General features: G+C 42.1%; 1 protein-coding gene across 3 annotated transcripts; it reads left to right on the top strand.

Moving 5' to 3' along the window:
• Positions 1–7,270: 7,270 nt before the first annotated feature.
• On the top strand, positions 7,271–134,468 carry SUSD1 (sushi domain containing 1). Of its 3 annotated transcripts, XM_029202759.1 has the most exons (17): positions 7,271–7,435; positions 18,506–18,619; positions 21,292–21,447; positions 32,395–32,547; positions 33,188–33,367; positions 46,127–46,306; positions 56,058–56,155; positions 56,774–56,960; positions 65,009–65,118; positions 69,047–69,239; positions 94,370–94,461; positions 95,632–95,818; positions 106,715–106,811; positions 111,246–111,504; positions 118,570–118,609; positions 131,213–131,306; positions 131,631–134,468. In XM_029202759.1, coding segments are annotated over exons 1-17 (2,247 nt in total). In that variant the 5' UTR covers positions 7,271–7,329; the 3' UTR covers positions 131,632–134,468. The 3 variants fall into 3 exon arrangements, with proteins under 3 accessions (XP_029058592.1, XP_029058591.1, XP_029058593.1); XM_029202758.1 differs by lacking the exons at positions 131,213–131,306; positions 131,631–134,468 and having other exon boundaries at positions 7,316–7,435; positions 118,570–118,910; XM_029202760.1 differs by lacking the exons at positions 56,058–56,155; positions 56,774–56,960; positions 131,213–131,306; positions 131,631–134,468 and having other exon boundaries at positions 7,316–7,435; positions 118,570–118,910.
• Positions 134,469–229,094: the final 94,626 nt, after the last annotated feature.

Here is a 229,094-nt window from a genome sequence, read left to right as displayed (position 1 = left end):
GGAGGAGGAGGAGGGGAGGAGGAGTGGGGAGGAGGAGGAGGGGGAGGAGAAGGGGGAGGAGGGGGAGGAGGAGGAGGGGGAGGGGGAGGGGGAGGAAGAGGAGGAGGAGGAGGAGGGTGAAACAGGAAGACATAGGGCACAAAAACCAGCAGTTAGTGAAGAAGGAGGGGGAGAGGAGGAGGAGGAGGAGGTTGAAACAGGAAGACACAGGGCACAAAAACCAGCAGTTAGTAAAGAAACCAGTAAAACTTGCAGCTAAGTCCATTGCAAAATAATTGAATAAACTATTTCTAATTTGAAGATTGCACTATTTACCAAGGTCGGTGATATGAGTCTTCACTGTTGGCTGGTATTTATCAAGCAAAGTCTAGCTCCATCAGCCTTCACAGCTGTTATGGGCTTCCTCAGCAATTGTGTCAGTCATGGTTAGAGGTGCCCCACTTCTCCTCAAGTCTGTGGGTGGCTGCAAGGGTCCTCAGGCTGATTCTAGGTCCGGAAGTGGGCTGTCAGCAGGCTTCCTTTTGGGGTTTGTGGGACAAACAGACCAACAGCTGAGGCTTCCTCAAGTGAGGCAGGTGACTGTGTGTGTGTGTGTGTGTGTGTGTGTTGTGTGTGTGTGAGAGAGAGGGAGAGAGAGAGAGAGAGAGAGAGAGGGAGAGAGAGGGAGAGAATTGGGTGACCGAGCCCCAGTCTCGCTTGGTGTTGCCCCTGCCTCCTGAGATCAGGAGGAGGATGGTGGAATACTATGGCAGCTGCTCCCTGAACTTCAATTGGAGTGCCTGAAGTTTGCTTCCAAATTCAAATCTTCCGCTCCTCCAGCTTCTGCTGGTGGGATCACAGGATGTCTGAGTCCCGTCAGAGTGCCCTTGCCAGTGCAAAATGAGGAGGGAGGGCCTGCTCTACTGAGCCATCCCTTCCCACCCACATTTGCTTTGCTTTTCTGAGAACACTGGTGTCCTGGATGGGTGACACGTCAGACAGCACAGCTTCTAGCACAGCCATGTACAGTAGCCAATAGTCTACTTGTAACCCACGCTCCACAAACTAACTCCAGGTAAGGTGTTTGGTTTGTGTGTGTGTGCCCTGGAGGAGGGAGGGGCGTGCTGAGGAAGGCAGAATAATCCTGCCGTTTCTCACATGGCAACAAACTGTCTGAGAGTCATTGAGCTTTTAAGAATGATAAGTCTGGGGCTTCCCTGGTGGTGCAATGGTTAAGAATCCTCCTGCCAATACAGGGGACATGGGTTCAAGCCCTGGTCAGGGAAGATCTCACATGCTGCAGAGCAACTAAGCCCATGTGCCACAACTACTGAAGCCCACGTGCCTAGAGCCCGTGCTCCACAACAAGAGAAGCCACCGCAATGAGAAGCCCGTGCACCGCAACGAAGAGTAGACCCCACTCGCCACAACTAGAGGAAGCCCACGCACAGCAACAAAGGCCCAACACAGCCAAAAATTTTTTAAAAAATGAAACAAACAAAAAAACCAACAGTGATGGTGGCTTTAAGAATGGTAAGTCAGGGGCTTCCCTGGTGGCGCAGTGGTTGAGAGTCCACCTGCCAATGCAGGGGACACGGGTTCGTGCCCCGGTCCAGGAAGATCCCACATGCCGCGGAGCGGCTGGGCCCGTGAGCCATGACCACTGAGCCTGCGTGTCCGGAGCCTGTGCTCCGCAACAGGAGAGGCCACAACAGTGAGAGGCCCGGGTGCCGCAAAAAAAAAAAAAAAAAAGAATGGTAAGTCGGGACTTCCCTGGCGGTCCAGTGGTTAAGACTTTGCCTTTCAATGCAGGGGGTGAGGGTTCGATCCCTGGTCAGGGAGCTAAGATCCCACATGCCTCGTGGCCAAAAAACCAAAACATAAAACAGAAACAATATTGTAACAAATTCAATAAAGACTTTAAAAATGGTCCACATCAAAAAAATCTTAAAAAAAAAAAAAAGAATGGTAAGTCTACCAGTACTTGACTTAGAGACAGTCATCAGCAGGGCATTTCTCCATAGAGACAGGTCCCTGTTATCAATGGGACAAATCTGCTTGAGAGGATGACTCCATTCTGGGAGGGTCAATGTGGCCCCTTTCAGGCGGCCTTGCGGTGTTCTCAGATGTCATGTCAGCTAGGGATAGATGTGTGTGACAAATGTGTGTGAGCGTGGAGTTACAGAGGGAGTGACTTTTATCTGTTTCAAACACTCTAATTTTCAACCAACATCATTCAAAGGCTTCAACATTTAAATCATTCCTGGTAATGCAAACTTCAAGCAATAAGTTCAACACCAGAGTATATCCAACTCATTAGAATTAGATATTCAAACCATTCCCGGATTACCCACAGATGAGCAATTTATTTACAATTTGCAAGCCCGCTAGTAGCATGCCCAAGCCAGCCTCTGGGAAAAGCAGTACGTCATTTCTGGTCAGGAGTGTGATGACCAAGCAAGGGACTTTTCCAGGAAAGTTCCAGGATATATGGTATCCAGCCTCCCTGTCCCTCTTCTCCTTCTGGCTTTATATTTTATCCAGATGATAACCCACCAGGCAAACCCCAAACTTTACATTGTAAGCAGACACACTGAAGAGCTGCCTGGGGGAAAACACTAGAGATACTAGGCCGGTGTTCATTTTGTATTTTCCTGCCCTCCTCCTGCCCACACCCGTGGCTGCCTCATAGCCCGTTCAGGGATCTCTAGGAATCCTATCCATTTATGTCTCAGGGGTTGGGGGATGGGGCTTTCCAAGGGACCTTTTCTATAATTCTGATTTCCCAGGATCCAAAATTGATATGGGGAGTCCTACATGTTAGTGCCTGCCTGGTAAAATAAAAATTGGTACCTACGTTTTTTTTCTCATTGATTTTTAAAATCATTTTAATCATGTTCAAATGTACAGTTCAGCGGCATACGTTCACCTTGATTTGCAACCATCAGCATGACCCACCCACAGAATTTTTTCATCTTGCAAAATTGAAACTCTCTACTCATTAAACATCAACTTCCCACTCCCCTCTCCCCCAAGCCCCTGGCAACCACCCTTCTACTCTCTGTCTCTATGAATTTGACTACTCGAAGTAACTCACATAAGTGGAAACTTACAGTACTTATCCTATTCTATTTTATTTTATTTTATTGGCCATGAGGCTTGTGGGATTTTGGTTCCCTGACCAGGGATAGAACCCAGGACCCTAGGCAGTGAGAGGGTGGAGTCCTAAACCCTGGACCGCCAGGGAATTTCCAGTACTTGTCCTTTTTTAACTGGCCTATTTCACTTAGCATAATGCCCTCAAGGTTCATCCACAATATAGCATGTGTCAGAATTTACTTCCTTTTTAAGGCTGAATAATATTCTATTGTATGGCTCTACCACATTTTGTTTATCCATTCATCCTTTGACGGACATTTGGGTTGTTTCCACCCTCTGGCTCTTGTGAATAATGCTGTTGTGAGCATGGGTGTTTTTTGTTGTCATTGAATGTTTTGATTGTGTAGCAAGATGCATTAAGATAGACTTCAATATTTCTTAACCTTCGACGATGGGAAACAGGAACAAATCGGGAAGCTCTCTGGATTATGTATACCTGCTTGATGTACTTTAAGATCACTTCCACGGATCAGTCAGTAATCTCAATATTTTAGGTAGGATTTAAATATTTTATCTAATCACATGAAGGCTCACTGATGAGTAAATTACTATAAAATAACTTTTTAAAAAGTTAGAAGTTATTTTTTATTTTATTTTATTTTTTTGCGGTACGCGGGCCTCTCACTGTTGTGGCCTCTCCCGTTGCGGAGCACAGGCTCCGGACGCGCAGGCACAGCGGCCATGGCTCACGGGCCCAGCCGCTCCGCGGCATGTGGGATCTTCCCAGACCGGGGCACGAACCCGTGTCCCCTGCATCGGCAGGTGGACTCTCAACCACTGCGCCACCAGGGAAGCCCTAGAAGTTATTTTTTTAAGTGTGGAAAATGATAGTTTTTCTGGAGAGCCAGGAAACTGGCATTTGGTGGCCCGAAGCCTGAAGAAGCAGACTGTAGTGAACAATATGTACACAGATGAGGAAAATAAAATACTTTGAACTGGTAAAAAGTGTACTATGCATTTTTTTCCCAACAATTCCTACATAGTGGCTCTGGAGTAAATCTGAAAATATTATAAAACCTGCACAGGGCCTTCCCTGGCAGTCCAGTGGTTAAGAGTCTGCGCTTCCACTGCAGGGTGTGCAGTTTCAGCCCCTGGTGGGGGAAACAAGGTCCCACATGCCACGAAGCGCGGCCAAGAAAACAAAACAAAACAAAACAAAAAACCCCTAAAAATATGAACATTGTGTTAATATGTACAAATAGTAACTTGAAGTGTGCATATAATTTAAAACAATTTTAAATTACATGTATTTTAGTTTTTTTTTTTTTAACCCCACCTCCCATCTCTTTTAGTGGACATTTTTGTGGAGGCCACGTGGCAAATCTAATCCAGTGCAGTTCTCAAAGCTATCTGCTCCACTGATGGCATTCTCTCCTGTTTGAAAGCACTTCTGCATACTTAATTGGGTGTGTGTATGTGTGTATTTACTGGGATTTGGGAAGCAGGGGAGAGAGATCTTTCAGGGTTTATGATGCCATCTTGAAACCAAAAGTCAATTTTTTCTTAGACTAAGTCATTAAAATCTTGATATCATGGAAAAAAAGAGCTCTCTCTAAATTCTCTTTTAGAAGATATTTGTGTATTCGTCGTGCTCTCTTAAAAGAAGAACACTTTTCTTAAGCTAAATATTTTCTCGGCAATGATCTCATTGCTCCAAATTTAACGCTGGTTCAATATTCTCTTTTAATTCTAGTGACAAATACTGATGAGGAGATAATTTTTTATTCTGTGGTTCCATGAACTCATCATTGGTAGGATGTAGTTGTTTTTTTTTTTTGCAAAAAAATATTTGTTTGAAAGCAAAAAATGAGCCAATAGAAAGAACTGATGAAAGTCACACAATCTAACGTAGAATATGAATATAATGTATTGTACTAACGTAAAATTTTCAAAATTTAAAAAACATGGTTCATGCTAACATACAATGAAAACTTATCTAAGATTTTATTTAACCAGTTCATGAGGGACTCAGCAAGATGTTGACTTCAAAGGAGAACTAGTAAGATAATAAGGTTTAAAGGAAAATGTGAAGAACATATATGTATATATATTACATATATTTCAGTTAGGAATGATGAAATGAATTTGCTAATAGATGCCAAACTGGGTAACTGATTTATATCATATAAGACAAAATCTAATTAGGTTTATCTTATTTTTTATCTGGCAGAAATCACCCATATCTCTACTGGAAAAATTAACTTGCATTGCTATGGACAAGAATCTGCAATTTTGCACTATCATCAACTTTCTGCAAGTTAACTTTACCCCTATAGAGTTATAAATAGCCTAGTCAATAGAAAGTCCATCAAAGGTGCACAACCTTCTAGAATCAATCTCCAGAAGGGCTACTACACAACACCCAGCACCCCACTGAAAAGACACCCAGTAATCTCTTTTGCCCATTTCCAAGTTTTGGATACTTTTCCCTGACATCACCAATTAAAAAAAAAAATATATATATATATATATATATACTTATACACATATATACACAAATGTATTTAAATTTATTTCTTTTTCAGGGGAGCATGGCAGAGAAGGAGAAGTATAGGTTGGCTTAAAAATGTCTTGAATGTATTTTTTGTTGAAACAGTGACATGATTTCAAAGTTCATGGAGAGCGGAGCTTAACAAAGAAACTGTCTAAATAATAGGAGATAGTTTGCACTACCTGCACTGTCCATCTCCTACTCCCCAAAGCAGGCTCTTATCTTTGCTGAGCAAAAAATAATTAGCAAGAAAGCCTGCTGCAAAAGGGCCTCGGAAGTGTATTTTTAACGACTTCTTTTTAAGGCTGCACAAGTTGAACCCTTATATGGGCGTGTTCATGGGTGGTTAGGGTTAGAGCGGGCTCAAGGCACAGAGAGAAAGCAAGTGAGGAGATGGGTGAAGGAGTGGAAGGCTCTGCTCTTGGGGAGCCCTACAGACATCTCGAGCTGAAAGCCTTCAACCTGGAACTTATTTTTTCTCCCCCTGCAGCCTCTCTACCCTAACTTGCCACAATTCCCTTTGTGTTTCTGTCTCAGTGACTCCTGCCACCATCAACCCAGTTGCCCAAACCAAAAGTTTCGGTGACATCTGTAATTTCTCTTTCCTTGTCCACCACAGTCCACTGGCCATAAAATCCAGTGGATTCCACCCAATACCACTCTCATTTGCCACTTCTCTCCACACTCATTGTCAGTGCCCTGCTCCTGGACGTGTCCTCTCTTGTCTGGAGCCCTGAAGCAGCTCCAGGCCGTCTCCCTGCCTCCTCAGACCCAATCCCAATCCCACAGAGCCGACCCTGGGAGCCTTTCCTGATGAGGTCGCGCTGCTGAAAACCCCGTGACAGCTTCTGAGCGACCTCCTTGACTTGCTTTATGAAGTCTTCTTTATTTCCGCAGCTCACTGCCGCACTCCAGCCGTCCGTTCCAATCTGAGGCGGTCCTGCTCGCCATCGCTAGAATACACTCTCTAGTCTGTCTCTTTGCCCACGCCTCTCACCGCTTAGACTCCTCTCCCGCGCCCTTCTCACTCTCAGGTCTTCGCTTACTTCTTCCTGAAGCCTCCCTGACGCCCCAAGCTGAGTGTCCTCGGAGCAGCAGGAAGTCCTGCCAGCTCTCTCGCCCCAGACGGTCTTGTCGCCTGGTCAAGCCTGTCGCCCCTGGGTGGCCTGGACTGGCGGCTTCTCGCCCTTGGAGCTCCAGCCACGTCGCCCGGCTCGCTTTCAGCTTCTGGAAGATTCCCGCTCCTTCTGCCCCTCACCCCTCTTCCTTTGCCACCCCGGGGGTGCCTCCCTGAGCTCCCGACCGCCTTGGATCCCGCGATCGTTCCACACGCTTAGAGCACGGGAGACAGTTTCCTTCTGGCACAATCCGGGACTCTACGTTCAGCTGTGTCACTAAGCCGGACCCGCAGCGTGTCCCCGGGCCCCCCGCGTACCCGGCGCGCAGCAGGGGGCACGGCCAGGTGAAGCCGCGAGTGGCTGAACGAGCGTCACTCCGGCGCGCGGGCCTGGCGGGGAGGAAGGGCCCGCGCACCGCCGCCGCCGCCGCTCCCCAGGACCCCGCAGAGCCCTCAGCTCCCTAGCTTGGCGCCGGAAGCGGCCCGCCCGGCCCCCTCCCCGGGGCGCCCGACGCCTTATCTCGGCGCCTTGGGGCCGCAGGAGGAGTCGCGGGCGCGCCGGGAGGGAGGCGGCGGCGGCGGCATGGCCCGGGGGCCCCGGGGCGCCGGCTTCCCGCCTGGGCGCCTGCTGCCGCTCCTGCCGCTGCTCAGCCTGGCCCTCGGCGTGCCCCGAGCGCCGGGCGCGGACGGTGAGTGCAGGCGGGGAGCAGGCGCGGCGCGGGGTGGGGGGGCGGCGGCCCGGACTATGCCGGGCGCGCCCCGGACGCTCCCCGCCCCTGGGCCGGGCTGGCGAGGGGCCTGGTAGCTGGGCGCAGGTGGGGGATCGGAGGGCGGGGCTCCGAGAAGCGGGAAGGCCTCCCAGGCGGCCTTCTCCGCCTCAGGCCCGGTCCTGGGCTGCGGGAAACAAATGCGCAGCGGCCCGGCCCGCGCCCCCGGGGGACCTGGCGCGAGTGGGGGCCGGGCGCGAGCGAGGGGAGAGGCTCTCTCCCCCTCAGGAGAGCCGCGCCCGGCGCGCGAGGGCGTGGAAGGGCGTTCCGCCTGCACTGTCACGCTTCCGGCCCGGCTGTGGCTTTTCCGCGACAAATTCTTGACCCGGAGCAGTTGTCTATCTACCTTTTAATTTTTTCCCTTTGATGAAGAACCAGATGCTAATACGGTGAGGAAGAAGTGTAAGGAAGTTTACGGGAATAAAGCAGTTATTAAGCCATTCATTCAACAGATGAATGGTCCTTGAATAGTTTCCCTGTGAAGGGTGCGAGGGCCTTGTGCTGGTCCTTACTGAGCTCATATTCTGCAGAAGACAGACAAGCAAATAAGCCATTTCTAGGCAGTTGGAGTAGTTTTTATTCCCCCTGCAGAACGCAGTGTTGAACGTGGTATGAGTTACGCAGAGGATTCAGACACGGAGGGGAGGTGGCATTTACTCAAATAACTGTAATAAAGGCAGAACGCCATCAGTGCTCTGAAGAGGTGGGTGGTCAGAGGAGGGAAAGACTACTTCTGACCAGGGGAATCTGGTGGCCTCATGGATGAGGTGACCTTTGAACTGGGCCAACAACGATTGGTAATATTTGGTTATGGGAAGAGGAGGAAAAGGCACCCCAACTCATAGCAGAGGGCACAGCAGCTCTCCACAAATACGTGTAGAATGAATGAATTCCAGGTGGAGGGGTCAAAGTGAGGAACCACACGAAGGCATGAAAGCATGGGGGCTGTGTTTCAGTTTGACTGGTTTGTAGGAGGTGTGTGGGAAATGGGGGGCAGAAAAGCAGATTGGATTTAACCAGAAGGCAGGGTGTTGTGGTTGGCAGACCAAGGCATTTAGTCTTGGTTGTTCCTGGGCAGTGAGTAGCCATTGGAAATCACTGCAGCTTTTAGTACAGGGAGTGATGTAAAAGCTGGTATAAGAAAAGCTTCCAGCTTCCTTCATAAAATGAAACACTCCTCCCGTAGTGGATGGCAAATTCTGTGTAAGGAGATATGAGGGGACTTTGTGGCTCAGACTCCTGTTCCCCTCAATTCTCTTTACCTTGGGACTTTTACCATCACTGGACGGTGTTTTTCTTGACCGCCAAACCTCTTGGAGTGGCCATTTTTATACATCAGATGCTCTGGTGGGCTTTCTAACTTCCTTCCCTAACTTGGTCTCCCACGGCAGTGTGCGTAAAAGTTTGCAGGTGCTTGGAGCCTATTTCAGAATCTTTGTGTTAAGACTGTAGCCTAGGAAACTGTCCACTGGGGTCCCATTGGCTTGCTGACCTGAGATGGTTGAACAAAGTAACTACCTAAGGCCATCCATCTGCAACAGCTTAACGGCTGTGGGGTGAATTTTGGGAAATGGAAGCCAGGGTTACCTGGATGAGCCCCCTCTCCTTATGCAGGCATTTTCCCATCATTTACAACTGTGTAGAAGCTGGTTTGATTAAGGGCAGGTTTCCTTGCAGTGGTCAATGTGGGAACTGACTGGATGCTTAGGACCATTGAGGAAGTTGTAATATCTGTTCTAGAAGTTCTGAGGCCGGAAGACTGGCCCCACAGTCATGACAGCGGGAGATGAGGACTGCATGTAGGTGATAAGGTAGAAAGGGAACTGGAAGGACTTAATGACAGATGTTAAGGTGCAAAGGAACAGAAAAGGGAAGTTGGAACACTAAGGGTTTAGGACTGGGTGACTTGGGTATATGGGTCTATGGGAGGAGAAAAAAAGATTTTGGAAGAAAGATGCCTAGTTGTTTTGGAGATCCTGAATTCGAGGTAATGCTAGGACTTTCGGAGAGATGAAACCAACAGGGAGTTGAGACTGTGGACAGTAAGTGTGTGCAAATGATGGAGACTCGATGGTCACTTGAAGCCTTGAGGTTGATAAGAGTAAGAGGACCAAGGACAGATTCTTGGAAAGACTAAGTTCAGATGGTAGATGCACATGGAGGAGAAAGAGCAGTGGCCACATAGATTGGAGGAAGACCGGGCTAGTAGAGCATCAAGGAAACCAGGGGAAGGGGAGCCAAGTGAGTGGAGACGGAGAACAAGGCTTTGGATTTGGTGACTCTGTCAGTGGAAGCCAGAGCTAGCAGAGCACTGAGAGTGAGAGCCAGATGCAGAGGGCTCAAGTGAGTGCAGGACTTTGGCTGCAGAGTAGATGTTCTTTAAAGAAGATAGAACATAGAAGGAAAGAGAAGTTAGCGTTCAGTTGGGCTGGCCAGGTCAGTGCAAGAAATTTTTTTGCTGGGGGAAGTGGTAAAGCAGACTCCGGCACAAATGAGGGGAATTATTGGGTAGAGGGAGAAACTGAAAATGGAAAAATAAAGGAGATATTTATTGGAGCAGGTCAAAAAGCAAAGCTGGTCTACAAGTGGGAAAGCTCGATAGGGAGAGGGGAGGGAAGGAGAAGAATGGAGAACAGCTCTTCCCTTCCCCCACAGCTAGCTACTTAGTGCTGTTCATTTTTCAAAAGCAGCCCAATTGTCCTCCCTCCTGGAGGCCCCTCTGTACTGTATTACATGGGCCACTACACACTTATATACGTACATATTTATAAGGTACCCTTGCTCTATACACTTACACCATATTGCAATGTAATTGTTTACTAGACTAAGAGCTCCTTGTGCGTAGGGACTGTGGCTTGTATTAGGAATCTGGTATGGAAATAAACGAAGACCACTCAAATGAGAAAAGGCTGTTTATTCAGAGCTTGCTCTAGCAAAAGAGTCAGCGATCGTCATTTACATTTGTCAGAGACTCACAGGCAGGCCGGGGAGTGTAAAAACTTTACAGTGGAACAGAAAGGAAGGTTTCAGGTATGCCCGGGTTGGTTGGAGGATGTTGCCATTGGGAAGCTGGAGATAGCTTCTCTCTGACAGTAGGCATCTCGTGTGATTGGTTAGGGGAGTGTATTTGGCTTTCTCTGATTGGTCCTAAGTTTGAAGCGTGGGCAAAAATTATGGAAGCTGTCCAATATTGATTAAATCCTGACCACTTGGGACTTATTGCTACAGAGTTTGTGGTTTGACTTCCTAGACCGATGGCTGCAGATTATGGGTCAGAGTTCTATTTTTATGTGTGGTCTGGGGTTGTCCATTTGTATATTCAGTCCCTCACGGTAACATTGCTGAATTACATTTAATTGTTATCCAACACGTTTCAGGGAGGAGAGAGTGGGGGAGCCAAAGTCAGGTGGCCTGAGTGTGAGGGAAGTGCGAAGTGGTAGTTGGTAGAGCAGGAGGGTGTTGGTGGTGGGCACGGTGCCAAGCGCCAGGGGAACAGAGAGGTTAGGAATGGGCCAGGAGGGCTGGAACCAGTCAGTCCTGTTTCTTAACCTTTTCCTGGCATTGCTCTGAGTCTGGGAGCGGCTGGGGTTTGGGAAGGCCAGAGGGTGTGCAGAGGGCGGGCAGAGGCCTTGAGAGGCTTGGGGAGCGGTGGTAGAGAGGGTTGGGGAAGTTGTTACTGTGTAAAGTACACCTGACTTCCTGAATCGTGCATTCCATAGGCTTGGTCTTCACTCCGTCATCATGAATCACAGCAGCGTATTCCCTGTTCAGAGCGAGGAAGAGGAGGAAAGAAGGGAAATGGAGCGGGTGCGTGGTTTTGGGAGTGACTTACAGTCGCTCAAAGTAATGTAGCAGGATTAGAGCCAATGAAGACGATCCCCGCCACGGCCTGTGTTCCCCCTCCAAGGACTTGGCCCTGAGCACATCCTCAGCTTCTGGTCAAATCCTAAAATGGGCTCCTAGGTCTCTGCAGCCAAAGGTGGCAAGAGGCCTATTGGCCTTAGCTCTGCAGAGGAGACAGGGGTGTTGAATTGCATGGATCTTAAAAAAAAAAAAGGTATTCAGCTTGCTCGAGAATGTGGGGCAGCCTGTTCATGTGTGACATTCAGGACATAAACCTAGGGTGTGGCTGCTTTGCTCAGAGCTCTAAAGCATTGACATTGGGGTGCTCGGCATGGGTTGGTTCCTAGTCTGGAGGCCAGGTGTGGGACCGCCTCTGCAAGTTGGTCTTGGTCAAACAGGAAAATGGTCAGAAGAGGGCAAAAGAGCAAAAGCAGCTGCGGGCTGATAACCGTTTTACACAAGGAAAGGTTCTGGGTTCCTGATGGGGAATGGCAGCCCTGGGTTGGGGAGGAGAAGGGGACTGGATGATGGTTCCCATTGCCCCACAAGGATTATACTGCTTGAAAGAGTAGAGTGCTCTCTGTCTTGGCAGATTTTTATTTTATTTTTTATTATTATTTAAAAAATATTTTATTTATTTATTTTCATTTTGGATGCATCGTGTCAATTGCGGCATGCGGGATCTTTTGTTGTGGTGCGCAGGCTCCTCCTTGCAGTGTGTGGGCTTCTCTCTAGTTGTGGTGAGCAGGCTCAGTAGTTGTGGCACAGGCTTGGTTGCCCCACAGCATGTGGGATCTTAGTTCCCTAACCAGGGGTGGAACCCACGTCCCCTGCATTGGAAGGCGGATTCTTTACCACTGGACCACCACGGAAGTCCTTTGGCGGATTTTTAAAGCACGGGCTATGTTTTTGTTTTTTTCTGTGAGGGATGTTGGAGAGGAGGTCTCTCAGGTTCCTTCTGTTTCTGGAATTTGATGCCGTCTCTTACAAGCAATGCAATTTTCCATAGTGTTGCAGAAGACTTGGGAATGCTTTCTCTTCCTGAGCTTTGCGCCCCTTTGCTTATTTCCTCAGGTCATTGGATCTGTTTCCACATGTCTCCATGAGTTTGAGAGACAGGGTCTCAGGAAGGCTGTGCAGTGGGCTTGTTTGGTCTGACCGTGAATGGCTGGGGATGAGATTAAGATTTGAATTCAAGCACTCTATTTGTGCTTTTAACACTTCCTTCTTCCCTTGACAGTGGACAAAATCTCTTCACTGTTTTGTCACAGTCCAGCTGCTGTTATTTCAAGAGTGCATGTAAGTTGTTGCTTGAGTATTGAAATACAGAGCGAGAGGAGCAGTCTCAGGCTGGCAGCCTCCACTCCATCCTGATGTCGAGGTTTACGTGGTGTGCGGGGGAGGGGAGGGAGGGGTGAGCAGGGCTGAAAGGGTGAGGAAGCTGAATTTCCAACTTCTGAGTCAGGTATTACCCAGAAGGCTGGGAGGATGTGGAGGAAGCAAGGAGTGATCATGGAAATGAAGGTATTATGGTTCCCAGAATATCAGCCCCATGAATAGTTGGGCATCTGTCCACACAGTGATGTTGCTTTGGGTTTTTGCATCAATGCAGCTCTCCATCAGTCTCTTCATTCGTATAACTGGGAGCTGGCTAGCTGTCAGTACCTTCATTTACTCATTAACAAAGAGCTGTTGAGTGGTTGTATTAATAATGTCTCACATTCTAATTGCTTTATGTGTATTAACTCATTTACTCTTTAATCCTCAAAACAACCATATGAGGTAGGTTTATTATCATCCTCATATTACAGATTTACAGGAAACAGAGGCACAGAGATTATCAAGGATTACCCAGCTAGCAAGTGGCCAAGCTAGGATTGTAGCCCAAGTGATCTCTCTCTCTCTCAACCCTGCTCTGAACCAGTGTGTCTCCTACCAGGCACTGCATCATGCATGACTTGTTTCTAACAACAATAACAATATCTATGGAAAGAGACATAGATATTCATGTAAATTAGCTCTTTGTCTAGTGCTTTGAGCTCATACAGCATTTATATTTCTCATTTAATCTTCGCAACACGATCTCCGTCTTACAGATTAAAACCAGAGCTCTGACAGTTTCATTTGCCTTCGATCACATAGTTAGGGAACAAGAGAGAAGACTCCAACCGAGGTCGAGACACCAAAACCTGTCTGGTCCTCTCATTGTTGGATGTGGATTTAGCTGGCTTAGTCACTACAGGGTAGAGAAGGGAAGTGAATCTAGGAGCAACCGTCAGCAACCCTCAGCTGGGGGACACAATAAGAGTAACAAAGAGTACTTGTCAGGCTTTTCCTCCTAGAGTTTTGGAGTCCGCACTCTCCTGTTTCTCTGCCAGTAATTCTAGGCATCCCTAGGGCAAGGGGAAGAGGGGGATCCCTCGCCCCTGTAGTAGTCCCCTCAGTTACTGTGTGGCAGCCACCTCTCTGCTCTCCTGAGCAGAATCTGCTGAAGACAGAAGTCAAGTCGTCCTTGACTTGGATGTGAAGCTGCTGCCTGACACAGTTCCACCCCCAGGTTATAAGGAAGGCACAGTGGTCTTGACACAGGCCTGGAGAATTCTTCTCCATTGGGTTATTCTCTCTGTCACGTTGGTCCCATAGCTATGCTGTGCCTCAGTCTAGACTTGGTGAAAGTTGTCTTCGGTATTACCTTTTCTTTCCCCAGGATTCTGACGTAAGTCCTTGAGATTGAGGGAGACTTTCAGTGTTGCTGGTAGTGTGGTGCATCTGGGATCTTCTTAGAAATGCAGGTTCCCAGGCCCGACTCACACCTACTGAATCAAACTCTCTGGGGATTCTGTTTTAACAAGCTCTCCAAGTAGGGTGATCAACTAACTGTCTTGGTTTGCACCGAACTGAGGGGTTTCCTGGGCAGGGGACTTTTAGTATTAAAACTGGGTTGAATTGGTTACTCTGTCTCCAGTGATTCTGTGTGTGTGTGTGTGTGTGTGTGTGTGTGAGAGAGAGAGAGACAACAGATGTTTATTGTTTTAAGTTGCTAAGTTTTGGAGTAATTCATTATGTAGCAGTAAAAAACTATAAACTAGAAAGGAATAAATATGTAATTAATGTATGCAAAATTTACAATTGTTGCAAAATTGCTTTGTAGACTAGTTGTATACATTTATGCTCTTCTCCAGTGATTCTTAACTGAGTTTTTGACCAATGGACACTATTGTGTGGTCAGAAGCAGCCCCCAACCCCACCCCAGCCCCTGCCTTTCCTTGTATTGAGGTTGTGCTTCCTACCCCCCTTTTTTTTCCCCCCAGAAGACAACTTTGTCCCTCAAGCAGTTAGAACTCAGAGGGCCTCCCTACTAGGCCCTGCAGACTGGGCTAATCATGGCTGAACAAGGAGCTTCAGCTGAGGTCCCTCTACCTCTGGAAACCACTTTCTCTTCTTCGGGTGGTCTGGGAAGACTTTGGTAGACTGGCACACATCTTGTCTTTTTCGCCAGTATGGGAAACAAACATTTATTGAGGGCTTCGCTGGTGGCGCAGTGGTTGAGAGTCCGCCTGCCGATGCGGGGGACGCAGGTTCGTGCCCCGGTCCGGGAGGATTCCGCGTGCCGCGGAGTGGCTGGGCCCGTGGGCCGTGGCCGCTGAGCCTGCGCGTCCGGAGTCTGTGCTCCACAACGGGGGAGGCTGCGGCGGTGAGAGGCCCGTGTACCGCAAAAAACAAAAACAAAACAAAACAAAAAAACATTTATTGAGCCAAACATGACAGGTACTGTCCTTGGGGCTACATTTATGCTAAATTATTCCTAATGGATCATTAAAACATGTACCCTAAGAATGAAGTGTCAGAACATTAGAGGGAAAGGACTTCAGGGGCCCTTGAATCCCTGCTACTCAAAATGTAGTCCACATGGCAGCTTGTTAGAAATGCAAAGTATAGGGTCTCACCCCAGACCAACTGAATCAGAGCCTGTGGTTTAACAAGATCAGAGCCTGTGGGTGGTACTACTTTGCTTCTTAATATTTCGTGTTTATTAGATTCTTTCAACAGTTACATGAAGTAATCATTTTCTATCTAATGTAAGTTTCTGGAACTGGATGGATATAAAAATGCTGCCATCTTTATAAAGATAAGTATTCCATATAGGAAAAAAATCAAACATCTTATCATTTTATTATTTCATTAGTATAGTGTTTGTGTCAATAGAAAAAAAGAATACAGATACATACATATATATGTATAACCGAATCACTTTGCTGTACACCTGAAACTAACATAATACTGTAAATCAACTATACTTCAAAAAAAAAAGTTTAGTGTATATATCTATTATTGTACTACCCACACACGCTGGGGTGAGTGGTCATCACTATATGGTTGACCACAGCTGGGTTTGTGGAGGTGACCCAGGACCCATTATTTAGAAGGTATTTCCAGGATTTTGGTTGCATGTGATTATGGATTGACAGTGTCCTTATGGTACTGTTTTAAAATGTTGTGTATTAAAATGTTAAAATGGTTAAATAAATTTACCCCATCTTGGTGGACATTTAGTACGGGGACTCATTCTCCCTTCAGCTCTGTCTGTTGCCCCTATAATCAGGAGCCTTCCTGGTCTGTTTTCTCCAGGTTGTAAAACTCCATCTTATGCCAGGGTGAGTTAGGGGATCTGAGCATCTAACTACTCCTCCATATTTTCAACTTGTTCCTTAACTCTCAGCCCCTACTCTTTATGCTTGCCTTCTGGGGTGCTAAGTGACTCCATTCCTGAGCCTTTCAAGTTGGCTTTTATTTACGTTTTAAATTTTATTTTAATTAATGTCCCCTCCCTCCCTCCCTCCCTCCCTCCCTCCCTCCCTCCCTTCTTTCCTTCCTTCCTTTCTTCCTTTCTTTGCTTCCTTCCTTCCTTGGCTTTTACTTCTTCCTCTCAGGTAGTTCCCATATGTCCATCTCTTTCATCTTCTGAAATATTGTCAACATCCTTGTCTGCTGTCATCTTCTCTCCCAGAGTTTATACCTTTCTGGTCCTTGATTTCATTTTTAAATTTTTGGTGAGGGTTGCAGGTGTATTAAATCTGCTGTGTTTAACTGGAAGTCTTTCATTTGTACTTTAAAAGAAATTGTTATGTATTTTTTGTTACAAGCTCTTTCTTATTCCTAATGTTGTATGTTTGTATATACCCTTGTTTTCCTTCACTGGTCTTGAGTTTTGACTACTGGTCTTTATGATACACTGACTTTGGCAAAAGTTTTTTGTTTTTCCAATGAATTTGAATATATTTTCTAATTCTTTAACATCTTTTTAATCTTTATTGAGTCCTAACCACCCCCCTCTTAAACCCCTATTTTGTTTTTTTCCTTTTTTTCAAGCTTCTTGTATTAAAATTTTAGTTTCCCCCATTCCCCCAGCCGCCTGCTTTTCTTTCTCTCTTTTAAAACATAAAAACATGTCAAACTCAAATTTTCTGGTGTAGATAAGCTTTTATGTCTGGTATTAAACATTTCAATGTTGATATCCTCTTTGCCCCAAGAATTATTTAGGAGAGTGTTCTGTAGTTTCCAAGTAGGTTTTCTTTTGGGAATGCAAGTCTTATGTTTTATTTTGTAGTTTTATTACATTATTACATGGTAGTCAGTATGACCTCTATAATTTCTACTTTTTTGAAACTTGTTGCATTTTTCTTTATGGTCTGGGATATAATAAATTTTGTAAATATCCTATGGTTAATTTAGTATTAGTGATAAGCATGGCTTGTCTCATTTTTGTGTTATATTTTGTTTTAAAAAAAATAAAGTGGGCTTCCCTGGTGGCACAGTGGTTGAGAGTCCGCCTGCCGATGCAGGGGACACGGGTTCGTGCCCCGGTCCAGGAAGATCCCACATGCCACGGAGCGGCTGGACCCGTGAGCCATGGCCACTGAGCCTGTGGGTCAGGAGCCTGTGCTCCGCAACGGGAGAGGCCACAACAGTGAGAGGCCTGCGTACAGCAAAAAAGCAACAACAAAAAAAACAAAACCAAGCGTGGTTAAGAGAATTTATATATATCCCTTTCTCAGTTGGTTTCATGCCTAAAGCAGCCTGAGACCTAAGTCTTTATTACTTGGGTGGTAATGGGGCCAAGACTAAGATGAAATTCCATGCTGATATGTTCTCCTTACTAGGCCACGCCTGATATTACAGACACTGGGAGTGCAACACAGTATCCCACATAGCCTCGGGTAGAAATTCGTGTTTGATCTTGGGCCATGTATCACCATCTGGTAGATTTGAATGTTTCAGGATTTTGGCCCCAAACATTTTTGCTGCTTATCTAAATAATTGGGATCTGGTCATCCTGCTGGGACCTGGCTGTTATCTCACTGACATTTTAAACACATTCACCACTGTTTCCTTATAAGGAAAATGGATAGGGCAATAGACGAGTTCTTCTTCCTTCCATTTGCTTTTTAAGTTGTAGGCAGTAGGACTGCAGTTTCCTTTATCCAGTTGGTCAGTAAAAATACACTGAATGTTTATACCATGCCATAATGATGTATGGGCAAATGACATAATCCCTGTCCTTGAGACGCTCGTTCATAATAGCAAGCTGGGAAGACAGAGGTGGAATAGAATATACTGACAAATTAATATGGTTGATATGGAAATGTAAAAGTGTTAGGGGCGCACAGAGGAAGATTTAATTTTCCTCAAGAATGGAGGAATACGGAAGACCTTAGGGAGAGTGTGATGATTAAACTGGGTCTTGAAATAGGAATAGGTGCTAGTTGGACAGAGAAGGAAAGATAGGCATTCTAGATGAAGGGAGCATCGTGACTATGGCATGACATAAGACAGTGGATAGCATGTATGTATGGGAAAGAGTAGCTGGCCTCTTGCCTGGAGAACACTGTGTGTATTTGGGTTTGGGAGCAGTGAGGCTGCAGGAGTTAGTCTGGGGTTAGATGGAAAAGAGCATTGATTGCCAGGTAGAGGGATTTGCACTTTACTCCATGGGCAATGGGTAGCTAAGAATGGAATAAGGTCTACCCTTCATAATTTTGGTATTCAAATTTTGGTTCTGCATTTTAACTGTTTATTACCCAAAATGTGACTCACCTAGAGTAGGTGATTGAAATGTTCTTTTCCTGATATATATAATTTATGATTCAGCTTTAGATGTCTGTGCCACTTGCCATGAACATGCTACCTGCTTGCAAAGAGGAGGGAAGAAGATGTGTATTTGCAAATACGGATTTGTGGGCAATGGGAGGACTCAATGTATTGGTAAGTTCTGAATCCTGGGTTAAGTTGAAAAGTTGAGTCAAGAAACAAGATTCTCTAGAGTTAAAGAGTTGATGTCCTTGGGGGGAAAACATTATTTTGTTCATGTGTTTTTATTACAAGAAGTTTTGTCAATTATAATAAGTGTTTTAGTGTTGGGATGTATCCTTTCTCTAGCGTTTCCAAGGAATTATCCCTCATGTTAGAGGTCATTGAACTTGAATCTCTGGAAACTCTCTGACCTAACACAGATTTGAAATCCGTTTTAACTCTTGAATTTAACTTAACAACTCGAGTGAGTATTGCATTTTTTAACTTCTCTAGTTGTTTTGATAGGAAACTATTCAGTACCATGGGGAAAAACAAAACACAGTTGCCAACTTTTTGGCTGATTAGTGAAATACTGTTGCTTTGAGTCTCATGTCTACCAGGATCCATCCTCCAAATTTTTTGTAGTTGTGACCCTTTAGGGTCTTGGATGACTTAAAGGAATACAGAAACCTTTAGGCTAGAAACATCTGGGATAATTTTTTGTCTCATAGCATTCACCATGCCATGAGAGTCAGACAATATCCAGGTTCAAGCCCCATTCAGAGACAGGGAGAGTTTCATAGTAACTTTGTAGTAGTGAATGTTAAGATAATCACAGTTTCCTCCCAGCAACCATGTTACCTGCAGTAAAAATATGGATAGTTTTCCCTTGTAGCTGTGGATTGACAGTATATATGGCCTTGTTGTGGTATCTTTGTTTTTGTTTTGTTTTGTTTTTCCTCCCTAAAGAAAAATGGCAATTAAGTCCTGAGTTTAAAAAGCCGTATTCTACTTCACAGGTACACATTTTCACAATCACACACCATTGCCCGTTCCTGCAGGCTGGAGTTGGGCCTTCTCTCTTTAGAATTCTGCCCATAAGATTCTTCTCCCACTGCTTACGAGCAGGTGCTTGGAAATGAAGTTGGGATTGGGGAGCACGGACAAGGCTTTTCTACTCCCTCCCCTACTGAAGTCCTCCTTTCGTGAAAGCTCACTGCAATCTTGATTGTTCTTTGACTTCTGAGCAATAGAAACGTCTCTGAGTGGGTGGAGGGGGCTTTATTAATTTATGTGGTACTTGCTCCCAAACACTACACACTGCACATCCCAGTACTTGGCCTGATGAGACCATGCCGTAGGTTACAGGTAAGATCATAGGTGTGCCAGAGGTGCTATAACATGGTATTACGTCAAGGGACCTAAGAATTCTAGAATCTCATACAAACACAGATGTCCCTTCTGATGAAGTCTGCAGGGGAGATACGCCTCAGAAACAATGGCAAAAGACAGGAATATTCCATCTTATGCACAGGTGGACTTGTATCTGAAACCCCCGTGCCCTGCTCAGTAAGCTGGACTGACTGGACACTTGGCCTGGCAATGCCTTGAGGGTCTGTTCTAGTCTGAGCTCTCATGCAGATCTTACCACAGATGGTTTTAATGATGAATAGTGTTCCAGGTTTAATTAAATTTAAAAAAAGGTAATATAAGAAAAATGAAAAAAATAAAACCCCACCAGATTTTGAGTGGGGCTGGCGGGGGGCGGGGGGGTTGGCTCTTGAGTTAGCAGGAATGGAGTGCAATTGTGGGAGGCGACTGAACTGCTTTGAGGGAACCAGTAGTGGAATAAAACACTAAATAACAGACAAGAAAACTCCAGTTCATAAGTTGATGATATCCCCCCGCCAAAAAACTAGCTGGTTAGATCAGCTCTCAAAGGATGCAAAAGAAATTGGTCACAGGAGTTTCCTCTGATGGTAGAGGCTAGGGCAGAGTCAGCAAACTGGAGCTTGGGGGCCGAACTTCACTGCTGCCTGTTTTTCATTACTAATTTGTTTACTGATTGTCTGGGACTGCTTTTGTGCTCCAAAGTATGCATGAGTAGTTGCAATTGGAGACCTATGACTGGCCTTTGACAGAAAATGTTTGCTGACCCCTGGGCTGGAGGACAGAGATGGGAGGGAGGTTTACTTTCATTTTACATTGATGTCAAATTGTTGAATTAGAAATACTCGGGGCAGGTTCTGTGGTCTCATCAAGCATCCCATGTTCCAGCCCCTCCTCACTGGGTGATTAACATTATTTATATGGATCACTGACGATTAGCAGGAGCTGCTTCTGTCTCAATATTAGCCCTGCCCCTGGGTGAGGCTTGAGCACTAATTCCATTGTGTCTCCCGGTAACCCAGAAGTAACAAATTTTCCAGTTAATCATTGGATGTAAAATCATCCTACTCTGGTTTTTGTTAAAAAAAAAAAAAAAAAAAAAACCAGAGAATGGTTGGGCTGGAAAAGTGGGATTCTGTTGGATTTGTTTTCCCAGGCCTATGACAAGATCTTTTTAAGTGTGGAGAAGTTCAAAAAGCATTCCCTTCTCCCAATCTTCAAATAAGATGGACTATCAGATTGAGATGTTGGATTCCTCTTGTGGTTTTGTAATACACCTGGTGCAAGACTACGAGGGGCCCGTGTCCTGTAGTCTGAGAAGCATAGTGAGAGGAGAAGAGGCTGGGGAAATAGATCTTTCTGCTGTTGTCACAGAATATTGATTCTCAAGTCCATAACACAGGAGAGCAGTCTGCGTGGTTGATCGTGGTATGGACTGACAGCCCTTTCTGTGCGTTGTCTCAATGTATCAACAGATAAAAATGAGTGCCAGTTTGGAACCACTGTGGTCTGTGGGAACCACACATCTTGTCACAACACACTCGGAGGATTTTATTGCATTTGCCTAGAAGGATATCGAGCCACAAACAACAACAAGGCGTTCATCCCCAATGACGGCACCTTTTGCACAGGTACTCGGGAAGGGGGCTGCAGTGATAGCAACATGGTGATGGCAGGACGGTGCCTGGTACCGGGGATGTGGAGGAGGGCGAGGGTGGAGACAGGACATAGTGTGATTTAAGGGAGGGACTCTCCTTTGTCTATGAGGGAAATTTGGACTTGGACTGAGTATTAGTTCGTATTAGGGAATTATTGTTCACTTTGTTAGAGGGAATAACTGTACTGAGGTATTTAGGATAATATTCTTATTTTGGGAGCTGCATGCTGAAGTACCTAGGGGTGTTATTATGAAGTATCTAGTGTTATTTTATCTGTAAGGTACTTTAAATGGCAAAATGTGAACGATTGTTGAATCTTGGGGGTAGGGGTGGCACTAGGGGAGACTGTAATATTCTTTTTCTTGTTCTGTGTGTTTGAAAAGTTTTATAACAAGCAACAAGGGGGGGCTCTCCGAGATGGTGTGCCATCTGCAGTTTCCTTGGAGTGACTCTGGTACCCGCCAGCTCTGTGCACATTGCCCACGGGGTGGGCCCTGTGATGCAGCAGCATGCTGCACCTGTTAGAGATGTGGGCTTGTCTCCTGGAGGAATAAGTTGAGTGAGGAGTGAATAAGTCGAGCTTTTAGGACCTCAGTAGTTTTGAAGGTCAGATTTTGGGCATATGTTGGTCAAATACAAGGGGTGGGCAAAACCCTCCTAATTTTCAGTAGCTCCTGTATTATCTGAACTCTATTTACAGCCTGTCATGATAATATAGCTCTTAGGTTTTCTAAGAGAATCTTTGAACAGTAATGAAGAGGAAAGGCAGGAAAAGACTCCTGGTTCTAAGATGGCTTTGCATAGTCTTAATGACTCTCCTTAAAAGCTTTGTGATATTTAAAGGTTTGGGGGAGAAAAAAAGAGAGAGGAGAGCATTTTTTATCTTTGTACCCACCAGGAACCACAGGTTTTGATGCTCAGACTCATTCTCCCTCTTGACCTGTACCAAGGTAAAAATCCCTCAAAGGGAACATTTGATTTATTCTTGGCACGACGAATGAACACATTCCCTCAAAGAAAACATTTTACAATATCTTGTTGTTTTAGGTAGCAAATTACTTGCTACGTGATTGCAGAAGTGCAGTGTTGCAGATAAATTAGGTGCCTTAAAAAAAAAAAAAGATACTAATTTAAAAAAAAACAACCTTGGGACTTCCATGGTGGTCCAGCGGTTAACACTCTGTGCTCCCAACGCAGGGGGCCCGGTTCGATTCCCGGTCAGGGAACTAGATCCCGCATGCTGCAACTAAGAGCCCACATGCTGCAAGGAAGATCCTGCTCAGGGCAACGAAGATCCTGTGTGCTGCAACTAAGACCTGGCGCGGCCAAATAAATAAATAAATATTAAAAAAACAACCCCTTGGGCTTCTCTGGTGGCGCAGTGGTTGAGAGTCCGCCTGCCGATGCAGGGGACACGGGTTCGTGCCCCGGTCCGGGAAGATCCCACATGCCGCGGAGCGGCTGGGCCTGTGAGCCATGGCCACTGAGCCTGCGTGTCCAGAGCCTGTGCTCCGCAACAGGAGAGGCCACAACAGTGAGAGGCCCACGTACCATAAAAAACAAAAACAAAAACAAAAAACAACCCTTACAAGATGATGATCTGGTGTTCAGTTCATTCAATATATTTACATTTTTCATGCGCTTTCTATGTGCCAAGGCTATGCTAGTGGGAGGTGACGGCAGACAGCTAATTTCATATCAAGTGTTAGTCATAGGTAAGCAAAGGGCGCTTTCCAGAATCCAGAATCTGTGGGGGCACTTACCTTGGAAGTGGGTGAGAGACTGGAGGACGTGATACCTGAAATTGTGTTTTCAAGGCTGTGGGAGTTTGACAGGAAAACTTTTGTAACTGTATATATCAGTATAGTTTCCCAGAATGCTTTCTGTTTTTAAAAAGGTAGGAAGAAGAAGAAGAAGAAAGAAATATTTTATGCAAGATCCAAAGAGATGTCAGCCTAGGAAGAACCAATCTTCCTGGAATAAAATCCTGATCTAGGCTCTGCTTCTGTTTATTCTACTCCTTGTAATTATTTCATGACCTTCCCCTTCTTAAAAAAAAAGAAAATTGAGATATAGTTCACAAACCATAAAATCTACCCTTTTGAAGGGTACAATTCAGTTGTTTTCAGTATAATTCACAAAGCTGTGCAATAATCTCCACTATCTAGTTTTAGAACATCTCATTAACACCAAAAAGAAGTCCCATATCCATTGGCAGTTATTCCCATGACCTTTTTTTTCTTTTGAGGTCCCCATTTACCACTCTGTAAAAGCCGATGGATGACTTTTCCTGATGACACTGAGTTTCTTCCATAATCACAGTTGCCACAGAAACGTCAGTGTCTTTAGGTGGGGCAGAAGCTTAGCAAGTTTTGGGGTATCAGCAGTTATCCAATGCTTGCCTGGAACCAGAAGATTGTGAATCCTAGTTGTTGAATTCTGAGAAATCCTGGGACCTGGTGTTTATTGTACTCTGCAGGGTTCAAGTCAAGTTCAGGAGCTTGTTGCAGGTAGGCCTCTGGATGTCACTGCGTATAGATGAGGAATGAGTTGCAGGGGTTCTAGTGCTGGAGAACCTGCAGATGTTCTGGCCCCCAGGCTGCCCCCGGAATGACTCCTGGCGATGATGGGAACTTCGCTATGAGCCATAACCCAGAGGAAGAAGCTCTGTGGTACTTGTGGTGTGAGGGCATTCCAAAATGCCAGAGGCCTTGACAAACATGCCATTGTCCCTCTTGGGTAGTGATGGGGCCATGCCTGAGTTCCTCCTGCAGTTTATCATCTCCCACACTTTACTCTTGCCTCTTCCCTGCCTTTTGACTTGAGTGGGTCAAGAGTAAGTGGAGATGGACTTCCCTGGTGGTCCAGTGGGTAGGAATCCGTGCTCCCAATGCAGGGGGCCCTGGTTTGGTCCCTGGTCAGGGAACTAGATCCCACGTGCATGCCGCAACTGAGAAGCCCGCATACCGCAACTAAAGATCCTGCATGCCGCAACTAAGACCTGGTGCAGCCCAAATAAATAAATAAATAAATAAATAAATAAATAAATAAATAAATAAAAGAGTAAGTGGAGAGAGATGAGACTGATGTGAAAATAAGGCTCAGGGCTGTCATCTCTCTACCAGCATGACTCCAGATAGGCATGGCCCTGGTATGTGTGCCAAATAGGCATTGACCCCAGCGTTCAGGGTCTGCTGAAAACTGCAAAATACTCTTTCTGTGCCTTTGAATTCCCCAGCTCTTGGGAATCCATCTTGGCTCTATTGACAACAGCAACGTTCTTTTTCATAAGCTCGTTTCCTGCAGTATAAGGGCCTAATGCCATTTCTTCTAGAGAAATGTAACAGCACTTCAGCTTTGGCTGAGAAATGAGAAAAATGGGGGTTGGGTGTGTGTGGGGGAAAGAACCTGGAGGGAGTGAATGCTTTGCTTTGCCATTTGTCATCTCCTGGAACCTGCTGCCCCAAACCTGTATCCCATATGTCTGCCCATGGTGAAGTAAACACCTTCATTCCTACACGTAAATCACTACCACAGCTGAGACCAGTGTAGTCTGTTGGTGTCTCTCGCAGGTCAGGAGCCTTGTTTTCCATGTGAGCCTCTGCCCACAAGCTTCTCAGCTGCCCTGTTGTTTCGGGTCCCGGAGCAGCCTGCTGTGGTCTCAGACACAAATGCTCAGCCCCATCGAGATGCTGCTTGCTCGACGTGGGCTGTGCTCACTAGCCTTGCAGCCATCCTGAGATTTCTCCCAGTGCTGTCTCCAACAGAACTTTGCTGCCCAAATCCCAATCCTTTGTTTTAGCTGGATTTGTTCCTAGAGTCATGCTTTACCACTCTGGAAGAAAGAAGAAGCAAGGAAGGATAAACCCAAGGGAAAAATCACACTGGGGACGTGTTGCTTGCTACTGCCCAGAGCAGTGCTCATAGCCATTAGCTCCTTGCCTTACTCCCTGTGGAGCCCCCTGCCTCCTGCTTAGGTCTCCAACTGTGGTGGGTGATGGCCTCAGACCCCTGCTACTGCCCCAGTGCCTTGGAAGAAGAGGCCAAAGATTCTCAATCAAAAGATGGTTAAAAAAAAGGTCCATCCCCCCAAATGCCACAGGCCTTGACTAAGGCACCATTGTCACTCTTGGGGAGTGATGGGGCCATGCCTGAGCTCCCCCTACAGGTTAACATGTCCCACCCTTTACTCTTGCCTCTTACTCGCTCAAGCCTCAGGATATAGATAACCGAGGTTCTTTCCAAAGGCCCTGTTGAGTATAGTAAAATATATACAGAGGGTTCTTTTTAACTCTATTAATTTAAAGTTTTGGGAGGAGTAATAGGGACAGGAGCTGGGCTTAAGTTTATTTTTGAACTGTCTGTAAAGTAGGCTTTCCTAAGCAAACTATCAATTTTAGCAAGATTGTGAAGGAGGTGCTTAGCCCTTTAAGTTCAGGCTCTTTGTTCATGGCCAGCACATCTCTGAGCATGGATATGTTGTGTTTTGGGTTTTTTTTAAATATTTATTTATTTATTTTGGCTGCACCAGGTCTTAGTTGCACGGCACGTGGGATCTTTAGCTGGGCATGTGGGATCTAGTTCCCCAACCAGGGATCGAACCTGGGACACCTGCGTTGGGAGCCTGCTGTCTTACCCACTGGACCACCAGGGAAGTCCCCATGAATATGGTTTGAAAATGGTTTTCCACTTATTCAGCTACTGCTTTTGCAAAAGTTATGTGTCAAGAAAGGATGGAGCTGTTACCCTAGGATGAAGCTCTGGAATAGAGTCTGGGTGAATGGGTCATTTACTTCTTTTTTTTTAAATTGAAGTATAGTTGATTTACAATGTTGTGTTAGTTTCAAGTGTACAGCAAAGTGATTCAGTTATATATATAACATTATACATATATATATATATATATTATTTTCCCTTATAGGTAATTACAAAATATTGAGTATAGTTCCCTGTGCTATACAGTAAGTCCTTGCTGGTTATCTATTTTATATGCAGTAGTGTATATATGATAATCCCAAACTCCTAATTTATCCCTCCTCCCCACTTTCCATAGTTTACTTCTGATTATAATGATCCAAAATTGTTCTTGCCAAAAGGAGACAGAAGAATAAGTCAATATTTCCCCCCAGAGAAGAAATATAGCTTTATTTTGTCCATTTATTTTAAAAAATACTTATGTAGAAAAGTCAAGCAATTATGGACACATATAAAGGAGAAAGAAAAAAAATTACCTAATATTAACCCAGAGTCAACAACTTTTTTTTTTTTTTTGGCTGTGTTGCATCTTCATTGCTGTGCGCAGGCTTTCTCTAGTTGTGACGAGCGGGGGCTACTCTTTGTTTCAGTGCGCGGGCTTCTCATTGCGGTGGCTTCTCTTGTTGCAGAGCACGGGCTTTAGGCGCGTTGGCTTCAGTAGTTGCAGCACGTGAGCTCAGTAGTTGTGGCTTGCGGGCTCTAGAGCACAGGCTCAGTAGTTGTGGTGCACGGGCTTTGTTGTTCCATGGCATGTGGGATCTTCCTGGACCAGGGATTGAACCTGTGTCCCCTGCATTGGCAGGCGGATTCTTAAGCACTGAGCCACCAGGGAAGTCCCTGAATGGAATTTATTACATGGCTGTACCATGTTACTTAACTCATTTTTTCCCTATTGTGATTGTTTTTCTGTTTTTTGCCATTATAAGTAATGCTCTAATGAACATTTTTGTACTTACATTCTTACAAGTAATTATCTCCTCGTTATAAATTCTGGAAAATAATTTCTATGTCAAAGGGATACCTACACATTTTACATTTTGATACATAGTGCCAGACTGTATTCCAGAAAGTTCATACCAATATTCTGTCTCACTAATCATTTCATGAAGGTCTTCATTTCTTCACATCCTTGCCAACACTGGATAATATCAATAAATGATATGAAGTTAACAGTTCTGATTTTAAATGGGTGTTTGTGTTCCCCTAATGTGGCTTCTTAAGATGTAGGTTTCTGAGCTGAACTTGGCATTTGAGGAGGGAAGGTGGCCTCTGTCTTAGAGCATTTAGATCCAGTGCAACAAGCCATGTGGCCACTCCCCTGATTCCAGCCAAGAATCCTGTGACAGTGAGTGTATGCATGTGCACGCTCATTGCTCATGGTCAGGGTCAGGGTTATGAAGGAGTGGCTTGTGCTCCAGGAAGAACTGAGTCAGTAGAGAGGCGAGGTCCACTCACTTATTAGCTAACACGTATTGAGGACCAAAGGTCAGCCAGGCACTGTGCTAAGTGCTTTCCACATGTTTTATTTAATCTCTGCAAAAAGACCTACTATAATTAACTTCATTTTACAGAAGTGATTTGGAAAGGTCAAGGAACAGGTATTAGTACAAATAGTAAGTAGCAGAATCAGTTCTCAAAGCTGGGTCTGTTTGATGTTCAAATCCATGAAAAGACTTTAAATATAGAACACTAGGGCCCTGGCACGAGGTCAGAGTGTCCTGCTCGGTTTTGCTACTTTCTACCAAGGAGTTGTTCTGGCTGTGGGTAAAATTAAATAATCCTAAATATAGAATGGGGCATAGGGAATTTTCTCCCTTGATTAGTTAAGTATGTTAATAAGGTTGCTCAGAACATTTTTTCTTCACAAGCAAACATGTTGTAACCTTGGACACCCCATGGAATCTACCACTACGTGGAGAAGCTGTTCTGATGAATTTAACGTGTTTATCCAGCCAAGATTCTAGAAGTTTATTTACTTATTTTTAAAATTTATTTATTTATTTTTGGCTGTGTCAGGTCTTAGTTGCGGCAGGCAGGATCTTTGTTGAGGCATTTGGGATCTTTCGTTGCAGTGCGCAGGCTTCTCTCTAGTTGCAGTGTGAGGGTTTTCTCTTCTCTAGTTGTGGCCCACAGGTTCCATAGCACGTGGGCTCTGTAGTTTGCAGCACACAGGCTCTCTCGTTGAGGCATATGAGCTCAGTAGTTGTGGCGCGTGGGCTTAGTTGCCCCGCGGAATGTGGGATCCTAGTTCCCCGACCAGGGATCGAACCCGTGTCCTCTGCATTAGAAGGTGGATTCTTCACCACTGGACCGCCAGAGAAGTCCCTCTAGAAGTTTAGAAAAGGGCTGGTTTGTGAGCATTAGGAGGTAGCAGGGGATTAAAAGTCAAAATCGTGTCATACTCATCTCAGTGATACAGGGTAGATACATCTAGACATCCTTAAGGCAATTGATATCTTTGACAATCTCTGTGGACAAGATAGAGAATTCTTGATTGGATGATGGTACAATTAGACTGTAAAGGGAGAAAGGGTGTGGCATAGTGATTAAGAATAAGGTCTGAGAAGCCAGATGTCTGGCTTCTGACCCTGGCTTTTGCACTGCTTAGCCTGCGTGGCTTCAGTCCAGTTAACCATTCTATCCTTCAGTTACTTCATCTATAAAATGGGGATCATAATAGCATCAATCACCCAGAGTTATTGTGAGGATTAAATAAGATGGAAAATAGTAATAAATAATGAAGTGCTTAGAACAGTGCTTGGCATGTACAAGATGACATGCAGGAGTTATTGTTACTAACAATCATTGTAATACTTATTGTTATTAGGCTGTTGAATGACTGTACACAAAGCAAACTGATTGATGCCTATAGTGACTCATACAGAGCTAATCAGTATCTAGAAACTCCAGGTCTTTTCCATACCACTCCATCTTTCCCTTATAATACTTGGAGCCCTTATTTTTAGCAGTCTACTGAAAAATTCATTTTTCCCACTCACTATCTTTGAGGAGTCTGAGGCAGGGGGACAGGCTGGAATATGGCTTCTGTGTTAAAGGTATATACATAAACACATTTTACAAATTCCTCAGTGGAATAAAAAAATCTTGATAAGCTAAAATGATGGATCCAATCTAGGAACACATGTTAGATCCTGCAGTGTTGAAATCATTTCTAAAGTTTGTACTAGATTGAGATTGATTTTATTTTATATTACTTTTAAGAATCCTTTCTTAACAGTTACCCAAACCTCCATGATTCTGTTATCAACAATTGTTTGTTTTACTGGTTTCATTTCTTACCACTCTTTGTTGTGTTTTATGATGTCTTCCCCTTTCTTGACGTTATTTATTCTGATGTTTTTCACTGGCTCGAGTATTTTCTCAAAATCTTTTTCAGAAAGGAAATGTCAGTAGTGTAGTTCTTGAGATCACTCATGTTCTAAAATGTCATTCCTTTGCTTAAATATAGCACGATGTTTTGCTCTCTTTTCCTTAGAACTCTATAAATATTATTCCAGTGCTATCTAGCATTTAGTGTTTCAGACAAGAAGTCCTGGGTCAGATTGGTTCTCTTTTCCTCATAAATTACCATTCCTTTCTCTCAGGAGGTTTATAGATTTATCTCTTATTCCATGAAATTCAGAATGACTCATTTTTCAACATTCATGCCTGTCACCTTAAAAGGCTATTTGGATTTGAATACATAAGCCGAGAGATTTTTCTCTTGATATTAATTCTTATACATTTACTCCATTCTCTTCTGTAATTCCTTTTAAACAGATATTGAATATTTTGGGTCTGTCCTCATATCATTTTTTTTGTCCCATAGTTTCTGTCTTATATAATTAATATTTCTATGTGCTTTGGAGAATTCCTCAGGTTGAAATTTGTGAATTTATTTTCTAGCAGTGACCAACCTATTATTCAATGCCTCCATTGAGTTTTTATTTTTGGCATTCATATTTTGTTTTTAATTTCCAAAACTTCATTGTTTTCTCAGAACCTCCCCTCTTTTTCATTAATACAGTATCCTCTTAACCTTGTTTGGACTTCACAGTCTCTTCCTATGTCAAGAGTGTCTTGGTTATTTCCTTCTGCATAACCCCACTCCTCCCACCCCACCACTACCCCAAATTTAGTGGTTTAAAACAACAATTTATCATTTGTCACAATTCCACGGCTGTGTGGTTTTGTAATGTGTAGACATAGTCAGCTGGTGGCTGGACGAGGCTGGGCTGTGCTGGCAGATGAAAGAAGGCCTCTCTCAGGTCTTCCCTGGCAGCCCAGTGGTTAAGACTCTGCAGGGGGCAAGGGTTCGATCCCTGGCCGGGTAATTAAGATCCAGCATGCCGCCCGGTACAGCCAAAAAAAGAAGGCCTCTCTCACACATGGCTCGGGCCTTGATGCTGGCTGTTCACCAGGCCACTTTAGTTCTCCTCCATGTGGCCTCTGTCTTCACATGGCATCTCATCTTTAGGGCCTCTCTCCCAAGCACGGATTTTCTTCAGCATGGACACTGGATTCTAAAAGAGGGAAAGAGGGGGACTTCCCTGATGGTCCAGTGGTCAAGACTTTGCCTTCCAATGCAGGGGGTGCAGGTTCAATCCCTGGTCGGGAAGCTAAGATCCCACATGCCTCAACGACCAAAAAACCAAAACATAAAACAGAAGCGATATTGTAACAAATTCAATAAAGATTTTAAAAGTGGTCCACATTAAAAAAAAAAAAAAAAAATCTTAAATAAATAATTAAATAAATGAGGGAAAGAGGAAGCTACCAGCCATCTTCTCAGGCTGGGTCCAGAGCAGGCACTGTATCACTTCTGCCGAGTTCTATTGGCTAAAGCAAGTCTCAAGACCAGCTCAAGGGGAGGGGAAATGGTTTGCATTCCTGATGGGAGGAGAAGCATGCAAGAAAGGAAGGAGAGGAATTGTTGACAGCTATCTCTGGAGCTGATCTCCCACAGAGTTCCCAAAGTTTGCTGCACTAAAGATGTAGGTTGATCAGAATTGGTAACTTGGGTCTCCTCCAGCAACTGAATGAATTACTGGTTCCCAGACAACAATCAGGAAGCGATGAGGTGTTCCTTGGTCCAAAACCAAAAAACAAACAAACCAATATAAAGAATGTAGTGAATTTTAATAAAATCACACTAAACAATTTAAAAGGATTCTGAGATTATATTCCTCCTTTTGGGGGGGGTTGTTAAAATATTCTTTTTTTAAATGAAATCATAGTGCTAGTTTAAGAAAAAAAAAGTCTTTACTGGCAAAATAGAATATTGGCCACCTTATATCAGTCCTTCCAAAATGACTGCTCTTTGAAATCCCAGAGTCTGGGAACAACCAGGCTTTCTTCAGTCATGATGCCCCCCTGTCCTCTGCCCCCCGATGGTTCTTGCAAATGTCCTGGAAAAAGTCCCCTTTTACTTAGTACTTTTCCTTCTCTAAATGAAATTGGTGTGTGTGTGGCTCTGATGGAGTTTCCAAAGTTTTAAATTTTGTTCACTAAGCCAGCTCTGGGGGGAAAAGACTGCTAACTGGCAGAGAGATTTCTTTTTCAGCCTCTGAATTATTGTGTGGTTTTTACTTCTGGACCTGCTACCACCGGCAATCTTCAGTCAAGGGGAAAAGTCGGCTAAGGAGCATGTCTTGTCCTTCTTGAAGGCTATTTTAAGCCCTTCTAATCTTGGTAAAATTAGCGAGACCCTTCTGAGTTATCTTCTTTACTTCTTGCTGCATCGTCCTATGCTCATGAGCTGGAAAGCATTTTTCACTCTGGTCTAAATTGTTTTGTATCAGGAGTTCTGCTTCAGATATTTTAGTACGAGATTGAGGCTATCCTTATTTTATAGTAATTGAGTTTTTTTAGCATACTTTTTTGTGTTCATTTTCTTGGGTTATTTGTTTTGTTGATACTTGTTGGTTTTTATAAATTTTCAGAACACACTGACATATTTATTGAGCACCTCTTTGTGCCTATGATGTGAAGGATACAGGAGAAGAACTCTTAAGGAGTAAAATAAAATTCATGATACAATTACAAGCGAATGCATTCACTTATAAGTGTAGATTGGAATGTGAGAAGTGGCTGTCACAATGTACCCCCACTTTTTTTCTTTTTTCTGTTTTTCTGTCCCTTCTTATATTTGGGATGGGTCTCAAGACATAGATGAGTGTGAGGTTTCCGGCCGGTGCAGGCATGGAGGACGGTGCGTGAACACTCGTGGGAGCTTTGAATGCTACTGTATGGATGGATACTTGCCAAAGGGTGGGCCTGAGCCTTTCCATCCAAGCAGAGATGCCACGTCGTGCACAGGTGGGTTTCTGCCAAAGAATGCAGCATCCGAAGGTGAGAGTCTGTTGGTGGTGACTTTCTCCTGCTCTGAGCCTAAGTCTGTGGGTCTGTGTTGGGGATGTGTGTTGGATCTGTTCCCTTGTAACCTATGAAATAAAATAACAGTCAAGATAGAAGGGGCTATATTAAAAAAGCTAAAATTAGTATGCTTCGGGGATTTTGAGTAGTTAATAGATATTCAGATATTAACCGTTATGTTAGATAGTAAACAGAGCTGATCTGGTAAGAGCCACCATCTCAAAAGTGACCAGGGAAGTTATAAAAGCCTATATATCTTAAGGTATTGTGCAATTCAGATGTTTTACTTTGCTGGGCTAGGCTTCTCCTCTTTAGTTAGTATCAGTTAGTGAGGGTTGATTGCCAAATCCTTTCAGTTTTGTGCATGTATAAATGCTATTACCTGTGGAAGGCCAGAAGAATGAATAGAGACACTCACTGGAAACATGCCCAGAAGTCATGTGGAAATGAACCAGCCTATTTAAAATATGGCTCGGGTGTGTATAGGTGAGGGGAGAGGGCATGAGGTAGAGGTGGAGAGAGATTATGAATTTTGAAAATTCACATTCATATAGCAATGAGTTTGACGTTAATTTGTTTTCAGAAATAGACTGTGGCACCCCTCCTGAGGTCCCAGATGGCTATATCATAGGAAATTATACCTCTAGGCTTGGCAGCCAGATTCGTTATGCTTGCAAAGAAGGATTCTTCAGTGGCCCAGAAGATACAGTTTCAAGCTGCACAGCCTTGGGCACATGGGAATCCCCAAAATTAAATTGCCAAGGTGAGTTTTCCAAAGGTCCAGCTTCCCAGCTTATACCATCTTGAGATTGTTTTCATATTTCTCTCTAAATCTCTCTTTGGGGTACTGAATGAATTAAATAAATCCAATAAATTCCTATTGTTTCTAATAGGTTTTCAGTTGATTCTCTTGATATTTATAGGGATAATATTTTATCATCTGCAAATAATGATAATTCCATGTTTTGTTTTTCTATGTTTATAAAAGTTATATTTTTCTCTTGACTGACCACTTACCTTGTGTTTTCAGAACAAAAATTTAAGTAGTAGTATTGACTTTGAATATTCTCTTCTTATTCCTGACTTTCATGGGAGTGTTTCATTATTCATTCATGATCTTGGCTTTTTGATGTTACATACATCTATTTATATTCTTATGTACACTGAGAGAGTGCTGTGAGCCAAGTGCTGTTCTAAGCATATATATATATATATATATAGACTCATTCAATTACAATGTCCCTATGAGTGTGTGCTATTATTATCACATTTTACAGATGGGAAAATTGAGGCATGGAGAAGTTAAGTAATTTGTTTGAGGTTATCCAACTAGTAATAGAGCTGAAATTTGAACTTAGAATTCTAGTTTCTGAGATTGTGTGCTTAATCACTCTCGTATACTGTTTCCATTTTTGTGATGATGTTGGCTTTTGATTTGTTTCTACTTTTGGCTTTCTCTCTCTTCATCAGTTCACCAGTTTTTGACTATATATTTTTTCTCCTTTTAACCAGTTATATGCTGGCTTATATTTCCTGATCAATACTAGTTGCTGGAATGGATTCTTCTGGGTCTTTGGTGTTTTTCTTCTTTTAATCAGGATTATATTGGCTAAATTTTACTTAGAAGTCTTGCATTGATATTCATAAGTGAGATTGGTCTATTTTCCTTTTCTATGCCATCTTTGTTGGTTTGGGTATTAATGTTATTCTAAATTTTGAGGAAAGAATGTGAAAACATTTCCTTCTTTCTCTATTCTCTGGAATACTATAAATAGGATTTTTAAAGATTTCACCTAGAAAACCATCTGGATGTGGCACTTAGGGAGAGGCAGTCCTTGGGATAGTTAAAAAAATTAATACTTACTGGTCCTGTTTAAGTTTCCTATTCTTGTTGGTATCCATTTTGGTAATTTACATATTCTAAGAAAAATAATCTATTTCAAGTTTATTTTCAAATTTATTTGTAGAGAGAAGTGTAAGGCACTCACGTTTTTGATTTTCTGTAGTTATTTTATAATAGTGAAATATTGGAAACAATTTCAAATGTCTGTTGATAAGGAAATTGGTTAGATAAATCATAGCATGTACATAAAGTGGATATTTTGTAGCCAATAAAAATTATGTTGGGAAGAATCTTTATTGACATAGGTAAGTATTAACAGTATACTACTAAGTTACAAACTGTATGAATAACATGGCCTTAACTTTGAAAAACGTACATGTAAATGTTTCATATGTACATGTATGTTTATGAAAAAGTTTAGAAAGCTATATATCAAAACATTAACCATGGTAGTTTCCACTGGGAGGGATCCTGGATGATTTTTTTTATATATATAAATTTATTTATTTGTTTTTTACTTTTGGCTGCGTTGGGCCTTCGTTGCTGTGCCTGGGCTTTCTCTAGTTGCGGCGTGCGGTGGCTTCTCTTGTTGCGGAGCACGGGCTCTAGGCGCTCAGGCTTCAGTAGTTGTGGCACGCGGGCTCAGCAGTTGTAGCTCGAGGGCTCTAGAGCGCAGAGTCAGTAGTTGTGGCACACGGGCCCAGTTGCTCTGCGGCATGTGGGAATCTTCCCAGACCAGGGCTCGAACCCATGTCCCCTGCATTGGCAGGCGGATTCTTAACCACTGTGCCACCAGGGAAGTCCTGGATGATTTTTATATTTTATATACTTTCTGTATTGAAGGAATTTTTTTTAATGTATTAGAAAAAGTAACAAAGTTGTTTCCATTTTGGAAAAAAGAAAAAATGAAAGTTTTCAGTGAATTTATTGCGTAGCTAAGCAACCTCAGTGATGCACTTGGCTAAGTTAATCCTTTTGATATTGATTTGCAATTCAGGCTCTAAACACATTCTGATAATTATCATCCTGCGGGTTAAGAAATTCTAAACATACAATTGAGTTCTAACATTATCTTTCCATGGATCAATTAAAATACAGAACTTAGATTAAAATGTGCCATAATGCATATCAAAGAACCCCCTAGAGATTTATATAAGAAACTCCATATAAGACAATTTGTATTACTTTGAAAATCAGTAGTCATCCGGATTATTGTACTGAGAATGTAGAAAGTTAGAGGAGAGGGCTTGTTCCATTTCCCAAAGAACTGTCATTTAGCAAGTCTTCACTTCTTTTTTCCCTCCTGTAATAACTGTTCCCTTTGCCTGCTGACACCCTCCCCCCCATCCTCCCCCATTTCACCATATGGCCACCGGCTTCTCCTGGCTGTGCCTGCTTCTCTCTAAACACACCCCTCTTATTTATCCTTCATTCTTCTTTGGGGCTCCAGAATCTGGGCTATGTGCCAGCCGGCACTGTATTTTTAGCTCAGCGTCATGAAGCCACAGGAATTGGGAATTCCACTAAAAACACTAGCAAACTGTGAACTTGGATGCTGAGAAGCAGGTACTTTTGAAAGGAGCAGCCGTGCATTCCAGACGGCAACGTGTGTGTCGGATAACGGACTTCCCCATCAGAGAAGACACAGCTGGCAGCTCCTGTTGTTTGCCTTTTCCCAATTACCGTGTCCCTGGAGACTCTGCTGCTGCCTTGGGGGTGGGGGGTGGGGGGTGGGGCATTGTGACACAAGTTCCGCACCTGAGCAGGCCTCAGAAGTGGATGTTGGAAGTGAGGATGAAATCTTCCAAAATGGGTAGGAATTTGTGGAAACATCCATCACACATTTCCATCCGCTCTCTGGAAAGGACACAATCTCTAGCTTGCATTTCCTATTATTTTGCTATTATTATTACTTTCTTAAACATTTTTCTGCTGAACACTTTATTTTTCTAATTTATTTATTTTTGGCTGTGTTGGGTCCTCGTTGCTGTGCACGGGCTTTCTCTTGTTGCGGAGCGCAGTCTCTAGGTGCGCGGGCTTCGGTAGTTGCGGCACACGGGCTCAGTAGTTGTGGCTCGTGGGCTCTAAAGCGCAGCCTCAGTAGTTGTGGCACATGGGCTTAGCTGCTCCGCGGGATCTTCCCGGACCAGGGATTGAACCTGTGTCCCCTGCATTGGCAGGATTCTTAACTACTGCGCCACCAGGGAAGCCCCTTATTATTATTATTATTTTTTTTTGATTTTCAGAGAAGGTGCCAGTTGTAAGTGACAGCTTAAAGAATTTGAGTTTTTATAATTCAACCAAGCCAGGAGCAAGGTGAGGGAATCACTTTAACTGTGTTATCATTAGCAACAAATCCAGAGTCCAGCATACTTGATAGATCCTGTGACTAGGTAAGTCTGGAGTCTGGGAGCAGAGTAAAGACAGGTACACCACGAACTATTCTGTAAGGGTGAACTCCTAAGTATCATGTGAGAAGAATGGGTAAAGACTAAGAGAGTTCAGGTGGGGAGATTGGGTGGTTCATGGAAGGGGTGGCATTTGTGTTCTTCCCTTTGGTAGCTTGCCTCTCATGGAAGGGTCCAGTGATGAGTGGTTTGCAGTGTAAGCAGACCAGTTGAGGGTTCCGGGACTATCTGTCTTCCAGATTTTCTTCCCATCCTTTTTGGGGCCTTATCTTCCTTTCGGGCTGGGAATTCTCACCAGCAATGTGTCTGGTACTGAATAGTCCCTTTAAGAATCCGCTTCCAAGCTTACTACTTCTTCTTAAAACCTTTCTAAAAACAGTGAAATGACCACTGCACTTAGAATAAAATCCAAACTCCTAACCATGGATTTTGAAGCCATCAGGGGTTTGTCCTTTATGGCTTTTATACAGGTTACGTCTCCCATCATTCTCCCCCAACCACTATGTCAATCTCTTATCAGCTTCAGGGCCTTTTCTCTCTACTTGAAATAATTGCCAACCTGTTTTAAAAATTGTTATTGTGGTAAAATACACATAATATAAAGTTTACCATTTTAACCATGTTTAAGTGTACAATTCCACGGTATTAAGTGCATTCACAATGTTGTGCAGTTAACACTGCTGTCCATTTCCAGACATTTTCATCACCTCAGAACAGAAACTCTGTACCCATTAAACAAGAACTCCCCATTCCCTCCTCCCTCTAGCCCCTGGTAACCTCTGTTCTACTTTCTGTCTCTGTGAATTTGTATTGTAGGTACCTCATATATGTGGACTCATACAATACTTGTCTTTTTTATATCTGGCTTATTTGACTGAGCATAATATTTTCAAGGTTCATCCATGTTATAGCATGTATCAGAACTTCATTCCTTTTTTTCCTTTCAGTTGTATTGAGATATAATTGACACACAGCACTGTATAAGTTTAAGGTGTGCAGCATAATGATTTGACTCACATACATCATGAAATGATTATCACAATGAGTTTAGTGAGCATTCGTCCTCATATAGGTACAACATTAAAGAAATAAAAATGTGATATTTTTTTCCTTGTGATGAGAACTCTTAGGAATTACTCTCAACAATATTCATATGTCATGTTGTACATTTCACCCCTAGTACTCATTTATCTTATGAGTGGGAGTTTGTACCTTTTGAAGAATATCATTCCTTTTTCAGGCTGAATAATTTTCTACTGTATGTGTATACCACGTTTTATTTATTCATTCATCTGTTGAGGGAGGCTACCTGCTTTCTGCACAGGAAGCTCCTTCTCATCTTTCAAGTTTCAGCTGAAATGTCATCTCTGACATTCTCTTGCTTAGTACCCAACACGTACGTATATTATTTATCATTATTTTCATAGTTTTTATCAGTCTGCCCTACTGGGCTGTAAATCTGGGAGCTCAGTGACCATGTAGTCTCCTTCAGTATCATCTCTTTAGCACCTGGCACAGTGCCTGGCATACCTAAGGCCTGTAGAAGCACCGTGAATCACCCCCAAAAGGTGGCCCAGATGATGGCAGGCATAGTGGAATTGGCTTCCAGACTGCATCCCAGCTTGTCCTGTGGCTGAGCCTTGCTGAAACCCTGGCACATGGGCTTCAGTAGTTGTGGCTCGTGGGCTTTAGAGCGCAGGCTCAGTAGTTGTGGCGCACAGTTAGTTGCTCCACGGCATGTGGGATCTTCCCAGACCAGGGATCGAACCCGTGTCTCCTGCATCGGCAGGCAGATTCTTAACCACTGTGCCACCAGGAAAGTCCTGTTTATTGGTTTTTGATTCAAATGTTCTATTTACAGCTAGAACATTAAAATGAAGAGTTTTAATGTTATTTTTTTTAAAAAAAGAAAGATTCCTATGCAGCTCAAAGCATCAAAAACCATTTCACCTCTATGAATGGAAGATCTTTTTAAGAGACATGCTGATAGACCCGTGTTTTTTTTCTTCCAGCACTCACGCTTTTACCTACCCTATCACCTCCTCTGCAGTTTCTGAAGTGTTCAGATTCTAGCTGTTTCCATATTAGACACTATTTATTGACAGTAAGTGTTTTAATGTGAAATGGAAAATTTTCTTTTTCCTCCAAATGATCTATGAATACGATCTGAAGGAAATGTATTATTAGTTGAGGTTAAAGTTCATGGGAAACTTTAGAATAAAAAAATCCATCAAAAAGTAATTTTTTTCTTTCTACTGTCTTAAGGGCAAGTACAATTTTTGTTACTAAAGGGCTTAGTTACAGCCGTTAATAAGCTATCGACACTTTTGGGAATGTGCTTCAGGGAATGCTATAACCCTCCCATTTCCTTTTGATGACTGATAACATTGTCTAAATTCAAGTAGCCACATATTGTGATGTTAGATTCCAACGCCCAACATCAGTGATGTATGTAATTTAATGCCCAAGTGATCCTGGATTGAGGGTCTAACTAAATTTGGCCAAACTCAGAACATGCCATAAAGTGCATGAAACTTTGTCATAAGGTTACGCTTTCAGCCTTATTCCTTAGGCCATATTTCTTACATATAAACTTCACCAAAATTAATGTTCCTAATGATATTAATAACTCACATGACTGCAGGGGATATTCTAAGGATATAGAATATAGACACAGCCCACAAAGAGCTTACTGTTAAGAGGGGAAGAGAACATTTTTATAAATGAAGAAAGTATAGGTATAAATGCTGAATTATCCAATCTAGAACATGAATGTAGTGTAGACTCTGGTTTCATCTGCCTAGACTGTTTGGGCCCTTACCACCTACCGTGTTGCACTAAATTCCAGGTGTTACATCAACCTTCTGATCTGATCCTAAGGCACAATAGAGACTTCTTCCTATTATTGTTGGGTAAAGATGAACACTGGCTTTAATGTGATTTTCTTCCATTTTCGTACTTGTTTCTGCCCTTTTACTGGAGTTTTTCATCTAGTAGTTTATTTTTCTGGGAAGATCTTTTTATTTTCCCCCCTTTGGTCAATATCAATAAGTGGAATAGGTCAATCATTTATTCCCCCAGCATTTGGCAAAATGTCTGCCTCAATTTATAGACATTATTGGTCATTCTTTTTTCTTTCTCAGCTTGGTATTTTTTGGTCTCTAAAACAGTCTTAGATGAAGGCTTATTTTACTCTGTTACCTCTGTCGTCAGTCACATGATTGTGCTGATATGTGTCATAAATAGCAGTCATTGGTGGTACAGTCCAGTTGTTGATTAGATGCCATAAATTGCCTATACCTTTCATTAAACAGATTTCCTTCTGGAATATTTTCTTGGGTAGAATTTTAAAGCTAGCAGTGAGGATAAACATTTTTACCTTCAAGATATGAAACAGAGTTACAATATCAATGTTGTCCTTGAAACTGGCACAACACATTTCCCCCCAGGGAGACAGACCTATTTTGAAGTTGATTATTTGAATAAAATCACAGATAATAGGATACTAAGGAAAAATTCCCGGCCATGTTCATAATTAGTTGACTGTATTCCTGATACAGATCCAAACGTTGTTCATAATGTAATTAGCCAGAGAGACGTGTGCTTTAATGAACACCCCTATGCATATGCAATACAAAATTTGTGATGCTTATTTTTTTTTCTTTCCTTTGGATGTTAACTGTTTTTAAATGGCTTCTTTCCTTGTGATAGTGATATTTTTATTACCTATTGCAGTATCTGTTGGATTGATTTTTGAATATGTCTTAATAGGGATCACCTGCTTTCTTGGGTACCATTTGGTCTGAGTAGAAGTGGCAGTGGCTGCCATCTCTCTTAAGCATGGTGGGAATATTTGTGATGGGCTTATGTTCCAGGCAAGACCTGGGCCAGACCCCCATGTCATAGGGTTAAACATCATTACCAAGAAGGCTTCAGGGCAGATACAGTGGCAGAGGAATTCCATTTCCAGCAGCTCTCTTCTCTGGGAAAGTTCTTGGAGACAAGATTGGGGCAGAGGGAGTTGTCATAGAACCCTTCCAGACTGATTTAAATGCTTTTTCATGCAACCTTTTCTTCTGAGGTTTTAGCTAAACTATAGGGTCAGTCCCAGTCAGAGCCTAGAGTGGACCCCCTTCAGTGTGAAGCTGCCCAGATATAATGGACCTGGACTTTGGGGTCACAAAAACCATGGTTTGAATACTGGCTCTGCCTTTTTTTTTTTTCTTTTTTTGCCTGCATTGGGTCTTCGTTGCTGCGCACAGGCTTTCTCTAGTTGTGGCGAGCAGGGGCTACTCTTCATTGCGGTGCGCAGGCTTCTCACTGTGATGGCTTGTCTGTTGCAGAGCACGGGCTCTAGGTGTGCGGGCTTCAGTTGTTGTGGCATGTGGACTCAGTAGTTGTGGCTTGCAGGCTCTAGAGCACAGGCTCAGTAGCTGTGGCAGACGGGCTTATTTGCTCTGCGGCATGTGGGATCTTCCTGCACCAGGGCTCAAACCTGTGTCCCCTGCATTACCAGGTGGATTCCTAACCACTGTGCCACCAAGGAAGTTCTGTGGCTCTGTCTTTTAGTAGTGGTGTAATTTTTGAATGTGACAGAGTCTTAGGACCTCCATTTTTGTATCTATAAACTACATGAGAAAAACCCATCTACCTTGCAGTAGGGTTTTCTGTGAGAAATAAATAAGATAGTGTATGTCTAATAGACTACCTTGTGTTTAGTAGGATTTTGATGCATGCTATTATGATTAAAATTATTGCAGTTTAAACAGCTTTCCCAGAATTCACTGGTACAAGACTGATACGTATTAGTTTTTCTACTTTCTCAGCTTTCATCTACTTGGTGTCTGGTAGCTATGTTACCTCTTTTGGATACAAAATATAGAGGTAATGTGTTCCTGTCTTGTTATATATACTTACAATTTACTGATGTGTGTTTCCTTCCTCATGGGTTGTGATCATATCGAAGTAACATATATTGCATCTTGAACAATGATAAAGTAGTAGCAAGCTACCAGTGAACAACTGTTTATTATTTACTGTGTAAAAACTACTATCGTAAGTAGGCATTGTGGGGAAGCAAGGGATTATAAGAAAGATTCTGCCCTTTAGGAACTGTCCATATATTTGGGGAGACATAGTCATTAAAACAAACCACAAAATCCTCAAGGAGGAAATAAAGGTCAAGTGAAGAGGATAGATAAGTATTTTGATTCTACTTCTTCTCTCACTCTCACATCCAGTCTATCACCAAGAACCTTGTTCTGCTTCCAGGATGCATCTCGAATCCATCCTCTTCTTTCCGTCTCCGCCATCACCTCTCAAGTGCATCCAAGACCTCATCTCTCTTTCTGTTGGGCTACTGCTGTTGACACTAACCAACCTCTCCTTTTACTCCTGTTCTCCCATCCCTTATCTACCCAACAGTCAAAATGGTCTTTTAAAAATCTAAGTCAGATTATTTCATTCCCTCACTTAAAATCCTCCAATGGCATTCCACTGCTTTTAAATAAAACCCAGGCTCTTTCCTAAGGCTTACAAGGCCCTCTGTGACCTGGCTCTGCTCTTCTCTGCACCTTCATCTCATGCCACTCTCCATTTTGCTAACTGTGCTGCAGCCAACAGGTTGCATTTCCCTTTCTGGAGCATATCAAGAGCTTTCTCGCCTCAGGGTCTTTGCATTGGCTATTTCAATTGATTGAAATGTTCTTCCTCTGGTCCTGGACATGACTGGTTCATTCTCATCCTTCAGGTCCTAACTCTGATGTTACCTCCTCAGAGAGCTCGAACCGTTCCTGACTACTCTATTTAAAAAGTCTTTCCTATCCTATCATGTTATCTTTCCTCCTACATAACATTTACTACAATCTGCAGTTACCTTGTTGATTTATTTTTTTGTCTAATTATTCTCCCCCTAAGTTCTGCGAGGGCAGTGATATTTTCCATTTTGTTCTCTGCTATAGTGACTAGCATAGTGTCTGGCATGTACTAGGTGCTCAGTAAATATATGAATAAATGAACAAATGAACATAGGCTATGAAAGTTCAGAGGAAAAAGGGATCCCTCTATTAGTCATGGAGCAGATTCATCACTGGGAAGGATTTTGCTAGGTCTCAGGGAGATAGAGTGTACCTCGAGGAGAGAGAGAGGATGAGCAAGGTGGAAGGGGGTAGAAAGGGGGCATATACTGTAGGTTTTCAGAGATGGAGCTGCTCTTGAGAGGCAGTGGGTATAGGAGAAGGAATCTGAAGGATGTGGATTCTGCTCCTAGCCATCACATGACTACCTATGTGACTTTGGATGTTTTATTTAACCATGTTGAGCCATTTTACCTGTAAAATGGGGGAAATAATCTCTACCATGGAGGGTTACTGTAAGAAGTAATGATATATACTTGGGGCCCTATTGGGATGCATGTGACACTAAATGGTAGCTATTCATACCAATGTTTAATTTAGATTCTCAGCTGTGGGTGTGCATACAAATCAAATTTGCAACTTTGTAGAAATGTGGATGCCAAGAACCCAACTCAGTAATACTCATTCAGAAGAGTTATCTCTGGGTGAGGGTGGGGATGTGTGTGTGAGACTCCAGCATGGGTGATTTGTTCAAAAGCTCCCCAGGTGATTCAGATTGTATAGCTATTGTTTAGAACCATGTGTTTAATCCAAGCCACGCCAGAATCCTCTCTAAATATCTCCTGCCAAGGGACTGTCCAACTCGAATAGCTCTGTGATGGGAACTCACAGAGTTGGGTCCAGATTGCCTACCACTGGACATCTACCTGAGTCCCTAGAGGACAGGCTATTGATTTCTTATCTACCCCCAAGTTAATATTAATTAAAAAAAATCTTGGGACTTCCCTGGTGGTGCAGTGGTTAAGAATCCACCTGCCAATGCAGGGGACACGGGTTCGATCCCTGGTCCCTGAAGATCCCACATGCCGGGGAGCAACTAAGCCCGTGCGCCGCAACTACTGAGCCTGCGCTCTAGAGCCTGCTCACCGCAACTAGAGAAAGCCTGCGTGCAGCAACGAAGACCCAACACAGCCAAAAAAAAATCTTCTCATCCCAGCTAAAGCCACCATGCCTTCCATTATTCTTGGTGATGTCCAATATAGGAGCCAATTTAGTTATCTTCTGTACTCTTATTCCTTTAGTATCTATGCTTCTCCCCTAATCCGACTACCTGTCACCAGGTTCCCTCCCATATCTCGCCAATATGCTGTTTAGAATTCCAGCTTCAAGGTCAATAGACCTGCATAAACCTATACCCTCAATCTATTCACTGATGATCCCTCTAATTTCCTGCTGTAACTGAACCCTGGCTTAAACTAGATGTTTTTGATGTCAACAATCACTGGGCAGCCTTAGGAAACATTAACCACCTGTTCGGTTGGTTGCTCATGTACACACAAATATACTCATGTCTTGGAATGTTTTGGGCCAGTAAACATGTCTAAAGGTTTGATGTTGGGAAAACGTTCTGAGGGCCAAGGGGTCTTGTCTTGTGTCTGGTCAACATGTATGAGAAGGGAACAAATTCCTATGAGCAAACATGGCACTTGAGAGATAGATAGGGTTGGAGGATTTATTTAATGACCACCTCATTCTGGTCCCATAACTGCTCAGGATTTGCATCTGCACTGACCAGAGCCTAACTCTTTTTTGAAAAATCTCAGAGCCAAGTGACTGGTCAGGTGGGTTGAGCTGTTATATTGAGAGTCTTTTGATAACTCCAGTGACAACAGATGAAACCCTGCTCTAAGAGGCCTCCCTCAGGGAAGTAACTCTGGGGTTCTAGAACAGACCAGACATCCATAAAGGGTTGGAGAAGAGTACAATTACAGTAAATCCACCAATTCTGTATCAGAAGCTCATTTAAGAGAAGCCACATATTTCTAATGCCATGAATGGTTAATGGGGAGTTGGGAAGAGATCATAACATTTTCTCTGTTTTTGTATGCTTTATCTCCATAAATGGACTCATGTTTTAAAAGTCTGGATATCAGGATTGCTTAATTTTCTTGGCTTTCTGCAGATGGGGGAGAAAACTAAAAATCAGAATGAAGGCCAAAAGTTATGTATTTTTCTTTCTGGATTTAGGTATAACTGGATTACATTTGCAATTATTATGACTACATTACTTTATATTTTATATTTATTACGTTTTCTTGAATAAAATTGTGTCTATGAGCTCCCCACTGCTGTATGGGAAATTTAGCATGGTTTATTTCTTCTCTTCACTTCGCTGCTCAGATTTTATTGAAATAGTTTGGAATTTAATTTTCAAATTATTAATTTTTTCACATTGTTCAGCCTTTAGTTCTAGAATTCTTTACTGCTAGTTCTATCCAGCTCTACAGTCACACTTAAATGATTATGGAGACTTACCTGTACATCCTGCTGGTTTCATTACTCACTAGTGTTTCTTCTAAAGCCCTGTCCTTCTCCTTTCTTAGGGCATTTATTCTGACTCTTTTTTTCTGTTGTTGGTCTGAGGTTATTTTTAAATTTTTTTCCAGAAAAGATACATGTACAGATTTTTTAAAAATTGTAAATATCTGAAAATGACTCTTTTATTCTTATATGAGGTAGAGTTTGGCTGGGTCTAAAATGGTAATGTCATAATCCTTGTCCTTCAGATTGTTTTCTGTAAATATTCCAGTGTCTTCTGGTAGTCAGAGTTGCAGAGAAGAAATTTCATGTCAATTTTATAATTCCAGATTTGTCTCCCTCTATGCAACTGATTTATTTTTCTTTGAAAGGTACATATATATTGAATGTTTAAACTATAAATACTTTCCCCATTAATTTGCTTTAAAAAGTTCAGAGATTTTGTATATATTTCATTTACTCTTCAGTTAGCAAAAAAAAGAAAGAAAAAAAAAACTACATTTGCATTATTGTCTACTCAGGAGTTAATGATCTGAAGATACATACTAAAAGGTACCAGAAAATCTTAATATGTAAAATAACCCTGAGATGGATTATTTCATTGACCAAGGAATTCTCTATAGTATAAATAATCTCATAATTGGAATATTTTCTATACATGCATGTTTATAAATTTTATTAAACTCAGAGATCTCTATTTTCCTTACTTCTGAACAATCTTACTTTAAATACATGCAACTGGATTATTTGATGGGGTTAGTGTTTTCTCTTCTCCCATATGACTGGACTCTATCATTGCTAAATATTTATTTCTAAAAGGTGAATTATGGGGTAGAAGTCATGGGTCATAACAAGTGCTGTGCTACTTCCCATTGCAGAGATCAACTGTGGCCACCCTCCGGAAGTGCAGCATGCGGTCCTGGTGGGGAATCACAGCTCCAGACTGGGCGGTATGGCTCACTATGTCTGTCAAGAGGGCTTTGAGAGCCCTGGAGGAAAGATCACTTCTGTTTGCACAGAGAAAGGGATCTGGAGAACAAGTACTTTGTCATGCACAGGTATAGACTCCATTCTGTGGGTCTCCTGTCTCGTGGAAGCAAACAGCAGAACCTAAAACCTTCGATTGCTTACCCTGTGTACTGCCCTGGCTGTGCCATTTACCTGGGCAGGTACCTGGCTTTCGGTTTGTCAGCTAAACCCTGAAGATTTAGAGGGTGGATTGGGAAAATAAGTTGGATAGGAAATTTTATGCATCTAATCTTTTGAAACCCACCTTAAATCACAGTGATTCCTCTCTCTTCTGCTTGGTTGCCTGAGATATTTTTCGCCATGAGCCATTTTCTCAGGGGGGGAATACTTAAAAGTCCTAATTAAGCACATTTGACAGCTTTTCAGAGAGAAGGTGGTGTAATGTATATCTAGGTTTTTAATGTTTATTTTTAATCGTGGTAAAATGCGAACAACCTAAAATCTACCACCTTAACGATCTTTTCAGTGTTAAGTAGATTCACATTGCGCAACCAATCTCCAGAACTTTTTCATGTTGAAAAACTGAAACTCTATACGGGTTAAACAGTAACTCCCTACTTCCCCCTTCCCACAGCTTCTGGTACCACCATTCTGCTTTCTGTTTCTATGAGTTTGACTAATTGACCTCATGTAAGCAGAATCAGGTAGTATTTATCCTTCTGTGACTGGTTTATTTCACTTAACATAATGTACTACAGGTTCATTCATGTTGCTGCCAGTGGTGGAATTTCCTTCTTTTTTCTGGCTGAATAATATTTTGTAGTATATATATAAACATTATGCTTATCAATTCGTCCATTGATGGACAGTTGTGTTGCTTCCACCTTTTGGTTATTGTGAATAATGCTGCTGTGAGCATGGGTATACAAATATCTCTTTGAGACCTTGCTTTCAATTCTTTTGGATATATACCCGCAAATGAAATTACTGGTGAAAAGGAGTTTTGAGACTTCAGTTCACATTCTAGCAGTGCCATGTGTTAGCTGTGTGTCATTAGGTAAGGCATTATTCTCTCGGAGCCTCAGTTTCCTCATCTATAAAAGGGAGAAAATAAAACCTGCTTTTCCTACCTCAAATAATTGTTGAGAGGGAATCAAATGAGATAATCTATGGGGAGCATTTTGAAGTTTAAACCACTGTCCACATGTTAGGTCTTTTACTGAAATTATTAACCTTGCTTGAAGAGGATCTTCTCATGAGTCAGAAGTGTAGACTTCCACATGCTTTATTTCACACCTCGGCCTCCAAGAAATAAGATGGGAAAAGGCAATGATTCTTAGGTTTGTGGTGGTTGGCCGTGGGTGTGACAAATGGTTGTCACCTAGTCTTGAATGGCTCTGGGAATTTATTTCAAGCTGTTAGCTTGCTTGGCTCTGAAGAGTGAAATCTCTAGGTCGCTTTGGTCTAGGTCTCTGGCTTGATTTTGTAGCAGAATTATGGAAGAATGTCTTGGGTGTTGCCAATTGAAGTTTTCCATAGGAAAGTCTAACCAGAGCAAATACAACATGCAGACTGCTGGTGATTATTTGTCCATAGAGGAATGGTTCATGACCATTTTGGGGTTAGGAATTTGATGAAATCTATCAATTTGTTCAGTAGATGTTTATTTAGCATACACTGTGTGTGAGGTACTTTGCTGGACACTACCTTCTTGGAATTTACAGGGCAATAGGGTAAATAGACTTTTCTCCAAAGAAATGCACATACGGATATAATATTTTACAAAATCATGGACCTCTGAAGGCCTTGGGTAAAGCATCCCTGGAGTAGATGAAGAACTTAGCTCTGCTGCTGAGGCCCTGCCAGTGCCATGCATTTCCCACATTCAGTTATCTCCACCACAACTGCAGCAGGCTGTAGGCTAGAGATTGCAATCATAGTAACAAGGAAGGGCAGACACGGATGAGAACCCAGAGATCGAGTTCGGCCTTCTCTTAGGTCCCATTGACTTGCCGAACTTGCACAGAGAAGCAAGGGCAAACCTGTAACTAACGCCAAGGACTCCAGAGTCCCAGTCTTCATACCTTTGGACATTGAGAAGAGCTAATGCCATTTTGAACCAGACTGATGGTCATTCCAAACTATTATTGCACCTCCAGCAGCACCTCTAAGAGTTATTTGGAGGAAGTGAGGCAGCTGCCTCGTGGGTTGCTGAATTCCACATCTGGGGAGGTGGTCTTGGCCCAGAGCTGCCTATGGAGTCACTTGGTCAGAGAGCTGGGCCTAGCTTCTGGACCCTCAGCCATTTGCTTCATTGTTCAAGCTGCTGTGCCTCCACCATTCAGAATTCAGTGGGGGTACCAGGATTAGTCACTCCGTGAAAAACCAGTGGATCTGCGTGGGGCATAGTAAGCTATTAATTAGCTGATGCTTGTAGAGCACTTTGAAGAACAAACATGTTATGTAACTGCTAATTATAATTACCAACCTCAGCCTGCCACCGTTCACAAAGTCTGTGGCTCCAGCTGCAGCTGTTTCCATGGGTTTATGCAAGCTTTGATTTAAGGAGAGAAAAGGCTTTCTCCCTGAGGGCTGTGATCTTTCTGTGAGGAGGCCTCTATGCCCTCAGTCAAGATTGGCAGCTAAATTCAATTTCCGCAGATAAAGGGGGCGATTTACATGCTGATTAATTCATGGCACAGTGCACATGATCGCTGGGTAGGTAGGTACGAGAGGCTTCTGGAACTGTAGTGAGAGACGCTGATTACCATGGCTCACGCTCAGCTGCCCTCCCTTCCTTCTTTTTCCTGTTTTTCACCTATTTCTTCACACCTCCCCTTCTGTCCCAAATCTCTCTGTGTATTTTGTATTTACCTCCTTCAATGTTCACTTTTGGGTTTTTTCCCCATCTTCTTTTATGTTTCTGCCTAACCTGTGAATGCCTTCTACCCCTGTCCTTTGTTTTCATTACTGTTTACCCATCTTTTTATACATGAGTGTTTCATTCTAAATTGGGTAGAATAATTTATCTTCACTTTACATGAGTTGTTGTTAGTTAAAAATATTTTTGGAGTTCCTATTTCTTTGGATTAATAGGACAGATCTGTGTGTATGTGTGTATATATATATATATATATATATATATATATACACACACACATGCACACACACATATATATTTAATTTTATTGAAGTATAGTTGATTTACAATGTTGTGTTAATTTCTGCTGTACAGCAAAGTGATTCAGTTAGATCTGTATATGTTTTTAATGGAGTGTGAACTCCGGCAAGGTGGTGGGACTTTTTTTTTTTTTTTTAAGGCCAGTTTAGACTGGAAACTCCAGAGAGCTGAGAATTAGGCAATTACTTTAATGTCTGGAAAAACCCCAGGTGGAAGCTTGATGTTCAGTGAGTTGGTTTACCTCAAGATCAAAGGGACTGATCCATTCTTGATAAGACTGTCCCTGGCTTTCATTCTGCACAGGTCGTTTGGCTTTTTACGTTTAGAATCCGAGTTAATAATGATGAGGTTGACGCTCACTCACTCCAGGCTCTCTAAAGAGCAACATCTCTATGGAAACACAGACTGGCTGCTGGGATCCTTTCTGGGCCCCTCACCCGACTCAGGGACCGAGTCCAAATGCCTCCAGGCCTCCTGTTAGCTCCTGCCCTTCTGTTTTGTGGTCGATCCTCCTCTTCAGCCCAGTGAGTGCTCACTTGCAGCTGGACATATTTCAGATAGAAGAGAAAGGTCAGCCGGTATAAATGGGCACATTTATGCAAATAGCCACATGGCTGGGATTTGTTTGATTATGTCCATAATGTTTAGACCGTCAAGCATTATAGCTACCATTGATTGTGCACCAACTTAAACACCCACGGCTCTGCTAGGAGCCTTGATGCCATTTTGTCCTCAGAAAAACTCTATGAAGTATTGATGTTTTCATTTCATAGATGAGTAATCTGAGACTCATAAAAGTTATGCAGCTTTCACAGGGTCTTTCAATGACTAGTAAATGGCAGAGACAGGATTTGAACTCAGGCCTGTAGACCTGGAAAGCCCACGAGCTGTCTCCTGCCACTTTCCTAAGCTTGAATTATTTGTAGACCACCCTGACAATGTTTGCCAGAACTAAAGTATTTTTTAATTTAATAAGTTTCTTAAAACAACTTATGTTTAAAACTTAAATTTTAAATTTAAATTTATTGATCAAGGACACAGTAATATATGTGATATCATGAGTTTGATGAACACCTGGGCTTTTTCAAATATACACAAAAATCAATACAAAGCAAACATATAAAAATATATTCATGTGCCACCAAAAAAATCATCCTAAAGTGTATAACGCGTTTTAGGAAAGCACTATTTGAAGCCATGCTGCTTCTACCTATTTTATGTGACTCTAATGACTTAAAAAGAAGAAAGGAAGCATAGCAAAACTCTTATAGCCAAACATGCATTTATTCAAAGTTGTCACCTTGGGAAGCCATACCCTCATTTCAGTGATGCTGCTATTATCAAAATGTGTTGGTTTTGTAATCTATTTGGGAATTGCCTTTGGAGGTAGTTTATGAGTCATATTAGAAGACTGGTCATATCACTTTTGAAAGCAGATACTAGAAATGACATTGAGCTTGACATTCTGTTAAGGTCTCTTGAATTTATTCTGTAGGACCTTTTACTGTTTTCAAAAGTAGAGAAAATGGATATAAAATTGGAAACCAAGAGAGTGCACTAGACTAGGCCCTGACCACAATGGGACTTCTGAGAGAGTAGTCTGTGCTCACTGTCTCTGTCCCCTCCCACCCTGTTCTCTTCTGAGCTTCCTGAAGGAGAATCAGGCGTCCAACACCCCACTTCACTGTTGCTCTCTCTCAAGGTCACTAATGACCATGGTCTAGTGTCAGTCCTCCTTCCTCTTAACCTTTCCACAACATTTAGCATTGTTGATTATCTATCCATACATTTATCAATCTATTCAACCAGTCAACCAAATGATAAATATTTTAAAAATATCTATGTCCAACCAACTGTATTAGTTTCTGGGGTTGGAGAGGTAGATAGATCTTGTCTTCGCTGTCATAGAGCTTACATTCAGGAGAGATAGACATTAAATAACTAATTACAAAATTATTTAGTTACAAACATGATGAGTACCACAGAGAAATACTGGATGCTAATAGAATACTAAAATACATAACTTTATATATGTACATTTATACACACACACACACGCACGCACCCATGCACCACATGCAGAATCTAAAGCAAAGCAAAGGTACTTTATAACCCACGGAGGCTTTGGTCCCCAAAGTCCAATGCAGAGTTCAGTTGGATGCTGTGGGGGCCTACTTTGTTTAGGCCAGAGGAGCCTAAACGTCCTACAACTGGACAAGGCAGAGACCTGCTCTGCCTGCCACTGTCCAAAGTCAGACCTCAGATCTGATCATGGCACCACGTGCCCTCCACTGGGGAAGAAAGAGCCATGTGAGGGAAGAGCAAGAAGTCGAGCCCCCAGTGCTTATGTTCTGCTCCAGGCTCTTCTTGGGTGGGAGCGAGGAGGTCGGGAGGATTGGTAGGAAGGAAGGGAGATAACGTTCGAGGAAGCAGACACTCCTTCAGATCTTCTCTTTCCTTGACTCTCGAGGCATCACACTCTCCCAGCCAACCTCTGACCTCCTTCTGCATTCCCCTTTCTCCTCTAGTTTCCCCTTTGGTTTCCATGTGTCCCAGTGCCCTGCTATCATGCCACCTGCTCTCCATGTCCTACCTGGGCATGTCACCTGCACCCAGGGATTCAACTACCATCTACCCATTGATGACCTTCAAGACTGTATTTTTCACCCAGGTAGATGAACTCAGACTTAGCATGTTCTAAACACAATTCGTTCGTCTCTTTCTCACAAACCCAGTCTGCTTCCTCCTATATTTCTTATGAGTACAGTAGAAGGCGATCTATTCAGACTCTCAGGCTCAGAGACTGGCAGTCAGCCTAGACTCCTTATCTCTTGCCTCCTATTGCTTTCCTTCAGAATTGCTCACGGTTTTAAATCCAGTGCCCTGATTTCATCTTTTCACCTTTTTGCTGAATAGCTACTTCAGTGCAAAGGCTCTGGGCTATGTAGTCTGGCAGATCTAGTTTTGAATCCTGACTTCACTGCTTACTAGCTGTGTGACCTTTGGCAGGTTACTTAACTTCTCTAAGCCTTAGGCCTGTAAAATGGACACTATAGTGTCAAATTCATGGTGTTATTTTGAAGATTAGATGAATGATACATTTAAAGTACCGTACATGCTATCTGGTCCATAGTAACAACTCAATAAATGTTCACTCGTTATTGATTTCATGATTGCCTCCTATGACTGCTGGGAAAATGTGATCAAATCTGTAAAGACCTACGTATCAGTGTTTGATGTATTGTAATCACTGAGTAAAGGGTATCACATTTTTTCCTTGTGACCTCCAGTGTCTCCTTCAAAATGCACCAGAGTTATCGTTCTAAAAAAAGAAGTCCCCCACACCATTGTAAAGCAATTATGCCCCAATAAAGATGTTAAAAAAAAAAAAAAGGAAGTCCCCATCATCTTCCTGCTTTTAGCTCTCCAAGGCTCGTCGGAGTAAGCCTGCGCTTAGTCTAGCGAGCAGGTCTTCCCAAGTCTGATCCCTTCCTCTCTCTGCAACCTCGCTTCCCCTCTTTCCTCCTCCCCAGCACGTTACACGTCTCTGTCTGAATCTGCCACACCCTTTGCACTTGCAGGCATTGGACCTGCTGTTCTGTCTTCTGTCTTCCTCACTCTTCAGCCATTCAGCCCTGAAGGTCATGCCCCCCACGAAGCCGGCTTTCCCAGGTCTTCCAGTGAGAGTTGGTGGCTTCTTTCTCTATACCCTGTGGTACTTGTGTGCAACTTTGTCCTGATATTTATCAAGTTGTAACTTTTCTGCTTATATGTTTGCTCCCTCCATTAGAAGCCGTGTTCCTGAGGGAAGGGCTTCTGTTCTGATCATCGTCACAGCCCAGTGCCTGGCATGGGAGGATGCTTGGCATGCGATAGTCGTTCAGTTAAGGGTCAGTGGTGAATAAAGTGCCCTGGAGTCAGTTCCAAAGAGAACTTCCGGAAATGTTTTCAGTTTTCGGTACTATTAGAATTAGGGCGTAGCCTCCCAAGTCATCTCTTTTAAAGGGGCAGCATGGATATGGATGTTTAATAGCTGATACATTTATAACGAAGTCTTTCCAGCTGATTCGTAGACACCTGGAGGGAAAAGCAACCGGATTTTGTTATGCTACTCCTTGGGATGAAATATCTGACATCCCTATAATCAGATCTGGGTCCCTCTGTGCAGAGAGCATGGCACAGCCTGGAGGCAGATAGCATTTTTGAGATGTTATTTGCAGTTGTCATAGTGAATGAGCAAAAGGAAGAACAAGAAAGGAGACTTTCATGTTTCCTTTCTAACCTCTGCTTGGGTGGCAAAGAGGTCCCGAGTGGGAAGGAAATGTGCTTTACTGGCAACTCAGAGAGAAGGTGAGGGGTGGGATGTTTCCTTTTCCTTCTGGACCAGGGGGTGAGTATCAGAGGGATGTGGGAATGAGCAGAGGAGTCTAGAACTCTAGGGCTTTGAAGGTCAGTGGAGAGGGAAAGGGCCAGGAATATTTGGGGCTTGTTCAAGCTGATAAAAGACTGGTGCCAACATCATCATTATGCTACCCAAGGAGGTGAATGGATAGGTCTTTGCATCTATCAGGATACCCATGTCCACAAGTGGAGTATTTCTTTGATTTCAAATTATCTGTGCTCCAGGGAGAAACATTGATGTAGAGACCCAGGGGTGCTTTAGACAGCCGTAAGTGATCCTCTGGTGTCTCTCCAGAAGTTTGCCTGTTTTCCTCTCTCTGCCTCCATTTATTCCCACTTATAGTCAGCTGACCTGGGCTTACCCAAGACCAGGTAATGTGTGACATAGAATCTCAGCAATGCTGCTGAAGGGATGATTTAGTAAAGATATAAACTCTTCCATAGGCAAAGAGAGCAGTAGACTAGGGTCTGTCTAAAGATAGTATTGGTTCTGAGTAGAGGAGAAATTAGTCAACCCTACAGGTGCCTGAGGTGCAGGCTCCCTTTCCCACTTGGAGGCTGAGAAGAGATTTACTAGAAGGGAAGGATGGGAGCTGAGATGAAGAGAAACATCTTCTGGGGGTGGAGACTTATCTTTCTCACCCTTCTTGATGGGAGTCTTACCTTGGGTTTCCCAGAAAGCAGGGCCTGAGGCAGAGGGCTTATATTTTTTTCACAATAGGGAGTGCTATCCCAGGAAGCAGGAGTGAGGGCTAAGGTGAGTAGAGCAGGGAAGGAAGCAGAGCCAGTGTAAGGATGCCTTGTTGCAGCGGTCTTCACTGACTGCAAGTATTGCTCCATCAGTGCGACAGCGCCCTGAGAGGTCTTTGTAGGTCTGCCCTTCAAGGGGAAGAAAGATAAGGGGCAGACTTATCTAGTACCTCCTGTCCCCCAGGAGGTGTTAATTCCCCCCCACTTCCAGGTTGCATGTGCTGGGGTGTGCAGCAGGGAAGCCCCAGCATGGGAGACAAGACACGGTCATGGTATCAAAGCCCATGCAGGGCTGGAACAAGGAACAGGAGAAGCTGAGAGGTTCTAGAACATCCACAAGGGATGTCTGATTCAATGGGGAAGCTTGAATTTGGGCTGAGGGACATTCCTGTGTGGTGAGGTGATGATTCCCTTCTCCAGAGGTGATGGTTTGGTAACTTCTACCCGCAGGGAATTTTATTCCTTTTGATGTTGGTGTAAGTGAAATTTTTTTTTTTAATTTCCTTTTTGGATTGTTCCTTGCTAGTGGACAGAAATGCAATTGATTTTTGTACATTGACCTTGTATCCTGCAACCTGGCTGAACTCCTTTCTTAGCCTTGTGTGTGTGTGTGTGTTTGTGTGTGTGTGTGTGTGTGTGTATGTGAATTCCTTAGGATTCTTTATAGACAAGAGTATGTCAACTGCAAGTAAAAATGTTTTTACTTATCTGCAGGGAATTTATTAAATGGATAAAAAGCTAGATCCTTGCCCCCTTCCCATCTGGACAACTTCCTGGGTGGTTTACTAGGTTCATTGGAAACCGTGTTACCTCAGGAACCGAGGCCCTAATACTGTTTCCCACATTGCCAAATATATTACATGAAATACACACAGAATATATAAAAAAAGCAGAACAACTTGAAGAAATTAGTGGCTTCCGAATAAGTCAGGATTAAATAGCTTCAGTTAAAGGAGCCCTGGAAGTATCCAGGGACCTTGTGGAGAATTTACTTAGTTTACCCCAGCAGGTTACTCCCGAGGAATGGTCCCATGTGGTGATGCGTGTCATTTCCCTCTTGGGAACAGCAGTGACCTGGAAATAACGCTCCATCAGCTGGGTGGGATGAGGAAGCCGGAAGCTGATCTAACCTGTGCAACTGCAGGGAAGATTCAGGGCTCAACTCTGGGCCGCTTTCTATCCCACAGGAGTGGAACACCAGTGGCATCCAGTGGCCTGTCAGACCAATCACAGGTTGGAATTCTCACCCATACTTAAGCAGGAATCTTTCCTTTTCCTCCAAATCAGGTAATGGGCCAAGCTCACTCATGGTGAAGTTAAATTGGGTGATTGGCCTGGGGTAGCTTGAATTGCTGATTCGGTTTCTGAATCAGAGCATGAATGGTGATCATCAGAGAGACCAGCTGGGCAGATAAACTAAATCATGCCCTCTAATGTGGTGGCCATTAGGGTTTTTCCAAAGCCCATCAGTGCATTTTGTGAGTGGACTCTCTCTTTTTCTATTTTAGAAATAATTATAGAAATTAATGACGTGTCAGTGTTTAATAACACTTGTGTGAGGTGGCAAATAAACCCAGGAAGAATAAACTCCAAGATTGTATATGTGGTAAGTAAAGTGAGCTCCTTTTTCCTGCTAGGGCAGAAATGGTTACCATGGGAATAAGAGTAGGAGGGACTTGCTTCCGGAAGTGCTTCTCAATCTAATAGCTTTCAAATCCCATAGTCCTTTAAAAAAGTGAACAGAATTTTAAAGATATCTGGATTATTTTATTTTACATTTTGAGTTTAGTCTATTTGTCATCCTCCATATATGTGTGTGGGATGTATTTATATTTGGCATCATCATTATCGCTTGTTTGCAAGCTCTTGTATTTCACTCCCCCAGAACAAGCCTAGAAGCATCTGCTGCCTCGGTGACAGTTTGCAGTGAGCGGGTCTCAGGTTGTGTTGCCTCCATTGATCGCTGGTCATTTGAGTGCAGGATAGCACTCCCTGGAGATACTCCTCATTTTATGTCGCTTCTCAGCATTTATGGATTACTGGGCTGATCAGATTTCGTCATCAGATACCTGATAGCAGAGGTTTGCCCTATTTATCTCCCCTGGGATGAGCAGTGCAGTATTAAAGGGAGTAGTAAGGGAGTAGGTTCCAGCACCACAAAAATCTCTCTTGTTTGTTTTAACTGAAGTCCTGGTGGGTTCTCTTGTCTTTTCCCCTCACAAAGATATACATAAAAGGACAACGGTTGGACTCCATGGAAACAGTTCATGAGGAGACAGTTAATTTGACCACAGACAACAGGACCCCGAAAGTGTGCCTAGATCTGTACCAGGGCACCAACTACACCATGCACATTTCTATTGCCTCTCCCAGACGCTCTGTGCCAGCCATCATTGGGTTCCAGACAGCTGGTAGGTGGAGGTGAAGTCTCATTTCCTCCTAGAAAATGCTAAGCACAGGATGTGGGAAAATGTGCTTCAGAATCTACTGGTCAGGAGAGTTCACGGTTGCTTTCTGAGATTTGTAGCCAGGGGATTAATTGCTCTAGGGCTCAGAACCAGAGCGGGTCTGGTAGGAGAGATTCCTCTCCTATTGATGCCAGGCTGAATGGTCACTGATGCATTGATTCTCAGCTGCGTCCTCTGGTTGACGTGGAAGGTAATAAGGCATTAAAAGAGGAGAACAGTAGGTGATGATGCAGTCCATTTCAGTTATCCAAGGCAACAGAGGGTAGCCACATGGCTTATCTTTGGTAGGAAACTCAAACGTCATTCACTCTTGCCTATGGTAAAGGTGGAGCCAGGGAGGCTGACCCAGGAGCTGTGCTCCAGGATGGGAACTGACCCTAGGACTGACTGGGGGTGGAGAACCGAGCTGAGAGTGGGCAGGTGGAGAGGGGGAGGCAGCCTTAGGATGCAGGAGGGTAGATGTGGGGTGAAAAGAGGTGTGGACAAGAAGGAGCTTCAAGAAGTCATAATAAACCCCAATGCACATAGTTATCACATGGATTTTTATATCATCATGACAATTACAGTAAGTTTTTTTTTTTCCATAATTCTGGTTGTGGGGTGTCAGGACTAATTAAACTCCTAATAAGCAAACCTTGAAAAGCCATTGGTGTCATTTATTATTTTGGATAAGTTGAGGTAGTTCTCAACTAGCTATTTGATGTCCTAATTAAGAAAACTCAACCTTTAGGTGTTGCTGCCACTAGGAACTGGGAAGTAACATGGATGTTGCAGAAATAATTGAAGTCTGCCAGTCTTAACAATATCAAGCCAACTATGAAATTATACAAAATAGGTCTCAGGGTACTTGTATATAAATAAAACAAAATGATTTATTTCTAAGTAAATACTAGGTAGGGAAAGATATTGTCAAATTAATATAGTAACTAGAGAAAGTTGTTCAAAGTTTAAAATAAACTACTGTGGATTTATTAGGAATATGTCTTCTTTAAAAGAGCATCCCAGGACTCCAAACTCATCTGTCTCTGTTCAGTCAGAATGAGAGCTTGCTGTTCAGTGTCAGCTGTTTTTACTAATATCCTCTTCAACCTCTTCAAGTTAATTTCCACTGAGAAAAGCGTGGCCTTTTGGGTCAGACATACCCAGATTTGCATCTTAACTCTGCTGCTTAAGAGTTGGGTGACCATGGTTGAGTTTTTTAATGTCGCCAGACCTCCTTCCTCTGTCTGAAATGTTAAATGGAATTGGATTAAATTTGCAAATTAACCTAGTGAGAATTGGGATTTATATTGAATTATTCCAACTGGGAACAAGGTATGTTTCTACATTTACTCCATATCTACTCAAATTTTGTCTTTGCTGTTTCCTTATGCACTCTTGTGAAGCTCTGTCATTCCCGCCTCTCTATCCTGCACATTTAGCCATCTGATTTCATTATTAGCGTTATGCTGGTTCTCTTTAAATGAATTGGGAAGTTTTCCATATTTTTTATACCTTGGAAAAGTTTATATCACTTTAGAATTATCCCCTTCCCTTAAAGTTGGACACATTGCTCTTAATATTACTTAAGTTTCACCCCTTTGGGAGATGATTCTTTGATAACTTTGTCAGTTTCTTCTATGTTTTGGGGGGTCTGTTTATGTTTCTTACATTTTCTTGAGTCAATTTTTATAATTTGTACTTTCCTAAGAAACATCCATTTTGCTGTGATTTTAAATATATTGGCAGATATATTGGCAGAATGTCACATGGAATATTTGTTTACAACTCCTCTGGGGTTACAGATTATATAACCCCAGGTTATTTTGATTTGTAGTTTTGTGTTTCTCTCTTTTTAACACTTGATCTGCTTCGCTTGGGTTGTCTGTTTTATTACTGTTGTTTTCCCCAAAGAGTAATCTCTTGGGTTTTTTAATTGTTTTTCTTTCTCTGTCTTATTAATTTCTCCCCTTATTTTTTAAAATTATTTCCTTCTCCCTAGTTCTCTTAACTTCATTATATTGTTCTATTACTAAATTCTTGAGTTGAGTGCATAGTTCAACTTATTTCCATTATTTTCTGTTTGGTAATAAAAGCCTTCAGTGCTTCTTTCTCCCTTCCGGATTTGAGCTTTGCCAGAATTCTTTAGGCATTTATACATGTTGTCTTTATCTTTACTTTCAAGACATGGTATAATTGCTATTCTGATTTTCCCTTGATCAAAGAATTATTTATGAGGGTGTTAATATATGTTCTCTTTATTTTTACTTTACTTTATTATATACTTGCTATTTTTTATTTATATATTTATTATTTTTTGGCTGCATTGGGTCTTTGTTGCTGCGTGTGGACTTTCTCTAGTTGTGGCGAGCAGGGGCTACTCTTCGTTGCAGTGTGCAGGCTTCTCATTGCGGTGGCTTCTCTTGTTGTGGAGCATGGGCTCTAGGCGCATGGGCTTCAGTAGTTGTAGCACATGGGCTCAGTAGTCGTGGCACACAGGGGCTTAGTTGCTCTGCAGCATGTGGGATCTTCCTGGACCAGGGCTTGAACCTGTGTCCCCTGCATTGGCAGGCAGATTCTTAACCACTGCGCCACCAGGGAAGTCCCTAATTGCTAGTTTGATTTCCTCATTGATTGAAGGATTAATTACGTGTGTTATCAAGTGGTAGGTTTAAAGTATTTTTAACATTTACACTTTGTTGTTGATTTCTAGTTTTTTTTTTTTTTACATTTTAGTATTCTTTGTGGGGAATTTATCAACATTTTCTTGGGGCTTACTATTTGGCAAAGTTTTGTGATAATAGGTAGAGTGTTTGCTCGTAAGGTAAGATCTAGTCTTAAATCAGCTCTAGTAGTAAGGTTTTTCAGGACTTCTGTTTTTGTTGTCGTTACTGTTCTTTGCTTACTTGGATTGCCATTCTTCTCAGTTCCTCTTAGAAATTCTAATTGTTTTGTTTCACATATTTTGATGTTATGATATTTATGTTCGTGATTGATATCTTTTTTTTTTTTTTTTTTGCGGTACGCGGGCCTCTCACTGTTGTGGCCTCTCCCGTTGCGGAGCACAGGCTCCAGACGCACAGGCTCAGTGGCCATGGCTCACGGGGCTAGCCGCTCCGCGGCACGTGGGATCTTCCTGGACCGGGGCACGAATCCATGTCCCCTGCATCGGCAGGCGGACTCTCAACCACTGCGCCACCAGGGAAGCCCCGTGATTGATATCTTAACTGTAGATTCTAACTTCCACTATTAAGAAGTGGCTCACTTTAGCCTATTTAATTTTTTTTTTTTGCCCCGATTTTCTTGATTTCTTTGTGCTCTATTTGCATGATATGCCTTTGCCCCCCTTTTGTTCTTCTTAAAAGCTATCTGGATAACATTGCTATAGATGTACTCTAGGAGACAGCATATGTTGCAAACCTTTTTGAGAAAAATAGTAGTTAAGCAATTTACATTAGTGTTGTTTGTGATATGGTTTTCCTTTCTTCTGTCATCTTAATTTTTTCTCTTTTTTATGCTATGTTGTTATGTCCATTGTTTTCTCTTTTTGCTGCATGGATTTTCTTTTTTTTTTTTTTTTGTGGTATGCAGGCCTCTCACTGTTGTGGCCTCTCCTGTTGCGGAGCACAGGCTCCAGACACGCAGGCTCAGCGGCCATGGCTCACGGGCCTAGCCACTCTGTGGCATGTGGGATCTTCCCGGACTGGGGCACGAACCCGTGTCCCCTGCATCGGCAGGCGGACTCTCAACCAGTGCACCACCAGGGAAGCCCCAGATTTTCTTTTTTCAGTGATTCAGACAGTATAGATTTTGCTTTTATTCTGCATTACACATTAAAAAACAAAAATAAGAAAATCCTATTTGAATGTGTATTTCTCTTATTGCCTGTGTTGACTGAAATAATGTTAACTTCTCCCCCAGTAAGATAAGGAAGTTAGCATTCTTTACTTCCTTTTACTCCTTCCCCTTTTGCTTCCCTTATGTTATTGGTTTAATACAGCATTTTATTGCCAGCTTCTTATTTTTAATTATTTTTAACATGTACTACATCTTTAAAGGATTCAGTTTTATATTAATTTATAGCAATATTCATAACAATTATTTAAATAGGTATATGTTTTAATAGTTTCAGTGTTTACTACCAGTTCTTTCACACCAAAGTATCTTTGTCTTTCTCTGTATTTTTATTTCTCTCTCTGCACAGTGATTTCTATCTTCTTACTGAGGAATGGGATACTTTCTGAGCCCAGGATTATCTGAGAATATCCTTTTGTTGTCTTCACAAGTGAATAGGAACTTGATTGAAGATAAAATTCTTGGGCCAAAACCTTTGTTGTCAGAATTCTGGTGGCATTTCACATTGGCTTTGGGAATTTAAAGTTTTGAAAGAGGAATTTGAAGGTGTGATTAAAAAAAAAAATCCTATGTAGACAATCTGATTTTTCAGCCTGGATATCATAGAAGCTTTCTTTATGTGCAAAGTTCAAGACTTTAATCATTTACTCATGCACATGGTAAATGTTTATTGACCACTTACTATGTGTTTGACATTGTTCTAGGCATCGGGAATTCAATAGTGAATGAGACAGGAGTCCTTTCTTTTATGAAATTTCAGTCATGGGTTATATACATGTTAATGTTTTTCACAAAGTTTTCCTAGTACCCTGTGAGGTTTTGGATCTTCAAATTTCAATCTATCTACACATTAGGAATATTTTCTTTCATTAAATCTCTGATTATTGTTTTTGTTTGTTTGTTTTTGCTCTTCAAATACTCCTATGTGGAATTCCTTGTCTGTCTGCATTGGTCTTCTATTTTCTCTTTTTTTATATCCGTGCCTTTTTCCTTTGCCTTCTGTGAGTATGTAGCAAGTTTGTTCTCTATACGCATTTATGCATATATGCACTGACATTTCTTTTTTTTAAGATTAATTAATTAATTAGTTAATTAATTTTTTGTCTGCGTTGGGTCTTCGTTGCTTCACGCAGGCGTTCTCTAGTTGCAGCGAGTGGGGGCTACTCTTTGTTGCGGTGCCTGGGCTTCTCATTGCGGTGGCTTCTCTTGTTGCGGAGCATGGGCTCTAGGTGCATGGGCTTCAGTAGTTGTGGCACGCGGGCTCAGTAGTTGTGGCTCGTGGTCTTTAGAGCACAGGCTTAGTAGTTGTGGCGCACGGGCTTAGTTGCTCCATGGCATGTGGGATCTTCCCGGACCAGGGCTTGAACCTGTGTCCCCTGCATTGGCAGGCAGATTCTTAACCACTGCACCACCAGAGAAGTCCCTGCATTGACATTTCTGATGCACTTTAAATTCTGTTGTTGCACTTTCATTTCTTTTTGTCTCTTCTAGTTCCCTTTTTATTTCTGCCTCTCTCAACCAGCTTTGTCTCTGCTATCACATTCTCTTACATCTCATCCTTAATCTGTTTGAATCATCTTTAAAATTTTTTTACTGAAAGTACAGAACAGATGTTGCTGAATTTTACCATTATTTTGCTCACTATTTTTTTTCAACAGTGTTCATTCTTTGCCTTCTAGGCGCGATCTCCCTCTTCTTCTTTGTAAAATCATTTCATGGGCTTCCCCCCTCCCTTTCTATATTATTTATCCTTGGAAGATAAAAGTTTTATTTAGGTTTGATATTTCCCTCATAATAAAATGGATGGCATTCCCTTTGATCTTACTTTTTATTGGATAATATTGGTATGCTTATCTCAGATCTCATCTTGAAGGATTTACTGCTGGTTGGATGATCCAGTATCCTTTGGAGAGCAGCTGTGAGAAAACCTACTGCCCCAAGTTTTATTTCTGAGCACTTTGCTATCTTGAGTGGTGAAGCTGTAGCTCTTGGGCCAGCTCAGCATTGCCTGGCTTCATTATGGTGCTATAGCCTACAGAGGCAGGAAGGAACCAAGTCTCTCCTTTTGCCAACCCAGGTTGTCTGTCAGGTGGAACCTCCAGGTCCCTAGGCCTCCCCTTAGAAGTCCTTCCCTGTTACTGATCTCCATTGTGCTAAGGAAAGGCTATTATTATTAGAAGTAGAAATAGTGATAGCAGAGTATATAACCCTGGGTGCCTATCAGAATTGCCTGGTGAAGTAAAACAAAAACCAAAAACCCCACAGATGTCCAAGCTTTACTTTAGATCTGCCATGTCTGGGTGAGGCTGATGTGCATTTAGGATTGGGAACCCGCAGGCTAAATGGCTCCAGCTGGAGCAGTCCTGTGGGCTATCCTTGCTTCCAGCCCCTACCTCTATGGGCACCAGTCCTCCCCTATTCCTTCCTTTGAGATTTTGGAACCCTGCTCCTTTGCTTGGAAGGCCTGTTGCTTAGAGCTCTCAGCATCTTTCTTTACCTAGTCTCTTCCACATTGTGCTAAGCAGAAATATCTTCATGTTTCTGCCTTATGGATGGCAGTCAATCCTTCTTTCCAACCCAGATGCAAATTTTGACCCATTTTCACTATTTGCAGTCACTTCTGTCAGGGTTGGAGGTGGGAAGTGGGAGCCAGATGCTTTTGTTTTCAGACTATAATGGCTATAAGTGGGAAAATCATATTGAGATGGGAACTCTGCAGACAATACTTCTGCTTTATGCTCTGTTTGTGTACAGACATATACTATATGTGGTATTTCTCACATACATATATTTGGTATACCTCAAAATCATGTGCGTACATGGGGAAATTTTTGTTTCTGGTGTCCTTATGAAATCTTGAAAATGAAAGCTATGAAGATAACGGAGAGCACATTGTGATAGGTCTTCAAATTCTCTCTCATAACCATATCTTACATTTTCCAGTTACAGCTAACCAAGAATATTTTCTCCCACAGCTAATTGCCTGGTGCTGCCTATGTCAGTGATATTTAAAATGCTGTGGACAGTTCCAATTTTGAGTAGAATAATTTATTGTTATCATTATTACTTCTTAGGTAGCAAAGACTCCCGTGGGAGAAATATAACTATCTTATAGTAATAAAAAGCTTCTCTCTGTAGACATTTAACTTTTTCTCATTTGTAGAAAATGCACAGACCTGTTTGTTAGGAAATTTGCTTTTCCTTGAAAATTAGCCATGGTACTACTAGACTCTCTGTGGGTTCTTTAATTCATTAGTAACAAATTTTTTCTTCTTCTTCTTCTTTTTTTTTCATTTCCTGTATTAAGGAAATAGAACATCAAAGGAATGAATTAGGCTGCAGGAGGCATGAAATGATTTTTTTTCTATATAGCAATGCAAGTATATCAGCTCTCTGATTATTTCATTGCCTCATCTGAGTAGCTCTTGAAATACTGTCTGCTGTGAGAATAAACATCTTGCCTGGTCATCTACTTTCTGGTCATCTTCTAGGTTGGAAACACCTGCTCTGAGAGTTCTAATCCCTGACCTTTGACTTTTATTCAGCTTTTTCCTTATTCTCAGACTTTCTGGCTATTGATATACTTACCTTCATGACATTTTACTTATGGACCATCCAAGTGATTGAATTAACTCTCTAAAAATCTCACAGCCTTGTTAGTTTACAACAGTTTTTTTGCGGTACGCGGGCCTCTCACTGCTGTGGCCTCTCCCGTTGCGGAGCACAGGTTCCGGACGCTCAGGCTCAGCGGCCATGGCTCACGGGCCCAGCCGCTCCGCAGCACGTGGGATCTTCCCGGACCGGGGCATGAACCCGTGTCCCCTGCATCAGCAGGCGGACTCTCAACCACTGTGCCACCAGGGAAGCCCTACAACAGTTTTAAAATATGCATTATTTCATTTGATTCAACAGCCTATAGTATAAGAAAAGCAAACCTGATTACTTGATTCCACAAATAAGGAAACTGAGGTTCAGAAGGCTTAGGTGACTTAGCTAAGGTCATGCAATTAAGAAGTTGTAGAGCTAGGACTTGAAGCCAGATTTGATGCTTCTGCTGTTAAACACTCTGTTGGCTCTCAGAGTTTCAGTTGTCCTTGGCCATGGTATGTTTTGCTAAGAAGATGTAACCTTTCCCTGTGTTCTCTCTTATCTTTTAGGTGATGATCTCTTAGAAGATGACAGGATTTTCAATATTTCAGTACTTAATGAAGCTTGTTTGAAATTGAACAGGCATTCTAAGAAAGTTGGATCAGAACGAATGTACCAAGTAAGAAGATCTCTTATGCTATTCGTTAATGAATTGTGTCACTTAAAACTTTGGGTGCTCTCCAAGTGGGGATCCAGAGTATTTAAAAACACTAATGGAATGAACTTCTAGATTGTTTGATTTTTGTTTCTAGAGATGGATGTGAGATGGCTGCAAGTGAGGGACTAAATTGAAGGAAGACACTATTGGGTGATTTGCTCTCATTTTCTCTGTCTGGTATTTCACATGTCTTATATTTTATTTTGGTTCATTTATAGTTGCAGCTTATTTTGTCATCAAATTCACACTCGGATGTGGGTTTTTAAGAAACTTATTGCAGGGCTCTTGGTCCTCACTTAACTTGAATTTATAAACATCACAAATCTCAAGTAAAATTATAAGTATATTCAGGCAGGAACTGAAATTTATTATTTTTGTATCATTTTTAGTGCCTAGCAAATCATCTGACAGAGAGTAGACTAAGTAAGTATTAAATTAGAATTAATTCATTAGCCATTTACCAAAAGAATATCATGTATTAGGACCTGGAAGTTCTATTCGAACTAATATAAACATACAAGTAAACAGACAACTACAATATGGTGTAATGAGAGCTTTGATAAAAAGTAAATAAATGGAATAGGAGACTGTATGTATGTGTATATATGTCCGGGTACAATTTTTTAAAAATATATATTTATTTGGCTGCACTGAGTCTTAGTTGCAGCATGCAGGATCTAGTTCCCTGACCAGGGATCAAACCTGGGCCCCCTGCATTGGGAGCACGGAGTCTTAACCACTGGACCACCAGGGAAGTCCCCATGTCCAGGTACAATTTTTTTAACAAGAAACAAAAACATTGCAGAGTCATAAACAGTAAGTAGGAATTAACCAGATAAAAGATGTTGGATGAGGTGAAGAAGGGCAGTGTGGGTAAGTCGAGTAGCTTATTGGATAATTGAGAATGTGACTTTCTTGGGGAACAGAGAAAGCAAGGGGGAGTAGGAGGAGATGAGGCAAAAATCTGAATAGTGATCATCCCTGTATCCCATACTTTTAAGCTTGGATCTTATTTTTTATGTCTATATGGAGGCACTGGAGGATTTTAAGCAGGTGAGTGAAATATTCAAATTTTAATATTGGAAAGAACACTGGACCTAGAAATATATTCAGGTACCCAAATAACTTAATATAAAACAAAGATGATTTTTCGAATGGGTACAGAAATAAATGGTTCTGGGACAACTGGTTAACTACTTGGTTAAGAAGATAAATGATTCTCACTTCATGTCCTACACTAAAATGATTAAAGAGTTCAATTGAAAAAAAATTGCTATTTTTTAATATGTTAGACAAAGGTTAATTTAAGTAACATGTGAAACACTCTTAACAAATCCATTGGAAGGAAGTGAACCTTCAAAGGCAGTTTGCAAAAGAGAATATAGATACTGCCAAAACACACATGAATACACACATGAAAAGAATTTTTAAATCATGAGACACCATGATTTTTCTGTAAACCTGGAGAAAGTATTACTACACACAGCCGTGGGCCCTTAAATTGGCATGACTTTTATGGAATAGTTATTTGTTAGGATCCTTAAACTTCCACAAGTGTACTATAATTAATGATTCAAACATATACAGAAAGATTAAACTGTTGTCCGAAGCTTTATTTATAATAGGGGAAATTGGAAACAAGTGTCCATCAATAGGGATTTGGTTAAATAAATAATCATACATTTATTGGATAGAACACTATGCAGACATGAAATACCTTCTGCTTCCCACTGGACAACATCTGTTGCTGTGGACCAATATTCCCATTGAAATGGTCTCTTTTTCTCCTGTTGGTCTGAGCCTTCTCAGTCTCTTTCACAAGTTAAACCTGATTACCCCCAAGGTTGTGCCTTCCCTGTTCTCTTGTCATTCTATACCCGTCTTTGGTTGTCTTACCCATTCTCTTGACCATCTCCATGCTGAAGACTCCTAAATCAATTTCTTTAGGGCTAATCTGCTCTCTAAGCTCTGGGCCCTGTACCCCCCAAAAGGCTCCTTTTAGCACTCCCTTTAGCACTGTGTCTTCACATAGGTGACTCTCCTACCTGCAAAGCCCTTCCCTCCTTTACCTGGATAACTCCTGCTCGTCCTTCAGTGCTCAGCTCAGTCATCTCCCTGGTGGGAGGCCTTCACTGACCTCCTCCCCCAAACGCTGTCCCTGCTCTGAATTGTTTTTCCTACCCTTACTTTTCACATCCCCAACTCACCTGGTTAATGCTAATTTCTCTTTCGGTCCACAATTAAGATGAGGAAACCTTCCCTGATCCTCCAGCTTCATGTACTCCTCCAGCTTCATGTATTATAACACTTATCCCTGGGTATTTTATTTGCCTAGATACTTACCTGTGAGTTCCTTGAGGTTAGGACCTGTATCTTATTTACTATTGTATAACCAACACTGTATACTCTGGCTGGTAAATAATAGGCAGTCTGTCTATTTATAGAATGAATTAATGATAGAGAAAAACTTTCTAATATGTTGTTAAGTAAAAGGACTATATTATAAAATCGTACAGACAGTGTGATCCAAAGTTTGTTAACTAGAAAGTAATTTTTTGTTTATAGACTGAACTACATGTAGTTTAGGATGAGACTGACTTTGTATAGAAATGCAGCCTCCATAGTTGTGAGGTTTTTCTCCAGCAGAGGGCAGCAGTCTGAATGCAGAAGTGGTGAAGTCAAACATCTGGATTGCCCCAGGGCTTTGAGTTTTCAAGAATGGGTGAAATTGAGAACAAAGCGGCAAGGGTGTTGAGGGTATCAGGCAAAGGGAATGGTGGAAGTGATAGACAATGGTATCCAAGATAGGTGGGAAGATGAGGATGGGGGTGTTAAAATAGTGGTAGAAAATCTTGAGTGGGGAAATCTTGGGGGATTTCCTGAGAGAGATCAGACTGAGTGGGAATGCGTCGTCCAGAAGAGCAAGAGATTGTGAGATCTTGGTGGAGCAGCTCAGAGGATGACAGTCAAGGATGTGGTGGTGGATGTGGGTAGCTGAAGCAGAGTGGAGGAACTTCACAGCACTGAACCCAAGCAACTCTGAGGCCAAGTTTTGATGGCTTGCCTATAAGGACCTTTATGTTACCCAAGAGAATGCTAGGAATTGGGGGAGAGAGGAATCTCCCAAATGAGCCAGGGTCTTGGATGTCTGTGGAAGAATGACAGTGATGAGGAAGGGTAGAGGGTGGAATAGCCAATGACACAAGCATCAAAGGAAACACTAAAAACATGTACATCCAGCTAAAACACATTGATTGATCAAGGGATGATCATATTACTTATGGGACCTTCACATGTTTGTTTGTTTTTTTCTCTTATAAATCCCTATATTATACATACATCTTGAGTTGGCAGTGGTTAGAGCACTATTGGGTTACCAGTGTGTGTGATGACTCTGTGGACCAAGAACTGTTTTCCAGAACTCTAATAGGAAGGCTCCAGTGAAGTACCATGACTCAGTTGCTTTGCATGCATAATTTGGGGTAGTCCTCATACAGTGTAAAAAGTCTGTTCCATGAGGCTTGTCTGTGGATTCCTTATGAATGAAAAAAAATGAAAAGAATTTTGCCCAGTAACTCCAGTACAGTCTCCTTCACCTGGGAAGGCTCAAGGGATTACTTTAGAATAGCCTGACACTTTGTCCGTCTGAGATGTAGTTATGCATTTTAAGCTTAGTCTTATAGCTGGTTGAGAGGGAGGTTGAATAGGGTACGTAGGGTAGCTTTGTAAAGTTCTTGTCCAGTTTAGCCTGCTATTGTATTAAAAATAATTCTGTGTGGGTGAGGACAAGTAGAAGGAACCTTCCTGCTTTCTTTCCATTTTGCTTATAGTCTAGACATCTGCAAGCCAAATGAATTTAATGCATCACTTTCTTTTAATCTCACGACAGTTTAAAGTTCTAGGTCAAAGGTGGTATCTGAATAATTTTTATCACGCAACATCATTTAACTTCACAACGAGGGAACAAACTGCAGTGGTGTGTTTAGATCTGTATCCAGCAACTGAGTACACAGTGAATGTCACCCTCCTGGGATCTCCCGAGCAGCACTCAGTGCAAATAACAATGACAACCGCACCAGCAGGTGGGTGTAGATGTCTTTCTGTTTGGTATCTTAAGACAACAAGTTAAATATGTGTATTGAACTGTACAACATGGGGCAGCATAAAGAGTGATAGTCTCAGAGTCAAGAGACCTGGGTTCTAGTTCTAACAAACTACCAATGTTTTCTGGGGCACAGTGTCCCTGAATCTTACCACCTCTCCCCTTTCCCACTTGGGTTCAGGCTCAGAGATGGTACAGACCAGGAGTGGACTGCTTTACTCAGGAATTCCTAGGAGTGATGGATTGAGAATACTGTAAGGCTTCCTATCTCTCACTTCCAATTTAAGACAGCTGAACCCTAAGGGTAGTCATTATGGGCGACTAGAACTAACTTCCAGGAGATCAGAAATGTGAGCTGCAGTGTGTTGGACGTGGGTAGGACAAGGAGGCCACCTGACAGCGCCGTACGGGCACATTAACCCGACACAGAGAACAGTGACCTAAAGCAGGTCAGGCTCCTTCTGTTGCTTGCAAGGAAGCCAAATAGAGGCGGCTCTGTCAACTCCACAGCCCTCCCTGGTGGGGAGGGATGCAGAAGTCTCTACCATTTCTTTTGTTCTTTCATCAGTTGGGTTGCTTTTTTTAAAAAAATATTTATTTATTTATTTGGTTGTGCTGGGTCTTAGTTGTGGCTCACGGGCTCCTTAGTTGTGGCATGCGAACTCTTAGTTGCTGCATGCATGTGGGATCTAGCTCCCTGACCAGGAATGGAACCTGGGCCCCCTGCGTTGGGAACATGGCGTCTTAACCACTGTGCCACCAGGGAAGTCCCTCATCAGTTGGGTTTAATGGACAAATTTCTGGGAAACCATTGAAAGAAAACAGTAGAATAAGATAGGTCTCGCTCCTACCTTCCTGAGGCCTTTATCCTGTTCACCGACTGATCTTTGTGGGTCAGTAGTGGGCACGTTGGTCTTTGTACTTGGAAGGCTCTGAAATGCAGTAGACACAAATGAGGGCCATGAAGCACCGGAGGCTGAAAATTCACTCTTTATTGTATTTTTCATCTCAGATTGTGCCTTGTATCAGCAGAGGTTGCACGATGAAGACCTCCTGACAGCATAAACCTAGCCCCCACATACATTTCTGGCTACAGAATAATGCTCACAATTTGAATATGCATTTCCTCCAATTATTAAATCCTCAGAGAAATTAAAGTCTAAAAATAACACCCACCTCTCCCTGTAAATTAACGTGTAAAGGCACTCAAGTCCCAGGTTCTTTCCTTCCCAGTGCCTTCTCTGCTAAGCCTCCATTAGAGTGGCCTCCCTGAGACAGCGAGTGTGTTCTAACTGTTGCATCCTATAAATCTTTTTTTTTGTAGTAGATGTTACTTCTTAGGTACCTCCAAAGTTGAATTAATCTTGTTCCAAGTTTCATTGTCCCATTTCTCAACATGAGTCCCAGAGATACAAAACTTAGAAAAGCAAAGTTATGTGATAGTTATACAACACTGTGAAAGTACTAAACATCACTGAATTGTATACTTTAAAGTGGTTAATTTTATGTTGTGTGAATTTCATCTCAATTAAAAAAGAAAAGCCAATGGCTTAGATACGTTCTTCTTGCACCTGGGCCTCAGTTACCTTCTGAGTGATTCGTACGTGACGTACTGCAAGTAAAATGTTTAGAACGGTTCCTAGTACTTAATAATGACGATGACAATACTGGCTTTGTTTACTGAGCACTGAGGATGTCCAGGCATTTTTCAAAGTGCTATCCTTCGGTCAATCCAAACCTACCCAACCTTTTGAGGAAGGCATTATTTTATTCCCATTTTACAGATTAAGGATCATGAGGCACAGAGAAGTTAAGCAACTTGCCCAAGATCACACACTGAGTGAGATGTACACCTGGGATTTGAATACAGGCATTCTGGCTCCAGGGCCCTCATTTTTAATCAGTACATCTACTGCTTTTTACTAAATATTTAGTGCTTAAAAAGAAAAAAGGGAAAATTTTGTTCCTAGAACCTAGTACGTAAGTCAGTCTGGACCCACCTTGCTTTTTTCAACCTTGGACCGTGAGCAAAAACTTCAAATACCATGGATGTGTAAATGCATTTGTTTAATAAGTGTTCATTTCTTATCTACTGTGTGTCAGACAGGTTCTGATAGTTGACAAGGTAGCAGCAGTAAAACAGACTCAGCTGTCATGGGGTTGGAGTCAGGAGGTTGGAGAGGAGACAGATAAACAAGTAAGGAAATATATGTTAGGTGGGGCTAAGTGGTAAGATGAAGAATAAAGCTTGGCCAAGGGAGTGTCAATTGATGGTCAGGGAAGGCCTCTATTATAAAGAGACATGTAAGCACAGGTCTGAAGGAAGTGAGGGGGGACACAAAATGACAGGCATGTTCTTGGCATGTTCTGGGAACATCAAGGGAGCCAGCATGGCTGGAGCAGAGTGAGCTGGAGAAAGTGGTGGGAGATGAGGTCTCTAGCTTGAGTATAACGAGGGGGCCATGGTGTCAAGTTCAGAAAATGAGACTGTCGTTACCTCCTCCTTTGCAATGTGGACCCCAGATTATCAGTAGTGTGTATAATCTAGCATGTGATGTGACAGCCTCTATAGGTTACTCAGCTGTCCGAAGTCCACCCCCTGTGAATTTCAACTTAATTTGGGAAATCTCTTCTTTTGAGGTTATTGGATTCAGTCTGACACCAGGCTTCCCATCTGTTGTGGGGGAAGGAAATCTACGCTTTTTGAAAAATTTGGAACTTTGCCAATGGTGGTTCCAGGTCTTTCTTGGTGTCTATCCCGAGTATTTAGAACCTTTTATTTTCATGTCTCCTTTGAGCCCTTTTTCTACCTACCCTCCACCATTGCTGAAGATCTTGATCTGTGCAGTGAAAGAGCCTCCTTTCTTTGTGAGCAGGGCATCCCATATTTATAGTAGGAAGCTCTTCAAGTGAAATGCACTGTCTTAAACAGAAATGGACTCACAGACATGGAAAACAAACTTATGGTTGCTGGGGGGGTGGATAGCTGGGGGGCAGGGGGAGAGATAAATTAGGAGTTTGGGATTAACCTATACACACTACTGTATATAAGGTAGGTAAACAACAAGGACCTACTGTATAGCACAGGGAACTATACTCAATATCTTGTAATAACCTATAATGGGAAAGAATCTGAAAAAGAATAGATATATATGTAAAATTGTATACTTGAATCGTACACCTGAAACTAACACAACATTGTAAATTAATTATACCACAACAACAAAAAAGGAGGGAACATACCAAATGGGGAGAAAAGTACTTCAATAAGCTCATATTTAACTAAAAAAAAAAAAAAAAAAAGAAGTGCATTGTCTTGCATGCCTGCCTCCTTCACACTCCCACTTTCCTGCTGTTTTCTCAGAATTTCTCTATCCCCAGAAAGATCCTAAGTATTGCTTTAATTCTGAGTGGCGTGGCTTCCTATTATTGAATGCCTTGCTTCTGAGTCCTGCTTCCTGGTTAGGAGGTTTCCCTTGTCTTCCCTGGAGTATCACCCTCAGCTGATCCTTGAGCTGCTCTTGAGTTTCTGGAACCTGTGTTTTCACTGGTCTAATGAGGTCTAGGAAGTCCCCTAGTTTTAGTGGTTTTTCACCCAAGCCCCACCTTTCCTTAGAACTGAATTTCTGAGACTTGAACTGCCTGTGCTTCTTTGATGGGAACTGAAGCATTCTTTCCTGCCACCATTTCCTTTTCTGCATCGGGAGAGATAATCCTCCAGTGTTCCAGGTCCTTCTAAGTATTCCTACTGCTCCGGCAGGCCAGCTGAGTAGTAAGCTTTCAACCTTCCATGCCAGCTGTTTCTGTTCCTCCTTCCTCCCCAGGCCTGGCTAATACCTTTTGCTCGGTCTTAGTACTTTCCTTCTCTGTATTTGCTTTTTGTTTTCATACTTACATTTTTGTTCTCCTAACATATTACTTTCGATTCTGCCAGTGAGGTCTCTATAGAGCAAGAATGGTGCCACGGTTCACCCAGTGTTCAGGTAAATTCTGCCAACCTTCCCTTTTGTTAGGAGGTATTTATTTTTATTCAGTTTAGCCTATAACCTCAGCTCTGATCAAGGGTCATGCTCCCTGGATCCTCCTTAACATTTCTCTGCTTTTCTGTTCCTTCTTTTCAAATTCTAAATCCTTGCATTTCCCAGGCAGGCTTCCTTATAGCCTGGGCTATACCCTCTCTTTCATCTGTAAGAACAATGCCACCTTGGAATTCATTTAATGATACCTGAAGAATTCTGCACTGATCCTTCTAGTATTTCTCTTTTTAAATATGTCCACATTTTCTGTAACTACATAGCACCACAACTCCAGTTATTAAAGAGTTCTCCATTAATGCCTACTCTGGGTTCCCTATTTAAAACTGTAAGAGGATCCTTTTTGATAGAATAATACCTGACTCTGGGTACCCTTTTAGGGGAGTCATTTTAGTTTGTTCTCCAAAATAGTCCCGTTATTCTTCTCTTTGACGATTTTCAGCCATTTCCCTGACCTAGTAAATATTTCTGCTTTTCTAATCTCTTTAGAGCAGTTATGTTTAGATATAGCTCCTTTTCCTTGTCATAGATTTCTAACTGGGCTAATATGATTTCAAATTTTCTTCTCCTCCTTGGTGTGCTTTCCTTCACTTTATTCCATTCTCTCCTAATCTTGTCCCATTTGCAAGATCAAAACCTGTTTTTTAAACTGATTTCATTCCTTTTTCAGAGGTTGGGCAGATCTCATCTTTAGAAACAGAGGGTTCTAGGCATACACCTTTTATGACTCCTTCCCAGCACTTGAGTTGGTAAAATCCCACTGGATTTTATCCCCTCCACCCAAGAAGAATCCCTGGTGTAGAATCCCCAGTCTGGGGCTCTGTAAAACAATCCAGAGCAATTTGAGAGCCTGTGGTGTTGGGGTGACTCCTGAGCCTGTAGACAAACCATGGATTCAGTCTTTTCTCAGATCTCTTTCTTCTGAACAAGATAAAGAGGGACAGAATTTTGGGCAGCTAATCTCCTGTTGTCTGCTAATGTCAGGCTCCCCCAAATGCTTTCTGAAATCTATCAAAATCTTCCACTAATGCTCTCTTTGTGCTTCTCAAACTTTAGCGAACAAAGAATCAGCTGGAGAGCTTATTAAAGCGCAGGTCCTTGGGCTCCATGCTAGAGGTTCAGATTCAGCAGGCCTGGAGTGGAGACGCCAAATTTTCATTTCTAGCAAGTGCCAGGCCTTGCTGACGCTGCCAGTCCATATTTTGAGCAGCACTGCTCTAACCACATAGACCTTAGCTACTTCTCGGCAATTTAAAGCCCTCACTTGAAAGAAAAGACCCGATAAAGAGAAAGACAAAAAAAAAAAAAAAAGTGATAACCAAAATAATTCAAAGGGCTCATGCCTAAGAAACCTATGTGTTCTGCCTGATTCGTGAAGTTTTCCTGGTAATGGAATATCTGCCTCATCTATTCTTGCAGTTCCAGCTATAGAGACCGAGAGCCTCCATCTTCCCTGATGGTGCTTTGCTCCCCTGTGGCAGCTCCTCTCTTTATATAAACTCAGAGTCCCAGTCAGTGTATTCACATGTTGCAGGGGGGAGAGACTGAATCTTACCCCTCCTTCCTACAGACTGACAAATAAGAAGTGAAGTATCAACTTTATTGCCTGAGCAAGTTCCCAGGAACTACCCCCAACACAGTTTCTAGTACTAAAAGTTACACTGGAGAATGAGGCTTAGAAATGGCCAAATGGGGTTTTCTACTGCCTCTCCCCCTGGAAGTATGGGCAGTTGGATCTGCATGGGGACCTTGCCTGGTTTACCCACCCAGTCTTAGGCTGAGGATCTGAGGAGAGGGAGTGGGCAAAGACAGGTTACTTACTCCTGGAGACTGGAGGTACACACGCCCCTTGTGCCTAAGCACAGGCAGGTCCCAGAGAGCAAAAATCTGCATCTTTTTGGGGCAGTGACCTGTAATATATGAACTCCACCCACTAGGAAATGTGACCCAAGGAATAGTAGTCTCCTTCTTACCTGTCAGATTACATATTTACTGTTCATTCCTTGAGGATTAGTGAGTAGGGAGTGGAGAGAGGCCAAAATTGTCCTTTCCTTTATAAAAATGAGGACAGGTAAATAGCAGCCTTGAACACACATGACCTCTGTAATGTTAGAGGGTTGATCAGGAAAGGTCCATTCTAGTTCTAGGAGTCTATGTTAGGAAAGCAATTTTAAGTTTCTTCAAATTCATTTATTTCAACATCCAAATTTCTTGACTGATTTATTTACCATCATTATTTCATTTATCTATTCTACTTTGTGTTTTTATTGATATATACAAATTATTCATATAGTAAGAGTTTACTATTTGTGTCAAATATTTCTCCTGTTTTATAATTTCTTTTAATTCTCTTTATGGTGTTTTTGACATGTAAAGTTTTTAGATTTCTAAACAGTCCAATCTATTGATATTTTCCTTTGTGATATTACATTAATATTAAATATAGAATTTTTTTTTTTTTTTTTTTTTTGCGGTACGCAGGCCTCTCACTGTTGTGGCCTCTCCCGTTGCGGAGCACAGGCTCCGGACGCGCAGGCTCAGCGCCATGGCTCACGGGCCCAGCCGCTCCGTGGCATGTGGGATCTTCCAGGACCGGGGCATGAACCCGTGTCCCCTGCATCAGCAGGCGGACTCTCAAACACTGCGCCACCAGGGAAGCCCTAGAATTTTTGTAAACAAAATTTTAAATTTATATCCTATCTTTTTTCTAGGAAGGACTTTAAGTGACCTGCATAGGTATATAAAATAAAAGAAAATAAGTTAAATAGGTAACCTAAAGAAGAATGAAAACAAAGTCAGGGACATAAAAAAAGATGTCAGATAAGGCTAAGAATAGTTCATATCCTTATAACCTATTTACTTGTTCATTAGTGGCTCACGCGTTTAAGTTTTCAGCCCATCCAGTCAGAAAGGGAGCCATTATATTATCCACAAGGTTACAACAAAGCAGTGTTTTTTGGGAGAAGTACAATTATTTTCAACACCATGATCAGATAGGAATTTCTGATTCTGGGGGGTTTCGTAAATAGTTCCATGTATGAGCAGCATTTTATGAGGATTTTATGATGCTGTTTCTTACATCATCCCTCAACATGGCTCATTATATTTGAGGAAAGCACAATTCATTGTGGGGTGGACAAGGAAAGACTCCTTAGAAATGCCTGTGCTCTGCTGACCTGGCTTGATTCAAGGGTAGGATTAGGTTATTTTAGATTATTTGGAGGAATGACTGGAGTCCATGTTTTTCAGACAATGTTTCCTAAATATTGTTTCTCTCAACTCAGATTTGATAAATGATGGGGCCATTGTGCTTCAGACAATCCTATTTCATCTGTACCAAGGAGCAGTTGGTCTGTGTTGCCAGTTGAATAACAAGAGTCTGTGCCTGAAAGGAAGGCTGGCCACCTCGGTTAGAAGGCGGAGCCGAGCCTAGGGAGCTGAGCTAAGGGAATTGTATGAATCTGCTTCTCCATGGTTGAATCCCAGTTCCTCTCCATATAATGTGACCACATACTTTTAGCTTGAAAATCTCATGGTAGTTGTAACTAGATACCAAATTTGTCTTAAGAAAAATTTCAACAAAATAACAGTCGAACTCCCAACTTTAAACTATGTTACACCCTTCTAAGACAAACTGAAATGTACATCAAGGACAACTAACTAAAGGATAATAAAATGATACCCCTATTTATAGAGCTATAGAGGTGTTATAAAAATAGTAACTTTGCTTTCAAAATAGTTGACTTGTAGCCATTCTTTCCAACAATAGTTACCCTGCAAAACCAGCTGTCTATTTAGGCTGCTCCTAATTAGAGGTTTTAAAACCATATCATTCATGATCAAGAGAATACTGGTTTTTCTGTTCTCTTTAGCAGAGGACTGCATGCATTTAGTTACTTCTAAAATAGTGTTGGTAAATTTAAAAAAATCTAAAGAAGGGACAGACCACTTTTTTCCTCTATTCCCTGGTAGAACGCCTAACTGATGCGGTGGCTTATGATGGCAGGTTTTCTAACAGCATGCGTAATTTGAGATCTACAGGGACTTTATAAAACTTTCCCCATAACTGATTCCTGTTCACAGAATCGAAGTCCAAACAAAAGATAATAAAGACTAAACATTTTAACATTGTTTCTGATATTTTCCCACAAAATGATAAATATTGTAATGGTATTCTGTAGTGGAAAAGTTATGTCTGAAGGCAGCCTGCTTCTCTTATAAACCATCAGCCTGAGAAACTCATAGTTGCAGTTGGCCAAGCCAGAAATTGGCATATATTTTGTAGGGAATATCCCATCATCTGTAACACGCCAAAACTGGGGAGAGTAAATGGTTGTTCTTTATAAGATAATGACATTGTAAGATCCAGCTAGGTAGAGCCATACCCATGGGGTATATAAAGATGAATAAGTTATTTGGAATTGAAGCCCATCACTAAATGGGTTTTAAATGGCTCTAGAAGCAATGGGTTCATCTCATTCTTTTCAGGGCCACGATATTCTAATCATGTGTACAGACAAAGAGGCTCCAAGACTATCTTCTCGGCTGAAATCAAAGACCGCTTGCTTCTTAGTCTACTCTATCCAGTAATACAATGCGAAGGAAAGCTAACTACAAGATGTTCTTTTTTATTTCATTTCCTTGTGACTTTTTAATTTGATATAATTTCTTTTTTTAAAAAATTTTTTATTGGGGTATAGTTGTTGTACAATGTTGTGTTAGTTTCTACTGTACAACGAAGTGGAGTTCCCTGTGCTATACAGCAGGTTCTTATTAGTTATCTATTTTATACATATTAGTGTATATATGTCAATCCCACTCTCCCAATTCACCCCACCCCCACCCCCACCCTGCTTTCCCCCCTTGGGTCCATACGTTTGTTCTCTACATCTGTGTCTCTACTTCTGCCTTGCAAACCAGTTCATCTGTACCATTTTTCTAGATTCCACATATACGTGTCAATATACGATATTTGTTTTTCTCTTTCTGACTTACTTCACTCTGTGTGACAGTCTCTAGGTCCATCCATGTCTCTAAAAATGACCCAATTTCATTCCTTTTTATGGCTGAGTAATATTCCATTGTATATATGTACCACATCTTCTTTATCCATTCGTCTGTCAATGGACATTTAGGTTGCTTCCATGAACTAGCTATTATAAATAGTGCTGCAGTGAACATTGGGGTGCATGTGTCTTTTTGAATTATGGTTTTCTTCAGATATATGCCCAGTAGTGGGATTGCTGGGTCATATGGTAATTCTATTTTTAGTTTTTTAAGGAACCTCCATACCGTTCTCCATAGTGGCTGTATCAATTTACATTCCCACCAACAGTGCAAGAGGGTTCCCTCTTCTCTGCACCCTCTCCAGAATTTATTGTTTGTAGATTTTCTGATGATGCCCATTCTAACCAGTGTGAGGTGACACCTCATTGTGGTTTTGATTTGCATTTCTCTAATAATTAGTGATGTTGAGTAGCTTTTCATGTGCCTCTTGGCCATCTGTATGTCTTCTTTGGAGAAATGTCTATTTAGGTCTTCTGCCCAGTTTTTGATTGGGTTGTTTGTTTTTTTGATATTGAACTGCATGAGCTGATAATATATTTTGGAGATTAATCCTTTGTCCGTTGATTCGTTTGCAAATATTTTCTCCCATTCTGAGGGTTGTCTTTTCGTCTTGTTTATAGTTTCCTTCGCTGTGCAAAAGCTTTTAAGTTTCATTAGGTCCCATTTGTTTATTTTTGGTTTTATTTCCATTACTCTAGGAGGTGGGTCAAAAAAGTTCTTGCTGTGATTTATGTCAAAGAGTGTTCTTCCTCTGTTTTCCTCTAAGAGTTTTAGAGTGTCCAATCTTACATTTAGGTCTTTAACCCATTTTGAGTTTATTTTTGTGTATGGTGTTAAGGAGTGTTCTAATTTCATTCTTTTACATGTAGCTGTCCAGTTTTCCCAGCACCACTTATTGAAGAGACTGTCTTTTCTCCACTGTATATCCTTGCCTCCTTTGTCATAGATTAGTTGACCATAGGTGCATGGGTTTATCTCTGGACTTTCTATCCTGTTCCATTGACCTATATGTCTGTTTTTGTGCCAGTACCATATTGTCTTGATTACTGTAGCTTTGTAGTATAGTCTGAAGTCAGAGAGTCTGATTCCTCTAGCTCCTTTTTTATTTTCTCAAGATGGGCTATTCGGGGTCTTTTGTGTCTCCATACAAATTGTAAAGTTTTTTGTTCTGGTTCTGTGAAAAATGCCATTGGTAGCTTGATAGGGATTGTGTTGAATCTGTAGACTGCTTTGGGTAGTATAGTCATTTTCACAGTGTTGATTCTTCCAATCCAAGAACATGGTATATCTCTCCATCTGTTTGTATCGTCTTTAATTTCTTTCATCAGTGTCTTATAGTTTTCTGCATACAGGTCTTTTGTCTCCTTAGGTAGGTTTATTCCTAGGTATTTTATTCTTTTTGTTGCAATGGTAAATGGGAGTGTTTCCTTAATTTCTCTTTCAGATTTTTCATTGTTAGTGTATAGGAATGCAAGAGATTTCTGTGCATTAATTTTGTATCCTGTTACTTTACCAGATTCATTGATTAGCTCTAGTAGTTTTCTGGTAACATGTTTAGGATTCTCTATGTTTAGTATTATGTCATCTGCAAACAGTGACAGTTTTACTTCATCTTTTCCAATTTGGATTCCTTTTATTTCTTTTTCTTTTCTGATTGCTGTGGCTAAAACTTTCAAAACTATGTTGAATAATAACTTGTCTTCTTCCTGATCTTAGAGGAAGTGTTTGTTTTTCATCATTGAGAATGATGTTGGCTGTGGGTTTGTCATATATGGCCTTTATTATGTTGAGGTAGGTTCCCTTATGCCCACTTTCTGGAGAGTTTTTATCATAAATGGGTGTTGAATTTTGTCAAAAGCTTTTTCTGTATCTATTGAGATTATTATATAGTTTTTATCCTTCAGTTTGTTAATGTGGTTTATCATATTGATTGATTTGCATATATTGAAGAATCCTTGCATTCCTGGGATAAACCCCACTTGATCATGATGTATGATCCTTTTAATGTGCTGTTGGATTCTGTTTGCTAGTATTTTGTTGAGGATTTTTGCATCTATGTTCATCAGCAATATTGGTCTGTAGTTTTCTTTATTTGTGACATCTTTGTTTGGTTTTGGTATCAGGGTGATGGTGGCCTCGTAGAATGTGTTTGGGAGTGTTCCTCCATCTGCTATATTTCGGAAGAGTTTGAGAAATATAGGTGTTAGCTCTTCTCTAAGTGTTTGATAGAATTCACCTGTGAAGCCATCTGGTCCTGGGCTTTTGTTTGTTGGAAGATTTTTAATCACAGTTTCAATTTCAGTGCTTGTGATTGGTCTGTTCATATTGTCTATTTCTTCCTGGTTCCCTCTTTGAAGGTTGTACTTTTCTAAGAATTTGTCAATTTCTTCTAGATTGTCCATTTTATTGGCATAGGGTTGATTGTAGTAGTCTCTCATGATCCTTTGTATTTCTGTAGTGTCAGTTGTTACTTCTCCTTTTTCATTTCTAATTCTGTTGATTTGAGTCTTCTCCCTTTTTTTCGTGATGAGTCTGGCTAATGGTTTATCAATTTTGTTTATCTTCTCAAAGAACTTGTTTTAGTTTTATTGATCTTTGGTATTGTTTCATTCATTTCTTTTTCATTTATTTCTGATCTGATCTTTATAATTTCTTTCCTTCTGCTAACTTGGGGTTTTTTTGTTGTTGTTGTTCTTCTTCTTCTTTCTATAATTGCTTTAGATGTAAGTTTAGGTTGTTTATTTGAGATTTCTCTTGTTTCTTGAGGTAGGATTGTGGGTCGTCGTGTTTTCATTGTCATTTGTTTCTAGGTATTTTTTAATTTCCTCTTTGATTTCTTCAGTGATCTCTTGGTCATTGAGTAGCGTATTGTTTAGCCTCCATGTGTTTGTATTTTTTACAGCTTTTTTCATGTAATTGATATCTAGTCTCATAGCGTTGTGGGTGGAAAAGATACTTGATACAATTTCAATTTTTGTAAATTTAACAAGGCTTGATTTATGACCCAAGATATGATCTATCCTGGAGAATGTTCCATGAGCACTTGAGAAGAAAGTGTATTCTGTTGTTTTTAGATGGAATGTCCAAAAATATCAATTAAGTCTATCTGGTCTACTGTGTCTTTTAAAGCTTGTGTTTCCTTATTTATTTTCATTTTGGGTGCTCTGTCCATTGGTGAAAGTGGCGTGTTATAAAGTCCCCTACTATTACTTTGTTACTGTTGATTTCCCCTTTTATGGCTGTTAGCATTTGCCTTATGTATCGAGGTGCTCCTATGTTGGGTGCATAAATATTTACCGTTGTTATATTGTCTTCTTGGATTGATCCCTTAATCATTATGTAGTGTCCTTCTTTGTCTCTTGTAATAGTCTTTATTTTAAAGTCCATCGTGTCTGATATGAGTATTGCTACTCCAGCTTTCTTCTGATTTCCATTTGCATGGAATATCATTTTCCATCCCCTCACTTTCAGTCTGTGTGTGTCCCTAGGTCTGAAGTCGGTCTCTTGTAGACAACATATATACAGGTCTTGTTTTAGTATCCATTTAGCCAGTCTGTGTCTTTTGGTTGCAGCATTTAATCCATTTACATTTAAGGTAATTATTGATATGTATGTTCCTACCAACATTTTCTTAATTGTTTTGGGTTTGTTATTGTAGGTCTTTTCCTTCTCTTGTGTTTCCTGCCTAGAGAAGTTCCTTTAGCATTTGTTGTAAATGGTTTGGTGGTGCTGAATTCTCTTAACTTTTGCTTGTCTGTAAAGGTTTAAATTTCTCTGTCAAATCTGAATGAGATCCTTGCTGGGTAGAGTAATCTTGGTTGTAGGTTTTTCCCTTTCATCACTTTAAATATGTCCTGCCACTTCCTTCTGCCTTACAGAGTTCCTGCTGAAAGATCAGCTGTTAACATTATGGGGTTTTCCTTGTATATAATTTGTTGCTTTTCCCTTGCTGCTTTTAATATTTTTTCTTTGAATTTAATTTTTGATACTTTGATAAATTTGTGTCTTGGTGTACTTTTCCTTGGATTTATCCTGTATGGGACTTTCTGCGCTTCCTGGACTTGATTGACTATTTCCTTTCCCATGTTAGGGAAGTTTTCAACTATAGTCTCTTCAAATATTTTCTCAGACCCTTTCTTTTTCTCTTTTTCTTCTTGGACCCCTATAATTTGAATGTTGGTCCATTTAATGTTGTCCCAGAGGTCTCTGAGACTGTCCTCAATTCTTTTCATTCTTTTTTCTTTATTCTGCTCTGCAGCATTTTTTTCCCACCATTTTATCTTCCAGGTCACTTATCCATTCTTCTGCCTCAGTTATTCTGCTTCATTCCTTCTAGAGTATTTTTAATTTCATTTATTGTGTTGTTCATCATTGTTTGCTTGCTCTTTAGTTCTTCTAGGCCCTTTTTAAACATTTCTTGTATTTTCTCCATTCTGTTTCCAAGATTTTGGATCATATTTACTATCATTACTCTAAATTCTTTTTCAGGTAGACTGCCTATTTCCTCTTCATTTGTTTGGTCTGGTTGGTTTTTACCTTGCTCCTTCATCGGCTGCATATTTCTCTGTTTTCTCATTTTGTTTAACCTACTGTGTTTGGGTTCTCCTTTTTGCAGGCTGCAGGTTCACAGTTCCCGTTATTTTTGTTGTCTGCCCCCAGTGGGTGAGGGTGGTTCAGTGGCTTGTGCAGGCTTCCTGGTGGAGGGGGCTGGTGCCTGTGTTCTCTTGGGTGGGGTTGGATCTTGTCCTTCTGGTGGGCAGGGCTGCATCTGGTGGTGTGTTTTGGAATGTCTGTGAACCCAGTATGACTTTAGGCAGCCTATCTGCTAATGTGTGGGGTTGTGTTCCTGTCTTACTAGTTGTTTGGCATGGGGTATCCAGCACTGGAGCTTGCTGGCCTTTGGGTGGGGCTGGGTCTTAGTGCTGAGATGAAGATCTCTGGGAGAGCTCTCACTGATTGATAGTACGTGGGGCGGGGAGGTTTCTTGTGGTCCAATATCCTGGACTCAGCCCTCCCACCTCGGAGGCTCAGGACTGATACCTGGCTGGAACACCAAGACCCTACCAGCCCCATGGCTCAGAAGAAAAGGAAGAAAAAAACAAACAGACAGAACTCTAGGACAAATGGTAAAAGCAAAGATATACAGACAAAATCACACAAAGAAGCATACACATACACACTCAGAAAAAGAGAAAAAGGATTAAATATATATATATATATAAAAGGAAGAGAGCAACCAAACCAATAAACAAATCTACCAATAAGTACTAAATACTAAACTAAGATAAACATAAAACCAGAATCAAATTAGATGCAGAAAGCAAACCCCAAGTCTACAGTTGCTCCCAAAGTCCACCACCTCAATTTTGGGAACATTCATTGTCTATTCAGGTATTTTTCAGATGCAGGGTTTATCAAGTTGATTGTGGGGATTTAATCCACTGCTCCTGAGGCTGCACAGAGAAGTTTCCCTTTCTCTTCTTTGTTCGCACAGCTCCCAGGGTTCAGCTTTGGTTTTGGCTCCGCCTCTGCGTGTCGGCCGCCCTCAGGAGTCTGTTCCCACCCAGACAGGAGGGGTTAACGCAGCTGCTGATTAGGGGGCTCTTGCTCACTCAGGCCGGGGGGGGGGGAGGGGTACGGTAGTCATAATTGGGATGCGGGGCGAGCCTGAGGTGGCAGAGGCCAGCGTGATGTTGCAGCAGCCTGAGGTGTGCCGTGTGTTCTCCCGGGGAAATTGTCCCTGGGTTACAGGACCCTGGCAGTGGCGTGCTGCACAGGATCCCAGGGGGCGGGTTGGGTAGTGACCTGCACTCGCACTCAGGATTCTTGGTGGCAGCAGCAGCAGCCTTAGCAGTTCGTGCCCATCTCTGGGGTCCGAGCTGATGTCTGTGGCTCATGCCTGTCCCTGGAGCTCGTTTAGGTGGTACTCCGCCTTCTGTGGGCACTCTGGGAAGGAATCCCTTCTCTTTGCGCACCCCGAAACAATGGCCTCTTGCCGCTCTGGCAGGTCTAGACTTTTCCCCAGACTCCCTCCTGGCTATCTGTGATGCACTAGCTCCCTTCAGGCTGCGTTCACGCAGCCAACCCCAGTCCTCTCCCTGGGGTCTGACCTCTGAAGCCTGAGCCTCAGCTCCCAGCCCCCACCTGCACTGGCAGGTGAGCAGACAAGCCTCTCGGGCTGATGAGTGCTGGTTGGCACCGATCCTCTGTGTGGGAATCTCTCCACTTTGTCCTCTGCGCCCCTGTTGCTGCACTCTCCTCCATGGCTCCAAAACTTCCCTTCCCCCCATCCCCCCTCCCCACCAGTGAAGGGGCTCCCTAGTGTGTGGAAACATTTCCTCCTTCACAGCTCCTTCCCAGAGGTAGGGGTCCCATCCCTATTCTCTTGTCTGTATTTTTTCTTTTGCCCTACCCAGGTACGTGGGGATTTTCTTGCCTTTTGGGAAGTCTGAGGTCTTCTGCCAGCATTCAGTAGGTGTTCTGAAGGAGTTGTTCCACATGTAGATGTATTTTTGATGTATTTATGGGGAGGAAGGTGATCTCCACGTCTTACTCCTCTGCCATCTTGAAGGTCTTCTCCTGGTTTGTAAGTTTTTAAATGGCATACTGTAACTTCCATGTATTGCCTATATAACATTCAAACTAGTCTATTCTATTTCCCTTTTTCTTTATTCCTTCTCCTCTCAATTTTTCAGTTGCCTTATTTCTACTTTCACAACATATACTGTTTATATTTTATCCTTCCATCTTGCCCCACCTTTATTTTAGTCTTAGATTTACAGTTTAATATATCAGATGCTCACCATCAGTCTTTTTACTGAAGTTTCTTCAGTTACCTCTTGGATGAAGCTCATTTTCTAGTAGATTCCTTAAGAGTACAGTATTCCTTGAGTTCTTAGATGTTTAAAACTGTTTCTCTATGGTCTTGATACTTGAAAGATAGCATAGTTGGATATAAAAATCTTGATTTACACCTTCTTTGTTTGAATTTCCTTAAAATAACTTCTTTTGTTGCTTTTTTATGTAGCTTTTGAGAAGTCTGGTGCAGCCTAATTCTTTTGCCTTTGGATCTTAATTGTTTATTTATTTGAGGGGAGATGCTGAGGAGTTTTTCTTTATCTTTGAAGTCTAATAGTTTTACTTAGCTAAATCTTAGGGCTGATTGTTCTGGGTGAGTTTTCTCAGGTATCTGATGAGTCCTTCTAGTATTTATATTCAGGTCTTTTTATTTTTGTAAGGCTGTCGTGGATTATAGTTTTAGATATTTATTCTGTTTCCATGTTTTTCTTCTTTAGAGACTTTAATTATACATATGTTGGATCTTTGCCTATATTGCATGTCAACCACTTTATTTTTGATCCTTTTTACTTCCTTTTTAATCTCATTTTTATTCTTTTTGGTGGTTTTCTTGTATTTGTTCAATACATTTATATTCAAATCTATCCTTCTTTGGGCACCATGAAATTTAGTCTTTATTTCTGATGTGATTTTGTCTTTTACTTTTTTCCTGAATTCAGTCACTTGTGTTTCATTTCCTTCCTGCTTTTTGTTCATTCTGTTCTTATTTTTGAATTTCTAACTCAAGGTGTTTTCTTTATATTCCAAAGGCTTTTTTGAGGATATTTATTTGTTTATTGTCTTACAGGCTTTTTCCCCCCTATTCTGTGTTTTTTTTTTAAAGTGGAGTTTTTCACAAGCAGAAATGTTTTGATTATAATTTTCTGTTTCTGTTTTTAAATGAACACTCCTTTGTTTATTAATTCCACAGACAGAATTGGTCATTTGGAAGGGTCAAGAAGATTTCTAGGTTAAGAGGGCCTTCTCCTGTCACTGAATGAAGGGCAGTTTCTTTTAAAGGATATTTTTGTTTTTGTTTTTTTGGTGAGAGTGGGAATGAATTCTGTATTCTTCTATTTTGGGTACTCTTTTGACTTGTAAGATCTTGTCTTTCCCCTGCACTTGTTTTTCCTGTCACCACTTAGTTTCCAAAGAACACCTATTCCTTCCTTTTTATCCTCTTCTTTCCCAGAAGCAATGCCTTTCTCATACTACTACCTGCACTCTGCTTTGTGGCCCCAAAGCTTCCCTCTCCCCCTACCCCCTGTCCCCAGAGGGGAAGTGAAGGGGCTTCCTAGTGTGTGGAAACTTTTCCTCCTTCACAGCTCCCTCCCAGAGGTCCCATAGAAGTCTCACAGACTTTTCATCCTTTGCTTGTAGTCAGTACTCTGATATACCAGGTCTCTTTTTCAGTATTTTCATACTTAAGGTGGAATTTCTCTTTCTGGGAGTGACTCTAACTCACGATTGGGCCCTTTGTTCCCTCTTCTCTTTCACAGGGCTCTTCTAGAGCCCTCTCAGTCTCTAGAATGACTTGTGGGAGACTGAGAGAAAGCTTTGCTGGAATTTGGTGTTTATTTTTCCATTAAAGGTAATTTAAAGTTTGTAGTATTCTCTGTCTTCCAGTGGTGATGACAGCATTGGTTTTATGTTGTTTTATTTGCTTTTCCAGTTGATCTGAAAAATATTTTGGAGAATGTGTGGAGAGATTTGGATTTAAGGGGCCACCGTTATCCTTGAACTAGTTGGAAGTCTAATCTGTAATAAACTCTTAAGTGCTAACTTTCCCACTCCATATCTCTGCTCATGCCATTTCTTCTACCTGGAACCCTCTCCCCTCTTCTTTTCTTCAGTTTCTATATTCCCTTCTTTCATGATCCCCTCAACTGAAGGTAAGTTTTCTTCTTTCTAAATTCCCATACTCTCTTTCAGGAGGAAATATTGGTAGGAGTTTGGCACAGTTACTCTGGGGTCAGGTTATCTAAATTCAAATCTCAGTTTTGCTATTTACCATCTCTGTGCCTTTGGGAAAGTTGTTTAACCTCTATGTGTATAAGCTGCCTTAACTGTAAAAATGGGACTAACATCATGGATTTGTTGTGAGACTAAATGGGTTAATGCATATGGAGAGCCAGCACAGTGGCTGATACACACAATAAGCATCTATCAAATGTTAACAGTTACTTAAGTTTACCTTGTGACATTATACTCTCATATTTTTGTTATATTAATATAGGGTGTAACTCCTAGATTAAATACATACTAAGGGCAGAAACCATGCCTTATTCAGAGTACCTGTATTCTATTTGGTTAATATGATATCATTTGCTTAGCTTTCCCCTTATTGCTGATTGTTTACATTTAGTTATTATTATTATTATTATTTTTTTATTTATTTTTGCGGTACGCGGGCCTCTCACCGCTGTGGCCTCTCCCGCCACGGAGCACAGGCTCCGGACATGCAGGCCCAGTGGCCATGGCTCACGGGCCCAGCCGCTCCGCGGCATGTGGGATCTTCCCAGACCGGGGCATGAACCCGTGTCCCCTGCATCAGCAGGCGGACTCCCAACCACTGCACCACCAGGGAAGCCCCTGATTGTTTACATTTAAACAACCAGGAATGCTGTGCCCGCCACTGTCCTGGACACTAGGAGTGCAAAGATGAATGAGACATAGTCTCTCATGATACACACATGCATAATAATACATACATAATATTACAATGCATAAAATGTAGTTTGAGGTATTTGCAGGGAACTGTGGGAGCCCTGAGGAAGTACAGTAATGACTGATTTTGCCCAGAGTTGCTTGCCCACATTAATGAAACAGAAACAAAGTTTCAAAAAAATCTGATGAACTAAGAGCCTAATTTTCTCTTCTCTGAGGCATTCTTGCAGGTCTGGTTTTTCAACTTCAGGCTTCTAGCTTAGAAGCCCTGTGGGTGGGGAAAGGAGAGAGAGAAGGCAGAGTGACCACTGAAAATGGAGCAAAGAAGGAATATTTGAATGAGGGGCATGTACTTACTTTCCATAGCAAAGGAGCAGAGAGTGGGGTAGCAAAGGACTCAGGATGAGCTGTCTTCTTACTGGGGATCCTTTTCTCTCCAGTGAGCTCAGCATGGGTTCAACCTGCCTGTGGTTCAAACTGTGAACCCTTGGATGGAGAGAAGGGGACCTAGAGTGAGAGTCCCTCTCTTACCAAGATGGAATTGAATTTAACCAGTGGGATGTTTCTGTGAGCAGAAGGAATTGCAGACCCACCATAATTGTAACATTACATGTTCATGTATGTATGCATGTGTGTGTGTGTGTCCTTTAAAAAAAAGCAGAATCATATATGTACCATTTTTCATCTTGCTTTTTTATTTTATTTAAAACATTTTTGGCTTTACAGTATTCTGTGGACATACTTCTGTATCAGTTCCTATAATGCCATCTCCTTCTCTGAGGGAAGCATAGTATTCCACTGTGTGGAGGTTCACAAATTTATTAACTTGTCCACTATGGAAGGATATTTAGGGTTTTTTTTCCCCTTCAAATTTTTGTTGTTATAGACAATGCTACTTTTAATATACTTACATATATTATGTTTTGCTGATACCCAGATGCACATTTTTTCACATTTTAATACCTATGAATTTTTATAAGTGTTATACAGTCAGGTGGCTGCCATGAACATAATTGTCATTACTCACGTATGTATCAAATTGGTCATAGCTACTTACAGTGTTGCTACTTTTATTTAGTTTTGGACATTAGTGACATATTAACATTTTGCTTACTAAAACTTTTTCAGAACTTTTCCAATGATTTGACATTGAAACAAAAAGTTATTGTGGGGCTTCCCTGGTGGTGCAGTGGTTGAGAGTCCGCCTGCCAATGCAGGGGACACGGGTTCGTGCCCTGGTTCGGGAAGATCCCACATGCTGCGGAGGAGCTAGGCCCGTGAGCCATGGCTACTGAGCCTGCGCATCTGGAGCCTGTGCTCCGCAACGGGAGAGGCCACAACAGTGAGAGGCCCGCGTACCACCAAAAAAAAAAAAAAAAAGTTATTGTGTATGTAGAAAAACATGGAAATAGATCAGCAATGTATAAAAGCAAGTGTCAGCATCAGAATGGCTTGCAAGAAAAAGAAAATAGAACATTTAAAAGAAATACTGCCTCACCAAGACTCAGGATAGAACATAGGTTGTGGAAATATACACTGATATCTCTTAATTGAAAAGTGATTGGGAATTGCTACATACTGAATATGGAGAAATTTTAGTAGTGTCTCAATCAATTTTTTGATTTTTCTTTTATTATATATTATAAAATTTTAATGTTTCTATAGGTTTGAAAAAACTCTTTCAACCAGTATAAAATAATTCTGAGACAAGAAAATATTCATGACAGAGTTTACTTGGCAGTATTTTTTCTTTCTTAATAAAACAGAATAATAGTGCATTTTACAAGAATGGTATCTTAGGTTTGATGAAATGTACTGTATCTTTGCATAATTGGGCAGGATATTTCTGTAGAATTAAGTCTTAAGAGTGGAATTACCAAGATAAAGAGCCTCATAAATTCCTCTCCACAAAGACTGTATCAATTTACACACACACCTGTTTTCCAACACCTTCACCAATGCAGGATATTCCAGTTTTTTAATGTTTGAGAGCCTAATAAGTGAAAAACATATCTTATTTTGGTTTAATTTGTACCTCTTTGCTTATTGATTGTCCTATTACAGTTTTCCTATGAATCACTTTTTCTATTTATTGCTCCTTTTCATGTGTTGTTGGTGGTATTTTTCTTCATGGTAATTGTTGTTTAGATATCAGGGCCATCAACTTTTTCAAATATGTTACAATTATTTTTTCACGCTTTGTTGCTTGTCTTTCAAACTTAGGTTGTTGAATCGTTTGCCCTAAAGAAAATTTAAGATTTTATTTAGTCAAATTAAAAAAAAATTTTCCTAGTTTTCTTATTATTTCTTTCCTAACCAAGATTATAGAACTGTTTTCCTATATTCTTTTCTAGTATATTTTTTAACTAAAAATTTATTACAGTTGCAATCATTTTTGCCTGTATGTCAAGGTGGGGATCTAATATTAGTTTATTTCTATGGATAACTATTTCCCAACTCAGTTTATTTCCCACTGATTTGAAAGTCCACCCCTATCTTATATAAATTCCGATGCATAGATAGATTGGTTTCTGGGTTCTGCTCTGCTCCATTCACCTCTTTGTTTATTCCTTTGCTAGCAACAAACTAGCAATTTAGCATTCTCAATTCACCCCAGGGAGTGGGGGGGGCAAAATCAGCTAAACGGGCAAAAATTGCTTCTCGAGGGGTGGAACAATATTATTCTTTTAATATATGAATCATAGGGCTTCCCTGGTGGCACAGTGGTTAAGAATCCGCCTGCCAATGCAGGGGACACGGGTTCGAGCCCTGGTCCAGGAAGATCCCACATGCTGTGGAGCAACTAAGCCCGTGCGCCACAACTACTGAAGCCTGCATGCCTAGAGCCCGTGCTCCGCAACAAGAGACACCACCACAATGAGAAGACCGTGCACCGCAGTAAAAAGTAGCCCCCCATTGCCGCAACTAGAGAAAGCCTGGGCACAGCAACGAAGACCCAACACAGCCAAAACAAACAAACAAACAAACAAAACCCAGGAAATTAACACTAAATATATATATATATGAATCATAGACAAACATATAGTAAATAAGAAACATATACATACCTGTGGTATTAAAATTTTATAAAGTGTGAGAGATTAGGGGAAAAAATGTTTAAAAAGGCTCCGTGTAGGGCTATAATGAAAAAAGGTTAAGAAATACTGTCATAATTTTATAATAGTTACTGAAACCTGGTTATGTCCTGTTTCGATATTTTTATTTTAATTTTTTCTTGTTATTCTCATTAATCTTCCCCCCAAAATTTAGCAGTAATTGTGTTTTTGTTCATTGAGCGTGCCAAGCTGATTCCTGCATGTGGGGTTTTGACATTGGAGCCCCCTCTGTCTGACCCCTCTTCCTCCACTCTTGATGCTCACTCACTCATCCTTCAGGTCTCTGCTCACATATTACCTCAACAGAGGACCTTCCATAACCATCCTTTCTATTCTTGTATGATGCTTTTCATAGTCTTTACCAGTACACAAAATTATATATATATATATATATATATACTTAAAAAATAAATTTATTTATTTTATTTGTTTATTTTTGGTCATGTTGTGTCTTCATTGCTGTGCGTGGGCTTTCTCTAGTTGCGGCGAGCAGGGCTACTCTTTGTTTCAGTGCACGGGCTTCTCATTGCGCTGTCTTCTCTTGTTGCGGTGCACGGGTTTCAGTAGTTATGGCACGTGGGCTTCAGTAGTTGTGGCTTGTGGGCTCTAGAGCACAGGCTCAGTAGTTGTGGTGCACGGGCTTAGTTGCTCCACAGCATATGTTGGATCTTCCCGGACCAGGGATCTAACCCGTGTCCCCTGCATTTGCAGGCGGATTCTTAACCACTGTGCCACCAGGGAAGCCCTATATTTTTAAAATTTATTTTTTCACTTGTTTATTTTCTGCCTTTCTCACTAGAATGAATTCCATTAGGTGCAGGGACTTTGTTTTCTCACCACTTTATCCTTAGCCCCAAAGCATGCCTGGCACATGGTGAGAACTTTCTATTCACTGAATAATGTGTAAACTTATCACGTTCCAAGAAAGTCCATTGGAATCACCATTGGAAGTACATTCCACTTACAGGTTAATTGGTGGAGAATTGATATCTTTTCACTTTTCAATCCTTCCATTCAAGGATGTGGCATTTTCTCTTTGTTGTTTTATTTTATGTCCTTCTGGGGGAAAAAGATCTTCTTGTAAGTCTTGGACATTTCTAGTTACTTTCATTGCTAGGTATCTGAAGTTTGTTCATGGTTTCTTCTCTTGTGAATAGAAATCTTTTAATTTTTCTATTATATTTTATTTGTGGTTTTAGTTTATTTGTGTCAGCAGGCCTGTGTTCATTGTGGGGTCTCAAAGGGAGGATCTATTTCCTTGCTCTTTCCAGTTTCTAGACCCTGCCTACATTCCTTGGCTTGTGGCCCCATCCTCCATCTTTGAAGCTCATCAGTTCAACCTTCAGTTCTCTCTGGCCCTGATCTTCTTGTCTCCCTTTTTTAAAGACCCTTGTCACTGCATTGGGCCCATCTGGATAATCCAGGATAATCTCCCTATTGTAATCACATTTGCAAAGTCTTTATGCCATGTAAGGTAACATGGTTACAGATTCCAGGGACTAGGATGTGAACATCTTTGAAGGGACCATTATTCAGCCTACCATACTTGTGCTTACAGATATGTAGAAAACGATTAGTTTTTCTATGTTCTTGTCTTTGGGTGCATTTTGCCAAACTCCTATTATTTTTCTGTCGTTTTCAAACAATTGCATATTTGTTTTTCAGTTTTTTTTTTTTAATTTACTGTCAGTTGCATAATTTGTTCCCTTTCTTTCTGGTATTTATAGCTCATTTTTCTCCTTGCGTCGTTCTGCATTGTCTAGAATCTCCTGACTAATGCTAAATAATAGCTGTGAAACCATGCATCCTTGGATTGTTCTTAACTTTGCTAGAAATTGTTTTACCACTGAGTGTGGTGGTTTCTAATAAACATTCTTTTAAATCAAGGAGTTTTTATCAAATTAAATCCTAGTTTGCTAAGATTTTTAGGCAGGAATGTACATTAGATGTATTAACCATTATGATTATAAAAGTGACCATATGGTTTTTCTCTTTCAATCTATTAATAGCTTTCCTAGTAATGATCATCTCTGTATTCCTGGAGTAAATCTCCCTTGTTTATAGTGTATTGTTCTTTGAATGTACTGCTGACTTCTATTTGTTAATATTTTATTTTTGTATTTATATTAATAAGTGAATTTGGCATAGTGTGTTTAGTAATTGGTTGTGCCGTCCTTGTACACGTTGGGCATTGTGGATTATCCAGTCATACTGAGTGAATTGGGAAACTTTCTACCTTTTTGTATGGTCTGGAACTGTTTAAATACTACTGAAGTTATATGCTTTTTGAAAGTTTCATAAATGTGAGTTTCCTTGGGCCACTACTACTTATCTCTAAAACCATCTTCCTTACCTTCCTTAAAGATTGCTTTATCCTGAATCATCCATACTTTATTCCTTACTCGGTCTTACAGCATTTGAAGAATAGCTTGTGACCTGTGGAACAGGTTTTCTCTGGGCAAAGCTGCCCCATCCATAAAGAGGGGTCACATCTATCAACTAGGCTTCATTCATAGGAACCTGTTGGTCCAGGGGCTTACACAATAAAGGTTTGGCTCCCATGAGATTTTCTTTTTTTTTCACATGCTTTGGGAGTTCTTTATCACTTATTAATCATCACAGTGTTCCTATGAAACTTCTTAGCAAGTCTGATGTATTATTTTCAGTTTAAGGACCGGGATCATCGTTGAAGGAAATTACCTTTGATACCAGAGTTTTGAATAACCAGTCTTTTTAAAAATTTATTTTTTATTGAAGTATAGTTGAATTACAGTGTTGTTTGAATAACTAGTCTTTATTTTAAAAAGCTTGGGGGATGTGCCTCTGTATTATATGGTACCAGTACTGACCTGTCTTTTGGATTCATTACCATGAAATTGAGCAGAGATCACTGAATGCTTCTTTGATCACAAGAGATGAGGAAGCCCAAACCAAGAGCGACCACTCCCCCCTTTTCATCATGAAAAGCCTGACTGCTTGAGGTAGCCTTTTTCATTTCCTCAAGGAGTAATTCTCAGTTCTCTGCGGAAATGTTACTCTCAGCTCAGAATTTCAAACTGATGCTTGTTTGTCTAAATGAGGTTGTCCAAGGCCAGGACAATGAGTCGCTGTTTTAGCTTAGCAAACCAAGGGAATTTGCAGTGGATCGACTTAACTAATTTTTTAAGAAGGATTCTCAGACTGGGTATCTTTTGATTTTAAATCTTTCATCAGGACTGTGTTTACATAAATATAAAAATGGTGTTTCTTGGACTGCTACCACTTATTTCTAAATTAAAATACTGCTGAAGTCATCCGCTGTAAATGCTTATCCTTGGAAGATTGTTCAATTAAAAGGTAGTATTTTGGTATAAGGTGTAAGTTGATTTCTCATTCTTTTCCCCTTGCAGTAAAACAGACCATCAGTAACATTTCAATATTTAATGAAACCTGCTTGAGATGGAGAAGTATGAAGACAGCTGATATAGAGGAGATGTATTTAGTAAGTTACTGAAAGTTACTCTGTTTATAGGTGTTTGTCTTGTGTGGGAGGTTCAAAAAATATCAACAAACCAAAAAAACTACTTATATAGCTGCCGTTATCAGTGGAAGATTTATAGTGACAATTGCAGTAAGAAACAAGAAAGTGGGAACTTCTGCTGCATATTTGAAGACAGAGACCTTGGGGATTGATGAGAAAATCATGAGAGGTTCTTTGTGCAACATAGCCTGATGCAGAGCTGATGTTCAGGCAGTGTCATGGAAGGAAGCCAGTGGCTTTTGCAAGTGTGTGTCTCTCCACACCAGTGCCTCTGATCAGGGTCTGAATGTGCTGCCTGGAGAGTCAAGGGGAACTTCTAAAGCTAGATGTGGTTGTGAGTAAGAAAGGTAAAGACCATGGGATGAGCTGCTACTAGAAGCAATTAAGTAGGAAGAAAAGTGCATCTATTGGCCCAGGTGCTGGGATGTTACAGTAAAGTGTAGGGAATGTCAGAAGGGGGCGGGCAGAGGAGAAAAACTCTTCCCAGGTTTTACCAAACCGACTAGGATTACCCTAATGCAGCAGTCCCCAATCTTTTCGGCACCAGGGATCGGTTTCGTGGAAGACATTTTTTCTACCGCCAGGGAGTGGGGTGATGGGTCAGGCGGTAATGTGAGCAATGGGGAGCGGCAGACAAAGCTTCGCTCGGTCCACCGCTCCCCTCATACTGTGTGGCCTGGTTCCTAACAGGCCGTGGACTGGTACTGGTCTGCAGTCCAGGGGTTGGGGACCCCTATCCTAATGCACGTTCTGCCCTGGGAGAAGCCTTAGTTCAGATTCTTAATTTTCTTTCCAGGAAACTGTTCTTTGGTTTTGCTCCTGTGGTTTTGCCAACAGACTTTGACATTGGGCATGTGCCATTATATGTGTGAGAACAAGAAAGAGAAAGTTGTTGGTGTTGGGGCCTCAAGTTTTTGTGCATTTTGATTTAAAAATATGTTTATGATACTGAAAACACTGTAATTACAATATTTATGGTATTACAACTCTAATATTTGCTTTCTGCCGTATTTCACTTTCTGAAGGCACTTTACAATCAAGAGTAAGAGAGTGTGAGAGAAAGGGTAGGTATCCAGGCATTCAGAGCCTTTCAAGCTAGCAATTCACCTGGTGAACTTTTCTATGTTTTAGTTCCACATTTGGGGCCAGAGATGGTATCAGAAGGAATTTGCCCAGGAAATGGTCTTTAATATCACTGCCAGCAGCCAGGCTCCTGAGATGTGTTTGGACCTGCGGCCAGGTACCAACTACAGTGTCAGCATCCAGGCTTTGTCTTCTGAACTTCCTGTGGTCATCTCCCTGACAACGCAGATAACAGGTAAATCTTGAATAACAGCATTTGGATGAACAAAGTCACCGCAGAGCTGTATAGGCTCAAATAAAGAGGCACACTATTACTTTCTATCTTTATATAATGAAGTTTAAGAGAAAGAGGAAGAAGGACGTGAAATTGGAGAGGGGAACTAAGGGGACTGCAGCCTGAACTGCAATGTTTTATTTCTTAAAAAGGTACCTGAAACAAAATAGGAACATTGAAGAAATCTGGGTAGTGTGTACATGAGTGTTGGTTAAATTCCTTCTGGATATTTGAAATATTTAAAATATTTCATACTTAAAAAGAAATTTTCCTATTACTCTTTCTTTCTCAGTAACATATTTGTCATTCTGTTACAAGTACCTTAAGAGTAGGTTACTCTCAGGGAAAAATGACTGGCAGTCCCACTCTAGTCCCCTAGAAAATTCACTTTCCACTCATTTTCTCATGTCTCCTCAAATCTGTGATGCTCACTCCATCCTCCAACACACACACTCTGAGCTAATATTCAGACTATTAGCTTCTTGTTTCTTATCTCACTGAGGAATTAGAAGTAGTTAGGTGAGGGGGTGGTGGTGGGATGAATTGGGAGACTGAGATTGACATATATACACTAATACGTATAAAATAGATAACTAATAACAACGTTTTGTATATAAATAAATAAATAAATAATTTTAAAAGAAGTAATCAGGTGAGGACTTTCCACTCCCAAATCTCCCATTGTTGCCTTCGTGCAGAACCTATATTTTATCTTCTCTCTTGTCCCCACTCCTAAGGTGAATCCTCCCTCAACCCCGTCATCCCTTCTTGCCTCATCCTCAATTCCCTCCAGTAAAGAATTAGTCCCAACACTGCACAAGCATGTTGTAATATCTCATTTTTAAACGAAAACATAGAAAAGATAAACACACTTCTTTTGATCCCATATTCCCTCCAGCTACTCTGCCTTCTCTCAGCCCCTCTTTACAGTAAAACTCCTTGAAAGAATGTTGTGTAGGCTCTACATCCTTACCTCCTCTTCTTTCTTTAACTGGTTCCAGTCCAGAGGCATTTGGCCTCAATGCTTTACTGGAAGTGTCTCCATCTTGCAAAACCCACTGCCCAATTTTTTTCTTATAGGATTTTCTCTACAGCATTTGGCATTCCATCCTTGAAACACCTTTTCTCTTGGCTTTTGGATCCTTCTACCTTGCTGTCTGTTCCTTCTCAGTTTTTTTTTTTCACTAGGTCCATCTATTGGGTTTTCCAAAAATATCGTTCGGGTTTTTCCATAAGAGCTTCCAAAGAACCCAGATGAACTTTTTGGCCAACCGAATACTTTAATTGATGCCCCTCGCCTCGCCTTCTTCTATTCCTTTTTCTTCATTATTTACTCTTTCTGCCTAGGCGATCTCTACCAGTCTCACGGCTATAAACGTTACCTTTGTGCTGAGCATTCCCAAATATGTATCCACCTGTCTCCTAAACATATCCTATTGAACATCTAATAGGCAAACCCAGTAGAACTTTTGATTTCTCACCTCTTCCCTCACCCCCAAATCCATTTCCACCCAGGCGTCTCTATCTCAGTTATTGGCATTCCTATTCACCAACTGCTCAGGCCAAAAAGGAATCATAATTGATTCTATCTCTGCCACCATTTCTAGTCCATCAACAAGCTGGCTTGTTTCTGAAATAAACGTTCTGAATCCAGCCACTTCTCCCCACCTTTGCCTTTACCACTAGCAACCTAATCCAAGCCAGCAACTTCTTGCTTGGACTCCTGCAATAGCATCCTAACTCTTCTCCCTGTTTTCACAGTTGCCTATCACCTGCTGCCCTAAGTCTTAATCTTCACCATAACTTTAAAAACATCACTCAGAGTGTCATATTGGGCTTCCCTGGTGGCGCAGTGGTTGAGAGTCTGCCGATGCAGGGGACACGGGTTCGTGCCCCTGTCCGGGAAGATCCCACATACCGTGGAGCGGCTGGGCCCGTAAGCCATGGCCGCTAAGCTTGCACATTCGGAGCCTGTGCTCCGCAACGGGAGAGGCCACAACAGTGAGAGGCCCGCATACCGCAAAAAAAAAAAAAAAAAAGTGTCATATTGAATGAAGTAAGTCAGACGGAGAAAGACAAATATTATGATATTGCTTATATGAGGAATCTAAAAAAATGGTACAAATGCACTTATTAACAAACCAGAGTCACAGATGTAAAAAACAAACTCATGGTTACCAGGGGGAAAGGAAGGGAGGGATAAATTGGGAGATTGGGATTGACATATACACACTACTATATATAAAATAGATAACGAACAAGGACCTACTGTATAGCACAGGGAACTCTACTCAATACTCTAATGACCTATATGGGAAAAGAATCTAAAAAAGAGTGGATGTATATATATGAATAACTGATTCACTTTGCTGTACAACTGAAACTAACACAACATTGTAAATCAACTATACTCCAATAAAAATTAATTTAAAATCATATAAGAACATATCATCCCCAGCTCAAAACGGTCCTATGAGTTTGCATTAGTGTTCTAATGGAATCCACGTTCCTTACCATGGAACATGGAGTCTGGCCCCTGCCTACCTCATTGACCTCATCTCCCTCTGCCCTCTCCCTTTCTCACTAAAAGCAGCAGCATCCTTCCTTGCTATCTCTCAAATGGGTCAAACTTGTTCTTGCATCCACGTCTTTCCATTTGCTGCGTAATCTTCGTGGGACACTCTCTCCACATGGCTTCTTTATAATCACTCAGGTTTCTGCTCAAGTGCCATTACCTAGAGAGCCTCTCCCTGCCCATCCTTTCAAAAATCGTCTGCTATTGCCACCCCATCACTCTATTCTCTTCCTCTGCTTGAATTTCTTCATAGAACTCATTTTCAGGACTTGTATTTTTAAAAATTTACTTGTTTATTTTCTTTTCCCCTACTAAAATAAGCACTCTTTGAAGACAGAGATTTTTGTCTGTGTGTTCTACATTGAATCCCCAACACACAAGGACAGTGTGAGCACACATAAGGAAACTGATAGCACAACAAAAGAATATTTTTGTAATGAATGCATACGAGGGCTAACCCCCAAAGGGCCAGCGGGTGGTATTGGCATTGAAGAAATGCCTGGTTAGTTAATAAAGGCTTTAGACCGAAAAGAATTCACCAACTTTGGAGCTGGAAAGAGATGTTCAGTTTGGGCATTTTTTCCCATGGTGACTTATCAAAATGGATAGCTATTCAGTCTCCTACTCTTTGGTCCTTCTCATGTTTTGAAGGTTTGCATTGCTGATTCACATTAGCATTTCCTATTTTTTGAGCTGGGGAGAGGGAGTTTCATCTTGATGAGACACACTTCTACCTTGTTTTGTACGCTAAATATTGCCCCGTAGCTCAAGCATCCTGTGTCTGTGTTCCTGACCACCAGGGGACACTGTTGAGCTGTTTAAGTTCATTGAAACCACGACTGCATATTTTTCACTCTAAAGAATTAGCAATTTTTAAAAAGTGTGAAAATTCAAGTTGTTAAGATCTTATGAAAGAGTAACTAAACAAATAAAATAAGAGCAAACCCCAAGCCCTGTCTTTAATAAGAGAACCATATACTGATGTGAAGAGGTGTGCCTGTTTGCCTAAGATGTGGCTTTGTTTCAGCAAAATTATGAACTTTTGAATTTTACCAGAAATGTGAGGCAAGGGGTGTGGACGTGGAATACACAGAAGCTGATTTCCCAGAAGAAAAGTGAATGGAATTTCCCTTCTGAGTGTCTTACATTAAACTAAATCTTACCGATGGGAACAAGATGAAAACGAGCGCTTTAAATATATTGCTGACCTCAGAGGAGAGTGAAAGCTTTTGGAATGTTGAAGGACAGAGGCAAGTGTTGTAGTGGCAATGGAAGAGGGTGCTGGTGAGAAAGGTGGTGAGATGGAGAGGCTATCACAGTGCTTCTGACTCATGGCCCACGTGTTTCTGCAGGCAGCCCATTGATGGGAATTCATCAGAACAGTGCCACCATTTATACTCCCTTACGTAAGAACAAACTTTCATCCTTGATGTAGACCCAAAGGGTCAGAAGAGCTGCCCCACACTGGTTATGCTATTTTCTAGCCAAGTCAAAAAGCTTGTAGGCAAAATTTCCTTCTCATAGAGAGAGGGAGAGAACCAGAGAGGGGGAAGTGGGGGGACGGAGAGAAAGAGAGAGAGAGAGAAAGCAAGTGCCTGCAGGAATGTAAAGATAAACCATTTATTCCACACAATGTGGTGATCATTTGAGGTTGAATGTTTATTATGGAACCGAGAATGCTGGAAGAGAAAAGGGAAACGAATATGTAAAGGAAATCATTCCTTCCCAAGTCCACCTTCAATTCTGAGGCTGGCAATGTACACGGGAATTTCCCCATCTCTACCTGCATTCGTAATAAGAAAAACAATGTACTTTTTCAGATGTTCAGGAAAGCCACTGAAAACACAGTTATGTCCCAAGCGTTCTCAGGCTATCCCTCTAACAGAGAGCTCCAGTCAGGATAGCTCTAATTCCCCCTACAGGGCTGGGGACCACTGCCCCCTCCTCTGACCCCTCCTCTCTTACTGTTAAGTGTCCTTAGGAAGGACCGTGCAGGACCAGGTGTCTTGACGTTCTTCTGCTGTGAGCTTCTCTTCCACAAACCATCCAAGGACTGTGCACTCCTGTGTCCTCAGTGAGGACCTTGTCTTCTCAGGCTGCTTCCAGAGTACCACACTTATTCCTGCTGTTTCCCCTGGCTCCGAATGCCCCGGAACTGCCCCGGAGGTTAGGAGAGGAGCTGGCCTTCATCCCAACTGTTTTTCTTCATCCAGGCTCTCTCGAAGTCTTTCACGGACACAGGTTCTTTGACATCTGAGGACCTAATGTTAGGTCAGGCCAGGAGGGAGGCACACGTGTCCTTCCATACCTCCATGGGCCACCTGTTCCTCTCATCCCCAGAAATCTCCCAACTCCTTTCCAGCTTCAAATCAAAACCTAGCCTTTCAAGGAAATGGCTATATGGGGATGGATATCTCCCCACTCTCCTCACTGAAAACACCTGCATCCCTGCTGAGGCCCCACTGAGACAAGATGGTACACCACAGAGGAAAATGGGCTGGATGTGTTATGTTCCTATATCAACGCTAGCTTTTTACAAAATATGGATGGGAAAGTTTCTTTATATCAGAAGCCTAAAAAACAGGGTTTCTGTTATAGAAGATAACAATAAATTGTTAAGTTGCAGCATACCCTTCCCCCACATCTATAACACAGAAACACAGATTTCTGTGTTATAGAAGTGGGGGAAGGCTATGCTGCAACTTACCACTTTAATTCAGTGAATACCTATTGATTGGTTATGTACAAAGACCGGTGCCAAGTGCTGAAGGGGAGATAAAGATAAAAAGAAGATTGTTCCTTCTTCCTGGGAAGCCAAGTCTCATAACCTTATTGATGGGGGAGATGCAGCTCACCTTGCGATATCTGATGACTTATGGTGTAAGCTCCATTTGCTCTATTGCCATCAATTTCAATTTATCATGCCTTGAGTGGGGGCTGTGGTCCAGTTGGGGAGATGCTGAGGATTAGAAAAGAACCATTGGGTGTCTTTATTTTTATATATTTATTTATATGTATTAGTTCCTTGCATTTACTTGAAGTTTATAGCATAAGGTTGCAACCTTTGTTTAGATTTGGTGCAGATAAAATTTTCTTTTACTTTTGGTTCATTTTAATGGGTTTTAGAGGAATTTTAACACATTTGCACTTCTGTTACCTCCTTCCTCTCATTGATTTTAATAGTTTGCCTACATTAACGGTTTTAATCTTTTGTTATACATATTACACCCCCAGGTTATTTACTCTTTAATTTTCTTGTCAATATTCTTTTTGACATTTAGACATTTTAAGTTTTCATGTAATCAATTCTATTGATTCTTTTATAGTTTCTGCCTCTGGTCATGCCAAGAAAAGCCTTCCCCACCCTGAAAATCAGATCAATAATTTTTATTCTCTACTATTTTCAAATGCTTCTTAATGGTTTTGCTTTTCACATTGAAGGTTAGACCCATTTGGAATTTGTTTAGATGAGTGTATAAGGCTAAATTTACATGGGAATTTTTTTCCCCCAGATGATAAGCCAGTTTTCCCATCACCTTTGGAATGACTGTCCAGGCCACACACTATATTCTAATTTATTTATTTGGGTCTCTTTCTCGATTGTCTAGCTTCTCCCATTGCTTTGCCTATCCTGTGCTTGTACCTTTCTATTTCAGTTATTGTAAATTTATAATATATTTAATATTTTGTAGGACAAGTCCTGCTTCATTGCTTTTTCCTGACTCTTCAAAGTTTTCTCAGATGGTAGCCTCCATAATTTCCTTTGTCACTTGCTTCTAGTAGAGAATGGATACTGTTGACACCTAGGGGTAGTAATGAGTATGTCCCCTCATCTCACATACTCAGGGTGAAAGAACTCCAGCCTAGACACGACCCATTTCTTGCCTTGGGTCTGATTTGGTTTAAATCAGTAATGAAGCCGATGGAAAGGAGAGCAGGTCTGCCGTAGACAGCAGTTTGGGGGATGGGAAACAGCACCTTGGAAAATATGGCTGGAAGTTAAGGTTATTTAAACTCAAAAATGTGGTGAAGAACCAGCCTGATGAAGTCCAGGCTTTCACATTCGAGAGAAAAGGAAGACAGTTTTTAAGGTGGGGAAGGCCTTGAGCAGGCAGAGCAGAAAGCAGTCTAGAAGTCACGTGTTGATGGAATCAACTGCATGGTAGTGGCACATTTAGAATGGCAAGAATGATGCTGGGACTGAAAAGGGGCAGCGTGGTACAGAACAAGCAGGCGATGGCCTTCCTGCCCCTGCTGTGGGCCCGCCTTCTCCAAGCTGGGCGAGCACTTTGTTCTGCTGTTCCTGGGGTGGGTGAGAAACCTGGTGGTTTTAAAAGGTTAGCCAAGAGGGCTTCCCTGGTGGCGCAGTGGTTGGGAGTCCGCCTGCCGATGCAGGGGACACCGGTTCGTTCCCCGGTCCGGGAAGATCCCACATGCTGCGGAGCGGCTGGGCCCGTGAGCCATGGCCGCTGAGCCTGCGCGTCCGGAGCCTGTGCTCCACAACGGGAGAGGCCAGAACAGTGAGAGGCCCACATACCGCAAAAAAATAAAATAAATAAATAAATAAATAAAATAAAAGGTTAGCCAACAGATTAGAGGACCTAGAATTATTAATCTCAGAAAAGAGCAAACAGAGGAATAATTTGAGCTTAAGGAGAGTTCTCACACAGAAAAGAGTAAACAGTTAATCTCCCTCTGGGCTGAAAACAGGAAATTTGTGATAAAAACCACTTACTTTACTGTGATGACAAAACATCATGAATGAAAGGGCCTTTCATTGATAGCCTGAAGGGCTGAGTGCAGAGATACAGTAAGTCCCCTACTTATGAACCTTCAAGTTGTGAGCTTTCAAGGATGAGAACGTGCATTCGCATGTCCAATCATGTAAGTTAGTTCACGTGTCTGGCGTACGTCGTCACGTGCGTGCATCCTCTACAAGTGGTTGTGCTTTTGCGTACTTTACAGAACTGTATAGAGTACAGGAGTACGGTATCTTTATTTCAAGCCCAGGATGACCAGAAGCAAGCGTAAAAGCCGCAGTGATGTAGCTGGTACCGCTAAGAAGCACCAGGAATTGGAGGCCCAGAGAAAGGGTGAAGAGAGACAAGAGGAAGAAGAAGTAACTGAAGAACTGAAGAGATTCACGACACAGGAAATGGCAAGGGGATTTCCTTTATGTGAGGAGGCACTGTTAGTTTTTGAGGCATAGCACCTGCACGTAGAATGGTACACGAAGGTTGCAACAGCCGTTCAGGATGCAATCCAGTGCTACCATGTCATCTACGATGAAAAAAAAGATCTACTACCCAGATATCACTGGATCGTTTTTTCAGGAGGGTAGATAGAATTGAATCCAGCAAGGAACCAGAACCTGTGCCATCAGCGTCACGCATGAGTGAAACTGCGGCTTGCCCTCGTCTCCTGTTGCTGACGATCCTCAGCTCTACCATCTCCCACCCTCTCTCCCTCCTCCAGTCAGTAACTCTCCTTGCCTGTTCGCTCGATGCCAGCCCCTGGATGCCAGCTGTTGTACTGGACTGCTGTACTTTTCAGGATACTGTACTGTAAGGTTAAAAACGTTTTCTTTATTTTTGGTTTGTTTGTTTTTTATGTATTATTTGTGTGAAAAGTATTATAAACCTATTACAGTACAGTACTATATAGCCGATTGTGTTAGTTGGGTACCTAGGCTAACTTTGTTGGACTTACGAACAAATTGGACTTACAGACTCACTCTTGGAACGGAACTTGTTTGTATGCAGGGGACTTACTGTACTCAAATGCTCACATTTCCCTGGGAAACCTGGTGGGGGCTTTTTAAACTGCATTTTCCCCTCTCCCCATTACCGCTGCAGGGAGCTGGTCGTGTCTTCCTCAGGGGTGTCAGTTATAGAATCTCTTACTGGACACCTCTTGGAAACAGCATAGACCTTCAACACCATAGTGTGGGATCTTAACTGTAGGTGGGGGATTGTTCCCTAACAAACACACGGATTTATGGAAAACATAATTTGTGTGGTGTATCTGGGTGACTTTGGAAGAAATTCTAGACTTAGCACTGTTTAATAAGAGCTATAGGGGACTCTCACTCGTCCACCTGGTCTTAGATGCCTGGGTTTCCCCGGTGTTCACCCTAGGCCCTCATCTCTTCTCAGATGCATTTATACCTTCCCCCATGGGCAACCGTAGCCTCTTCTATTGATGACTGACTCCATATCACCATCACAGTTTGCTCCTAAGCTCTAGACCCGCATTTCTAACTGCCTGCTGGACGATTTCACAAGCACTTCAAACTTAACAGGTCTAGAAGTGAGCTGCGTCTGAACCTTCCCTGCAGACCTTGATGAATGACGTCACCACTGACTCAGTAGCCAAAACCAAAGCCCAGATTCCTTCCCCTTGCTTATCTTCCACCACCTTCTGTTCCGTCTCTGCCCTACGTGTCTCCTCCATCTGCCCCCTCTTCTCCCTTCCGAGTGCCATCACTCGCTTCAGACCTCAGGCACTTCTTACCTAGATTTTGGAGAACCTGTGCTTTTGCTCTTTTCCAATTCATCCTCCAACAGGCAGTCCAAATTGTATTTCTAAAATACACACCTGCTAAGAATCGTTAGATGGCTTCTCATTATTTCTAGGACCTCAGATCTGGCCTATACTCACATGTCTCACTTTATTGCCCACTTCTACCCAGCTGGGACTCAACCTTTCGGACACACTGGACTCCTGCAGTTCTGTCTCTGCCCTCACTCTCTCTTACCTCCTGCCCCTGCGTATGTCTGTTTCTGTATTTGATGGGCTCACCCCCCTGCCCTTGGTGTTCTTCCTCTGCACTCCCACCACCCTCTTGTGGAACTTTATCGTAGTTCCAAGCACTGCCTGTTTATAAGACTTTCTCCACTATTAGACTCTGAGCTCCTGGAAAGCAGAAACCATGTCTTCCATAGCTGTTTCTCCCAGCCTCACATAGAGGTGCATAGAGGTGGCTAATAAATATTTGTTGCAAGGCAGTGTATGAATAACATATTCAGTAGAGCTTTAAAAATCGTCTAGGAAGGTCTAAGTTTTTATTTATTATAATTTGAATCGAGAATCTCCACCCCAAAGCTATTTTCTAATTGGGTAAATAGAGTCTTGAGTGTCTATTTTGGCCTCTTAGTACTAATTTCACTGTGGCAGGATTCAGAGGAATTTCAGGGGAGGGGGTGTTCATATTTTTTTCTTTCTCTTTCTTCCTCCCTCCCTTTATAAATCTTATCCACTTGATAGCACTGTGGAGAAGATTAAATGAGATGAGGCATATAAAGTCACATCTATAGATGTGTTGTGTGCCCAACACATGTAAGCTGTGTTACTCACAAGACAGAGTGGCAGCTGGTACATTTATACCATGAATATAACTCCCAGTTAGATGCTAGAACGCTGGTGTCAGCCAATCAACCAACATTCTCCTCCCTGTGGAATATCTATTTGGGAAATCTGGTTGCTGGGGAGAGCAAGATAAGGACAGACAGCTGTGTGATTATAAAGGATCTAGAAGTCTAGGGAATTCCCCGGTGGTCCAGCGGTTAGGACTCTGTGCTTTCACTGTTGAGGGCACAGGTTCAATCCCTGGTGGGGGAACTAAGATCCCACGAGCTGCACGGCGCAGCCAAAAAATATATATATAATAATAATAATAATAAATAAACTGTTCCTAAAGGATCTAGAAGTCTGATAAGCTGGTCTCCCCACCAAATAAGAACCTATTTACCAAGTTAATTGAAAGGCCCACAGCATCCACCATCTGTCAGTGCTGGGGCATCATTTTTTTTTTAAATTGTAATAAAATATATACAACATAAAATGTACCATTTTAATTATTTTTTCAGGACACAATTTATTGGCATTAAGTGCATTCACAATGTTGTAAACCATCACCATTATCTATTCCTAAAATGTTTTTATCACCCCAGGCAGAAACTCTGTTGACCATTAAGCAATAACTCCCCATTTCCTACACACCCCCTCAACCCTTGGCAACCTCTAATCTATTTCTGTCTCTATGGATTTACCTGTTCCAGATATTTCATGTAAGTGGAATCACGCAATAGTTGTCCTTCTGTGTCTGGCTTATTTCATTTAGCCTAATGTGTTCAAGGTTCATCCATGTCAGAGCATGTGTCTGAATTTGCTCATCTCTTCTTACATGAAAACTTTACTCTTGATGCCCCATGAGGACCACTTTTTTCATGCTTCTGCTCGTTCTGATCATACCCCCTTTCTTCTTTTCAACATGTTTTCAGAGCCTCCCCTTCCGGAAGTAGACTTTTTCACTGTGCATGGAGGGCCTTTACCACGCCTGAGACTGAGGAAAGCCAAGGAGAAAAATGGACCCATCAGGTCAGTAGAGGCCTCTTTTCCATGGCTGCCCAGTGATCTCCATGGAGTGTTTTGAAAACTTCGGTTTGAGTGAGGAGGAGACTTCTCTTTAGGTGGCTTCACTGGAGTAGTTGAGTCAGTGCAGTCAGTGCCTCATTTTTTGTTTCCTTGGGTACAGACTGGGCCTTTAATTCCAGCTAGCACCCTGCCTAATGAATAGAGAGACTTGTAAAAGACCAGAGACAAGCATTTGGGCAGCTGAGCTCGAGAAATTAAATCCGTTCCATTGGTCATTAGATGAGCACTGGTTGGGTGCCCGTGACATGTCAGGCTATCACTTTGCACTCACGCCTCCAGGTACATCCTTTAGTGATGGTGGATCAGGAACATCATTTCATTTACCAAAAAGACAGAATATATTTTCCCTTATTTAAGGATGATCTTGGGGGGGGGGTGTAGTGCTTTCTTATTTATTTATTTTTTTATTGAAGTAGAGTTGATTTACAATGTTGTTACAATCTCTGCAGTACAGCAGAGTGACTCAGTTATACACGTACAGACATTCTTTTTTTTAAATATTCTTTTCCATTATGGTTTATCACAGGATATTGAATATAGTTCCCTGAGCTGTACATTAGGACCTTGTTGTTTATCCATTCTAAAGTAACAGTTTGCATCTACCAACCCCAAACTCCCAGTCCATCCCTCTCCCTCCCCCACTCCCATGTGTGTAGTGATTTCTGGAAGAGTCATTTGGATAATTCTTTTAATTCATTCACGTGTTGAGATGTGAGCAAGACACTGCATTGTTAACAACTGCTTCTGGGACTCCAGGTGGTATTAGGATGGAATGAATTTACCTCAGTTGCTGGACTACCTTGTGTGCAATTAAGCTTTTTATTTACAAAGGTCATGGCAGGATTAGGAAAGCAGAATTATTCCCTTTTTAGAGAGGAAAATTGAGGTTTGCCTGGAGAGATGAGTAACTTAGTGACAGTAACAAATCAAGGAGATGGCAACATCTTGACCTAACTTATACTGTTTCCTTGATCTAACTTATACTGCCTATGTCTCTCCTGACCCTTCAGTCTAATGACCCTGCTGTACAATCAAGGTAAAATTCGTGAGGTATCACAAAACTATAAAAAAGAAAGTCTATAGGGGCTTCCCTGGTGGTGCAGTGGTTGAGAGTCCACCTGCCGATGCAGGGGCACGGGTTCGTGCCCCGGTCCGGGAGGATCCCACATGCCGCAGAGCGGCTGGACCCGTGAGCCATGGCCGCTGAGCCTGCGTGTCCGGAGCCTGTGCTCCGCAACGGGAGAGGCCACAACAGTGAGAGGCCCGCGTACTGCAAAAAAAAAAAGAAAGCCTGTCGATATTATGTGTCCATTTGTAATGAAACTTGAGCTTTTTTATCTATTAGTTTGAGTTCAGTAAGTGCTCAAAAGTCTTTCCAGGCATGGATATGGCCTAAGTTGTTCTGTTTCTTGATTCCTGACAAGTTACTGGAAGGCATTGTAATTCTGTTGCTATAAGGAGAACAGAAGTTGTGATCTCACTGCCTGAGAGAATTTGCAAGACGTACGTGATATTTAGGCCAGATGATTATGTAAGGCAGAAAGAAAAGCCAAATGACAGTCTATCCTTGTGGCTCTGTGCCGGTCAGTGCCTCCAAAACAGGAAGTGGAGATCTGTGAGTCATTCAAGGGAGGGTGGTGGTGAAAAAGAGGGGAGAAGTCCTTCCAGAGCAGTCATGCTCTAAACAGCCACAACTGCTTCCCCAACATCATCAGGGCTAATTACCAGCAGGCAATTGGGGGGTTTTCTTGGCCCGACTACCTGGTTTGAGCTGGGGGTAGCAGCACCGCCAGTGTGTGACAGGCCGGAGTCTGCCTTGTACGTTGTCAGGGGACAGTGGCTTGGGCACAAGGCGGAGCAGGGGCTCTGGGGCCACACTCCCTTCCTTAGCTTGGTGATCTTGGGTCTGTGATGCAGCCTGTGGCTGGGCTCTCTTAATGCTAGTGTCTCCCACACTTGCCAGATTACAAGTGTACCTGGGGTGCTTTATCAGCTGTATGAATTCTCAGGCTCTACTGGAGATTTTGATTCAGTAGGTCTGGAATGGGGGCTGGGAATTTGTACAATTATCAAGCAACTCAGGTGATTATGATCATGCTAATTGGGGATACCGCTTTATGCGTCATGAATGGTGCCTCTACTGGGCAACGTTCAGAACCAAAAGAGTTCAGGTGAGCCTTGAACTTGCACTTGAATATCACCACCTACGTGGAAAGGTGAGAGACACTTGAAGATGTGCTTATGGACAGCATGGAGTCTGCTGCCTGTTTACTTTCTTACCTGCGGCCATGATTCATAGGGATGTCTTCAAGTCCCCAGGAAAGTTTGTTGTTATAAGTGTTCCGTTGTCGGCAGTGGAGGCTTAGTAAATGTTTACTGGTGATGGCAGTGACAACTCATTGCCCTGCAGACTTTACTTTGTCCCTTTTGTAGAAAGCCCTATGCTGACAGTGAACCCAGAAACTTTGTGGAAATCAGGGGCCTGAGGACACCTAGGAATTTGGGGAGCCTGGTTGGTGGATAGTTTCCAAATCCAACACCTGCTGTTGGGGAGGACTCCCTTTTCTTAACCTAGTAACTCATGAGCTCTTAGGAAGCAGGAGATGGGGCATTAGGAATGCGGAGCAGGAAGCGTATACTTATTGGTAAAATAGAATTATGTGTGCTAATGAGTTTTGGAAATTACCCTAATCGTATTTGGTGCTGATGCATGTTTTTCTTCTTTACTGAAATTTCAACTCAAGAAACATTAGTGAGGAATCAGTCACAGCCAAAGAGCTGGGCAAGGATTTGCAAGGATACAAGAGTAAATCATTCAATAAAGACGCAGACGTAGAGAATGGGCTTGAGGACACGGGGAGGGGGAAGTGTAAGCTGGGACGAAGAGAGTGGCATGGACATATATACAGTACCAAATGTAAAATAGATAGCTAGTGGGAAGCAGCCGCATAGCACAGGGAGATCAGCTCGGTGCTTTGTGACCACCTGGATGGGTGGGATAGGGAGGGTGGGAGGGAGACGCAAGAGGGAGGAGATATGGGGATATATGTATATGTATAGCTAATTCACTTTGTTATACAGCAGAAACTAACACACCATTGTAAAGCCATTGTACTCCAATAAAGATGTTAAAAAAAAGCACCCCTATGAACTTAAAAAAAAAAAAAAGAGTAAATCATTCAAATCCCTGCTATCAAGCCTGATAGCAAAAGCAGACATCCCAACACCTACTATACTAGAGGCAGGAGATGAGTCCCGAATAGATGGGAATAAAAAGAAAGGCGTGATTCATTCTCAGAGTGTTGTTTTTTTTTTTTAACATCTTTATTGGAGTATAATTGCTTTACAATGGTGTGTTAGTTTCTGCTTTATGACAAAGTGAATCAGTTATACATATACATATGTTCCCATATCTCTTCCCTCTTGCGTCTCCCTCCCTCCCGCCCTCCCTATCCCACCCCTCTAGGTGGTCACAAAGCACTGAGCTGATCTCCCTGTGCTATGCGGCTGCTTCCCGCTAGCTATTTTACATTTGGTAGTGTATATATGTCCATGCCACTCTCTCACTTTGTCACAGCTTACCCTTCCCCCTCCCCATATCCTCAAGTCCATGCTCTAGTAGGTCTCTCAGAGTGTTTTTGTTCTTACACTTCCTTTCACTGACAGATTTTGTATTTGGTGGGATAAATAATACTAAAACACATGACAAAAATGACACCTGGTTGCTAGTTTGTTTCTTTGTCCACATCTAGGGAACATATGAGATTTTCCCTTTCCGGCTCTTTCAGGATACTGTTAGACTAGATGAACTCATGGTGATCTGTACTCCATGCTTCTCATTCATTTCACAGGAACTTTGGTATCAGTACGCGAACTGGAGGGAATGTAAATCACGTGAGTTCCGTTTTAGGTACCCCATGTGATTGCGTGGAGCCTTTTTGCAGACTTAGTGCATTAACTCTTGTAGGCATTTGGCCTCCATGTGACTGCTAAACCCTTTCCACAGCTGGGCTTTATTTGCCCATGTGAAAATCACTGATTAGATCAACTTTAAGACACATATACTCCAGGTAGTTATACGTGCAGCAACTTCTCCCAGCTAAAGAGGATTTACCGGATAGCCATCTGCAGCCAGAACTTGGAGAGATCCCTCACCCAGTGTCATCTGGCATTAACACTGTTGGTTCCAGCTGGAGTTCCATGACGGTGGGAGCTGTCAGACCGTAAATCCCACACGGGCAAGGACTTTTATCCAGTGTTGCATCTCTAGTGTCTAGAAAAGTGTTGATCTCATAGCAGGTGCTCAACAAATACGAATAAATGAATGAACGAATCCCCCAAGCAAGGATCTGATAGACATTTTCTTTTCTCTTCCAGTTCATATCAGGTGTTAGTGCTTCCCCTGGCCCTCCAAAGCACATTTGTTTGTGATTCTGAAGAGGCTACCTCATTCTTTAGCAATGCTTCTGGTGCTGATGGATATGTGACGGCAGAACTGCTGGCCAAGGATGTTCCCGATGATGCCATGGAGATATCTATTGGAGACAGGCTGTACTATGGGAAATATTATAATGCACCCTTGAAAATAGGGAATGATTACTGCATTATATTACGAATCACAAGTGAATGGAATAAGGTATATTTCTTTAAAAACTCTTGTGAATTCTATATTTTCCTCTTCATGTGAAATTTAAATATTTGAACATTTGTTTTCCCAATATTTGAGATGAACACTGATTGTAAGAACAATAAGAATGTGTTGAATCTTTTCACTTTATAAAGGATGAGCAGGTGAAACCTTTTTGGAGGTTGATGTTCTGAACTTGCTGGGGGACCTGTTTGGACTTAACTAGTTTGGGTTCTTCTTCTTAAGCTTCAAGAATGCCCTCATCCTATTGCACTGCTGAAGCCTGAGTTGGAGAGGAACATCTAAATCTTTCTGTCACTTCCCCATACTCCTGCCAGACTGCTGCCTCTCCTCATTCTCCAGGAAGCCAGCAGGAGGGGCAGATTAAGCTCAGCACTATTTTCTGGCTCTATTTTCTGCTTCCGTTATTTCCTTGGCTATTGCGTAAGCCTCACTCTCCTCTCTCCATCCTTAGAAAGGCTATGTTTTTCCAGTGCTGGTTCTTTCTTGAGACATACAACGATATATTCATTACAGAATGAATAGATGGGGACTTCCCTCGCGGTCCAGTGGTTAAGACTCCGTGCTTCCAATGCAGGGGGGTGCGGGTTTGATCCCTGGTCAGGGAACTGAGATCCCATCTACCATGCGGTGTGGCCAAAAAAAAAAAAAAAAGAATGAATAAATATAATGAGCTGGACAAGCAGAATAGCAAGAGCTGGATGGGTCAGTCATGGGTGGAAGATCTAGAAGAAACATTGTGATGGTTGCCCTAGGAGGGCTCAAGGTTTGGTATCAATTCATATCGGTTGGTAATGGAAACTAGAAAAAATAATATTAATAGAAACATCTCTTGACTGATGAATTTGAGCCATCTTGCGTGTAAGGTTCATCACATATTTAAAACTGAAATACGCAATTAAATTCTGTATAGGACACAAGTTAAATGCGCCATTATCATGCTTGATATAAAACTAAGAATATGTCCAAGTAGCAAAAAGTTCTGGTGGTGTTTGTGGCAATTATGTAGAGATTAAGAATTGGAAGACTAAAGTCCAGAATATATTGCCCTGAATGTGTTCCAAAGGTGTTTATGACTTAGACAAGGCCTCCTTGCTGGAAAATTACCCAGAGATCCTGACTTGGTGTTTCTAGCCATAGACAACACGGGCAGTACCATATGTGTGCAACTTAGAGATTGCTCAGAGAGCTGCTGTCTCAGATTGAGACTTTGGTCTGGGAGGGTGTATTAGTTATCTTGGGCTGCCATTTCAAAATACCATAGACTGCGTGGCTTAAACAACAGACGTTTATTTCTCATAGTTCTGGAGATGGGGAAGTCCAAGATTAAGGTGCAGGCTACTTTGGTTCCCTGGGGAGGACCCTCTTCCTGGCTTGCAGACAGCTGCCTTCTTGCTGTGTCCTCATGTGGTGGGGACTGAGTGATCTCTGATCAGTCTTCCTCATCTTATGGACCCTGATCCCATCATGTGGGCCCTACCCTCATGACCTCATCTAAACCTAATTACATTCCAAAGGCCCTACCTCCAAATAACATCACATTGGGGGTTAGGGCTTCAATATGGATCAATATCAATTTGGGGCACAAAGAGAATGAGGTGGGAGGTTACGATAAGAATTCTAGTTTATAGGGAACTTTCCTGTGATGTCATTGATGCCTCTTTTTCCTACAGCTAAGCGGAACACGTGCTTGTTCTTTGAAATAATTTATATTTGGACTCACATATTTGAATTGCTATTACTTCCCCTGTGGGTTTCAAATATATTAGTGTTGCAGTCATATTAAAATCAGTAGTGATTTATTTATTTATTTTTCTTTTTAAAACAGCTTTACTGAGATGCAATTCATATAATTCTAAAGTGTACAATTCAATGGTTTTTAATATATTTACAAGATGGTGGTAATGCAACGATCACCATCTAATACTCAGACATTTAGCAGTGATAATTTTTAATATTTATTTTTAATTGTGGTAAAATACACATAAAATTTACCATCTTAACAATTTTTAAACTATTTGGTAGTGTCAAGTACACTTACACTGTTAAGAAACCAATCTTCAGAACTTTTCATCTTGCAAGACTGAAACTCTGTACCCATTAAACAACTCCCCATTCCTCCTCTTCTTCCCCAACTCCTGGCAACTACCCTTTTACTTTCTGTCTCTATGAATTTGACTAGTTACCTTGTATAAGTAGACTCATACAGTATTTATCTTTTTGTGATTGTCTTATTTCATTTAGCATAATGTCTTCAAGGGTCACTCATGCTGTAGCATGTTTCAGAATTTCCTTTCTTTTTAAGGCTGAATAATATTCCATTGTACGTATGGATAAACATTTTGTTTATCCATGATCTGTAGATGGACACTTGGGTTGCTTCCATCTTTTGGCAATTGCAAATAATGCTCCTGTGACCATGGGTGTTCACATATATCTTTGAGTCTCTGCTTTCACTTCTTTTGGGTATACACCTTCAAGTGGAATTGTTGGATCGTTTGGTAATTTTATTTTTTTAACTCTTTTTGAAGATCCCCATACAGTTTTCCATAGCCACTGCACCATTTTACACTCCCACCGACAGTGCACAAGCATTCCATTTTCTCCACAACCTCCCCAACACTTGCTGTTTTCTGTTTTAATGATGGCCTTCCTAATGGATGTGAGGTGGCTTCACATTGTGGTTTTGGTTTGCATTTCCATAATGATTTATGATGTTGAGCTTATTTTCAGGTACTTTTGACAATTTGTGTATCTTCTTTGGAGAAATGGTTATTCAAGTCCTTTGCCCATCTTTGAAGTGATTTATTTCTTTGTTGTTGAGTTTTAGGAGCTTGCTATATATTCTGGATATGTGATTTACAAATATTTTTTCCCATTATGTGAGTTGCCTTTTTACTCTGTTGATAGTGTCCTTTGATGCACAAAAGTTCTTAATTTTGATGAAATCCAATTTGCCTATTTTTTCTTTTGTCGCCTATGCTTTTGGTGTCATATCTAAGAAATCACTGTCAAATGTAATTTCCTGAAGCTTTTCCTTTGTGTTTTCTTCTAAGAGTTTTAAGTCTTATATTTAGGCTTGATCCATTTTGGTTAATTTTTGTATATGGTGTTAGGTAATGGTCCTACTTCATTCTTTTGCATGTGGTTATCCAGTTTTCCCAGCATCATTTTTTGAAGATTTCCTTTGCCCATTGAATGGTCTAGGTACTCTTGTCAAAAGTCATTTGAGGGAATTCCCTGAAAGTCCAGTAATTAGGACTCCACGCTTCCACTGCAGGGGGCATGGGTTTGATCCCTGGTCGGGGAACTAAGATCCTGCGTGCTGTGAGGCACAGCCAAAAAAAAAAGTCATTTGATATATATGCAAGAGTTTATTTCTGGGCTCTCTATACTATTCCATTGGCTTGTATGTCTGTCTTTAGACCAGTACCACACTTTTTTTTATTATTACTACTTTTTATTGGAGTACAGTTGATTTACAATGTTGTGTTAGTTTCTGCTGTACAGCAAAGTGAATCAGTTACACATATACATATATCCACTCCTTTTTAGGTTCCTTTCCCATATAGCTCATTACAGAGTATTGAGTAGAGTTCCCTGTGCTATATACTAGGTTCTTAGTACCACACCATTTTGATTACTGTAGCTTTGTAAATCAGGAAGTGTGAGTTTTCCAGTTCCCCTTTTTGTTTTTCCTTCTGTATATCTGTCCCAATAAACATCATTACCATGTTCCCGGTTGTCAAGACAGAAATCTAGGAATAATTCTTGTCTCCTCCCTTTTTTCTTATCTTCTTGTGCAGCCCGTCATTAAATTGTGTCAATTCTATCCCATTAATGCCATTTAAGATCATCCTTTCATCTCTTTCATTAACACTGTTTAGCTTTTGACATCTCTTGTCTGAACATCAATTTTCTAACTCATTTTCTTGTCTCTTATTCTACCTATCTCCTTGCTCCATACTACTGCCATCATGTATTTCATAAAATGCACATCTGATCAAGGCACTCCATTTTAATGAACTCCCTTCTTCACCTTGCCATTTCAATTTCTCTCTTTTAATACACTCAGTTCCCTAGTAACTGCCTTGCTGTCTGAGGTCCTTTTTCTTCCTCAGTGTCTTGAACTATACCCTTCACTGGTTACTCTTGCATATTATCTTTTATTTTAATTAATTAATTATTTAATTAACATCTTTATTGGAGTATAATTGCTTTACAATTGTGTGTTAGTTTCTGGTTTATAACAAAGTGAATCAGTTTTACATATACATATATCCCCATATCTCCTCCTTCTTGTGTATCCCTCCCACCCTCCCTATTCCACCCCTCTAGGTGGTCACAAAGCACCAAGCCAATCTCCCTGTGCTATGTGGCTGCTTCCCACTAGCTCTGTTTTACATTTGGTAGTGTATATATGACCATGCCACTCTCTCACTTTGTCCCAGTTTACCCTTCCCCCTCCCCGTGTCCTCAAGTCCATTCTCTATGTCTGCGTCTTTTTTCATGTCCTGCACCTAGGTTCTTCAGAACCTTTTTTTTTTTTTAGATTCCATGTATATGTGTTAGCATACAGTATTTGTTTTTCTCTTTCTGACTTACTTCACTCTGTATGACAGCTCCATCCACCTCACTACAAATAACTCATTTCGTTGCTTTTTATGGCTGAGTAATATTCCATTGTATATATGTGCCACATCTTCGTTATCCATTCATCTGTCAATGGACACTTAGGTTGTTTCCATGTCCTTGCTATTGTAAATAGAGCTGCAATGAACATCGTGGTACATGACTCTTTTCGAATTATGGTATTTTCAGGGTATATGCCCAGTAGTGGGATTGCTAGGTCATATATGGTAGTTCTATTTTTAGTTTTTTAAGGAACTTCCATACTGTTCTCCATAGTGGCTGTATCAATTTACATTTCCACCAACAGTGCAAGAGGGTTCCCTTTTCTCCACACCCTCTCCAGCATTTATTGTTTGTAGATTTTTTGATGATGGCCATTCTGACCGGTGTGAGGTGATACCTCATTGTAGTTTTAATTTGCATTTCTCTAATGATTAGTGATGTTAAGCATCCTTTCATGTGTTTGTTGGCAATCTGTATATCTTCTTTGGAGAAATGTCTATTTAGGTCTTCTGCCCATTTTTGGATTGGGTTGTTTGTTTTTTCATATTGAGCTACATGAGCTTCTTGTAAATTTTGGAGATTAATCCTTTGTCAGTTGTTTCATTTGCAAATATTTTCTCCCATTCTGAGGGTTGTCTTTTTGTCTTATTTATGTTTTCTTTTGCTGTGCAAAAGCTGCTAAGTTTCATTAGGTCCCATTTGTTTATTTTTGTTTTTATTTTCATTTCCCTAGTAGGTGGGTCAAAAAGGATCTTGCTGTGATTTATGTCATAGAGTGTTCTACCTATGTTTTCCTCTAAGAGTCTTATAGTGTTTGACCTTACATTTAGGTCTTTAATACACTTTGAGTTTATTTTTGTGTATGGTATTAGGGAGTGTTTTAATTTCATTCTTTTACATGTAACTGTACAGTTTTCCCAGCACCACTTATTGAAGAGGCTGTCTTTTCTCCACTGTATATTCTTGCCTGCTTTATCAAAGATAAGGTGACCATATGTGCGTGGGTTTATCTCTGGGCTTTCTATCCTGTTCCATTGATCTTTCTGTTTTTGTGCCAGTACCATACTGCATTGATTACTGTAGCTTTGTAGTATGGTCTAAAGTCAGGGAGCCTGATTCTTCCAGCTCCGTTTTTCTTTCTCAAGATTGCTTTGCTATTCGGGGTTTTTTTGTGTTTCCATACAAATTGTGAAATTTTTTGTTCTAGTTCTGTGAAAAATGGCATTGGTAGTTTGATAGGGATTGCATTGAATCTGTAGATTGCTTTGGGTAGTATAGTCATTTTCACAATGTTGATCCTTCCAATCCAAGAACATGGTATATCTCTCATCTGTTTGTATCATCTTTAATTTCTTTCATCAGTGTCTTATAGTTTTCTGCATACAGGTCTTTTGTCTCCTTAGGGAGGTTTATTCCTAGGTATTTTATTCTTTTTGTTGCAGTGGTAAATGGGAGTGTTTCCTTAATTTCTCCTTCAGAGTTTTCATCATTAGTGTATAGGAATTGCATGTTATCTTTTAGTAAATGCACTTGATGCACTAAGCATCAAGGCAAAATTTAGTCACATTCAAAACCTTGTGGCCATTTTAAGCTTTTCCCAGAATTTATCAGTGTAAATATAGTTTTTCAATTTTTAATAAAATAAACCCAGACTGACTAAGGCTGTCACTTGAAAGAGAATTACTTAATGAAGTTGAAGGGATCTTTCTTTAACCTCTACTATTTGGTGTCCTCTGGGGAATTTTTTGCTGACTTTTATCATAAATCAATGGTAATCCTAGCATTCCTAACAGACAAATATGCCTATAATATCAGCAGGGGAGAAGAAGAGAAGGTATTTCATTCCAATGAGTTTGTGGGTTGCTTCTACCATGGATGAGCTTTCATACATGTTCCTTTAGCTTTCTTCCTGGTTCTTGGCTATGTTTTGGGTAACTGAGTTTGCCTGATAAATATCATCTAGAGAAATGAAGTATTTGTATATATCAGCCCGTCTCATAGCCTTGCACATAACATGCATTACTACTTCTTGGTGAACCTGGATGTGACCCCAGAATCCTTTTCAACATACTGTAGTTCTCCAGGCAGTCAGTGACAGTTGGTGAGAGCTGGCAAGGGGAATGGAACTTACCACCATCCCTGCTCTTTGCTCATAGCATGTGCTTCCTGAGATCCATTGGAAAGCTTTAGGGTCATCCATTCCTAAGGTCACTTCTGTCTCTGCTGCCCACGCCAGTCCTTTTGAACACTTGGTGATCATAAGACTAAATTGTAAGATGTTAGAGCTAGAAGAGATTTTAAAGATCGTGTGGTCCAAAATAAGAGATAAAACCCTGCAACTTGGAGGGCTAAAGTGTGTTATTTAAACTGACATCACATGCCACCCAATTACATGTGTTGCTGTGTTTTCCTTTATAGGTGCGAAGAAGCTCCTGTGCAGTTTGGGCTCAGGTAAAAGGTAAAACCATTTTCTGCCTAAGACTGTTCTCCTTATTTCTCCTCTGTCCACTCTGCAGCATCAAGTGTATGTTAATGAGATTTCTTTTTAAATTGTCACAGGTGACAAAAACACATCTCAGACTAGCCTACAAAAAACCATAGCTGAAAAGGATGAGGGGTGGGAACTTATGGAATTAGAACCAGAGTGGCATCACCAGGCCTCCAGAAACTGAGACTTGGGACTCAACACCATAAGTAGGACTGTCCCTTTCTATCTGTCTCTATCTCCTCTCTAAGTGTGAGTTGGCCTCATTTTCTTCTACTATAAGCTATGTGGTGGTGGGGGGGTGGGGGGGGGACCAGCTGCCCCAGCTTAGCCACTTCAGTGGGAACAGATAGTTTTTCAATTCAGGGAGTCTCTTCTCCTAGCTAAGTGACTATCCATTGGATGAATCACTATTAAGAGGAGATAGAGTAGTATGATTAGCCTACCTTGGGTTTGGGGCTTACTGGTATGGCTGGTTGGGGGCAGATCAATGTGATCAGCAACCTCACCAGGGTTGCATTGAGAGGGGACATGATCTCCATCCGGAAGAGGCACAGAAAACCATGTTGGCAGACCAAAACAAAGAACCACAAGCAGTCCACTACTTTCAACCATTTGGCTACTTAGCATGTGCACACACATACACATACACTATTTAGAAAAACACCCTCCATTAAGAAAGTGAAATTATCCTCCATACAACCAAAAATGGAACCCAAGTAGAAGACAGCTCAAAGGTGGGTCTCCTACTGAATCCAGCTCCAAGACCAGGGTTCCTGGGGATGATCCGTCTCTCTTGATCTAATTAATCTAGATGCGCTTCTCATGATCTGTTAGCAATCTATGATTAATGGCAAACTTAACCATTCTCAAACCACAGTATATAATATGAAAGGGAAAGGTGGATAATCACAATAAGTACGTTCATTTAGAAAGGAAGAAAAGATAAAGAACCGTGCAGTGGCCAGGGGGCCCATAACAAGGACCACATCCTGCTGGACAGGAAAGGCAAGCATCTCCTGCCCTGGCAGCAGAATGGGTCACTTGGTCAGTTAGCTTGGCTGCCTCGGGCTCTGCCTGATGGGAGAGCAGCCTTGTCCCTTTCCTCCAGAGCCTTCCCTAAGAGATGCAGAGAGAAGGAGCCCCACTGAGTGCCTACAGCTTAAACCGTCTGCTTCATGAGGGCAGTTATCTGGGTGGCGGAGTTGCCTTAGGGATTGAGCAATCACAGGTCCTTGTTTGCCAGGCTGGGATTTCCCTGGCAGTACATTTCTTTAAACCAACAGGCAGCCAGCCACTGGATTTGATTCATAAGAATTCCATTAGTTTGTAGCTAATACCAGAAATCTTGTCAAGTTTATGACCTTTTGAGTCTGGAACTTTTCCTTGTGGTTCATGAATCCTAGCAACAGCCTGAGGAATTCTGCTCTTAGCCCAGAGTATCGGTTTAACTCCTTACATCCTGTCCCTCACCTCAGAGCATCATAAAACAATAGGCTGGGGTGCTTCCAGGAGGGTTCCAGTGGATGGTGCCTTACAATTGGGGGATTTGTTACCCTGTCTGTAGAGGGTACCTAGCAGGAAATGTTTGGGAGGAACCTGGAGAAATAAGCTTCCTTCGTTTTCTGCTTATCCCCTAATCTCATTTACCATGTCTTTATCTCTACTCACACCAACTTCAACAAGGGTAGGGGGCATGGATTTTCAACTGGGCAAGGCACATTACCTGACTGTCAGCCATCTTGGATTGAAGATTGCCAGATTGGATTGAAGATTGAAGAAAAGGGCCTCTCTCTCTTTTTTCAATTTTCTTGAGAAAATAATTTACATATAACGTTGTGTGAGTTTAAGGTGTACAATGTGATGATTTGATTCACGTACTTATTGCAAAATGATTACCGCAGTAAGGTTAGTTAATACCTCCATTACCTCACATAATCACCATATATATATGTAATTTATGTATATAGGTATATGTATATATTTATATATATAATTTGTATATATGTATGTGTGAATATTTAAGATCTACTCTCCTAATATCTTTCAAGTGTGCAGTACAGCACTGTTAACTACAGTCAACATGCTGTACATTAGAATATGTCCCAGAACTTAATTATCTTACACCTGGAAGTTTGTACCCTTTGACCATCATCTCCCCATTTCCCCCACCCCCAGCCCCTGGCAACCACCGTTCTATTCTCTATTTCTATGAATTCAGCTTTTTTAGATTCCATGTATAAGTGAGATCATTCTGTATTTGTCTTTCTCTGTCTGACTTATTTCACTTAGCATCATAAGTGAGGGCCTCTTTTTTTTTTTTTTGCATTTTCTCTCTATATATTTTTAACATCTTTATTGGAGTATAATTGCTTTACAATGGTGTGTTAGTTTCTGCTTTATAACAAAGTGAATCAGCTATACATATACATATATCCCCATATCTCCGCCCTCTTGCGTCTCCCTCCCACCCTCCCTATCCCACCCCTCTAGGTGGTCACAGAGCACCGAGCTGATCTCCCTGTGCTATGCGGCTGCTTCCCACTAGCTATCTGTTTTACATTTGGTAGTGTATATATGTCCATGAGTGAGGGCCTCTCTTAACAAAGATGTGCGCTCTTACATTTCTGCATGCAGATAGACTAAGCCCCCTTTCTTAGAATTGAATAATGGCCACAAAAAAACAATCATGCATTCCGACATCTGGAAATTTTTCTGCCAATCCATTCCCTGAAGCTTTAAGGGTGGGATGGAGTTCCTACAGGAAAAGAGGTGCTTTTACCAGAAGAATGGAGATGTGCAAGCATCATGGACAGGCACAGATACAATAGCTTCCAGAATCCACTGCTTTCAGCAGCTGTTCAGTGTGATTAACAAACTCAAACTGGGTAGAAGAAATGGCCAAAGAGCTGGCTACAGTCATTCTACTGTGATTAAGTTAACAGGAAGGATTTTGCTTTGGAAATATCTAAGTGGCTTTTGGCAGCGCTTTTTTCCCCTCATGTTGAAAGAGAGTCTGAACCTTTGAATTCAAGCTACTGGAAAGAGCTGAGATAATAGAAAACCCAGTTATGTTGAAATTTTGAAGGCAGCTCGAGCAGGTATACGTCTACATACAGAATGGGTTGTGTGCTCACCTGGCAGTCTCCTTTTGCCAAAATTTTGGAGCCTGCCATTTCAGAAAGTAATTTGGAGAGAACTAGAATCCAAATAAGTCCTCACATTGTTTCAGTTTCACTCATGCCAAGCAACAGCCCCATTCTTGCCTTTGCCCTCTGATGAATTATGCTACTTACCTTTTGCACATTGCCCCTAAAAGAGCTTTGTGATGACTCTCAGGGAGCCAGCAGTCGGTTTGATGGGAAGTGCAGAGGCCTGGGCTTCTTTGCCCGAGTCCTGCTACTAACCAGCTGAGTGTCTTGGAAATTATATTTAACTTGGCTGGTTCTCTGTTGCCTTCCTCCAAGATCTCTGCGATCCCTTCCAGCCACAAAGTACTATGATTCTGTGCTTTCTTGAGTCACTGAGCAAGGTCATTTGATATACGTGAGATGATGATAAACTCTAACCAGGGAACATCCGTTAGTCATGGGCATGAAAGCTCTGAGTCATTAGTGACTACTCCTCTTTCTCATTTAGCCCACATTTTGCACTTGGGCAGACCTCTCTGATTGTCATTTCTGTGTTCACTCCCTGAGCAGAGGCCTTTGGATGGCTGGCCAAGCCTCTTTCTCATCTCCCATCACAGTGTTCAGGTTTCCCTCTTCACTCGAGCCTACACTACCCCCTGACATGTTCCCGCCACAGTTCTCCAGTATTTCTTTTTCTTCTTTCCAAGGCCTCAGTTGGACACCAATGTACCCTTCTGATTGCATCTCTCATTCTTCTCCATTCAAACCGATGTGGCAGCTCTTCTCTGGATATGGCCCTTGCTTTCTCTCCTTAATGTCTTGCTCATACGATTATGTACTTACTTCCACCTGGATTGCCCTATAACCTTCCTGTAATTTCTGTTTATTACAACCCCTCCTGTTCTTCAAGATTAAAATCAAATGCCATCTCCTCCTTGACACTTTTTAAAATTTCCTCAACAGGGCAGGATCTCTCTCCCTCCCTCTCTTTAGCCATTCTGCCACACTTCTGAGTCACTGGTATACTTGTTTTTTCTTACTAGATTTCATACGCTTGAGAGAGAGCATTTGAAGGCTGGAGCAGTGCCTGGCACACAGTAGGTGCTCAGTCAGAATTTATTGAATTGAGTTGAATGATTACTGGGGAACCAACAGTACAGTCTGGTGAGAAAAGAAGCATAGTGGGTGCAATACTTATCAAATAAGCCAGAGAAGATTAACATCAAGGTATAAGCTTAGTGTGTACATTATCTATGAATATGCTATGTGCATGCATGTATACACATACACACTCACACTCATTTTATTTTATTCTTTTTTAACATCTTTATTGGAGTATAATTGCTTTACAATGTTGTGTTAGTTTCTGCTATATAACAAAGTGAATCAGCTATATGTGTACATATATCCCTATATCCCCTCCCTCTTGTGTCTCCCTCCCACCCTCCCTATCCCACCCCTCTAGGTGGTCACAAAGCACTGAGCTGATCTCCCTGTGCAATGCCGCTGCTTCCCACTAGCTATCTATTTTATACTTGGTAGTGTATATATGTCAATGCTACTCTCTCACTTCGTCCCAGCTTACCCTTCCCCCTCCCCGTGTCCTCAAGTCCATTCTCTATGTCTGCATCTTTATTCCTGTCCTGCACCTAGGTTCTTCAGAACCTTTTTTTTTTTTTTTTAGATTCCATATATATGTGTTAGCATACGGTATTTGTTTTTCTCTTTCTGACTTACTTCACTCTGTATGACAGACTCTAGGTCCATCCACCTCACTACAAATAACTCAATTTCGTTTCTTTTTATGGCTGAGTAATATTCCATTGTATATATGTGCCACATCTTCTTTATCCATTCATCTGTCGATGGACACTTAGGTTGCTTCCATGTCCTGGCTATTGTAAACAGACCTGTAATGAACATTGTGGTACATGACTCTTTTTGAATTATGGTTTTCTCAAGGTATATGCCCAGTAGTGGGATTGCTGGGTCGTATGGTAGTTCTATTTGTAGTTTTTTAAGGAACCTCCATACTGTTCTCCATAGTGGCTGTATCAATTTACATTCCCACCAACAGTGCAAGAGGGTTCCCTTTTCTCCACATCCTCTCCAGCATTTATTATTTGTAGATTTTTTTTTTTTTTTTAGCGGTATGCAGGCCTCTCACTGTTGTGGCCTCTCCCGTTTTGGAGCACAGGCTCTAGACGCGCAGGCTCAGTGGCCATGGCTCACGGACCTAGCTGCTCTGCGGCATGTGGGATCTTCCCGGACTGGGGCACGAACCTGTGTCCCCTGCATCAGCAGGCGGACTCTCAACCACTGCGCCACCAGGGAAGCCTTGTTTGTAGATTTTTTGATGATGGCCATTCTGACTGGTGTGAGGTGATACCTCATTGTAGTTTTGATTTGCATTTCTCTAATGATTAGTGATGTTGAGCATCCTTTCATGTGTTTGTTGGCAAGCTGTATATCTTCTTTGGAGAAATGTCTATTTAGATCTTCTGCCCATTTTTGGATTGGGTTGTTTGTTTTTTTGATATTGAACTGCATGAGCTGCTTGTATATTTTGGAGATTAATCCTTTGTCAGTTGCTTCGTTTGCAAATATTTTCTGCCATTCAGAGGGTTGTCTTTTCGTCTTGTTTATGGTTTCCTTTGCTGTGCAAAAGCCTTTAAGTTTCATTAGGTCCCATTTGTTTATTTTTATTTCCATTTCTCTAGGAAGTGGGTCAAAAAGGATCTTGCTGTGATTTATGTCAAAGAGTGTTCTTCCTGTGTTTTCCTCTAAGAGTTTTATAGTGTCTGGCCTTACATTTAGGTCTTTAACCCATTTTGAGTTTATTTTTGTATATGATGTTAGGAAGTCACACTCATTTTAAACCTTCATAATAGTGGTAGGAAGAATTCTAATATGGCCTCACAAATTCCTGGTCCTTGGGGTACACCCACTTTCTCTCAGTTATTCATTCAAAGGCCATTCTAGTTGTTGCTGTGAAAGGATTTGAAGATGTAATTAAAGTCCCAAATAGGGAGATTATCTGGATGGACCTGACCTAATCACATTAGCCCTTTAAATCTGTGTCTAGAAGTCAAAGACAGGGGAAGTTGGAGATTCCAAGGGAGAGATGGATTTGACATAAGGGTTTCTCCTGCTGGCTTTGAAGATGGAGGGGACCACGTGGCAGGGATGCGGGCAGCCTGTAGGAGCTGAGTGGCCCCTGGCTGACAGCCAGTAAGAATATGAGGACCTCAGTCCTACAACTGCAAGGAACTGAATTTAGCCCACAACCTGCATGAGCTTGGAAGCAGATTCTTCCCCACAGCCTCCAGAGGGAAATGCAGCCCTCTCAACATCTTTATTTCAGCCTTGTAAGACCCTGAGCTGAGGACCCAGTCACAGTGTGCCTGAACTTCTGACCCATGGAACTATGAGCTAATAAATGGCTGCTACTACTAAGTTTATGGTAATTTGTTAAGCTGCAATAGAGAATGAATTCAATAATGTTGTTGACTCATCAGGCTTTACTTATCTCTAAATTCGTTTTCTACTTTGATCTCCTTTGCCATCTCCTACTCCACAGGGGATTCAAGCAAGGGAACCCTAGAATAGCAGAGAGAAATTTAACACACTAAAGAGAAGTCACAGTGCTAATTATTTGTGCCTTTTGGAGAACAGAATTGTTGCTTTCAGAAATTGACCCTGCTGGTGTAAATTCATGAAAAAATGTCCACAGCCATAGGAAGTCCTCAAGCTGTCACGAAGTCTGAGAGTAGGAATAGGGCCTTTCTAACTGGCTCTTCAACACCTGTGATATTTCCATTAGTGAAAAGGTTCAAGATAAGCCCAGGGAATCCCTATCACTCTTCCTGAGCACTATACCTCTTCCGGGAGCCACCCTACAGAGACTGGTGGAGTTTAAGCCTCATGGATTTACTCGCTTTAAGAATGAATCACTGGGGTGGGATAGGGAGGGTGGGAGGGAGGGAGACGCAAGAGGGAAGAGATATGGGAACATATGTATATGTATAACTGATTCACTTTCTAATAAAGCAGAAACTAACACACCATTGTAAAGCAATTATACCCCAATAAAGATGTTAAAAAAAAAAAAGATGAATCACTGAGAATCTGGGATATAACACATGGCTCACTCACTTGGGTTTCTAAAAGGATATTCTACAAGTGATTGAGAAGAAAAATAAGTATGGTTTCATGGCATGTGACCATGGAAGGGAAGGTAACCAGAGGATGGCAAAACTCTGAAAAATGTAATTCACATTGGCCAGTTATACATTTTCTCAGTAAGGAATTAATGTGGGAAGTCCCTAAAGAAGCATGTGGTTATACCATGATTGGATTGACTCATGTTCACAGAGTACATATATAATGTAGAAAAAAAGACATATAACCAGGAACTGTTCTACCAGCAAGAATTGTGCCTGGAGCTACAACCCAAGTCATGTTATACAGAATGAATAAAGATGATTTCCCAGTACATACCTCGAGAGTAAGGAATAGTTGGGCTTCCTGCTAAGGGTGAAAGATGTCCTCTTTGATATTTGAAAACTAGAGAAGAGCTAACTGCTCTCCATACATTAAAGTCTTCTGCCATGGATGAAGCACTAAATTCTAGCAGGCTCATACAATTTGCAAATGAGATGGATAAACCACTGCAAGTGATCTTTGAGGAATCTTGACGAAGAAGTGAAAAGTGGGAAGACAGAGGATGAGCAAAGGGCATGGAACTTTGTGAAAGGGAGGTAGATTTTGCAAAGTGTGCATGATGATAACTTGAAGTCAAGGCCAGGCACGGTCTTTAAGAGATGGCTCTGTGTCCACCTGGGAGAAGAAGCCGTAGTTCCCAGCAGTCAGTATGGGAGCTATGAGCAGATTGGATGAAACTGCTCTTCTTTCTTCTGGCACAGAGTCACTAAATGGTCAGGGAACTGTGGCAAGCACAATGGATTTTGACTTCAGCCAATACTTAACAATGCCCGGTGGACAGTGTGGGGAAATGAGGGCTGGGTGTGAGCTTAGAAATGACAGGATGACTACGCAAATGTTGCTTATTAATGAGTTGATGTCAAATCCAGGCAGGCACAGAACATGGGTCAGTGTCCACAGTCATCTTCAGCTTACCATCATCATGAATCCATGACTCAAAATCTATAGAGGAAAAAATAATCTGTAGAGGATGAAACTGTACAGGACAAAATATAGAGATGATGTAGATGATCAACATTGGGAGGAATACTGGGTAGACTGCATGAAACGAACAGTGGAGGAAAGCACCAGATTCTTTCCACCATCTCCAATACTGTAGTTTCTCTTAAAAACAAAAACAAAAAAACCCTAGGGAATTTAGTACACAAAAATGGCTTCAGTGTTTTAATTTGCATTTTTACTTGTAAGAGAGAACGTTGATCAAAGGTTTATCAATCATCTGTAATCATGTTTTATACATGATTTACCTTTTGATAGAATTTGTTTATCTTGCTATTGAGGTACTTGCCTTTTTCCTTATTAATTTGTAACACTCTATACATTAACTCCTTGCTTATTAATTATTCTCATTATTTTACCCAGTTTTCCATTTTCCCTTTAAGCTTACTTAAAGTCATTTTTGGTATACAGAAGTGTATGCTTTTTAATGTGGTCAAATCTCTCATTCTCTTATTTTAAGGTTCCTGCATTAATAAATATGCTTAGAAAATTCTTGCCTGCTTTAATGTTAGATAAGTATTCACTTACATTTTGTTCCAATTCTTTAAAATTTCAGTTTAAGTCTTTAATCCATCTAGATTTTGTGTTGGTATAGAGCATAAACTCTAGTGATCAAAATTACTTTATTCTAAATGGTTAGCTTATTTTCTCAATGCTAGTTATGAATAATGTATCATTTCCCCAATGATTTGAAATAGTAACAAAAAAACAACAATAATAATTAATAATAGCTAAGATTTGCCAATTACTGTGTACCAGGCACAGTTCTAACATGTCATAGCATTTATTTATCACAATAACCTCATAAGGTGGGTATTATGGTTATGATTCCCATGTTATTAAATCATCCCTCTGTGGGGAAAGTGAGGTGCAGAATGGCTGAATAACTTGCCCAAAGTCACACAAGTGGGGAGTGGTGGTGTACAAATATAGACTTGGCCAACCTGACTCCAGGATTCAAGCTTTGAAATTCTTTTATATACTTGGGGTTGTTTCTGGGCTTTCTATTTTGTTCCAGTGTATTCATTCCTATGCTGATACTGTGCTGTTTTAATATCTAGTAATTCAAGTCACTCCTTTAATTTTTTTTCTTTATTAATTTCTAATTTAACCAGAACTCCTCCTCCCGTTTTATAATATGGCTTCTTAAAAATGTCAAGGCTTTTTTCTTCTGAATACCAAAAGTAGCCAAATAATACATGCCATGTTTTTCTAGAAAGTCTCTCTGTTTTTTTTTTAAAGAATCAATTTTATTTATTTTTGGTTGCGTTGGGTCTTCGTTGCTGCACACGGGCTTTCTGTAGTTGTGGCGAGTGGGGGCTACTCTTTGTTGCAGCACGCAGGCTTCTCACTGCGGTGGCTTCTCTTGTTGTGGAGCACGGGCTCTAGGCGCGCGGGCTTCAGTAGTTGTTGCACACAAGCTCAGTAGTTGTGGCTCACGGGCTTAGTTGCTTCGTGGCATGTGGGATCTTCCCGGACCAGGGATCGAACCCGTGTCCCTTGCATTGGCAGGCGGATTCTTAACCACTGAGCCACCAGGGAAGTCCCTCTAGAAAGTCTCTTGACAACATTTTCTGAGGTAATGATTTGCCAGGCTCTTTAGCAAGAGATACGTTCCATGGCTGCTTTTGCTGGTGCCAGCTCTCCTGTAGAGTCTCCAGTAGAATCAAATTGCTCTCAACCTGGTTGTAGAGATCTGAGCAGTGCCAATCAGTAGAACTCTCTGCAGTGATGGAAAGATTTTAAAGCTGTGTTGTCCAGTATGGTAGCCACTCACCACTTGTGGCTACTGGGCACTTGAAATATGCACTTAAAATAGTATGACTGAGAAACTGAATTTTAAATCTAATTTAATTTAAATTAATTTAGATTTAGATAGCCACATTGTGGCTAGCGGCTACTGTATTAGACAGCACAGAGTTGATGATGAAAAAGTTAAGTAGCTTGAACTGTTCTCAAATGTGCTACATTTACTGCCAGGGAAATAAGTCATCTATATTTTGAGGGTCTCAAGTCCAGGGGCTATTTTTCCTCTTAAGCCCCTCTGCCCTTATGGTAACAGATGTTTGCTTTTGCTGTTTTCAGCTCTTCAATGGCAGTGTTGGATTACCCAGGGGGAGCACTAAGCATATGCCTGGTGCATTGGTAAAAGGAGGGTACAGACAAATGAAATACAGTTGGCCCTCCATATCCGCGGGTTCCACATTCATGGATTCAACCAACCGTGGATTGAAAATATTCAGAAAAAATAATTCCAAAAAGTTCCAAAAAGCAAAATTTGAATTTGTTGCACACTGGCAACTATTTACCTAGCATTTATTGAATATGTTGTATTTACAGCTATATACATAGCATTTATGTTGTATTAGGTATTATAAATAATCTAGAGATGATTTAAAGTATACAGTAGGTTATAAGCAAATACTACACCTTTTTATATCAGGGACTCGAGCATCTGAGGATTTTGGTATCCAAGGGGGGCCCTGGAACCAGTCCCCCATGGATACTGAGGGATGACTGTAATTTGATATTCCAACGATGACAACTGCAACAAATCATCTGGAAAATTTTGGAATTGATTGCACTCCCTTAAACTTATTCCATGACTTGGTGGTATTTTTATTTTTAATTCTATACATGCAAAGTCAGCCCCCCAAGATCTTCTCAATGTCTGGTGGCACCATTGTACAGATTTTTGTTCTTCCAAAGAGGAATTTGAGCAACCACAGCCCGAGGCCCCGTAATCGTCAGCCTGTGGAGGAAAGATCTGGGCCAGCACCCCTGACTGCTGGGGGAGAACATGACCCACGCTGCTGCAGAGAGAGCTGGGTTCAGATCTGCACTGGGAAAGCATGGTGCTGTGGTCAAAAGCAGACTCTGAAGCCAGGCAGCTTGGGTTTGCATCCTGGCTCTGTCATTTACTAGCTGGGTGACCTTGGGCAAGTTTCTTAACCACTCCATGTCTGGATTCATCATCTATAAAATGCGAATAATAATAGTACCCAGTGTAATAATACCTGGTGCTATTATTGTGGCACCCAGTGGGTGGTTAGGAGAGGTTTTAGAACAGTATCTGGCACATAGTAAGTGCTAAGTAAGTGTTTGCAAGTTAAAATGAGATCTTTAGTTTAGAACATGATGCCCTGACTTAGTCACTTGGCCCAAATGTACAGCTCAAATGTGCGCGTTTTTCAGTTAACAGCCAGGGATCTCCCTGGAGTTGACATGCGATGCACCTCTGAATAGAACATACGAATGTCTTTCAAAGAGCTTTTACATCAGTTTTCTTATTTTATCTTCACGGCAACCTGCTGAACTGAGCAGGGAGGTACTACCCTTGCTTCCTGTAGGGGAAATGACAGATGACGCTACCCAACAGAGAGGATTTGTTTGTTATGTTTGTTTTTCTTTTAAAGATTTATTTATTTTATTAATATTTTTATTTTTATTTTTTTGGCTGCATCGGGTCTTAGTTGCAGCACGCGGGATCTTTGTTGAGGCGTGAGGGATCTTTCGTCGTGGCATGCGGGCTCTTCATTGTGGTGCTCGGGCTTCTCTCTATTTGTGGCAGCGGGTTTTCTCTTCTCTAGTTGTGGCGCGCAGGCTCCAGAGCACATGGGCTCTGTAGTTTGCGGCATGCAGGCTCTAGTGGAGGCGAGCAACCTTAGTAGTTGTGGCGCGCGGACTTAGTTGCCCCGCAGCATGTGGGGTCTTAGTTCCCCGACCAGGGATCAAACCCGCGTCCCCCAGTGGCAGATTCTTTACCACTGGAGCACCAGGGAAGTCCCTGTTTGCTATATTTGATCACTGGAGCTACCATTTTTGGAGCGAAAGTCCAAATGACGTCAGAATGACATCTTCCTCGACGCAAAGGAAAACTGCCGGTAAAAATCGATCAAGTGTAATTGACTTGAGAGAAGACCAGCACACACAACACAGGATGCTGTACGTGTGTGCCCAACAAATCAACTTTTATCCCTTGTAACTTGAATGTGGCCCAGTTTTACGCTTCCTTTTCAAAAATGTCGTGGAACGGTTTTTCCTGATGCCCTGGTCTCAGGGCCAACTGAGGGGGCACAGAGGAACTCTGGGCATTCTTGGGATGGTTTGTTAAATGGGGCCAACCTCTGGTTAAAAGAGAGCGAGGTCAGGTGGGTGTGCACCTCTGTGGAGGGCCATGATTCTGTGCTCTGTGGGTTCAGCGTGTGGTTTTGTCCCGCAGATTCATCGCTCACGCTGCTGCAGATGGTAGGCGTCGGGCTAGGCTCCCTGGCTGTTGTGATTGTCCTCGCATTCCTCTCCTTCTCAGCAGTGTGGTATGTGCGACTGTCACTTTTGAGGAATGAGTGGAATGGAGGGAGGGTGGGGCTGGAGTCAGGAAGAACAGCTGGGATCGAGGAGGGTCAGAGGGGGAGTGCGGGAGGTTGTCCCAGGCTCAGCAGGTGAAAGGCACGGGTAACTCTGCACCTCAGGAGGGAGGGGCATGCCCTCCAGTCCCAGGAAGAGAGCAGGGTCAGTGACGGTGCCCTGACCACTCACAGGGTGGTGGCTCATCTCCTGTACCGCTCCCCATGCACACAGGGGTGCACCGCAGGAGAACCTAAGTGTCAGTGAACTCTCTTTTCCTCCGCCATGTCTAGATTGCCAATGCTGCGTGAAGAGGATGCGCTGCTGCTGGGGCAGATGTTCTGACAGCTTCTCAGGTGTCTGCACAGAGGCCCTGTGTGTGCGTGGGCCTGCAATCCTATTCCTGGATTCAAGACGGTGACTATCTCTTTGGAATCCCCCAAAAGGAGGACACTCGGGAATTGTTGATGTCTTCCCTGCTACACGACCAGTTCTGTGTCTCTGAACTTGAGAACCTTGACGTACAATGTAATATTGACCACAGGCTACAGGCCTGTGTTCTCCCCTGAGTGATGCCTGAGAGTCAGCTCCTCTAGGCACTGAATGCAAGAGACTGTCTACCTCTTCCTTTATAGCATCTCTGTCATTAATTCAGAATCCATTCTTTTACAATAAGTAATGAGATAGACTGAAGTGTGGGCTAGAATTTGACTTTATGAAGGAGGTCATTGCAAAGGCTAGAGATCATTGACATAGACAAATACGGTAAACACTTTAGAAGCCCTTTTCCGACAATTGGTTGACACACTAATGAGAAAGTATGCTAGCCTGGCCACTCCAGTAAGTTCCCTGCAAAATCTGTTAGGCAGTGTTGCTTTGATACAGTTCCTTTTGTCTTATATGTATTCAAAAGCCATAAGCCTTCATTCCAGTAAAAATATTCTGTTAAGTTAGACAGTTCTCTTCCACATGAATGTTTAGAACAGCCTTGGCAAAATTTTTTTCACTGAACATTTCCTAAAAATGCTCCGTGCCTCCTTTTAGACTTGGGGGTGGGGTGGTAACAATGGGTTGCAACATTATGAAGCCCACGGCCGAGTCCTGTGTTTATAGGGGAGGGGAACAATGCGGGTGACACGATCGTCCCTTTTATCTACAACGTCAGTAGCTATGAGTGTTACTTTATCATGAACCATGTCCCGGAACTACTGTCAATATGCTGAATTTACAGATGGAGTGGATTCGATTTGACTTTTAAAGCCCGAATCAGTGTTCTTGAACTTTCCTCCCTAACCAACAATGTAACTCCAAGGCTCAGCAAGGAACGAAGGGAGAAGAAGGATGGAGGCTTGTGGCTTCTCTAAGTGATGGTGGTATCCTCCTATGCCTTCTCCCTCCCTCTCCAGGCCTAGAGACTAGAAAGCATGGGGAGGGGTGGGGGGGACAGTGATATTGCCCAACTCGGGGTGAAGCATATATGAATGTGGTCCTAGTATTGGGCGACACCACAGTCCTGAGGAAAAGGGGCAGTCTTTCCCACATGGTGGGCTGGTGTGTTCTCCACCGGCTCACTGGGCACCAGTGAGGGACACATCTGAGCAGCCTGGGCTTGTAGGCAGATGAGGAGACATGAGCAATGATAGGAACAGGTGGCAACTCTCTATGAAGCTGCTTCCCCAGGGGGATCTGACCCAAAGCATATCCTCTCAACTGGGAAGAGTCAGAGAGAGGGAAGTGATACCCTGATGCTTGAGTTTTCAAGGCCAGCTGTCAGCCCTGGCCCCAGCCAGTACTGGGCAGTATTAGGAATAATTGTCGTTTGTCCTCTGAGGTGTCGTCTCAGACTACAACTTAGGATCAACATGTAGAACACTTCCTGCTCTCATTCAGGTGAACTGTAGAGTAGAACTCTCAATAGACTAATACAAATAGCTTCCGACTTTTATTTTTTATGTGCAACAATTCAAACTCATACAGTTTTCACAGCTCTTGAATTAAATTTGGAATCTTTACAAATTATTTGGTTAGTATTAGGTAGGGTCTCTGATGAGTAAGGATTTTCCTCCAAGCCTCCTCTAACCAAAGAGAGAATCTGAGTTTCTCTCCCTTATTATTATTTTTTACCAGCTCTGTAAAAACCATATGTTTCTGTAGTCCCCTAATTTCAAGTTCTAGAATTAACTGCTAAAGAAGCTACCTTTGTTCACATGGGAACTTAGCATAATTGTCATCGAAAGGAAGAAGTCCTATTTGCTTGGTGTCAAAAGTTTCTCGTTAAGAAAACTGACTAAATATGAAGTAAAATGTACTTCTGGGTACAGTGCAGAAATGTAAAAGCAGTTCATGAAAGAATACTGAAATAACAAAAACATAGATTTTGTCCCTTCCTCTAAATGTTCCAAAGGATAGCACAGAGTTGCTCAGTGTTAATACTTAACAGAAGTAGGTGCTGAGCATTTGCAAGAAGGATGCGCCATTTTCCTGCAGTTCTTTTCTGATCATTTTCTCATGCAAATGAAGGCAGCCTTAAGTTCTCTGAATTCGCCTGGTAGCTTAACCACAATACCGTCCCTTTTTTTCCCAAGTGGATTCCTGGTTAAGGCGGGGAGAGCATCTCAGGAGACCAATAGTGGATCTTCCTAGAAGCATGCAGGGTCCTTCTGTTGAAGGACTGATCAGGTAGCATTCAGAGTTGGGTTATGAGTGCCACTAAATAAAGCTGGATCCTCAGATGGTGATGGAAGAAGGATCTTTTCCTTATTAACTGTCTTGGGGACAGTGTGTAGAGGTGAGTGCCAAGATCCAGTCTTGAGCTCCCTTCTAGACTAGGAATCAAAACAGAGGGTTGCCCAGATATGGAGCAGATTGTTCCCTGGCTGAATTTTTTTTTTTTTTTTTGGTGCCCATAGTTTTTATTTATCTCCACCATAGTTTTTGTTTATACATGTTCTTTCATTCCATCCTCATAGCAGTTCTGTGTGGTGGGAAGGTTAGGAGTTATCATTTTCCCATTTTAGAGTGGAGAGATGGGTTCAGACAGAGACGTAACTTCAATTGTGGGGCCAGATATTCTGCCTGCAAGTACAGTTCTCATTCCTGGGACCTGACAGGACATTTGGGTTCCTGGGAGAGCTAGGCCTTTGTATTTCTGAACTATATATATATATATATATGTGTGTGCATTGCTTTTACTATTATAGCACCTGTGTCTTTTTATACTTATCTTTTCACTGTGATATACCTTCTCCCATCACTTCTAGAAGGAGCCAGCCACAAGCAACCAAAATAGATGGAGGTTAACTAGGGGAAATAGGTAATAGTCCATCCATGACCCCAGACCTAAAATTGCAGCTGGGCCCTTAAGATTAAGACCACAGCAAAAGTCATTACCTTGAAATTCCATAGTGGATTGGAATAAAGTTAATATTTAAATTGATTTTAAAGGAGGTAAAGAATTCTCAAGGCTCCCTTTTTTGGCTAATCTCATATTCCGATTTCCTAACCCTTTAATTTTTCCATTCCCTTCATCAGAGAGAAAACCAGTGGGTAGTAGACGTCAATCAAATGGTGTTTTAAGGACCGTTTGCCTCCCACAGCCATCGTTGGTTAAACTCAAGTGCCTGATTTTGGAGAGGAAAGGGCGTGTGGATTTTTCTGTGTCCGTTTGTGGGCAGGTGATGCAGTGAGGCAGGTCAGTTTAAAAAAGTGTACGTCCATTGTTTCAGAAAGAGAGAGAATGAATGAATCATTCTGGACGTGTGTGTGTATCCATATCCATACTTTTTTGGGATAACTCAAGGTTACCAAAATGGGGTCAAACTAGGCATGTGGTTTGTAACATGCATTGGACACATTTTTCATGTCAATCATGATGGCATTAAAAGTTGGTACCATAATTTATTTAACTAATACACTGTTGAGTATTGTGCATTTAGAGTATTTCCAGATGTTTACTATTCTTATATATGTCTGTATAATTGCATGCAGTTATCACTTACGCTAAATTCCTAGACTTGAAGTTGTTGGAATGAAAACGATATACATTGTAGATTTACTGCATATTGTCAGAGGAATCTCAGAAAGTTTATACCAGTTTATGCTCTCACCAGCAGGAAGCCTCAACATACCTGGGCATCGTTGATATTCTTAATCTTGATTAATCTGGTAGGTGAAAAATGACCTTTCAATGTTTAGTTTGCATTTCTCTGACTAATTTGCATGTTGACTGGTCATTTGTAATTCTGTTGTGGTGATATGCCTTTTTTCTCAGTAGTTGGCTTGTCTTATATTGATTTGAAAAAGTTCTTTGTATTATAGTAATTTTCGCTTTTAGCTGTCACACGTGTTGTAAACAAATTTTCTACTTTATTATTTCCCTTTTGACCTGTTTGTGTCATGCACTGCCGCACAAAAACTTTAAATTTGTGTAGTCAAATGTATCAGTCTTTTTCCGTATGTATTTTGCCTTTGGTACCATGCTTAGAAGGACTTTCCAATCTCAAGGTAATAACTATAATTCAGCAGTTAAAAAACCATTTAAATCTTTAATCCATCTGAAACATTTTAGTATAAGGAATGAGGTCGGGAGGGGTCTTTTTTTATTTTTGCTAAATGGTTTAGCCAGTTGTTCTATGAATATTCCTTGACTGTTATTTTTTTCCCCTCGTGATTTGACTCGTATACTGAATCATATACTAGAGTCTATTTCTGAACTTTCTCTTTTGTTCTGCTGATTTATTTCTGTGCCAGTACCACCTGCTATAAGTTTAAAATAGGGTTTTTTTTTTAGTACCAACTAAAAGTAAGTTACCACCCTTTTTCTGTTAATTCTCAGAGTATTCTCAGGTTTTATTATATATTTATTCATGTATACATATTTATTATACGTAAACTAAAGAATTATTTGGTCAAGTTCCCCCCAAAATCTTCATATTTTTCTTGGGGATGTATTAAATAAAGAGTGCTCTTATCCCAGAACACAGTATGTGTCTCCATTTAATGTTTGTGTGTGTTCCTGTCTAGCGTGTTCTGATTTTCAACTTACAAGGTTATTCATTCTTATTTTTGGTTGTGTGTGTGTCTAGATATTTTACATCTCGTTATCCTGAACTCTTATGTCACTACCTCTGATCCTGCCCCTGAAAGTGCATCCCACAGCCCCTTACTGCTGGCATTGTTAGAGTTCTCTGGCCCTGGCAATCTGCCTTTTTTGGGAAGAGTCACATCAAGATGGCTCCTCTAGCTCAGTTACTTTCCTGGGTATCTACTTGACTCACGGAAACTCACAGACCCTTGCCATGCAAATGAGGGATTGCCCCACCATCACAGATCACTCCAGCCACAGACTTTAGTTTTCTTACCCATTAGACCCTTTGGCCTCCATCAGTGGAAGTGTAGCTTCTACTACATTCCAATGTGGTTCCCACTTTTTTGTCCTGATGCTGGCCTGACAGCCTCAGCCTCTTGACCCCTGGGTTTCTTATCCTTGGAGTCAGGTACCAGGCCTCTGTGTCCTCTGAAGTTTTAGGGGACACAAAGTCTCTGAGTGGACGTCCCCTTGAAGCTCCTCTTTCCTGACGTGCACTGAGGAAGGTCCCCTTACCTCCTACCGTCATGGTGGGGGATAGAAAATGCAGAGAATGCCAACAGCTTTCCCTAAAGAACTACTTTCTTTTGGCCTTTTCAATTTTAAACCCCTTTATATCTTGGGTATTGGGCTAAGGATCACAAGACCATTTGGAAATCCTTATTTTAGAATATGGGAGTGTTTGCAACCTATTATTTTCAATTTTTTGGAGCTTTAGTTGAAACAAAAAGGGTCCAATTTGAGGCCAAATGATAGGAAAATACAGTTCACAGAAAAAGAAATGCAAATGGCTCCCAAACATAAGAAAATATGCTCAACCTTACTTTTAAGAAAAGTGCAAGTTAGTGAGGTATCATTTCTCACCCGTCAATGAGAAAGCCAGAGATTTAACAACACAGTCTCTTTTGAGGCTGTGGGGAAATAGGAACTCAAACGTTGTTAGTGAGAGTACAAAACAGTACAACCTTTATGGAAGGAAATCTGGCAATATTTACATTGCCTTTGTCTTTAACCCAGCAATCCACCTCTGGGACCTATCCTATGGATTCACCTGCACATGTTCCAAATGACACATGAACAGGGTTATTCATTATGACGTGGCTTATGATAACAAAAGCTTAGAAACACCCCAAATGCCTCTCAGGAGGAAAGTAGTTACATGAACTATGATACTTCTATGTACACAATGGTACCCTGAGTTGTAAGAAAGGAATGAGGAAGGACTCTATGCATTGAAATGGGGAGATCTTCAAGCTGTATTGTTTTAATGAGGAAAACAAGATGGAGAATAGTGTATATCATACGCTATCTTTTATGTAAGAAAGAGAGGGAATGAGAATATTTATTCAATTTTAAATAAAGAAACACAGGAATGATAGCAATGAGTTGATGTAACTGGTTACAAATGGAGCAAGGAAGAATGGGGTGGAGGTGGACAGGGTGAGAGTGAGCCTTTTAAGTGTTTATCTTCTCATTTTGTTTTGTTTTTAAACATGTAATTATATTACTATTCAAAAACATAAAAATAAAATTTCATAAGGAAAAGAAAGTGTTCCATTTAATATCCTATTACACATGTGTCAAATAAAAATATTATGGGTACTGCTTAGTTTCCTTCTAAACCCAAGACACTTAGATTTGGATAAGTTTGGTTTAATTTTCCATCACAAAATTGGTGGGGCATCCAGTGCTGTCTTTTAAGATTTCTGAAAATTCCATGAGGGGGTAAAGGGGGATGTATTATAGTCCCATGATCAACTCTAGGGCCTACTTTCTGCTTCCTATGAATTAATTTAGCAGATGGATCATCTCACCCTCCTACGTGGGGTCCCTGTTCCCGCCTGCATCGACTCACCTGTGGAACTCAGCTCCTTTTCATGATTTCCACCCAAAGTTTCACTAAGGACTTGGGGCATTTAGATAACGTGAATGGAGAGTGTATTCGTTTCCTACTGATACTGTAACAAGTTACCACACACTTGGTAGCTTTCAACCACACAAATTTATCATTTCACAGTTCTGGAAGTCGGAAGTCTGCCGTGAGTCTCACTGGGCTAAAGTCAAAGTGTTGGCTGAGCTGTGTTCCTTCTGGAAGCTCGAGGGAGAATCCATTTGTTTGCTGTTTCTAGCTTTTAGAGGCCGCCTATATTCCTTGACTGTGGCCTTTCCTCCATCTTCAAAGCCAACAGTGTGGCATCTTTGAATCTCTCTCTGACTCTGACTCTCCTGTCCACCCCTGCCCCCGCTTCATTTATAGGAGATTACAGTGGGCCTCCCTGGAGAATCCAGGATAATCTCCCATCTCAAGATCCTTAACTATCACATCTACAAAGTTCCTTTTACCATGGAAGATAACTTATCCACAGGCTCTGGGATTAATACGTGGACATTTTTGGTGGCTATTTTTCTGCCTATAACGAGAGAGTGTTATATTTTAGATATGCAAATAATTAAAAGTGGATGTTAGTTATCTTTGTTCTTCGAAGTTTCCTTCCTTTCCCACCCCTTCCCATCTTCATTCTTTATCAAATCCCCTAAATTCCTGAAATGCAGAACAACTCATCTATGTCTTTCTTTTTTTTAACCGAAGTAATTTACCAAAGTAATTTTTTAAACAAGAGTAGTTTCCTCCTTAAAAATTCTGTTGCCAGCTGTTAACTTAAACTTTATATTTTTGAAAAACTTCTGAAAATTTCCCAAAGTTTCTGAATGTTGAATGTATTCTTCCTTGTTTCACAGTGCTGATTCAGATTTCTTACAATTTTTTTGTGAATCTTTGGTAATGTGATTTTGGGGGACAGCTAGAAACTAGAAGATGAAATATTTGAGAGAGAATTATAGCAAAGGCTATATATGCTTTTTTATTTTTTTATTGCTGTGTAACAACTTACCACAAACGTAATGGCTTAAACTAGTACACATTTATTATCCTCCAGTTTTTATGGGTCAGGAATCCAGGTTTGGTTTAGTTGGTTTCTCTGCTCAGGGTATCACAAGTCTGCAAGGAAGGTGTTGGCTAGGTTGCATCTTCATCAAGAAGCTCGACTGGGGAAGATTCCCCTTCCATGCTTATTCATATTGTTGACAGAATCCATTTCCTTGTGGTCGTATGGCTGAAGGTCCCAACTTTTTGCTGGCTGTCAGCTGGAAGCTGTCCTCAGGTCCTAGATGCCAGTCATAGCTCCTAGAGGGCCATTTGTAGTTGTTTGCCAGGTGGGCTTCCTACACAGACGGCCCAACTCATCAAGTCAGCAAGGACAATCTCTGAATACAGGGAGGGCCCAGTTCCTCTTTTTTTTAATTTTTTTTGCCGTACGCAGGCCTCTCACCTCTGTGGCCTCTCCCGTTGCAGAGCACAGACTCCGGACGCGCAGGCTTAGTGGCCATGGCTCACGGGCCCAGCCGCTCCGCGGCATGTGGGATCTTCCCGGACCGGGGCACGAACCCGTGTCCCCTGCATTGGCAGGCAGACTCTCAACCACTGCACCACCAGGGAAGCCCCCAGTTCCTCTCTTAAAGGGCTTTCATCTGACTAAGTCAGGCCCACCCAGGATAATCTACCTTTAACTAACCAAAATTAAACTAATTTGGAACCTTACTTACATCTGCAAAAGCCCTTCACTTTTTCCATATTCTGTTGGTTAGAACTAAGTCACACTCAAGGGGAAAAAATTATACAGGATGTGGACACCAAGTGGCAGAGGTTATGAGGGTCATCTCATAGAATTTTGCCTACGGTAAGTTACTAAAGAAAAAAATCAATTATGGACTTTAAATTCTACCACAATTTTTCCTAGGTTCTTCTGACAGGGCTACTTAATTTTATAGCAAAAGCCTAGGAATACTTCTATTTTCTCTGTGGAGAGGTGCCAAGGCTGCCAGGGGTGGAAGTGACCAATGGCCAGAGGTTTCAGGAAGGTAACCGGGTCTGGAAGACTGCCGTCTCCCCTTGGACTAGATGCGTTCCCTTGAGTGAGGCACAGAGATTTGGGGAAGGGGAGGAACACCATTTCCCTGGGTCCATGGGCATGTGTCCCATCTCCTAGCCTTTGGGTTAGCAGGATTCAGGATTTGTGAACTTGGCCTGCAAAAGTCTATTTCTGCTGAACTCTAGTGAGCCTAGTGTATGGCCTGTAGGGTGAGTTGTCCTATAGTCCCTATAAAGGGCCATCCTGAGTCTTGGTGGGCTGGGCTGGGCAGGGTAAGGCAATATTGACCAGGTTCAAGGCTTCCAGAGGGTGGTGAGAGTTCCAGGGACCAGCGCTGGAGAGCACAAAGGTCCTTCCCAGTCCCAAGACCCTCCATAACCAAGGACTTGGCAGTAGCTGTGTGCAGCCGAGAATGGCTGAGACTGAGGGTAAAGCACGTACGGTTCTTGCCACAAGTTATGATTCCTTCTGTCCAAGGGGCCTTCCAGTGAAGAGTGAACCTTAGAACCTGAAAGAGGGCTCAGCTCCAAGAACCAGAGGGAACTTGGGTTGTCTTGGGATGATCACTGTGAATTGAGATCTCACAGGGATGAACACCAGATGGTGCAGACACTGATGCTTTGTTGTGCTGGGATGGTCAGGGACAACCATGAGGCTCTCCACCATGCTGCTTTCTGGCCAAAGAGGGGCAGAGCCCAGGAAAGGGGAATCGTTATCACAAGACCTAGGAAGGGGCAGCAGATGGGCAGCGCATCTCTTGCACCGAACAAGGAAGACAGTGTCTTGGTCCTGGTCAGAGAGTATAAATGTCCATACTGCGTGTGGCCCTGTAAGGGAGATGGTGCACGGGGCTGCCAGACTCAAGGACTCCAGCCTGTCTGCAGCTTGCTGCCAAGGGCACAAAACAGCTGAGTCTGACTTGACTGCCTGTGATCAGCATTCATGAGCATTTTTACTGGATTTCTTGTAGAAAATTAACACATAGTTATCTGGTCTGAACTTGTGCATCTGGAACAGCTCACTGGATTAGATGGAGGCTGAAGGAACCCCACAAGGGTAAAAGGACCAGCCCCGATACTGACCTTGTGAGACTGCATCTCAGTGTCCAGCCGTAACACACCCCTGGTGTCAGCCCCTTTCCTCCACTTGCCTTTCTCTCTGCAGCCACTCCTCGGACTTCCTCTCCCTCAACCTGCAGGCTGCTGCTGCAGACCCCTGCAGACCTCTGTAAAGAGATCACTCAGATGGGGCTGGAGCTAGAACACAGCTGGAACCTACAGCTGGAGATACAGCTGGGAGGGCACATGAGTTTCACTGTGAGCCAGGCATGGAAAGACCAAGGCTTGTCACTGGATGAGATAGAAGAAACAGAGACCTACTTCTGGACGGCAGGAGGCTGTCTGCTCTCCTGGAGGGACACACAGTGCCGAACAGACTTGGGGAGTTGCCTGTGTGTCTCGGAGGGCTACCTATGTGCATTGGAGGGACACTTGTGTTTACTCTACACTTGACCTGGGACTGTGGTCTGTATTGATTGCATTGCCCTCATAGCTTTCCAGGGTTGGCTGGCCAACACATCATCATCAGCCTCTGCCTGCACGTGAGTTGCCCACTGGCCCCTTATTGTCCACCCGGCTGTTGTCAGCTTCGTCACCCAGGTCATTGCCCTTAATTCCTGGGCCTTCACCAGTTTCCCAAGGATAAACTGTTTGGACTCCTTCTAGTCTGCTGCTGTGTACTAGCCTGCATTTTTGGAAACTCTGATAAAGTTTCCAAACTGACTCACCTTTTTTTGCTCTATGACTCCTGCTTTGCATAATTGTTTGCTTCATCACCCACCATGCTGCATTCTGGTAAACTGAAAGAAAAAGAAATTGTTAGAACTGAGCAACAGGGAAAACAACTTATTTTGAACCAATGCTTTCTGAGTGGAATGAGAGCCTGAGACTTGAGCCTGAAGGAGAGGCTGCCCAGCTATGCTGAACTTTTCAGCATTTCAACTGAGAAGCTCCGAAATTCTCTGATCTTAGTGAATTCCTATCTAATTCTGAAGAGATCCCCCAGGAACCCCACTCTGAGGGTGGTGATAGGTCACTAGAATCATTTAAATCTGTGTTTATAAGATTTATAAGTATTTATAAGTATTCAGTATAAACTGAATACTTACAGTGAAAAGAAAGCTTAAAAAAAAAAATCCATAGCACATGGGGATGAGATATGACACCCAGTGAAAGAAATCATAGCTTAAGTTACCCTGAGTTATACTGTGTTTTGGAAATGCTCTGAACTCAATACTTATGCCACGTACTCTAAGACCAAAGTACGCAGATTTTTTAATTATTATTATCCTCAGGAGTAAGCTTGCTGAATCACCACAGCCTTTTTGGTTTTTTAACTACCAGTTTGCTGAATGTCACTGTCCATTTGGCTTGGAATTGCTCTAGGTCCACCCTAGAGCCCACCTTTTGAGCCTGTCACTTGGCAAAGTGCATTATTGGTGGTCCTTCCTGCTAAGTGTAGAGCTTGGTAGTGATTTCAAATTAGTGGGGAATGACTGATTATTAGGGAAGTGTGGGAATCAATGTCTAACCATTTGGGGAACCATTGTTTGCAATAAATATGATGAACAACGAAGGGAAGCCTCTTGCACTGTTGGTGGGAATGTAAATTGATGCAGCCACTATGGAGAACAGTATGGAAGTTCCTTAAAAAACTAAAAATAGAACTACATGACCCAGCAATCCCACTACTGGGCATATACCCTGAGAAAACCATAATTCAAAAAGACACATGCACCCCAGTATTCATTGCAGCACTATTAACAATTGCCAGGACATGAAAGCAACCTAAATGTCTATCAACAGAGGAATGGATAAAGAAGATGTGGTACATATATACAATGGAATATTCCTCAGCCATAAAAAGGAACGAAATTGGGTTATTTGTAGAGACGTGGATGGGCCTAGAGATTGTCATATTTAGTGAAGTAAGTCAGAAAGGTAAAAACAAATATCGTATATTATCACATATATGTGGAATCTAGAAAAATGGTATAGGTGATCTTATTTGCAAAGCAGAAATAGAGACACAGACGTAGAGGACAAATGTATGAATACTAAGGGGGAAAGGGGCGGGTGGGATGAATTGGGAGAATGGGATTGATATATATAAACTATTGATGCTATGTATAAAATAGATAACTAATGAGAACCTATGGTATAGCTCAGGGAATTCTACTCAGTTCTCTGTGGTGACCTAAATGGGAAGGAAATCCAACAAAGAGGGGATATATGTACACGTATAGTTGATTCACTTTGCTGTACAGTAGAAACTAACACAACATTGTAAAGCAACCATACCCCAATAAAAATTAGTTTAAAAAAAGAATAAAAGCTGTTTAAAATCAATTAAAAATGAGTTAATAGGCTTACTGTATAATAGTCTTACACATCAATAACAAAAACTGTAAGATCCTCTTGCAAGGGGAAAAGAATGATCAGACAATTCACAAGTTCTACTGTTATTTTTCTCTGGAAGTCACACCTATATTTGAATTTTTCTTGCACCAGCAAAAATGAAGCAAGAAACGAAGAACATAACATGGGAGTAGGAAGCCAGGTGGACATCAGACAGCTGATCAAAATGTTCACTGTCCAAAGGCTAGGTGTGATTTCCATCCTAGCTCACACAGCCTGTCTTCGACCTTTCTATTCCCAGATAACACTTTTTTCTTTTCTTGCCTAATACTACTCTTCTCTAATTGATAGCTTCCAATGGATCATATCTGTCTGAGGCGTGTTTCTTAAACCCTAAGGAGGATTTGATGTGTGTCCTCTATCTGGAGTATAGCCAGGAAACTTCCCAGTACTCTTTCAAAGAAATGAGACTGGAAGTGTGAAATCTAGTCCCGTCCTGTTAGTTTAGCATTCATTGTGAGCAGACTGGACTCTTGCCCAGCTGAAAGAAGCTGACGTCATCTGCTTTCATTTGACCCTGAATTTCCCCTCTGATTGAGACATCAGTCCAACCTTCATTTCACAACACCCAGCAAATATTTTACTGAATGCCTTCAGTGATGGAGTTTCTACACTACAAGCAGAATGACAAGCAGAAAGACAAGAGGGAAGGGGTGCAAAGAAGAAGAAGAGGGAAGGGGGTAGCAAAGGTTACTCAGGTGGAGTTTGAGCTGGACCTTGAAGGATTAGGAGGGTTTTATAAGGCAGAGAAGACTAGAAGGGAAATTCCAGTAATGGAAGGGGGGAGGGGTATAAGAATATGAACAAAGGCAGGAAATTTCATGAAGAGACATCAAAGATCACAAGAGAGGGATGGACCAACGTAAGAGAGACATTACCAAAGTAAAAATGAAGGAGTTGATGGTGCATTGGATTGGCTGGGTGCTAGAGGGATGCAGGGAGGTACATATAGGAAGGGGAAGATATGCTTATTAAGCCTTTGAAAATAACATTTAGAAAGAACATCTGCTACACAATTTGTGACTCTAATGAGACTTCTTTCCCCCAAACATACTAGATATTCATTTAAATATACTTCTTCGAAGTAGTTACTTTGAAAAACTAAATACACACTTATTCCAGTGGTGCTATTAGTGTTTGAAAAATCTTTAGAAATCCCCTTTGGGAATTGCCTTCAGAATTTGTTTATGAGCTACCAAAGAACATCAAGCAGTTTTATTACCTCACGGTTTTCTGTCTCTGTTTCTCTACATACGGTGAAAACATTATATATGCATATAAAACATGTATCATTAAAACTGAACCAGTTGGACATTTCTTTAATTTTTTTATTGTAGTATAGTTGATTTGCAATGTTGTGTTAATTTCTACTGTACAGCAAAGTGATTCAGTTACATATATATTCTTTTAAAAAAAATTAATTTGTTTTATTTATTTTTGGCTGTGTTGGGTCTCCGTTGCTGCGCGGGGGCTTTCTCTAGTTGCCGCGAGGGGGGGGCTACTCTTTGTTGCAGTGCGCGGGCTTCTCATTGCAGTGGCTTCTATTGTTGTGGAGCACGGGCTCTAGGTGCACGGGCTTCAGTAGTTGTGGCTGGCGCGCTCTAGAGCGCAGGCTCAGTAGTTGTAGCGCACAGGCTTAGTTGCTCTGCGGCATGTGGGATCTTCCCGGACCAGGGCTCGAACCCGTGTCCCCTGCATTGGCAGGCAGATTCTTAACCACTGCTCCACCAGGGAAGCCCTATACATTCTTTTTTAATATTCTTTTCCATTAAGGTTCATCACAGGATATTGAATATAGTTCCCTGTGCTATACAGTAGGACCTAGTTGTTTACCATTGTATATATAAAATATTTTGCATCTGCTAACCCCAACTTCCCACTCCATCCCTCCTCCACCCTCCCTCCCCTTTGGCAACCACAAATCTGTTCTCTATGGACATTTCTTTTACAAGCTAGAACATGTGGGGGGACTTCCCTGGAGGTCTAGGGGGCATGGGTTCAATCTCTGGTCGGGATCCTGCATGCCACTTGGCATGGCCAAAAAACAAAAACAAAAACACGAGAACATGTGGCAAATGGCTTTTACCTATTTCCAAAAATTGAATACAATCTGAAAAACATTTCACTTATGGACGCAGAACACCCCCAAAAAATGTGCTTCAGGCTCTGACGGCAATCTTCAAAGGGGGATTCCAGCAGTATTGAGCCTCCACAGAATTGAAGTCATGTGGACCTCCACAAGTGACCTCCACAGGTGACTGTTGCCACAGGGACCTTGTCCCACGATTAGATACATTCTGGGGAATTTCTGTCATCGTGGCTGGACAAGTTGTCATATGACAGTTTATGGTCCATGTTGGCTTCCTATGCAGTCACTCATGATCAGAGACCCCCTTCCCCAAGTCCCCCATGAAGACCTTGCCAAACCTGGGAAGAGAAGGGGGTTTCCTAAAACCATCGGACACTAAGACCACCTAATGGCAGAGTCTGAGGAGGACCGGACTTCAGCTCACTGTCCATTCTGGCTTCGTTTCACAAGAGCAGAGCCCTTTTGCAGAGGGAGGAAAGCCTTTCTGGTGACTGGAATGGGGAAATAAGGCTGCGGTGTTCCTCTAGGCACTGAATCCACTCTGGGGCAGACAGGACATGTCCCATCCACAACCACATTCCAGGGCAATGTTCTGGATCCAGAAAGAATGCAAAGCTTAGAGACAGCTGAACAGTATTCCTGGAAGGTACACACTGCAAACAGGCAGTTGTGATTCCTCAATAAATTGCCCAAAGGGCATGAGTGTGTGTGTATTGTACATGTGTGCACATTTATGTTGCCTGTTGTGTGTGCACACATGTGTTATTGTGTGATGCACGTGTGTATGGTATGTTCAAGTGGGGTGTGTATAGTGTGTATGGTACATGTGTGCATATGTGTGTTGTCGTGTGTGCACATGTGTGTATTGTGTGGTGCATGTGTATATGCTATGTTCATGTGGTGTGTGTGTATGGTACATGGCTGCATGTGTGTTGTCTGTTGTATGTGCACATGTCTGTATTGTGTGGTGTATGTGTGTATGATGTTCACATGGTGTGTGTGGCTGTGTATGTGTGTGTGTGTGTGTGTGAAGGGCGCTGGGACGATCCTGACAGGAGTGAGTGACAGGAACTGCCATTGGTCATCCCTCTCCCTACATCTTCAGAGTCTGTGGGAACAGGTCAGTAGAGACAGGAGAAAAATTCTATCAGCTGAAGAACCAATACTTTTTCCCTTGGGAGGAATAATGATGTTTTCTCAATGACTACACAACTCTTTTCATACCACAGTAGCAGCAAGTTGTCTGTCATTTGTATTGCACATATTTTCCCACATTTGTCCTTTGTCTTTCAACTTTATTTATAGGGCTCTTGTCTGTTTTTGCCATTGGGAAGTTTTCACTGTTACATAGTTGAGGTTATTAATCTTTTGTTTGTGATCACCGGCTGTCATGACATGCTCAGATAGACTTTCCACCCACGATTATAAAAATATTTGTCTAGTCTCTCTCCTAGTTCTTATGTTATTTTGGTTTTTACTTTAAAACATTTGCTGTATTTGGAATTTATTTTGTGTAATGAATGAAACAAGAACCTACATTTTATTTAAAACATTTCACACCAACCTGTATTTTTCTTTCACACTATTCACTGCAGTTAAAATAGCACAATTATTTATGTGATTATCTTTTCCCAATCACCACTGATTTGAGATAGCACATATTTTTCATACAATACTTTGAAATATGCTTGTTTCTGCAAATATCATGTTGGGATTTTGACCAGAAAAGGGATTTTCTAGATTATTTTGGAAGAATTTATATTAGAATATTTCTGTGCACTCACAGGGGGTGCCTTTTCACTTAGTCATATATTATCTTCTATTTCTTGGTAATTTTATCTTTTTTTCACATAATTCAAATTTATTTGTATAATTTTATGTTTTGTACTTTTAAAATGGATTAAATTTGGGTTATATTTCTTATACATTATAAGACTTTTGATTTTTGAATATTAATATATCATCAAAACCTTCTCAACTCTCTTTTACTCTTTTAATTTTCAGTAATTTTCTGCTGAATCTTAGGCTTTCTATTATCTGCAAATGATGATAATTTTGTCTTCTTCATTCCAATAGTTAAACCTCTTATTTTGTTCTTTTGTCTAATTGCAATGTCTATCACATAAAAGCAACGTCATATTATAGAAATTATAAGTGCTTAATCGCTAAGTTTGATATTGGCTTTTGGTATTAGATATGTTTTGATAGTAAGGAAATTATTCACCTAATCCCATTTTACAAAGAACATTTATCAAGAATGGACATTACATTTTATGAATGTTTTATTGAAATCTACCATGGGATTATATGCTTTTCCCCCTTTGGTCAACATTAATATAAATTTTCAAACATTTAGCCACCTTTGCATTCTTGTAATACACAGTCATAGTCATGGTAAATTGTTATTTAAATCTGCCCCCAGATTCTATTTGTTAATATTGGGCTGGCCAAAAAATGCCTTTGGTTTTTAAGTAAAAATAAAAGACACATTATTCATTTTCACCAAGAACTTGATTGAACAATGTATTCACCATTTAGTTCCACTACATTCTGCCATTTTTCAGGCAACTTCATAATTCCATCTTCCCAAAGCTTTTTATCTTTTTGAGCAAAGAACTCTTCCACGTGTCTTTTACAGTCTTCCACGGAATTGAAATTTTTTCCATTAAGAGAATTTTGTAAAGACAAAAATAAATGGAAATCCGAAGGTGCAATGTCTGGTGAATACAGCGGGTGAATCAGAACTTCCCAGCCAAGCTGTAACAGTTTTTGCCTGGTCATCAAAGAAACATGGGGTCTTGCATTATCCTGATGGAAGATTATGTGTTTTCTGTTGACTAATTCCGACGCTTTTCATCGAGTAGCTGCTTTCAGTTGTGAGCAGTCCTTGTTGGAATTAATCATTTGGTTTTCCGGAAGGAGCTCATAATAGAGAACTCCCTTCCAGTCCCACCATATACACAACATCACCTTCTTTGCATCAAGACCGGCCTTTGGTGTGGTTGGTGGTGGTTTATTTCACTTGCCCCGCAATGTCTTCCCTTCCACATTGTTGTACAGTATCCACTTTTCTTGGCCCGTCATAATTTGTCTTAAAACGGAACGTTTTTGTTACGTTTCAGTAGAGAATCGCACGTGGAAATAAGGTCAAGAAGGTTTGTTTCGCTTAGCTTATGTGGCACCCAAACATCAAAGCGATGAAAAAAAACCAAGCTGGAGCAAATGGTTTTCAGTGCTTGATTTGGATATTTTGAGGATGTCGGCTATCTCCCGCGTGGTATAATGTTGATTGTTCTCAATTAATGTCTCAATTTGATTGCTATCAACTTCAACTGGTCTACCTGACTGTGGAGCATCATCCAGCGAGAAATCTCCAGCGCAAAACTTCGCAAACCACTTTTGATGTGTTCCATCAGTCACAGCACCTTCTCCATACACTGCACAAATCTTTTTTTTGCGTTTTGGTTGTGTTTTTACCTTTCTTGAAATAATAAAGCATAATATGCCAAGAAGGTTGCTTGTTTTCTTCCATCTTCAATATTAAAATGGCTTCACAAATATTCACCAATTTCGATAAGTCTTTTTTTAAATGCACGCTGATATGACGGCTGTCACATACAATCTAACAAAATTGTTTTGAATGAAGTTAAAGACAACTAACTGCTGTTAGACCATTTTACAGAAAAAACTGAACGAACCTTTTAGTCAACCCAATACTTTATTTGAGAACTTTAAAAAAATCAATTTTGATATCTCTGGTTTTCTCTCCTGCGTTACCTATTCAAAGCAGCAGTACATTGGTATTTGTTAATTGGCAAGAATTCCTTCTTTCTCTGGCCGAGGACATTTAAAATATGCTACTTCCGCTATGTCGGTAGATAGTAATTGTGCATCTCTTCCCATCTAGTTTTCCAAATGTGTCAGCGTAGGATTATTCAATGTTCCCTGGGATTGTGAAGTAGTCCTTGCCTCTAGACACTGCCCCAATCTGATAGGAAATGATGACAGAGAAAAAATGACGTGCTTGGCAGGCAAGTATCTCTTGCAACACTGGGTCCCTTAGCAATCAATAATGGGCCAATGGGCCCCAGTGGGAGTGTTTCTTATTCTTCCAGCAGCTAATCCATGCCCTCAGGACTCATGCTGGTGGGAACCTTCAGAACTGACTCCACTTACAGTCAGTAACACCAGACTGTGGTCACGAGCTAGAAACTGCTGTCAGGTGATGCAAATCAGTTTGTTCCAAACGGCATTATAAAGGCTGCGTTCTTCAGGGTGTATAGTGTTGAGGCCTCTCCCAGCTACAGCCTACTTAAAGTATTAATACTTTTCCTTGCTTTTGGTTCATTTTCATTCCTGCTTGTGTTGGTGTAGGGTTTGGGGTTAACATGTACTTCTGCCATCATTTTTTTTTTAAAATAAATTTACTTATTTTATGTTTGGCTCCATTGGGTCTTCTTTGCTGCGTGCGGGCTTTTCTCTGGTTGCTGCAAGCGGGGGCTACTCTTCGTTGCTGCGCGTGGGCTTCTCATTGTGGTGGCTTCTCTTGTTGTGGAACATGGGCTCTAGGCGCGCGGGCTTCAGTAGTTGTGGCACACGGGCTTCGTTGCTCCACGGCATGTGGGATCTTCCCAGGCCAGGGCTCGAACCTGTGTTCCTTGCATTGGCAGGCAGATTCTTAACCACTGCACCATCAGGGAAGCCCCCATATGGCTTTTTTAGCAGCTGAAAAAAAAATTTTTTTAATCAAATAGAATTTTTAGCAATGAAACACATAAATATTTTTAGAAAAACCTTTCTTAGTAGATGGGTTAAACAGAATATTAAATACAGCTGAAGAGAAAATTAGCAAACCAGGAAGGCAAATCTAAAGTGCAGACAGAAAAAGATGTGTAAAATATAAAGAGGGATTGAGATACGGAGGTGGAATGTGAAGGTCTGAAATACATATAATCAGAATTTCAGAAGAGAGAATAAAGAGAATGGAGGAGAAGCAATATTTGAAAAATTTGAGATTTAGGTGTTTATAAAGTCCTAGGTATAACTGAATCACTTTGCTGTATACCTGAAACTAACATAAAGTTGTAAGTCTACTATACTCCAATATAAAATGAAAATTAATTTAAAAAAATAATAAAATGAAGTAAAGATGAGGGTCCCCATATTTGGGAGTGTGAAAAACTATTAGAAAGGCCATGAATTGATGGAGGAATCTGGGGCAGAAGGAAAGACTGTGAAAATAGTACTGAAATAATGAATGTCCCAAAGGGCAGTACCTGATGGCACTGAAGATGGGGCATTCGAGGTTCAAGGGAGTTTGGATTATGGAAATGGTGGTGGCAGTAGAGATTAAGGAGAAAGCAAGCATGAGCTGATATGCCGAGGGGAGATGGTATGTCTCCAAGGGAATCTGGAAAATTTTAAAATAAACCTATAGTTTATACTCAGTGTATTTTTAGGTTTTCACTGGATATAGGGCACTAGGGTAACCAAGAGACAGGAGCAGGACTTCAGAAGGAGAGTAGTCCCAGCTGAGGAATCAGAGTGAAGATTCAGAATACTGCATGTCTAAATGAAACCACATGGCTTTTTTTTTTTCTGAAATCACCCTATTTATTAATTTACCTGCGTTATTTCTCGTATCACACCATGAGCCCCGAGGCAGAGCCCAGTTCGCCGCTTCATCTACTCACGTGATAACACCTGACTGCGCTTGGCCCCAAATCCCAGAATACCCAAGGGACTGGAGTCTTGGGATTAGTTTAGTAAATATTTCCTACAAATACTATTTAAAATTTCCATTAAAAGGACAGGCAGGGGACTTCCCTGGTGGCGCAGTGCTTAAGAATCTGCCTGCCAATGCAGAAAACATGGGTTCGATCCCTGGTCTGGGAAGATCCCATATGCTGCAGAGCAACTAAGCCCGCAAGCCACAACTACTGAAGTCCGTGCACCACAACTACTGAGCCTGCACTCTAGAGCCCGTGAGCCACAACTACTGAGCCCACGTGCCACAACTACTGAAGCCCACGTGCCTAGAGCCCGTGCTCCACAACAAGAGAAGCCACCGCAATGAAAAACCAGTGCACTTCAAGGAAGAATAGTCCCCGCTTGCAGCAACTAGAGAAAGCCCACACGCAGCAACCAAGACCAAATGCAACCAATAAATAAATGAATTAAAAAAAAAACGACAGGCAGCTGGCAACTCCAGCCTCCTGCCCTGTCTACCCCAGTGGCCCCACCACGTGTCTTTTATTAAAGCCAAAACATTTCAGCTGTGTCTACATGAGCTTTCCATAACAGATAGCGACAGGGGTAGTTCTCTGGGTCTCTTAGTTTATAAATAGGATAAGGCTAGAGGGATGATCACCATCTATTAAATGCTTATCTCGTGCTAGGCGTGGTGTTATGCACTTTGTGAACAATATATGCTGTGGGTATCTAAGTTATCATCGTCATAATTATCATTATCCCTACTTTAAAGATGATAAAACTGAGGTTTAGAAGCAGTTAAATCATTATCCAAGGTCACCTACCAGTACCTAGCAGAGTTGGAGTTCTAACCCAGATCTTTGTACTGCAAATTTTTAAACTTGGGGACTTCCCTAGCAGTCCAGTGGTTAAGACTGGGTGCTTCCACTGCAGGGGGCATGGGTTCCATCCCTGGTCAGGGGACTAAGATCCTGCATGCCTCAGGTGCGGCCAAAATTTAAAAAAAAAAAAATCTTAAGCCTGGAAATTCTTTGTGTGCACACAATTACATAAAAGCAAAAATCTCTCATTATTAGAGGATTCTCTGGGTGAGAAACTCAATTTCCTGTTCTCTAGTTAAGAGATCACAAAAAGACTGACCTCTGGAAATAAAATTCAAACACTAGCAAACATTTCTTTTTGCTTCTCAGCTGTCAGGGTGACACCTTAGTGTTCTATTTTTTCAAATTTCAATATGACTCATTTTGTTTCCCAGTAAATATGATTTCAGTTTTGGAAACTCTGATTTTAAGGTGGGTGTGAATATGTGTTTTTTCTAGGTGCTTGTGTTTCAAAACAATTTGTTGTACAGTTAATTTTTAAATGCCTCTTGGCAGCTGTTTTAAACAACATTCTAGCCGCTGAGTGAGTTGAAAAATAAATGAGTTTGCTTCCTAGGAAACTACAAAATGAGTGACTCCTTTCTTGTTCTTGGTAATTAAATTCTCACATTCAACTCCATATCAGAAGTAGCTTCTCTTTCATTTCCTGTGATATTTAAACCTTTTTTTTTTCCTGCACAGTGACCAAAGCACCCCATTATGCAAACACTCTGATTCCTGCGCATGTTAAACCCCCCTTGGAAAACACCCCCATTCAAGGTATCAATAGCATTTTCTTTGAAGGACATTCTAAGTAAACTGGCTTGCAGAGACTATATTCTGTCCCATGACATAGTCTTGGTCATCTGTCTCTAATATTTCTTCACACTAGACCTTCCTTGCCAAAGCTCACATGTCCCAGTTTCAGAAAACAACATTACATTGTCAGCTGATTCCAAGGCCCCAGATTAGTGGTTCACAAGCTTTACTGCACATTGGAGTTATCTGGGAAGCTTTAAAAAAATACTGACACAAGTCTCACGTGACTGATTTAATCGGTCTGGAGCGCCACCTGGGCATTGAGATTTTATTTTTTAAGGGCCTCAGGTAATTCTACTGTGCAGCTGAGTTTGGAAACCACTGCCCAGAGCCCCAGGGTGCAGGTTTAGCCACAATCCTGTTTGGAACAGAATAAAAGGGAACAGGCAAACGTTAGGTAAAACCATTCCTACTACCTCGGTTATCAGGAAGCAGAGTCCCTGTGATGCCTCCTTCCATCAGCTTCCTCCCCCAGTGTTGGTCCTCAGACTCGTACTTAACTTTATCATTGTTTTCACCAATAGGGAGGATATAGCTGATTTTATTTTATTGTATTTATGTATTCATTCATTCAGTCAGTCAGTCAGTCTTTTAATGTAGGGCTTAATGTTGAATTGAGACCACGGCCAACCTTAATGGCAATATACATTATACAGAGCCTAAAACTAAGTAACACCATTTCCTGATAATCACATTATTTTAGTTCTTTTGGGAAGAAGTTTAGGGATGTTTATAACTCTATGGTAGAAGTGGATCCTCAGTCATCCGTTAGGCTCTTTCCACTGATTCCTTTATTCTGGGCCACAAACGTGCAAATCTTCCCTGGGCTTTAAAACATTTTCCTTTTTCCTGCTTTCCACTCAACCCACTGTACCACCTTCTTCCATCCTCCCACTGCTAAATTCTTCAAGAGTAATATCTATACTTTCCATTCTTTCCTGGACACCCCCATAGCTAACTTCAATCTCCATATCTCCATGGAAACTGCACTCACAAAGGTGATCAGTGGTTTTGGGACCAAAGTCCAAATCCAGTAGCTTCTCACTCTTCATTTTGCCTAACCTGTTATTTAACACCATTTAAAATTCTCTGAAGCAATGGTAATAAAAACAATATGTACTGGACATAAGAATCTATACATAGATCCGAGAAGCATAATTGAGTCCAGAAATAACCTTGAGTACTCGTGAGTAATTAACATAGGACAAAGGTGGCCTTTAAATTAAGTGGGGGGCTTCCCTGGTGGTGCAGTGTTAAGAATCCACCTGCCAATGCAGGGGACACGGGTTCGAGCCCTGGTCCGGGAAGATCCCACATGCCGCAGAGCAGAGCCCTTGCTCCACAATTACTGAGCCTGTGCTCTAGAGCCTGCAAGCCACAACTACTGAAGCCTGCGCTCTAGAGCCCGTGCTCCACAACAAGAGAAGCCACCGCAATGAGAAGCCCATGCACAACAACGAAGAGAAGGCCCCGCTCGCCGCAACTAGAGAAAGCCTGTGCACAGCAACGAAGACCCAACACAGCCAAAGATAAACAAATAAAACAAATTAATTTAAAAAAACAACAACTATAGTCTCCACTTGCATTTAGTTGGCATTTGCGTCCGATTTCTTCGTCCATCTTTTTACTATTCTGTGTCACTTTTAGGTTTTGGGTGTCATAGATCACATTTTAAATTCTGCTTATGGTTTCCGCTAAGATTTTTGGAAGCAGTCATTAAGCTACAATTCCCTGTTTGTCAACGATGGGGTTTAAGGAGGGAAATGTGTTTTCCTTACTGAATATGAGGAATTTAGAAAACATCTGCTGCTCCCTGTTCTTGCCAGAGCACTTGAAACACTGTAAATCTGGGTGGATCCTGAATGTAGCAGTGGACCTTGTTTTTATACAAGCGGGTGTTTTGTATTAACCTATGAGATGGAAGGAGGCAGGAAATTAGGATATTTGGCCTCATGATCTCTCATTCCAGGGGGAACCATCTCTACTGCTGTCAATCTCATCTCTCACTGCCAACTGCGGTTCTGTCAAAGGAAGCAGGACGAGGGTTAGGAGCATGAGGTCTACCAAGGTTTGCATCCTGAGTTCATCACTTACTAGTTGGGTGGTCTTGGGTGATTAACTTAACACATTCAGCTTCCTAATCTGGAAAAAAAAAAAAAAGTCTGGCAACAGCAGAATTCTGAATTCCATGGGGTGGTTTTGAGGATTAAATTACATAATCCATAATGCTGGCACATACTAAACGCTCATGAAATGTTAGCTGCTATTATTATTTTTATCATCATCTTCTGTGAAAGGGGATTGATAAGGGGATTGATGACCTTTAAAAATCATTCCTACCAGAGAGAGCTCGACAAAGTGGCATAATAATGGTTGCTCTCTCTTCGCCTAGAATTTTCTGCTCAGAGTTTTCCCACGGACCAAACACATGCTGGCCTGTAATGGGATACTCACAGATCTATTAATGAAGAGTAAATTTACTATCATGGAGCAGTAACTGAGACTTTCTTCAGGTCACTCATTTCTCTAACATAACTTAAGGGGCAAGTCCTTACTACCCTCAGAAAGAAAGTGTTCCACTCAGAGCCCTCTTTTCCTTAAACTCTCTTTAGCTCTTTTTCCCACTTCCTCTGAAGTCCCCACTGTTTTTAGTTCCCACTTCAGTTTTCTTGGAAAGCTCAACCTCATTGCAGGGGAGATAGAAGCCGTAGACTCCGGGATCTTCACACATCACCTGGATGCTAGCGCCAGCATGCTCTGCTCATGCTTTGTCAGTTTCAAAGGGAGGAGGGGGTCTAGCCTATCAGTGCAGTAGATGGTGGGTTCTCCTCTTCCGGGTTACTTTTCCCTCCAACGATAGCTATGACCGATTCAGTCTCACAAGTTCGCTCAGCATCAAGCATATTTCATCATCCAGCTCAGGGGGTGAAAAAATTTTTAATAAAACAATCATATATTGAATTGTTACATATACTAGGATCTGAGCTAATTCCTTCTTTTCTATGTATTTCTGTTAAATCTTGTATGTACCACTCTGATTTTATTCCTGTGGTTTTATAATATACTTCAGTAGACAACAGAGCTAGTTTCCCCTTCGGTGCTTTAATTTTTTAAAATTGTTTAGCGATTTGTGGCAGAATTTCATGTTGACTTCTCCTATCCCCATCCAAATCCTCTATCGCCTCTTCGTTAGAGGCTGGAGAAGTGAACACTCAAGGCCTCCACCCCCAACCTCCTTTGTTGCCCCAGTTTGACAGAGGATACAGTTCTAGCCAATTAGGCTGAAGTGAGATCTACGAGGGGAGTTTCTGGGAAAGCTTTTATTTTACAGCAGAAAGGAGGGCTGTTGCCTCTCCTTTCTGCCTCTTCCTGTCTTGAAAGCAGATGTGTGGCAGCCATCTTGAACTTAAGAATCATTTTGTCAAGTTAAAAAAAAAAGTAAAGCCAGGGGAATTTATACAGCTCTATAATAGGGCTATATTATAAAATGTCCTTCTCTAGAGCTGTGGGGGAAATTAGGCAAATATTGGCTCAGCTCCTGAGAGTGAGTTTCATTAATTCGTCCATTTAATAAGGCCTGGTTGAGTCTTTCCTGTTTGATGTATGTGAGCATAAAAAATGAGCTTCTCGCCAAAGGTTGATGGGTGTACAGATAAGGAGCGAGAAATCAACCTGGATGATGGTTTGCACTTGACACAAGGACGTTCAAGTCTGAGCAGTAGACCCCTGCCCCCTGTGGGCTCTTTACAAGAGTGATTTCCCAGCAAACTGCTTGCATTTCCTGGGCTTGGATGTCTACCAGATCCCTACCCTCTGAGATGACCCTTCCTATCTCAAATTGCCTTGCGTAGAGAACATTATTTTCCAGTAAGTCCAGATGTCTTACTGGGGAGCAGGTGGCTGCAGGAACTGTGCTTGAAGCCAGTTCTGCTACCACAGGGGTCTGAGATAGGCCAAGGGGACGATGATGACATGGACACATGTGTGTTTGAAATCAGGAGGGAAGAGGCCACTTTAGGCTGGGAGATTGGAGACGATTTCAGAACCAAAGTGGCATGTGACCTCTCCTTCTTGGAATTATGGCTAAAGTCCCACAGACCTTAAGCAATTCACCCGAAGTAGAAACAAAAACTTCTGAGGGGAAAGTGGAAATTGGATGGTGTTTGTTCTTTGTACCACAGATATCCTAGGACTTCCTGAAGTGGGCGGCTGGTAGGACCAGTGTTTGGTTCAAAGTGATTGCTAAGTTGCTTCCAAGCCAAGACCTTGAGTCATCTTCAGTGGAGCCTCGTGTCCTGGGGAAGTCCAAACCACATACTTCTCCTCTTTGTCACCAGGATCCTGACCTCCCTTCAGAGGTTTTCTGAGGGCACCTAAGACCAGTACCCACTGAGGTCTGGAGGGACAGCCTGATCTTTTAAGCTTGGAATGTAGAGGCCTGAACTTGCTCCTGGGCTAGAAAGCTCTGGTCCTAGACAGAATAATTTATTTAGGTATTCGTCTTTTTTTCCTTTGTACCTTACTCAGCATTCCAGCAGGTGACCAAGTCTTAGTGCTCCCTTGCCGCAGGGCCTAAAGAAGAAGCAGTCTGCAGGCCACCTCCCTTCCTGACTTTCTCCTTTGTCCTGAAGGATTGAGCATACAATGCTAGGAAGAGTGGCTTGAAGGATACAGTTCCTGGCTGTGAAAGAGCAAAGATTTTTCCCCAAGGGAAGAGACGGATGTCTGCAGTTTTTGTAAGTAATGGGCTCTGTGGCCCATCCTCCGTAGAACCCCAGGAAGATGACATTTCCATGTTAAGTATAGGAAGGTCTTCTGGACTCTGGCTACCGAGGCTCTTGGCCCTGGCAAAGATTTCCATGGGGCAACTGGGTCACCCAACTTTAACGATCTGTGTAAGCTTGGTCTACAGGCAACTTGGTGGAAACCATGTAGAGAAGGGGTTGCACCATAGGTCAAAGTTGGCCAACATTTTTTATATTTTTAAATATTTGAAAACTATCAAAAGAAGAAGAATATTATGACATATAAAAATGATATGAAATTCAAATTTCAGTGTCCATAATTAAAGTCTTATTGGAACACAACAAAGCTCATTCATTTACCTATTGTCTATGGCTCTTTTCAATCAACAGTGGCAAAGTTGAGTAGTTGTGACACAGTCCTGTCTGGCCTGCAAAACCTGAAATATTTACTCTCTGGTCCTTAACAGAAAAAGTTGCTGGCCCCTGAGGCACACCTATGCCCAGAGATGCTCCTGAATGTTTTGCTTCACATCATGACTCCTGGTCATTAGCTCTGGGAGTGGGGATGGGATTGGGAGGTGGGGAGGGAAGAGAACCTTCTCAGTCTCTGAAATTTAATTTCCCGACAGCTGAATACAATAGGGCTCAGTGTCACCCCTACAGTAACTTTATGTAAAGTAGATAAACAGTATTATCTTTCTTGCACGTTCAGGTTTGTGTTACAAATTCATTCTTATCTCATAGGCCTTCCTGGCTTTTGTTTCACAGATCCTGTTTTGGAAGTAACACTCGTAGGTCTCTTCCATCTCTGTACATCCAAATCCTACCATCAGATCGTAACTTAAATGTTCACCTTCCTCTCCATCCCTGGAAGTCTAACTTTGTTTATTCAGCTTGCAGGTCCACCTAATAACATTTTTCAGAACAAACATACTTTCAAATATCCTGATTGCTTTTCCTCAGACAGCTGGACCATTTCTCCCAAATTAAAGTTTTGTTGTGATTTCTCCATCCTGTAAATCCTCATTGGACTCTGATACACATGATCACATTCTGGTAATTTGTGTACATTTCTTGTGAGTTTCCTGAGTTCAGGGACTGAGTCTAAGCCTGCTAAGCCATCCTGGAAAAGAATTGGCTCAACCAAGTTCAAATTCTGGTTCCAAAGCTAGCTGTGTGACCACGAACATATCATTAACGTCTACGGGCCTCCGTTTCATCATCTGAAAACTTCCATTAATGCTCTCTGTGCCTAGAGATGTAAGAACTAAATGAGATAGTGCTTTGAAAGTGCTTTTTAGGAATCAGTTGCCCCAGTACCCTTTGCAGTCCAACCCAGAGCCTAGAGCACAGGAGGCCCCCAAAATTGCTGAAACTGTTTGTGGCAGTCACACTGGGAGCAAGATGAGACCCTGGCTTTGGAAACGAGCACTTTGCCCCAGCATTTCCTCTTTCTCCTGAGGGTTGTGACTAGTCCTGAGAAGCAGCAGCATTCCCTCTGACCCCCACCTTGGTCCTCACAGTTGCATCACCACCACATGATCATAGCTGTGGTGGAACCACCCAAGAGGAGAGGAGGGGAGAGTTTGAACTGGACCAGGTGGGACTGTAAATGCCAGGGTAAGAAGGAGGCCTGGAGGGGCTCCCAGCAGAGGCGGATGAGCAGAGCTGACAAATGCTTCAGCAGATGCTACGGGCGGATGTGCAGCCACCCCTCAGCCCTTTCTGAATGCTCCAGCCTCAGGCAACCAGTCACCAGGGCCACAGCTGATAACGTGACTTTACCAGAGGAGATGTAAAAATTCCCTCTCTGCTCCTGCTTGGCCCTGGCTTTCGTGTAATCTCCTTAGGAACGGAGCCAACTCTCCTGGAGAGGCCAAAGAAATCTCAGGATGTACATCCTTCAGAGACAGGATAATTCATGATTCAAAACCCTCCATATTCATTTATTTTAAATAACTGAGATAGTGTATGTACTTCCTCCTGCGAAACATGCTCTGTGCATTTAAAACTGAGCCCCCCTAAAACTGAGATCCTCTGCTGAGTTTATGAGAACCTCTCTATCCAAAAAGTTATTACCTTTCTTGTCCAACACCTGTTCCCCTCAAGATTGAGGAGTATCAAAAAAAGGGGTGGGGGGCTTCCCTGATGGCTCAGTGGTTGAGAGTCCACCTGCCGATGCAGGGGACACGGGTTCGTGCCCCGGTCCGGGAGGATCCCACGTGCCGCGGAGCAGCTGGGCCCATGAGCCATGGCCGCTGAGCCTGCGTGTCTGGAGCCTGTGCTCCGCAACGGGAGAGGCCACAACAGTGAGAGGCCCGCGTACCGCAAAAAAAAAAGGGGGGGGAATTGAAATAGAGCAGGACCCCTCAGGGCCCTCCTGGGTCCAAAAGTCTTTCTGTGTCCCCCGTTTCTTATTTGTAGGAAAAAGGCTTTCAGCCTCCTAGACCGTCCCTGTGTTCCAAAGGGCAGATTCAAACAGCTACTAATTAGAGGAGTGAGGGAATGCAGAAACAAAGGAAAGGCAGTCAAGAAACAATAGTGCAATTGCTGGGTCATATGGTAGCTCTATTTGTAGTTTTTTAAGGAACCTCCATACTGTTCTCCATAGTGGCTGTATCAATTTACATTCTCTTGCAGCAGTGCAAGAGGGTTCCCTTTTCTCCACATCCTCTTCAGCATTTATTGTTTGTAGATTTTTTGATGATGGCCATGCTGACTGGTGTGAGGTGATACCTCATTGTGGTTTTGATTTGCATTTCTCTAATAATTAGCGGTGTTGAGCATCCTTTCATGTGTTTGTTGACACTATTTACAATAGCCAGGACATGGAAGCAACCTAAGTGTCCATCAACAGATGAATGGATAAAGAAGATGTGGCAATGGAATATTACTCAGCCATAAAAAGAAACAAAATTGAGTTATTTGTAGTGAGGTGGATGGACCTCAAGTCTGTCATACAGAGTGAAGTAAGTCAGAAGGAGAAAAACAAATACTGTATGCTAACACATATATATGGAATCTTCAAAAAAAAAAAGTTCTGATGAACCTAGGGGCAGGACAGGAATAAAGACACAGATGTAGAGAATGGACTTGGGGACATGGGGAAGGGGAAGGGGAAGCTGGGACGAAGTGAGAGTGTGGCATTGACATATGTACACTACCAAATGTAAAATAGATAGCTAGTGGGAAGCAGCCGCATCGCATGGGGAGATCAGCTCAGTGCTTTGTGACCATCTAGAGGGGTGAGATAGGGAGGGTGGGAGGGAGACGCAAGAAGGAGGGGTTATGGGGATGTATGTATACATATAGCTGATTCACTTTGTTATACAGCAGAAACTAACACACCATGTAAAGCAATTATACTCCAATAAAGATGTTATTTAAAAACAAACAAACAAACAAACAAAACAGAAAACAATAGTGCAGCATGAAGCAGGGTCCCAGTTTCTCCTCAAGAGGTCTATATACTAACAATCTGATACAAATCTCTGAGTTCTTCTGTAAGAACTAAGGCCCCCACCCAAGTGAAGTATGGTAACTTTAGGCTGAGCACAAGCACGTGGACACCAGACTGGCTGGAACCAGAAGGCTGATGACTGAGATTGTTGGAACACCACTCTTACCTCCCCACCAACCAATCAGAGGAAGGTCACACACCCTGCAGACCTCCCCCCAAATTTTGCCTATAAAAACTCTTCCCCCAAAACTATTGGAGAGTCAGGCTTTTTTTTTAGCATGAGCCACCGGTTTTCCTTGCTTGGCACCTGCAATAAATTTTTCTCTGATCCAAACTCTGACTTTAGGTTTGTTTGGCCTTACTGTGCGCCAGGCACCTGAACTTGTATTCGACAACACACTTCCTTTGATCGCCTCCTTTGTAGGCTTAGATGGTCCACTTCTGTGAGCGCACTCCATCGAGGGATGTCCCCTCTGTCAGACGGGGTGGGAATCCAAGTTTGGGAGACAGGAATCCTGCTTTCTGGCTTCTTCTCTAATCCATCTTTTCCACTCTTTACTGTCTCTTTACACAATTCGAGCCTCTCACAGAAGGGCTTTGTCTGCCTGTAGGACAGCTGTGAGAGAGTCCCTGAGTGCGTGGTTGACAGTAACCAGACTAGCTCTGCACCAATTACTTGTCTAAGACCACACTCGGAAGTCCTTTTGATGAAAGACAGGCCAGTCCTGGGAGGAGCCTTCCACCTGCTGTTTTCTGCTCCCCCATAGTCACGGCCAGGGATCTCCCTGCTTCTAGGTCTGTTTGACAGACTGTGTGTCTGGATCTTCTCTCCAGACTCTCACGGCTGGGGCACAACCACTCTTGGAGGCTCTGTGTCCTGGCTCTGTCCTTTGCCTTCTGAGGGGCCATAATATGTGGTTATCCTGCCTACTGCCTCTTAAATTTCTCTTCTCTGGGAGACTCCCATCAACATGAAAACATGCTCTTTTCTTTCATGCCCCCAAACAAAGGAAAAGCCCTGAAACAACCCTCCTTAGACCCCATGCTCCCCCTTTAGCTGCAACTCACTTTCTCTTCTCTCCATTATGGCAAAGCTTCTCGAGAATATTGATTACCCTTGCTGTCTCCACCTCCTGACCTCCGTTCCACCTGCAGCCCGCAGCTATCTGGTTTCTAGCTGAGGCATCTATTAGCACTGCTCTTGTGAAGCTGGCTTATTCAGTCCTCAGTTGATTTGATCTCTGTTGACTCCTTTGGTCTCCTTGAAACATGCTTTCCTTTGACCTCTGTGACATCTCACAGTCCTGGATTTTTCTCTTACGTCTCTGACCATTTTTTCTTAGTCTCCTTTATCAACAACGACTCCATCCAGTTTCTTTGGTTGGAGTTCCTCAGGGTTATGTCTTAGACCCACTTCTCATCCTAAACTCATTTCTCAAGAAATTGCATCCACTTCTTTGGCTTTAAGTACCACGAGAGAGCTCACGTCTTACAGCAGAACAGCCCCACTGCAGTATCTGAGCTGTTGGCTTTGATGTGGAAGGTCAGTTTGGGTCAGCAGAGGCCCAGAGAAGAGAGAGAAACTGGGGTTTCAATCCATAGAACCACTGAAGAAGCAACCCAGTGAAATATCTTTCCTCATCTGAGAAAGTCACTCACTGGGGGCAGTCAAGGTGGGCTAGACTGTGATGGGGCCGGTGAGCCTGGGAACCCTTGATTGGCCTGGGGCCTCTCAGCCAGATAGGCTAACCTTAGTTCTTAAAGATATATTATCTGTATGATTCCATTTCTATGAAATATCCAGAATAGGCAAATCCTATTCTGTAGAGACAGAAAGCAAATTGGTGGCTGCCAGGGTGTAGGGGGAGGGGAGACAGAGAGTGACGGCATAACGGGTATGAGATTTCCTTTTGGGGTGATAAAAGTGTTCTACCACTAGACAATGGTGATGGTTGCACAACAGTATGAATGTACTAAATGTCACTAACAGTAGAAAAAATATATATTTTGGATTGACCCCAGAAGAAGAACCACTTTAGCTGAACCAAACCACCTAGACCAGGGATGAATTCAAGCGCAGCTGTGACAAGTAGGTAAGGAACTGTACACTGGAACTGATTCTTCCCACCAAAACGATTGAAAACGACAACTTGCCTTAAGATAGCATACAGAATGTGCTAGTATAGCTGCTATAAGACAGCTAGGGGATTTCTAACCATATCAATTCACAGTGAACCACAGGTATGTAGTGTGACAGTAGGATATAGGTCTAAAGTTGAAAGATACACTTTTTTTTTTCCAAGTCTATATTTCTGTGACTATATGCTGAAGTCAGATCTGATGGTTCAGTGGAGCATTCTGGTAGCCTGATCTGAGGTTGGGGAAGGAAGCTGGTTTGAACTATTTAAGGCCTTAAGAGCTGGCAGGACTCTGTAACCATTTGGAGAAGTCTAGAATTAAACCCTTGACAAGTGAAGTGAGTGAACACTGTCCCGTGCTGGTCCTTTACTGATACTGTCTTATTGTATTTCTCACAACAACCCTATGAAGGGACACAGTGGACCCAAGATTTGAACCAAGTATATCTACCTCCAGAATCTATTAAATCCTTCTGAGCCTGTGAGCCTATTGGAGTCCCCTGAGTCAGAAAATGAGGAATTGGCTGGGGGAGGGAGTTGCTGGTGCCCCAGTGGTTCTGCCTAAGGTTGCTGAGCCAGCTTCCATCATGGCATATCTCTTACTGTGCCTACAGGCTGTGTAGACCGGGAGACATGGCCTACACACTCATCTTGGCTGTGACCTTGACTTTTATCTACTCTGATAACAAAATTTGAGAGAACTGTCACTGCTCAGTGAAACTTCTAGAGTTTGCTTGCTTGTCAATTTCCCCCTCATACTTGCCATTCCCTCTTCATTTCCTGACTTGTAAACAATCAGGAGGAGAGCAGGTGACTGCCGGGTATTCTAACCAGATAACTCTGCCGTGCTCAGCACATCCTGTTATTGTGAATCTCAAGTCCTGCTTTGGCATCTACTATTTTCTCTCCTTTTTCTAGCCTGCAGTTAGGGAGTGATTGGATTTATAGAGATTGACATTAATATTTTTCACTGGGGGAATCAACATGGTGTACTTGGAAGATCGTGAGCCTTGGGACTGGTGTTCGATTCAAATTCCAGTTCTAATACTAAACCTCAGTTTCCCACTTTACCTGGAAATAAATAAAAATATTGAACTCAGAATCCTTTCTATTTATTTATTTTTAAAGTTTCTTTTATTGAAGTACAGTTGATTTACAATGTTGGGTTAATTTCTGCTGGACAGCAAAGTGATTCAGTTATACATATTATATATATATTCTTTTCCATTATGGTTTATCAGAGGATATTGAACATAGTTCCCTGTGGTATACAGTAGGATCTTGTTGTTTGTCCATTCTATATATAATAGTTTGCATCCGCTAATCCCAAACTCCCAGTCCTTCCCCCACCTCTCTCCCACTTGGCAACCACAAGTCTGTTCTCTGTGTCTGTGAGTCTGTTTCTGTTTTGTAGATAGATTCATTTCTGTCATATTTTAAACTCCACACGTAAGGGATATCATATGGTATTTGTCTTTCTCTGTCTGACTTACTTCGCTTAGTATGATAATCTCTAGGTCCATCCATGTTGCTGCAAATGGCATCATTTCATTCTTTTTTATGGCTGAGTAATATTCCATTGTATACATGTACCACATCTTCTTTATCCATTCATCTGCCGATGGACGTTTAGGTTGCTTCCATGTCCTGTGCTCCTATGAACATGGGGATACATATACCTTTTCAGAATCCTTTTTGAGGGCTGCATGAAATAATGGAAAAGGACCTAGCTCTTTTCCTGACGTTTAGTAGGCACTCAAGAAATTCTATTTCTTTCCCTTCCCCAACCCCCCCTCAAGTGTTTCAGTTTTAGCATTAAATCCAGACGAAGTCTTTGACCATGACACTGTCTCCATATGCTGTGGTGCTCAGAGTGAACAGGATGGGATAAGCCACTGAGAATGCGGGATTCAGGTGGACACAGCAGGGAGGCAGCCCCTGCCTCTCCCTCAGTGAGGGAAGCAGGGAGGCTGCAAGATTCTGAAGGACATTCTGCCTTTCCCCTCTTCTCTTCCAAAGCTCACTCCTGGCCCAGCATCCTCAACCTGGGTCCCCATTGGCACAAGTTACTCTGCAGGCCTTGCCCCTCTTGAACCACGACTGAGAGGGGTGGGGCCCAGGCTTGGGAGAAATGATAAAATATGTGCTTTGTCTCTGGTGCAGCTAATATCCTGAATTTGGTCCTTTCTCTCCTTCGAGTTAGCTTTCCTCACAGTGTCCTTATCTCTCCTCTCCATCTTCCCCTCCACCCACATGTATCCCAAACCTCAGCTTCCAGAAGGTATGTGGGTCAGGCCACGTCCCTCCAGGGGCAGCCTCAGTCCTGCCATAACATATTACAACATGGTTGCCCAAGAAATGCCCAGCAGAGCAATGAAGAATGTCAGCTTGGTACTTGCATATTGGTACAATATTTCTCTGTTTCCTCCTTTCCTTCTTTCTATGTCAGCCACGTAAACTAGAACACCCAGAATAATAATATCAGGTATCATATATTAAGCATATTATATGTTTTCAGAACTATTCTAAGTTTATTATTTACATGTATTTACTCACTAGCAACAACTCTATGAATTAAGAACGATTATTATTCCCATTTTACAAATAAAGAAATGGAGGCACAGAAAGGTTAAGTCACTCATCCAAGGTCATACAATTAGTGGTAAATCAAGAATGAAACCCTGGAAATTTAACTCTTACCTCTTGGGCTTTTAACATCATGCTATTGCAGGATAGGATATAACATGACTTTTAGTGTTAAGGTCTGAAATTTGGGTCATGACTCAAAGGTCAATAGTTACTGGGATGCAATCAGTATCTTTTGGCTGAAACTTGTTATTTGCAAATTTCTATAATCAGAGCATGTGTGTTGAGTTATACATTGGTGCAGCCATCTTTGGAAAATATAATTTGCCCTAACATCTTTGAGGATGTTATAAAAATTAAGATCTTTATAGAGAATATTAAAATTTATTCTATTAATAAAAAGTAAAGTTTAACCACAACATTTCCTTCTTACTCTGGGTTTCACTTACACCTTCAAAGCATCCCCTATCTAGCAGATGGAGGTGGCCCCAAAGCCATAGTCTCTATATACAGAGAAACTAAAAAGACTACATAAAAAGTTTCTGTTTCAAACTTACATATTCTTCCAGGTAAAGAATGTATTCCAATCCCTTAGCTGATACTTAAAAACCCAGAGGGGGGAAAATTAGTTTCAACCATAAGATGTAGAGAGAGAAGTCAAACGCTTTTGGGTGTCCCCATGTGTAGGGAGGTAGCAGTAGTGATGAGCATGACTGTTTTGTTTTCCCCACACTGTCCTGGATTCTGCTGGGCTGGACCTGCCCTCCCTGAATATGGCTGCCCCCATCTTCTGGCTATTACTGCCTGGCAGCCTGCCAAGAGCATTTCTGGTGACATTCCTGTGCAACCTACAAACTCTCATTATAGCACAGGCTCTGTGATGACATGGACTCGAGCAAAGATGGGGGCTCCAAAGATGGGGGCTCCAAAGTTTCTCCCCATTGAGATAACTGTGATTGAGCACATATCCTTGTTTTGTTTACTGGAGAAAGAGACTGATTAACGGGCAGGAATGTTGAAACACGAAACACTATCATTAGAAAAAAATCAGTTCTAGCCGCAAAGGTAGTGAAAGTCAGTTTGAAAGCATAATGCAATGTGGTTGAAAGAAGAATGCAATATTAGTCCATGATTATTGAGCACTTTGCACAGTGTATTTTATTTAATTTTCACAACAAGCCCTATAAACTGGGTGTTAAAATTATCTCCATTTTTAATACTACTCAGCCATAAAAAAGAATGAAATAATGTTATTTGCAGCACATGGATGGACCTAGAGATGATCATACTAAGTAGGTCAGACAAAGACAAATACCATATGATATCACTTGTATGTGGAATCTAAAATATAATACAAATGAACTTATTTACAAAATAGAAACAGACTCACAGACATAGAAAACAAACTTATGGTTACCAAAGGGGAAAGGGGGGTGGGAGAGGGATAAATTAGGCATTTGGGATTAGCAGATACAAACTACTATGTATAAAATAGATAAACAGGGCTTCCCTGGTGGCACAGTGGTTGAGAGTCCGCCTGCTGATGCAGGGGACGCAGGTTCATGCCCCGGTCCGAGAAGATCCCACATGCCGCGGAGCGGCTGGGCCCGTGAGCCATGGCCGCTGAGCCTGCGTGTCCGGAGCCTGTGCTCCGCAACAGGAGAGGCCACAACAGTGAGAGGCCCGCGTACCGAAAAAAAATAAATAAAAATAAAAAATTCTGCTCCTTTCTTAGTATAAATCCCTGAAAATCACATTTCTGGACAAAATAAATGGATTTTTAAAGACTTTTAATTTATACTGTATAGTTTCTTCAGAAAATGTGTGTCAATTTATATTTTTATCTTTGATGAATAAGAGCAATTTCCTCATATGAACAGTAGCATTAGGCATTAAAATTATTTGGTATCTTTGTCAATGTTGTAAACAAAATGATAATCCTTGTTTTAATTTGCATTTCTTTGATAGCTCTAATCTTGAATATTTTTTTCCTCCCAAATTAATGACCATTTGTATAACTTCATTTATAAAGTATCTATTTAGGTATTTTATCCATTTTTCTGTTGGAATTTTCATTTTTTGGTTATAATTTGTAAGAAATCTTTGTATATAATATAATATGCACACATATATGTTTTTCAAACCACATTTGGTGTTTGAAAAAATATTTGTGTTGCAAATATTTTCCCAGTTTCATGTTTGCCTTTTATTTATGCTTTGTTATTGTTTTTATTGTTGTTGCTTTACAGCGATGTTTATGTAACTGTTAGCTTTATTACTCTTTTCCTTTGTGGTTTCTGATTTTTGTGCCATGCTTCTAAAGGCTTTGCATATGCCAAGATTATATGAATATTTGCTTGTATAAGCTACTATGATTTTTTTTACATTTAAATCTATATTTTATCTGAATGCATTTTGATGTAAAGCAAGGATCAATTATTTCCCCCTAAATATTTGGCCAGTTTATAGTTTTCCCCAAATGGTTAACCATATCAATTGTAGAATAATCCGTCCTTTCAGTGATATGAAATGCACCTTTATCATGAACTTAAGCCACATCGTACTATGGTCTGTTTCAGGAATTTCCATCTCCAAGTGCAGCCTCTGATTTTGCTCTCATGACACCAGACTCAAGTCTTCTTTGCACTTGTCCTTAAAGAAGAATCCAATCCATTAATGATCAATGCTGATTTTACTAAATATTTTCTAGGAGAGACAGAGGAGTGGGTTTCCATCAAGTTCCAACGAACAAACAAATAAATAAGCCCCCAGTCCCACTTGGGCTGAGCTGCTCTATGCTTCCCCACTCAGGGTCTGAGTCCTGACAGGGTTTTCAGATATTTGTTTTCTAGGTAAAGGTCAGTTCTCCAGCTTTGCAGGCCCTCTTGCCCAAGGGCCTTGGTGATCAAGAAATGTGGGTGCTCGAGGGGAGGAATCAGGGTGTTGTGTTGCCCTTATTTACATCCTTGTGGGATTACTGGGCTCTAGAGGTATGCTCCCCTCCTTGGCTGGGACAACTGGACCTTCTGACAATGATAGGTCTTCAAGTCCACAGCAGCCCACTGTCAGCTGCAGGCCAGTCTGGAGAGACCAAAGAAGACTGTTGCAGATGAAGGACTGTTGCATTTGAAAGGTGAATGTCACAACTGCTGTAGAACAGATTCCAGGCATCTGTTGTCCTATCTCATTGCCAAATGGACATCTCCCTGCACCACCATCATAACAAGTTTTGCTCTTTGTAAAATACTTCCACATACGCTATCTGATTTCCTCCTAAAAATGTTGTAAGTGGTGATCGTCTCCAATTTATAGAAACGATAACATTAGAAGTTATATAACTTAGAAAAGGTGAAACTAGATCAGAAATTTAACTGATAAGTCTGATGCAAAATTGTTTAACTTTCCCCCATGAAACATGTATTATCCTTGCCTCACCCCCAACCCCATTTGCCTTCTCCTATAACAAAGTCTTTTATTGTTTTTTATAAATTTATTTATTTTTGGCCATGTTGGGTCTTCGTTGCTGCACACGGGATTTCTCTAGTTGTGGTGAACCAGGGCTACTCTTCGTTGCAGTGCGAGAGCTTTTCATTGCGGTGGCTTCTCTCGTTGCAGAGCACAGGCTCTAGGCACGCGGGCTTCAGTAGTTGTGACACATGGGCTCAGTAGTGGTGGCTTGCGGGCTCTAGAGCACAGGCTCAGTAGTTGTGGCGCACGGGCTTAGTTGCTCCGTGTAATGTGGGATCTTCCTGGACCAGGGCTATGAACCTGTGTCCCCTGCATTGACAGGTGGATTCTCAACCACTGTGCCACCAGGGAAGCCTATAACAAATTCTTTAGTTCAGTGTTTTCCAGGTCAAACCCTGGGCTCTGTGCCCTCTGGTCTCCAAGTTTTCCAAGCTTATTTTTCAGTTAGGCTTTCTGATCGGGCTAAAAGTGGGGCTGCAGTTTAGCTTGAAAAGAGACAAAGTCAAGGTTACTTGAAAGGAACAGGCATTGTGCCCTGAGGTTTGCAGTGTAAACTGAACTTCTTGCATTTTTAGATAGAAAAAGGGGTCAATGCTGTCCAGCCTGAATTGTAAACCAGTGGCCCTGTTCTAAGGGAATTTTCCTGCTTCAGGGCTGCTGAAGTGAGGAGTGAAGTTCTGGGGTGCACAGGGGGTGCAATGGGTGAAAAGGAGCTTGGCAGATGAGAGAATTGTCTATTTCAGTGATATCTTCATATTCATTAGGGCACAGCAGTTTATGGTATTCATTAATGATTTCAAAATCTTCATATCAGTAATTAAATCCTTTTAGACTCCAGATAAATGTAATTATTTGTGTTGCTTTATTGTGTTTTTTAATAACTAGATTTGTCAGAGATTTGTCTCATTGTTTTTTGTTTCCCCAAAGAAACAGCTCTTGGATTTACTTATCTGTTCTATCCAATTTTGTTTCCTAATTAATTAGTTTCTGCCTTTATCTTTATTCTTTTGATCTTCTTGATTTCTTTGGGGCAGATTTTATTTAAATCCCTGTCATTAAATGCTCACCCTTTATCATTATTCTTTGTTTAGTAATAAAAGCATTATTAAATGGAAGCATCCATTTATTTTTATAAGTTCTATTTTATAAATAGCTTGCAACAGTAAGTTGATGTTGGGGAGTGCTGAAGTCTTTTCTAGTTTCCAAATGGTGGATATTAAAAATCCAGATGGAATGTTGATGACACTTGCCAATATTATCTACATCTGAAATTGCAGAAATGCATAAATCATTTTCACCCAGCCAATTTATACTTCCCCTTAGAGGTTTGTGCAGAGCTGTATATAAGAAATACTAGGGAATTCCCTGGTTATCCAGTGGTTGGGACTCCATGCTTCACTGCCACCCCCAGGTTCAATCCCTGGGTGGGGAATTAAGATCCCGCAAGCCACGAGGTGTGGCCGAAGAAAAACAAAAAACAAACAAAAAAACCCACCACCACAACAAAAACACACACACTAATCAAATGGGAATCAAAGCACCTTTTTATTAATAGCTGAGACAGTTCATGTAATGTTCAGAGAAGCTCTGGAGAAGCTAGAATGGGGTCAAGCCTAACAGAGGTCCTGCTCTAAATCTTGGGACCAAATATTCAGGCCTCCGGCTGCAAGAGCTGGCTGGACTCAGAGATGCCCTGATTATCGCCACCTAGACATCAGGGATCCCCAGGCACACAGAACTGGAAGAGAATGAGGAAGTGAGCAGAGATGCTGTAAAGCCACCTGGCTTGGGGGAAGAGTGTGAGGCAGGAAGCAAGTGGACAGAGAAGCATGTGGCATGGGGAGAAGCAGCTAAAAGTTCCCTCCCTACATATAGTAGAGAGCTTATCTTTGTGTCATCGTTTTGTTATTCATGTCTACTTAATGCTTTGTGATCAGAGAATATGGTCCCAAAAAGTTCTGGACTCAGAAATTAATGAGGTTTCCTTGCTGGGCTCTTTCTCTGTACAGCTGTTTCTTTGACATTTAAAAACAAACAATTTTATATGCATTTCAATATGTCTACTATTTCAAGCTTATTATACGTATTAGTCAACACTTCAATAAATTTATTTATTGTTCGTTTGGTGATAGAGCAATAGGAAGTCACAAACATACTGCTACAATTGTGTATTTAGAAAATTACATGACAAGCTTTAATATTTCTTCATTCACCTTTTACCTCTTATTCATATAAAATGATTCTCTTTGTCTTGTTGAAGACTTAAGCCTTGGATTCCACTTTTCTGCTTTCTGCTATAAGTATTGCAGGGCCTTCTTCTTCTTTTTTTAATTGAAGTAAAATTGACTTACAATATTATATTAGTTTTAGGTGTACGACGTTGTGATTCAATATTTTTATACATTACAAAATGATCACCACCGTAAGTCTAGTTACCATCTGTCACTGTACAAAGATATTACAATATATTGACTGTTTTCCCCATGGGGTACATTACTTGCCAGACTTTTTTGTATTTGTTTGATGTATCTTTGCCTATGTTTTAAAATTTCCTAAGTATTTTACATTAACTGTGTCTTAATCTGAAACCTTTGTGCTATGTCTGTCACATTATTTTATATTTTTTTGATTTTAAAAAATATTTATTTGTGTTTTCATTCTTTTCTTCTCTCCCTCCTTCCCTCTCCCTTCCCTTCTTCCTACCTCCTCTTCCATTCCTTTCTCCTTCCTTCTTCCTTCCTCCCTTCCTTCCATCCTTCCTTCCTCCCTTCCTTCCTTCCATCCTTCCTTCCTCCCTCCCTCCCTTTTTTCCTCCTCTCTCCCTCTCCTCCCACCTTTCACTAACTGTAAATATACACTTCAATAGTTTTTAGTAAGTTTGTAGAGCTGTGCAGCCCTGACCACAGTCCAGTTTTAGAACTTTCTTATCATCCCCAGGCAACCAACGATATGTTTTCTGTCTATAAATTTGCCTTTTCTGTGAGATTCACTCAAGTGAAATCGTACACTAGGCAGTCTTTTGTGTCTGGCTTTTTTTTCACTTAGCATAATGTTTTTGAAGTATTTTGTGTATCATTATTTCATTCCTTTGTTGCTGACTAGTATTCCATGATGTGGATATACCACATTTTTTCTTCCACTCACCAGTTGGTGGACCAGTCTGAGGCTATTATGAGTAGCGCTTCTGTGAGTGTAATTCCCGTGTAATTATTCCTGTGAACATGTTTTCATTTTTCTTGGGTAGGTTCTCAGGAGTGAAATCTATGGTAAGATTTACGGTAAGTTTCTGTTTGACTTTATTTTTTGTTTGTAAAAATACAGGTAGAACAATAGATAATTTTTCCCAGCTATGTCTGGCCTTTCTATATCTCTCCTTTTCCTTTTTTTTCCAAATCGAGAAAAGTATTCTTTATGTAGTTGAATATATCCATACAGAGTTGTTGCTTTAATTTAGACTCTTTGGAGTGTGCGACCCAGTGCTTTAGTTTTAATTTAATTGAGATAATTCATATAACATAAAATTCACCATTTTAAAGTGTACAGTTCCATGGTTTTTAGAATATTTACTACAATGTGCAACCATTGTACTACCTAATTCCAGAATATTTCCATCACCCCCCAAAAAGGCCCCCTACCTATTAGCCATCAGTCCCAATTCCTCTCTCAGCCCATCCCCTGAGAACTGCTCGTCTACTTTCTGTATGTATGGACTTGCCTATTCCAGAAATTTCATAAATATGGAACCATACAATATGTGGCCTTATGTGTCTGGCTTCTGTCAGTTAGCCTAATACGTTTGGCTTTTTTAAAAAACACCCTATATCACTTTGCATTCCCATCAGCAGACTATGAGGGTTCCAGTTTCTTTGGATAGTGTTGTTGTTTTTTGGGGTTTTTTGTTTTGTTTTGTTTTGTCTTCTGGCCACACCACACGGCTTGTGGGATTTTAGTTCCCTGACCAGGGATCAAACCCAGGTCCTTGGCAGTGAGGGCCTGGAGGCCTAGCCCCTGGACCACCAAGGAAGTCCCTGGATAGTGTTTTATTGATGACCATTCTTGTTATCATTATGAAACTGAAACAGAAGTGATGTTGTCCTTCTGAGTTGTGTCCATATGGTGGGGAGTGTGAACAACGAGCTGGGGGAAGGAGACATCCTAAGTTGATGCTGACTTTGTTCTGGGCTTTCTGGAGACTCAGGAACACTGCAATCTCATTTCTTCAGGAAATGCTTCTTCCCACGTTCTGGACTGAAGTGGGGAAAGAAATGGGACACTGGCTAATTTAGGACTTTTAAAAAGGCAATGTGAAATAACATCAAACACTCTCCAGGGTGCCTTTCTCTTCTTTTTTTCCTCTTCTTTTTCTTTTCTCCTTTCTTCCCTCCTTCCTTCCTCTCTCTCTTCCTCCCTCTCTCCCTTCCTCCCTTTCTCTTTTCCTCTTTCTTTCTTTTCCTTCCTTTCTTTCTCTCCCTTCCTTCCATCCTCCCACTCTCTCTCTTCCTTTCTTTCTCTTTCTTCCTTTCTTTCTTTCTTTCATTCTTTCCTTCTTCCTTCCTTCCTTCCTTCCTTTCTTTCTTTCTTCCTTCCTTCCACCCTTTCTTTCTTTCTTTCTTCCTTTCTTTCTCCCTTCCTTTCTTTCTTTCTTCCTTTCTTTCTCTCTCTCTCTTTCTCTTTTTCTTTCTTTCTTTCTTCTTTCTTCTTTCTTTCTTTTCTTTCTTTCTTTTTCTTTCTTTCTTTCTTTTCTTTCTTTTTTCTTTCTTTCTTTCTTTCTTTCTTTCTTTCTTCTTTCTTTCTTTCTTTCTTTCTTTCTTTCTTTCTTTCTTTCTTTCTTTCTTTCTTTCTTTCCTTTCTTTCTTTCTTTCTTTCCTTTTTCTTTCTTTCCTCCTAGAAGGAATGAATGGTGTTTCCAACTAAGTTTGCAAAAGTGACTTACTTGATTATAAGAACTAGTCTGAAGGCAGAACACCTGCAATTCTGAGAACCGCAGCTCACCCCTGCTTCATGGCTGTGGTGGAACCAGTCCTGCCATGCACACCTCAGGAGAATTGAGGCAGCACACTGTTGCAAGAAGAATTCTGAGTTAGCAGTTGGATTTGGTTTGGGGGCTGGTTTCTTTGGGCACCTTGGGAAGTTACTTCACTCAATGTCATTGCTGCTAAAGTAAGTTATGATAGGTGCTGGAAGAACAAATATAACACAGCAGAGGGAGGAAGGGTATTAAAACTGTGGTTTGTTACAGGAAAACAGAAAAACAAACAAAAAAATATTATGCCAAAATTTATTTCTTAAGTCGTCTGTTTGGGGCCCTAGAGCACAGACAATTTGGATGGGTTTCCTTACAGGTTGAAAGAACAAATATCTCTGATGCAAAAACACATGTGTCAATATCCCTTCTCCCAGTGACAAAACTCACATCCCTTTCTCAGCTCTAGGCCATTGCCTATCAGCTGTTGAGGGTGTGTTTCCGGAGGATGGTCCAGATCTGGCCCTTCCTCTATCAGTTTCCCTTTCTTACATATTCTGCAGGCTTGGGCAGACAAAGCAGTTTGAGAATAGGCTCAATAACCCAATGCAAATAACAATACATGGGTTAAAATTAATTATTCAGAAGGCTACTTTCTCAGTGAAAGAAGGAGGTTTGCCCTGTCTCTAATTACTGTATTTTAAATTCAAATCAACTGCCACGTGTTTGGGTAAATTTATATATGCATTTTGAAAGTTTGCATCTCTCCAGGAATTTTATGGGGACTTTCCCCCTAATCATCATACGTAATGATTTGCAGAAACATTTATATATGTGTGAGGAAAAAAAGATCAGCTTTAAAGTTCTAAGTTGGGCAATTTTTAATTGTGTTCTGATGGCTTGCTGTCTTGAACATCAATACTTTAGCATCTCCCAAGTCATCTGTTTCAGGGATTCATATCATTAAAGGTGGCTAATGGCATCTTGTTCAATTTCGATTTCTTTAATCGATATTCTTCCCTGTGGCTAATGGTATCTGGCTTGATTTTTATTTTTTAAATCTGTAGTCTTTCCTGCAATATGGAACATTTGAGAGCTTTTAGGAGCACATGGAGTGAACATTCACAATATTTAGTGGAAATCAGATGAATGCTCTGGTGAGTGGATTGTCTAAAGGGTTTATTACTTGGTTAAACAGCTGTTTTTATTATTTATCACCTGTATTATTTGACTTATCCTCACAAATGATTGCTGATTAAAGGCAAAGTGGGGACTTCCTTGGTGGCACAGTAGTTAAGAATCCGCCTGCCAATGCAGGGGACACAGGTTCGAGCCCTGGTCCAGGAAGATCCCACATGCTGCAGAGCAATTAAGCCCGTGCACCACAACAACTGAGCCTGCACTCTGGAGCCCGTGAACCACAACTACCGAGCCCACGTGCCATACCTACCAAAGCCTGCACGCCTAGAGCCCATGCTCTGCAAGAAAAGAAGCCACCTCAATGAGAAGACTGCACACCGCAACGAAGAGTAGCCCACGCTCGCCGCAACTAGAGAAAGCCGATGCGCAGCAACGAAGACCCAATACAGCCAAAAGAAAAAAAAAGGTAAAGCATAAGAGGCCCTGACATTGAAATGTATGCCACAAACTAGTGAAGGATATAAAATAATAATTCTGCAAATTTGCCTCAAGCTGATCTTCATCCTATCATGTAGCATTCACCCAATCCAAATTCTCATATAACATAACAAAGAGTCCCTTGTACTTGAAAAATTAAGACGTAAAAAAAAAATAGTGACATTCATGTCCCATTTACCTTTTTTATTTACTGGGAATAAAGAGTATCTACACCTAGATTGTTTTATATTCAGAGAAAGTCTCCAGTTAGCTGCCTGGAACTTTCTTTCTAATCTTGTTATCCAGAAATAAGATGCAAAAATTAAAACAGTAAACCCATGGATTATTTATTTATTTATTTATTTATTTATTTATGGCTGTGTTGGGTCTTTGTTGCTGCGCATGGGCTTTCTCTAGTTGCGGCAAGTGGGGGCTACTCTTCGTTATGGTGCAGGGGCTTCGTTGTGGTGCACTCTAGCTGTGTGGGCTTTAGTAGTTGTGGCACGTAGGCTCAGTAGTTGTGACTCACAGGCTTAGTTGCTCTGCAGCATGTGGGATCTTCCCAGACCAGGGCTCAAACCTGTGTCCCTTGCATTGGCAGGCAGATTCTTAACCACTGCGCCACCAGGTAAGTCTCACCCATGGGTTTTTAATGTTCAAAAATTTTTTAAATTTCAAACAGTTATGAAAATGTCTTTTTTCTATTTTTGATGGCACATGCACCCTTGATTTCATTCTTCATTGTAGTATATGCTTGATCCCCAAACCAAACTCAACATAACATGTCATTTAAATTTTTTTTTTAAATTAGTGTTTTCCACATAATTAATTTAAAGAAAATTAGACTGTGCCATTTGTTAGATAAGAAAAAGTAGAGTTTTGCCTTTATATTGATATAGTATGAAAATTATCAGAGTACCTTAAAATGAGCTTACAGTATACTGATATTGATCTAAAATAAAATATTTTAAAATTAAAATTGTTTCTTTATTATATACTATACAAAAATGATGAGTTTTTTAACTCCTAAGAAATGGGACAAATGTATGAGTAATTAATAGAATGCGTTAAATGAAATTTATAACTTTACAACCATATATGTAAAGCTATAAATATATATGAAACTACATAGATATGTAGATAGAAAGATATAGACCTAAAGGAAATACTTTTGACTGGAAATCACTTCTGAATATGTATTTTATGTTTGATGGGGGAAAATGGAACAGAAGGGGAGATGAGTGAAATACTGGCAGAAAAAATCCTTAGTTATATCACAAAACCATTAGTCCACATGTCTCCTTTCAGAAAATTTACCTCTTTTCCAGGTGGTTCCCCCAACTTCCCCAAGAGTTTGGGACATGATCCTCTGTCCCAAATCCCCCACTCTTTTTTTCCAAGAATATCTCTTATTTGAGAAGTTAAGAGTTTGGTGGTAGGTAATAACTTCTTCAGACCTTTCAAGAGTCAAGAGAGTAGGCCTGAATATTGGTTCATTTTCCATCTGTCTCACACTAGCTTTTTCTTTCTTCCGTCACCTTCCGGAGGCTGAGTCACATGAACAAGCAGGCCAAATGTTCTCAGAGTCAGACAAGCCACTAATATGCGTTGCATAACCAGAAAGTAAACAGCTGTGTTTGACATACAGGCAAGAGTGTCCAACGTTGGCATAGAACTTGGGCTGGTTCCCTGACATGAATCTCTTCACGTACTTCTTGACTCTCAGATTGATTTTTCCTTCCCCAGTCTCTGGGTTCTACAATTTGGGAGTTAGCTTCCTGCTTACATTTGCTTAGAATAAATAGCTGTTCACAAAGCACTCAGTATGCAAGTATCTATCATCCCTTAATCCACAGTCTTGTGTCAGTCCCCAGACATCTGGTACAAGAGAGGAAACAGATGCCACCTCAATCTAGGTTCTGTGAGATCAGAGTCTGTCATTTCGGTTCCTCTCTGGTTTCCTGAGACAGCCTTCTCCATGCTTCTACTACCAAGTATGCCTCAACTTTTGCATGGCTAGCTCTAAGCTCTCTTTATGGGTGCAGTGAACCTTGAGTTGTTAACTGTTCCTATAAGCAATGCAAAAAGAAGAATTGTTTGTAAAAGCAATTCAGTTTCCTAAGGTCTTAGAAACATGTCCCTTTGAAAACTGATCAGTACTTTCTAAAACTTTGCCAAGAAGTTTCATCTTTTCTAATCCACAGTCTTGCTGCATGTATCATGGTCCCCTGCTGGTGAAAAATCATGAAAGTGTCAATTTGGTGTGGTACTGAGGTCCCTTTGCCTTGCTAGCTGGCTCTTGGAGGGCCCATGAAAGAATGCCTTTATCTAGCTACTTGGAAAGTGTATTATAGTCAAGGAGAGAAATAAAGAAGGACTCAAGAAAGGGAACATGATGCAAGCACTGAAAATCACTTAGTATATACAATAAGGACACATAGTTCCACAGTGACTGCAAAAACCAAAGATTATTCTTGGAATTGATTGTTTGGTTAAACATGTATGACAATAACCTGAGTATAGAACCTATACTTGCCTATTTTACGTTTTTATATTATAATCTCTATGCTAAACTGTAGGGTCTGTGAGAGAAGAGATTTTTATTTCTCTATCATTGTGTCATCTGTGTCCTATACATGCTAGGTTCTCAGTAACCAAAATTGGACAGTGAGGAAAAAAACATGTGGGCTAGTCAAAACTTTAAAAACTTTTTCATCATGCAGAGAAATAAATGTAAATACTAATAGAATTATAAACATTGATTTATTTTCCAAAACACTATCAAAATTCTGTCATAAAACTTTAAGCTAAATTTCCAAAGATAGAAAACAAAGAAAAAAAAGAGCATAAGAAAGAATGCAAAACACAAAATTTGAGATGAGAAACCAAATTTATCAGTCATAAAAATAAATGTAAATGAGTGAAATTGTCCTATTAAAAGACAAAGACTTCCATATTAATTTTAAAGGTCTGTTGTTTATTTATGTTTAATGTCTGATAAATAAATTTTATTTTTATAAAATAGGCCATTCGAAAATAGCTATTGTTATAACATCAGAAGCCATGAACATAGTCAAAGAGTTTTGGAGGTGTTGAAATTTTAAGATCTCTATGAGTAACACAATCATTTAAGTTACAACCAAAACAGATTGAAAGTATGAGGATAGAAAGGTATCACAGTCATGTACTTTTGGAAATACTACCTTCACCTCTAAGCACCTTTTGGGTGATAGCTATTTTATATGCACCAGAAATTCATAATAAATATTAAATTACCCCCAAAGACACAGATGAAACATTAACACAAGTATAAAAGTAATTTTATGTAAGGTTAAAAACCTATTTTAAAATGCTTCCAAATATGCAGAGCTATAGACTAATGCACTGTACCCTCTGAGTTGAGGGTAGAAATATAAGTAGGGGTAGGGTCATGAAAGAACTTATAAATAAACTATGTTAGATTTTTCTTAAATGCAATGGGAGTTACGTAAAAGTTTTAAGTACAGGGAAAGGCATAATTAGATTTGCCATTTAGAAGGATCACTCTATTAGTCACAGCAAGAATGAAGGAGCTTGGGACTTCCCTCGTGGTCCAGTGGTTAAGAATCTGCCTTCCAATGCAGGGGACGTGGGTTCAATCCCTGGTCGAGGAACTAAGATCCCACACGCAGGGGGGTAACTAAGCCCATGGGCCACAACAACTGAGCCTGGGTGCTCTAGAGCCCATGAGCCACAACTAGAGAGGAGCCCACATGCTGCAACAAGGATCCTGTGTGCCGCAACTAAGACCCAACACAGCCAAATAAATAAATAAATATTTTAAAAAGAAAGAAAAAGAATGAAGGAGCTCTAGAAGTACCATAGAAGCCAGTTAAGAAGCTAAGACAAGCATCAAGGAGAGAAAAAATGGCAGCCTTCTGAAGGTGATGGCACTGGAGAAGTAGAGAGGTAAATACATTTGAGAGGTATTTAGAAGGTAGAATGGATAAGACTTGGTGATTGATTGTGTGGGTGAACATGGCAGAGTGTATTTCCAAAGATGGCTACAATAATATTTCCCATCCAGATCAAGAGATGGAGGCTTTCTCTCCACTCTTAACTCTGGGTGAGCCCTGAGACTAGTCCCTCTAACCAGTAGAACATGCACGAAGTAACACTGTGTCATTTCCAGTGCTCAACCAGCCTGGTATCTTCCACTTCCTGTCTCTTAGAACCTCCAGGTAAGAAGTGTGACTACCCAGAGAACAAGCTGTGAGAAGCCCAAGGCCTTGGAGAGGCCCTGGAGGATGATGTGGCATGTGAAGAGAAAGAGTTAGAGGAGTACTGACGTGTCCCACACTGTGAGTGAAGAAGACATCTTGAAAGTAGATCACCCACCCCAGATATCCCAGGTGATACCACATAGCTCATAGCCAAGCCCTTCATGAATTCCTTACCCACAAAATCATGAGTCAAATAAATTGCTGTTTTTAGCCCCTGTGCTTTGAGAGTCATTTGTTATGCAACAATGGATAACCAGAACAGTGAGGGAGAGGGAAAAGCATAATAGGAACTCCAGGTTTATGAATTTTGTGATGATGCCTTTTTTGGAGATGGAAGATGGTTGGGAAGATGAAGAATTCAGCCGATTTCAATTCATCAACGAGAAACCGTTGTAGAGTTCCCATAGATACATAAATAGTTGGTACAGTGTGCAGGGTGAGACTAGAACAACACAGAATCTCTCCAGGAAACCAACATTTCAGGGAGAGGAAAAGGAAGAGCTTGGTAAGAAGGTCATGAAGGAGAAGGAGAAGCCAGACGCCAGACGAGTGGAGATTCAGAAACCAAGGTCAGAAAAGGGTCTCAAGAAAGAAAGAAAGGTGAATAATGTCACAGGCTGAAGAGAATTTAAGTCTTACATGGGCCCAAAGTGCCCAATGGATTAGCAAGAGGAGCTTAAGGAAGTGATAGGAGAGAAGAGTAGAATGCAGTTCCTTCAGGGATGGGAGGGAGGTAAGGACACGAGACAGGGAGTGCAGACACTATTTAAGACCAATTTGACTACAGAAGAGGAAAAAAAAGGGGGATAAGTCTTGAAAATGACAGAGGTTGATTGAATGATGCTTTTCTTTTTTTTCTTAAGATGAGGGAGACAAACCTTTTTCCTTTAACAAAAAGAATACTTGTGACAGTTTTGTCTGCCATTGTTCAACTGTCCTCTGGCTTCTTGTACTGCTGAGAGAGGTCCTAATGTCTCCAGCCCTAAGCCTTCCTTGGGTAGGAATCATTTTGCTTCTTCTTGGCTTCCCTCTGCAGCCTCCCCACCTTCCTGCTATCTCTGATCTTTTCTGTCTGCTTTCCATTTTAAAAAATAGTACTGTATAGCATAGGGAACTATACTCAATATTTTGTAATAACCTATAAGGGAAAAGCACCTGAAAAATATATATATATAATTGACTCACTTTTCTGTACAATTGAAACTAACACAACACTGTACATGAATTATACTTTAATTTTTAAAAAATTGAAAAACAAAGACAGCTGCTAAAGTGTGAAGTGTAATCTGAGAAAGAATATATATATGTATATATATATATATATAACAGAATCACTGTGATATACATCTGAAACTAACACATTGTAAATCACCTATACCTCAATAAAAAATAAAAAATTAATTAATTACTTTTTAAAAATGTTATAAAATTTTTAAAAAGTAGTACTGACTCTAAGTCTACTGTTATTTCCTCCACAATTCTCTTTGTCTTTGTTGGTTTATGCCTTTTGAAGAACGTTCCTTTCACTGTCATTTTAGGAGGGTTTTAATGAAGAGAGATAAATATGTGTTCCATTTGCCTTTTTTCATTGGAATCCTTTGCCCGTGGAATACTAACAACACCTCTTATTTGGCCGGGAAGAAAATAATCATACATTCCTCAAAGCAAAAATCTTATAGGTCAGGTTGTCCAACAGCAATGGAAAAGGAGAAATGAAAATAGGGGTATGAGACATGGTGGATTTTGCCATCAGGTTTAATGTGACTCAGCTGTGACCCGGAAATGAGGTGCAGTGGTTTTGGTGTGAACCAGGGATTTCTTTTCCTCACAGTCATGTGCCACTGGCAGCTGGCAAATGGCAACTGTCAATGTGGGGACAGTTGGTGGCAATGAGGAAGCAGGCTTGAGCCAGATAGCCCTTCCTTCCTGGTCTTGTGTCATCCCCTCCCTGAACTGGAGAGCTTAGCCAACCTCAGACTGGGATGGCATCCTTCTTGCTGAGCATGAGATCCTCAGGGCTTCCTAGACAGCCTTAGGAAGACTGAAGTCCAACCGGGAGGAGGTAGGGACTAAGGGGGCAATGTAGGAAGAAGATGGGGGTGAGAAGCGGATAGGAGATGGGTGATGGCAGCTGGAGTTTGCCTCTCTTGTGCTTGAGGCTGAAAGGCCTGATTAGAAATGACATCTCTCAAGTATCCTAAAAGTTGGCAGAAACAATTTTAGGGTCAGAACTGCCTGAATATTCTGAGGGTTTCTGGCCTCCACTCCAGAAGGTGGAAAGGCTGCAGTAAAGTTTGCAAAGGGACAGGGAGACATTATTCTGAGCAGGGCCTTTTTCATGTGCTGTGTAGGTGAGTGCTTCTGCTGTGTCTTCCATTGTGAAGGGACTTGAGTTTGTATAGATAAGGAATTCATTGCTGCTGGACAGAGAAGCCTCAGTTATATATATATGTACACACATGCACACACACACATATATACATATACATATTCTTTTTAAGATTCTTTTCCATTATAGGTTATTACAAGATATTGAATGTAGTTCCCTGTGCTATAGAGCAGGTCCTTGTTGTTTACCTATTTTATATATAGTAGTGTGTATATGTTAATCCCAAACTCCTAATTTATCTCTCCCCCCACCCACTATCCCCTTTGGTAACCATAAGTTTGTCTTCTATGTCTTGGCAGTCTTACTTTTAAAGGCTCAGTCCCACAAAATCTTGATGGGAATTATAAATTAAATCCCTCCTAATACAATAGAGATGCAAGTTAAAGATTGGGCTTCCTTTAAAAAGTTCTTTTAGCATGTGGAGTCTGCTTCTTTGAATATGACTTTGTACCTCCTTGGATTTGAGATTCATAAATGTTGGCTGTGTTTTCCCAGAACTCCTGTCATGGGGATATTAGTCAGAATGAAGCTTTGCAGGACTCCAGGCAACACAGGCAGAAAAAGTGAAAGGAAAGCCAAGAGTGAGGACAACGCCCGCGAGACTGTCATGGGTTGCATCCTCAAATGACAGGGATCACATGCTTCCCCACATGTGGGTCAGTTGAACATCTCATAGGCCCTTCACATTCCTCCCACTTGGGGCTGAGCCTGCAGGACGAGTCTTGGGAGAGAAACATGAAGAGCCTTAAATTGCCCCTCCTATGAATACAGGGACCCTTGGCTGGAAATTGGACATCTCTTCAGGCTCTGTGGTGGTCCCTTGGCGTTTCTGGGTACTAGCTTTTGTCTGAGCTGGCAGCTGAGCTATTAGCCTTGCTTCTCTCTTTAGAGGGATACGTAGCATTCGGGAGTAATGGAGCCTATAAAAGGAATTTCTGAGGGAGGGGGAAGGGAATTTCTGTGTTTGAGGGTTTTAGTGGAGTGGGTGGGTATTGTCTTTTATTATGAGCAGCTGTGTAGTATAGAGGTTAAATCACCAACCTTGGAACCAGACTTCCTGGGCTCAGAGCCTGGCTCTGTTCCTAACTAGCTTTGTGACCTTGGGCAAGTTACTTAATCTCTCTGTGTACCTATTTCCTTATCTATGAAATAGTGATAAAAATAATGCCACTCTCAATGGATTGATGTGATTATTAAATTACTAATATATGTAAAATACACAAAATAGTGCTTACAAACACCAAAAAAAAAAAAAGTTTGCTATTACTCTCCGTGCCCTCTTCGGCTGCAAGCGCATGACTGCCACTAGAAGGCGTTGTTAGCCTTAGGGGCGTGGTGATTTTCCCTCAAGAGTAGGCACAGAATCCCGGGACTGGGGAGCCCAGCCCCAAAGTAGGCCCTACTCTACCCCTCATCTGAGTAAGAAGGATTTGTTATTGTTGGAGATGCAACCAACCAGAGCCCAGGAAAAGGACAGGGTGAGGCCCGGCCACAGAAAGACCTCACAATTCAGAGGTGTCACGGCAAGCGTGAGCTGCAGCTTGGGAAAAATAGGGACCCCGGGGCCCAACAAGGATAACCATTAAACCTTCGCTTTAGAGAGAGTGCTGTGCCTTTATCCCAGGCTGATCTCTGGAGCCAGCAGAGAAAGGGGGTCAGCAGGAAGGCCCTGTGTGTTCAGTGTGGGGAAACAGAGCACTAATGCTTGAATCCCCCATGAGGGCGTGTGGAGAGCCTAAATATCTAAGGGGTCAAGTGGAGAGTTGAAATGAGATACGAAGCCGGGGTCTGAAGGTGAGAACAGAGCAATCAGGTTCAGGAGGAATGTTCGGGAAGGAGCATTTATAAAAGGCCTGCCTCCAGAGCCCTGGGTAGGAGGCCAGCTCGCAGGGCCATTGGGGCTCCCTCCTCTGCTTCCTGCTCCCCCTGTGTGTGACCCACGGTGGGTGCCTGCTGCTTAGTGGGCCCACATCAACTGTCTCTCTTTGGGGGAAGCCACTCTGCAGCCTGAAGAGTCCTGGACCAGTGCTACTTCTCTTCTTACCACCTCATTCACTGCGCCCTCTGCAGGAATCTATCTGGTTCTCACCTGATTGCTCTAGATGTTTAGTGGTTTCCACAGCCCATTTCTCCCATCCCAATGAGTTTTTTTTTTTTCTTTCTAGTACGCGGGCCTCTCACTGTTGTGGCCTCTCCTGTTGTGGAGCACAGGCTCCGGACGCGCAGGCTCAGCGGCCATGGCTCACGGGCCCAGCCGCTCCGCGGCATGTGGGATCCTCCCCAACTGGGGCACGAACCCGTGTCCCCCGCATCGGCAGGCGGATTCTCAACCACTGTGCCACCAGGGAAGCCCTGCAATGAGTTTTCATTAATGTTTGTCTCCCGGACTGACTTGGCCTCACCCTGGCATTCTTGCACCCTGCAATCCCCCAGTATCTGTAGCCTCCTCCGTGCATGCGTATGTGTGAGTATGAGGCAGGGAGATGAGATGAGAGACAGCACCCGAACTGGGACTGAGATGGAACATTCCGCTCACCAAGTGGTGGGGCCCTGAGCAAACTGATTTTATTTATAGAAACAAAGAAATGTGACATTCCTTACATCGGAGTGTCACGCGCTCTTATCAGCTACACTGGTTTCCAAAAACTGCCTGTGTTCAGAAGGGGGCACTTTGTGGTCTAATTGGCAATGCCCTTATAGGAGGTTCCCACTGCCCCCAGATATCTGCCCCACCACCTCATCTGTGTCTGGCATTTTTGTCATTAATATTATTCCTATATTGGGGATATTTCCTTAGTAAGAGGAAGCCTTTACCACCCATTACTTGATGTGCAAAGCAACCTGCAAAGAGCTGGACCAAGAGTAGCCCTAACTGGGGAATTCTGCCCTCTGTAGTTTCTTCTCTGTGTCTGGTAAAACAGCTACACCAGGGGCCAGTTGCCTGTATACTTTCTCAACTGTTGCTCAAGGCACTGGTGCGGTGGTGTGCAGCCTCCTTCCTGGGCCCCTGCCTTCCTTGTGCCCCAGAGTCTGCTGTTATCACACAAGCTGCTTCTGACCACTGTTGATCCGCAGTGGCAGAGACGACACAGGCACAGAGGCTCCACGGGTCCCCCAGCCCACCCGTGCTTCCTGGCCTCTCTCTTCCATATAAGGAGGAGTGGGACACATTTCCCAAGTTGCCTCTTTGTTTTTTCTTGGATAGTCTACCCCCTTTTCAGGTAGTGGAATTGTGAGCTGCCTATTGGAAACTTCCTTCCAATAGTTTCCTCTCTGTCTACATGGTCAGGCCAGAAATCTCAGCATCATTTCTGATTCCTCCCTTCTCTTCACCTTCCACATCCAGTCTGTCAGCCAGGCCTGTCAGTTCTATCTTCATAAGGCATCTCAAACCACAGTGAACATACCTTACTTTTGTAACCAGAAAAATATAAACTTGTTACGTGTGCATGTCTGTGCATATGCACACCTGTGGGCATGCGCCTAGGGGGTAGATTGTATGTTAGCAATTTTTTTTTTTTTTGGCCAAGCCACACATCATGCAGGATCTTAGTTCCCTAAACAGGGATTGAACCTGTGTCCTCTGCAGTGGAAGTGTGGAGTCCTAACCACTGGGCCACCAGGGAATTCCCATCCCAGTTTTAGGTAAAAAGATTTGGCACAGTTAAATCAGTCTTCCTACAGGCCCATAAGTGGGAGGGCAGAGTTCTGCCAGGTGGTGTTAATCTCAGGTAATCTGGTGGTTTCCTTACAGACAAGGTAGGTAGTGGCTCAGGTAGTGATGAACAGAGGCCAGCCAGGGGGCAAGAGACTGATGGATGGTGAGGAACTGTTCTTGGGTCTGTAGCTCAAGGATTTTTCTCCAAAGGCTGGGGTAATTCTGAGGGCACAAGCAGGTGCCCTGGTATTGTAAGTGTCAGATGCCAGATTCCAGTTGGCATGAACATATTCCCCACTGGCTGGGAATTGGGGAGACCAGATGGCTGCCTCAGGTTCCACACAGATGTTGGTTTCCCATCCCTGGAGAGAGCTCACTAATGGTTAGACCTAAAAGGAAACCCCTGTGTAGATCTCCCCTCCTTCTCCAACTCCCTCAGCTTGATGAAAGGACATGGAAATGGTAATAAGAATGTAGGGCTTTGGAGCTTCATTTCCTGGGTTGGAATTTCCAGCTCTACCACATATTGGTTAGTGACTTTCAACAAACTACCTAAACTTTCTAAGCCTGTTTCTTCATTTGAAAGATGAGGAAATAATAGTACATGCCTTGTGAAATTGTTGTGAGCATCAAATGAAAGAATGAAGATGGCATGTTTGATATAGTGGCTGGTCAAACAAAATAGACGCTCAATACCTTTTAGCTCTGATTATCACCTCGGCAAGGATGTGGGTGTGGCAAAACATCGGTCGCTCCAGATCCTGAGTAACAAAGGAGAGGAAAGTGTTCTAAGGTGGTACAATGGTACCTATGACAGCAAAGGACCTTCCCTGGTGCCCCCTCAATTATGGCATCATCATGGTGGTGGGAAATCGTGCCCCAGGATGAGGCAGGGATGCAGAAAAAGCAGCACCCCAGAGGTCTGAAGCTGCTCAGACTCTGCCCTCACCCCAGCCTTCAGGGCACCCTGAGTTTGCTATGCACCAGAAATCGGGAAGTACACATTTCCAGAAAAATCATAGTGAAAGGAAATCAGCCTCAAGAAGTTGGTGGTTGGCTAAAATTAACTTTTGCCCTAAAAGAGAGACACGTGGCCGGAAGACAGAGGAGCAGTAAGAGTTTGCTGCCCAGAGCATGGGGCCTGGTTCTTTCACCTTGGCTCCCACTGCCCAAAGGGGTTCAGGGGTCATCTTCGTGGGGTGGAGAGGAAACTGGGAAATATCCACACCTGGGCTCACCACGCTGGGACTACTCAGAGGACAGGGAATTGGCTTTGTCAGTCTGGGGCTTGGTCAACCTGAGCCACTTTAGCTGCCCACCTGGCAGAGAAAACAGGCAGGAAGAGAAACCGATCAGGGAAGCGGAGGAAGAAGTTCATGCACTGTGGTTGGTGATACTGTTGGTTTTACACCAATAACCAGCTGCATTTATGAGGTGTCCACCTTTTGATAGCCTCAGCACAAGCCACGTGTCCCGTTAATGGGGTGAGGGCCTTGCCTAAGGTTAGTACGGAGTCAGGGTTATGATCTGTGGAGCGGCTCTTTCACCAGTGGTGCCCACAAGAGGAAACCCCAGCAGTCCTCCCTCCTGCTTGACCCCTGGTGGCTTCTCAATTCCTAGCCGGGTGCCCAAGCTCCCCGTCCTTCCTATGCTGTGGGTGCTCCCTTCCCTGCTTCCCAACTCCATCAGACTTCACCACCACTCACCCTGTGCCTTACTTAGAGCTTGAGTGTAGGGGGAAGTCTCCCCAGCTTCCTCTTCCAGAAGGCCAGCACATAGCCCCTCTTCGCTTTAAAGATTGTATTGCTCCACGTGAAAGAGCAGTAGGATCACAAAACCAACACATCTAAGAGAGTTACAAAACTGATCGTTTTTCTATAATTCAAAAAGATACATGCACCCCTATGTTCATAGCAGTACCATTTACAATAGCCAAGACATGAAAACAACCTAAACGTCCATCGACAGATGAATGGATATAGAAGATGTGGTACATATATATACAATGGAATACTAGTCAGCCATAAAAAAGAAGAAAATAATGCCATTTGCAGCAACATGGATGCAACTAGAGATTATCATACTAAGTGAAGTGAGTCAGAAAGAGAAAGACAAATACCGTATGATATCACTTATATGTGGCTTCTAAAATATGACACAAATGAACTTATCTACGAGACAGATACAGATTCACAGACATAGAGAACAGACCTGTGGTTGCCAAAGAGGAGGGGAGTGGATAGGATTAACAGAGTGGGAGTTTGGGATTAACAGATACAAACTATCATATATAGAATGGATAAACAACAAGGTTCTACTGTATAGCACAGGGGACTTTCTTCAGTATCCTATAATAAACCATAATGGAAAAGAACATGAAAAATAATATATATACATATAACTGGACCACTCTGCTGGACACCAGAAATGAACACAGCATTGTAAATCAACTATACTTCAAAAAAAATTTTTTTAAATAAAAAAAAATTTGGTATACAGAGCAGAAAACAAAAGCAAAAAACAGATCCTTTTTACCACTCTGGTCCCCGATCTGCATTCGGTGATTCCTTCATTCATTTATCCATTCAATGAGTATGTATTGAGCACCTGCTGTGTACCAGGGAGTGGCCGAGGCACGGAGGATTCGGCAGTGAACAAGTCAGCCACAGACCTGCCTCTGCTCTCGTGCTGTTCCTGGCTCCCCTGAGCCAATCCTGGGAGCTGGGGGTTGGGGGTGTGGGTGGGTTGTTGTGAATCTGATGTCCAGGTCCTGTGAACAAACTCACTGGGGGCACTGCTCTCAAAGCCTGCATTTAGGCCAGAGGCAGGACTAGACAGGCTGAGCTGCTGGGCTGGAGCAGCTAGAAGCAGTGAGGCCGTGGCTGTGCTAGTTTAGTCCTGGTGGCTGAGGGAAGCCACAGGTCTGAGCCAAAGGGGTAGTGGCCTGGGTCAGGTCTAAGGGCTGCAAAGTGAGTCCAGGAATTAGGGAGAGGTCGGGAGGGAGAGTACAGGGGAGGGTGCTGCTAGTGGGTCAGGATTAGAGGAAGGCAGGGGTGCTGGGAGTTGGTGGAGCGGCAGGAAATGGGCTGTTTCTTGATGGTCACGACAGCAACAGTGATACTGGCCATCAAGTGTGGGAAGGGCTTCCTGTGTCTGTGCCAGGCACCAAACTAAGCGCTTGATATCTGCGGTCCCATGTTAAGTGGGGCCAGCCAGGAAAACTGCTCTGAAGCGTAGAAAGGAATTCACCACACCTCCCCTTCCTAGACCCCAGCAAAAGTTAAGACCAAGTGAGCCATCCTTCCTCCATCCAGTCCCCCTTCAAGCTCTTCCTAGCGTCTACCTCTATGTAGGAAAATGACACTTTATCAGACGTAAAGATGAAATGAAGGCAGAGTAACAGTCTCCTCGCCCCAAGTGGAAAACTAGCATCATTGAGCAGCTCACCTCTTTACTAAGCCTTTGTATATTCCAGGGATGACCCTCCTTGGGCATCACCTTGCCAAAGGACATAGATTCCAGTGCCTCAGGCCAGGCAGGTAACGCAAGTGAGTGTGTGTGAAGAAAAACCCACCCCAGTCCTCAGAGAAAGAAAAAGAGAAAGAAAAAGGAAAAGCATGGGTGCTGAGGCCGTCTGGAAGGTGCTTCCCGTCAAAGCATGAAACCCAGTGGCCAGATCTTCTGTGTTTTTTCCAACAGAAGATAGCTATCCAGATTTAAGTAGGAAATCTCTAAGCTGTTAAATGTTGACAATAAATACAAAAATTAAAACAGACAAGCAATGCCTCTCTGGGACTTGTATTATACAAAGCAAATGAAACACATCTGAGAGCTCTCCGACGGCCACTCTGCCTTGCAACTTATAGGCGATATCAAAACTGAATTCAGAGTCCTTAGAACGTCTTCCCCAAACGTGTTAAATCCTCCCACAGGAATGGTAGTACTTTTAGGCATTGTGTGAGTACTACTGTTCCCAAAACTCTAAAGCAGCCTCACAGTTCCATTACCTGCTGAATCGGGGAGGGGGGAAAGGGAGAGGTAAGAACACACAAGGGGAGGGGAGAAGATGAAAGAATTGGGGGCGGGTGGAAGGGGCGCTACTGTGTTCCAGGCCTGCCTATGCCGTGGATATCTTGTTTAATCCTTAAGCTTGTGCGGTAGGTACTCTTCCTACATTCCTGAAGTGAAAATTTCCTAAGGTCACTCAGGGCCAGAGCCTATGGGAAGGAGTCCTTGCTCTTTCCAGTATATTCTGTGGAACTGACTGTTGGGTATCTGGGCCCGTGGCCTCAGGGTAGCTGACGCAGCCAAGCTCTTGCTCTGTGTGCCCCACTGGCCTCGCTCAATGCTACGGCGTTAAAGCACACACTAGTGCCAGGAGCTGGGGCTGAAGGGATGGAAAGAGCAGAGGGATTATCCACAGTCCCCGCTGCATCCTTGCTTCACCCACAAGCATCCCTCACATGCATCTATCAAATCCTTGCTTTCTGGGACTTCCCTGGTGGTCCAGCAGTTAAGGTTCTGTGCTTCCACTGCAGGGGATGAGGGTTGGATCCCTGGTAGGGAACTAAGGTCCTGTATGCCACACAGAGCAGCCAAAATAAATAAATTAATTTCAGAAACTAATAATAATACTTGCTTTCTGCTCTGCACTGTTCTTAGAGGACTGAGACAACCTAGAAGCAACTGAGGCTCCAATTTCTACCTGCAGAGAGCGTTCAGTTTAATAAGGCGGACCCAGGGCTGCCAGAAAACATTGGGTTGAGGACATGTCTAGAGCAACTTGTGTCCAAGTGCAAGGTGAGATGGCTCAGATTTGCCCTCCCACGAAGACAGAATTGGAGGAAGCTTACTCAGAGCTGGGGGAAGCCCTGTGAGTAGCAGTGTTGGACTTGCTCTCCAGGAAAGAGACCTGGAGGAGGGAGCCATGGGCAGGAGCTGCTCATTGAGTCCCATTCAAATCCACACATCTGAAACACTGTTCAGTATTAAAGTAACGAAATATATACATAATACAGCGGGCATGAAGCTCAAAGACATTATGTTAAGTGAAAGAAACCAGACACAAAAATCACTTATTGAATGATTCCATCAATACAAAATGTCCAGGAAAGGCCAATCCATAGATACAGAAAGTAGGTTAGTGGTTGCCTAGGGATTAACTGTAAATGGGCGTGAGAGATCTTATTGGGGTGATAGAAATGTTTAAAACTGGATTGTGCTGTTGGTTACACAACTTGGTAAAATTGCTGGTGAATTTTACAGTATCTAAACTTGTTTATGCACACACCCACACACACACACACACACACACACACGCCATGGAGAAACCAGAAATATCGCACCTTTGATACAAGGCCAAAGACGAAATTAACTTGACACAGAGATGATCTGTTTCCCAGAGGTGCTACTTTCTCATCAAACCTGATTGGTCAGAATGACAGTTCGTAACCTCAAATTCACAAAAGTGGTTTGGGGTAAAGACGTTGGGAGGAGGATGGTGAGTTTGGTTATACCCTACGTGTGATTACAGGCAGGACTTGCAGGAAGGAAGCTGACCCAGCCTCAGACTGACTGGGGAAATTAGCCCCGTCCATGAACACATTGCACTGGAGCCCTCCCTGGGCTTGCAACCCTGTGTAGGTGGCTGATGGTGCTTTCAACAGAGGAAAGGGTTGGGAATTTACCATTTTCACAACAGTTCAGTGAAGAAGGCAGAGGTAAGTTTGGGAATAAAAGAGTTAAATCTTTCCTTGGAAGAGAGAAATAGGAAGCCAAAGAGGGGTGGAGGGAGAGGAGGAGGGGTGGTGAAAAGAAATAAGATTCTGGATGATTTTAGCTTTCACTCACTTACTAGGTATGTGACCTTTCTGTCCTGTAAAATGAAAATGTCTCTTAACCTCTCTAAGCCTCATTTTTCTCATCTGTAATCAAATCTATCTCAGAGGATTATTTCGAGGCTTAAATGAGATCATACACATCAAGCACTTAGTGTGATATCTCATAGATGGGTGCTTCATTCATTTACTTTGACCAGCTAATTTTTTTTTTTTTTTGGAGCATATGCTACGTGTTAGGCAGTGAAGTGACATCGACAGATACATAAACAAATAACATAATTTCTTAGGGATAAGTACTCTGAAGAAAGTGAAAAAATAATGGAATAGAGAGTAACTGAGTGGGGTTGTCGGGGGGGGGGGCAGGGGATGGATGATTTTAAATAGTGAAGGCAGAGATGAGACATCAGAGCAAAAATCTAAATAAAGAGAAGGAGCCAACTATGCAAGGCTCTGGGAGGAATATTCCAGACAGAGAGAACAGCAAGTGCAAAGGCCCTGAAATAGGATGGAGTTTGGTCAGAGCCAGGACTAGGGTGGGTGAGTGAAGCCATCACTCTCAGGGTCAAGCAAATGCAGGATTAGAGCCCGTCTTTATTTTACATGTTGATATTTTGTTCACCATGAATTTGGGGGCGGGGGGCAGCATCGATTTTGATTTTTTAAAAGTTTTGCATTAACATAGTATTTATTGTGATGACTAGGTTTTTTGGCACCCCTTCCATTTTTCACAAGATGAATGCCTCACTATGATTTGAGCATGAGGTTAGGGTTATTGCAAAACAATCTAATAAAAAATGTCTCTCAGTTTTCCTGTTTTTGGAAAACTCAAGAGCCCAGATTATATTCAGAAGCGTTTGCCAGATTATGCTCAGGTGCCCTGAGATTCCCAGTCCTCCAGCTTCCCCTTTCCCCACTCCTCTGAGGGCACATGTGTTGAGGGGATGCATCAGAGTATCCTCCAGATCCCTCCAGGTTGGGAGAAAACTCTGGGGCCCCTCCAGCCAGTCCCACCAGGGCCCAGCCCTATGCTACTGTCACTACTCTTCTCCAAGCCCCAGGTGACCTCCCTATTCTACAGAGTTCTCCTGAGAATAAGAAAATAAGTGTAAACTGCAAAGCTCTAACAAACCCTCATTTGCTGGCTCTTGCAAGACCTCAGGCCTCTCTGATACCACTGGAAGAAAACCCTTCCCTCCCCCAGTCTGCCAGCCCCTCAGGAGGACCAGCCTGGGGTAGTCATAAAATTGTGGTCCCCAAGGTAGCTTTGCTTTTTCAGGTTTACAGAGCCTTCTGTTGGAGATCTAGGCCACATCTCATTTTTGCCAGTTGCCTCTTGCCTCATTTACTTTCTCTTGTAGCGATTGGAGAGAAGCAGCTTTCTTGCCTCTTACTTTGCAGTAAATTTCAGGGCTCCTAGGAGCCTTTATGCAAGTAGGCCCCCAGTGGCCTACTGAGATAACTTACCCTCCTCCCCCTTCCTCCCTCCCTCCCTTGCTTCCTCTCTCTCTCCCTTAACAGATATATTTTTTGACTACCTATATGCATATCACCATACTGGGGACACAGTGATGAATAAGACGACATGGCCCCCTCCCATACTGAGCTCTCACTCTGGTCGGAGAGACTGATGAAGCAATTACAATATAGTTGTCATGATGAGGGAGGTGTGGGGTGCCGTAAATGTTCATAGATGGGATGGAAAAATCTCGAGCCTCTGTTCTTTTAAAATATGGGAATGAGGTTCAGAGAAGGAAAAAGTAGTGTCCTCAGTTACGTGATCCCAGAACTCTGGTTCTCTCTTTTCCAGACTCATACTCTTTCAGTCCTTTTACTGAATAATAAAGATCTCACTTTGGGGCCCAGAAAATCTCTAAAGGGGAATGAAGTTGAGGTGTGCGACATAAAGCTGAGGAATTAACTGGGAAGCATTCAGTAGATGGCAGGCTGCCTTTCCTGCACATCTGGCTGGCGCAGCCCTGGGCTCACTCTTACTCCACTGCCGCTGGGATGGTCCGTCTGCAGGAGAGAGAATCCTAGTCCTGGCTGGGGCCTTAATGCATCTTCTTACTTTTTCTTTTCATGTTTCCTGTGCCAACTCCACTTTTATGTGTAACACTTAGTCTGCACAGTATTGGTTTTCTAGAAGTTGCTCCCATTTCATGCAGAGATCAGAAGTCTGTGACGGGCACTAAAAGCAAGGAGTGTGTCCATATTAAGAAGTCAAATAAGGACTTCCCTGGTGGTCTCGTGGTTAAGAATCTGCCTTCCAATGCAGGGGACGCAGGTTCAATCCCTGGTCGGGGAACTAGGATCCCACATGCCACGGGACAACTAAGCTGAGCCACAACTACTGAGCCCACGCACTCTGGAGGCCATGCGCCACACCTAGAGAGAAGCCTGAGCACCAAGCTAGCGAGGAGCCTGCGCACCGCAATGAAGAGCCTGGGCGCTGCAATGAAAGATCCCGCATGCTGCAACTAAGACCCTGACGCAGCCAAAAAGTAAATAAACTAATTAATTTTTTTAAAAAAGAGTCAAATAATTTCTTAAACTCCTCAATCTGGCCATTCTCACGTGGGACTTGCCCTAACCTCTGAAGGATAGCTTTCTTGGGTTTCAAGAAAGACCTGAGATGTTTTGTCATTTCTGCCTCAATACCTTCTATTTCTGTGGGCTTATTACAGAACGGCACCCCAGAGGCCGTGGATACATAAAGGCGTGACTCAGCAGCTGACCCTCCACTCAACCTTGTCTTGAATGGTCCAACCTTAAGCAGCTCCCCTCTCCCCATAGCAGCTGTTAACAGGGCTTTCAGCCTGAGGTCGGGCATGTAGGTAGGTCTAGAAAAAGGCACTGGCTAGGAAAAGGTAAAGGGCTTTCTTCTCCCACACCCAGAAGATGGACATGGCTGCCAAGGGAAAAAGGCCAAGAAATGTACTCCCCAGAGGCAAGGTTATTTAAAGCTTCCCAGAACCTTTCTGAGCTAGAATAGTCTTTGTCCTCAAAATGTTTAGTCAGAGGTGAAAGCTGAGAGCAGGTGGTGGCTGCTTGGAAATCAAGACGATCTGGAAATACAGGCAGAACTTTTTGACTTTGGAGTCACTTTTGATTTCCTCATCACCTCGGGCTCTCTAGGGTGGCCTGGTGATTTCTCAGCGCTCCTCTGAACTGACTCAATCTTGTGTTCCTAGTGGCATGGAAGTCTGGCAAGTAAACAGAGCCACTTGCTTGGCTGGGTTTGAGGGACCATCAAACAGACATAGAGGTCAGAGTTCAGCCACGCTGTACAGAATCTTCCCTCACTTGTCCCAGGGAAACATAAAAAATTCATTCTGTTATGACAGTTTGAGCAATTAACATTCCTGAAGGAAAATTTAAATGCAAAGTGTACCTGCCAACTATGGTCCCCTAAGGGGAGGAATGTGGGAAAATCGAACCTCTTAACAAACAACTTGTGTGAAGAGTTTTATTCCTAAGAAATCAACACTTAATATATTGTTTTGGTAAAATAATGTCCTGCAAAGCAGTAGTTATTAATCCTGACTGCACATTGGAATCATCTGGGGCAGGGGTGGTGATTTGAAAAATACTGACATCTGGGTCCCATTCCAGAGATGATGACTTCAATGCTCAGGGATAGGGCGGGGCATCAGTACAGTTGTCCCTTGGTATCCACAGGGGGTTGGATCCAGTACCTTCCTCCAATACCAAATTCCGTGGATGCTCAAGTCCCATAGATAAAGTGGCATAGTGTTTGCATATAACCTATGCACACCCTCTCATATACTTTAAATCATCTCTAGATTGCTTATAATACCTAAGGTAGGTTCTACGTAAAGATTTGTAAATGCAATGTAAACACTATGTAAATAGTTGCCAGCAAATTCAAGTTTTGCTTTCTGGAAACTGCTGGAATTTTCTTTTTTTTGAATTTTATTTTATTTATTTTTTTATACAGCGGGTTCTTATTAGTTATCTATTTTATACGTATTGGTGTATACATGTCAATCCCAATCTCCCAGTTCATCCCACCACCACCCGCCCCCCCACCCACCCACTGCTTTCCCCCTTTGGTGTCCCTACGTTTTTTCTCTACATCTGTGTCTTTATTCCTGCCCTGCAAACCAGTTCATCTGTACCATTTTTCTAAGTTCCACATATATGCGTTAATGTACGATATCTGTTTTTCTTTCTGACTTACTTCACTCTGTATGACAGTCTCTAGATCCACCCATGTCTCTACAAATGACCCAATTTCATTCCTTTTTATGGCTGAGTAATATTCCATTGTATATATGTACCATATCTTCTTTGTCCAGTCATCTGTCAATGGGTATTTAGGTTGCTTCCATGACCTGGCTACTGTAAGTAGTGCTGCAATGAACATTGGGATGCATGTGTCTTTCTGAATTATGGTTTTCTCTGGGTATATGCCCTGTAGTGGAATTGCTGGGTCATATGGTAATTCTATTTTTATTTATTTATTTATTTATTTATTTATTTATTTATTTATTTATTTATTTATTTTTGGCAGTACGCAGGCCTTTCACTGTTGTGGCCTCTCCCGTTGTGGAGCACAGGCTCCGGACGCACAGGCTCAGTGGCCATGGCTCACGGGCCCAGCCGCTCCGTGGCATGTGGGATCTTCCCGGACAGGGGCACGAACCCGTGTCTCCTGCATCGGCAGGCGAACTCTCAACCACTGCGTCACCAGGGAAGCTCTCTATTTTTAGTTTTTTAAGGGACCTTCATACTGTTCTCCATAGTGGCTGTATCAATTTACATTCCCACCAACAGTGCAAGAGGGTTCCCTTTTCTCCACATCCTCTCCAGCATTTGTTGTTTCTAACTGGTGTTAGGTGATACTTCATTGTAGTTTTGATTTGTATTTCTCTAATAATTAGTAATGTTGAGCAGCTTTTCATGTGCTTCCTGGCCATCTGTATGTCTTCTTTCGAGAAATGTCTATTTAGGTCTTCTGCCCAGATTTGGATTGGGTTGTTTGTTTTTTTTAATATTGAGCTGTATGAGCTGTTTATGTATTTCGGAGATTAATCCACTGTCCGTAGATTCTTTTGCAAATATTTTCTCCCATTCTGAGGGTTGTCTTTTCGTCTTGTTTGTAGTTTCCTTTGCTTTGCAAAAGCTTTTAAGTTTAATTAGGTCTCATTTGTTTATTTTTGTTTTTATTTCCATTACTCTAGGAGGTGGGTCAAAAAAGATCTTGCTGTGATTTATGTCAGAGAGTGTTCTTCCTATGTTCTCCTCTAAGAGTTTTATAGTGTCCAGTCTTACATTTAGGTCTCTAATCCATTTTTTTTTTTCGGTACGCAGGCCTCTCACTGCTGTGGCCTCTCCCATTGCGGAGCACAGGCTCCGGATGCGCAGGCTCAGCGGCCATGGCTCACGGGCCCAGCCGCTCTGCGACATGTGAGATCTTCCCGGACCGGGGCACGAACCCGTGTCCCCTGCATCGGCAGGCGAACTCTCAACCACTGCGCCACCAGGGAAGCCCTCTAATCCATTTTGAGTTTATTTTTGTGTATGGTGTTAAGAAGTGTTCTAATTTCATTCCTTTACATGTATCTGTTCAGTTTTCCCCACACCACTTATTGAAGAGAGTGTCTTTTCTCCATTGTATATCCTTGCCTCCTTTGTCATAGATTAGTTGACCATAGGTGGATGGGTTTATCTCTGGGCTTTCTATCCTGTTCCATTGATCTATATGTCTGTTTTTGTGCCAGTACCATATTGTCTGATTACTGTAGCTTTGTAGTATAGTCTGAAGTCAAGGAGTCTGATTCCTCCAGCTCTGTTTTTTCCCCTCAAGACTGCTTTGGCTATTTGGGGTCTTTTGTGTGGAATTATTTTTTCCACGTATTTTTGATCTGTGGTTTGTTGAATCTGGGGATGTGGAACCCACAGATATGGAGTTTTAAAAGCTCCCCAGGTGAGTCTAAGGTGCAGCCAGGGCTGACAGCACTGTCCTAACAGGACTCTAGTCACCTGATTCCCACCCCAGGTAGATACCCTACCCCAGGAAAAAGAAAACAAAAAGCAACTTTAGGTGGCACTAAATGAAACAAGCTCACCAGTCCACTGCAGATAGTAGGATAGTTCAGTTAGTCTAAAGTGATGCCAACCACAGCCCTGCACATCTGCAGAAGGAACAGAGATGCTCTGTTGACTTCAGCTTTACTTTTCCCTCCAAAGTAGCCAAGCATTTTCCCCAAATGGCTAGATGAAATAGCCTATACTTTCTCCACTGATTTCACATTTTTATTATCTAGTAATATTCCAGTATAATCGGGACTTTTCTGAAGCTTCTATTCTAGCTCATTAATCTACTTATTTCTGCATCAGTCTCACATGGTTTTAATTATATTAGGGTTACTATTCCTAATATTTCATAATTTACCCTGATTACAAAAATAATAACAGTGAAGTATTCTCCAGAAATAGCACTGTTAAAGTAACTCATATGGAGTAAGCAGTTGCCCTTGGTCAACCACACTTCCGTGTAGCAAGTTGTTTCATCTCCACAGCCCTATGAGTTATGTATTGCTGTCAGCCCCATTTTACAGAACAGGACACTGAGGCACGGAGCCATTAAATAGCTCACCTGAGGTTACCCAGTTTATAAATGGCAGAGATGGGATCCAGCACATGCAGTGTGATTCCAGAGCTCTTAGGCTGTATATATCTCAGTCTCTCTCTCTGTCTCTTTCTATATAATGTAATTATATAATATGTTATATAATCTTATAATTCTATTATAAATATTATTATATAAATAAATGTATACATGCAAACATAAATAGAAATATAAATGTGTATAAATATAATTATATATTATAATATGTATTATATATAATATAATGTGTGTATATGTATATAGGAAGTAAGTTTTTGAAAATTTATTTTATTGACATATAGTTGATTTACAATTCTATGTTAATTTCTGCGGTACAGCAAAGTGATTCAGTTATACATATATACACATTCTTTTTTATATTCTTTTCCATTATAGTTTATTACAGAATACTAAATATAGTTCCTTGTGCTATACCGTAGGACCTTGTTGTTAGTCCATCCTATATATAATAGTTTGCATCTGCTAATCCCAAACTCCCAATCCATCCCTCCCCCTCCCCCACACCCCCTCTCCCTTGGCAACCACAAGTCTGTTCTCTATGTCTGTGAGTCTGTTTCTGTTTCATAGATAAGTTCATTTGTGTCATATTTTAGATTCCACACATAAGTGATATCAGATGGTATTTGTCTTTCTCTTTCTGACTTACTTCACTTAGTACGATAATCTCTAGGTCTATCCATGTTGCTGCAAATGGCATTATTTCATTCTTTTTTATGGCTGAGTAGTATTCCATTGTATATAGAGAGGTATGTTATATTTTTAAAGGAAATATTCTACATACTATTTTTGGAGCTCACTCCCACCCCCACCTAATGATGTATCTGGGGCACTTTCACAAGGAGTGTATAGAGAGCTACCCCTGATCTCTGAGAGGCTGGTTAATGGTCACGTGCTTAGGCTCTTAGAGTGAGGCTAACCAGATTCAAGTACCTGCTCCACTCTATCTCTGTGGCCTTGGGAAGATTCATTAAACTTCCCTAAGTCTAATTCTTTAATTTTAAAAAATAGAAATAATGGTGATAATATCACCTCTCATATTCTAATATTTAGTTTATTATAAGTGCTTATTAACCTTGAGCAAGCTCCTTAATCTCTCCAGGCCACTGTTTCCTCTTCTGTACAATGGGGATAATAATGGTAACTAGCTCATAAAGAAGATGAAATGGGTTTCTACATGGACAAGTGCTTGGCATAAGGTAGGTACTTACTAAATATTAGTTTTAAGAATTAAAGGAGAGGGGCTTTCCCGGTGGCACAGTGGTTAAGAATCCGCCTACCAATGCAGGGGACATGGGTTTGATCCCTGGTCCAGGAAGATCCCACATGCTGTGGAGCAACTAAGCCCCTGTGCCACAGCTACTGAAGCCTGCGTGCGTAGAGCCCATGCTCCACAACAAGAGAAGCCACTGCAATGAGAAGCCCACACACTGCAACGAAGAGTAGCCCCCATTCGCCACAACTAGAGAAAGCCTGTGCACAGCAACTGACCCAACGCAGCCAAAAATAAATAATAAATTAATTAAAAATAATAAAAATTTAAAAAAAGAATTAAAGGAGATGATATACAGAGTGAAGTAAGTCAGAAAGAGAAAAACAAATATCGTATATTAACGCATATATGTGGAACCTAGAAAAATGGTACAGATGAACCGGTTTGCAGGGGAGAAATTGAGACACAGATAGATATGTTTGTAGAGAACAAGCATATGGACACCAAGGGGGGAAAGTGGTGCTGTGATGAATTGGGAGATTGGGATTAACATATATACACTAATATGTATAAAACGGATAACTAATAAGAACCTGCTGTATAAAAAAATAAATAAGATAAAATTCAAAAATTCAAAAAAAAAAAAGAATTAAAGGAAATGAATCCTGAGTTAGCCAGGGTCTAGTACTTGAAAAAAAAAAAGATAGCTATCCCGTGTTTATATTAGAGACTCACTCTTGTTGAGTCAACTGTCCTAGAATTTCACCCATTTCATGCGGACTTAAAAATGTTTATCCAAGTTTTCATTTTTCTGATTCTATAGTTAATTTTCCTTCATCGTTATTGAGTTTTGTGAGTTTGTATTGTCTCTTTCACAACAATGCTTCCTGCTTTTGAGAATCATTGCCATAATGAGCCTCTTCCTTCAGATGTGTTGAGAGAAAAATATGTTGGTAAGTCCCAGTTTTAAAAAGGCCCATTCTATACTTATTAAATCTTCCATACTGGTACTTAATTTTAAAAATCTGTGTGGCTCTAGCAGTTTCTGAGAAGGAAGTGCTAAAACTTCTTCCAAAAATGGTTTTATCTGTTTCTCCCCTAGTTCCATCAGTTGTGGCTTTATATATTTTACAGCTAAATAGTTAGTTGTGTATAGCTTCATAATTGCCATGTCTTTTTGGTTTACTGTACTTGTACAATTATGACGTCATTGTTCTTTTTCCCTTAGTCTATTTTTTGCGGGAGTGGATGAAGAGTTTAAAATCTATTTTGCCTAAAATTAAACTGCTACTCCAGCTTTCTTTTGCTTCTAATTATCTGATGTGTCTCTCCTTGTCACCTTATTTTCAGTCTCTTTATACCTTTTAAAACTATCTTGTCTTCTCCCCAAATAAGTCACATATCTTAGCACATTCCACATCCCTGTGGTCCAGCCTTCTCTCCCATCAGGCTGGTATTCTCTAGTTTTATTTATTTATTTATAATTTAATTATTTGGTTGCGCTGGGTCTTATTTGCAGCAGGCGGGCTCCTTAGTTGCGACTCACGGGCTCCTTAGTTGTGGCGTGTGGGGTATAGTTCCCTGACCAGGGATCGATGGCAGGCCCCCTGCACTGGGAGTGTGGAGTCTTAACCACTGCACCACCAGGGAAGTCCAATGGTATTCTCTAGTTCTAGTTATGTGTTGTCATGGACACACTTTTTGGTTTTAATATGTTTTGTCATTATTTACTTAGGCAGCAAGAAACTTAAAGTTATTTACTCATCTTATTCCTCAAGTGGCATTGCTTCTTCCTCATAACATCTATTCATCTTTTTATGCCGTCACATTGCTAATTCCTCCTCTGTATTTCCAAGGACATCTATAATGCTTAATTTGAATATTTATTTTGCTGGTCACTTAATTCTGCTCTGATGTTGGCTCTTCAGTTTATCATTTTTATTTTATAGTGTTTTTCCTCCTCAGATGTCTCTCTCTCTCTCTCTTTTTTTTCCTTGTGATTTCATCTTCCTTTGTGTCTGTTGGCCACCTTGGTTGATCACGTGTCTGCAGGGAGGGGTGAAATCCTGGTCACTGTCTTCTCCAGATGAGTGGTATGGGCAGGCTCAATCCCTCCATGTCAGTGTGCACCCCCAGTACCCCAAGAAACCCCACTTCTTAGACCATCTTTAAACCACTTTATCTAGGCATGGATCTTTTGCAGAGGTGATGTCCTAGGTTGTAATTTCCTAGTCACAGATGGGGGAGAAGCAGGATAATGACCACAGCTAGTTAATTTTCTTAATATGTATGAGATTGGGGCCTTCTCTATATTTGGATATTTTTGTTCATTTTAATGGGTATAGGCTGGAAGGGATCTTGTAAATGTACATTTAAGCTACCCCTTTTATCAGAAGTGCTCATCTGGTATATTTTTAACTTACTAACTTTCTTGTACATTCTATTTTTAATGTGATCTTAGGTCAGGTGAGATCATTACTGGGTGGTGGCGTTGTTTTTCCAACTGGTATGAGTTCTTTAATCCCATATTCAGTGGGAGGTCTAATGTCCTTTCCCACAGATTCCTGGGAAGTTTATTGACTCCTGGTTATTTCTGGCTCTGGGTTCAAGTTCCAGCTCCCTAAGCTCTCTTGCTTGCACTTGCATCCTACCTCCTAGAGCCACTCTCTCTTCTCTATTCCATAACTCAGCTCCTGTTCTATGATTCTTTGCCCTGCAACTGCCCGCAAAAGACTTCCAACAGGCTTTTAAAATATATATATAGTTGGACTTCCCTGGCAGTCCAGTGGTTAAGACTCTGAGTTCCCAGTGCAAAGGGGCACAGGTTCGATCCCTGGTCAGGGAAGATCCCACATGTCCCATGGCACAGCCAAAAATAAAAAATACAAAAATAAAATAAAAAGGAAAATTAAAATAATAAAATAAAGCCCTATGGTTGTTATCTTACCCACACTTTTAAAAATAAATAAATAAAATAAAAGAATTTTAAAAATATGGTCGACTTGTCCAAGGGTTTGAGGTATTCGGGGGTGGGAGTTTTGTAGTCAACTCCCCAGGCCCAATCCTCTCCCTACTTCTGAAGGTTCTGGGTCCTTTTCTCTTAGAATCCCCCTCCCAGCTCAATTCCCCTTATCCTACTAGGCATAAGAATGACAGTAATATTAATAACCATAATAGTAAATATAAATAGAATTGACTATGTGCCAGGCACTTCTAAAGCACTTTATGTAGATTGATTGTTTAATCTTCATGACAATCCTGTGAAAAAACTTGTAAGATTAGCCACATTTTATAGATTAGAAAACCTAATCATATCTAATTTGCTCTGCTTAAAAATGGGCCATTCAAAGAATTGACAGAGACTTTGAAATTTTGTTTATTCCTTCTCTCTCCCCACTAGTTTCTGGGAAGTAAATTGAGAAATATAGAGATTCATTTCTTCAAAGATATCAATGATGCCAGTTCTTTTGAAAGACAAACACAGATAAAGTCAGTGAAGTTTTAGATAACTGCAAGATGACAGCTGGGGTCACCCCGCTCACAGGATTTATTGCAATCTAAAATCCCCATTTCAGGGCTTCCCTGGTGGCGCAGTGGTTGAGAGTCCACCTGCCGATGCAGGGGACATGGTTTCGTGCCCCGGTCCGGGAAGATCCCACATGCCGCGGAGCGGCTGGTCCCGTGAGCCATGGCCGCTGAGCCTGCGCGTCCGGGGCCTGTGCTCCGCAACGGGAGAGGCCACAACCGTGAGAGGCCCGCGTACCGAAAAAAAAAAAAATCCTCATTTCAGGGAATTTCCTGGCCGTCCAGTGGTGAGGACCCCGTGCTTCCACTGCAGGGGGCACGGGTTCAATCTCTGGTTGGGGGAACTAAGATCCTGCATGCGGCACGGCCAAAAAAAAGTCCCAATTTCATAACGTGTAGAAATCAATGACTTTCTTCACATTTTTGCAAGCGTTAGGGGAACCAACCTGCTCATGGTTACCTCTGCTCTAAGACCATGTTTCTGCTGAATCCGTTTAGATTATAGACCATCCCACGACAACACATAGACCTAGACATGAACACAGCTACTTTCCTCCCCTCCCCTCCCCTCCCCCTACACACATGCTCTTCATTTGAGGAGCGGATGACACCGAGAACTTGGAGAAACGGTGGAGCCTACGTCAAAACAATACTAACAACCCAGCTTTGAATATCAGGTATCCTCTTAAAAGTCCATTTAGCTCTCCCACCCCTGGGGATTTTACTGTATCACTAGCCTCTGACTTTCTGTTCTTGTCTTGTTTCTGTCCTCTCCTCTTAGAAGTCTAAAATAATTTCTTTTGTTCTTATAAAGCCTTGAAACTCTCTCTTTACACTTCAGGACCAGGCCATCCAACCTGAGAAGCAACGTTATCTATTTAAATGGACTCTGAAATATTTTTTAAAACAAAGAGTGCTCATGTCTAAGATAAATTTTGGGACCACTTGTTGAGATGATTTAAAATATCTGTTGTAAATAGTGCTGCAATATATACACTACCAACTGTAAAATAGATAGCTAGTGGGAAGCAGCCGCATAGCACAGGGAGACCAGCTCTGTGCTTTGCGACCACCTAGAGGGGTGGGATGGGGAGGGTGGGAGGGAGATGCAAGAGGGAGGGGATCTGGGGACATGTGTATGCATGTGGCTGATTCACTTTGCTGTACGACAGAAACTAACACAGTATTGTGAAGCAATTATACTCCAGTAACGATCTATAAAAAAATAATAAAATATCTATATAAGAATTTCCCCCTCTGTTACATTAAAATAAAAATTTGATAACTTTGGACAAATTTATACCTCTTGAGTCACAGCATGGGTTCCTTTGCCCTGCTCTAGGCAGCCTTCCCCACAGGCAAGAGAAAAAAATTCTGGGTTTTCTTGTTTGGGGCAAATCCATAGTGCTCCAGTCAGGTCAGCATTTTGATGAGACCTAGCACATGGGGGTCTAAGTGGTAGGAAAGGGCAGTGGAAAATTTTACGTAACTTATCCAATTTTTGATTTCCTGTATTCATAAAGCTAAAATTTTATATTTATTCAATAATTAAGTATAACATACTACAATGCAATATAATATAATATGATTGTGAATCTATATTAGTGTTCTGAAAATAGATATAGCTAGAAGAGCTATGTTAATGAGACTGAAAGAAAAGCCTAGAAAAGTCCTATGTCTATACATTATTCGGTGTATTATAACACTATATATATATATATAAACACTTCAGCATATTCTGTAGACAGGAAAGATTTGGATAACAGAAAAATGACATTGGAAAAGTCGACTAGCCATGGGGGGGTAGAATATAAATTTGGAGTCCCTTTGGACTTTCTAGAAGAATATATAGATGAACATTTATATAATCTGAAGGCAAGAAAATCTTTTCTAATCATGGAATTAAAGACACCAAAATAGCTTTGACTGCCACATCAAAGCAATGCACAAGGGGCCTGACTGAGCCTGCAAAGGGATGAGGACAATCTGAAAGCTGAAGGCGTGCCCACAGGACCATGTGGGCCCCAACAAGATCAGATTCCAGAGGAAAGGAGTTGAGACAAAATTCACGAACACCAACCCCTCAAGACTCCTGCATGTATGTGTGCACGTGGGCATTCACACACACACGCACACACACACCATTGAAAGGCTGAACATAGGACATCACTGTCCATTTTTAAGAACTAGAGCCAGAATCTACAGGGGATCCAAAGACACAGGAGGGGAGTAAAGGAGGAACCACACCCACGATTGAGAATCAAACAGAAGACTTGGAGAAAATGTCCCAGGAAGCAGCAGGGGCTTTCAGACAACGCCTGCCTTGTACTTTTCACAGAAAAGAAAGAGCATGTGACCTCTGTGAAAAAAAAAAAAAAGAGATAAAAGATGTGGTAATAAATCAATTGAATGAGATAAAACAAGGATGCTAGAAGAAAAGAAAGCAAGGACAAAAGAGCATGTTAGAACGAACACATTATCATAGAAATAGCAAACAGCATAATTTATGCAGTAGCCGACTTGATGTGTGATGTGAAGAGCGAGCTTAAGAAAATCACGTAAACTTCAGACAAAAACACAAAGAAATAAAAGCAGTTAGAAGAAGAAGGAAGAGAGGCAGTGAAGAGGCAGAATATCCTTTTGACTGAAGCTGTTGGTTGTCGGCTCCATGGTGGTTCTCAACCCCCTTCTCCCTTGCTCTATATATGGGATGAAAAAGCAAAATAATAGCTCAGCCTCTTCAGGAAGATATATAGCTTCTGACCTGAAAACATGTTGAAACTACTTTAAGTGAGAGAAGCAAATTGCAGAACTGTACAGAAAAATTATTGTTATGTCACACACATACACACATACCACTATGGGTTGGATTCCACTCCCCACCTCCAGCCTTTGCCCCCCAATTAATATGTTAAAGCCTAATCCCTGGTATTTCAGGATGTGACTGTATTTGGAGATAAGGTCTTTAAAGAGGGGACTAAGGTTAAATGAAGTCATTATGGTGGGACTCTAATCCCATTTGACTAGTGTCTTTATAGGAAGAGGAATTTAGGACCCAGACACACACAGGGAAGTCCATGTGAAGACACAGGGAGAAGATGGCCATCTACAAGCCAAGGAGAGAGGCCTCAGAAGAAACTAACCCTGTTGACACCTTGATCTCAGACTTCTGGCCTCCAGAATTGTGAGAAAATAAATTTCTGTTGTTTAAATTACCTAGTCTGTGGTATTTTGTTATGGCAGCCCTAGCAAATTAATACAGCGTGTGGGTAGTAACATAAAACTGGAAGAGAATCTATCAAACTTTTGTTGAGACTATTTCTGAAGGAGTGGTTCTATAAAGGAATTGTAACTATACAATTCATTTTATACGTTTTTGTTTGAGTATATTGCACTAAGCACAATTTCTTCCTTAATGGAAGTAAGGAATTTTTTTAAAATTAGGTAGGATAAAAGAAAGGAAAAAAGCTAAAACACACAGTGACCAACATGTCTCTGTACATGGCCACATGTTTTCCTCTGAGTTGTCAACAATGCAACTCACACAAGTACATCTTGTTGCTTACACAGTTCACTGTGTCAAGGTGATAAAAGCCCAGATCACTGGTTAAGAGGTACCCACCTAGTACTGATAGGTGTATCAGTCAAGAATTTTCCACCTGTCCTCACAAAGGTGACATCGCAAGCATTCTAATGATTCAAAATATGGCTGGTCCCATATGGCTGTTTTTCTATCAACCCTCAATATCACAGGAAGTGCAAGCAAAGGCAGTTTTATGGCTCCAGGATCAAATTGTACTCTCCAGTTAGTCATACCTCTCACCTGGCCTGCTTCACTTGTTTATATACTTGTCTGTTCTCTGCTGATACTTACATTTGCAACCCCAGTGTAAATAGACCGAGCATGCAAGGGGGTAGGGGCTTATGGAGTGAGACCTTCTTCTTCTTTCTCTCCCTGACCTGTGCTTTGAGCAAAACCAAAGGAGTGGTGCCTGCGACCAGCTATGGAAAAACTCAGTATTATCTACTTAGTATAGTTTGGTCTGGGGGCAAAAATGGAGGGTGTGAGGTGTTTCCTGCAGGGGGTTGAGGAAAGAACCTGGATTTCTTTTCTGCTAACATGGACTGAGTACTTACTATATGTGAGTCTGCTCTGTTAAGTGCATTTCATTTATTATTTCATTTAAGCATTGCAACAACCCTGTGAGGTAGATTCTGTTAGAGTCTCCATTTTTATAAATGGGGCAGCTGAGCCTGAAGGAGGTTAAGAGTTGGTCAAATCTCTCAGCTAGTTGAGGTAGAGGCAGGATTTGAACCCATGTTGGCCGGCTCGAAAGCCGATGTTTTCTTAATCACTGCACCTTGTATAAGAAGGCTTGCCATCAAGTTCTAGTGCAGCTACTTGCTAGATGAATGATTTTGACAAACCCCTTCCTGTCTCTGGACCTAATTTTCCCCCTTGGTAGAGAGGGGGCTTCACCTAGGCACCCTCCAAGGGCCCTCTAACTTAGCCATGCCAGGCTCGGCCCCATGCCATCGTTTTGGTGAATGGTCTGTATGGGAGACCACCAACAGATGAGCCCTTGCCTTCGGCCCAGTATTTGGCTTAGGTTTGAGAAGGCACCTATCTCCGGAGTATAGATATTGTTGCCAGGGAAGATGGGGTGTTTTCTCTGCAAGATCAAGAGCTATGACCCACTCCTAGCCAGGCTAGGCTGCAGGATCCTGGGGAGTTTTAGGACCCTGCCTACCTCCTCTTCCCTCCCCATCCCTACTTCTGCCTCTACTCTCTCTCCACTGCTGGCTTCTCAGCACTGTCCTGACCCTCAGCTGATGCCTAAAGATTGACAGCTGCGTTTCCAAACCAGTTAGATATGTCCCAGACCCACCTGCAACTAGAGGTATTGGGACCAAAGAATCTGTGAAGAGTAAAGCCCTTCTTAAAGGGCCATTTTCTAATGCAACTTCCCATCCTAGACCAGACTCCATAAAGAAGATGACTGTCATTCTCACCCTACCTGACACTTCTCAGCTTAACACAACCGAGTAAGCCATGCTTTTCATTTGTTTGTTTTCTGGCCGCTTGCCGGATCTTAGTTTCCTGACCAGGGATCGAACCCTCGCCCTTGGCAGTGAAAGCACGGGAGTCCTAACCGCTGGACTACCAGGGAATTCCCAAGCTGTGCTTTCTCTAAAAGCCACTTTCTCAACAGTACTCCATGGCAGGCCTTCCTTGGAGAAAGAGTTGTAGTTGGTTTTCTTCAAGGTTTTCCCATGCCGGCATAACTCCCACCTGCATTCTCTCCCATGTATGCCCAAAACTACCTGGGAAGGTAATAGAATAGAGGGGGTTATAGTTGATATTTCCTGAACCCAGACATCTGCGTGCAGCATTTTAGGACGAGAGAAGTCCCAGGGATAAGGAAGAAGGGCAGAGTGCATTTATTTCAAGTCCATGCTGGGGACAGTGGCAGAGAGGCTAAGATGCTGTAGAAGCTAGCAGGGCAGAGGTCACTGAACTTCCCATGCTCAGGGGTCACCTGGATGGACTCCCTCAGGGTTCGAACGGGAAACTGAGGCTCGGAGAAGGGAAGGTATCTGTGAATCAGTGACAAAACTGGATTCCTGAATGTCATTTCAAGGTCATTTTCACTGCGGCCCTCGTTGCATGTGAAAATTGCCACCTCCTCCTCTCCGACTGCACAGCTTAGAAGAGGCCAGTGCCTGGTGGATCTGGGTAAGGTTGTGTTTTCAGCCCTGATCTCTGGGGTATGCACAGGCAGGGACTTTCAGAATCCAAGCGACACTTTCTTCACTTGGCCCTTTTAAATTCAGAACTTTTCTTTTTTTCCTTTGGCCACATCACAAGGCATATGGGATCTTAGTTCCCTGACCAGGGATTGAACCCGTGCTCCCTGCAGTGGAAGCATGGAGTTTTAACCACTGGATCACCAGAGAAGTCCCTAATTCAGAACTTGTGTTAAAAAAAAAAAAATTGAGAGCTATCAGAACTTAGATGGCAACCTATACAACTTAGTCAAATTACAGAACACCAACATTCTCTCTCTCTTTTTAAAAAAATGTAGTGGTTATTATAGATTTTTTTCGAAGTACCTGGCTTTACTGGGGGCGTGGGGGAGAGCTAGACTGGGAGTTTGGGATTGACATGTACACACTGCTATATTTAAAATAGATAACGAACCAGGACCTACTGTACAGCACAGGGAACTCTGCTCAATATTCCATAATAACCTAAATGGGAAAAGAATTTGAAAAAGAATAGATACATGTATATGTATAACTGAATCACTCTGCTGTACACCTGAAACTAACATAACATCGTTAATCAACTATCCTCCAATTAAAAAAAAACAAAAAACAAAGTACGAGACTTGACTTCTTACTCACCAGACTTTCAAGACTCTCATTGATTACAGCTGAAAGGCCAAGTCCTGTTTGCTGACTTTACAACCCTCCAAGGTCTGGCTACATCCACATTTCTAGTCTTATCTCCCACTCTGCCACCCACTATGCAATGTTTTGTCCAAGCTAAACTTTATTCTTTGTCATGGATATGCCCAGCTTTATCACACCTCTTTGCTCACGTGATAGCCTCCCCTGCCTGAAATGCCACATCTCTAAATCACTCCCATTTTCCAGATCTACCTTTGAAATCCTTCTTCTTTGAGGCCTCCCTTCAAATTGGGAGTGACCTCTCTGCCCATGTCTGAGCTCCCACTGTAAATTCTCAATTTTTTTTCTTTTCTTTTTTGGCTGCGGAGCATGTGGGATCTTAGTTCCCTGACCAGAGATTGAACCCGTGCCCCCTGAAGCGGAAGCATGGAGTCTTAACCACTGGACCACCAGGCAAGTTCCTCGATTCTTTTCTTAAAGCATCTATCACTTCCTACCTCACCGCATAGTCATCTGGTAATCTCCCAACTGGACTGTGGACTATGAGGCAGGACTCATGTCACATGAAGCAGCTTTGATTGTCCACAGCACCTAGGATGTATCAGTGAGTAATAAACGGAGGGTACATGAGTACACAGCATGAGTAATCAACTGAGTGAACACAGTTCCAGAGACTCTGAGGCATGAAACCAAAGAATGGGACACAGAGGTGGAAGGGAGTGGAGCAGAGCTACTCAAGGGGTAATTTATGCTGGTGTGGAAATTGATTACCTTAGGCTAGAGACTCAATGGAGGGCATGTAGAGAAGGACAAAAATGGAGAAAGAAGTGAGTACTAGGGTTGTGGGAAAGAACTGTGGGCTGCCCACCCAGCTGCAGGGAAGGAAAGGGCCAGATATGGCTCCCTCTCCACCCCCTCCTGAAATTCTCATCCGTGTAAGACCCGAGTGTGTGGCAAAGTCCTTACTTGCTTTGCTGATAGTTTCCTGGTGGGGGCTAGGGGAGAGGAAGTGGTTAGAGAAGCAATACTAATCAAAAAGTGAAGTGACATTTATGAGAATCATGAGACCATGCCCTAATGAGGTCATTGCCTCAGGGGGATTAAGAAGCAAAAATGCACTTTTACTGTCATAAGGTAGGGTGTGTTTTTTCCCCCCCCCTCTGAAAGAAATAACTGGGATGAGGTGAGACTTCTGCTCTCAGGGGCTGGGACACTGACATTGTAGGGAAAGGTGGTTCCAGGTAGATGAGATGGCCAAGTTTGGAAACTTGTCAGATGTAGCACTCAGTGATATGAAGACACCTTGAGAAAAGGGGCTGTGTGTGCATGTGTCATGGAAAGATAGAGCTGTGTAGCTGGAGGGCTCCCACATTGGATGTGACAACAGCTGGGCATAACACTGTAGAGGAGTATCCCCCATCAGGCTCTGGTGAGAGGGCATTTTGTGTGTGTGTGTGTGTGTGTGTGTGTGTGTGTGTGTGTGTGTGGTACACGGGCCTCTCACTGTTGTGGCCTCTCCCGTTGCGGAGCACAGGCTCCGGACACGCAGGCCCAGCGGCCATGGCTCACGGGCCCAGCCACTCCGCGGCATGTGGGACCTTCCCGGGCCGGGGCACGAACCCGTATCCCCTGCATCGGCAGGCGGACTCTCAACCACTGCGCCATCAGGGAAGCCCTAGAGGGCATGTCTTGATAGTCAAAGCACTGTCTTCAGTGGCCAAGGTCCTCTGGGTTTCTAGAACACCATACATTGGTGAAAGTGGTGTCTAATCCCCATCATGTTTTTGCTGATGGATTAGAACAGCACAGAACTGTGGATATAGCAAGTACTGGAATTTCTAGCCTCTCTAAGGGAAGACGGCAAGGGAGAAGGAGGTCTGGAATGGGTTATTGTAGGAGTTTCCTATGGATGCTGTGACAAATTACCACCAACTTGGTGGCTTAAAAATACAAAGTTATTATCTTACTATTCTGGAGGTCAGAAATCGGAAATGGGTTTCACTGGGCTAAAATCTGTGTCAGAAGGGCTATTTTCCTTCTGAAGTCTCTAGAAGAGAGTCTGTTTCCTTGCCTTTTTTCAGCTTCTGGGGCCACCTGCTTTCTTGGCTTGTGGTCCCTTCCTCCATCTTCAAATCCATCAATATAGCATGCTTAAATCTTTTCCGCCTCTCTCTTCTACACTTAAAGGACCTTAGTAATTAATTTAGGCTCATCTGCATAATCCAGGATAATGTCTTGGATTTTAAGACCTGCTGTTTAGCAACTTTAATTCCCCATGCAACCTTAATTTCTCCTTGCCATACAATATAACATGTTTACATGTAACATAACATATCCCCCCGATCCAGGGATTAGAATGTGGACATCTTTGGTGGGGGGCGGAGAGGGAGCTTTTCCTGACTATCACAGTAAACAAAGACTATCTGTCATAGAAAAATGGAGAAAGTATCCTTATCCTTATTTTCCTTCTATCATTCTCATCAAGTAAAAAGATCTTTGGATTCAAAAGAGAAGAATCAACACTGTTTGGCCTCAAAGCTCAAGATAAGTGAAGAGGCAGTACGAGCTCTGGGCTCCTGGATCAGAATGGAATTCACCCCAAGATACTAAGAGAATTTAAGAATGAGATTTCCAAATTGCTCATGGAGAGCTTTGAGGATCTATGGCGGCTAGTAAAAGAGTTAGAAATGGACAAAACCAAGTAGCAGTTTTTAAAAGGGAGAAGATAGATTCTCTAGACTGTAGGTGAATGAGTTCAACATTGCTTCTGGAAATAATTTTGAAAGAAGTATGGAAAAGAATGTTTCAAAGCATCTAGAAGAGTTCATCACAATTATGAAACAACATGGGTTCATTGAGAACAAAACATCAGACAAATCGTATTTCCTCCACTGACATAGTTTCTCCAGGTAGATCTAGACGGAAGATAGACATCATGCATCAGCAGACTGTAAATATGTCACAGAGTTTTGTGTGGTTCACCTGTACGTCATCAGTGGTGTGCTGGAGCTGGCTCCTGCTGGCTCACAAGAGCTACTTGTGCACATTTCTTCCCAATAACATGTTCAGTGGCATCACATTTATAGTCTGGAATCTGCCATGTTGGAAGTAGTCACACCATGGAAATCGTCAAGTACTACAAACCGTGTTTCCCCCCGCCCAACCCCTGGGCTGTTGGTTGTTGAACATTTACCAGCACAACATTGCCTGTACTGCAAGTATCTAGCACAATGCCAAGACAAAGCTTGCGCTGCATAACTGTTGGCTGAAGCAATAAATAACCTGAATAAGAAGCTTGGCACCATGTCCCGTAGTATGATTGTGGTAAAGAAAGAGACATCTTAACTGGTTGTCAGTGCAACAAGTATCAAAAGGTGAAGAGAAAGAAAGAAAAAGAAAGAAAGAAAGGAAGGAAGGAGAGAAGGAAGGAAGGAAGAGAAAGAGAGAGAGAGGGAGGGAGGGAGGGAGGAAGGAAGGAAAAAGAATCTACGTCAAGTTGGAGAGAATTTTCTAAGAGTGTAATAAAAAGCTCTGTCCTTTGTCCTGTGAGTCTTGAGAAATCTTTGTACCACCAGGAGAGAATGAGTATGTTGTACGATACAAAGGAATCTTCACCCACAAATGAACTTATCTATGAAATAGAAACAGACTCACAGAACTGACTTGTGGTTGCCTAGCGGGAGGAGGTGTGGGGGAGGGATGGATTGGGAGTTTGGGGTTAGCAGATGCAAAGTATTGTATATAGCATGGATAAACAAGAAGCTCCTACTGTATAGCACAAGGAACTATAGTCAATATGCTGTGATAAACCATGACGGAAAAGAATATAAAAAGGAATGTACATATATGTATAGCTGAATCACTTTGCTGTACAGCAGAAATTCACACAACATTGTAAATCAACTATACTTCAATAAAAAATGTCTATTTCTTATTTAAAAAAAAGAGAAGTCTTTGCCATCTGGAAGGATGAGCTGAGCCTAGTGAGATGAAATTTCAGAGGCAAATATAAAGTCCTGTTGTTGGAATAAGTGAAAACTAAAATAATTAATCATGCAGGCTTCCCTGGTGGCGCAGTGGTTGGGAGTCCGCCTGCCAATGCAGGGAACACGGATTCATGCCCCGGTCCGGGAAGATCCCGCATGCCGCGGAGCGGCTGGGCTCGTGAGCCATGGCCACTGAGCCTGCGCGTCCGGAGCCTGTGCTCCGCAACGGGAGAGGCCACAGCAGTGAGAGGCCCGCGTACCACAAAAAAAAAAAGAAAGAAAAAAAAAAACTAATCATGCATGTACATGATGGGGTGGCGGTGGGAAAATATAGCTTAGCAGCATGAGATGTGAAGAGTGAGTCTCAATTCTCCAAACTGGTCGTATGATGACTAAAGCACTGTGTCCACATCCAGGCACCACATAGCTGAGCATTCAGAGAAGAGTGACTAGGGTGATGGGAGATATAAAACTTGTTACGTGAAGTGTGATAGAAGGAATTTGGAGGTTTTCATTGGAGAAGAAAAGACTCAAAGGAATATAATGTTGACACCAAATATTTGGATGACTATTACAGAGACAGGGCCATCACACCGCTCAACTCCAGGGGGCACCATTTACATTGTAGTCTACGTGAACTGCAGCACCCGGAGCTGTACGGTGCATGTCTACACAACCAGAGCGCTACTCCTGCACGTGGGCAAGGGGTTGCTATTCCACATAGCAGAAGTCCCTGAGATTGTATTTCAGCTCAGTTTCAACAAGAACCTCGAAACTTCTTGGACAGATTCAAAGCAGAAGCTGGAAGGTCACATGTCTTGGAGGTACAATAGGTGATTCTGGCAACAGAAAAGCAGAAGAGTTTTATTGGATGACCTTTAATATTTTTCCAATTCTGAAATTCACTAACGCAAAAGATGGGAACTATCATTTATAGAACTTCTCTTTGTGCTAGGCATTGTGTTAGATACTCTGTATACCTGATTTAATTTAATCTTCAAAACCTCCCTACAAAGTGGATACTATTATCCTTAACTTACGGATGAAGAAACTGAGACTCAGATGAATTATTTGTCCATAGTCATCCAATTACTATGTAGCTTAACCAGTATTTAAATCTGGGATTATATGACTCCTTGTTTCTTCCTGGACCACTGGGGGTTGGGAGGAAAGCTAACCACTTCACCCTCTCTAGGACTAACTGGGTAACCGGGTGACCAGTGTCAATATCAATATTACAGTCAGGGGACTTGTGGAAGGAAGTTCACAGGAGAGAACATGGAGCCATAGCTGTGGGTTCTGTTGACTGGCCAGTGGTGCCCATGTCTTGTAGGAAAGATTTTATACGTTGCCAGAGTCCGTTTTGCTGGATCACACTCTTACTTCGCTCCTTCCCTTGTGCTGTCAACATCAATTCATAATGCCCCGAAGAGAATGAAGATGCTCACAGAAACACAGTCCCTGATGGAATCTACCTCTTTGGATTAAATGATGTGAGTCAGGAGTCTCTTTATCCTGCCTCTTCACCTAAGACACTCAAACCCAGGTCTTGATGGTGACTCTGTAGGCTCATAAGTCAGCCCCAGGATTGCCTGCCTGGAGCCACTGACAGCCTGGAGCAAGTCATTGGGAGCTATCACGCAACTGATAAACTGGGAAGTGTGATTTTTTTTTTTAATTTATTTTTGGCTGCATTGGGTCTTCGTTGCCTCGCGTGGGCTTTCTCTAGTTGTGGTGGCAGGCAGGGGTTACTCTTCGTTGCGGTGGGCGGACTTCTCATTGCGGCGGCTTCTCTTGTTGTAGAGCACGGGCTCTAGGTGTGCGGGCTTCAGTAATTGTGGCACATGGGCTCAGTAGTTGTGGCTCGTTGGCTCTAGAGCTCGGGCTCAGTAGTCGTGGCACACGGGCTTAGTTGCTCTGTGGCATGTGGGATCTTCCCGGACCAGGGCTTGAACCCATGTCCCCGGCATTGGCAGGCAGATTCTTAACCACTGAACCACCAGGGAAGCCCAGGAAGTGTGATCTTTGACTCATCCATCCATTACACAAGTAATCCGCACGGTAGCACTTGGGTGTGCACCACGTGTCACCACATGCCATAGCCACGCCTTTCCGTTGCTGGATTAGCTGGCCTGGCTGGCTCTTGAAGCATTGGGAAAGTGTTTGTTGACTTGGAAGAATCAATGCCTTTTCTGTTACCTAATGAGCCATATCAAGACTGCCATTCCTACCTGCTAGTAATTCAGTGTGAGAATTTGGCTGTGGGCTGATGTTGTTTTGTGCAATTCCTTTGAATTTCTCTGGAGCCACCCACTTGACATGTACTCACATCTAGGATTAAAGTCTACTTATTATCAGAGGGTAAAAACCTATCCTCACAATGAGCACAGCTAAAGTTACAGTCAGGGACTCATCTCTCATTTCCTTTTAGGCTCTCAAAGGCACAGTTTGTTTTTGGACTTGCTGTTTTTCCATCTGAATTATCTCCCTGCCATCCGGGCAGTCTAAACCCCATCATCATTTTGTTCCTGCCCTTACCCCTACCCAAATTTTTTCCGAGTCAGTAATTTCACCACAGGATCGTAAAAATTGTCACTGCAGATAAGGAAATAAAGCAGAGGAAGGTTCGTCTTACATAAAAGAGCTAGTGAAATGCTCTTGACACCCAATTACCATGTTCCCTTAAATGAAGAACTGTTGTAATGTGTGTCAGGAATGATGGGAATGAAACTGGTAAAAAGAAGTGCCTATCTTTATTTTTTCAGAAGGCTCTAATATTGCCTTGGAAGTCACCAAGCCCAGAACTTTATGAATAAAGGCTAAATGAAATGGTGAGAATGCCTGAAGGGGGACTATGGTATACACTGGGTAACAACCCATGGTGGGTTCTGACCCCCAGCTCTTCAGACAATTCCAGGGATGACTCTAAAGGAGAGGGGCAGTTTGGGTCTAATTCTTTGTAGGCAGCGCCTGCTTCCCCATCTCACACCATGTGCCCTGCACTGGGAGGTCTGCCTCTTTCTATAGGATCTGTTTGCTATACATCATCTTTCTGCACAAGCTGAAGGTATTGTGGTTTTTTTGTTTGTTTTTTGACTTTTTGTTTTTATTTTTGGTTGTGCCACACAGCTTGTAGGACCTTAGTTCCCCGACCAGGGATCAAACCCGTGCCCCCTGCAGTGGCAGCACGGAGTCCTAACCACTGGACTGCCAGGGAATTCTCTTGAAGGTACTATGACGCTGAGTCTGGCGATAGCTGAGTGAGGCACTCTGAATCTCTAACCCAGGGACTCTTAGGATGCAGTCTGCTGGGATCCTTCTCTTCTAGTAGTTGTATTCATTACAGATTGTGGTGATGTAAAGGGGTTTTAAATGCTCTCTGGACAAAACAGTTCCTTCCTGCTTGAGGTCAGAACTGAAAATGACTTCTCCATTTGCACAAGGCTCTGGCATCTCCTGTGCACCATTACTAAATGCCTCTACAGCCATAGTAAGTTGAGATATTGCTTTCTAATCCCCCTTTGCCCAATAGCTCTTATTGCATGGTCACAGTTCTCTCTTCCTCTGGCAAATAAATGCTGGAGAGGGTGTGGAGAAAAGGGAACCCTCCTACACTGTTGGTGGGAATGTAAACTGGCGCAGCCACTATGGAGAACAGCATGGAAGTTCCTTAAAAAACTAAAAATAGGACTACCATATGATCCAGCAATCCCACTCCTAGGCATATACCCAGAGAAAACCATAATTCAAAAAGATACATGCACCCCAGTGTTCATTGCAGCTCTATTTACAATAGCCAGGACATGGAAGCAAACTAAATGTCCATCAACAGAGGAATGGATAAAGAAGATGTGGCACGTATATACAATGGAATATTACTCAGCCATAAAAAAGAATGAAATAACGTTATTTGCAGCAACATGGATGGACCTAGAGATTGTCATACTGAGTGAAGTAAGTCAGACACAGAAAAACATATGATATCACTTATATGTGGAATCTAAAAAAAGGATACAAATGAACTTAGTTAAAAAACAGAAGTAGAGTCACAGATGTAGAAGACAAACTTATGGCTAACAGGTGGGAGGGATTAACTGGGAGATTGGGATCGACATATACACACTACTATATATAAAATCTGTAACTAATAAGAACCTGCTGTATAGCACAGGGAACTCTACTCAATACTCTGTAATGACTCATATGGGAAAAGAATCTAAAAAAAGAGTGGATGTATGTATATGTATAACTGATTCATTTTGCTGTACACCTGAATCTAACACAACATTGTAAATCAACTATACTCCAATAAAAATTAAAAAAAAAAAGAAAGACAGAAGAATTGGTGAATAGTTTGAGTTCTCCAACTGCCATCTGTAAGAGAGGTCAGTGAGGTGCTGTCTATGTCATTCTACTGGAGAAATCAGAGGAAGGTTTGATGGAGGGAGATGTCACCTTGTCTATATCCATTCTCCATCCAGACAGGCTGTGGGCTACAACACTGGTCATCTCATATCATGACTGGAGAGAATTCCAAAGACTGCTTCTTCCTCATGAGAGCCATCCTTAATGGATACTCCCTGAAAGAAAGAGATTCAACATAAAGTTTGCTACATGTAGGAGTATACCTATAGACTAAATCCCTAGAAGTGGAACTATTAGGTCAAAAGGCATGTGATCTGTAATTTTCATACCCCAAATTGTACCAATTTATACTTCCACCAACAGTCTATAAGAGTGCTTGTTTTCCTGTGCCTTTGTAAATAAAAAGGGCTTTTAAACTGCCAATTTTATAGGTGAGAAAATTAAATAAAATTTAAAAAATTAAAATTAAATTTTCAATTAAATATTAAAATTAAATTTCACCTAACAGTGAAAATTCATGTTTTTATCACCAGAGACTCTTTGGGAGAAGGAAGCCTGGATTTTGCAGATGCTTCCTAAGGGTTTACTCATACCACCCGGGATCAAGGGGATGGAAGAAGAGAGAAGAGTGGCAGAGCGCAAAAAAGGGGTGAGGAGGGTAAGGAAGTAGCGTAGCAGTTGGGGCAAATCAGAGTGAAGCTAGAGGTTATATTTCTGAGCTAATATGGGGGCATTCCTGCTCTCTCCCCACTCAACTTACCTCCTTCCATCCAACACAAACATTTCCACCCAGCAGCTCCACTTCCTGTAAATAGGGAGTTTATGCTCTGGGCATTTAAGCATTTTCACTGCTCATGCCATGTTAGGACCTTAGGACAGACACTAGACACGGATGCAACGACTGCCCAAGAAATCCCTGCTTAGAGTGTCAGGAAAAAAAAAAGGAGCTGGTGAGGCTATACCTGAAGGTTTCTAAAGCTGTATCATTGATTATGAGATGGAAGAAGTGACCACAGGGAGTTCTGGGTTAATCAGAAGACCTCAGAGGGGGTAAAACTATTGGATCAAAAATTATAATACTAATTTATATGGTTTGTACAGGTGCCGTTGCCAGTATAAAAGCTAGTGGGTTAGCGCCTTTGGGTTGTAAGGTACAAAGGGGTTCATCTAGACTACCCTGAGTGTTGGTAGTTTATGAAGTATACGTTTTAAGAAAGGGTGGCAGCTTCCCTGGTGGCGCAGTGGTTGAGAGTCCGCCTGCCGATGCAGGGGACACGGGTTCGTGCCCCGGTCCGGGAGGATCCCACGTGCCGCGGAGCGGCTGGGCCCGTGAGCCATGGCCACTGAGCCTGCACGTCCGGAGCCTGTGCTCCGCAGCAGGACAGGCCACAACAGTGAGAGGCCCGCATACCGCAAAAAAAAAAAAAAAGAAAAAGAAAAAGAAAGGGTGGTATCTTGACCATACAGCCAGATCTCTGGCGAATCTATAAACAGCACAATAGCTAGCCACCCCAGGGCCCAGAACACAGTTTGGTAATTGGAGGGTAGTATAGGATCCTACGTGGGTCTGACAACTGGGTGATCTCTACCCCTCCCTCAGCAGCAGGAGAAGCTGATTGCTACCCTAGAGCCTCACCATCATTTGAATCCGGCTCTTCCATCTTTTCTTCTACTGTCCACAGCCCTACCTAAAAAATGCCCTTTGTTCTCCACCTGACCTCACAGCCTCTGCTCACTCATGGTTTCAGCGCATGCCTCTTGCTGCCTGTTCTCTGTGCCTTTTGCCCCTCCGTTCAACTGTTCAATGTCCAATGTCTCATATTCAAAAATCCTCAAAAGACAGAATCTCATTGATTCAATCGGTCACTGGAGTGCCTACTGCCCAATTTAGAGAGTAGCATATAACCTGGCTACCCTTGCATCAGATACCCATTCAGGGATGGCCAGGCTAGAGGGGTCACCAGTGTGAGCATGGGACCTAAAAACGAGAACGCTTTAGAAGGGGCTCATGAGTATGGGGCTGAAGTCATTAGACTTCTTTAGGACGACCTGACTAAAAGTCTGGGTTTGCATCCCAGCTTCCATATGACGGTAACTGCTTCCCTTCTGACCTTGACAGACAGGCCTGTCAGGTATGCAGGTATTTATCGTACATCATCTCTAAGGTTCTTCCTTGACTGGTGTTTCCATCGGTCCCCAACTAACACACCTACTCGTCCAGGCTACTAGTCCTCCCTCCTATATGATTGCCTCACTTACCGACTATTCTAGATAAGACAAAGACCACTGTCTCTCTTTCCTCATCAGAAGGGATTATATGATTGCATCAGCTGAAGATCCATGACTCAGGATGTTGCTTTGTAGGAGGCACAGTGCTGAGAGGGACGAATGCGTGCTCCCCTTCCCTTACACTGTCACAGAGAAGAGGAGAAAGTATGGGCAGATATGTCCAGCTCCTCTGTGCTTCCTGCGAGGAGGAAGATTGATTAACCAGAAGAGTGAGAATGTGGAAATCCTCTCTTGGAGCAGCCTACTGTCAGCAAACGCAGGTTCTCTGCTCCTTCAGGCAGTGAACTTACCAGTGTTCTGCCCCTCATAGAGGGAGGACTAAAATGCAGGGGATAGATAGTAGGAAATCTCGGAGGTGAAGCTATGGTCTCCTTTAACAGCCAGAGAGCTAGTATTTTGATCTTGGACTGTGTAATGCCTAGGATTAAATCTCAGTGGCTTTGGGAGCTGGCTTAGGAGGGAGGAGTATGGGTAATGAGCATTACCTCTTTCCAAATACGCTGCCATCCCTAGGCCTCGATGCTGAGAAAGCATATGCCACACCAGCTCTGAGTACAGGATATGGTGATTTGCCTTAAGGCTCCCAAAGCAACATGAGGAAGGAAGGACATCCCGCAGGAATACTGGCCTCCAACCAGGGAGTCCCAGGTGCATGACTCTATCCAGAAAGATGCTCCTTCCCTCATCTTCCTTTGTGGCTTAATGTATTGAAAAAATGCACTGGTTTTGGAGTCAGAGGATTTGAACTCAAACTTCAGCTCGGCTGGTTACTAGTTGCATAACTGCACGCAGGTGAGTCTACTTCTGAGACTCAGCTTCTCCATCTTTAAAATGGGCTTTGGAATACCTACCTCAGAGAGTCCTTGTGAAGATTTCATTCAAGAGAAAATAAGCAGGAACCATGTTTGTAAACTCTGCAGATGGGAGTGGTTGCCATCGATCCTGAGGATGAGCACCCTCTCCTTACCCACCCTCCTCCCTCTGCTTTTCCTATTAGGTCCCCGTGGTCCCAGGCAGGAGGTGAAAAAGACACAGTAGTTCTCTCCATGACTATAGCATTTCTAAGTTTCCCATGAGTCCCTTAATATAGAGCAAAAGAAGAACAGGGACCTCAGCCAGGCCAACTGGGGATAGATTAGCCTGGCGGGTGGGAATTCTGAAAACAGTGGGGAATCCACTTGTGACTCTTATCACCTGTAAAATGAATATAATCATGCCAACCTCATAAGATTCTTGGAATAAATAGGCTCATGGGTCTGGCATGTGATTAGATCATCAAATGTTACTTCTCTTCTTTCCATCAAACACTGAGTAAGACACTACTCTTCAGAAATGTTTCCTATAGAAGGAACATGTTCTGCATAAGTGCAACTTTTGAGGACCTCACAACAAAGGAAGTTAGGGAATGTCAAAGACAACCTTCAATCCACACAGAGAAGATACTCTCATGTGACATCTAGACAGATTTGAGTTTGATCATTCTTTCATTCAAATACCAGAAAAAATGATTAGCAGTGACTTTTAAGAGATTAAAAATTGTGATTAGAAAGCCATGTGAGTTCCTTGCCCACAGTCAAACCAGGAATGAGACTGCAAGCCATCTCTGCTATCCTGGATCTAGACCCCTGATCTAGTCTAAGCCTCAGTGTCCCAACACAGACTAGAGTGAAGGTCTCTTCATTGGCCTTGTCGTGACCTTAACTGAACTTGTCTCAAGTCTTTCCTTTATATAGCTTCCCTACTGCTACCAGTTTAATTCTCCCAATGTAATTGTCAGTTCCCTGGTCAGAAACCTGAACCAATTCCACAATCACACTTTCTAGACTTTCCTTCCATTCCTTCTTTTCATGTATCTTTCAACCCTTTCAATGGAACTGGTCCCTATATGGATCAGGCAGAGCCACCAGTTGCAAGCAACAGAAACTGTCTCTGGATATTGGGCAGTTTGCAGACCAAGAGAATCAGCCACAGTTCCACATTTCCAGGGACCCGAAACCATGCCACAGAACTGGTTTTATGAGAAAATCACCTAAGTTGTTTCCCCTGGGCACTAACCAAATACTGTTGTTTCTCTGCTGCCACTTCTGTGTGAGAAATTCGATTTTATTGCAAACACGACTGCTGCCAGTATCTGTGGCATCTCTTTACCAAGAATTCAGTCTTGAGGGCTCTGAGAGTCAAGTTACTTGTTACTTTATCGACAGAAAAAACCATGCAGTACTGCTTCCTTACGTTGGGCACTTTGAAATCTATGTCTACGTGGATAAGCCTTATTGGTGGAGTCTGGGTTACTTACATTTTATGCCACAGTTGCCAGGAAAGCTGGGAAAGAGTCTTTTGGGCTTTCACCTTGGGGACGTTAAGTGGGACTTAGAAGGTGGTAAATTTCCAAAATATACCAGGGCTGCTCAAAGATTTACTGGGCAGCTAGAAAATGTGACAAATATCTACAGTATAGTCAATCTTTTGTTTGCCCAGCAAACAAAGCATATACCATTTTTGTATTCTTAAGCTTACCAATAACAACTTTCCTGCCTGAGATAACGCAACTATCCCTCAAATGAAAACCGGCTTATCCTCTGTCCAAAAAGGAGTCAAGTGAAGTTCTCATCAGTTAGGGCATCCAGCTTCAAGCCCAGGATCTCTGTGTGATGTATATTCTTACTCTAGTTCCATCTGGGTTCTATCTTTATATCCTGTAACCTATGCATTATATTGTAAAGATAGCCACCGTCACCACACCCTCCATATAAATTAGTAGGGGAGTAGAAAAGAAGGAAAAGGATAATTAGTTTTGACACATCAGGGAAAAATTACAAGTACACATTATATCCTCCCCTCACCACAACTGGTCAAATGGTCAGAGTTGGTATTTATATGTCTTCTTTCCTCCATCATCTACCCCATGCTCCTTTGCCCTCAGTTAGCATGTCGGCTGGTTGCTTCTATACATGCTATGGTGACCTAAATCTTTATTTGCCTGTATTTGGTTTTTGCAGTTTTCACTTAAATTTTACTGGACAGAGAAGTACTGGGAGGTATAAGGTATATCCTGGACTTCAGACGTACTCTTCCCTGCCTCCGTTCTATAACAGCAACTCTATTTCTCCTTGATTATCAGGATACATCACTCCCATCAACACCATAACCCCTTGTTCTTCAAGTAATATAAGAAGCCCCAAATGGCCAAGTAACTGCTTCAGCTTTCACTTCAGTGGCATCCTTTTTGTGTCCCTGGTGGACAGATTTCTTGATTGTTTATTAAGACTTCTAAACTAGCAGAGTTTTTAGTTGTGAAAATTAGCATCACTTTTTTTTCTAAGTGTGTTATTAGATGTAATAGTGAAAGATGCTACAGCCACCATTTCTAACCCTTGGCTACAGAACCTATGTATTTGGGCTATAGAAGAAATAGTACCACAGGTTCAGAGCATGTACTTCAGCCCAAATTCTCAAGGTCTTGTCTTTAGCCCTTGCCATAACTGAGTCTTCAATAAACAATTTCACTTGTCTTTAAGGCTGGCTGCTTCTGGGTGACTGGGATACATGGTGAGACACATGAATCCCATGAACACCAGCCCATTTTCTTCTTAAATGATTAAATGAGTTTCTTGGTCAGAACCAATAGAGTCTGTGATACCTGGAAAAAGCATGGAGAGAAGGGAAGACAAATTAAAACCCAGAAAAAATGTCTCTCCAGGGAGGACTATCCTCTGTAATGGAAGGAGCCCAATGAAATTAACCTGCCACCAGGTAGCCTACTGGTCCCCCTGCGTTATATCATCACATCAGGGGCTTTGGTTTGGTTTTACTGCTAGTAAGTGAGCATTCGGTAATAGCAGTAGCCAGGCCAGCCTTGATGAGGGGAATCCATGTTCTTGAGGTGTGCAAAACCTTCATTCTTGCCACCATGACCTCCTCTGCAGTGGAGGCTTTTGGTGAGTATTCACATGGGACACAGCCTCACACTCTCACGTATCTTGTGAGGTTCTTCAACAAACTTCTTCCATTAACTTTTTGCCATCAATATGTTTTGGTCATTCCAACTTCTTGAACATCTGGCCAAACCATTAGCCATTTCCCATGAATCTACATTGCACGTTCCCTACGAATCTACACTATAGATCCATGCTGAGGCCACCTTACTTTACAGGCAAAGTTCTGCCTATTGGAGGATTTCTCTCTCTCACTTAAGGATGGTCTTTCAGGCCTAACCTTAAGGGGGCCTAAAAGGCTTAGCATTCTACTTCCTTCTGATGCCAGAACATCACAGAGTCATCTGCATTAGGCCAACTAGTTATAAAAAACTCTGCATGAGATCATAGGTATGTGTCAAGGAAGAGGTGGCAGTGTGACGAGTAGAGGCACACTAAGAATTTGAGTAATCTGAATTTGTAATTTGTGCCTTCAGGACATTTTGATGGGGTGTTATTAAGTATGCTTGGCCTTACGGCTTGGTGGATCAGATAACTTCCAGTCCACAGTGGACAGTCCATATTGTATGAACTCGGTGTTCACTGATAGGAATCCAATCACCATGTACCAGTAACAAGCCAAGACTGCTTCTCCAAAGGAAAATAGTTACTTGCCAAAGAGTGCTTGGCTTTTCTCCAAAACCCAGGGGACTCTGTTGTGGTTCTCCAGTTGAGGTCTACTACAGGTGCCATATAGCATCCTATATCTACACACACACACCTCAAACACCACTGGATCTGCAGGAATCCTAAGTGCTGAGTGTTAAAAACAGCTGTGGAGTATGTTCTTTGCTCTGGGTCCTGCTCAATCCTGAAAGCAGTAAAGGGGTCAACAGCATGCTTAACTGTGGTATACAGTGCCTCCTGAACTTTATGAGGGATTTATACTTTAATGAGGTGGCAGCCCCCTATCTTTTCAGGGGATACGTCTCTCACTTTAGGCCCAGATGTGTCCTTTTTTAAAATTTATAATTTATTTTTATAATTTATTTTTTTATTTTTGGCTGCATTGGGTCTTCATTGCTGTGCCCGGGATTTCTCTAGTTGCGGCGAGTGGGGGCTACATTTCATCGTGGTGTGCAGGCTTCTCATTGTGGTGGCTTCTGTTGTGTAGCATGGGCTTTAGGCGCGCGGGCTTCAGTAGTTGTGGCACGTGGGCTCAGTAGTTGTGGCTCGCGGGCACTAGAGCGCAGGCTCAGTAGTTGTGGCACACAGGCTTAGTTTCTCTGAGGCATGTGGGATCTTCCTGGACCAGGGATCAAACCTGTGTCCCCTGCATTGGCAGGCGGATTCTTAACCACTGGACCACCAGAGAAGTGCCTAGGCACAAATGTATCTTACCCAAAGTATCTAAAGCATCTGCTACATCCTGGCCTCCAAGCCTTATTAGTTTGATGTCATCAACATAATGAGCCAACATCACGTCCTGTGAAACAGGGAGAAAGTCAAGCATGGACTAAATCACGGCACAGATGCAGAGTTGACATAATCCCAAGGCAAAACAGTGGAGGTGGACGGCTCTGCCTGCCAGGTGAAAGCAAATTGCAACTAATGCTTTCTTCTTATTTGAATGAACAGAACAGTTACTGCATCCATAGTTGCATACCATGTGTTAGAAACTGTGCTGATTTACTCCAGCAAAGAGACCACATCTGAAACAGCAGATACAATTTGAGTCACTACCTAATTAAGCCTTTAAAAATCCTCTGCAACCAGAAAGGGAACTGTACTCAATATTTTGTAATAACCTATAAGGGAAAAGAATCCGAAAAAACTAGATGTATATGTATCACTGAATCACTTTGCTGTGCACCTAAAACTAACACAACTTTGTAAATCAACTATACTTCAATTTTTAAAAAATCACAATAAAAAAAAATCCTCTGTATTTCTTCGAGATCTATCTGACAACTGCATAGACAACAGATATGTTAAAAAGGGATATGAAAGGAACCATAACCCCTGCAAGTCTCAGCTCCTTTTTGATTTGACTGCACATGCATTTCTGAGAATCTTCCAGGAATGAGACTTTTTTTTGGCTTGTTCTCATGGTGGGGAGGGGAAGCTCTAAAGCTGTGCTGTCCAATACCATAGCTACTAACCACATGAGCACTTGAAATGTGGTGAGTCTGTAATGAAATATTCTGTAAGTGCAAAATATGCACCCTGTTTTGAAGACTTAGTACAAAAATAAGTACATTAATAAGTTGTATATGGATTATATGTTGAAATGATAGTATTTTGGATGTATCAGGTGAAATAAAATGTCCTATTAAACTTAATTTTACCTGTTTCTTCTTCTCTTTTAAAAATATGGCCACTAGAAAATTTAAAATTAGATTTGTGGCTCACATTATATTTCTATGGGGCAGTACTGCTTGAAGGCTTCATTTGCTTTTCTTACTGTAATAGCCCTCTTGACAGAGGTTAGGAAACAAATCTGGAAACTATGCCAATGGCTGAATTTATTTATTCCAGCTATATGGTCACCATAAGATGAGTTTGGGGTCTCATAGGGCCATTGTGAGGCAGATTAAAATTAAAGCATTTATAATCTGATCGCCATAAGGCTGCCACTGACTGGTAATCCATAGTGGCATTCTAGTTTCCCATTATTTCAAAGCCAAAGGTTGGGATATTTTCTTTCCCTAAGTGTACATTTACCCTGATCAATAGTTGTCTTTTGGAGAAGAGGAGGAGGAAGAGGCACATACAAACCTGTTAAGTTATCAGAGTCCTTTGTCAGGGGTATGCAACCTTCCTTTCATTTAAGGGGCACAGAGTTTCTGAAATAAGTCAGGCCTGGGAATTGAATGAGGAAGTGGGATTCTCTATTGCAGCAGCCCAAGTAAGGTCTCTTTCCACCAGACTGGTTTGTTTTTGGTGGAGGGGTGGCGGGTGGAGGAGTGGTTCCTAAATCAAGTAAAACCTTGTGGTTGGCTGCCTATGTTTTACTTCTGGATCTTCTGTTTAGTTAATTGGCTACAGTCAAAGAGTCAGACCAATCAGATTACCACAGTAGCACCTTTGCCAATTATGATAATTACACACACCATGCCTCGGAGTGTTAAGTCTGATGTTTGGCCTTGCTTAAGTGTCCTGCCCTCATCCTATTACCATTGTCGGAATCAAGGAGACAATTTCAGCACAGCTAGCTCCTCCCATCTGCATCCTTGGCCTACATGTGCTTTTCAAAGTTTCTAGGTCTTCTGAACCAAAGTATTTTTCAATGGTTTGGTGATATGAGTACAGGGGGCTCCATATATGGGTTCTGCATCCACGGATACAGAGGGCCGATTGTACTATGCCATTTTATATAAGGGATTTGAGCATCTGCAGATTTTGGTACCCACAGGGCCTGGGGAGGTGGGGGTGGGGGCGTCTTGGAAGCCATCCCCCCTTGGATACTGGGGGATGACTGTATATTCTTTTTTTTTTTTTTTTTGCGGTACGCCGGCCTCTCACTGTTGTGTCCTCTCCTGTTGCAGAGCACAGGCTCCGGACGCGCAGGCCCAGCGGCCACGGCTCACGGGCCCAGCCGCTCCGCGGCATGTGGGATCCTCCCGGACTGGGGCACGTCCCCTGCATCGGCAGGCGGACTCTCAACCACTGCGCCACCAGGGAAACCCTGACTCTACATTCTTGATCTTTATTGCGAGGAGGGCTGAATCACCCATGGTAAATCCATTCCCAGATTCCTGTCTTCCTAAGTCTTTTTATTCATCCCTCTTTATTATATCCAGGAATTTCTGACTTCTTGGCTTTATTTGGTGTTGTCCATCTTTGAGTCAGTTTGAAGTCTGCCAACTGAGGAAAAACAGTTAGACTCACTCCAGCTGCTGGAGCTACCATTTTCATCCAACAATCTCTGGAAAAAATATCAGATCGAAAAATGTAGCCTAATCTTTGTTTATGTCTCTCTTTCCTTGGCCAAGCCCTTAATCTCACATACATTCTCCAGGGTTTTGCTGATAAATTAGGAAAGACTTAAAGTCTTTTTATATCTTAGCCTTATTCCGGGTTCTGGGTCCCTGGGCACAGGCTAGGCTATAATTCTCATTGTAAGTCTGGAGACAATCAGAGATGGTAAAAGGATGGGGCATGGAGAGAACTGGCTCCCTTTTGCAAGGTAAATCCCTATAGCAAGATCTCTGTGGGCTCCCAGACAGGAGAGGAGGAGGAGGAGGAGGGGAAAGGGGAGGGGGAAAGAGAGACATAAACAAAGATTAGGCTACATCTGTG

Source organism: Monodon monoceros, unplaced genomic scaffold (genome assembly GCF_005190385.1).
Source record: "Monodon monoceros isolate NGI ecotype Baffin Bay Population unplaced genomic scaffold, NGI_Narwhal_1 Super_Scaffold_5, whole genome shotgun sequence".
Taxonomy (NCBI): Eukaryota; Metazoa; Chordata; class Mammalia; order Artiodactyla; family Monodontidae; genus Monodon; species Monodon monoceros.
Note: the sequence above shows the minus strand (reverse complement) of the source record. Positions and strands in the feature narration are given on the sequence as shown.

What these genes read in the sequence shown, in the direction of transcription:
- SUSD1 (XM_029202758.1), top strand. Translation starts at nt 7,330, where the DNA reads ATGGCCCGGGGGCCCCGGGGCGCCGGCTTCCCGCCTGGGCGCCTGCTG. An exon ending in TGACGGCACCTTTTGCACAG is followed by an intron (nt 21,448 to 32,394) that starts GTACTCGGGAAG and finishes ATGGGTCTCAAG; the next exon opens with ACATAGATGAGTGTGAGGTT. An exon ending in CATTGGGTTCCAGACAGCTG is followed by an intron (nt 56,961 to 65,008) that starts GTAGGTGGAGGT and finishes CTTATCTTTTAG; the next exon opens with GTGATGATCTCTTAGAAGAT.